The sequence below is a fragment of the Simochromis diagramma genome, unplaced genomic scaffold (genome assembly GCF_900408965.1).
Source record: "Simochromis diagramma unplaced genomic scaffold, fSimDia1.1 OVJJ01000516.1, whole genome shotgun sequence".
NCBI lineage: Eukaryota > Metazoa > Chordata > Actinopteri > Cichliformes > Cichlidae > Simochromis > Simochromis diagramma.
The window spans coordinates 1,287,219-1,569,994 of NW_024386938.1; the positions used below are offsets into that span (position 1 = coordinate 1,287,219).

At 42.3% G+C, this 282,776-nt stretch overlaps 8 protein-coding genes and 2 long non-coding RNA genes across 31 annotated transcripts; 7 read left to right on the forward strand and 3 right to left on the reverse strand.

Moving 5' to 3' along the window:
- Positions 1–4,017: 4,017 nt before the first annotated feature.
- rad23aa (RAD23 homolog A, nucleotide excision repair protein a) lies at positions 4,018–14,656 on the forward strand. The gene is made up of 9 exons (XM_040037348.1): positions 4,018–4,306; positions 5,142–5,303; positions 5,431–5,633; positions 7,949–7,992; positions 8,532–8,659; positions 9,905–9,992; positions 11,156–11,286; positions 11,370–11,531; positions 11,652–14,656. The coding sequence occupies exons 1-9, from the start codon at positions 4,241–4,243 to the stop codon at positions 11,763–11,765; spliced, it is 1,098 nt and encodes a 365-aa protein (XP_039893282.1). The 5' UTR covers positions 4,018–4,240; the 3' UTR covers positions 11,766–14,656.
- A 3,779-nt stretch (positions 14,657–18,435) lies between these two features.
- On the reverse strand, positions 18,436–154,117 carry nfixb (nuclear factor I/Xb). 18 transcript variants are annotated; one of them, XM_040037330.1, is made up of 15 exons: positions 153,026–154,117; positions 143,884–143,967; positions 135,717–135,752; positions 112,788–113,319; positions 47,927–47,992; positions 46,032–46,106; positions 44,980–45,100; positions 44,688–44,723; positions 44,030–44,160; positions 41,579–41,653; positions 36,261–36,389; positions 31,924–32,099; positions 30,271–30,418; positions 28,092–28,183; positions 18,436–25,138 (listed from the first exon to the last, which is right to left on the reverse strand). In XM_040037330.1, exons 1-15 carry the CDS (start codon positions 153,026–153,028, stop codon positions 25,124–25,126), a joined length of 1,719 nt encoding a protein of 572 aa, XP_039893264.1. In that variant the 5' UTR covers positions 153,029–154,117; the 3' UTR covers positions 18,436–25,123. The 18 variants fall into 18 exon arrangements, with proteins under 18 accessions (XP_039893264.1, XP_039893266.1, XP_039893270.1 ...); XM_040037332.1 differs by lacking the exon at positions 135,717–135,752; XM_040037336.1 differs by lacking the exons at positions 143,884–143,967; positions 153,026–154,117 and adding an exon at positions 139,180–139,429.
- LOC120736945 lies at positions 153,384–156,538 on the forward strand. The gene is made up of 2 exons (XR_005696646.1): positions 153,384–153,485; positions 156,158–156,538. It is a non-coding gene; the product is annotated as an uncharacterized LOC120736945 (long non-coding RNA).
- A 15,260-nt stretch (positions 156,539–171,798) lies between these two features.
- LOC120736946 lies at positions 171,799–181,403 on the forward strand. Its single transcript, XR_005696647.1, has 2 exons — positions 171,799–180,074; positions 181,023–181,403. It is a non-coding gene; the product is annotated as an uncharacterized LOC120736946 (long non-coding RNA).
- A 7,207-nt stretch (positions 181,404–188,610) lies between these two features.
- Positions 188,611–199,766, forward strand: gadd45gip1 (growth arrest and DNA-damage-inducible, gamma interacting protein 1). The gene is made up of 2 exons (XM_040037349.1): positions 188,611–189,067; positions 198,835–199,766. The coding sequence occupies exons 1-2, from the start codon at positions 188,667–188,669 to the stop codon at positions 199,124–199,126; spliced, it is 693 nt and encodes a 230-aa protein (XP_039893283.1). The 5' UTR covers positions 188,611–188,666; the 3' UTR covers positions 199,127–199,766.
- Positions 199,364–212,990, reverse strand: zgc:158403 (tetratricopeptide repeat protein 39A). Of its 2 annotated transcripts, none has more exons than XM_040037346.1 (18): positions 212,396–212,987; positions 211,714–211,821; positions 211,125–211,256; positions 210,736–210,794; positions 209,509–209,576; positions 209,229–209,293; positions 208,755–208,854; positions 208,593–208,658; positions 208,390–208,498; positions 208,236–208,303; positions 205,042–205,101; positions 204,676–204,837; positions 204,485–204,576; positions 202,920–203,040; positions 202,719–202,830; positions 202,521–202,635; positions 201,801–201,917; positions 199,364–200,399 (listed from the first exon to the last, which is right to left on the reverse strand). In XM_040037346.1, the coding sequence occupies exons 1-18, from the start codon at positions 212,428–212,430 to the stop codon at positions 200,291–200,293; spliced, it is 1,698 nt and encodes a 565-aa protein (XP_039893280.1). In that variant the 5' UTR covers positions 212,431–212,987; the 3' UTR covers positions 199,364–200,290. The 2 variants fall into 2 exon arrangements, with proteins under 2 accessions (XP_039893280.1, XP_039893281.1); XM_040037347.1 differs by having other exon boundaries at positions 200,285–200,399; positions 211,714–211,818; positions 212,396–212,990.
- A 10,272-nt stretch (positions 212,991–223,262) lies between these two features.
- Positions 223,263–224,970, forward strand: LOC120736919 (ferritin, middle subunit). Its single transcript, XM_040037301.1, has 4 exons — positions 223,263–223,580; positions 224,029–224,175; positions 224,350–224,475; positions 224,561–224,970. Exons 1-4 carry the CDS (start codon positions 223,479–223,481, stop codon positions 224,714–224,716), a joined length of 531 nt encoding a protein of 176 aa, XP_039893235.1. The 5' UTR covers positions 223,263–223,478; the 3' UTR covers positions 224,717–224,970.
- Positions 224,971–231,307: 6,337 nt separating this feature from the next.
- LOC120736938 lies at positions 231,308–235,647 on the forward strand. Its single transcript, XM_040037324.1, has 10 exons — positions 231,308–231,702; positions 231,797–232,088; positions 232,191–232,327; positions 232,479–232,773; positions 232,886–233,034; positions 233,121–233,421; positions 233,551–233,696; positions 233,912–234,158; positions 234,660–234,838; positions 234,944–235,647. The coding sequence occupies exons 1-10, from the start codon at positions 231,657–231,659 to the stop codon at positions 235,006–235,008; spliced, it is 1,857 nt and encodes a 618-aa protein (XP_039893258.1). The 5' UTR covers positions 231,308–231,656; the 3' UTR covers positions 235,009–235,647.
- Positions 235,648–235,846: 199 nt separating this feature from the next.
- syt5a (synaptotagmin Va) lies at positions 235,847–246,820 on the forward strand. Its single transcript, XM_040037326.1, has 9 exons — positions 235,847–235,957; positions 240,666–240,820; positions 241,501–241,682; positions 243,137–243,223; positions 243,301–243,468; positions 243,550–243,717; positions 243,821–243,938; positions 244,028–244,161; positions 245,385–246,820. Exons 2-9 carry the CDS (start codon positions 240,673–240,675, stop codon positions 245,592–245,594), a joined length of 1,215 nt encoding a protein of 404 aa, XP_039893260.1. The 5' UTR covers positions 235,847–235,957; positions 240,666–240,672; the 3' UTR covers positions 245,595–246,820.
- An 11,753-nt stretch (positions 246,821–258,573) lies between these two features.
- tnnt1 (troponin T type 1 (skeletal, slow)) lies at positions 258,574–278,294 on the reverse strand. Of its 4 annotated transcripts, none has more exons than XM_040037314.1 (15): positions 278,165–278,294; positions 272,802–272,829; positions 272,655–272,668; positions 272,184–272,258; positions 271,972–271,989; positions 270,273–270,293; positions 269,783–269,804; positions 269,609–269,669; positions 268,463–268,579; positions 268,270–268,347; positions 262,436–262,549; positions 262,222–262,331; positions 261,371–261,461; positions 258,900–258,940; positions 258,574–258,816 (listed from the first exon to the last, which is right to left on the reverse strand). In XM_040037314.1, exons 2-15 carry the CDS (start codon positions 272,825–272,827, stop codon positions 258,771–258,773), a joined length of 834 nt encoding a protein of 277 aa, XP_039893248.1. In that variant the 5' UTR covers positions 272,828–272,829; positions 278,165–278,294; the 3' UTR covers positions 258,574–258,770. The 4 variants fall into 4 exon arrangements, with proteins under 4 accessions (XP_039893248.1, XP_039893245.1, XP_039893247.1 ...); XM_040037311.1 differs by having other exon boundaries at positions 269,783–269,801; positions 278,165–278,259; XM_040037313.1 differs by lacking the exon at positions 270,273–270,293 and having other exon boundaries at positions 269,783–269,801; positions 278,165–278,258.
- Between the last annotated feature and the right edge of the window lie 4,482 nt (positions 278,295–282,776).

The following is a 282,776-nucleotide window of genomic DNA, read 5'->3' on the forward strand; positions in this document are numbered from 1 at the left end:
TTCACGTCTCATCCGAGAGGCTTCTTCAGTTCAAAGGTCAAATGGTGGAGAGTCCTAGATTTAAGTCCCATGTTTCGGGTGAACCCGCTGTGAAACCTAGCTCCACCCTATCATCTGTCTTGAGGATGCCAACGTTCACAATTTGGACAGAGAAGACAAATGGTTTGAAAGAAGAGTGAAAGAAGTCTGTGAACAGCCATCTTTGAGCAGAGGCGGTGGTTTACGACACCAACTGTCTGCCATCTATAATCCAATTTTGAGATCCTTCCCAGACGCCTTAACGTCACTCACATCCTGGGCCATCTGACCTCAAGCAATCTAAAGTTGGGTGGGGCCAGGCTTCACAATGAGTTCACCTGAAACCTTGGCTGATTGCGACCTACACCCATTTTCACACCTTGGCTTGTGTGATTAGGTAGAGGATCAACAGGAGGTTCGTGACCCTCTTGGGGGACAATCCCCTACAACTTAAATCTGGGACTCTCCCCACCCTAGAACTGAAGAAGCTTCTCGGATGAGAGGTGAAACGTCTTCAAGCAACTTAAGGAAGTCCAGACGCTTTTCTTTCCAAGCTCCTTAGACTGCTGGTATATAAGACTTTTGGCTGCAGCATGTTGAAATAATATAGCTGGTATAGCCTGTATAAGACAGGAATACATGCCACCCACTTGTGTTAACAGCTAGATTGGGGAGTCATCAATAAAAACTGTTACAGTGTTTCAAGAATAGAGCCCGACCGATATAGAATTTTTTAGATAAATCTGATATTTTGGTCATGTGCAGTTACTTATGAGTAATTACTAAGATAATATGATAATGGAATTTAAAAAATAAGCTTGTTTTATTATCATAACATGTCACGCACACTCATTTACGCTCTGCCCAACACTGCTTGGAACAGCCGATTGTTACGCTCTGCGGTGGCATCTGAGACGTTTCAGAGTGCCCTCTGGTGGACAAACTATGCTAAATCAGTACTCGAACATGGTTGAATGGTGTTTCTCCCATCCCTTCTTTAGTTTTTTTAATTTCAATATCAGCGGTTGGGCTTCACTCTAGAAGATGGCTCCATGCTCTGGTTGCCTAGATAACTGTCTAATGTATTTGCCACCTTATCGTGTTAATCGGCTGTATCTTTGGCTCTAACTGCTTAATCACTTTAATCACTCACTTTAAAGTCTGGACACCTAATTTGCGTCACACTTGCACTGGCTTTCTATGGTCTCCACATATCGTTTTAAATGTGGCTGCCCCTCGATGCTTTTAACCAGACAGTCGTGGTGTCAGATTTGGTGAGTAGTGGCACCAAGATTTAGTGTTTTATTTACTTTGTAAATGCTTCTTCCATACATCCAAGAGATCATTTAACAGCCATTATTTGCAGTTTCTGGTTAACTCCATAATACTGTAGCACTCTATTGTCAGGTGTGTGGCTTAAGTGAGGCTGATGTAATCGAGGTTTGACTGCAGCACTCCAGCAAACAGCCAAGCTTACAGTCATATCTTCCTAGAAAAGACTGTCGTTTTGTTTGAACAAAATAAAAGCCTCCAGAAAAACACACACATGCACACAAAAGCGGACACACAATCACAGACATTTAAGTGGGTCTGTGTTTAGAGCCATATGCCTGCAAATGCGGCTGGTCTCAATAAAACATGGTGGTTGGTTGTTAATCTTTAATAGTTCCTGTCCTTGAGAATTAACCCAGATGAACACACATTTAGGGCACCATCCTCTCTCTTACACACACACACACACACACACACACACACACACACACACACACACACACACACACCGTCTCTCATTCTTCTTCATCAATCTCTTATGCTCCAGCCGTTCCCCCTTTGACACCCTTCTCCTTTCACTTCATCACTCATCCCTCTGTTCCTTCCTCTCTCCGCTCTCTTTCTAATCTTGTCTTCACTTCCCTCTGTTCTTCCGTGATCTCTCCCCTCGTAGCCCTCAGCCTTTTTCTCCTGATTTCACACAAAACAGGGTAAGCCACTTTGGTAGAGGTAGCATCAGGTGTGACAAAAATCACCAAATGCAAGTATAATAAAGGTTGAAAGGGGGAAAAAAATCTTGAGAAGAATAGGAGGATGATCAGGAGGAGGATGAGGAGCCGCGGGAGAGAACCGACAGGGAGACCCTCGCAAACCTGGCAGTGAACGATGGAAGGAGGGTAACTTGATAAAAAATTGATGTCACAAAGCTGGCTCAAGACTTGACTGATCGTTGGCTCAATGAATGTGCACATTGTTGTTTGCATTTGTAACAAATCACACACATAGGCTATTATATTACAGATTACTGTAGCACCTACCACAGTTTACATTCATCTAAAGGTTTGTAAAATGGAAACAAGCTATTTCCTCATTCCCCGTGTTTCTCAAAAGGCACAGTCGTGTAACTCTGAGTAAACTCGCCAACCTTTGCATCCACAAGGCTTCAGTTAAACAACCAAAGCAGCCTCACATACAAACACAATCTCTCTCACACACATGCTGGTTTTTATTGCTCAAAAATGTCCCATGTTTTCTATTCCCTCTTCATTTCAATCAGAATGTGTTTCGGAGTGGTCAAACTCTGCCCTCTGGTGACTGTAACACTAAACTGCACTGATTACTGATAAATTGCGTGCTTGCAGTGTGTGTTTGAACAAGATGCCAACAAACCATTCTCCAAACTGCTTTCACCGTGTGTGTGTGTGTGTGTGTGTGTGTACCTTATAGGTAGTTTTTGTCAATGCGCAACATAGAGTAACTAAACTTTACAGTTGTGATCAATACAGGGCTGAGTTTATATGGGACTGTTATTGTAGCACAACTATCTGTTATTGTAGCACAACTATCTGTGCCCAAAGCGCTGCAAAGCCTGGGAAGAAGGTCCAGAGGAAGCTGCAGCGCCCTCTGGTGGATGTTAAAGGATGTGAATTGTATTTTGCCTTTTTTGTAGTTACTCTACGTAATATTTCAATTTCAGTAAGGAGCTAAAAAGTGGATCTTTCGTGTACTTGTGTTCAGATATGTGGTAGATTTCTAATCGAAGCACCACAGGAAAGTGGCCATGCAAAAGGCAAACTTTGGATATCTTCGGTAATCTATTAATAATGGGATAATAGACACAACGACAGTACTTCTCTCAAAAAACAAAACAAAAGAAAGAAAAAGAAAAAATGAACACTTGGAGAATTTTTAGTTTCCATAATTGGTATAATTTAAATCCAGTCTGATAAGGGCTGATGGTTTTGGTTTCCACTGACTGTTGTTATGTCATTTTCTTCTCATTGAACATACATTCACCGTGTCTTTAGGTACATCTTGCTAGTACCGGGTCCGCCTTTTCCCTTCAGAACTGCTTTAAGTCTTCACGGCATAGATTCAACAAGGTGCTGGAAAACATCCCTAAGAGACTTTGGTCCATATTGACATGAAAGTCATGACCTGGCCGGTGAGTGTTTAGGTCAGTAAGCATTTCCAACTTGAATATTTTCTTCATGAGCCCAATGTAATTATTAAGCGTTCTGGACTTTGTGTTTATAGTTTGATACAGACGGACACACACACTGCATCCACGCCACAGGTGTTACTAAACGTTTAAAACGCTTTGTTCTCTGTAGGTACAGAATTGAAATCATTACACAGCTTGATTTACAGACTGTGTCATACAAAAACAGCTGCTGCTTAAAAAGGTCTGTGGGTGCCCTCTATTGTAGCAGTTGCCGTGACCCAATCACAAGATTGATTCTTTTGTTTATTTTAATTGATTTGCAACAAAACAGACTTATAAAGATTCATATAATTCTGACCATGTTATTTAACTACCAGTTCGTTAATGTTATTGTTTTGTCACATTTCAGATAATATAAACTAAATTTTACAATAACATGAAGTTTTCTGACTTTAACTTGTTGTAACTCTAATTGGCCATATTTTCATAATAATTGTCCCATGTGGACACGCTGTCTATTCCAAATGACTGTGTAGATAGAAACCCCATAGCTTGCCATAGTCACGGAGCAGAGCACGTGAACGCGAGATCTCTGGCGGAGCTTTCCTCGCCGCACCACCAACTTGTCACCAAAGATGGCGAGTTGCTGAATGCTCATGGATACACACATTTCTCGGCTAGTTGTTATCTTACCCGAAACGCCAACTTTAAAAACAAATTAACTGTTTAGCGAGCAGCTGTTTCTCCGTTTGAAGCACCTCTGACCCAGCGTCAGTCGCCGCTACCATGCAGATCACACTTAAAACGCTGCAGCAGCAGACTATTCAGATTGAGATAGACCCCGAACAAACGGTGAGTGGCTATAGCTAACGTGCTTTAAGCTAACAGTGCTAGCTGCGGGACCTGTGTTTTGGCTTTGCGTGAAGACCCGACAGCTTCCCATTCATTTATATTACACATTAAAGAACGACTAACAACTAGACTCGACTGGAGGTTTCGCAGTAGTCGCACACGTTACAAAGAGGCAACCCACAAGAAACCGCAAAACAACGCGACGCCTCACTTCTGTGATGAGTTAGCGTTAGCAAGCTAGCTAGCAGAGTAGCCCATTATCAAAGTCATAGCGACACAGTTTTAAACGACTTTTTTCATAATTTAAATATTGTTTCGCGGGTGTGGCTACTACTCTTTGTTAAAGAGTGATATGGGTTAGGATTTAAATCTAATATTTTTTGATGAACGCAAGCTGTGGACTACGCTCGTGATTGCTAATGCTAACGCCTATGACACTGCCAATTGCGATTAGCTTCACTCAGAAACTGACTCTTTCTATTAGCATGTCCTCACATCCGAAGGTGTAGCTTGCAGGGCCCATTGTTAAGTGATATATTATAATGAAATAGTACGAGCATACTCTCAGTGGATATAATTCTTGTGACATTCCAAAATTTAGTTTTTAGTAAACACGTAATAGACCAGGTGTGAAATGGACCACTGCATTTTATAGCTTTAGGAGACCTAACTTTAAAGCTGAAGTCAGCTAGGATGACTCCCTGCTTTGTAATGACTTGAAGGAAAGCCGGTCATCTAATATTAAACCTCTGGTATTACAAGCACTGGAGGACATGTCATGGATAATAATGAGTCCTGGGGTGGTTTTTGTTTCTTGTTTTGTTATTATTATTAGGTGAAGGCCTTGAAAGAGAAGATAGAAGCAGAAAGGGGAAAAGACAACTTTCCTGTGTCCGGGCAGAAGCTGATATATGCTGGGAAAATTTTGCAAGATGACACACCAATTAAGGACTACAAAATTGATGAGAAGAACTTTGTTGTAGTGATGGTGTCCAAGGTGAGATCCTAATTAATACTTGTGGCTGGCATCAGTGTATTTGGCTTCTTTTCCTGTTAAACAGATTTAACAATATGTTGATAGTCTAATAGCACCTTTTTTTTTTTTTTTTTTTAATAAACAAAAGGCTAAGCCTGCAGTTGCAGCCTCACCATCAGTCTCAGAAGCACCCAAACCCCCAGTACAGGACTCTGGCTCCACATCAACAGCTGCCCCGACTACAAACCCAACTCCAGCCCCAGCCCCTGCCCCTGCAGCTGTCCCCATTCCTAGCGGGGAGGCCAAAGAGGAGTCAAGTGCCGTAGCCACAGAACCACAACAACCAGCTAGGTACACTCTCTCTATTACTAAAGCTGTTTTTCTGCACTGCCAGCTGAACTCGTGTAGACACTACTAAATGGAGATAATTGTATGATCTGGACAGCTCGGACATTAAACAGCCTTTAACCAGCCAGTGTCATATTATAGAGTCTGTCTGGTTTCTGAATGCACCTAATTTGTGCCAGTGTGAGAAGAGTGTAGGCAAAGTCACAGCTAGCAATTGAACATCCTGTGTCCTGCCTCCTGCTCTTTTCAGGCCTGCATCAGAGCCAGCCCTGCACATTCTTAACTATTTTATAGGAAAATGTGTCAAAGTGTAATAATTCCAATAGCTTTAAAAATGGCAAATATTGCCTGTGATAATTGGCCATGCTGATCATTAAAGTTTACTCTGATAAAGGAGAAAACTGGATGATGTCACTACATCATATTTTCCAGAATGTAAGTGAGAAATGTTTAGAGCTGTAAGAACTGTGCATTAATCAAGTGATTGGTGGGAAATTACAATCATAAATTAGTCATTTCTTTTTCCTTTTTTAAATTCTCCAAGCTGATAAGCCATTGATTAATGCTTCTGTTTATCATGTTAAGTGGATATCTGTCTGGTTGTAGACATACAGCCGACCGTCTTTGGTTGTTAGAAACCAGTCGGCTCGATTAATGAATAATGAAAACAACTGTAGGTATTACATTTTAGTAATAAAACATATTATAGGACTTGTTCAAGTCAATATCACAGCTGATAACTTTTAAGATATGAATAGGGAGAGTTTTAACCCGAGCACACAACTCATAACTGGAGAGCTTCCCATGCACATGGACTCTTGGTTGGGCTGCCTCATCTGGTGACTAAAATAAAATTCTATTTATCAATTTAAGAGAATCACCATCAAATATAGAAATTCTCTTAGAGTGAGATTTGTAGTGGAAATCAATCCTGTCTTTTTTTGGTCAAAGATCAGCTGCAGATAACTAGCGAGCCATCCCCTTTTCTGTCTCGTGTCATCCTGTGCTTTCCTGTCCGTCATTCAGCTGCTTAGAATCGAAATCTGTGGGATCTGCTCTTAGGCTTCATGTTTGTCAATAAGTTAGCTAAATTACAAACCAAAATGTTATGCTTTGTATTTAGCAGGCATACCTTGGAAAAAGAGATGTGCATGATTAGTCTGTAATAAAACCATTTTAAACATTTCCAGTGTGTCTGAGCAGGAGTTGACCTGCTTGTATGTACCGGACTCATGTATAGTTAAATCTGCATACTGACAATGGCTTTGAATAAACTGTTCAACAGAGTTGCAGCTGCCCAACTATCTGTGTACCACTAATTATTACCGTTACTTACTATGCACCATTATGTGGTATAATAAATAATTTAGCATCATAACTCATTTAGTGATTTGAAAAGCTTTTTAACTAGGACTTCCACTTGGGAGTGAGTTGCCAGCAACAACGATGGCAAGCAAAAAAGCTACAGTTAGCCTAGCTACAACTGGTATTGGAATCTGGTAGCATCAAATTTATACTGTTATCTGATAATTCAATTAAAAAAAAAGTTTGCTAGAAAGATCGCCTCCCTGTGCTTTGGGTTAATTAGCTGGCATAGACACTGTAGTTCAAGTCTAGTGTTTATGCCTGAAATCAGGCAAACAAGTTTTAGCTAATGTTACCCAACAGAAATCCTAAGCTCGACCCTAGTTTTCCCTGACTGAGCCATACAGTTGGTTGTATGGGCATTAAAACCAGCTTTTAGTTATGCTCATCATGTTAGCTAATGTTAGCTTACCTGCTTAGTCAGTCAGTTTAATGCAGCAGCCTCCTGACTAATCTGAACTTGCTTTATCTCCAGTGTTGTTGGTGATAAAATTGTCTGAAGTTACACCAGAGTTTGTGTTTTTTGAGTTTTGTGAAATTTGTGGTTGTTTGAGAAATGTCCGCTTGTTGACGTTACGTGATCAGCGGACTCTCTTGGCTAATTGCTAATGCTGTGAGGAAGGTTAAGAAAGGCCAAGCGTATAGGAGTGAATATTATATTTTAGACTTTCTGTGGGACATCAAGTCCACAGGCTTTTAGAAGCAACTGAGAAGGTTTTGTTGTTCGTGTTTGTTTTGTTGTTGTTTTTTGTAAATGTGTTTTAATCCAGTTTAACCATTGCCTGTATGATTTTGTTTGTTTTGTTTGTTTTGTTAATTGGATGGAACAGATGTTGATCACCAAGCTCACCTCCATCACCATTGCCTGGTGCCTCTCTCCTCCGTTCACATGAAATCACAGGAAACCTGTCTAATGTATATTTTTTCCCTCGCTCCAACTTTCTTTTTTGTAGCTCCAGTGGTGGAAGTCAGGGCCTGGATGCATCCTCGACGCTGGGTAGGTCAAGCAAGCTATCAGACTTACATCACAGGATCGGATAAAAGCAGCTGCGCCTGTCTTAATGAAATAGCTTTATTTAAAAAGTAGCTGTTAAAAGTGAACTGTACAGAGACAGACAATAGCCTGTGTTGTGTAACGCTTACATGAACTACCAGAAGCTGTTACTGTTGTAAAAGTGGGACTTAACTGGCTGCAGTGTGCTACATGCCATTTCTATATTTAGGCTCTGACAAACGCAAGCCGCCTCTTGTTGTGCCTATGAGTAACGGGGGATTCCCATTATAAGAGAGGGGAGTGTATGCGCAAAGTGATTCTGTTTAAATCATGTTGTAATAAAAAGTTTGCTGAGATTCTATTTCAGTGTTTTCATGGTAAAAGCTCGGAGTCTGAAAGTTGTCTCGATTGTACAAAGTGGATTTAATTTGTCAGTACGATAAATGTTTGATGAAATTTCAGAGGATATTTTTTTTAAAAATGTGTTGATTTGCAAACAAGCATACCATGTTTGTTTCAAACGTTTACATCTGCCCTTTCAGTGACCGGAGCGGAGTATGAGGCGATGCTGACGGAGATCATGTCTATGGGCTATGAAAGGGAGAGAGTTGTGGCTGCGCTACGGGCCAGTTTCAACAACCCCCACAGAGCCGTGGAGTACCTTCTTACTGTACGTCACACACATCAACGGGAGGGGGTTATAACACGAGCTAGTCAAGGTGGTGGGCGTCACTCTCCACAATGCATACTGCATGAAAACACAGTAGCTGCATTGCTGCTGCTGGTGATGCTGAGACACTAGGGAGATGTTTGCATACAGAGATGAGTGATTCAGCCACAGTAGCCATAAGTGCGGCTAAAATGGCTTTCATCTGTTTCTGTGTGTATCGGAGACTCACTCTCAGGTGTTTGCAGCACAGACAGACATGTTGGTCTTTTAAAAGAGCATTTCTGCAAATATTAGTTACAGTAAGCTCTAATTTAACAGACCAACAGACAGAAATACTCATCCTTCACATGGGCTCAGGAAAAGTATTGAGGTTTTGCAAACATGTGACCAATAACCAGTTTGGACTCATGGTGACAGTGGGAGCAGTCACACAGGCCTAGAGACTATCTGGCAACCACTGGTACTGAGGGAAAATGTTGCTGAAGCCCGTCAAACAGGCCTGCACACTGGTCAGTCACCTCTTGGCAACCACCTGTCCCTCGGGAAAGACATGTATTCATTGAGTGGTCAGTAGCACATAGCTGCTGTCCTAGTGTGAATGAAAGTGACAGACGTGTACACAAGTGCTGTTCAGCTGCTCTTGGAGCTGTTTTGAATCTGTGCAACATAAACCTGAAGCGGAGACAGTTTGCCTTCAAAGTGAAAGTTGCTCCTTTGGAAACCTGTTGCTGGAGCGCGTAGGAACAGCTCTGACTGTACAGGCCATTGTTCTCCGTCTCTGGTTTGCGTCAGTTTCTCACGTTGTGCTGCTGCTCAGCTTGTAGAGTATTTGGAGACATCCAGCAACCACACATTTCCCTAGCAACTGGTTTGCGTTATGTCCAATATGGCGGATAAATCTCAAGCATGATGTCAAATAAAAACTTCAATGTTTTGATTATGTTTTTATTCTTTTAAAAAAATGTAGCATTTGATTTATGAGTGAAAACATAGGATGTCGATGTACTTTCTAACTGGCAAGAAATAATAGATGAATTCTAACTGCCAAACATGTCTTTGCATATCTACTATTGGTTGTGGCTGTTAGCTGTTGTGTTGATGTTGTTGTGGTATATAAAGAGTGAAATATGCCTGTGTGCCACAGAGCGTGGCTATTGCAGAATGACCGTATGACCGTAGACTTTAATGCTCTTAGCCTGCTTAAATGTCTGTGGGTGTGATTGACAGTTGTATTGTTGTTTGCAGGGTATCCCTAGCAGCCCAGTCCAGGAGAGTAATCCCCCAGCGCAGGCTCCCACATCTGGAACCACAGAAGCTCCGTCTGTACCAGAAGGTAGGGCATCCGACTCGCTGTGATCCAAACACAAACATGGTGTCAAGTGTGTTTGTGCATCTCTGTCAGCTGTGTGACAAACAGCACAGTCACTGGCACTGTGTAAGCTTTGATTTTAAAAGGTAGAAAAAACACGTCTCGCGTCAAAAATACGATTTTTTCCAGAGCGCTGGAATGTGTGACTGCTGCAGGGGTGTAGACACAGCTACACTTAATAACTGTCACTGCAAGATGACTCATCGTGACTCAGTAGTGGCTAAGCGGTTCTCCACCACAGGCTTGTATGAAGTGTTGTTAAACCTGTTAGGTGGCATCAAACCTGCACGTCCATCACATCACTGCAGACTTGCAGCTCACCTGTAGCCTCTTTCTGATTTCCAGTTAGTTTACCAGGAGACTCATCGTGGATCTGCATGCATGGATAGAAATACACTCTTTACTATGCAGCCTGTTCCAAGGCTGTAACAGCTTGTTTGGGATTATGGGAGAAGTCATTAGTTACAAACATAATGTAAAGTTTCATATTTAGCTGTGCGTACTGACTTGTAGCATCGCTTCATGTTTAATAATACATCAAGGGTTCAGTGTTTGATAGATCGTGTACATTTCTGGATGCTGTGGAGGAGGTTGAGTGGAAGAAGGTTTTTGGTAATAATTGTAAGACTAGAAAAGACTACCTTTAAAAATCAGTAACTATATCTTACATTTCTTACATCATCTAACAAAAAGATTCCTCAGTTCATTTTGGGGGGCTGGGTGACTTGTACACAGTCATCCATCTTCAGATCCTCAAAAATAATTAGACAAATGACTTAGTTTGATGGCCCAGTGAGGCCTGTGACTACATGACAGCTTGAGCAGATGCAAGATTTGAATTAAAAGCCGCTGGTGGTGTGCAGAGGCAAAATTAGAGTGGTGTTAAAATGACATCACGGTCCTTGTGGACATGAATGCATGCAGCACAGCTGTTCAGTCTTTGCTATCAAAGAATAAGTGATTAGCTGTTTGAGCTGGTCGTGCTGCAGTCATAGTGTGCAACATTGTTGATGTAACTAATCCCAAACACACACATGGGTCACAGCTGCAGGCTCGCACAAGTTTCCTGGTGGAAATGTTGAAAGAGGACAAAACTCTCACTGTTGCTCATTCTTTTTGTGCTCTAGGAGAGAACCCGCTTGCATTCCTGCGCACTCAGCCCCAGTTCCTGCACATGAGACAGGCCATCCAGCAGAACCCCGCCCTGCTTCCCGCTCTCCTCCAGCAGCTAGGCCGGGAGAATCCTCAGCTTCTACAGGTACCACAGCCTGTCCGAGTCCTCCTGCTGCTCGTCTCTGTGAGAAGCTTTTTACATTTTCTTTTTTTTCCTCTCCCAACTAGCAAATCAGTCAGCATCAGGAGCTGTTTATCCAGATGTTGAACGAACCAGTGGGAGAGGGGGGAGATGCACCAGAGGTTGGAGAGATGGGGGCAGCAGGGGAGGAAGGCGCGCCTGTCAACTACATCCAGGTTACACCTCAGGAGAAGGAAGCCATTGAAAGGGTGAGCGAAGAGTAAAGGCTAAACATCGGCACTTTCTTTAATTAAAAAAAGGCGGTTGGTTTTAAACGCCCATCTTCCTCTTCTCCTTCCTCTGCTCTTCCATGACTTCCAACGGAGCAGTTAAAAGCGCTGGGTTTCCCTGAGGCGCTGGTCATTCAGGCCTACTTTGCCTGCGAGAAGAACGAGAACCTGGCGGCCAACTTTCTCCTCAACCAGGGACTGGAAGACGACTGAACGGCAGAGGGTCACTGCCTTCCTGCTCCTCCCTCCTACCCTTCACCCCTCTTCTTCAGCTCAGCATAAAGACTGCACCCCCAGATTTTACTGTACAACCTCAGCTCATCCCAAACAGGAGGGGGGGAAGCCAGTGACGGGAGAAGGGTGGAGGGGGGTGGGAGAAGAGGGGTGGCGGGGCAGGGGGATGGGAAGGGGAGACGGGGGAGGGTTTAGGTTTCGGAGGGATTACAAGTACACAAGGTCGACGGTTGTGTGCAGGAAGGTCGGGGCGGTTTTAAAGAAGAAAAAAAAAGTGGAAGAATTATGAAATCCACGTGAATTCCAATGGAATGTGTGGGGTTTGTTTAGGGGAGATCTATAATTTGATTTTAGACGCGCTTTGTGAACATTCGGGTGGGGGGGGGGGGGCGGGGCAGTGAGAGTGCGTGCTCGTGTCTGCGTGTGTGTCCACGTATGCCTGTGCAGATGGATGCGATACAGTTAAGCTGAAAAAGTAATCGATCTGGCATTCTCTAAGTTTGTTAATGCTGTAGCCGCGATTGTAAGGAAGCACATTACCCCTCACCGCACGTGTGCGAGCGTGTTTGTGTGTCTGTGCGTGTGTGTATAAACTGCTCGTGTGTTGGAAGCTAACAGTGGAGGAACAACATAGATGGACTGGTTCTTGCTGCCCCCCTTGTTTCCTCTGTGTCTGACGTGACGTTGCTGGGAACCATCGGCCCACATGAGAACTAAACTGACAAACGAGTATCTGCTTTTCCTGTTCCTCACTTTGTGCTGCCCAGTCAGGAGTCTCTGCAAACACTGTGCCCGCCCGCTCAAACATCTGAGGGTTTTATGTGCGCTGATAGCTTCTGGTGCCAATTAACACTACTCATAAACATCTGTGGTGTTCTCCGTAAGAACACGGCTCTAATTTGTGGTGGCAGGTGTGCGTGCCGAGGATTAGCAGTGCCAGGCCACCATCATGGCTTTGCATCGCTTCATACTCATGAGGCTTTAAGCTTTCGAAGAGACAAACGTCTAAATTGACAATCATGAAGGAAAAAACCTACAATAATCACGAGGAATGAATGACCTAATGCAGCGAATTTATGTTAAAGAATTTCACTCACAGACTTTCAGAGAAGACTGCGTCATCTAAAGCGTTAATTAGCAGAGCTTTGTAGCCACCTCTTCTTTTTCTAACAGGTTGCATCAGAGTAGACTTGTTATGCTTTTCCTTTATTCTGTCATATTTATGTAGTGTTAAAATTATGGAATAATAAACATAGCAACGAGTTTCAACTAACGATCCATGTGTATATACACATGAGGCAGGTGTCTGACTGCTTTAAATGATCACTTTCAGGCAGTTTTTCTTCTCTTGGCTCTGTATGATGTCACAGAGAGGGGCGTCCCCACCCACCTGCTGCTCAGATCTTCTGTTTCTTGGGGGAAACTTGAGTCTAGTTTAAGATGAGGATTATTTTGAGCTGCGAGTCTTCCGTCGCCTCTCTAGCAGAGTCCAAGAATAAAAATGCAGTGCTAAAAGTGAGCATGATAGTTCCCCTTTAAGAACAAGTGAACTCATTGTCTGATTACTACCTTGATACAGTGACATGTCTGGGTGTTTACAAAAGCTTTTTCTTTTTTAAATTTGAGTTTCCTTCTAAATCAGCTTTCGGACACTAAAAAAGGAAAGGAAAGGTCTGGAAATCAAATAAGCCTTCAGCTTCCTCGTGGAGCAGATGACCTGTAATCATCCTGGTCTGTGGCAAACTGAATTTAAAGTGATGTGGCTAAATAGGAGCGTGAATAAAGCAGAGATTCAGTTATGCTAAATTCACTCCGTCATTGTCTGAATGTTGTGACACGGAGTCTGAGAGGGCCACGCAGAGAAACATGCTGCTGTTCCCTTTATAGTCTGATTAGCTAGCCTCCTGTTACCGTGTGTAATGTGCAGTTATCATTAAGAACAAAAACCCACTGAGGTTGAGTCAAACTCACTTGAGATGTTGGCCCTTGCACACCTGCCGCCGATCATAAGGCCGTGCTCTTACTTTGCAGTAGTGTTGATCAACACGGAGGCGCGCACGGGTTGGATTGAAGGCTACCAGTGCACACAAAGCAGCTAATGAGGAGCAATGTGAGGAACAGATCTGATCCATCGTCACCATCATACCCACCGTATGTTCACACGGGCTCATGACCCACTACAGATTACTGTTTTGAAGCTTTGCTGACCCGGGCCCTGTTCTTCACACGTGTGGGGTGACTAAAACCAGCTACGTGCTGCTATCAGGCTAAAACAGAGCGAATTGTCGCACAGTTCATTTGATCTGAAAGCATTCTGAGGACTGATAACCTCGGATGAAGTTCTCAGTGCGTGGAGCTGGAGCCGGAACTCCAATCAGCACAGTAGCTTTCAAATAGTTCTGCAGGTCAATTTAGGATTTTTAGTGTTTAAGAAGATACATTGTCATTCTGATGTCTATCTTTTAATGGGTTGTGCGTAATTTTGGGGTTTTTTGTCATGCATAGATACAGTTAAGATTAAAGATGCAGGTATGGATTTTATTAAGACATTTGGATCAGAAAATTACTGCAAAAGTGGGATTCCACAACTCTGGCTTCAAAGAACCAAAACAGTCCAGGTCTCGTATCAAATTATCAGCAAACCTTGAACGACTTGAGGCGTCCACACGCGGAGAACGGGGCCCCGGTTTGTGGTGTGTGAGGTGGGGATGTGTGGAAACCTTGATGCGGGTCTGCAAGGAGACGGTAACTGTTAACTGCAGTCTCATCCTGTGTGCGCGTGAGGGCAGTTTATACTGACAGCTGTCCTACAGCATCAACATGATCTTAGACTATGCTGTGCTACATTAAATATCAGCAGTCTTTCAGGCCTCTGACTCTGTGTGTCATTTGCATCGGCATGGATCTCACTCGCTGTGCGCATCATGCACTCACCTGGTCAGGAGGTGCCCCCTAGTGGTTAAATATGCTCCATACTACAGCCAATACTGAATTTATTGATAGTTTTCACATAAAACATGTTGGATTGTGAGGCTGAACTGAAATGTTGTCGACAACCACAAGACCCGAGGAATGTCAGCGGGACGGGAAAAGAACAGTGGTAGAAAGGATGAACACTCATGTTCTCACACTTAATCATGTCATATATGTCATCTTAAGCCACTAAATAGTTAATGTTAATCACAACACCCACTGAAATAGAAATGTTTAAGCTCATTCACCCTACTTTGTACAGTGCACTTGAAAAATGGCAAAAATCATATTTTGCGTGGTTGGATCTTTACTAGGTTCCAATTCGAGCTTCAACACGCAACAAGAAGAAATGAGAGTGAGACCAAACATTTTTCCGAGTATCCAGCTTATTCAAAGCGACTTAAACTGAAACAGGCTGCTTTACAGCTGATCAAAAGTTAGGAAGTTGTAAGACCACACCTCAAAAAACCCTGCAAACACCCCAAATCAAAACTCAAAGTTCCAACTCAGTAATGAGTAGCTGCATCGTTATTGTTGATCACTTCAAAATTTTGTTGCGGCAAGCTTGATGCAAGTGTTTCCATGAGGTGAGTGGGAACATTTCTCCAAGTGGTGAAGACGGCTGCACGAATGGCATCTGGAACTGTTCTCCATTTTTGTAAACCTCCGTTGCCATCAATCCATCAAAGCTTCTCAATTGGCTTTAGATCAGGGGAACACGCAGGATGGTCCTTAAAAAAATTCCAACTAACTGTCTTGGTGCGTCCCACCTTAGCAGTGATAGCCTGCTGCTTATGCAGTTCATGTTCAAAAGGAAAAGGTGCCTTTGCAATCAGAACGTCACGACACTGATACCTGACAGAAAATGACACTGAATCCACATTTTTGCACAGATTTGGTCCTTTAGAGGCGTGTAGTCCTAAACAAGATAAACTGCATCTCTCCACAGACGACAGCAATTCACAAACATCTTGATAGTTAACGGCTCACTTATCAACACTTCTTTATCGCCTCTGGATGCAGGACTTGCCATAGTAGTGCATCGTTAGGTGGAAGTTTTCGTTCACCTGTAAAGTAATCTCAAATGTTTTGAGTCACTCGCATTTAACGTTGACCAAAACAGTAAATATTCATTTATTAATGAATACTCACATAAGTGCTGAAGCAACAGACCAAGTAGTATGATGGGTCGTCTTTATGTCCAGATTTCTTCAGTTCTATGTGATTTTACTGTGTTCCTCAAGTGTGGCATTATACTCAGTCAGCTGCTCAGAAAATAAAGGCAACTCTCGGGCATCACCGTACAAAATACAGTCAGTTAACTGTCAAGGACACCAATCTCCCCAGTTAGAAATCAGAAACCATTTCATTTCACCTCCTTTGGTGTAAATGAAAGTGACACCAGGTGCACACGCCCATGAAGGGAATGCTTTTGCTGGTTCTGAACACAAACCATTGGCGCTCTTTTGATCCCTCCTCACTGATTTTGCTCTAGTTTTGTTTGTTTTTTTGGCTAAACTTCTACAGTCCTGTGCTGAACGTTCAGCTCCTCCAAGGTAAGCCTATGGCAACCAGGTCTGCAGTTTCTCCCAGTCGTGAGAGTGTGGGGAGGATACCAGGAGACAGGGTGTTACTTAAGAAGAGCTGGACAGGAGATCATAGTAGAAGATCATCAGCTCAGCTGCAGGACCGGTATCTGCTCCTTTATGCGGGGAAGTACAGGAGCACTGCCAGAGCTCTACAGTATCACCTCCAACAGGATACTCGTGCATGTTAGATTAGATGGATTAGATAAAACTTGATCAATCCCTCGGGTGGGTTCCTCTGTAATGTAATGTTCTGTTATGTTTGTGGTCAGAGTGTCAGAAACATACTGCCTGCGGGTGGCCCAAGGGCCCAACAGCCTTTACAGGGACCTGTGCTCATAGGTCCCCAGACCTAAATCCAACTGAGAACCTCTGTGATGTAGTGTATCCATCTGATGGTGCCACAGACTGTGGCTTTATACCTGTATTTAAAAGTAGTGGCAGTATCAAAGAATTAGGTGGTAGTAACTAGAGATGGACCGATCCGATATGCAGTATCGGTATCCTGACCTAAATTACTGGATCTGATATCGGGGAGAAAAAAAAAGTAATCCGATCCATTAAATATCACAAAAGCACCTCACAAAACTTGGCGTAACCCAGGTAGTGACCTTAGCACGTCGGAGCAGTATGCGTCACGTGGTAGTTGTGTGCGAGACCTGTCGGCGGTCTGGAGTTCACACTGAAAGCATCTGGAGCCTCGCTATGTGCTGCCAAACCAGGTGTTGTGCCAAGGTAGGCATCCCAGACAGAATGTGTTTCCCTGCGTCGGGACCACACGCTGGGCTTTCCAAATCACAGACAGACTCCCACATTCTTGATTTTTAGTTGACAAACACTTCTTATAACGACGAACTCCTCCTGAAACCTTGGAGGTTTTAGCTCTTTATACAATAAAGTTACAGGAGGATAAAAATAATTATCAGGCAAAATCTCCTTGGTTTGGTAAAATAATCCCGTCTGATGCCGCGTGAGAACGATAAATATATCATTTTCTGTTGTAACCCTCAAACTGAATGGTAATGTAACGACACTCATTTTTCACGTCTTCACAAACAAAACAAACGCTTTTTTCATACTTGTGTTAAGTTTGTATAGAAATTACACAAAATTCTGTCTCAGGTTAAATGTGATAGAAACAGCTTATACTGGCATTCATCTTGCTAAAAGAGGAGTGTCGTGAGAAGCTGTGTTTGCATATATTTGCACTGCTTTCCACTCTGGATGTCTATGTATGTATAAAAGGGTTCATTCTACAACCTGCTTTTTTTCCAAGTTGTCGAATATAAACATTATTTTGTGCTGATATTGCAACTTCTTTTTTTCAGAGCCAAAGACTTTTTGAAACCTGTATAAAATTTGAAATTATTTTTTGAATATTACTTTAAACACTTAAAGTTCTGCTAAGAGTTTAAATAACAAGATCAGTACTGCTGAACTGCGAAATATTTTGGGTGCAGTGTATAGAATAGAATACGAGTGTAAGAGAATAGCTTTAGTGTTTTGTCTTTTAAAATTTTAGGATGAACTTATACGAAATCCAGCAAGATACTAAGCATCTTTTTATTGATTATAAACATAGACTATATCAGATTCATATCGGTATCGGCAGATGTACAAATTTATGAGATCGGTATTGGACGTTAACAAAGTGGTATCATGCCATCTCTAGTAGTAACACATCAATTAAATCAGTATTTTTATTTTAAACTGAAGCCCAGTTCGAGCTGGAACAGCGTGTTAGTAAATCTGACCCGACTCTTACAAAATGTTTGGACAACGGCTCCGACCTCTGCAAACATCTTCCTGTTGAGTTTATGGGCTCAGTCCTAGAACAGCTCTGTGAATTTTGGTTGTTACCCAATTCATACTACAGTAGGAATTTGTTACCCAGCATCACATCTGGTCACATCTGGTTTCCAAAAGCCTGCCAGCCACCAGTGCTACCCCTCGGCCTCCTAGTAGATGCATGTGTGGCTTCCCTCAGCTCATCGGTCCCAGCAGGCAGTTACAGCGTTTCTGTTCAGAGTGCTTCTCCTCTTGCAGCGCTGACGAGGACACGGTAACAAAGACAGGCGACACAGGCAGGATACAGTCAAGAACATCCTTTTATTCAATCAAGTGATGGTGTTGCTCTTTTCAAACTGTTTTTTTATTATTATTATGGAAAAGAAACTGTAATTAACACATGCATTTCACCATGGGCTCTGGGAGGTGTGTCTGAGGATGGGACGGCTCTGACAGAGGGGAAGGAGGGGGAGGGGCACTTGTGGTGGGCGGGGTTCAGGGTGTGGCGGGGTTAGTCTAGCTTGGGAGCTCAGTCACTATATCGCTAAACAGCATCCTTAAAACAGTGATAGAAACTGAGCGAGGAAAACGTAAAAGTGAAACATGCTGACGGTTGGGCCACAGGGTCCGACTGGGCTCTTGAACGGTGCAGGCGTCGGATACTGCAGACGCCCGCCTCTCGACTAAAGCGCGCACACGCACACACACACACGCACACACACACACGCGCACTCGCTCTGCTGTGTGACCTGTTTGTCTCTGATATGGCTTCTCAGCTATGGCGCTTTCACTCGTCAAGGCTTCGCTGATAATACTGCTGCTGGCTTCATTCGCTTAATGCAAAAAAAAGACATCTAAACGTTGCATATACTTTTTTTTCTTCCTCGATTTTGCTGGTGGAACCTCACGGTGCTTACATCTAATGTTTACAGGATTTGGAACCGCATGACTTTGGTGGATAGTGATGGATCGATAAGTCACATTTTGTAAGGATTGTGCTGAATCTCAGTCTCTGTGCTGTGGCACCGCTCTGTTTTTAAGGTGCTTTGAGTCATTTTTCATGGTTTTTTCTTCTCTTTACAAGAGCTATTCTCATTCACTCGTTCTCAAGATGCATAACCAGGTCACGATGCATCGTCCATCAAGACGAAATAATAAAAAAATTTCAAATTCAATTACAAAACAGAAACAAGGAAACCTGCAAACGAACAAACCTGCCTGCGCTAGCAGTCCTGCTGGTCACCACCCTCGCCTAAAGCCCAGTATCACATTCCTCGTGCTTTTATCCCTCCACCTTTCTTTCTTTTTTTCATCCTGTGCCCTTGTCCTCAGCACAGCCCAGAGCCCTGTGGTGTAACTTGTTCACTTACATTAGCTGTTTGAATGGAGAAGCTGAAGAAGATGGGTATGGTAATACAATGTGAAGCGTACAGACAAGAATAACATGTGAGCTAACTGCATTCTGCTCAGACAACAAAAGAAAAAAAACCTTTGCGTATTCTTCTTCTTTTTTTTTAACCCCGCCGTTCAGAGAAAAGGGAGAAAAGGAAGGAGGGGGGAAGGAAGTGGGAGAAGGGTACGCGGCTACAGACTACTCCAGTGTCCAAGATAGACAGACGACAAGATACAGAGGAAGAGAAGCAAGACAGAAAATATTCTTTTTTTTTTGTTTTTAGGTTTTGTCTTTTTTTTTTTACGTCTTTTCTTAATAATTCAACAATAAAAAGAGGAACTAAATCACACCAATTTCCTTTAGTACTATGTATACTGCTTGAAAAAGCTCTGAAGAATAGGAAGAGAAAGATACAGAAGAAGCATGAAGGAGGGGACTTTTTTTGAGATGGGCACTCAGGATTACAAGATGGAATCTGTGAACAAAAGGCACTTTTTAGGGACAACCTTTAAAGATGCTCTGAGTCTATAACACTACATCACCAAACAAATATTTATAATCATTTACAGCGGGGAAGGGGATTGGGGGAGGATGGTGGTGTGTGTGTGTGTGTGTGCATGTGTGTGTGGAGGGTTGGGATGGGGGGTAGGGTTCACATTGTTGGTAAATTGATGACAGCACCCCCCCCCCAGCCAGACAGAGGCCGCTAATTCCCTCTTTCTTTCTTTCTTGTTTAAACAAGTAGACATTTACATTAAAAAACCAAAATAAAATAAACATTTTCTTTAATTTCTATGGACGTCATCATCGGTGGTTTGGACTGGGGAATCCGTACTTGTGCATCTCCCAAAAATGGGGAAGATCTTGTCTTTGTCCCACGCTAGATGTGTTGGACATAACATGATGGAGAAGAAAAGAAAGAAAAGAAACACAAGATCTGACGTGATTTTCATTTTTCCCTGTTTGTTTGTCCTGCAGTGGCGATAAAGTTCGGAGGAAAAATGCCTTTTGTCCTACAATGAACCTCTCACCCCCCCGCCCCCCTCCCTCGGTAAATACAAAAAGAGAAATAGAATAACGCACACTTTCCTAAAATTTGCTTTTTATGATAACACTTAGTTCTTGTTTATTATTATTTATGTATAATAGAGACTGAATGTACTTTATTCTTTTACGAAAGCACCAGTTTTCATAGTGATATATATTTTACGAGTTGCAAAATTGTTCCTTCAGCCCTCCCATGGTTTTTGAAAACAAATGAATAGAAATGAAGTTTTTAAAAATGAACAAAAAATGTAAAATAATTTCCCCAAACTTACTTACAAAGACTGGGATTTTTTTTCTCGCTGCTCTCATATTTAGAGTCCCGGAGCAGGTGGACTTTAAAACAAACAAAAGCCCCTCCCCCCCAAAAAAGATAAAACAAAGAAAAAAGAAGAGGGTTTCCCTCTTTTTGTGTGACACCCTCAAACAATCGCTAACAAACAAACACAATTCCTCTACCAAGGCATTGCACATGGCTCAATCAACATACATCATTTAGTTTCAAGAACAATACTTCCCATCAAGACACGAAAGAAAACAACAAAACCTAATCTGCTTTATCTTTTAACCTCAACTACGTCATCATCACTTGTTGTCTATGTATCTACTGTTGCGTTTGCCGTCCTTTAGCTTTATGTCCTGTAACGCGGGAGCGAGCGGGTTTACAAACTGGTACTTTAGCTCAAATCAGCTTTTTCTGTGTGTGTGGTTTTTTTCTGAGATGCATCCTATGACTGTGCGATGTACGCCATGCTTCAAAAAATAACTAGACTGCCACAGAGCTTATCTTGCAAATAAAAAAAGTATATATCTATAAATATATATGTGTATTATATATAAAGATGCTTGTGATTATCTAGTGAGCTGTCACCGTGTTTTTTTCTCCCCCTACTGACATAAATGTTTTTTCCACCATTCACTATAGCTTATATGTGAGAAAAAGAACCTGAATTCATGTTTGACAAATTGCATAATGGGAATACAGAGGCACTTCCATAGATTAGAAAAGAAATCACCTTTAGCCGTCGTTAATGTCTTACTCAGCGGAGCTAGATCTCTCTACAAAGCTGATGAGATGATCGCCATCGATTGGCCAGCTATGTCGCGCTTTTCCCTGCAGTGAAGAACGTGGCCAGGCAGTCCAGTTATTTTGTGAGGTTGGATGGGTGATTAGCTTTTTAGTAGGGCTAAATTTGTGGGCTGATTCTTTATATAGTTCTAGATAATGATTGAAAGCATAAAGGCCTCCTCAGATTGTCTATCTTTAAGACTTCCCTTTGAATTGAGTCGGGCACGGGGGACGTGTTAGTAGTGAGTGGTCTTCGTAAGTCTGTGTGGAGTTTTTTTTAAAGAAGTGGCGATCTGTGCTCTACAAGTGTGATTCCATCCCAGTAATACAACCACTGATTTGCAATACTAAGTGGTGGTCGATCTATTGTAACCATTACAAAAAAAGTCTGATAAGGTTGGCTGGCATGATTGTATTAGTGCAGTTTTTTGATCTATAAGGGCTCTTCCATTCACCGTAGCTCAGTGGGAGTGCTGGTGCGTGTGTGTGCGTGTAAGTGTGTGTTGTGGGAATGCTATATCCAACACTACCAAGCAGCCTTTACCTGATCCTGTGCACCGGCGTTTAAACGGGCACACCCGTGATCCGTCCTACTGCTAAGCCTCGGCTCTCGTCCCCTCTCCAAAAACAGCCAGATATGTCACATATTCATTTTGCTCCGCAGTGTGGCCCCCTCTGCTCTTGGAGCAGCGGCTCGTCTGGGAGTGTAAACAACAGGGTAAACTTTAGGGAGACAGAAAGAAGAGCTACTCTCTCCTTAACTCTGGGTCCCATCTTCAGCAACCTTCCCTCCTCAGATCTGTTTTCTATCACTCGTACATCCCCACCAGCAGCCACTAGCTGTACCTGGATCCAAATAGTAGGCGCGACTATTTTGTCTTCTTCCCCTGACCGTTATGGCCGAGCAGGCGATCTCCCAGAAAAATAAGCTTCCTGTGATTGTCAAAACCCTGCATCGTGTTGTTCTACAGGAGACGTTCATCTGGAAAATATGCTTGTTCGATGGGTCACCTTCACATGAAGCAGCTAGGTGGCTCTGTTCAAAGGTAACGAGGGTCCCCGCATTCGTGTGAATCTTACTGCCTTCACCCCAAACAGTCGCCGAGGTTTCCTGGTTCTGCTGGAGGTTTCTTCCTGTTAAAGGGGAGTTCTTCCTTGCCAGTGTCACCAAGCACTTGCTCACAGGGGTCATGTGATTACTGGGGTTTTCTCTGTATCATTGCAGGGTCTTTGCCTTAAAATATTCAGCACCTTGAGGCAATTGGCATTGCAATTTGGCGTTATATAAATAAAATTAAATAAAATTGAATTAGTCAGGGTAGTTCCAATGTACTAGAATCAGGATAAAAGCAAAGTGAAGTGTCAACTAAGGAAATATATGCTCCACCTCTGGTGGAAGGTGAGGCTAGAGCGGAAGTGCTGAAAACCTGGGCTTTTTCTAATGGCCAGCAGGGGGCGACTCCTGTTTGCAAAATCTGATTGTATCCAAGTCTATGAGGAAACGATCCTCTGTATCACTTTCTGACCTCAAGAAGTACTTTTGTAATGAATTCATGGTCTCAATCGCTAAACTGACGTCTTCATTGACATAAACTCTGAATTTCTAGTGAAGCAGTCCTGCTTTTGCATGTGGCTGCCCTGTGTTCCTGGGTTTTAAGTCAAAGCCACAGTTAGCTTATGATGTCCAACTGCCAAAAAGCTCGACTTAACATATACAATCAACACTAGTTACCCAGTGGATTACTTTCAAATGCTTTGTTCTTTCTAGGATTCTCACAGTAACGGTGTTTTCACATCACACTGCATTGCAGAGCTACAAAACGCCTGAGCTGCCGTCTAAACCGTCGCACAGTTGATTTCAACATTCCTAAAAAAATGACCAAACGGGTTTCGGGTCTAAACCCTCTTAAAACTGCTCATATTCTGCACGGATACGTCGATATAAAATCATCATATAATCAAAACGGTCACTGGGGGTGCAGGTTTGGTGGTTTTATTAACTTTGGACAGAACCAAGCCAGCTAACCTCAGCTAAGCCAACCAGCTGTAGTGGTATCAATCAACTCATCTCAACTCCCTGGAAAAAGAAGCAAATAAGCATATTTCCCAAATGTTTTTGCAAGCGCTACTTGATCTGGGTAAGCTAACCACCCTGTCTCCACTGCTTCAACATACCGCTTCTGACTGTGTTTCTCTTTAAGGTGCTGTCATTCAAATACAAAACAATTATAAAATAGTACAAATCCAAAAGAGGAATAAATTCAAATAAGAGAACACATGAGAGATAATAAACTCATTCATCTACATTACATAAGGGCAAATTGGGAACCAATAGCTGCTGCCTGTAGCTGTGAAGCTGTCAGTAATTATATAGTCACACTGCGATTTTCAGTGTGTGTGTGTGTGTGTGTGTGCACAATGTTTGGATATCTAATTAAGGTAGAAAGACTTCACTGGGCTTAAAAAAATAAGAATGAAATAACACAACACCACCACCTATAAATACTACAACCTAAATGTGAGACTGGGCACGTGTGTGTGTATGTGTGTGTGTTTTCATACATGCTGTGGTCATGGCACAGACTGAGTGATTGTTCTGAATGTGGGGAGACATGAGAGCGAGCGGAGGCCAATGATCTGTCGAACTGAAAGATGGGGGCTGAGGACTTGTGAAGGCTTCTTGTACCTCAGGTTTGTTTCCTCTTTAAAACTTTTAAAATAGGCAAGTCTGGTTTACCTCCCATGCCTTGTAGGTAAATAGTGCACATCTTTAAGATTAGTGTTAATTGATTCAGCTTGTAGTGCAACCCTTAATCAAGTTTTGGCATGGTCACTAGTTAGTAGTAGGGTGAAAGGGGCTATTTTAGGTCATTCAGAAGGATAGAAACATTGGTCATTTGGATTTTGTTTTGAGTGATGACAGACATCACAGGAGCGTGGACTGCAGCTTTCCCTGGAAACCGAATTGCTTTGATTAGACTGTGACTTGAATTTGTATTTGCTAGACAACTGATTTTTCTAAGCCATTTGTTACACAATGCGTCTTTATAAAGTAGGAGAAGCCGACGGTTTTCATCCTCAGGTTCCTCCTGCGCTGCTGTGCTGGTTCGGTGGTTTGAGGAGAGATGCCTCCTTGCTGCTGCCGTCCCCTTACCCCCCCTTCTCCCTGTCATCCCGGCATCCTCTTGTCCATCTATTCGTCTTTCAACGTATCCATCTTTGCTTGAAACGGGTCCTGCCTCTGACTGTGTGTAAGTAAGTCCAGAGTTCCACTAAAAGCGTCATGCTGCTGTAATTTCCTGCGTTGCCTGGTTACATTTTGTATCAGGTGAGACATACTGTCAGGGCCAGTCGGTGGGTGGGTTGGAGGACAATTATTATCCTGCGGGTTGTTTCTCTGGTTCTTTTTGTGTTTTTTGTTGTTGTTTTTCTATTTCTGATTGCAAAGAAAGAATTCTAGTTGCTGGTTTGCACACAGATCTTGTCAGAGGAACCAAGACTGAAAAAGAAAAGAGAGGGAAAGACGGGATGAGATTATGTTAGCGACAAAAATAGTAAACAGCTTAAATAAAATTTATGTGCACAAAATGTGACCCACTGTGTTTGTTCAAAATAAACTGGGATTACCACTTTGCAGCTGCATGCTTCCACCAACCAGTGAAGCTGCAGTTTACCTGCGTGTCTGACTCTTTACTGTTGGCCACCAAAGGTTAGTGCAGTCACTTCAGCCTCCTACCAAATGTTAAACATCACCACAATCTTCTCTCTGTTTCTCCGTTATGGCATCAATAATGCCCATAAATGTGTTTGAAGAAAAATATGATGACATCCTTTAACCTGTTTGTTAGGAAATCTTTTATTCTAACACACTGGTGTGAAAGTTTGTCATAATCTGAGTAAAAACACAAGAATTTGCACCAAATCAGTTCATCCTTTAGTGTAAGCGAACATTCCTGCCAAATTAAAGGTGTTTTCTGACATGAGGTTGCTGTGACCTTCACCTCGGAGCATGGATGATCAACCTGAAAACGATGCCTGTAGCCACACCTGTCACCAGCTGTGTAACGAATGCCCATCCAAAGAGCAACTGCACCACAAATGGTTTCTGAAAATGTCTGCACACCGTGTTGGCTTTTGGCTTCAGGGGGTTCCTCTAGTTTTTAAATACAGTGAATGACAGAATTGTCATCTGGGCCTCTAGCCCAGCTTATTACCATCGAGTCTGTTCATTTCTGGAGAGAAGTACAGTATGTCTTGAATTTGGCTGAGTAGTTAATAGCTCCTAATAGCCAAGCAGCAGCAGGGAGATAGCAGTCTGGCGCTCTGTGTCACTTGCGCCTTCTTCACGTTGAGTTTTCTTCTCCTCAGCATGAGCAAGGAGCAGAAATGGGTCACCGCCACTGTTGTTGGCTGCCCTGCTTGGCCTCCAGGATCTGGCACTGTGGGCTGGTGCACCAACATTCTAGAAGTCAAGCCTTGGAAACTACTCTGCGCCTCCAGGGAAGCAGCCTTTTGTTTTGTTTGACTCTAACAGGTCGCATGAATACCCCCCTGCCTCCCTCCTGCCTCCTGCCCTTCTCAGCTACCCTACTCCCCTTGGGCACGGTCCCAGCAGGCCTTGGGCATTGTAACTTCTCCCTTCTTAGTTACTCTGTCCCTCTGTGTATGTGCTTACAGACACACACAATCCATCTATCTCCCGTGAACACTCCCACTAAATCCTTGGCAGCAGACAGTGACCACCCTCTTTTCTTTCCTGCCCCCCTCTCGAGCAACCCCTTCTCAAATTCAAGATCAACTGGCTATGACATCATGTCTGGTTGCCGGGGGTAACGAGACGGCCAGGACGTGACTTCTATAGGGGCCGAAACTCTCTGTTGCTCTGTTCCCTCCATTTCCCCTCTCACCTTGCCCTGCTGGTATCTAGTTTCTCGTCTCGCCTGGATGTAGCACCCAACGTTTGCCACTAGAGGGAGGACAAAGCCCAGCGCTGGTCCTGAGCCGCCACAGGCTCGTTTTTGAGAGGATCTTTGTTTTGTGATTGATCTTTTAGTTTTAAAGTGGACCATTAATCTTTTCATGTCACTGCAGAGACACGTGTAAACAGTTGGTGCCGTGTGTGTTTTAGCTACGCATTGAAAAGTAAAACCATATTTCAGACAATTTGTCCTAGTCGGTACAGAACATCTCAACTTTTCTATGAGACACACAGCCAGAAGTTTCTGGTTACCTCTGTCCAAATACATCTGTGTTCTTGGTGCTATATTTTTTTAATGTTTTTATGGTTTAGGCCTAATGAAACCAAAGACATAGCGGTAAGTAATATTTTTGACAACAATGTGTTGGCAACAGTTTGGGGAATCCGATATTTTGCTACACACAGAGCCAGATCCATGAAGAAATAGTTTTAATGTGAATTAACTTCACTTGGCGTTAAGGGGAACTCTGACTGCAAGTCTTTATTGCCTAAATTCAGTGCTTTAACTCACAATAATGGCCTTGTGGTTAAAGAGCAGAGGCAGTTAGAGGAGCAGATTAATACCCACGGATCTTGAACCTGATGTTTAACAATTAAATACAGTTTGTATGTGATGTTCGCGTGTCCACACAGTTTGGCCACATGATGTGTGCAAAGTTCCACTTCCAAGAAAATAGAAACAACTTAGAGTTAAGCAACATAAACATTTCATCAGCAAAGAAAACGTTTATGAAGTGATGGAACAAAAAGAGATGAACAGTGAAGCAATGAAGGGTAAAGAGCAGAGTATAATGAGCGGAGGGGCAGAAATGGAAAGGGAGAAAAGAGAGAGAACAGAGGGCAGAGAAACAAGGGAGGAGATCAGCAAAGCAGTTTCAGATGGTTTCCATGTGTCGACGAGTGGAGCTGAGCTGGCTCCAGGCGGGTGTGGTTGGACATTAATGAGAAAAGTACTGGTGGTAATGGAGGAGGCACATGAATGAGGTGCAGGGTGGTGAAGGGGAGGAAGAAAGAAGGTGAGAGAAGGAGAAAGTAAAAGGCAGAGAGTGAGCAAAGTGTGGTAAAGCTAAAAGGACGGAGAAAGTGAAGTAGGAAAAAAAAGGGGGGGCAAGAGGAGGGAAAGGAAAGGAAGCAAGTAGAGAAAAAAAAAGCTGTGAGTAAAGGAGCCTGAAGGGTAGGCTCCATATGTGCCAAATAAACAGTTGAGCACATATGGTAAACCACACACGTACTGTAAAATACAGATGTACAAATGCACACATTGATGGCGAGCTGTGGGATGGTGCGAGAGAAGAGGTGGAGGAAACCGTGCAGCAGGTTTCAGGCAGTGAGGGAATAAGAAATATTTTGGCGTACATCCACGCAGTTAATAAGTTTCCAGAGTTTGACCAGTAATTGCAGCGAAAACAGCTGAGTTTCCTCCTCACTCTCCTACAAAGCGAGAAAAACTGCCAGTATATCACCCAACTCCTACCTGTGTCTGCTGCGGGATGTTCAGAAAGTTGTTGTCCCGTGATCCGATGCCGACAAACCTGTTGGGAGCTGTGGCGCCTGGCGTGGAGTATGCTACGGAAACAGAAGGAGGACAGAAAATCATCAGTGCCAACTAAACAGCTAGCACTGCAACCTCTCATGGAGTCTTAACTGGAAAGGTGCAAATTCTGGGAAGTAAATGTGTACACTCATTTTATGAAAGTACAGTGAAGAAAGGTGTTCTACTTTCATGACTGTAAGCTAAACCGAATGTAGCTACCTGCTTGTTTAGCTTAGCATAGCATTAAAACTGACCATAGGCTGGATAAAATGCGATGAATGTAGCCACGGTGACACCACTTATTGGGTTGTAAAGCACTCTTTTAAAGCTCCAACAATATCTTTTTGTCTGCTCCCATGTTGTTGTTTTTCTTTTAGAAACAAGTGACCACACACGGCTGAGCATAGAGTGCTAGCTTATCAGGTAACGCTAGCAAGAACGCCTTGGCTAGCAAGCGGCACCCATTAATATTACAATTTCTCTCTATCTGTTTATTTCTTAATGATTTTTAAAAAGAGTACAATTCACTCTTCATTTAATAATTATAAAATAAAGACAGGACCCATTTTTTTCAAGACTAAGGAACATGGACGTCTATGGGTTTAGCTTGTTTTTGGAGTCAGTTGTTTTCTGGCATTTTAGTGTTGACTTTATTATGCGTTTGTTTGTTTGTTTGTTTTATCTCTGCAGGTTGATACTTGACTAAATAGCTAGCACAATCCAAAGTTAGCAAAACCACTGGAGCCAAAAAAACTAAACAAAAACAAAACATAGCCATACCTGTTTAAAACCGAGATTCTAAATTAAGCAAACTGACGTTACCTTCATGTGATTGAGCGATTTAAATGTTTTAAACTTTTTCTCTTCTAACTTTGGCAAAAAAGCAAATCATTGTAAATGGTCATTGCTTCAACATGAAATGGCATATATTAAACCTAATAGATTTTGGGAAACAGGCGCTTGCTTCTACCGAAAGTACAGCTATACATCATTGAGGTCATTAAGACCCCATGGAAATCTGGCATGTAAACTCAGATCTCCCCGGGTGATGAAGGCTACTTGATAAACTTCGTTGGAAGCGATTATGCACACTGAAATTCTGACACTGAGGAGTCAGGGACATTTAAAACCCAGTGGCATCAACGTCTCTGACAAATTTAGGGCAGTTTGAGGTACCCTACGGACTCCAGAATCTGAATCTCACTGAGGCATTCAGAGATGTAGTGTGTAGACTTGTGCATACGTGTGTCTGTTTGAGTGGAGGAAAGGGAGGACAAGAATGAGAGACAGGAAGGAAGATAGATATACATCCATGTGTTTCTAAGAATTGGAATAACATAGATAAGACATAGAAGACTTTGAGACGCTGACTGGGGGTAAAACAAAAACACTATATTTGAAGGAGAGCTAAAAACAAACAAAAAAAGTGCTCCATCCAGTGCCCCTCCTACCACAGGTGAGAGAATGTACTGTATGACTGACAAAAATTTAAATGCACACCCTGTTCTTGCTCTCTAACAACTACCATGCAACAAAAGAAGCTAAAGCGAAAGAGGTACCGGTAAGTTATTCCATAAGGTGTCCCAATCTCTACTGGAATGTTTTTGGAGTCCATATAAATTAACTGCCCTAAATTTGTGCCCTTTCATAAGCAACAATAAGTTAAAAATAAAAATCTTCTTACGAGGTTTAGCGATGTGCCCAGAGAAGGAAGAAAAGAGGATTTAGAAGTAGAAGAAGTGGAGTGGTGATGTAGCTTTCTCACACCAGGCCACGCAAAATGGGTTCAACATGTAGAGCTCCTGAAACTCATGGGACCTAATACAGAACCCTGATGAATGCCACCCAAGTCCATAATGAAGACTACTTTGAGCCAAACCTTTGATGGCCTTGATCTACTCTATTGTGCTCCACAGTATATTCTGTGCTTGCTGTTATTGCCTTCCACGGGGCTAGGGAGATGCGATGCTGGATACACAATGATGGGGCGAAGTTGGAGGAAGAACACTGACAAAGGTCCTTTGCCTGGAGAGGGTTGGGATTTTCTGATTTGTTTTTTTATATTTCTTTTTTTTGGTGTTGGTTTGGTTTTGAGAACGGTCTCTGCGGGGTCACTTACACGGAGATGCGGGCGAGGAGAGTCCGCCGTCAGGGGGCGTGCTGTTGGGTTTAGAGTCGGGCATGGGAAGGGGCACTGGGCGGGCCACTGGGGGAGGTGGAGGCAGCAAGAAGGAGCCTGGCATTTTGCTCTGGCCGCTCCCGTTTGGCTGCAGACAACACAAATAGGGTCAGGAGGGCGACATGCGACAATCCGCAGACACGGAATGAAAACAGGACGCAGCTTGGGAGGCCAGGTCCAAAAAAATATCCATGACGGCGGGAGGAGGAGTGGGAGGGGGGAGCGATGGTGGAAGGAGGAAGAGGAGGAGGGTGGGAAACAACAACCAAAGGAATGATGTATGTGGACGGCATCTTTCATGAAGGTGTGAAAAATAATAATCACCACAGGGTTTGAAAGGAGTAGGAGTTGGAGCTAAAGGTGAGAGGTTCCACAGGGGTGGTCCGTGTCGGGTGGAGGAGGAGTGGAGGAGGGAAGTGAGCAAACTGTTTGACTGGGTTCGTCCAGAAGATGGCAAGAAATCAAAACCATGGAAGGATACTCTTCTACACAAGCACAACACCACCAACAACAGCAGCACCAAACAACCAAAACTTCAACTAAAATCAGAACGGCTAAGAATGAAAACAGAAACACGATGACACAACACAGGGCGGGTATGCTTGACTTGAAGTGTGCCGTGACTGATTCATTCTCGTGCTGATGGTTATAATTTCTGAGGGGTTGGGTGGAGCAGAAGAAAGAAATAAAAAGAGGAGGAGGGGGAACGTCAGGGTCTGAAAGAGGAAACGGCAAAATGACATCGACAAGACAGTACAAAGATTTGTAGACCAGCTGAGTAAACGAATGTGACGTGTGCTGTATTTGTGTCGCCGTGGGTATATTTCCCTATAATGTAGGTGGACACATCGTCAAAGAAGCTCTCTGCCATTCCTAGTTTATTCAAAGTAATAGTATAATAGTTCATTCATGATTTCAAATTTAGGACCATATTTACAGTTGAACTAGCTTTTAGACTTTTGAATATGTCATTAGATTCCAATGAGGTATGATCAAGATGTGCAATTACAACAAAATTTCCAAATTAAGACAAAAAGAAAGAGATTTATATACGTCTATTCAAGCTGCTCAAATTCTCACCTATAAATCTATTAAACTAGTTAACTCCAAGCACCAAAATGACAGATGAAGGATTAAAACTAAAACAAGCACTATTCTTGAATATGTACCACATCTGTCAGTCACATGATCCGAGAAAAAAAAGCAAAAACCAACAGAACCTCAGGGATAATGTGCATACCTCTCATTTGGTGAACCTGACATCATGTTACGTTATAATTAACTGAGAAAGACGAGCCACAAACACACATTTCATTATGCGCACAGCTTCCGTATGCTGCACTGTTTCACTAACATACGGTGGTCCCTCGCTAAAACGCGCTTCAGCTTTCGCGGTCTCGCTGTTTCACGGATTTTTTTGTGTGTAATTTTGCATTCTTTTTTTTTTTTTTACAGCGCATTGTGTCCTGCATCCTGATTGGCTGCAGACCATTGTCGATCAATCTCGTGCCGTGTCTCCTGCACAGTACAGAATGCGTTCAGCTTGTCAAATTTACATAAATCATGTTTACTTTCATTGGTGGCGGGTCTTACCTGCCCAGCGGCCTGCCCTGAGCCATCGGCACAGACAAACTGCACAAATTCCTTCAGGGGATCCTGTCCAGGGTGGTGGTGATAGCGGATGGTTGGGTGGGTGAAGTAGGGGCTAGACTGCTGGATGATGGAGGGAGACGGGAAGTGCAGGGCCGAGGCTGAAGCACGGGGGCTCCCTGTAAACACAGACGTTTGGTATTAGAGGAAACACGAGCAGAGGAAGAGCGGGACACGAACCGCTGAGTTTCTAAACATTCTTACAGATGGGAGAGATGAACTGAGCAACCACCAAATGATAGCAAGAATATCACATCGCAACTGGAAACAATAAAACTTAAATCTGGTTTTAAGATGAAAGGAACTCGGTTTTTCTAGGAAAAGCTAATTTCGAGTTAATAGGTATTGTATGCATTGCTTATTTTTTATGACTCCTCCAGTAAACCCTTACAGCTTCATTGAAGAAATTTATATGAAACGCTGCATCCAGATGAACACAATGAACTTTTCGGAAAGAGATTTTTTACACACATATATTCACATCTTAACACTCACTGAGACAATGTAACAATTTAGGGCAACGCCGTTCAGACTGCACACACTTCTAAATGGGCACAAATTCAGCAGATAAAAGCGCTGCATTTTGAAATCAGATCCAAAAAGCCTGTTAAAAAAACACAAAGAGATCATTGAGGAGTGTCTTATATTAGCCTGTCTTAATGCCTGCGCTCCTGTGTGCTGTTTTTGAGGGTGTGATTCACTGGCGTTGATGCATTTTGGCATTTACATACTAAAGCCTTTTTTATCTGACACATTTTGTTTCTAAGACAGAATTAATCTGTAAATACTCTCTAAATCTGAGTTAATATTTTTTCTGCTAAATGGCTTGTGAGCTTTATATCTGTGTATGTGCACGACAGGTGCGGAGATGCAAAATATAACTGCATTCTGTGGCTAATAAGCTTACAGAAACAAAAAACATTCTGTTTTTCACCAAAGAAAATAGTGAAACTCACACCAAACAGATGAATATATGTCTGAGGTGCGAAAGGGGAGCAGTTGGTTGAGCCCTACCACACCGAGCACAAAGCCCTCTCTGTCAGACTTATATCCATTACTAAATCTCCTTGTTTTGTATTAGTAGCCTGTTCTCTTAGCTGTGCCAGTTTAACACCCACCCCATCCCATACAGGCCCCCCAGCTGCCCACGTTGGGCTGCCAATGCTCTTTAGTGCTTGCATCTTATACATTGTGTGTGAGTGTACTTCATAAGGGTGCCAACCCTGCTGCATTACCCCCCAGACAAGGGCCTATGCTTCAGGGCCCAGCAGCACCTTGCTTCCATGCCAGGCTGCCTGCTCCCAAGTGAAGCAGTCGCCCTGCTCCTATAGTCGCATACTAATCCCATTAGACACTGGGTGAAGGCCAAATGCTGGGGGTATGGGAGTATGGATGGGGTGGTGGCCCCTTCATACTTTCACCTTCTTTTGATTCCCATCATATTTGCCTTTGAACTGCCAAAGCCCAACGAGCCCTTCACTGATACCACCTGACACGTCACAGAGGGATTAAGAATGTTAAGATATTAAAATATTGCTAAATAAATTCATTATAATCCTTCTTATACAGTTGAAATATCAGTGTTTGCTTAGTTTCTAACTGTGCTATGCTAATATCCAGGGTGGTAGAAGCTGGACATTTAAACCAAACGGTCACTACTTGAAGGCTAATATTTATCACTTAACCTCAGCTGTTTTAAAACGTTTCCTTTACTTTCAGCTAATGGTGGAAACAATTTATTCATTTCTTTTAGATAACAGATATACATCTTTGTAGGTATTCCACTCATTATTGCACTACTTTAGCTAACTATTTTACAACGTCAGCCAACTAATCTTTGTTACTTTCAGCTAGCTGTGCAAGAATTGATCTGTCATTTCAGAAACATGTATTTAGCTTTGTTTAATTTTTTAACATTTAGAAATGATTTTGAGCTCTTCCAGCATTTTAGACATTCCTCCTAGCTAAGTGTTTCAAATACTTTTTGAAATTGTACATCCAAACTGTTACATACACTATAATTTGTTTGGTTCATCTGCTAACTAGCACATAGTCCTTCAATACAAACACAGATTCTTTTATATAGGGAATTTGCAAAAAACAGTGGAACCATGGCTGACGTGGCTGAAGGGAGAGACTCCATGAAAGCCACCCTTTAGCACCATTGCTGCTATGAACAGCTGGCCCCTGCATGCTCCTTATTCCCACTTTCAATCCTTCAAATCTCTTGGATCTTGTCTTTTACGTAGAATAACAACAATGCTGATGATGTGGTAACCACTTTCAAACTAGCATGGCAACATTCCCAGTGTGCACGCTGCCACAGTTTGTATAAAAAAAACAAATCCCAAAGTGTGTAACTTAGAACCTCTGGCCACCGCAAGGATGGGATATTGTGTACATGTGTGCACGATGGTGTGAACACTAACAGTGCATGTATGTGTGTGTGGAGACTGGATTTGCTGTAGTCACATCTCAAGAGGTTCTGTCAACAAGCGCTGAGTAGGGTTTAATGACATGGCGGTCAACCTCACATCTGCTCAGTGACTAAAAAATCCTTTGATGTAGCGCAAGCACAAGGGTAATTATCTCCAGTGAGCTCCTTTACTTTGTGAATTTAGAAAAGTACATAAAAAAGAGAAAGTCTCTAATTTGATCTGCACTGTACTGGTAAAAAATTATGATTTCTGTATTTATATTTGGAAGCTCTTTAGCTCCACGTGTAAATAAAGTGGCAGGGTTTAAAGATTGATCTGGTACACAGTAGCTCAGACTCAAAACATCACTTTGTGGCCGTGCTAGTTTGAATTACGTGTTCAACCTGGACCTCCCAAACTGGAAAGGGAAGCAAATCAATAGGAATTTCAAGAAAAAACCCCGTAACGTGACTAGTTGACTAATTAAAGGTCATGAAGCAAAATGATTTGAATGAATGACTGATTTCCTTCAAGTTCCTGTGTGGAATGATACATATTCACTACTGTTACCACTAAGTATCAGTATGACCTTGCAGCTTGCAGATTTAGATAAAAGGACCCCGTTTAAGACAAAACAAAAACGGGAATTCATCAAATTGTTACAAACCAACAGTGAGTTTGGGGATCTGAGACCATGGCAGTTGCGCAGTTGGCGTCATTACCGTCAGACATTTTGGAGCATTAAAAGGAAACATTAGTTTGTACTAATGAGGGAAGCTCTAGACCCCATAACAGCGTCTTTCAGAACCCACTCTTCAAGTGTAATTCTGACTTTCTGGTAAAAATGTAAAGCGTTCAGCCAGGATGAGATAACCTGTTGGCCCATTATGAAGTCATCGAGGCCTTTTTGCCCAACGAGTCAAACTTGTTTCAGAGCTAGAAAATAAAAATGCAACAATTCTTCTTCTACAGCTCTTGGACTGTACTAGGGCAGCTTTGCATCTTTTACAGTTTGAAGTAATGCTTATTTCTTTTTTGCTGAGCCTGGTCATAGCCTAGTCGACCTGCCTTCATTTTCCCCCTTGATTGGCTGCCAGGAGGCTCGAACAACGAATAGGTGAGGTTGCTTTGCTCACAGCCAAAGCTGTGACATCATGCAGAGCCAAGAGTTACGTGGTATTTAGAACAGCCTGAAGCCTTGGCCTTTGGCTCACAGGGATTAGTCGTGCGTACACTTACCTCATTCATTTTGTCCATGTTTATCGTGAGAAAATCTGAATTTGGACCCCCCCCCCCAAAAAAAAACCAAAGCAAACAAACACACAAAAATCCTAACAATAGCTTGTTTATTCATTACTCATTTCCACCTGTGGTCCTGAGACTGGTTTGCCATCCAGGAGTCTTGAAATGAATACTGGGAGTGGATGGGTAAGAGGAAGCTGTTTTATTCATGTAACATCTTGACTGATCTGACAGAACAGGTTGCAATATCCACCAAATCCCTCTAAGAAGACAGAGGCAATCTACAGAAGAGTACGACTAACAGCCATCCACCACCAGACAGAACTAGAGAAGCCACACACCACACCCAGAAACCCTGCAAGCTCCATCACCGGCAAGACCTGCACCCTACGAGGTAGGAGGAGGCAGAAGAGGACGAGGCACAGACCCATAGAGTTACCTGCCAGCTTCCCAGCCACTCTCATCTCCCAAAGACAATGCCCCCAGCTCTAAACCACAGAGGGGTAGGGTGGGGGATGGGGGCACTGAAAAAGTGAGAAGTGGGTAGGAGGAGATGGTGAGGAGGGGGAGAGGAAGGGGTTGGGGCGATCGGGGGGGGATCGGGAGCTGGGTTGGTCTCACCTGGTCTCACTCCCGCCAGCATTGGCAGTGGGTGGTGGGTGAACGCCATGCGGGGGGACCTCGTCTGGGAGGACAGGGCGCTGAAATCGAATTTCCCCGGCTTCTTAAGTGAACCAGGCGACGAGAGTCCTGGCAAAAAGGGGATCAACAAAATGGCAGAACAGAGACGAGGTTTTAATCAAACATGGCTCCTTTTCTTACTTTGACTCTACTCAAAAAAAGAAAAAGAAATTTATCAGACTTTGTCAGATTTGATTACAAGAATCAAATGATTATGATCGACTGAAATCAATGGATTGATCGACTGATTCATTCATTGATTTGTTTGATTGGCTTAACATACAGATGGGTCCTCACAACCTGTCTATTCTGTGTCTGTACAGTCAGCGGGCTGTACCGTGTCTGGGGGCTGAGGGCAGGGTCCGGTGAGAGGCCATGGTTCGAAGCAGCGGGGGTTCAGAGCAAAGGGAGGTGACGGGAGAGGGGAAGGGGTGGGTCGGGTTCAGGTCGAGAGGCTGGGGGCACAGCGTCAGGACAGAGGAGAGCTGGGAAATGCAATAGCAGTTCAACTATGGTCACCACTGAGTGTATGAACAACACAGCAATCCCCCTGCTTACTTTAACCACTGAAATCTAATCAAACGGTCTCCTTTGTGAGGCGCAAACTACCCGACTAATCCCACACGACAACGCTCTCAGAGCCCGGCGTCGCTACAGAGAACTTCAGGAACGCAGTCAACAAACATGCCAACCAACCTACTCACTGCACTTGTCAGGATGCCTCTTTAGAATGAATGGGATTCTGGATGGCCTCATATCTGGGGCAGACTGTGCTTTCGATTCAATGCCAGCATGAGCTGTGCAACTACATATAGCTGCAGACGAGCATGCCAGAACATACATCAACGGATCCTCTGATGTAGTGCCCTTCTGCATATCTGACTGTCAGGTATTTTATGTTACTGACTTATAGTATTTCATAAAGACGTGCTTGAACTTATATACACACACACAGACGCACGCACACACACATGGACACACAAGCTGCTCAGGCTGGGTGGTAAGCACCGGGCGAACTGCCAGTAAAGGCTAGATGGGAGAGCTGTAGAAAGATGGAAGAAGTTAAGCAGGAGCGGAGCGGTGACGGCATGGCCGGCACACACAGACAAACATATTAAAGTGTCCCCCCTTGTCTATAAATGTCGGCCGAGGCTAAAAGCCTGCATGAAATATCCCTTAGTTTGGCAAAAAGGGGCACACAAAGTATAGGCCCAGCTCACCAGCGGACCAGAAACATGGCCAAAAGTGTGAGAGCTACAGATAAAAGAGGCTCTCTTCTGTGATCAAGGCCTTGTGTGGTGGGTGCTGAGGGAATTTATTTTGATGTATGGTAATCCAAAGGCACAATTTAGACTTTCTGGGTTTGAGGAAAGGTGCCAAATGGTGTATCTGACCTCTGCGTGGAACCGCAATGTTGAATATAAGCTGAAATAAAACTGGAAAGAAAAAAATCCATAAAACAGAGAATAATGAGGAAGTTAAAGTACAGAAAAGTACATCAGCATGGACACACAGACCTCATTACTTTTCTCTGGAACATGCGGAGCTCGTGTTTTGCTTCACATTTGGTTGAAAGAATAGAGCGATAAACAACCTTGGCGAGAAGGACGCCCGTAAACTACTAAACGACACAATATTCACACATATAAAACAAACACACTCGAATAAAGACGTGGATAATTTCAACACGGCCCGAGAGATGTGGAAATAGATTTTATGAGCTGAGCTTATAAAGTCTAACACAGCAGATTTCTAAACAGCTTTTTCTTAAATGCTAAACTGGGAAATGTTTTATCACTATTTAGCCACAATGCTCACAGGCACCACGGGTGCAGCTGTGCTTGTGTGGGCACCTATAAGCACAGAAAAAGGTGGGCGCTGGCACTTATGTTCAGATAGGCACGACACGTGACTTCACGAGTAGGTGGGAGGAGCGGACACGGCGAGGAGGGTGAGATGCACTTTATTCACCGATAGATTTACGAGACAAATATCATCCATCTGGTGATGCTTTCTTGGGGGCATATTACAACCAATTTACAGCTAGTACAGTAAAGCTGCAATCTACTGTTAACAGACTGTGGAATATTCAGCAATCAGCCAGAACTTTCAAATCACTGGCAAGTGAAGTGAGTAACATTTATAATGCCATTAAAATGTAATATTATGCTGGAAATTTTGGATGATGTCATCCATGTGGCTGTTACTTCGACATGCATTACCCACCACGACGTTGATCCAGACCAAGCCCACCCTCTCCCTCGTGATGACTACTGTACTCCCTGCTGGCAGGCAGCATGTCTGCCAAACTCCTCACGAATGGCTCAAGAAACATAAGAGCTCAAATTTTCAAGCCTCCAAAGTCTTAAAATTGTAATATGACAGAGCATCGCAGCACCCGATGAGGTCCCCTGTCCATACCCCAACAGGTCAGAGCTGTTTGGCATGTTAGGCAGATGGTTTTAGTTTTGTGGCAAACCTCAAGGAGTAGTACGTAAGGATGTACCCAATGATGAGCGGTGCTCAAGAGACGTGCAGAATCAATCAGGCTCTGGAGTATCTTTGAAGGAGTCGAGACCACAGATACGGCTCCATTTTCAGATTTTTTTTATTTGAGGGTTTAAATTGTAATAAAATACTATTTGTGGGAGTATCAGGGATGTCACTGTCGTAGCACCGTGAGCATGTGTCTTTTTTATTTCACACATCAAATGAGCAGCTGCGCAGGATTTCTTGCAGCAGCAACCTGAAAGCAGCTGACCACCACAAACAGCAGCGTTTCTGTTTTGATGCAATTTTCATTTTTATTATCCTTTGAAAACGTCTCCCATCGAGGCATTTCACGACTGGTTTCAACGTAATGGAAATAAAAGGACATGATATGCCTAATTTTGACTAATATCTGATACTTGTGGGCATTTTTGTGTAGATGCAAGTATAAATAATAGTTTTAGCAGGGCTCTGTCTCTTCACAGGTTATCTGCAGCCATGTTCAGCTGAACGGGTTAAACAGGGATGGCTCTCTGTAGATCAGCTCTAGTCTTTGGCTGGAAGTCTTAGAAAATGTTCATTTCTCTGGTTCTGCATTGGTTTAGCTAATTTTATAAAATGAATTTGTAACTTCTGAGTTCTTCAACTCCCCCCCACCCACACACACACATGAAAAGACATAATTTAAATGGCGTTAAAGCCACAGAGACTGAATGTAAACATGCTGTGTATTCAATGCGTCCCTGCAGCAAAGCCTGTTTAGCTGCGGTTCCTCTGTTGGACGTATAGGCAAGACTCTGTGCTGCCACATCCCAACTTTAATTATAACCAGCTTATTATGCACAAACAGCCTTAAATTATACATATTGTTTTTAGTCTCTGTGATATTCCCTAATTAGTCGCTATCTTGCTGAAATATCTATCTATGCGGCTTCTCAGTGAGGAGCAGCAAATGAGGCCCAGATGCCCAATGAAAGCTTTGTCTGATAAAGCTAACAGAAGTTACTCTGATCTCTCTCTTAATCTGTGCGTGAGAGAGCGCGTGTGTGTCTGCACATATGCACGCACGCACACATACACAGTTGTTTGTTCTACGTTATTTCTGTGTCCTGCTCCTGGCACGCTGCGCTAACAGACTGGCAGCCAATTGCTCCCATGACCCTGTAGTCTTGCCATGCTAACAAGCTGGCGACCACACAAACCCCCTAACTGTCACAGAACTGGTCCACTAGCATGTGCGCGCGCACAACAGAGAGACGACAGATCTCGTGCACTCCTCGTTCAGGTAAGCGAGGAACAACAGTGTACATCAGCAGAGCAAAGCACCTCATTATACTCGCTGCCACGCGCAACATTAGCGCTCGTAAACGGGGCAGCGCAAGGACACCTCCGCAAGACAGCCACACACATGACGATTTAATGCCCAGATAATTAGCTTGTAATCTCTGTCAAAATCACAAATACACGGGAAACCCACCCCCTCCTTCCCTTACTGAAAGGCTGATAGTGGGCTTTCCCACCACTGAGCAGCAGCAGCAAGCAGGCAGAAGGAGAGAGCGGAGCAGAGCTGAGCGGGAGACAGCGGACTTAATGATGAATTACATGATCACCTGCTATGCCTCAGAGCTTTTCATTCAGGTAGAGAATCACCTTCTGAGCACGCAGAGGCGGAGACTCTCCCCTTTCCTTCCCCCCACCCCCCTCCCCCTGTCCTCCGCCCCTCTTCTCCTCTCCACATCTCTCACTCCCAACACCACCACCACCATCACCAGAACAGATGTCTGCTGTAACCCAGTAGCTCCCTTCGCTGTAGACACATGGAGGCGCCATCTGGACCGGAACGCTGCTCCTCTCCAGATTGGGGAGCGTGCTTATGTGTGTGTGAATGTAAATCAGAGAAGGCGCTTAAATTTAGTTTTCTGTGCGCGTACGCATGTGTCTGCATGTCATTTGTAAACGTGCGCGTTAGTGAGTAAGCATGTCTCGCAGACAGAAGGCGCCTTGTGCATTGATGACACACCTGAGTGCCTTTAGTCTTGTTTGTTTGGGTCGTATGTTGTTTTTCCTGCGCTGTCTTTCAGAGATGGTTGAGTCAGGCCTACAGCAGGTGGGACGCCACTCAACAGCTCTGTCTAAACAACCGGCAGGACGAAGCAGCAAACCCCCATTCACACACCCCGCTCCTCCTTCTTTGTGTCTTTCAGCGCTCGCTTTCTCTCTCCGGGCTCAACAACAAAATTACAACACCCAAGGCACTCAGCTGAACGCCGCTGACAAACTCATACCACCTCGCAAACTCTGTTTGCAGTCTGTGGTTTTTCAGATATGATAATGCACCTAATTGCATATGTAGACTAGGGTTTACATCAGTATAAGAGCATTCAGACATGTTCTCAATGCCACAGAGACGTCTTTATCCTGCTAGACATCACATTTCTTTCACAGATTTACATCTTTAAGGCAGACAGGCGGAAGATGTTATGGAGCTACTGGGCTACCAAAAGGCTTTGGTGAACCCACAATGGACAACAGCAGACATCTGGTAGAAACACAACCCCACCCAGCAGCAGCATAGCCAGAGAACAGGACACAAACAGAGGGATGAAGAGAAGAGAAGAGAGGGACAAATGAAAAATAACCCAGATTCGCTCTGAGAGCTCACAGATTTGAAGAAAGGACAGAAAGAGATGTACACAAGCTGAGGGTGGTGTGAGCGGAGGTAGAGCATGTATACATGAACACAGTATAATGTTTAATGTTGTTCTAACCATGGTAAGGAAACTGCACTCCATCGCTCTCATGCTTAATCTTCCTCTCCTGCACACTGGCCAAATGGTGCTGCACTGAAAGGCCAAACAGGGGAGAAGGGAAGAGTTAACAATGGAAGAGGGGAGGAGAGAAAAAGAGACATCGAAAGAGATGGAAAGAATGAGAGAGAGAGAAACAGGGCTGGTTAAATAATAGGCAATAGGGGATTTTAATGTTATAGAGTGCAGCAAGTGTCTATAAAATAGTTACATCATTACTGTTGGCAGTATTAAAATGGCAGCATGTGAGTGGGAGGGACGGAGAATACATGAAAATTTAGCAATTTAACAAAATCCCCAAAGCCAAATACGACACCCAAGAGATATATGTTAAGTCTATTGAAAATACATTTGACGTGATCACCATCATGATGGTTAACAGTGCGGTTACCCAAAGAGTGAGTGGCTATGACTTCAGCATGTGAATGGGTGGTTGGAGTAGTGCAGCTCAGGATTTTGGTATAACTTTTAGGTATCTGGACAATACTCAAAAATTAAAAATTCAACATTTTGGGAAATAAGCAAAATACTGATGGATGATAAAACTGGTGGCCTTCTGATGTCTGTATTACAAGTCAGCATTGAAGCAGCCAGCTCCTGGTTAGCTTAATGTTGTCTCAGTAAAAAATAAATAGATAAAAGAACAGCTAGCTGGGCTCCAGTCAACCAACAGCTCTGAGATTCACAAATGAATATAAAGAAACAAAAACAGAGAGAAGGGCAATTTGCCCTTATGGCCCTTTACAAGCCAGTTAGCCTATCACAAAACAAAGAACGGTTAAAGGTTAAACAAACAAACACTTATTCTCATTTAATAACCTCGAGATAAACTGAAGCAAAAAACACAATGGTGTCACGTGACAGTAGCCCATCAGTCACATGACCAATTAGTCTCTGCACTGCATTAGCTAACTGGCTGCTAGCACAGCTTCCTCTTTGCTGTGCAATAATGTAAATTGCTGTATTTCCCAAAATCTCAAAGTACTCCTTAGGAACACCACATGAAACATTACAGTCATTACAGTGGGTTTACTTTAAGTTACATTTGTAAAGGACTCGGTTACACCCACTTGATAAAACAAAGTTGCTAAACATTTAGCAGATGATGTTTGTGTTTCGCAGTCTAATGCACGACACTCGCACACACGTGCACTCAGTCCTGGAGGTGAGCTTAATAGATGTTAGCTCTAATGCTGTAAAAACTAAATGTGTCCATCTCTGCAGCTATTCTCACAAGTCAGACAACAAACACTAGACAGCAGGCTATCCTCAGTTTGTGGTCTGATTGAAGGGGCAGTTCAGCCAGAACAAAAAGTTTTTTTCTGTCTTTTATCCAATAGCTTCAGGATCAGCTTTCTTTCTGTATCCCATCACAACAGTGGTGTGATGTACATAAACCTTGTTTGTTTTGAAGAGCTGGTACTGGGAAGACATTTTTCCCATTTCCAAACACAATTTTCAAATGCATTAAGCATTAGATGATGGCAGAATTTCCAGCGATGGAAATAAAAGACCTTGAAATTTCTGCAAATTCCCCCGAATCTCTACAAACTGTTTAGAGTAACTGAGAAAATGTGTTTTTTACTGGCTCTTTAAGTCCCTGCTGTATGTGAGAAATGATGCTTTGGTGGGGGGTCCATTTAGGTATGGCATATAAGAGGATTAGAAGTTGAAAATGAAAGATGGTGCAAGTGGGGATGATGAGGGGGGGGGCGAGTATTGAAGAGTCAAAATAGATGCAAGCGGGTATGATGGTGAAACATAATTAGCTTTAGCTTCTGGTCCATGTCAAGTCAGGAATTTAATATTTGTGGGACATTTGTGGGAAATACATCTTTTTGCCTCGTTGCTGAGAGTTATTTAGAGCGTTACCATTCTAATAGCTGCACAGTAAGTATGAGCAAAACACAGCAGGAAGTGGAGGGGCTAGTTTGGGCTTTGTCACATATACACTGTTACAGGAGGAGACGATCATATTAAACATGGCTGTCTCAAATAACGAAGTCAGTGCCCAAACCTTCTGTTTATAAATCAGGAGAAAGGCGGCTTGCCTCATAATGTGAACGAACTGGGCGCTGCACCAAGGCCTAGATAACATCAGATAATAATGCTAATTTTGATGACCTCAGCTAGCAGTGAAACCTTTTGCTGAAACCAGACTGCTTGTTTCCCTCTTTTTAAAGTTACGCTAAGCTGACCAGCTGGTGCTTGCTTCTTGTTTACTCTACAGACATTACAATAGTATCAAACTACAGAAGCTAAACGTATTTCCCCAAATGTCAAATTGTTTTTTTAAGGCTTTACGATTCAAGGTGAAGCCAGTGTTTAAAGTTTGCCTCTGAATTGATGTGGACCTCAGCACAGTTTCTGGATTGCGTGCAAAATCTGATGCAGCAGTTGCAGCGGGACTACCTGCATCCACATCATTAGGCCAGCCGCTGGACTGAGAGCTGCTGCCAGCCGCTGGGGAACGGCCCGAGTAGAAGACATCATCCACTGGGCTCTCCATCTCACTGTCGTCAATGGACTTGCGCTTGTTGGAGCTGGGAGAGGAAGGAGAGAGATTAGTAAAAGGGATTCATTATGAGAGCAATCTGAAGCAGGCCAGGGTTTCCCACTAAAATAAATAGGCACAACTAATTAGTAAAGGGGACACTGATAAATGTCATATCATCTTAAATCAAGGGAAATGAAACAAAGTCACATTTTCTCTTCAGTTATCTGCATTTTGTTTTCATATTATGTTACAGTCTTAAGGGACAAAGCAGCATAATTGGAGACAAACAAACACGAGGCCAGAATTTTAACAACATGCTGTGTCCACGCCGGCTCAAAGCAGCCTCGCGCTAGAAACTGCAAGCAGAAAGTGTGCCTGGTGATGTCGGAGCCTATTTTTGTGTGTGTTTGCACATTCCTACAAACGCATACATCTGTGACCAATAAAATAAAGGGGGCTGTGAACGTACAGCGTGTGCGTATACGTGGGACAGCATGCGTGTGGCTTTTGTGTGATGCAGGGGTCTGTGCTACATTAGTATCAAGGGAGATATTCTGTAATGAGTGTAACTACCTCCGTGGGAGACTTGCATAAAGCTCCATTTCAGTCCTGCAGCGTAAGATGAGCGGGAGAGGACGGCAGAGGAGAGGGAAACAGACACAAACAAGGAACGGGTGACAGACAGATCGGTGGGAAATATGAGTGGGGACGAGGAGGGTTAGTGACGAGGAAGGAGAGAGAAAGATCACGATCAAAAAGCAGAGCAGGCTAAGCATTAGGAAACACAGTACAGAGGTTGGAGAATGAAGAATAGCAAGTGGCAGAATTAGATTTAGAAGGAGCGTTTCGAGTGCTTTGTGTGTACCTGGTGGAGGGGGTGGAGGTGATCGAGCGCCGCCCCAGGGTCACCTGGTTGATGTTGTAATAGCCGGGGCTGTCCAGGTCAGCCAGAGAGAAGTTGGGGCCTGTCGCTGTAGCCACAGGGGCTGAGGGGATGCACACAGAGAAAACGAGAGAAAAGAGACACATCATAGAAAAAAACTAGAATTAAAAGCTGAAAGTGTGAGAGAGCCGTCGACTGCAGAAACAGTTCTTTCTTTAAGCTTCGCAGAAGATGATTCCTGATAACTCTGACGTTTCAGTAGCACTACAAATGTACTCATTTCAAAGTCTTTATAGCCTTACTAGTCCATTTTTGGAGACACTGACACGATTATGTTTACAGGACTTTGCTAAACTTCTATTCAACCTCGTAGGACCTGGTGTCCACATATGGGAACATCACATTTTGGGTTGTCTGGACCAGCGGTCCCCAGCCTTTAAGTTTCCCCAACCACAGACCGGTTTATGTCTGACCTTTAAGGTGTCGCAGATAAATGCAACAAAACAAACCAGTAGGGCTACCACAAAAAAAAGATTTATTCATAACACACAGGACACTGAGTTAATGATAAACATGATAACAAAATAACGATAAAACCCTGAAGACCATAAATTTCACACTCGAGCCTCAACTCTCGGGGCCGGCACCAAACGACCCACGGACTGGTCCTGGTCCTGGTCCGTGGCCCGGGGGCTGGGGGCGGCTGGTCTAGACCGCAATACTAAATTTTGCTCTTTCAAAATTTGTTGTTTCTCATTTTGTTTGTGTACTCAGGAAAATGCTGCTGTGTTCAGTTTTGCACATCATTACTCAAATGTGACTTTTAGTGTTCGAACAAACACTATCGAGCCAAATAGCAAAGAGGAATTCAAAATGCACGTTCGGATCTTAGCAGGTTAATGTACGAGTGATATAATTATGCAAATTAATCCAGCTACTCAAAACTACTAGTTATAATAGGTTATATAGTAATATACTTATAATAACATAAGTAACTATATACTAAGAATGAGAGGTGACAGTGGTTGACTCACTCTGCGACACACGGACCAGCTCGGCTACGTTCCACACACCCGAAGTAACAAAGCAGTCCTGGAAACTCAAGTTGCCTGGTTAAAGGGAGAAAGAGACATTTGTGAGTTACACTCTGAATGCACACGCACGCACGCACACACACACACACACACACACACACACACACACACACACACACACACACACACACACACACACACACACACACACACTCAGAAAGAGGCTGAAAAACACGTGTGGAAAGGCCTGACACACTGCTGGTGTCATCCACTGGGCCCATGTGTTTTCTATAAGGTACAACAGGCCTTTGGTTTGGACGTGTTCACTTTCTTGACTGTTGACAGTCCAACATACACAACCAATCAGATCCAACAAGCGGCTGTAATCTCCACACAGACAGCTATGTAATGGATGATGCGCTGCGCATTGCGATCTTCATGTATATATCATGCGCATGCATAATAAAGTGCACATGTTTAATAAGAGGTACTGGAACACTGATATACACACGTCCTCGCACATCTGTCCTTTCAGCCTGTTGAGACTGTAACCAAAACCTTGATCATAACTTGTGTTGAAGTTTCACAACTACAGTCATCATTTCTTCTCAGTCGACTACACTGCGCTGTAACCTGTGATGGGTTTTGTCAGTGGAACATTTTCTTAACAGTTCTTAGTTTCAACGTTACGATCATCTGACTGCTGGTCTGCCTTTTTCTTTTTCAGCTGTGTTAGTTTCCAGCACCGTGTCGCTTTTATCGACAATAACACGTATGAACAATACTCGACTTCAAATGAGCTACAACAAACCCTCGATGCTTGCTGCCTGACGATTGACCAATATGCTGACCCTTGGCCTAAATCTTAAATCTAACATTTTAGCCTTACTACAACTCTTGATTTTGAGTACAAAGGCCTAAAAAGAGAAAATCAAACAAAAGAAACAAAATACTGTAAGATGCAAAATCCCTTTAAGCTAGCAACGAGCCAGACAGCAGAACGTGCAGATAAATTTGCAGCTAACATAATAAACTGGACTGATATTTGTCAGGTGTCTAGAAACCTGATGACTGATAATGTTCTGGTATCAGCTGACAACAGGTAAGAACCTTGTTTTCACATAAGGAGCTTCATAAAAGGCTTTAAAAAAGGCTTTTATGAAGCTTAGTGAACTCACCTGATCTTTGATTCTTATTTTATTTAAACTGAATGTAAACAGCGAGGTAAGTGAATCGTCTACACATGAAACACCGTCACAGGTGAAAATGGTACAAACAAATTAAATGTGCTGCATTCTGAACTTTTGTTCCCCAAGTAAAGTTTAAGTATGCGATACTATGTTGTCCATGTCGTTTTACGCTGTGTGTAAAGCGGATCGCTTTATGGCTCCGGGGCCGAATCCATTTTAAATCCACACCCTTCTCTCCCCCTTCCCTCTGTCTGTCCATCACTCCCCCCCACGCCTTCTCCCTTCGCCTCTCATTCTTTCGTTCAGTTCTTTTCAGCCCCCCTTATTTCTTCTCCTCTCGCTCCTTCACTCCATCCCTGCCCGGGGTTAACCACAGCGGGGAGAGCGCATGAGGTCAGCGCTCAGCTTCGGCAGCGGCCATGTGGTTCCCATCTTCCAATAACGTCAGTGTGATTTATGAGCGGCCCGCCACAAACCCAGCACAGCCCCCACGCTACAGCACCATCAGCTCGCCTTACCATAATAAACTTAGATCCAACTCTGCTGGGACACACTTGCACAGGCACAGAGGCCCGCATGTAGGGCTAATGCACATACATGTGCATGCATGACTGTATAGGTGTGACTGCGTGCAGGCACAGGTATGTTTTTTTAATAAATGCACATGTAGAGTGAGATTAATGGAACGTGCACTCGTAAACCTACCGTTTGGTGGGGGCTTCACATCTGTGTCTCCTTGCTGGTTTGAGTTGTCTGATTGTCCTGATTGTTCTGCAGAGAGAGAGAAAAAGAAAGAAAGATGGTGAGTCAGGTGGACAGATGTCTGGACACTGACCAAGGTGAGGGGGCAGGTAAAGAACAGAGGAGTCTCCTGAGAAACTATATGGTAAACTCTTTTCACTGACAACGGACAGACATGTTGAGATTAAAAAGGCACATATTTGCACTCGGTCGAGGCTCAGAGTACCGTTAGTAGATTCTTATCTGGTCATTATCGTACTCACAGCCTTAGTGTATGTTTGGTAAAGTGCTACAAATCCCCCAAAACATTTTTAATGCCAACAATTAACTCAGCGTACATGTAATTTCTGGGTATTGATGCACCGTCTTTGCCATTTTTTGAAAGACCTTCTAAAATATAGAATCTGAATACAGTGTAAACTGGCCCAAGTGGTCCTAAGAAACAAACCTCTGCTTCTGAGTCGAGGTTTTGAACGTGTGCGTTCCTGTATTCTGGGTACTGCTGTGTATAACTATCTTTGTTTCTTGCAATTACTCAAACTCACCATTCATGTTGGGCAGAGTGCTAATGGTCCCAAGAACTTTTAGAAATGCATCATTTGGAGTTGAATCACCTTAAAAAATCTTTTCTCTCTTTGTGTACCTAACTTTTCGGCGCTTGAATGTTTGCATGTGCACACAGCTACAAACACTAGGTAAAATCCGTTCACCGTAAAAGTTAGGTAAAGTGACAGATGTGTCACCTCAACAGCCCATGCTGACTAGTCAAATGTGCACTTTGTTTGGATTGCATCTCCTGCATTGCTTCCATCTATAGGGACACGAAGGCGCTCAGAGAGTCGTCTGCTTCAGCTGCTTTTCTTTGGCTCGCTGGCTGCCATTCTTCTTCAGATGTGTAATGCACCCTTGTGGAGTTTTATGGTTGTATCATATATACCATTCAGGCCAATTACTCCAAAGCACTTAGCCTTTAAGGGCGTCTTGGGCCAAGACTCCCAATCCAAAACGTGGCCCCCTTGCAGCCACTACTAGGCCCCCCAATCTCAACATCTTCTAAACCCAAATCAGTGTCCTAATCTTGGGTGGCAGTGTTGCGTTACGTGCCAGCAAACTGGTGCACTATTCACCCAGTCCGTCGCGTGCCAAAAGCAGGAAAACAAAAAGAAACCCAAAGCACCTCATCGCTCTGGGAAGAGGGAAACACGAGGAAGAGCTTCTTTTCTTTCCTTCTCGCAACACTCGTCCTTCATTCTGCACAAGAGTCCATCTTCAGGTCTTTCTCTCTCAGTTCCTCTCACATTGGTTTTGTCTCTTTCTCTCTTGCGCGCTGTCGCTCTGTGGAATCCTGGCAGCCATCTTAGCGCTTGGCAGCCATCTTAGCTTTGGCGGTACCCATGCATTCCTGCTAGCTGACGGCACACCCACACACACACACACACACACAGAAATAGACACACATGCTTGCAAAGCACACTCACTCTCAAACACAGCCCCAGTGGTCTTAAAGATAAAAAGACCTACGGAGGACGTGCGACGCTGATGGAGTAAAGGGACGCTTGTTTACAATCCTGTGAGTATCCTGTCGCCTACGCTAATAGGCCGTTAGAGTTCGACAGCTGATCACAAATATCAGACGCACTCGTAAAGCGACAGGAAGTGTGCAAAGGGCAACACAAAGAGAGTCCTCCAAGGTAAACGAGGCGATGTTTGGAGGAAGCCTGAGGCCTTTCTCATCGCTGCAGCGCTCATCCCGACAAACCCTCAGCAAACAGTCAAAACCTCTGAAACCCGCCTGCCTCAGAAAAATCTCTTACCCTGTGTGACAGCTTCCAAGCCAAAATTCACTGCCTTGTTGTCATGACAACGTGGATGGCACACCACAGTCCCTAATGATGAGTGGTTGTTGAAGCCTGTGTGTGCATATGTGTCGCTGTTTGGCCTGGCAATTAGTTCGAATGAAGATAATAATATAGCTTCCTGGCATGCGCTCAATGTGTTGTTTTGTTTAAGTATCTCTTGGCACAACGCAGAGCGGTGGCCGCACAGCCACTCTGTCACACGCCTGCTTTACTGTATCAGGAGTTCTTCTGTTTAACTCTCCAGGCTCGGCTTTGAGAACTTTCCTGTTTCTCTTGTTAAATCGCAGCGACATATACGCCGAATTTCAAATGTAAATGAAGTGATTACAACTACAATACAAGTTCTCAAACTTTAAACAGATTTTGAGGGTTTCCAACAAATGAAGGGTGGCTTTCTATCCTTAAAACTTGTGCAATGTTTAACAACAGATAGCAAATGAACCAAGGTTATCCTATCACTGTGCTTCATTTGCACCAGGAGGTTTCTTCCTGTCAAAAGGGAGTTTTTCCTTCCCACTGTCACCAAGTGCTTGCTCATAGGGGGTCATGTGATTATTAGGGTTTCTTTCTAATATTGTACCATGTTTGTGCACCTCGAACTGACTGTTTTTTGTGAATTGGCGCTACATGAATAAAAGAATTATAATAAAAGGAATTGTATTCAAGGCTGAAAGTTGGAAAATGAAGAAAAATGTTGTTTGACAGACTCTTTAAGACCACGTGCCCACATCTGAGAGAAAAATAACTGTCAATTCTCTCTGCTAGCAAAAAGCTGCAAAGTGACTGATAGCACGTGTGGTTGGACGCCCTACCAACAGACTAAGGAACCCATAACCAAGGATGTTTTCACAACTTTACTGTTTAGCCCATTTGAGCTGACCCCTGTTTTTTTCCTCCCTTGGTGCAGGTTGTTTCTGCCAACATGAACATAGTCATCGTACTCTGATTCGGACCAAAGCAAACGCCCTTTGGAGGAGGTGCAAACCTCAGAGCTTTTAATAATCAAATTAATCTGACCCAACGACCAGCTGTGCGCTGCAAGTTTGAGCTAAATGCCGTCCCATAGTCAGGCATGCTTTGCATTCTCTGACATAATAAACACAGACATGTAGAGTGCCTACCGTAGTATCTGTTGTTCCTGAAATATCTCATACCTAAGCAGGCCGGACGTCCTCAGCTGGTTTATTGTAACGCACTTTTGCACTACTGGACTTTGCTTGAAAGCTACAACTTTGCTAAGTCATTAACTGTTTCGGGCCACAGTAAACAAAGTATGGATAAAACAAAAAATGTCTTTAGAGTTTAATTAACTTCTGAACAAAAGAAATGAGCACTTTAGGAGACGTGAGCAAGATGAACTACAGGAAAACACTGACAGATGTAGCATTCGCGCTGTCACTAATAAATCAAATATGAGTTTTGTGCTACTATATTTCTATAAGCCAAAGTCAGTGTTACACTGGAATGTGGATCATTCAGGAGGATTTGGATAACATACAGCAGCTTTTAGCACATGGCTAATATTATCTAACAGCTAAGTAGATACAGCCAAAAGAAACTTTTTAAAAGTGTAATTTTTTAGTCAGCCAGAGGATTTTAGCAGCGTTTCGGCCTCCAGTTACATAACGCGGGAAATAAAGATCTAAAAATAATGCATGAATATATATTTTATGGCAGGTTTGCTAACATTTCTTATGTTTACGGTACACACAGAGATACTAGCAGGTTAATATCCTGAATCTAGTGGCATTCTTGATTTTTGTGTAAAGCAGCTATAAAAAATAATCCCACTCTGTAAGACGTTATGGAAAAAAACGTTCATGTTTCACTAAGTTTTGGTCCAATTTGATTCTTGCCTAATTTCCCGTTTGTGTATTTGCATAATTATGTGTCATTCCCATGCTCTGCTTAGTTCAATAAAGCAAAAATGTCTTTGTCTGATATTAATTTAACGCACGAACGCACTTCACAATATGTATGTGCTTGTATGTTTTATGTGCTTTCATTCTTACACGTGCACGTGTATGGATGGAGTGTAATCCGTGGCACGGTGACAAGCATGCATCTATATTTACATACATTGTGTGGGTGCACAATAGGTGCCCAAAGGTGCCTCTACAGGAGTACAGTAAGGAGGGGGTGTGATGCCCTTAAAGAAAGAAGACGCTCTATGCTTCTGGTAAACAATAGCAGTTGTGTATTATTATACTGTCATATAAGACCACCGTGCAGGGAGAAATCACTGCCAGCAGGCCTCCCATCCCCACTGCAACATTTGTGTGCGCCCACACCTATAACACGCAGAGGAGCACACGTGACCGCTTTCATTAACGTGTTGGTTCAAGTGCTCGGATGTGCACACTCCAAACATGGATGCACATGCCTCCAAAGCACAAACATGCTCATACACACACAAAAACACAACATTCAAACACAGATGAATCACCCTTATCTCCTGCACACAGTCGCCCCAAGGCCCCCTGCACACACCCCACTAGAGATAACACACACACAGGCCATCTAATACACCATGCTATCGCTCTAATCACCAACATGCACACACACATTTCACTTTGTTTCCTGCTCAACATACAGTACGATTATTGCTAATGTACTCCAGTAGAGTCTATGTAAAAGTTAACACTGGCTATACATTTGTCACACTGCAGACGCAGACTAACTCACACCCAGGCTAATGTACACACACTCAGAAACCACACTTGCACAATCGCTCCATTCATCATGCATGTAAAAACAAAACGACACCAAGCACGGATACACAATTACGCAATCTGGAATCATTAAGTGACACTTGAATGTAAAATCACATAGACGTGCTCCCCCTCTTAGTGCGCAGGCAGCCACTGCCAGCGCTAATGGACTCATTTACGACGTGCATATTCATATACGAGCGCACGCTGCACACTTTTTGCTAATTTACAGAACGGCTTAGAGTGTTTGTTTGTGCATCACAAGCACACGTGAGCAAACAGGCCCTCTGTAATCTAATGTGCACTAAGTGAGGGGGATTTTGCAGACTGATGAGAGACTATAAAACTACCATCACCAGTCCAGCACTAGAGATAAAATATAACGTCCTTTGGATGTTAAACTCGAAGGCGATTGCAAATATTTCCATAAGCAAGTTATTGTAATAGTCAGTATTATCATCCTGTTTATCTATTTATGAGAATCAGATGCTTTTCGGGGCCTTCACTCAGCTGTCTTTGTGACTGCCTGCACTAAAATACCAAATCTGTAGAAAGAAATGACCAGATTAACACAAAAACACAGCTACAGATGTACCTAGAATAACTCTACATGCTACTTCTTAGCAGAGACTGATCATAAAAAGCGGTTAGCTTAGCGATCATACCTAACAAAGCACGTCTGTCTTCACACGTTCACGTTAAACCGACAATAATTCGTTGCAAATGCAATTAAAGAAACAAGTACAGGTGCGCAAAGAGGGTTTAACAAAGCGATGCTATGAAGCTGCATTGTGGAAAACTGAGGAGGTGGAGCTCCAGCCTTGAAAGGCCACCATGCTGGTAATGAAAATTCAATACTACGCTGCTTCCCTTTAAATACCTTAAAAATACAGATTTAAATCTTTAAAGTGTTTCATTTAAATGAAGCTGGAACGACTTTTGAGAGTAAAAGTGAGAAATTCTAATCCACAGTCGAATCTGTGGATGTAGCTGCAGCCTGTGATCCTTTGCCTTCCTCTGTCTCCACCCTCTGCGTGTCATTTAAGGATAGTTCCCCTGACATGGTTCAGTTCACAGTCAAATGATAGGGGCCTCTTCCTCTGACTACTGCAGAAGTCTGTGGACAAGTCTACCACTGTTCTCCCTCCTTGATCTCCGTCTCGCCGCTGCCTCTCCCTTTCACTCTCACACTGTAACCCCCCTCGCTCCACCTCAGCTTCCTCTGCCTCCTTTTTTTCTGGATGTCTCTCTCTTTCACTCTTCAGAGTTCAGGCCTGCTGGTACATACAAACCCCGTCATTCCCTCCAGAGTTCAGCAAAGGATCTGCTCTCAGCGAGGCCTTGACTGGACCACAACGGATATAACACAGATATACACAAAGAAACACTAAATACAATGGAGACTGCACAAAGGTACGGCTGCCTGCAAATGGAAGACTGAAGTAAAGCAGAAAGCACGACTGCACTGACTGACATATACATATACAAGCGTAGCTGCGCAGCCTCAACCCCTCTCTCCACCCGCACTCCCCATCCAGCAGCCTCTGGATAAAGAAACCGAACTGCCTCCCCAATTGGGTTTCGCTTAAGAGGTTTATCGGTGTGTTGCTAAACATTCTGACCTTTTTTTTTAATCTTTAATGCGCTTAAAATGTTCCAAACCCTCCTAATCCCCACGGCTATCCCACACAGATGTTCACTCGGCTCTTTTATTGGACTTCATTTCAACCTCCTTTTTTTTCTTCCTCTCCTCCTCCACCACCTCCTTCATCCTCCCCACATCTCCCCCCCTCCCCTCCGTTTTCATAGGCCGATTCGTTTTCCAGTTTCTGAATACTAGTCACTGCCTCCTGATCGCCCCGGCGCTGCTCCCACCCCCCCCTTGTGTTTCAATCTTCCACTAGAAAAGCTCATGTTGAGCCTGGTTTTTAAGCCACGGGGGCTTCTTATTGGACGCTGGCTGCGCTGGTACAGTGTCATCTGTCCCGTGAGTGACCTCAGCTCACTGTGGCCACCTTTCGGTTCAGAAAAGGCGTGAGTGTGTGAGAGGATGCCACTTTTACCAAAAAGCGCTCTGGATAATTAATAGGAGTTAGTTTCATTAGTGTACAGTTTAGTGTAACAGGATAATAACAGGGGACGGTGAGAACATTGTGGTTCTTCCTGCTGAGCTATTAGGACATCTGGAACAGCCTGAACAAATCCAGTCTTTCGCTTTTTAATGACTCTCAATGTGAAATCTCTTTATCTCTAAAATGTTACATGCAGAGGAAGTTTCTACATTTATAGAATGAACTCTGGTCCAGGTGCTCCAGTGTTGTATCAATTAAGTCCCAGTTAGTAAAGAAATGTGTTGTTTGCTTGATGAAAGAGATAAACTTGAGCTCTGTGCTTTTACCACATCTTCTGTTTAAGGACAATGTGACCTGTAAGCAGTGATAAAATGCACAAGTGGCCCATTTATGAGTCAAAAAAGTGGATGTAGCTAATGTGACTGTTGTTGTGGAGCCAGAAGCAACCATATTTAAACAGGACAGTAGAGTGCTAAGGAATCAGCTAATGCTGTACAGCTTCAACACGCTGATGCTAAGTGACAGACTAAGGAGAAACAGTTTTTACTCTGGAGTACTAATTTCTTGTACCATACAGCAGGCCACATTATTTGTGAGATAGTTCCACTAAAAATCCCCAAACACAGCAACAATGCAAGTGGCTTCTCGAGGTCCACCCGAGTGAATTCAATTAGCAAAGGTGAGATGTCGAAAACACCTGCAGGCTACAGCTGCCTGCATCTGCAGCCGCTCGTCAATCAATCACAGAAGCCACAACTTTACACCTAAGTCAACATTGGTGATTTACCTCTGTACAGGTGTTAGAGGTCAAAATGAACTTTAAACATGAAATCTGTTTTCCGCACCGTGTTGATTTCATACCTGAAGTTGGACGTCGTAACACGGGAGTCTGTGGGGACTGACTTGCTTTGGAAGCCACCCTCATGTGGACAGAGGGGAACTGCAGGTTTCTGCACTTCGGAGTTTTCCACTCGAGTGCTGTGCTTTTACTGCCTTGTCTTTTTTTAAAGGAGTGTTTGGCACACAGGAAACATGTTAAACCTTGACGCTATAAGGCAGACTTTACAGCACAAGAAACAAAAAAGGTCACAAAAATGCAACATTTGACGCATCAAGGAAAAAGATTCTGAAAGTGCTCAGTCACTGATTTATAACGATTTATAGATTTATAATGAAAAGCCGCCTCCATCCTTGTGAAACTACCCTGCATTATACGACTGTAATGACAGCTCATTTACTGTCAATGGAGCAGCACGTTTCTGTTTACAAATCAAGCCAGAGTTTCTAGAAATTGAAAGAACAACACAGGGGTTTGCTGTTTTAGGATGGGTTTTCCTTTCAGCTATTTTTGGCGCCTTCCTGGGAAGTTTATTTGGCTTCCATATCCACACCCTACCTATTAAACCAGCAGCTTCGAGCTCTGGCAATTCCTCTGGCAATGTGGCGGTGCACAAAATACCTCACAGGCTAGTGCGCTTACGACTTCCCATCTTTTTGATACATTAAAAACATTTTTCCAAGTCTACATAAAATCAATCTTAGTGCCCACATTCAGTGTGTAAGTGACAATAGTGCATCTCTGTGAATGTCTGGCATGTAACTCCATGTGACAGCGCAGCATGGGGCGATGTGATTAATTGTGAAATGTGTTTCAGTGCTGCTAGTGCTGAAGTGTGAATGTGTGGGTGTGACACTATAAATACCTCACTTGTTGGCTTTTGCGTGTGAGATTGTGTCTTATATATGTTTATGATATTGTATACGTGCAAAGATTTCTGGAGAGCACGTGTTGAGGCACAGTTGGAGATAAGCGTGTAAACATCTGTGACTGACAGGCTGAGCAGCAGAGTGTGGGAGGCAGACGACGTTCTTTTATTAAAACACGCGTGTGCAGTGCGTGCATCGCTTCGTGGGAGTGTTTGCATGTGCGCGCTCCCCGCGATTCTCTCTATACGTGTGAAAGTTCAATAAATTAAGAGAGATAATTCTGTGTAAGATGCACATCTGTGTTTGTACGTGTGCGCACTAGTGTGTGTGCGCTTGTGTGTACGTGTGTGTGCTTGCGTGGCCGCCTGGCCGAGCCCTGTGCCAGCAAGGAGCAGGTGTGGGGAGGCAGCCCTGCTTTGCCCGTTGCCCATCTGCGTGGCCGTCTGTGTGCCGCCTGCGCCCTCTCTTTGCCAACGCCACACAGAGCCGGGGAGCCAGGGGGTGAGAGGGGGGTGAGAAGGGGTGAGAGGGGCCTAAAGGGAATCAACCATGGGAGAGAGAAGAGGGCAGGGGGTAGAAGGGATGGAGGGGGCTGGCTGGCTGCCCACGGATACCCCCTCCTCTCTCCCTCTGCCCTGTTTCTTTTATCTTTTATCTGTGCCTATGCTGATGAGCTGCGATGTACAGGGAGAGGTGGGCAGGGAGGGAGGACCAGGCGACACAGAGGGAGAAACACAAAAACAAAAAAGAGCCCTGCTTGTTGTCGGGGTAAACGCAAGAGTAAAAAGGGCAAAGAAAACCATCGAGCGATTTGAGGCTAGTTTTCTAATCTGTGGCTGTTAGTCTCTGTCTGAATAATAGTCTGTCTCTGAATTTCTGAACCTATCCAAATGTTCACGTCGAAACTGAAAATGCATATGGTGAGGTGTCATTCCTCCATTTGGCCAGCAGATGTCACTTGTTGGCAGTGGGGGCCACAAGGCAGCAACACATGCTAAAGAAATCTGCCTCTCGCAAGGGGAAGAGAAAGCAGTGGGAAAGATTTCAGCAGGGCTGCCGTGGCTTTAGAAAGATAGGAGGTGAAAGCTCTCGGGCATATTGGACTTTAGTCGAAACTACGACCACCAAATGAAATATCTGTGTCTCCAAAATACAGCACAACTGTGTCTTTTTCATAGCGGACATGCTGCATGTTAGCTTCATACATCTCTACCCACAAACTGACAACTACTATTATTTTTCCCTGCATTTCCTCCTCTTGTGTGTTTCTGATCACATGTTGATAATACTCGAAGCCAGCGCGATGACACGGACAATAAACATATAGTGAAAAATGCACCATGTCCATGCAGGCTTTTTGCACAGGAAGAATTGTTTAAACTGCACTGATGATGTGTGTATATATTAAATTTCATACAAACAGAACTAAGCAGACAATGTACAGCACTGAGGTTCACAGGGCTGAATGAAAGACATCAGCCACCCTGTGATATATGCACATGCATGTGTGTGTTTGTGTGTGTGAGTGGGGCTGGGTCTGGGCACAAGTGGGAATGGGCATCATGTGATGCCAGTTCGTGCCAGGGAATGGAGGAGAGAGAGAAACAGAGGAGGAGGAATAGAAGGAGAAAAGGCAAAAATAAAAGGGAGGGAAGAGAGGCAGTCTGAGGGAAGAAGGGGGCACAGAAAATGACAAAAAAGTGAATGAAAGAGAAGAAGAAGAGGAGTGGGGTGAAGAAAGGGAACGAGTGATGAGAAAGAGGGGGTTAGAGAGAAAGGGAGGGGGGTGAGGTGGGTGGGGGCTGGGGGGATTGTGAGAGCTGTGGGAACGTTTTGCCTCGCCAAGAAAGACGTGAGCAGAGAGAATAAAAGAAGGAATGAGAAAGAAAGAGAGACTTGTTGGCAGAGCAGAAGAGGAGAGCAGAGGAGGGTACGAGGAGGGGGAGTGAAGGCAGCGTACGGCGGGCACCAGCCAGGGAGCAGACACCATCAAACCCGGCACTACGGGGGAGACGAGGAAAAGCAAACACACAGCGCACCACAGCCACCACAAGGCAGTGCCATCGTTTTGCCAGGAGCCAAACATTGCAAACTATTCTCCCCAACTCAGAAATTTCACACCCAAATCCATGACAAGCACCGGGCAGATCACGGTGACCTGTCACTCCAACGTCGCCCCTGTGTGTTTGGACTGGGGAAAGCTCAAAGTGTGACCTCATGAACTTTTGGCTTCACATTTGATCGCCATTCCCCCGCTGCATCAAATCCCCTCGTGACAAATTCTCAGCAGCAGACCCACAGTGGACAAATTCATGCGGCGAAAAGTCGTAACGCCGGAAAACAGGCAAAGCAACCTGTGCAAGATGGGAAATGACATCCCCAGGCGCACACACCGTCATCCATGTCCCCAAAAGGCTCCCACATGTACAATTATCAGAATTGATTTTGGTAGCCGGCAACAGATTTGTGCAAATTGCTTTGGGAATATGCACCCAATCACAATATCAACTGCAATTATAAGACACTTAAAGGTACGCTAATCAATATTTTATATTAATAGTGATACAAATGACTGTGTGCAACGTGAAGGATGTTTGGTTTACAGTAATAAACCCGAGCTCAGCCACCTGTGCAGTTTCAAGTCTCTTGTTTGGCACCTTTTAGACTTTGTCTCGTTTCTTGACTTGCTGTTACAAATGTGGATGATCACATTAAACATGGACAAATACTCACATACTGAGCCAGCAGCTCAGGTTTCAGACAGTTTTCTACCTTTGGCTCTGTATGATGTCACAGAGAGCGGACCTGTTGTTAAAATATTTTGCTGACCAGAGGCAGCCAATCAGAAGAAAGCAACTGTAGCAGCTTGTTTCAGACAGACGATGAACTGACACACCCACTATAACATGACTGAGGATTATTTTCAACTGTGAATCACGCAAAACTACATTAGTAGAGTCCAAGAATAAAAAGCTACAGATGAGCATAATGATCCCCATTAAACACTTTTTCCTGATTTGGAAACCCTGTGCCAAACAAAAGACGTTGAGCATTAATAGTGAACGATGTCTTATTGAAGACCATAATAAAGCTGAAAATGAGAGATAATATTGTTGTTATGGGCAATCATGCTACCAAATGAATGCTAATGGTCATGTATTCAGTTTGATTGCTAAACAAGTCAGCTAGCTTGTTGCAAAAACCCCATGAAAATGAAAAAGGAGCTCATTAATGCAGGTTAACGGACAAAGCTAGCTAGTTTTGATGGCTTCTGTTGGACTGTATGCACAAATACTCCAAGTGACTTGTTTTGTACTACTGAGCCTAAACTCTGCTTCTGTGAAGTTCTTCAGACCTACACAGAAGAATGTGTTGGGGTAACCACAGGCTCTGTTGGAGTAAATGTGGATTTCAACAAAATGCCACAATGTGGCATGAAAGTTGATAGGTTGATTCATATCCTGTCAGGATGCAAGTTCTGAGCAGAGAGGAATGCATGTATGCAAAGGTAAATAAACAATGTTAACAACTACAGATAGCGCTTCTGGCCTAAGGCAATACGGTTATATTTAACGGTCTTCTAGCACTGCAAGGTTGTGATGGTATGCTGTGCATCCAGGAGCACGAAGCTTAAAAAACATTCTCACTTGAAGACGTCCGAGTTCTAACGTTCCTGTCAGGATTCACACCAACAGTGATTCAAATAGTGTGCAGCCAGTATTCAGCTGATGTAATTCCTCACATGTTTTAATACAACATCAACAAAATATGATTCAGTTTATAAGACAACACGATTTGCATCTCGCTCTTTATTTACACCAATGGGTTTTCAGCCTGATCCAGAACGCACTAAAGATTTATTTTGGTTTGGTGAACTATGCAAATAAATGCTCCCAAATCTATCTGGGGCTTGGAGAACGTGTTTTATGAGGGCTGTAAAACTCCACACAAACACATAAAGCGGGCCTGTAAAAATAATGTGTGCTCTGCATAAATGCTCATTTGGACTAATGAATTAGGGTAGCGATGAATGGCTGTGCAAGTGTCCACATCCTCCCTGGGTGATGCCGATGGAGGCTTAATGTTAGATGTGCATGATTTGTGAGTAGTACTGTGAGTGTGTGTCTACATATGATATGTTAGCTGGAGTAAGGGGGAAGTGTTGCTCTGTTTGTGCATGTGTGTGGGCACCAGTGACTTTGCTCCTCCTTTAACAACCTCATTCAGCTGTCAAATAAGGAAACCAGATCCAAAACTATAATGAACCAGATCTGGGGTCGACATACAGAAACACAAAGAACAGCGGTACCGGCTAAACTTTTCTATGAAGTAAGTAAAAACTTTGTGATTTTATATCTTGAAAGGTGCTATATAAATAAAGTTCTTCACAAGAGCCTACAATGAATAAAAAAACGAAACAAGAGAAATGAATAGAAAGCAGATTTTAAAAGATATTTTTCCCAACTAAACCGGAAAAGGTCCAAATCTGTGTTTCTGGGGATGGATCAGCCACATCTACAGTATGAACTGAAGACTTACTCTTTTATTTGATGGCAGCAGAAAAGAGGAGGAAGAAGAGACAGACAGACAGAAGCAGATGAGGCCTGAGAAAAAACAATCAGCCAAATGAGGGCACAGACAGAAAGACAACCTTTGACCACCAGCTGTCTGGGAGTCACCGTCCAGCTGCATTTGTCAGTCTGTGTCCCCAGATGAACCCGGCCCAAGGGTCAGTGGCTCCCAGCGCAGCCGTGTGTTTGCGCGGCTTGTTTCCGTGCGGGCACGCACGCTGCTGCACACTTGTGCACACGTGCATTAGGGAGCCTTCCAGTGTTTGTGTGCGTGTCCATGCGTACGAGCTGCCTGCTATCTGTGTCAAAGCTGGCTTTATCTCTCAGGCTGATAAGGTGAGTAAACAACTGCCCCGGTCTCCCCGTCTGACATGCTAGCTGATAAACTATGCAGTCACCAGTATCGGCGGCGGGGGGGTGCTGGGACAAGTGAGCCAGGCTAGTCCCAGGCTCCAGCTGCAGCCGAAGGCCTGGGAGGGAAATACTGCAGCATTATAATATCTTTTGTTAATAACATTACAGGTAGGGTTGTGCAGCAGCCTCACGTCTCTCAGAACATACATGAATCAAAGAGCATGTCCCTATATGTCACACACAGAGGATTAGCCTAGTTTGGGCAGCTTATGGCTCCACTCAGGCTCTCTCTTTGGTCAAGCTGATAATTGGAGATTTATTCCTACCATCTATCAATCCATCTATTAACTTATTAACCCAGAGAAAATCTCTAAAACCATCCTCCCCACCCTCAGCAGATCCAACTCTGCAAAGTGAGATTAAACTGATGCAAATCCACTTAGCAGTTTCAAAAAACATATTCATCAATAAGCATCGCTGACCTCGCTCTTATTATCTCAGCTTCTGCCTGCACTTTAAAATCCGACACGCACTGGGTGATAATGACAGGGAGAGGGGAAAAAAGCAGTGAAATTGCATGCTTAAGAAAAAAAGGATGAAAAATGAAAAATACAAACAAAACAAAAAACGTGGAGCAGAATTAAGTTAAGTATTCACACTGAGAGGAAGAAAATCCTCTTCCGAAAATGAGCTCACGGTTAAGTAACGCTTTGTAATCTTAATACTAACATTTTCCACCGTGACATTTACTGTGATTATGTCATAAGTGCGCCGTGACTGGTAATCATGGATCAGACGTTTAATACATCTGCTATGAAAATGTCCAAATGAATTAGGCCTTTACTCAACAAGTTCCAACTTAGCGATCGCACTGATACCGCGATCGATCCATGTATGAAACAAAACAAAACAAAAAAAGCAGGATTTGGGTTAAAGTGGAGTGTTTCTCAACTAACACGTGAACACACCTAAGCCTTTGTTTTATTTAGTCTGTTTACTATTTCTAAACCTGAAAAACAATGCCTTGAAGACAACCTGCAGTACCCTCAACTACCACCAGGGGCAGCAGCTCACACTTTGTGAGTCAATCCCTTAGTTTCCTTTTCTAGGTTACCTGAGTTAGAAGAAGCACAGGTGAATGTTTGGTTATTAATACGGCCACTAGAGGTCACTTAACTTTAAAATACAAAACAGGGTGGTGCAGGAGCGAGTCATGGAAATAACTCGCTTCCAACCATGGAAATAAGTTAGCATTTCTGCACATTTTGTTCCCTTATGCTAAACCCAGCAGGTTTCCTGAACGGGTTTTTGGGTACACGCCTGAAACAGTTATAGTTAATGTTTTTTTTCTTAAAATAAAGAATAACAGCGTCCTGGAAAAGCATTTGCTAACAAGCGAGACTAGATAAGTAGTTGGTAACATAAACATCATCACACTGACCACAGGAGCTTAGCAGTGAGGATGCTAAAGTGGCATCAATTTCCATGATGATCCAAAAACCTATGGAAAAATGCTGTTAGCTTTTTACTGAGTGAACCAGGGCAATGCTTTACTGGTGGCCTCCAAACTGAAAAAAAAGAAGTCATCCTCATATCTCACTAACAGCTTGCAGAGGCATTCGGGGGGGGAGGACAGTCTTCCTATGCCATTACAGCACATTAGTTTTGTGCTGTGCAGCTCTGCTAATGTCCAAAACATACCAGAACAAAATGACCAATAAGTATATTAATTTAAATGTGTCCCTGTCAGTGTGTTCTGCCTCTGTTCAAGGCTGGAACGTCAGTGCAATGGCCGCCCTGTTGCCTATGGGCTCTGCGGTGTTAAACGGAGAGGATGTTCACGTTGAGGGGCAGACCAGAGGAGCCTGCATCTGTTTGGCAGTCGCTCAGAAATGTCTAGCGTTTCACACTACGCCTCTGGGAGCGCTGGCTTGAGCGCAGCCAGAAGTTTATGAAAAACAGAGAGTGTGAGGGAAATGAGGGAACCAGGAAGGAGAGAAATGCACCGGGAGGGGGGCTAGAAGAGAAGAATGAGCTGGATGACATGAGACGACAGAAAGAGAGATAGCAGAGAGGAGGAGGTTGGACAGCTGAAATGAGAAAGGGAACCGGTTTAGAGGATGATGTGATGTTTTCCACTCTGCCTGTGGTGCGTGTGCAGGGGTTCTCCTGAGGCCCCCGAGGATCCCGAGGGCCCCTGGTAGGATCTATGAGTGGATTCAGGTGAGGAACAGGTGTGACTACATGTCAAAACACATTGCTACGAATGTGGTAATTACACACTTTAGGGACAGAGGACAATGGTATCTGTATACGTGTCTGTAAGTTTAAACCACATGTGCAATGCTGCATGAAAGTAAGTGTATATTTTATGTACTGCAAGAGAGCACGAACGCCTGTGTATTCCTTGGATTAACATGTGACAGCCGGCCCTGCCTTCAGTCAAGCCCAGTCCTCCACAACAAACCCGCTCCCCAGAGCCCAATCGTTGGTTTGGTCTCCGTCTCAGCTGTCACCACGCCTGCACTGTCTGCCTCCTGTCAGCTCGCTGAGAAAATACATGGCGATTTATAGCCGTACCATAGGGTACACAAACACACTCACAGATACACACTTTCACATACATCCAGGCATTGAGTTTTCTTCAACAGGCAGAGCAGTTGGGGTTTTATTGTGCATTCAAAGTGTGGTTGTTATTATAAAGTAAGAGGACATCAAGAGGAGGTTAAAAGGTTCCACACACCAATAAAGTTACTTGAAGTTAAGTACTTTGTAATATCTGTGTTTTATGTGACAGCCTGAGGAGAGCACACACTGACCACAGATATTACTAAAGATGAGCAAGATATGTTTACAATCACCATCTGGTTTGGGTTGCATCTGCTAAGTTATTATAATTAACTACGGAGACGTTCTAAACTAGGCGTGCTGCAAAAAACTAATTAAATGCTTTGAAAAAGGCTTTAGTAATGTGTAAATCAGTAGCTGGGGAGATAAAACTGTCAATCACGACTGTTGGGTTCACAGGCCTGTACTTAGCTGCAGAAGTCTGCTAATGCAGACATGCCTGCTTTGAGTGTTTGCATAGGGGACGTATTATATGTGTTTATCTGCAAGTATTCAGGCAGTTTAACTAGTTTTCTTCCAGCATAGCCAGATTAACCTGCACTGGTTCTCCACTACCCCACTCACTGTGCTATTAAACCATGCCAATCTTACATGATGTCACCAGTCTTGCTAGTATTGCTAGTCTCTTTATGTTGCCTGTGGGCCAAGGTGTAAAACTTTTCTTTTACATATTTGTAGTATTTTGAGCAGTGAAATCCATTTACATGAAATATCTACATCTACACTCGTGCTCTCACTCACACTTTGTGCCAATAAGCCCCTCAGGTATCCCCTCACTCAGGACAGTGACCCCCCACTGCTGCCCACTTTTCACTGTGTTGTAACAATGTTTTATAATGTTTTCAGTTTTTCTGAAATTATCACCAAGTAAAAATTATTTTTAAATCTGAACACAGCATAGATCTTAAGAAGTAGAAGATGCAACACATCTTTCTCTCGCTGTGTACTATTCAGGGAAAAAGTGTCTAATTCTTATTTTGTAGGGACCATAAGAAAACTGGACCAGAGCTAAAAAGCAAAGTGCGCAGATATTAGTAACGTTACAGTTTTAACTACAATACCTGAATGATTCAACAGTCAGTGGAAAGAATTTAAGATGCTTTAGTTTTCTGTCCCACAGCCAATACAGTAACCCTCACTCATCTGGTATCTGAGGCAGGTTAAAACCCTTTCCCTCCATTTCTATATATGACCCTGCTCTAGTCCTCACACACTCACAGCTCTGAGGGGATCAAACAGAGCAACTGCAGGTCAGATGAGGCTGTCATCTCTCTGCACGTGTTTCACTATTTCATCCAATAAAACAATCAAGCGAATGTATTCCTAAAGACTTCTAGAAGTAATACGAGCCGGGGTTCTTCCACTTTGGTTTGGATCTGTGTTAGACCCTCCTCAGTGAGGCTGTGCACTAACTCAGGCCTGCAGGAGGGAGGTGGCAGCGTGTTTATTTTACTGTGGGCTGTATCTGGCCATCATTATCTCACACTGCAGAAGGAGCGCTGTAAACAGATGCTTGCGGCCCACTCGGCTGCAATAGTGCGCCTGGCTGAGGCAGCAGCGGGAGTGGGAAAGAGGATCTAAGCACGCTGAGGTCAGAGGCAATGAGAGCGGGAACAGACTGTGGCAAAATTTAGACGTGCCGGGGCCGAGGCTGTGATTGAATCTGTAGGGCGAGGATGCTGACTTTTGAGGTTACGAGGAAGCGTCTGTTAGTTCTACGACGATGGCTGCGAGGTCTTGGAGCGAGGCAGGGCCCGATGCTTCGGCCTCGCTGCGGCTTGCAACATTAACACACCAAAAGAAAGGTTGGCTTTGTAGTGGTCATAAAACAGGAGGAAGTCATATCAGTTCAAGATGCTCTTGCTGGAAAGCTCAACAAACACTGGCAGTGAAGTTTTCACAGAGCCATGTGGCCTAAACAAACTGCTGTGGAAAGAAGAAGACGACGAAAAAAGAAGGGGTGGAGGAGAAAAATGAAATGGCGTCTCTGTTAGCTGCAGTTGGGAGAGAGCGAGAGTGGGATCTGCTGCTCCTTTTTCTTTTTTTTACTTTAATCAAAAGCAGAGACGCTCAGCAGTGGAAAAAGCATGACGAAAAGCAAAGTTTACATGAGCTAAAGGCAGAGGGGGAGGTGGGGGGGCGAGGGGTGAGGGGTGGGGGACGGGTAGACACAAACAAACAGACAACTACTGACGAACAGCTGCGCCGAGCACTTCACTGACAGCGAGGGCGAGGGAGGAAGAGAAGGAATGACGGGAGAGAGAGAGCGCACCCCAGTTACAAAAATGGAAAGTCCACATTTCAGCGCAGTATGGAAATATGGTCCTCATTTCATGATTCAATTCCCGCTCCCTCCCTTTCCCTCCCTCTCTAACTACCCCTTTCCCTACCAAACTCTCTTGCTTTCTTTTGCAGCTGCAGTTCGGTTATAAAAGGCTGTTAAAACACAGGAAGGCCAGTAAAACGGATAAAAAAAATAGCGGGCGGGAGGTCTTTTGGTCGAGCGAGGGGATGGAGCAAATGGGAACGAAGGAGAAATGCAGGCGGAGATGTGGTGTGAACCATGAGATCTTACTGAACTGCTGAGTCTCCCTGGCTTACGAGCATTTCTGGACTTTCGTCATAAAAACATCATCAGCCTCCACCACTCCATGCCCCGCTTTAATCTCCAAACTTATCTTCTCCTCATCCCTCCGTTGCGTGTGCAGTAAGACACACAAGTTTCAGGGTTGCTGCAAAGCCCCTTGTTGACTGCCTGAGCAACGCCGAGGAGCCCGGTCAGCTGTGGCCTCTGCGTCTCCGTAAAGGCTCATCCCCAGCCTCGTCTCCCATGTCTTCCCCTCATATAAGCCTAATCCTGGTGGCTTTACATCTTAACCCCCCACCCCCAGTCTCTGGCTCAGGATCTGCGCCAGGGAGAAATTAAAAATTTGCCCTAAGAAGCAGAAGAAGCAGTTTTAAAAACCCAAACCTGCTAACATTATGCATGTTTTCGAGTATCAGAGCCACCATTGGCTCTGCCGAAAAATACTCCTCTTCTGCTTCCCATGCAAAGCATTGTCCTCAAGTGACATCTTCTATGCTCATCTGCTTTTGTTCACGCCACTATCTGTCAGTTACTTTCTTTACTTATTCTGCCCATTCTCTCTCTCCCCTGCTCTATCTTCCCTCCATCAGGCCGTACCCGGTTCTTCTCTGCAGTTCACTTCCCTCCCTGCTCAAATCACCGAGTTAGGCCAGGCAGTTCATTATTTCAAATTTACGGCCTGTCCGTTTGGCCTGCCTCAAGGAGGAATAAAATCAGGCTTTGGTTGGCGTAGTGATCTGGTTCCAAGCCCAAACCCCTCCTTCTACTCTTTTACAGTTTAATATAAAGTCATATCACATTAAAGTTAACGAATTAAAAAAAAGAAACTTCTCCTGTGCCAAGAGCTCTGCGTGACCAAAGAGCACGCACACACATGCATAGACTTGTAACTCAACACTTAGCTGCCATCTTTAGGGGAAATAAGTGAATTTGGCAAGAGCGAGTGTACGTGGAGGCTCACGTGGGGGGTAAAAGGAGGCCGAGGACTGTTCATCTGGTGGAAGAAAGCATAAAATTGGACACATAAAAATAACATATATAGTGCACGCCTGAAGTAGACAGCGACATCATGTAACTGTATATGGATGTAGCGGAGTACCATGAATATGTCAACAGCTGTGTGTGTTTGTGTTGTGCGTCTTGACCCCCGTCTATTAACCCGACACAAACGCTGCCACTGAATAGAAAAGAGAAGGCTGTATTTTAAATGGATCAGGCTCCACTAAATAATGACGGTTGTGCTGTGTCAAGGCCCTCAAAGCCTTCCTATCCCTACATACTCATAGGCCCTTTGGGGATTTCAGCCATTTGAAAATATTTTAAAGAGGCCCGATTGCCCCCAGCTCAGCGGCTCAGAGAAGCCTTAAAACCCTGCAGCTAAATCCCGGGGTTATGTAAGGTAAAGCCCTAAATCTCACTGCGCCTGATGTTACATATTACTGTAATTGCAAATGAAAAAAAGGGAGAAAAAAATACAGGGTGGGGTGAAGAACTGCAGAGAAAAAGGGAGATGTTGGGGGCTAGAGGACGGAGGAAAGAAGAGGAAAGGAAATGAGGGAGGTGTGAGAGGATGGATTGGAGAAAGAGAAAAGATGCAATCAGAAACTGATCAGGGGAAAGAATGAGTGGAGGACGTCTTTGACACACCAGATCCCAGAGGTATACTCTCTCGCGCTCTCTTTATACTCAGTTCTGCTGTTTTTTTCTGGGGGTTTAGTGACTCTCTTCCCTTTTAGTAGGCCGAGTAGACTCGGAGGGAAAGTCAGCGCGCTGGCCAAAACCGTGGACTAAAAAGGAAATCCAGTAAAACTTAGTCTGCGTTTATCATCGGTCCACCGTACATCGTTCGTCATCTTCTAGCACAATCCTCCGGGGCCAGATAGAACCGATCCGACACATGCTCACACAAATGCAATCTTGAGAAGACGTTATAAAGTACCCCCATGAAAAGAAACCCACCGTGTCATAAATGCGCTGTTTTTCATGTCTAAACATAGTTTTGTGGGTACATGTGTGTTTTCTGTGCGATCGTCCCTGAACGTATGAATCTGAAATGTGTGTGGAGGCGGATAAGGCAGTTAACGTTGTGATCACAGTGCATGATGCAATCCATCGTCTAAAGATGTAAACAGGCTTTAGAGTTTCTGTTTTTCCAGCGTAAAATTTCTGGATGGAAGCAGAAAGGGGGGGTTTGGGTTCGATTGTGGAAAATTTGTCTAACCGCTTCAAATCTGCCAGTGCAAAGTTAAGACTGAATATCTGTAGTGGTGAAAAGTATCACTTAATCGCTGCTTTTCTGAAACAAAATGAAAGAACACTGCAAACTATTCTGATTAATAACAAGACTTCACTTGTTGCTTTTGCAACTTGTTGAACTCGTCTAGGACTCAGCCTGTCTTGATCCTGCCAGTCGCCTGGTACAAAATGTCAGAGTCTGCTGATGTGCGAATATTTTGCTGCCCTTACTGCTAGAGACTGGTTGTCATGTGTGCATGGCATCAGTTAAGCCATCGGTTAAACCCCACGGAGGATTTCCAGCAGTGAGAACTAAAGAAGACCATTTCCTGTGCTGTGCACCATGTAAAAAAGGACATTTTCTTGACCTGATTCCTGGTCAAGCTTTCATCCCATTGCTGCTGAAAGCTTTCACTGAAACACAAAGACAATCTGCTGTGTGTGGATGAGCCAATTCAATAGAAACTCATCAAAGCTTGTGGATTGATCGACAAACTGACAGGACCTCAGTTCTGCTCCACAGACAGCTGGAATAATAGGACCTCAGAGGAAAGGGGGAAGTAATTGTTTGAGACTGTGAATGCCTCGGGGAACTATCCCCAAAGTGAGACCCACACTGCATTATAGTCATGTAACCCGGCCTGTTGCTATGCCCATTAAACTTCATAATGAAATTAAGCCTGCATTACCACTGGCACCGGGGACTGGATTATACATCGCTGTGGATTAGAGGGCCGTCGGCGGTGCAAACTAAAGAAAGGTTAGAGCGAAGGAGGGGTGGCAAAATGCCGCTCACGAAGATCACTCACACTGTCTGTGTCGCTGGCTGCCATCCAAGAGAAGGCCAGTCAACAAAGGGACAGTTAAAGAGGAGAGGCTGTAAGGCGTGCACTGGCGGTGGATGTCAGGTAAAATGAGATGCAGGGTTGAGTTGCTGCAGTGTAGAAGTCAGAAGATCAGTGGAGGTTTATGTCAGATGGCACTGTTACACCTGAGGACACATTAACAGCAGAGAGTCTGCTGCAGCCCAACTGAGAGATAAGCTTTCAAATTTATCTGTTAAGGCTTATTAAAAGTCTTAATTCTCTGAGCTGGCTGAAGAAATGCAGGAGGAAATGCGTTAGTCTGCAACCCTTGAGCAAAGGCATCAGTACCTTTCTAGAAATGTTTTTATGAATGCATTCCCAGCTACTGCCTGTCATCGTAGTCTCTTTCAGAAAAGCTGGGTTTGGGCACAAACAGCGTCTCCTGAAAGGTCAAAACTGACTGATGCATCTAGGACATGACAAAGACTGTTAAGGCTAGGGCTGTGCGATATGACCAAAATCTCACATCCCGATATAAGACATCTATCGTCCGATAACGATATAAATCACAAAAATGTAACATTTTCTGTAAATTCTGTGAATCTCGACTTGTGTGAGGTGTTTCCAGCTGCGCGTCATGTAGCTGGAGTCGAGTGTTTTAACTGGTGCATGAAACGATACATTTTTAGACATAAGTTGTAACGGCCGCCGTTTTCTTTGTATTCATTACACGGCGTGCTGCGGGGAAAAGCCTGTTCTAACGTTTGAGTCTAAGGTTTATTTTTTAGCACCTGGCGGCTCTTTTTTAATTCTCATCCGTAAATAATCTGCTCTTTCACGTGATTCAGTTTATTTTGAAAAGTCTCAACAGGATCTTGAGCTTTATTGTGAAAGGTTTACGTGGAACATAAAGAAGCGGACATGCGAAGGTGTTACCGTCATTGTTGCTAACGACAACGCATAAAAACAGGCGCTTGTCCGTCCGTAGTGTGGTTATATTACATATAAGAGAAAGAGAGAACTTAAAGAAAGTAATAATAACTACAGTGACCATCAAAACCATGAACAAATATTGCTGTAAACAGTTTATTTTGCGACACCACGAAACAAACGATAGCGTAAAATGAAACAATAGACGTTTTTATATCGTCGTCTGATATATATCGTTATATCGAACAGCCCTAGTTAAGACCTACACATATGTTTGAGTTTTTTCCTTAACCCATTCTGTGACAGCTTTCACAACATGTCATTAACCAGAACCGAAAACCAAAAGAACAAAGCTAAAGAGACTAAAGTGTAGGCAACCCACATTTTCCTTTTACAGTGACACAAAGAAGGGTCCACATTCATTTTAGAACAACACAGCTGGTGTTATTAAACCTTTTTATTAGATCCTTCTTTTCTGCAGTTGCACACTCACATGCAACACAAGGTGACTGGAGTGATTAAAGGAGAAATACTTTGTTTACTTTGAGACTTGTAGACTGTGGAGTAAAGTGGGCACTATTCTTTCTTTGTCTTAATGCTGATTTCAAAACACAAACACTCATGATCTTGAATTAGGTCTTTGGAAAGAAGATTTCAGATGCCACTGGGTAACAAAGACACTTTAACTGACATACACAGAACCTGGAGGTACTTCATATCAAACAGCATCAAACAGAACATGCATATGCGTGAGTACCATTGCTCTGTGATTTTTGTACCTTTGGTGGTTTTTAGGCAACATGATGACACCATGATATGCTGCGTAACATGAGACTTGCTAGAGAGCCCACAGTGCTGTGTTACAAAGCTTAACGCAGCCGTACTCCATATTGTTTTTTCTTGTTGATCACTGCTAAAGTGAGAAATCAGCTGTTTGTAGTGGCAAACTCCACAGAAATTTTCCACTCAACTCTCAGCTCCATAGCATCTTGTCATGCTCTTATGTTATACGCCCTCATAGCACAATTTACAGCAGAATAGCTTCCATAAACCAATCCAGCACCAAACAACAGAAAAATTAGCAACTAGCTGGTGAACACAGCGGATCATTTAGCTGCAAAAGGGCCAGATATTACCCTCATTAGTTAGTGGAGGCAGAACGAGAGCTAAATGGAGCATGAATATTGGACTTACATTCATTAGGGGAAAACAAACGTGACTCTAAATGGATGCTACTGTTTCTTCATATTTGCTGGTTATCAATAGGGAAGGACTTGCTAAGAGGTTTGTGTCATCGCTAACAAATGGAAGCACTTTAGGGCACTCAGACGTTCACCTAATCTATACTGTATTTTTATATGTACATTAACACTGCTGACCACATTAACTAAATGTGAAATAACATAGTGGGTGTAAACAAACGCCTGCTTATTTAGAACAGATGCACGTGTTGTCGTCTAGCAATCCCATAGTCTTACAGCGTGCTACGTGTTATTGTTATAAAATGTATTTTACATTAGGTCTGCCTGTGCAGTGCTGTTCTTCCTCTATCTGAAACTTTCCTTCCCTTCACTCTTCTTCTGCTCTGTATTTTCCCCCCGAATCGCTGCCAACATGTGATTTCACTTATCTTCCAGTGAAATTAGAGTGCAGAAGAACAGACTAATGGTCATCTCCCTGTCTCTACCTTTTTCCCTCCTCTCTCCTCACCGTGGCAGGGCTTGATGAAAGGACCTGTATATTTTGCTTAAGTTTCAAATTCCGCTGCCCGAAAAAAAAGAGAGAGAAAAAAAATGTGCAGATGTGGGCTGCTCGCCGCACCTACACAAAAATGTTGGACTAAAAGAAAAGAAAAGAAGGAAAAAAACAATATCTGAAAGGCACAAAGAAAAAGAGCAGCTTAAAGCAGAAACTCTGGACTTCCTTCTAGAGTTCTTAAACACAGAGGCGCCCCTATTATTGGACAATCTCAGTTTAATGTCTCCTGAAGAGGAGACCATGCCTTCTGCAATGGTCACTTCTGAACTATCGAGATTTCCATGCCAGAGCCAGATTTAGTTGCACTTGTGAGCCTTCGGAGCTTGAATGCCTCCAGTAAACCTCTCTTATGTTACCCAACCTCCCAGGAGAAAAATTAAGTCATTACATTTAATCACCACCTCTGTGGTCAGCACAGATATGTTACCCCAGATGTGCAAACATGGTTGGCCAGCACAGTCGAGAGATAACACTAACATGTCAGTCATCTATGTCCTAACAACGCCTTTCTCTGCGCTCTGCGGGCCCCACAGAGGGACTCGTCCTGTCTTTAGGGTACAGTAATTAGAGGTGGGAATCACCATACATCCCACGATACGATATTATCACAATACTTAACGCACGATACGATATTATTGAGATTTTTTTTTTAAATATTTTGCAATATTCAGATTCTGTACATAAAGTTAAACTTTATCAATATTCATTTTATCTAATATCAAAGTCTCGCACTCAGTCTTTCTCTCATTTCAGTCAGTTTTATTGTTGACAAACTGAACGGTTTGTATTAGTCTAGTCCAACTTAACTGAGTGCAACCATCTGGTACAATTATAGCTATTCTGAACTATGCAATTTATGAAAACTATGCAGCCCCTTCAGCAACAGAAGAATTTGAAAGTAAATTAAAACAAAATATAAATTTACATTAAATAAAAAAAAGTTTTAAACTTAATTAAAATAAAACATGTCTTAAATTAAAATAAGTAAACTGTCATGTTTATTGCTGCCAAAAAAAGAGTTAAACACATTTGGACAGTGAAGGAATGTCAGGATTCTTGCTCAGAAAAAGGATCAACGTGCTCAGAGCACAAAAACCTTTTTTGTAACAAAATATCGATTTCTGCTGTCCCTGTATCGATACATTATTAGCAAACAAAATATCACGATACTACACAGTATCGATTTTTTCCCCCACCCCTAACAGTAATAGTGTTCAGAGAATCCCACAGAGATCTGAGCGCGCTCGCTCTGCGTCCTCTCATCCCATCAGTACCTCTGTGAGTCACGCAGCCACTGTCCTACATCTGCGTCAGCTATCATCAGGGGTCAGAAGAACAACAGCCAGCATTACTAATGTAATGCAATCTGCTCTGCAACAAATCTGCCAAACTCTGACATTTGGAGGGTTTTAAAAAAAGATGTAGTTAAGTAAAAAGTGATATCTCCACAGAAGGATTTGATTTTAGCTTTACAGTTTGTAGCAAGAGAGCAAAAAGACAACTTGCCAATGTGGAAGTTCCTTGGGTCTCATTCACACAGGCTTAGAGATCAGTTGTTAGCAACAGAAGCACTCTTAACCAACAATGTATATTTGCATTTCAAAAAGGTGCAACTTTTGAAATGAGCACTCTCTGTTTTGGTTTCACACTTTTATTAGTGCTTGGTGAATAGTCTGCGAGTGTTTGCAGACAGGTCAGCACTTTTTATACAAACTACCGGCAACCACAGGAGCTGGTTAGTGGCCAAAGCAACCGGAAGCTGGGTTTATGGCACGACACTGTAGAAATCATTTAAATGGACACCTTTCTTCAGTGCCATCACATTTTAACATTAGGAGCTTCATCCTTTATTTTCAAGAATTACCAACACATACGGATACATACTTTCCACTGGGATTACTCAAGTGTTCAGATTCTGATACACGCCAGACACACTGGAAAAAAACGAAATTAAACATTGCTACAATCATACAACGTTACAATACAAAAATGATTTCTTTGGATCACAAACTGAGAACAAGCATATTTTTTAACCTCAAATATCAAGCTTTAGCCTCAAGTCTTTTTTCTTGCAACAAGTAAGACTTTACCACTGTAGTGGTTTTTACCGCTGTGAAAAACCAGGACTACGACGTCCCGACAGGTATTAGCTAGAAAATCTTTCATTGCTGTGTTTGGTTCCAAAAAAATTGCAATCAACTTGCTTTTTTACCAGTCAGCTACAATGAGCGCTTCAATGCTTCAATGCTGGTTCAGGGCTCCCCAGTTGCTGTGTGAGAGCGCACTCTCACACTGGGGGAAAACTTAGTGCAGGACCTAAGTACCTCACCAATAGTAACCCCACCGGGATCGTAAGATAAAACGGAAAAAAGAAAAGAGAAAGATGAAGGAGGGACGGAAAGCAAAAGACACAGCGTGCCAAGGCAAAGGCGGGGAAAGGATGTGAGAAGGGCTGCTAATGTTTTTTGCAGACACTGGCTCCTGAAGGTTCCTGTAATTGGTGCGATCTGAGAAGTTGGATCTTTCTACTTCAGCTCGGCCTGCCTTTCTTCTCCTCTTTTTCTCTTTTCTTCTTTCCTTCTCATTTTTCACCTCTTCCTCATCCTTTAACCTACAGGAAGCATACTGGCAAGGCTTTTTTTCACATTCACCGTCTCCTTCATTTAGCAAAGGCAAGTCAAAGAGGAACCACAGATTGGAAATAGTAACACTGAATCAGAGAGCAAAATAGCTCTGCCCTTCATGGAAGGCCCTGATTATTCCAATCAAAACGTTAAGTCAGCAGAGCTCTAAATGAGGCCAGAATAGCCAAGATCAACGTCGGTGAAGAAACACAGGTGGCAATTTCATGATCACTGTGAGATTTTTCCACATGAACTCCTATTTTAACCTCCATGGGCCGCATGCATGGCCAGTAATCAACGTCGGTGATCCAGTTCCAGTAATCATCATCATAGCGGCTTATTTGCCATAATCTGTGCGCAGTGTGCAACATCCAGGGGCTCCTCTCTTTACAGCAGCACGAAAGCATTAACATTTGAGTGAAAAATGAAATAAAAATCTGTGATATTTCTTAAAATATACTATATTTTCTATACTGTTCAGTTTGCACTAGTGCAAAGACAGCAAGTCTCAGTCTTCCTCGGAGGTCAGAGGCAGAGGGCCTCTGAGACATGAGCACCTTTAAGACCTTTGGCTTTACAGCTCAAACAGAGAAGATAAGCTTGCTTAGCAGAGCATAAAGACTACCCACACACAGTTCTGATGTGAGGACTCAGGGACTTAGATGGATTATTCTCCAGCTATATGATCCACTCATGACCATGCATGTGTAGGTGTGTGAACCCGAGCGACAACAAGCCAGACTTGGCTTCGTACACCAAAGTGGCTCCACCGAGGAAACTCTGCTCTATAGAAATCAATATGTGAGCTTGATGCCAAACAGCAGAATCTTGTTTAGTTTAAGAATAATTATAAGGAATCCAAACTTCTCAAATACATCAGTGTTAATTTGGGGGAAAAGAGAACTTACTTTACAGAAACTGTGAAGTGAAACTCCGCATTCAGGAAAGAAAAGGCCCTTTCTGGGTTCAAGGACTACAAGTTTGAAAATACATAAACTTTGAAATTAGTTTACCAGACTTTTCTTTTTATAGGAGCCTTTATTTGTCAGATATACATTACACACAGCGATCTTTTCCATATTTAACAGCCAAAAAGCAGGTTCTGTGGTGCTGTAACCATCATGTGCACAGTAAAACCACGACCTCTGATCAATAACTAAGACTATCGCCTGTACTCTGTAGCTGCAGCTCTTCTTTAATAAAGCAGCTCAAAGCCAAATCTGCCACATTTACCACTCTGTTCCAAACGTAAACCTGCTATTGTGAATGCGTTCATACACTGACAAGTGCGGCTACATGCACGCTACACAGATGGTGTATCTATAACAGTCAAGAAAGTGAGTCATCATCTTGGCTACCCAGATGAAGAAAGAGGATCACCAACCAATTATCAGCCGGCATGAAGAACACTGCAGCACAGACAACGATGCTAATGCCATACAGCAAAGAGCAGCAGATTCTTATGAGACACCGAGTTTATTGCTGTTGTGGTGTTACTTTGTATTTACATGGGTACATTAATGTTAAACTGCCTTGCGTGGTTAAGGTGCTTGAGAAGTTTTTAAAATGGAACAGCTAATCAGTCATCTGGTGTGCAAACACTTCACTTCAGAGAGACACATCACAACCATTTTTAATATGCTCACATGTGCACATCTGGTATACTATTTTGTTTTAAATGGCCCAGGAACCTTATAATATAATGAGCAATGCTAATGCTAATACAAACTTATTAAATTATTTGAAATGCAGTGTAAAATCAGCAAAACCCCCAACCCTGAAATTATAATTTGATAAAGTCAGAAAAGGCAAGCATCTGATTCCAGCGGTTGATTCTAGATAACCATCAATACTAAACACAGGAAAAATATCAAGACCCATCCTGGTGGTCAGCCCTAGGATACTTTACTTTTTCAATAGGCCGTCTCTGTATGAAAAAGCAGTGGTAATAATATAAGGTTGCATGCCTCAAACTATAAGTGGATATCCTCTCTCCGTAAAGGATCATCCCATTTCCAACCAGTGCGCCTGACCTCCGACTCCGATTTTGTCCCCAATCAAAAAAGCACAACCTCGTCTTTTAATCCAACTCCATAATCACAAACTCTCCCGTCCTCATCAGCCACACATCGCTGGCCTACAGAGATTTGTACACAGTGTACAGAGCTGAGCGGCGACCCTCATATTACAGCAAATAAGTATCTTCCATGATTAAATCATTAAGGAGCTTTTTCTTTTTCCCCCTAGCTAAAGCCCTTTCCTCTAAATTTGCCTCCGTTCAACCCTCTCTGCTGTTTGATCTGGAGTTAGAGAAGGGATGGAGTGGGCTGGGGCTGGTGGGACGTTAGTGATGGTGGGGGTGGGGATTAAGTTGTTTGGGCTGTCCACAGGCTCAAACGCTAAGCGCTCAATCACTCAATCACCGGGATCCACACGCTCACTGGGACTTAGCCTCACAGATCCCACTGACATTGACCGTGCTTGGTCCGCTAAATCTATCTGCGCCCGAGCTGACCTGCACAGCCGCCGATGATCCTGTATCTCTATCTGTATTGACCAATTTTCCATCACTATCAGCTGCTTACGATGGAGGATGATATCAAACAGAGAGGGGGAGAGGAAGAGTGAGAGCAGGTAGGCACAGGATTAGAGGTCTGCTTTGTTTTTCTGCACTGTACATTTTTAAAACACATTTTCTGACTGTAGCACCAGAAAAAAAGAACAAAACATAAGCTGAAAGGCACTTTTGGGACTCATCAAATAGTAACGACGCCATTTGTTGACAGTCTGTCTTTCTAAAGCTTTCAAACTTCTCAGTTGGCGTTCTGCATGCCTGAGAGATCTTTACACCCCGTTCCCCATCCAGTGCTTTGTGCAGCCAGAAGATGACACACTTGTTTCATTACAAATATAACCTCGTTGCTGCCTCATAACTCTTTTTGCCGTTAATTCTTCCCTCTGTTTTTCTTACAGGCTGCTGCTACGCGGACGGGCCAAAGGTGCTTTTTTTAATGAAGAGAATGGTGTGTTCGTGAGAAGAGGCAGATAAAAGAGACAGAGATAGAATATCGGAAAGTCTTAAAGGTCAACTGTGTGTTCACTTCCTGTTCTTTCAAAGCACATTAATATCACTATCGTCACCCATAACATCAGTCCTCTCCCACACCTCATGTACCATTTGGTTCTCATGCAAGAACATTTTTCTATCATAAACCCTCTCAGATCCAGCAAAGCTTGTGGTAAATTGTCCATTTCAACTTGATGAAGGTCAAGTGTTTGGAAAAGTTAGCTTCTATTAGTGAGCCTTAGCACAATCAACACTTGTGAACGTGCTATATGAAAGCCAGAGTTGCCTCAGGAGACTTTGTTCGAACTTATTTCAATTGGAAAAACTAAAATAACTAAAAATCTGAACATTTAGGATTTTATTTTGTCTGAAGGAGAACATTTCTGCTCACAGTTAGCCTGGACACATGTGTAACAGCAGGAGACAGAGGCCCGAATGCTTTACAGGAGTTTCAGTTACGTGGGAAGAATAAATATTTATGAGGGAAGTGTCTTCATGCATGCTCACAAAGTACTGAAGTTTAACTTCGGCAAAAATTAGAAGGAGTCTGCTGTAGATGTCGGTTTGCCTTAGAGTATGGAAAGTAAAGTTTCCGAACTCGAGGATAAATTAAGGGACCAATGGCAAACCACAACCCCCGGTTCAAGTTCGAACAGGGACCCTTGATTGATTGCTCCGTCAACTCCTTCAACTGTCTCCACTGTAATGTCCCCAGAAGAATACTTGGCAGTGTCAGTAGCTGCATCGTGGAACCAAAAGAAGCAAAGAAGTCAAAGGCGCACTGTGACAAAAGCAAAGAGTAGATGGACAAAGTTAAAAACCCAAAGCAAAGGAGTACATCAAAGAGAGACGAACTGTTTGAGAGCATGTGACAGTGATGAAGATAAGTGAGGCAAGACTGCGAGGTGGAACAGAAAATGATCATGGTCTGCAAAACCTGGAGTATAAGTTGCCAAGCCAAAACATGCCAATCAGCAATCAGCATCCTTCCAAACCTAGAGAACGGCGCTCGTTTGGCAGCCAAAGAAAATAAAACCAACATCAAACTCAACTGATCTCAACATCGGCTGATAGCTCAACTTGGTAAATCTCATAGTGTACGCTATTTAGCTGTTAAAGATCTGCAAGCCACTTTGTAACCTAACTCCACCCCAGCTCCTCCTTTTTATCCCGTCTCTGACTCAATGTCATATCTGTTGTGACTGATGCCTGCGCTGTGAGGGGGTCTCGCCACAGCTCTTTGTGATTTCCATATATGTGTGGAAACGTGGGGAGGTTCCACTGAGCTATGATGCCAAATCTAAATTACAGCAGATGGAACTAATCTTCTTTTGACTATAGTGACCCTGACTGAAACATTAGGTTCAGTTCACAGTTTATCTTAGTTGGTTTCAGTGTTTTATCCTATAGACAAAGGTAGACAAAACTCTGAAACCACTCTGTGCATATATTCCTCGGTGCTGGAGCCTGCCACACCATGCTCCAACACCTACCCATAACGGAGTGCAGATCACAATCAAGCATGCTGCTGGGTCACTGCACTACACATACAAAGTTACACAGAGTATAGGAAACATCAGGGAATGATTAGGCTAATGCAGCCGTATTACAAACAGGGAAATACTGAAATCCATTCAACTGTGTGACGGGACTTTTATTGTCCAAAACTTTATTGTCCAAAGCTTGAGGAAAAATTGCCTTGATGAGAGCAAACTGTTGATTCAGGGCTCCAGCCAACAACAGTGAGAAATTTAGCCAAGTTCTGTAAGTCAGCCTTTATTTATTTTTGTATTATTAGTGGGTTATTAAATTTTCATTTTTATTAACACTGCCTCACTGCTTCACTATTTGTCTTTAATGAGTATTCATACTTTTATTTATAAGTGTCATTATCTAAACAGCTCATCTTTACAGCCAACAGAGGGTCCCCACAGGGGTTACTTCTGCTGCTGTGGTGGAGAGCTGTTTTGGAAGTATTTATTTCTGGAACTGATTTTCTGTCGATAATGTCCCTCTTTGAACCGTGCACATTAAAGACCAGCTTTGTGTTATTAAAAGAACTATAATATCTGACATGTAGTGTGCAGATTTGTTTTTGTAGCCTGCTTTTCAAGGATGAGAAGTGAAGAAAAACAATGAGAAGGAAAAACAGAGGAATAATAAAGAAACTTGTGCGAGAGCTGAAATCTTGGAGACCCAGAGGTGACAAAAGATCACGCTGAGGGTTTGGAGGAGAAGAAGTAAGATGGAGAGCAAGCGGAGCGGCCCTGGTGTCTGTTTTCCCTCTGGCTGGTGATGGGCGACTGCAGCCAGCATAAACACATGCCTTCATGGCTCACACATTTCCTGCTTCACTCCACATCCCAGTGCTGGGCCACACAGGCTCAGGACACCACAGTGAGTTATACGCACGGGCGTGTGTCCGAGTATATCTCCGTACATGCATCCATGGCATGCTACTCTTGTGGTTAACATGGATTTAACCGTTTGCAGAAATCTTTCTCTTATCACAACTCCGACCACGTCTGTGCAGATGCCTGAACTCACAATGGTACCCGCACACAAATCACACATTAAAAAGCTCCATCTCAGCTGAAAGGAGATCTATTTCATACTGAGCTTTGAGGAAGGAAAGAACCAGCCTCATTCCCATCTCATATGTGGTCTAACAAGCCTTAGCACTATTCATCTCCCCACTTGTTGGCGTACCTCTCCTCCCACAGGCAAGATATCTTAATGTATAGTACTCCTTCTCCCTCACATACGTGTGAGAGAGCGTGTTGCATCATTCTGTTACTTTAAGGGGGAGTGGAGCAGCAAGGTTGTCTAATGTGTTGATTCTACACAGTTCCTTTCATCTATTGAGAGCCTTTTCTCATCTATAGCGAGAACCTCCTCAATCACCTTTGAGACAAAATCAGGCGGAAAGAGAGATTTAAGACACAATGACGATGGGTAGAGAGGAGCAGGGGTGTGTGGGAGATTGAAAGACGGGGGGGGGGCTAAAGAGATGGATCGAGGAAAGAAAAGGTAGAGAAAAAAAAAAAAGAGTCAGCGGAGGGGCTGCAAGGGACCTCGCGATCTGTTATCCTAGAGAGACAATTCCCAAGAGGACCTGCCGTTAATTGGAAAAAGACATTACTGGTCAACTCCAGCTTTGTGGTCTCCCATCTACACTCCACTGGTATACTACCAAGCTGTGCTTCACTGTATGAGTTAGAAGCACAGGAGAAAATGTTCTTCTGAACATCCATTTCAGCAAAGGCGTTAAAGCTTTTAGAGCTGAGGGGTCGCCGAGGCACGTCTCTCTCTCTCTCTCTCTCTGGTAAATGGCGTGTAAAACAGGCCTGGTGATGAAAGTGGCTGTATCCCAGAAGGAGATGATTATCTGGGGCAAATTTCACACACTGCGGGGCACTGAGTATCCCTTAAGGATCGTGTAAGGGCTGTATAGACATTATATAGTGCTGGATGAGTATCCCTAAAGTAACGGGGCAATCATCTGGGCATCGTCCGCCTTGAATGGAAAACACGCTCTTGTCCATAAATCTGGTTAAGGAGGAGCATTTATTCAAAGGCTGTAAACATGAAAAAGACAAACGATTTTTACGGTCTATTCAAAGAGCTGCTATAGTTGCTGTGTGGAGTCTAGTCTCTAATAGATCCCGGACCGAGACCTGGGAGCACATTAGGCCACAAGAGACCCAACACATTCTCATGAATGACTCACACAAACTTACAGATGTACAGCACATTGTGAGATGAGGAAGTAAAAAATGTGACCAAAAGTCCACAGAGGGAAGTTGGAAAGATGGAAGTGGCATGAATCAGAGCACTTTCATCCCAAAGACATGTGTTTTTCAGACGTTGGCTTTACTTTAATTGTTGATGTTTCATTTCCAGTGTTTGGCTGGATGGAGCTACTTTGTTAGGTTTATGAATATGTGGGCGAGTGTTTGATTTAAAATACATGCATTCACTAATTAAATAATGCAGACATGAGATGTGATACATCTGCTTTATCATTTGTACTTCAAACCTCCAGCTCGCACAATATTCTCATATTCACTGCACAGTTTAAATATTAGAAATCAATTAAAATAAATCTAAAAAAGACTTAAGAAGTAGCTTTCTTTAAGCGCGCAAATGCATGTTATACTGCAGAAGCTAACCAGCAGCTAACGTATCAACCTGCAAACACAATGTGTGAACGTGAAATATTTGATGTTTGAAATATTTGATGTTTGAAATATTTGATGTTTGAAATATTTGGTTCACCCAGTACTATGCAATCCTATACCATAAGGCCTGGATGGCATATGGTAAACGCAGTGGTATTTATATAGTGCTTTTCTGGTGATCGCTTATTAAAAGCTTATTACTGTAGCTGTAATTTAACTGCTGACCGTTAATAAAAAGGTGATTACATACGCCTGTGTTGCCAGCTAACGAGCACAACGCTGCTCCCAACACACGACCGCCAAGTGTTGAATTAAAAAGACGACTGATACATTACCTCGCTGATCAGCGGCCACGGTCGCTCAGCCTGCGCGCTCATGTCGAACAACATGTGTTAAGTATGCTTGCTAAGGTCATCAGGGTCCACAAGGTGAAAGCTGATCATCAGCAGGTATATCAGTTTACATGAAAATTAATATGCGTCACACAAACTCTCTCATGTGACATTTTGTGTGCGTTCTACACGCCCCCTCTCTGTTTGCTTGCTTTTCACTCTGCCTGCAGTCTCCTAATGGCTCAAGTGAGGTCGTTCTTTTAGAGAGCGCACTGTTTAACCCCTGTCAGCGCATGCATGTCTTTGCATATGTATGCATACATATAAATATGCTGCATATGTTTGAGCATGCACAAAAGTGTGTGAGCGTGTTTCTCCTGTGTGTGCCCAGAGCATTTCTGTGCTGCTCTGAGCTGTGGGCTGTTTTAGGCTGCGGTCTAAGTTCAATGAGCCAGGTTTGACATACGCTAGCATTCTGTACAAACACTGTCCAGTGGTCGGCCCTGCACTCTAACCCTGCTATTATGACTGCTGCGCTGCCAGTGTGCATATGTTGCTGTAGCGGAAAGAGGAAAAGCAAGAGGCAAGAGAAAGAAAAACAGCACAAGTTGGCAAATTAGAAAAAACAAGAGCAAAACCAGAGTCCAGAAGGGACAACGAGCTGCCCAGACCTAAAAATATTGTGATGTTCTTCCCCAACGACTGAATATGTTTCTAGGGTAATGATAGGGTTGGACAAAATAAATACAGAGTAAAGAAGCTGGCTCAGAGCAAGACCAGCAGGTGTCTCTGCACAGGAACAAGGTAGAGCAGCAAAGACGACCGCTAGCGAAACCAGTTAGCGCAAGCTGAAGGTGGTGTCAGTACGTACTACCGCTGCTCTCTGTTTAGTTATCGTGTCTGATATCAGTGCCAGACAAGTCAATCCAGACAGTCGGAAAACAATGTCAGCCTCACAGATGTTTCTGAACCCACACTTAAAAAATTTATCTATTCTTATCTAATCCAATTTGCTGTTATAGAAAACAACCCGCAATGTTTCAACTCGGATCTTGATGTACTGTGTAATGAAATTCACCAAATGGAAAAAGTGAATTGGTTTAGTGGTCTGAGACAACCAGCAATGATGTTAATCTGGAGAATTAACTGTACTTTGCTGTACAGTGCCCTAATCTAATTGACCAGTGAAGGCCATTGGATAAAAGCCTGCCCTCCGTGCCTTCCACATCCTGTGAATTACTACACGTCTGACTACCATCCTACCTGCCTGCTGGCCTCTCCATCTGCCCACTCAACTAGCAAATGAAAACCTTCTTCGGCACACTGCAACCTGCCTAATACTACACTTGTCTCTCGTACACCCTACTAGGCATGTGCTGTCTCAGTGGTGGTTTTCTCATAAAGAGCTACAGTGTCAGCCTGCCTGCCTGCCAGCTTGCTGCTCCCATAAAGACGTAGGAATGAGGGACCAATCTCATTAGGGGAAGATTAGGCCAACATCTGTTTGCTGTCCCGATGCCATTGCTGCTGCTTCTGCTGCTGTGTGGCTCTGATGAGTGGTAATGCCACTGCCAGGGTATTGTACGAGCTAACGTGCACGCAAGCACACCCACTCTCCACACAATCTAAGCTGTTATGAGATACTAATCACTGCTGTCATTGGCTTGGAGTGGAAGAGTTAGCGGTGGCCTGACCAAGTTTGTGTGTGTTGTCTTTGTTCTGCTGCATGGTCCAAGCCCACAAAACAAGTCGCAAAACACCCGAGGGATATGAGTAACAGACCAAAGACAGAACCCAAACAGCTACAATGTTATGAGAGGGAGAGAGGAAAGCAACAAGTGAGTAAGAGGCAGAAGTAGGGAGGGATAGCAGGAGAAAGGGAAACACGTGAGGAGGTTAAATGTAACAGAGGGTTTATTGTTTGTGGTTCGTTGGGGAGGGAACGAGTTGAGCGAAGGAGGGGAAAGGGAGCAGGATGAGGGGAGGGGAGGGAGACAGTGGGAACAGCGCGTTGGCAGAAGCCAAAGCGTCAGGCAGACCTGCTCAGTCAGCCTGCAGAATACGGCCTCCCAAACAAGCAGCACGATAATCTGACTAATGCTGCTCAGTGGAAATCAAACAGCTATGGCACAAGATTAAACAGGCTAGGAAGGAGCAGGTCATTCACAGGCAACACACAAAACAAGCTAGGCTTGAATAGTTGTAACTTACGATTGTGAGTTACAAGTGAGTCATCAAATTCAATTCCTCACAGGAAGTTGGAGAGGTTTGCATTTTAACAAACACACCTCTTTTCCTATGACGGAAAAACTGGTTAAGGTGTTTACACCGCACTTATGCCCGTGTTAAACTAGTGCTGGAAAACAGTCGGCACATTAGCGTAACTGCTAGCTGAAAACATGCTAGAAAAATGGCTCAATAAACAGAACATTATCAGAGTCGTAATAGCTGTTTCCCCTGTTTCCACTCTTTAAAAGAAAATCTAACTTTCAGCAATAAGCACGTTTTTGGCTGCTGGCTTATTATAAAAGAGAAAAGGCATCTTTTCAGGAACGTTAAATCACAAGCTGTCCCCCCCGTGCACTGAAAAGCTTCTCAGTAGGTGTCAGCTAAATGCTGCCAGTTGTATTTGGAATATATATAGAGGGGTCTAATGTTTTAATCACTGCTCCACTATAGCTTCTGGTCTCCGGAGGCAGCATTGAGTGCACAGCTGTCGAGAAGCACTCCACTTAGTGAGTGAATAGGAATTCAGACACTGTGTTTGACTTTGCAAGAATTACATCAAAAATTATGTAAACTGCATGAAAACAAACTGTAAATCTGCTGCTAAGAAACACCAATGATGCACCTTTGCTTTAAAAAACAAAACCTCTTTTTCAGCATCTTGAGATTTTCATTAGTGAACAGAAGACACGGTGTGATGAAAGTGTGGAGCTGGCTTTAAAACGATTATCACCGTGAAAAATGAACCACTCGAGTTTCATCTGTTTGCAAAGGAAGATCTCTCAGTCTCCTGCATTTTATCAGTCTAGTGTGAAATGTAGCTTTTAGGTGAAAATGGATGAAGTCGGACGTGTTGTTGCCATGTTAACACCAAAAGCATAAAACATTTGGGAACCATAAGTAAAACAAAAAGAAGTTTTGACGAGCTGTACACAGAGTTAGCTCCAGTCACATGTCAAATCGTTTCCATTGAAACGACCTTTAGAAAGTCCGGTTGTAATGAGTGCACAGACATAACTGGTATAACTGGACTGATTTCATGGTGATGTGTTTAACCACTGTGCAGCTCCAAAGAACTTTTCTCTTCTGATTTTTAAACAGATTTATTGGTTTGCATTTCTTTGCCTTTGATTTTAGACGGTCCTGCTGACCATATGCTGCAATTTTGTAAACTTTAAACTCTGGAAATTAAGTTTGTATTTTCATTTTTTCCTGCACCAAATTATCCGTATAGTAAAGCATCGTACTCTGCTGTGACAATGTACAGTATACATTGAAAGGAATGCACATATGCACATACTTCCTTGTCAGCAGCAGGAAGACAACTGGCAGATAATGATCTGTGTAGGGGCCGAGGGTTTCTCTTTTTCTCTATGTCTCCCTTTCTTACTCTTGCACTTACTCATTTTCTCTCTCCATCTTTGACAGATTTTAAGTAAATACCAGCAAACAAGCAATTATTTCTGGCAGCCCGGGCCCCTTTTCCCTTCCAAAAGACGTGGAGCAGAGGGAGAGGGGGTGGATGAAATCACCCTAACAGATGTGATTTAAATCAATATTACATTATATGTGCCTTTATTTATTTAAAAAAAAAAGTAACACAGGGAACCAAACCAAAAAGGGCCCAGTGATGACTGCTGCCCTTTGCATGATGGAATAATTGCTTTTAATACATCGGGGTTTTTCATATTTTAATTTCCTTTTACCCCCTGCTTGTCTTTCTTCTGTGTTCCTGCAGGTCTGAGCAATCCCCCCGATGTTAAAATAATATCAGGGAAAAAAAAACGGAAAATCAGCCGAGCTGTCAGACGTAGAGTTTTAACACAAACCATCTGGTGGAATGATGGAGGTAAACAGGCGCAAACAGAGCTGGCCTGGGAGGAAGGCTGGAGCAGGGGGGTGGAAAGGGAGGCCGCTGAAGGAGGAGAAAAGAAGCAGAGATCCTGAGAATGAAGATGGGGCTGAGAGAACCTGAACTGTACAGAGGAGGAGCTGGAGTTATGGAGACTGTGCTGGTAGGAGTTTAAAAAAAAAAAAGAAGTGGAGATTTTTGTGAGAGAGGTGAAAGGTGGAGGATGAAGAGGAGGAGGAGGAAGAGAGACGGATGATTGGGAGGGGAGGATAGAGAGGGTGACAAATTAAGGTGCTGCAGTGGAGACTTGACAGAAGGAGAGGAGGAGTGGGAGCGTCAAACACTCCTCTGTGTTGTAGCCATTATAACAGAAAACAGGACAATAGGAGGGCGTCTTTCCAAAATGCTATGAAACCATTCTCAAATTGAATTTGACTCACTAGAACTTCAACATTCTGCAATTAACCAACTTATTCTACTAGCTTCAACTATGACTATGATCTACTGCTGCTGCATATCAACCTTTTTTCACTGATATCACAGGTAGACTGTATATAAAGGATGAGCATACCCACAGTGACATCAACGTTTGATTTGTTGTGCTGAAGGTGTTTGCCTTTTTGTTTGTTCGACCATGCTTAAATGTGAGGGTAGGAGCTCCCATATGGAAAAGATATATATAAATCTTATAAAGTTTGTATCTGTCTTGTATGAAACTTGTATGAAAAGCATACAAGAGTGAAAACACATATAAGATCCCTTGAAATATTATATAATGAAACTTGTATGTTTTGTATACTTACTAAAAAATATATGAAAGTAATGAGAAAGTGGCCACTTTCATGAGTAAATCATATCTGTTTTTACTATTTCTTTTCCATATGGGCTGGGGCGCTCTCATCCTACGCTAGCAGTGTCTAGCTAACTTGGTCAAAACAAAACGCACTCACATGACAGCTGAACAGCGTCTCTTAGTGCAACCAAACACTGAACAACACAAAATGGCACCTACCTGTCACTCTGAGGGGCCGCGCTCTTAATTATGACTTTAAGCCACATTTTAAACAGGTGAGAGTAACATAGCCAGTATTCACTCATATAGTTACTAGCTGTTTATGCTAGGATATAAACATATGCTTTAAAGTAAAGTCAATTAAACAGGAAGGGGAAATGAAAAACCACGAGTCAGAAAACAGTTGATCAGTCTTATGGCGAGGGCTAATTACTGTGTGTCCAAACATGTGCGTTTAAGAGCTAATTAGAAACTGTATTCATTCATCAACAGTGAAATGTGATTCTAACTCTTGCTGAAATGTGTGGAACTTTGCCCCATGCAAAACACTTCACGCGCACAGTGTCGGATTAGCTTGCCAACTGTGGCTAATGTTACCTGTGTTACGTATGGTGCTAGCATCACAGATTATATGGAGGGCACCACTGGCCTTCTTAACGTCTACATCTGTGAAGAATGTGTCTATGTATTGCTGCAGCATAGTGTTTTAGTCTAACACAGCCTACAGAGAAGACCTCATTTCCATAATCAAAGTCATGCAGAACTATGGTGGTTAAAGCAGTCTGCATCTATTGCACTTTCCACCTTGCTCTTTTACAACAATGCATCACAGATACAGAATATAGGCAAGTGCAGGTGACTGGGCAACCTTTCAGACTCAGCAGTTAACATGCTATCCACTGGTTGAATAGTCAAGCACATCCCCAAAATGTAATATGTAGGTCGACAGGGACTGTCTAGGTTTTGCACCAAACCTCAGTGGACATCTGAACGACATTTGTGAAGTCCCCAGAGGTTCCTGCTTTAACGTCCCGAGGCCGATGTTATATTATTCTGCTGATCAACAGATTGTACTAACATGCAAAGGATTGTGTCCATGTCACATCAATCTTGCTCGCAATATGCATCGATTTAAAGAATGTGGCTCTTCAAATACTCGCAAATCTGCTAAACACCTTTTATGAAAAAAGAAAAGCTTAAAAAAATCCCCAGTTACAAACAAGACGTTCTGCGTGAGAATCGCTGAATGCAAATATACAGTAGGCTTGCCAGTTAATGAGCAAACTCCACAGGGCACATTTAATGAGTGATTTAACTGTGGTGGTTAAAGCAGTTAATGTATAAGGATTGGCCACATTTTGCAGCCACACAGCATACTTCTTCCTGTTCTGAATGTCAGACTTGAATGTTGTGCTGTAGAATCAGTAAGCAGAAGCATGCTAATAAAAACTAACTATACTTGAATGAGAAGGTGTTCAGCGAAATAGGTAAAGAACGTGTGACAGGACACGTGGTTCATTGTGGCGACAGGGAGGTGACGTGAGTTGGAAAATGCTTCAGCAGATACGTCAGTACAGTTTTCTCTTACCTTTGTTGAGACAGTTCATGATGGCAGCAGAAACATGAAGGAAGAAAGAAAAATACATAAATTAGCATTATGGTTTCACGCTCACATTTTCTCTCCTCCCTGAGCACTGGAGGCAGATAGCCGCCCACCCCTAGACTGGTTCTTCTGCAGGTTTCCTGCTGCAAGAAAACATTTATCTGGGTAAAATAGTTCACAGTAGTGCAGCTGTAATGGAAACTTTCCCCCCATTGCGAAACTACGCAAGAAAAACTCAAAATGGTGCCACATTCTCTAAATACAGAGTACAAACATGAAATGCTGAAGTCGTCTGAAGATTCAATATTACTGGTTTAAGATAAAGAGTCAAATAAAGCCCACACTAGTTTGTGTGCCTCGAGAAAGCGCAGAGTTTTGGCTTCGATGCAGATTGAAACAGTAACTACAGGATAAACATGTGAATAAAATGTGTGAACAAATACTGGATGCAATGCTGTGAAACTGGCAACATTGAACTCATAACGTGATAGATTACTTTAACCTAGCGCAGGTTGAAATCTGAGCATTACTTCAGGTTACCACCGAGAGCATTGGAAACCAGTGACATTTCTTCATTTGGTCGCTTCTTCAGAGGTAGTTAGCAAGGAAAAAAATACATGTCAAACGGAGACGGTTCGATCAGACTACACTGCAGCTACAGCTCACTTCCCCACTTTAGGGATGACTAAGGAAACATCACTACTGCTGGCGGCATTCATCTTTCTTTTGTTGTTGTGCGTTTTTCTGAAAAACTCAAGTGTCATTCCCACAGCAAACTTGTTAACAAAGTGACTCAGTCCAGCTTTGTTAGACTGAGTCACTCACACAGGTGCAGTTAGCCTGTTCATACAGGCTAACTGCACCTGGAGTTACAGGAGATTTCATTCTTAGTTTAATTACCAATTTGTGGTCTGCCCTTGCTGCAGCTTCTCTGCTACTCTCTGTGCTCAGAGCTATGCTAGCTGCTAGGTTAGCATGCGCCGCTGCGCCCTGCACTTTGACTCACAGGTGGTCCTCCAGTTTGCGGTCGGTCTGTTTGAGTCACTACAGTTTGGTACTCTATTATAAGTTCATGAAATAAAATGAGTATACCGATCATACTGCTTTAATACTGGTTTGGCAAAAAAATTTTTATTAATTAGGAACTTTATTCGTGTCAGCCTTTGACTGATATTTTTATACAAGTTGCCACATTATCCTTTTTGTGCATTCTTGTGGACATATTAATCATGTAGCAAAAAAGATTTTATAGTGATGGCCCTTGCTGCTATAAAGTTCACGGAGTACACGGAGTATAGGGTTATTTTATTGATACCCACAGGAACTCCTTCACAGTGTTTAAATTTCCACTGTAGGCCAACACAATGACAGCAACCCTCTTAGCTCCCTACTCACAGACCATATCCACATTAATTCACATTCTTTTTGGATGACTTGAATAAAAATTTACATTATTAATGGAAGCTGTTACAAAATTACAACATCAGCTTGTGAGTGTGGGAGACCAGCACTGCAATGTAAACAGAAATGACCCAGTTTTTGCAGTGGAAAGGAAACCATTATCTGTGTTATTGGTTTTAACAGACTATACAACGCCTCTCCTTGATAAAAATTTGGCACAAAAAAGACTCCAAAATCCACACATAATGAAAAGCTGAAGTAAGCAGCATACCCCTTTAGGATGTCAGCTGCCCCTCTCTCAGTACGTTACTCCTTGTGGTGGCGTGCCCCCTCTCAGGTGACACAGGAGCTGATGAGGCCTGACAGAAGGTCAGTGACCTCACTTCCTACTCTAATTGGTCCTGGGTGATAAACCGGCCCCCCGGGACACAGGGAGATGTAGGGCTCAGTGCAGCAGGAAGCAGCGAGGAGTTGTGGAGTGGGGTGAGTAACTGGGGGCCTTGCGAGGCCTCTTCTAACTCGAGCATTTGGTAATGCGCTAATTAGTTTTAAGAGTTCAACATTCCCCCTTTCTGGCCCTCACTAGAAACAGATGTTAAGCTTGAGGAGGGGATGGGGGTGATATGCTGAGACTGCCGAGATACAAATCTCCAGAACAGGAAAAGAAGAGAATGTGAGGGTTCCAACGGGTCTGAGTCATTCTGCCGGGCCCCTCTCTGACAGGTGAAGCGGATGACAGTGCAATTTCACACCTCGCCGAGCGAACGACAGATTCTTATGCGTTAGCGGGGAGGAGAACAAAACATCCCCCTGAAAAGCGGCGCACGTGCCCACATGTACGTCTCTCTCACACACGGAAATAGAACGCGACATAATCTATCCTGTTAACACTCGAACCGCAATGCCCTATTCAGGTGTGCGTGGCATTTGTAACCTAAACAAAGAAAAAAGACACAACGTTGTGGGGAGGTGTGAATACACTGGAACAGTCAAAAGTTGACAGCAGGATTACCAGGAGAACGTGGCTTGCTTTGTCGGTTGGGGGGGGGGGGGGTCTGGAAGTGATCTGTAGCACTGACAAGAAAACAGGAGTGTGTGTCTGTATGTACGCGGGGGTTAAAGGGATTTAAGGGGGCAAAGGAGGGGGGTTGGGGAGGTCCAGGGAGGCGCAGTTGATGTAACCTCTGACCTTTCGGCACGCTCCACAGCCTCCCAGAAGCCACTTCAAAGTGCACCCTGCATGCGAGTCCCTCGTGCCACAGAAAAAAAGAAAAGAAAAGGGAGAACGAGCAAACGAGCAAGGAGGGCGAGTTTCAGCTGACATCGCTGTCACCGAGCTGCGTGTACACTCAAAGCTAATCACAAAACAAGCACGCTGTACGTTTCCGTGTGCACGTTACCATGCACTGATGCACACACTTCTACCTTGCACCAAATCTCAATACAATGTTTCATTGTTTCATGTTTACGCACAAATATTTCAAGACTTTGTCTCGACATTCCTGTTAAGTAAAAAGAATTTTTTGATCATTGTTCTATACACTTTCCCCCAAAACTCAGCATGACAGAAACTGTTTGTTGTTAACTCACTAGTGCAGGCCAATGATTTGCACATTATACTGTACATACGCAGTCTGTATGTGTAATGAACAAAATCCTCTGACAGGCGGCAAAACCAGAATCCAGTGACAATGACCTAAGATATCATTTATCCACAACAATTAGCTATACTTGGATCCTCTAAACCAGCAGAAAATGACTTGCATGCTCAAAAAGTTAAAAAGTCTTTAAAACAGAAAAAAATATTTTTAAATACATTAACTTCTGAGACCACAAGTGGAATCTTGCGGTGTTTAAATAAATGAAGCTGACTTCAGAAGCCAAAAACTGCAGTTCCTTAAATGACCACTCGTGGCTGAGCACTCACACAGTGCTGTGTTACAAATCTAACATTAGAGAAGAAATGCATGAAATTGTTTTTATAACCGGTTTTGTTCTTTTTCACTTTGCCCATTTCAATAAATACTTACAACACATCTGGGGTGTAGCACTATGAGTGACATCCCCACTAATAAGAGTCTATTTCTTCCTCCAAAACACTCTTTTTCTGGCCCTGGATCTCAAAGATTTGCACATAACACATACTGCACAAAAAAGCCTCTCATCCCAAAACCACAGACCACCCTCCTGCCCCCCCAGAAGAGCATTAACTGTCAAACAACAAACTCCCATAACACCGTCATTCTCCTCTCCATTTCCCTTAGCGTGTGTGGTCTGATTACTCAGGCCTCTGCGGTTTAGCTCTGACCCAGGGAGTATTCAACACAGGCAGGGCTGCATGGGCTGATGGAAGGTTGGGGGGCACTTTGATGAGGGTGATGTGCCAGGATGAGGAAACGCGATATCATCTGTGAGCTGTCAACTTCCAGCGAGAAAGCAGACCCAGAGTGCCGTTATCATGCCAGCCCCATCGTGCCACACTTGATCCCCCAATTCTTCCCATAGCCCCATGGCTATTTCTGACCTATGTAAAAACCACCTGACAGTTGACGGGAATCTGTCATCAACCTTGTTGACTGATTGTGTGTGTACACACACTCAAACATATACATCAACGTACAAGTGCTGTGTGCAAAATATTAAGCCAGCACACATAGTGGAATTCCCTCCTGACTCTAGCTTCCAACAACAGTAGCACACACTTCCAAGAGACTGGGGAAGAATTGCTCATTTACTTTGGCTGTGTCAGCCGACAGCAGCCACCTTGGCCAGACCGCCTCCTACTGGGTCTCTGCCGGCCTAGAAAGAAGTAACAAAGCAGGAATAGCCACAAAGACAGAGGGAAACTAGGAGGAAGCGAAGAAAAGGGGCTGGACAGCCAGTGCTGGAGAGTAGATTTACTCAAGTACTGTTGCCTCAATCTAGTGTGCACACTCTCACACTTCTGGCTCTTGCACTAAATTTTAGAAGTAAATATTTATATGTCAGATAAGAAAGTTGTGGATTAAAGTGCCCATATATATATATATATATATATATATATATATATATATATATAACCGTGAGGTCACCCAGTACTCATTTCAAACTTTTTGATCATTGTTAGACAAGAACTTTTTTGGACACAGGTTTTGTCCTTTTTTTTTTTAAACAAAGTTGTAGTTATTATTTGATTTTGCCTGTTTCACCACATAAGTATGCAAGTGAAGAGAGAAAGAGAAGCCCTGCTTACCACCTACTAACTTTTGTCCCTGTTTGTCTGCACAATTTGAAAAAGCACCGCTTCTCTAGCCAGAGAGTAAAAACACATGATGCAGACCCTCGCTGTAGGCCGGCTTATAAAAGAGCTGAGCAAGAGAGACGACAGGCTGAGAGTTAGTCTCGAAAATACAGGATCAAAATCATCATGAAAGGCAATGATCCTAATGCTATTGCACTGAGGAAGCGAGCCCAGCTGACTCCATAAACACGCTAAGAGTTTGTAAGCAGCGCTCGAGGTGAGAGTGCGTTCGAGAAGGAGCAGAGCAGGAGAAAAGATTTTAGTCACTTAGTCCTTCATTTCCTGTGAAGGCACGCTAAAGAATTCAGCAATGTGCTGCAAATGTTTCGCAAACAACTGCCGGCCATATTGATGATCACAACTGGCAACATTCCCCCAGTTGGGTTGATTCGGGCTCGACACTCAACAGATTGAGCTGTGCGAGTCTCTGTGTGCTCACCATCGCACATGTTCTAACTGTCATAGCAGTCATCTGCTCAGAGCTCTCTGCATACACTGGCACACACATACACACACGCAGAGTGAAATATTGACACAAGCTGCTGGAAGCCTGGCTATTTTGTGCAGCAAAATGCAGGAAAGGCCTCGTCTTTCCATCGTTCAAATCTTGGCCTGCATGGTTCTGTTTTGGTTCATGTCTCGCTGCTTTTCGGGGGTGAGGGGGCCTGAATGCATACCACATGCTAAACGTGCGCACTCGTGACAATGCGGGGCAGTCTGGTTAGAGGCATAGCATGCTGTTACGCAGGAATTGAGCTCGTAGGGTCTAGGATGTTGATGTAGGCGCAATGAGGTTTAGAGGAAACGGGTCTTCAGCCCGACCTCCAGATTATCAGTTGCTCTATAAATGCAGACCCTGGAGAATATCCCAGCGACCTATAATGACAGACACCATGAATTCTGGAGTCAATGAGCCTAACAAATGTTAACAATGCAGCCCCTCTCACTGTCACCCTCCCCCACCACCACCCTTTTCAGCTCCCAACCACTGGGACCATTGTAGCAATTAGTATAATGAATGTGGTTTTGCTGGTAGGTAATCACATACTGTATGGTGCAGGCCCCCCTCCCCACATACAGGCGCTCGGCTTTGAATGCTTTGGTTTCATTACAGTCCTACTCTTTAAAAAAAACAAAACTCACTCCCACTTGCTTTCCCTCTCTCTTTCTCTTCCTTGCAAAGCTCGCCTCCTAACTCCTACACCCATCCTTTCCGCTCCGTTCAAATCTAAACAAAGGACACATCTGGTCTGTCTCTTACCCCCCTTTTCTCCCCTCTAGCTTGCTTTCTCTTTAACTCCCTCCTTGTTTCTAGTCTTTTTCAACTGTTTCTATCAGCATAAGAGCAGCACTTTGTTGGTGGGAAGAGCTGGGTGAAGGAGCTTTGTTAGTGGGTCAACAACTCGACTAAAGTCTGTCGCTGGAGTTCGGCTCACTGTGAAAGACAGACACTGTGTCTCACAGCCTCATGCATACAAACTCCAAACCAACTGAGTATTAATCTGACGGTGTCTCTCAGAACTGATCCAGGAGTGGCTCCTAAACTTTCAGTCACACATAAACTCAAGTATTCTGTCACAAAAACAAAACCCTGTTAATGTGAACTGATTTTCACGTGAGTAATATTTAGCACGTTTGCTAGTAAAACTGTAGTAGTTAACACATTCTCCTAACATGTGAAAGATCTGGTTCAAGACTCGGAGGAGATACAAACCCTGGGGAGGGTTGCATTATGAAGGGCGTCTGTGGATCCCTCCACTGTGATGACCTCTGATGAATAAGGCAGCAGCTGAAGGAAGCATTACTGAACTGATTGAACCAGAGTGCGTGAGTTTCAGTACTCCTGCAGAGGCAGAACCACGTCATATTCAGCAAATCATTAAAACTGTCCATTATTTTCAGCTTACTCAATGTGCAGCAAGTCTCAGCTACAATAGCAGTCTACTTCTGTTGGTTTCACAGTGGGCACTTGCTTGACGTTTCACAATAGAGACGGGAAAAGAGCCCTAAAATGCAATCGTCATAGGTTTTAAAAATGTTTTCTGGAGAAGGGGCCAGCAAAGAAGATGAATTTAGATTTCCTCAGCCAGCTGTTTCTAACACCTGCTTTGATTTAACTGTGCACTTGATGTCTTTTGGAGTCATTTGAAACCAGCGAGATCAAGAGAAATCTCTTATTCTAATTCCACAACCAACCAATCGGCACACGTTAGCAATAGGTTTGCCTTGTATGGCTGAAATCGGCTTCTACCTACTTGAACTGTTAAGCCATTATGTTTAACTACTTAGTTTACCTATTTAGACAAATCATTCACCACACCGGCCTTCCTGGCATCTGAATAAGCACCACCCAACACAAAATCATGAAGTTTGTGAGTTTTGAGCACACAGGTGAGGAGCGGACACTGGCTACATCTGTTCAAACCGTGTCACAAGCAAAAACGGGAACAAATTTAGAACAATCGATTATCTTCTCAAAAGATAACCTCCTTCATCCGTTGTGCCTACTCACAGCCCTCAGGGAGTCTCCGGTCTCCATCAGGCCCACTGACGCACACATGCAAATGGAGCCTCAACTGTGCTGAGTAGGCTATAAAAGCCTCTGACAAGTATGTGTGAGGGACTGTTGTTCCTCAGCAGATGTCTAATAATGCACATGATTTAATGCTTTTGACCATCAAATCCACCCCGGGTTCAGGCATCAGTACCTGCCCTTTCCAGCGGGGTCACCACGGCTCACGATCTCACCGACTTTCGCCCTTTGAGCTGTCAAACGACACCGGCTTCACATCTGGAGCCAGGTCGCTGAGGGTGCTGTTGTCATACAGCAACACTCTTCTGTTGCCTTTTTGTGTTTTCTCCCACAGCCCCCTTTTACCCCCTCAACCTTATCTCTCTTTTTCTCACTTTCTTCCCAGCTCGTTTCTCCCCGTTCCTCCATCCGTCCTTTGGTTTTATATAGAAAAACATTCCTGGTGTTCTACTCGGCTCCAGTGAAACCTGGTGCTTATTTTCAGTGCCCTAAATTGATAGCAAATGTGAGGACAGATCCCTCCTCTCCTTCAACCCCCTCCCAACCTCCTCCCTTTCTGGCATTAACAGTGAGGATACGTGGAACATTTTCATGACCATACTGAACCCTGGGGTTTTATGTTTTTGAAGGTGTTCTCCTTTTTATTTAACTGCATGTGTTTTTGTTGAATTTCTGGGGAGAGAGCGTCTGCAGCCTGAGAGTCTCCTTGAGAGCAATACTGAGTCATAGACTTTTTGTTTTTCAATAAGCCCCCCACCGCACCGTGGAAACCAAACCTGGTTAGCCTCAGCTGTCTTTACCCATAATTCAACAATCGCTGCGTGTTTGTTTTCTCGTTGTGCCTCTCGCTCTCTTCCCCTTCACTCTCTTTCTCTGACTCTGTAAGTGAAACCCTAACTGCTCCCCTCATTTTGATCCAGCCAACTGAGTTCTGCTGGACCAAAATGCCCTCTATTGTTATGGATGTGTGCCGAGGAGAGAAACTGAGCCTCACGGATCGTCCCTCGGTGGGTGAAGCTCATAATGGTTTTGATTAGAAAATGGGGGAAGAAAACCCGAGTCAGCTCCTTGTGAAGTCTGTTTTTGTTCAAAATTCAAACTCTGGACTTTGTGTGCAAAGGCAAAGGTGCAGCCTTGTAACTAAACTGACAAATATGACTTTTTTGCAAACCACACGCAAATCAGCAACCTAAGTAACGATGAGCTATCATTTCATTTCACTAATTTATGTCCCACTGCTGATGGTGCAACTTGTTATCCATTTGCAACTATCAATGTGTACGACAAAATGAAGAGGGGACCGTGAAAGCCAGCTGAACATGTTGTGTTCAAATCACGTGGGAGGGAAGGTAATGATGGGGAAGAGTCCGATGTTTATGACTCATGCGTGTTCACATTTTTCACTTGGATGCTGTTCTAAATGAATTTTCCAAGTGGGAACTGCTGCTTCAAAACTGCTTCAGTTTTGACAAGTGAAATTTTGAGTATTTTATTACTTAGCGCTAAGCTAATAGACGCAGTTTGCTAGCATAACCAGAAAACGTAACACTGGAACCTCCCAGCAAAATACATCTGGCTCTAAATCAAGCAAAGCAGCTCTCACAAGATTTCAAAATGTCATGTTCACATATGAATGCTTGACATTAATATTTTATATACAGTGATAGGCTAAAACGAAAAATCTCAGGGTAGCTGAAGGAGACTACAATCAGGAGATTCCTTGAGGCATCGATACTTACAGCGAATAAAGACGTATGTATAGTCAAATGATCCATTGCTAAAGTAGCCAATTTCAATGTTAGCTAGTCACACTTATTATACTTTCTGCCCCCTTGTGGCCAACCGTTGCTCACACAGAGCAAGAGGTTGGTGGTATAGCTAACTGGTGGTTGTTGTGCTCTGCATGGATGGAGAGCCAAGGCTGCCTGTTTGTATTGGCCAACTTTCAGCATTCCACATGTCTTTGTGATTTTCAGCTCCCTGACCTCAAGAGACCCTCCACGCTACTGTAAGTTATACTCACAGCAGGAGCACAGATGGATCAGGAAGGAACGCTGGAATCCAATTGGTCGTTAGCTGCTTTCTAAACACACTTGCCCAAAAAAAATACTAGCCACATTGCAGCTGCCACAGCCACAGGTCTGAAATATGAGTTGATGATGCCTCTAAATGTTCAGATCAGTGACATCTCTCTTCTGCTGTAGTTTGAGGTATAAGAAATGTGTGAGCTGGAACAGCATAATCCAAGAAGTCATGATATTAGTCTAGAGAAGGAGAATGGCTAAAGGAGCAACTCACCACTGTTTCTTGATATCAACAAATAAGGCAAATGATTCAGTTCCATAGTTATGTTTTATTCTGCAACAAGTAAAAATGAGAACAGCTGAAAACAAGGCCTGAAGTTTAGATGAGAAGATGGAAGCAGCGTGTTGAAATTCCCCACTAATGTTCAAAGTGGAACAGCAAGTCTCAGGCAGTGGGCTACTTTGAGCTTCCTGTATCTTTTTTAGTAGGGCTAGTCATGGGGCTCCCTGCGAAAATGAAATTAGGAGCTCTAACAAAGTTAGAGGTGCTAATTACAGACTCACGCTAACTGTTTGCCGAGGAAAAGGCAAAGGGAAACAAACTGATTCTATCTGAACTCCAACCGCACCCATATTTGAGCGTAGCCAAGATATCACTTAATTTAATAGTGCCTAACCAGCTATGACAGCCTGTCCAATACCTGTGCACAGTTCATTCGGTAAACAAGCAGATTCTGTCACTTATGTTGACATAATAGTGTCAGTATCACCTTGTCCTGCTGCTCCACATTTGTTACCTTAAGTAACCTAGTAGGCCATTTAAGCAACACGACGAAGAAGAGCCTGCGTGCGTGATAAACAGTTTCAGGTCAAAGACCCAGAAAAGATGTAAGCTTGTTAAGAAAACCTCAAGAAATGAAGAGAGGGTGCATGCACAAGATTACCAAGTGGTGCTGAGGTGATTAGGGTGAGAGAAGGGAGGGAAGACTGCGTTCGTAGCCAAATTAAGGAACAAGTAGTGCCTTGGGGCTGATCTAAACAGGATTTACCTGTTGCTGTCCCGAGGTGACTCGCTTCACTCATTTACCCAACAGCGCTGCAGGGCCTATACTCCCAAAGACCTCATTAATTAAGGTGCAGACATGCAAAACATTCTGTGTGTGTGTCAGTCTATTTGAAAGTGCATAACCACAATCTCCACGCAAAAACTCTTTCCATTTTTACCTAATTATCTAACAGCATCACCCTAAATCAGCACTCCTATAAACACTGCGGCAATTTTTTAAACATCCACAAATGTATATGTTAAGAGTTCCACTCTAACAGAGAGGTCTCTGTAACAGCAATTACCCCTAAAGTGCAGCCGTTTGCCTCATGAAACGTGCTTGCTGTTCAATCAGTCCAGTTTATCCAACTTCAGTCAGTAGAATAATGAATTACGATCTATGACAAACAAATCATGGTGTCATAAATCCTCAAAGCCAAACACAAGTGTGGCAGGTGCAGAGATGGAGGAGTGAAGGCAAAAAATTGAACATTTTTGCCCCCGAGTGAACCAGACTTTTTGAATTTATACCTGACAAACGCAGGCTTAACAAAACACGGAGCACAACCATCAGCGGGTCATGGCAGGTCGTCACTCTGCTGTTACCAACCCTATTATTCAAGTAAAACCAAAAACAATAACTGTCAACCGCAATCGACAAAAACTGGGAACAAGGCCTGGACGGGCTCCAGCTCCCAGTTTCTACCTCTGCAAATGGAGACCAAGCTGTCCACTGCTACCACACACCCCTCCTAAAACATATTCCTACATCAGGGCTTTGCTCTGGGGATGTGTGTCAGGATGGTTTGCACTCTAAAAACAAACAGGCATCCTATTGCAACAGCGAGAAAATGGATGTGGGTTTGGACACGTTGGGAGGAGGTGGGATGGGGTGCAGAGACACAGGGATAGGGGAAGGAATGAGGAAAAGAGGAAGGGAGGCGGGGCATCGCGGAGCAAGAGAGTGAAAGTTGTCATAAAACGACAATAAGAGGCATCAGTGCCACCCAGGGACCACATCAAGGCTTCTGTAATGACAGGCTGTGCAGAACACATGTCTGCCTGAATGAGGGAGTGCGTGATTGTGAGTGTGTGTCTGTGTGCTCCCTTCTGTCAGTGCTACAAAATGGCTTTGTTAACCATTTGTTTCTCAGTATGAACAAATGCACAGCACATCACACATTCGAAAGGGACACAGTGAACACACGAAACCTTTAATTTAGCCTGAACTCTGGTCTTCAGTCACTCAGACAGTGCAGACAACTTAAAAATGGCCAAACGGTCAAATAGTGCAGACAGTAAGTGAACATGGCTTCAGAAGACCCACCCTCCTGCTGTTCAAACCTTTCATTTGTGATGGGCAGCCAATCAGTTAAGTGTTGGCCTTATGTGAAGGGAAGCTAAAACAGCTTGTTACAGCAGAGGATGAACTTGGGGGCTGCCCCAAGCACCAGTGTAAGATAAATACGGTTGGTTTTTAACCATGAAACATACAGTTGCTCTAGTAAAGTCAAAGGATACAAATATGGAACAGGACATATAGATAATAGGCCTTCATCAGTTTCAGTTATACAGTGAAACATTTATTTTTACTACCAGCCATCTATTCTTGCTGCATATGGCTGTTTTCAGAGTTGCTTTCTTTTAGAGCACTGCTTTTTCTAAAACACAGCATGAGGGGAAATCCCTGTCTCCTTAGCCAGCAAATGGGCCACTATGTTCACTAGCTAGTAGCTAACTTAGTCTGCTTTTGTTATAAAGCTAGCTAATTGCATGTCCTGTAGTTACAGGTGGAAATAGGAAAACAAAAGTCCAATACTGTTGGTGTGCTGGAGTGGATTATAGGTTATATACGTGTATACTCAAAAGCATGTAAGTGTTGCTAATATTTTAACAATCAGCCTTCAAACAAACGGCATCTATCTTTGAGGGTATGCAATTATGCTATATAAAAAGAAAAACAAACACGAGTTTATGCAGAAAAAAAGAATAATTGCAAGACATTCCAAGCAAAACCCATTCCCAAAATAAAATCGGCTAAACTTCACTGCTATGTGTGATAAACAGTGAGTGTCAGGCAAGGCTGTTTACCAGAACAGACCTGGACCAAGCAAGCCAGACAGGCAGCAGTGGAGTGATGGAGGGACCTGAGCCCAGAAGAGAAAATCCTGTTCTTTTTCACAAACACCTTGTAGAGAAAAAAAGCCTGACAACAAAAGAGGCTCTGTGCTTGGGGCTATTTCAGTTAAGAGTTCCAGCCAGGACAGATCCACTGAGAGCATGAGTGAGATGGAAAGAGGGAAAGAGAAAAGGGAGCTTTATTTGGTTAACAACTTCCACGAATCAGCATGGGGGAAGAATGTGTGTAATTTGGCTCTGTTTGTTTTAGGATTTTAAATATGTTGGGATTACTTCATCACACATCTGAAGACCAACGAGAAGGAGATGGGCGAGAAACTAGAAGGAGGGAGAACCACGGGTTTTGGTGAGCTCGATTTTGGGCAACATCAAATGCGTCGCAAAGGGACGGTGGCTTCGGCAAAGCACGGTGGAAAAAATATTAGCGCTATAAATGTTACAGTGCTTCAATCAACATCAACCAACAGCTACTGCAAAGTATTTGGCTAGAGGATAATGATGCTGGGCAGAGGTTCCCAGCTTTTCGTTACTTTCTTTGGTAGAAGTAGAGTTCATTCCTTCATCAACACCATCATTACTGCTGCGACCGCAGAGCCCGGATCATTTTCACCTTGCGAGTCTATTCGTCTGTCTGTGAAGCCATGTGACACACGCTCACGCGACTTTACTTTTATCACAAAAGTACAGTCGTTATTCTTAAGGCTCAGATCGGCCCTTCTCTTTCACGTTCTTTTTAACGTGTATTTTTATCTTGTGTAACAACATATAAGATATCATTTCTCAGCGTTATGATCCTTTATGCATCTTGATGTTCTCCGGTTATTATCGCGGTTCTCATTGCAAGGGTTTCCCTTCATGGACAGCAACAGTTCGAGTGGATGCTTTTGGTTTCAGCATATTATATAAAATATATAATATATTAAAGCACAGATAACTTTGCATGTTGCGCTGTGGTAGCCTGGTTAAAGGGACGAGCGCTGGCGCCCGTGGTGTGAATGGTATCTCGTTAAGGTCTGTTTTACAGCCAGGCCAAAAGGGAACCTGAACTCAGATGAAAAGAACAGAAACAACAGTAAAAGAACAGACGGGGAGGAAAAAAGAAAGCAAAGATCCGAGATGCTCTCAGGGCCAAAACCGCAGATAAAAATCTAACCACAGAATGAAGGCCAGATTGCTCTAATTCACTGTCATCTCAAGTATTTTTTTCCCCCTGCGTGGAAGGAGAGCGAGGTAGAGCGAGTGACAGAAACCACCCTCTATCCTCCCTCCTTTCCTCCCCGTCCTCCCACACCCACTCCTCTCCTCCATTCAGATTTACTGCTCTTAAATTGTTTGCCCTCTGCTTTTAATGGCCATCTCTAGATCATCAGCTCTTAAAATAAACACTGAGGCTTGGATTACTTTCCCTATCGCCATTCCGCTGAAGCAGAGCGAATTCGCTGCGACGGTGCCTCTCCTCCTTTACGTTAATGCTCTCTGTGTATGTTTGGGTTGCTGGAGGAGCGCCTGACATTAAAGCTGAGCAGCAGAAGAATGGAAACTCAAGTGGGGCTCAGAAGCAGGGTGGTCTGTGTCTAATAATACACCAATCAAATGTTACCACACAAAGGGCAAATAACCAAGTAGATCAGCTCCATTGCTTCTGCTGCTGCTAGAGCAATACCAGAGACACTGACTAAAAAGGCTCATTGTAATGACCGGCACCTTCAAATCACATGCAAACTGCTTCCTAGCAGAGTATGAATTTTCAAGAGAGCATACGGTTTTCTACTTTTGTGGCGACAGATTGCACCCAGTCAAAGACCAGTGAGGGGGGACCCAGTTGGGGCCTGGTTTAGCTCACTCTGAGCCCCGCACACCCCATAAAAACACTCCAAGTGCCAGTTTCCAGCAGGGTCAAGCCAGTGCATGCGCTGTTTCTGTACATGTCTGTTTGCAAATGCGCTTGTTTCTCTCCATGTGTCCATACAAGGCCCACAGGCATCAGGTGTGAAGGGGGTTCAGGTGCTGGGCGCATCCAGAGAGGACACTCATATGTTCTGCTGCAGACAGCGTTTGTTGTCACTCAGCCTGCTTCTATAGTGCACATGGGCATTCGTGAAGGCGCGCACACACGCACACACACACACACACACACACACACTCTCTCCACTGGAATAGATAGGCAAACAACACCTAAAAGCACACTTCACACACTCGACTCCTTTGCAGTTGAAGAGAGCCACTGGGGATAAAGGTTTGATCTTTTAACATTTAAATCAGTCGGCATCGAAAACACAAGAGCAGCCAATTCACACGCAGTGGGTGTATTACTGTAAAATACACAGGGGTGCAGCTCTAATGATGAGCGTGAGGAACGAGACCTACGGAAATCCTTGTTAAGAGATCGGTTTACAGTCACAACACTGAGACTAGGTTCAGGTGTAAATGAGACAGGTTTGGTTAGTTTTAGGGGGAAAATGTAAAAATATGCTGAAAGCCAAACTCTGTCAGCTTAGAAGAAACTAGCAGAGAACCGCATGTCTTCCAAGCATCGATTGACTGGTTGAACTAAAGCCACGCTTTGAAAAATGACACCAATTTTCACCAAGTGACGTGTTGGTGAGTGTGCTGAAATAAAACAATATTTATATTATAATTCCTCTCCGTCTCCACGTAAACCAGAAACGACGACAGAAAATCACTCCTCTTGATAGGATGGAGTCGAAGGCTTACGGTGGACGCGGGGATTTATTAGCACTGAAGACATACAGACAAATGTTTGTTTTCTCCACACAGCCCTGTTTTCTGATTCTGTAATAACCACTAGCATGATTTATGAGTTCACTAATTTCCAGGGTTTAACATCTGATTAAAAGAACTTTGTTTTCATATGCTTTACATTAATAATTGGTATCAAAAGGATTTTTAATCATATTTGAACAAAACTCTCAAGAACCAGATAAGTTTATTTGGATTTTGTCCTATTATTTATTCATTTATTTAGAATTTTCCGTCTATTTGATAATGATAATGATCTTCAGAATGCCTAAAGAACTGAGAGAAGGACAGATTTGATTTTCTGGTTAATATTTTGGCACTAAGGGCAGCGGGGTCAGTGATATCCCAAACAAAAAGAACATAAGGCCAAAGTCAGCAGCACACAGGGGTTAGAGCCGCTTTGTTTGCCTGCAGGCAAGTCTTTTATATCACAGGCTCCCCTGCTTTCACAATGAAATTATATCACAGCTGCCATCTCAAAAGGTACTTATAGCTTCTCAGAGGATAAAAAGCCCCCTGGACTGAACTAAGCCTAGCAAAATGTGTGAATAACATTAAGGGAAAAATCTGCTCTAAAATTACTGTGACATTTTTATATGTCTCACTTGGCCCATGTCCAGTGACAAGTGTTTAAAATAAAAATAGTAAATTATAACACCAAGAAAATCTAATATTCCTCCGTTTCCTCTTAGGAAAACAAATGAGTCATTTTGAATCTAAGACTCTGACTAACATTGCTGCTGCACGGGTTAGTGTCCCTGCTCAGCTGCATATATATATTTATATATGTGCTTATTAATTTACATGAGTGCTGGGGATGCCCTCTATAGAGTGAAAGTGATCTGAGTGGATTCCTCTGGCAGAGCACTGCGCTCTGGTTGCCCACACTGTAGGCTGAAGCGCCACAGAAACAGCCCAGCACTGCATGGCCACTCAACGTGCCAACCAGGCCAGTCGCTGACACTCCTTGGATATCACCCAGGAAAGGTACACTGAGAGGAAAAAAAGAAGCTTTGTGGCCATGGCAACTCTATTCATCTACCTTTCTGGACAGCTATCCAATGCAAAGGTGCCGTAAGGCCGTTTGGAGCGCGACAGTTACGCTGGCTTTGTTAGGTATCCGCGATGTAAAATGTATGAAGCTCAAATATGATACCGGACATGTGTTTTCTTGATAATAAAAATCCAAACAAACAATTGAATTTGAATTACTCCTTCCCCACTAATCTTCTCCATATTTTATTGCTCACCAGGGAGAGCGAGAAGAAATTGTGTTGTTTTCCTATCTTTTATGAAATTTATGCATCGAAGCTGCCAATAAGAATTCAAATGAGTCTGAAATTATAGACGAGAGAGTGCTGAGCGCTGACAGTTGACGAGTATAATGAGAATGTTGCCATCCAAAAGTGATGTCTGTGAAATGGAGCTGGCCGTCTATATGAAAAGCAAACAGACGGAGAAAGTGAGCGAACACGTCAGGTGATTTTTGTAATTCTTCTTTTCCCCCCTTTGAGCGGAGCCCCAGAGCGGGAAAAAGCTCTGCCCCGGAGAGAGTTTCCAGAGCTGGTGTGAAGGAGGATGTTGAATATAAGACTGAGTCACATGAAGGCAGGCTGCCGGGGAAAGTCATCCACACTATTTATACTGCTTTAGCCTTCCCATAGTTTTGCACATCTGCAAGCCACTTTGAAACCCCATCTATCTGAATGTGAGTGATGCCCACTCTGTCCTCGCTGGGGGCCTTGCTAATTCTTTCCACCTTTAAATACAACCTTAACTCAGCTTCCTTTACCTTCAGCTAGACAGAGAATTCTGGACTCGCATAAAAGACTTAACTGCAGTCATTATTAAAGTAGCTACAAGCTAGAGTGCTATAGTTATTATGAACGTCAAATCCTATTCTGAGAGCAGTAGAGTGCTTGGAAGTGATGTGAGAGAAGGGGGGAAGGAAACACAGCTTCCTTTATTCTCTCTAACGGCTTGTTCAAAGTGTAAATCCCTCTCTTCACTCCTTTGTCCCTCTTCTGAGCACTGCATTTGCTGTTCAGTTGCTCCGGGACGAGGCAAGCTTATTTATTTATCCGTTCCCCATTAATTAAAACATTTGTAGTGACAAACGCGGAAGTAGTCACATTAGCGCCTAGTTTGCACCCACTTTCCCCCGACTCTGGACCGAGACAGAGGAAGACGCAGGCGCTAATGGAGAAGAGACGCACAGGTGCACTTGTACGCAACAGACATAAAAATAAATAAAAAGAAAATAACTTTAACATACGCTGCCAGGATTTCTGAACCCAGTGACAGCAACTTATTTAAATACAGACAGTTAATTAGACTGTAAGTATGGAAAAAAGCCAGAAAGACAAAAGTAAACATAATGCTACAATAAAAGGAGTAGCTTACAGTCAGTAGCTCGTCCATACTGTGCTCAGCACTGGGAACGGCACCCCCCTCCCAACTCGACCCCCATATATTCACTCTGTTATTTCAGGGAACAAAAGACGGGCTCTCGAGGCCATGGGTGGATCCACGAAAGGAAGAAAGGAGTCCTGCTCCTGGTCCTGGCTGAATAGGAGGCTTTCACACTTAGAGAGGCCTGTTTACTCTCCCTCAATAATGGCTCTAATTTTCTGATCATTATTGAGTAATTCCATCCACCCCCATACCCAGCGTTTAATGCTTTCTCTCATCGCTCACAGCAGCACGTTCTTGTCTCCATCCTCGGGCCCCGGGTCTGCATCCCGAAAGACGTACAACTGATTTCTTCAGTCAGCCAACAACCCTCACCTCCACTCTGCCTATGCAGATGTGTGCATACGCCAAAACACATTAAGAAGAAGAAAACAAGCAAACCAGGAAATATTCAGAATTGCTAATTTGCCAGTAACATTTTTTCCTGACTGGTTCTCCACTCTGATTGGAGAGGAGCTGTGCTTCATCCTCCATTTTGTTTTGGACCTGAATCCACAGAAGCACGCTGAGTAACAAAAAAAGAGCTGTGGAAAATATTTTTCACAAAAATAAAAGAACACGTCTGGTAACACGATAGCCATTTTATTCAACGCGCCGACATCCCAGCAAAACAAGACCCGAACGTTCTTGACGTTCGTCTTTTCTGACAGCCCGCTGTGAGAAAGCATCCACGGGAGCGGCGGTGGCTGGGGCGTAAGGGGACGTGCAGAGGGGAAGAAGTGTTAAGCGAAAACAAGGATACAGGGGGAAAATGTTAAAATGAGAGAGAAAGAAAAGGATCAGAAGGAGAGAAGTTGGCAGGGACTGTGTGTCGGTTTGAAAAGCTGGCACCTCCTAAACAGAGCTGCAGCTTTGGGTGCCAAATGCTGCCAACCAGCCCCACTAGCCTGAATATGTGCCCTCCCTCTCTCTTTGTTTTCAGCATGGCATTTTCCATTATCTTTATTCTACGCTTTTCTTTTTACTTTATATCAGCGCTCAATATCATCCTAACAGCAACCACTGACATTTATTACCATTAAATGGGAGAATAAATGAAGCAGGGGTGAAAATATTTATTAATCTCCACATTATTAGCGTTCATTTGTGGTTATTTAAGGGGATTTTGTTTGCGTATAATTGCTCATTTTTTACTTTTAAATGAAAGATGTGCGCACGGAGGAGACGGAGGATTCGCCGCTGTGTTCCGCTCCGCTTTTTTCCGTGTGGAAAGAGCTATCCCAATTACAGGGCAAGTCTCCGTGCATGTGCTCTGCTCCGCTGGACCGAGGCAACAAGGCGCGAGGCGGACCGATCAGAATCTGGCTGCTGGGAAATGGCCCAGAAAAAGACGCTCGCTTCGCTCTTTTCCGTCCTTTCTACACATCACTTCTCCGCTCCTCCTGCTCTTTGCCCCTCGGCTCAGGCGTTAGCAGCCAGAGCTCCTGTGCGGGGATACCTATGTTTTTAGCGGATGGACAGACTTCAAGCCTGGCGCCTGCACAGAGAAAAGAGAAGATCGGTCATGCAAATGCAAAACAGTGGAACTGAAGAGACTAAAAATAATACACGGAGGCGAAACATGGGGGGAGACGTCTAATTTGTGTTTGCTCTGTAGAGGAAAGAAAAGAAGCTGTGAAGTAAAAATAAAGCTCAATAAGCTGAATAGCCTATTTATTTTTATTGCTTTTGTTTACTCTACTCATTAATCCATATTATTAAGTCATTTAATTTCTTGAGAATTAAATAAATTTCTGCTCGTTAAATCCAAAAAAGTGAGCTAAGCTGCTAAACAGACACCATGGCTTTTATTTATTAACCTTAATTACACCAATAATTAAAAACCACTGTACAGTGAAATTAGGAAATAAAGCTACTCTTTGTTGCACTTTCTGCTACAAGGAATTTTTCTATTCCCGAAGTTAAGACACGACCTTCATTTCAAATTGCACATAATTCAATCATACACTCAGCCTTTTGTGTATCTTTTCCAGGATTATTCACTAAACTGGATAATTACAGTGAATATGAAGCAGGTTGGCCTGCTCCCAAGCCCATAGAGCAGCACGGCGGTCGGACCTATAGAACGGGGAGAGATGTGAGGGAGAACGGTTAAAGGAGGTCAGAGGATCGAGCATTAGCGCAACCGCCTCGGAAGCCCGATTGCACGGAGTAATCTGTTTACCAGCGATTCCTTACACTCCGCACACTCCCCTCTTCTTTTCACTTTTCCTCTCTGTGACACACGCACGCATTAAAAAAAAAAAGCTGGAAAAACGAGGGGTTCTGAAAATAGGCCCGGACGCCACAGCGCACATTAAAACGCGGCAGCGTCACTGACGCTGTCCTGTCATGTCAGAGGGGCTTGCCGATGCTCAAACTTTATTGGACGCATTATTTCAAATGACAACAAAGCGTAAGAAAGTTTCCGTTGAAAGCGTCGGAGCAGCAGTGTTTTTCACGCCACATGAATGCGGCTCCCTCGGCGCCGACACTCTCTGTTCCTCCGTCGGCCCGGGTTACGGAGCCGTGCCAGAACGCTGGAGCGCAATTCTGCGCTCCATCCAGAAATCTCTGTTCTGCGCAACACGCAGATCCAAGAAAGAGAAGACAGAGTATTTTTCCTGCTTTAACCATTGTACCTCCTCCTTCTCTTCTGCTTCTGCAAACACTCAGCAAACGGCAAACATAACACGACTGCTACTTCTGCTTTAATATTCCAGCGTATTGCCTCTATGGACCGAGCTTGTGTGTAATAAAACAAATCCCACTCTTTCCTGTTTGCTTTTTTTCTTTATTATGTAACTGCATCTGATAATTTTACCTCCTTTTTGAAGCTCAGGATATTGGGCGAAGCAGATAAGATGTGTTTGATGGATTTAGCATGACGTGGAGGCGTTAAGTCTCTCAGTCTGGCTGTCTGTCTCTTTGTTTGTCTCTATTAAAAGAGATTCTCTTGGTCATTTGTAATGTCGCGACGACGCACAAAGACACACTGATGGGTAAATGAATGTCTCGGATTTGTGTTTGCGCCATAGCAGCATGGAGATACGGCGTTGTCTGGCACGCGTAGTTGGCTTTCGGACCTGCCCCGGGCACCTCTCTGGTCTGTCTGTCTCCAGCACAGAGACCAGATATGGAGGCTGCACTTGCAGAAACATCTTTTTATCATAACAGCACAAGTAATGAAAGCCGTATGAGGCTGATCGGGCTCCAAAAATGACTAATGCTGGAACTGTGCAGCCTCGTCAGACGGACAAATATGGAACACGTCGCTCGAAAAAACATGACCTGAGCCGGGCGTCTCTAGGTGGAGGACGGCCCGCAGCGCCCAACTGGCGAGCCAGACTTTCCTTTTCGACAGACATGTGATCAAAGATGAGATCAGACCCACCACCCCACCTCTTCCTCATCCCCGATTTCCCTTGCTTCCTCCACAGCCCTGAGCCATTACTGCTGCCATCGAATGCAGCACAATCAGTGAAAAGAAAATTAACCACTTTTGGGATCCGACTCTCGTTACTGCCTGACAATTATGTCATGCTCTGCGCTTGTGTGCAGGCAGGTACTTGTCAAAAAGAAAATGATCAGGCTCGTTTTGTGATTAGCGGGACCTTGCTCTTGAAGCTGTGGTGCAGTAGTGCAGATCAGAGTCCATCAGCTTTGATCTGTCCCTGCCCCGCCTGCGAGGGCCGAAGTCTATAATTGGACAAAAGCAGACACATACTGTACTGTAGGGAAGCAGAAACAGAGGGGGGGTGGGGGTTAGTGAGCGTGCGTGTGACTGTGTATGTGTGTGTCAATCACGCCGCATGAAAGCAGATCCACCCCCCCGCCTTACAGCTGGCGACAGTGACATCAGTGGGGACGAGAGAGCTGAAACACGACGGCGGGGACGAGCTGGGTGAGACGGCTGCGGTCCAATCATCGGGCCTAGCAACTGATAACTTCCGCAAGACACAGACACCCTGGGAAGGGGAGCTAAGAATAAAACTGTAACGCTGCCACCCCAAAGGTTAGAATGGAGCCACTGTCTGCCTGTCCTCTGGCTAACCCGCGCCAGCATGCTGGAACAACACAGCGACTTGCGCTTACAAAAGGTGGACGCCTTTTCATTTTAGTTACCGCACACATTCTCCCCATTCTTGACCAGTTGTTAGTGCAAGGTGGCTGCATGGAAAAAGCAGCGCTGCTTCTCTCACATGCAGTAGTAAACCAAATACAAGCCACTTGGCCTTAAAAAAACGATTAGAAAGAAAAGAAATCCCATAAATATTTATGGAAAAATACTCACATGTGTACAAATAAGATGAAATACTAATGAAATGCACAAAGGCCAGAAAGGAGACGGGCTAGTGCATCGCATCGATGGGGGCGAGCGGCTGCTGGATTCTGGCACAGAGTTGTCAGGGAAAAAAACTCTAAGGAGCACCAGGCTGCGCTGGGAGCTAATCTGAGCCGCGGTTTGCCATGCCACATTGTGGAACAGGAAGGGGCGCTCACGGAGGCCCCGCAAAACTCAAGCAGAGTTACACACTGGGCTGAAAGGAGCCTGGCATGGGGGATTCTGTCACAGAGGAACGCTGCACCTCTCTGCCAAGGAGAAGAATTAAGGCCCTGTAACTGTATGCCAGTCTGTGGTAAGAGAGCCCGAGATAATAGGAAATGGCTGAAGAAGAGGAGAGTGTGTGTGTGTGTGTGTGTGTGTGTGTGTGTGTGTGTGTGTGTGTGTGTGTGTGTGTGTGTGTGTGAGAGATGATTTACACCTGCAAACACCTGACGGAAACAGACAGCTACATCAAGTGACGACAACAAATAAAATATATAAAATAGACCAAATTATATATGAATGTGGCTAAAACTGTAATCACAGCTAACAGTGGTAAAGCTGGGCTTCAATTATAAATACATTAGCCTAAATTATGCTATAAATCATCCAGCACATTCAGGCATCTACAACAGGAGTGCTACTACTATTACTACTATATTCTAATAGAGACATTTTTAAACATTAGTGTGTTTAAAAGCACAATTTAAATTCACTTGTGTCAGGAAAATTAAGCTTCAGGCACATCAAATTCTCACTGCAGTAATTAAATGGAATTTAATTGAACAGAATATAATTTTCTTTGTTTTTAAATGTTTTTGTTTTTTGCAAAAGTAGTTACAACATATTTAATAATGTTATATCCAGATCAGCATTTGTTGCTATTTATTTTCCAAAGTGGATTTGCATTACTAAAATTACCTGAGAAATGAAATTAGGTCGAAATAACTACAGCTGTGAAGTGCAACAAAATGAGACATGCAAATATTATATTTCACAGCGTTGATCGCTGCCCTCACACGAGTACACATGTGGCTTTGTATACATGTTACACCAAAATATTTTTACCGCCTCTATTTCAACTTCACCATCACAGCAGAAAACACGTGTGGATGTAAACGCAAAACGTCTCACTGCTTAAACACAAACGTGTGTGTGACTGTGTGTGTGATCAGTTCGCTCAGAAGAACAACGCAAGGCGCAGCTTGGGTGTTTGATCGAGAGCTCCTGAGCGAGAGTCTGTCCACTTGAGTGTGTGTGTGTGTGTGTGTGTGTGTGTGTGTGTGTGTGTGTGTGTGTGTGTGTGTGGCGTTAGGCTGAGGCTGCAGACAGGCTGACTCTCTCTCTGCCTCCTAAACTACCTGGGACTGGGCCAGCTGTCACTGCGCTCTCCAGACCACCACACACACACAAAAGAAACCCACAAATACACCACACTGCTACTGATACACAACAACCTCACAACACACATGGATTACAGACACATGACAAACTGCCTGTCGCGCGCGCACACGTGTGCACATGCGTGCACACACAGATAAACAGGTTTGCAGATGCTTTTGTTTACAGATGGCACTGAAAAACATGCACATTTGGATTTAGACAAATTTGCGCACAAATACTTGAACAAATGTACCAATGCAAACATATCTCTAGGTAAACACAGGTTTTAATCCTGACTGTCAGATTCTCTGAATCTCTTTAAACCAGATAGAAACATTGAGAGGAAAACTTTTTTTAGGATTATACGCTGCAGACTTTAAATATCAAGACGTGGTCTTTATCTCAGTGCTGACTGGGTTTATCAAAGCCTGGCACTAGATCAGCTTGGTACATAGTGGAGGGCAGGGTCTAATCTGTGACTTACATGCCAAAGAGTGTGTGACAAAACACATGACCTGTGTGTATGTGTGTGTATAACAACCACATAAACGGTGGGAAAAACGGTTCTTCTACAGGTACCACATACCTGGTGTGTGGACGAAGTAGGCCAGGTAGAGATCCAGCTCCTTGACCGTCACCCCAATGTGGTGTGGCTGGACACACAGGCCGTGGTTGGAGCACTGGGGTGACTTGACCAGACGCTCGCCGTCCGTGCTCTCCAGGGGGCTGCCCTTAAACAGGATGACCATCACCAGGTCCAGCCTCCACACCTTGTCGGCCTGGCGGAGGCAGTCGATGCGGCGGATCTTGCCCTTCTGGTCGGGGTTGGACAGCACGCAGCAGGGGGGCTTCTTCCCCGTGATGGTGAGCACAAAGTCCTCGCGGAACTCAGGCCGGATGTCCTTGCGGAGCTTGGCCAGCAGGCGCGAGGCCCACTTCTGCTTGATCTCTGGCTTTTCCCCAAGCAGCTCATCCTTCACCGCGCGCTCCTCATCCTTGGTCATCCTCTTTTCGTGCTTCTTGAAGTACTTGCGTTTACGGGCCTGCAGGTTGAACCAGGTGTAGGAGAAGGCACGGACATGGGGGAGAAGGGCCTCAATGAAGGGATGAAATTCATCCTGATGAGAGAGAAAAAGATGCAGCGTTAGGAGGCTGTAAAAAAATTATTTTTTTTTTTAAATGCCTTTTCTTTTTTTTTTTAAGTTGTAAAATTAGAGGTTTTTTAAAACTTTTAATGAAAATGCCAAAATATTTAATAATACTAAACGTGTTGTTGGAATAATGAAAATTCTGATGATTATCAATTAATTTAAATTCAAATCAAAAAGCTATTCAAATAACTGCCATTAAAATGTTAAAATTATTTCTCATTTCCAACATTCAGACTCAAATAAAAATAAAGCATGCAGGAAAACCAGGAAAAAAATCATCCTTACAATAGCATGCAAAGGTATAACACAAAGCATTTCAAAAATAAAACGTTCAAGACAATAAAGAAAAGACGACAGTTCACGAATTCAGATGAAAAACTGAGCCAAGTTGCGCTCCCGCTTTTCCTGCTGTAAAAAGAGAAGTTATTCTGCTGTACCATAATACCTTCACTACATATCTCTGGGCAACAAAGCCCAGATCTCGCCACAGCGTTCCTGTGCCAGGGTTGCCACACACCGGTCGCTCACCACCGCCAAGCTTTGCCGCCACTAGACCACTGTTGAAATGTGCCGCTAAAAGATCAGCCATACCATTTCCTATCTGCGCTACCATGCAAAGGGAGCTCCAACCAGACTCACATTTCCACAACAAACTGAAAGCAGACAGAAATCACCACAGAAAACCACACTGCTAGAGGAAGACAGACGGCCTGGTAGTTACCATTTTGCACTCTCATCATAAATTTGGCACAGCGTTTAAAGTGAAAAAAAAATCTCCTGCACCAGTTTTTTTTTCTCTCTTTCCTCCCGCGCTCCCCAATGTAAAGCAAGCGCTGGTTTTGGCAGGGTGTGGAGAATTAGCAGATGAAAAAAAGAAAAGAAAAAAAAAACTTGGGGTGGGTGGGGAGGGTTATAATTTTTAAAAATTTGCAGAACACGCTGCTGAGCACAAACAGTGGGCTGAAGTTTAAAAACACACACACACACCAAAAAAGATTTTAAGGGAGTCCTGCAGTAGGACGCTAGCCAGCAGTTCTTGAGACAAAAGCCAAAAATGACACAAAAAAGGACGGACAAAAAGTTGGAGCAAAACAAATAATAAACAGGTAAAAATGTAAATGTTAGAAAAAATGACTAGAAAAAGACTTTAACAGCGAGAATAAATGTATTCGAAAAAAAGAACAAAAATTCAACAGTCCTTTGTGAGTTCCAATTTTTTTTTAAAAATCTCGGAGGAAAAAAAAATCCTTGGCAAAATCTAATTGGTGGTGGTGTCTGTTCTGATCCCGGGCCCGGCACGAGCGCGCGCATGCACACACACTCTCTCGCAAACACACACACAGATGGGGGGGCCAGGGAGAGCAGAGCACAGAATAGGGAGGAAAAAAAACAGAGAGCCGAATCAATGTTGGATGAGCGCATACGACCGCTGGCAAAGCCGAGTGCTGCTTCTTTTTTCCCCTTTTCTCTCCAACTCTCTCTCTTTCTCTTTCTCGCTCGCCGTCTCTCGTCCTCTCCGCGTTCTTTCCCTAACCATTGCTTGAGCCTTTGCCAACACGAGTAGGGCCCACCTATTTGGCAACAAGATGCCTGTAGCCCAGCCAATGCGTTAGCTTCAAGAGCTGAAAGGGAGGGAAAAGAGAAAGAGGAGAGAGGGTGGGAAGGGGGGAGGGAGGGGAGGAGAAGGGAGGGGGGGGGGTAGTGGCAATGAGAGGGAGAGAGAGTGAGAGAGAAGAGGGGGTGGGGGGAGCAGGTGGGAGTGTAAGGGAGCGCGCAGCCATGTCCGACGCTGCACAATCTGCCAAATCGACAAGTTCCTCTCTGACACGGAGGCAAAGTTCAGGGGAGCAAGCCTTCTCCTGCACCAATCCCCACAGCCCTCAGCCTGCCTCCATCTTTACTATGGCCGCCACTGCTTCGTCTCCCTCTCACCCCACCGCCCTCACCTCCTCTGTGTCTCCCGCTCCCTCTCTCTGCCCCTTTCTCTGCTCGCATAATGCCACCTTGGCAGAGGATGGCAAAGCGAGAGAGAGGACACACAGCTTCAGAATCCCTCCAGACCCCACCACCGGCAGCTGCTCATGGGTTTACCACAGCAAACAAAGAGGGAGAAACAAACCCGGGCAGCCACACTCCTCCTCTCGCTGCACACTCGCAAAATGAATGACGAGATGATTTAGAGGCACAGATACAGAAATTGTTACAGAATTTAAAGGGGTGGGTGGGGTGTGGGGGTGAAGGCAGGAGAGGAACCAGAATTTGCCTCAGCTGTTTTTGTTTGTTTTCTGTTTTTAAGCAGCACAGCTAGCATGAGGACGAAATCCCAGAGCCCGAATCGGCTCAGTACGTATCCCCAAACACCCCCCGCCCTGGGAGGTTTCTGCAGTTCGGTATCGGAGCGGAGATGACTGCCGTGTTGCTTCATCGTAAAGCACGTCGTTCAGGGCTACATCTGCTTGGCAGGCAGCTTGAGTGAAGGTGGTGGTGCTGAATCACTGATCAGTGCAATAAACCTGAAACATAGCATCAGGAGACCTGCACCACAATCAGATGGAGTCAGCAAGGACGAAGAATGCATGTAGAGTTGAAAATATCTGCTGATAAATTCATGGGAAATTATCTGGAAACGGCCACCTTGAAGCAAAACTGCCAAACACTTTCGGGTCTAAGCTTTGCAAAAAAAATTGGGGTATTGATACATTTATCACAAATGATATTAAACTAACATTAGACAAGCTTTCGGCATCTAACAGACTAAATGGAAATAAATGGAAATAATCACTAGTTTCAGCTCTGAACGAGTGTCAGTCAGGGCTGCACCTGCTCAGCAGACAGATAGTGGGAAGGTGCAAGTGCTGCTGAATCACAGACCAAGAGCAGAGGATCAGGACTCCAGATCTCATGCAATAAAATGACGCCACATTCAGATGGAGTCAAAAATGTAAAGAACAAGAACTAAAAAATGCCTGGGTTCTTCTATTTAATATTAGGAACTGGATGGTTTCCTTTGTCATATATGACTGAAATGAGCAATTCTCAGTGTGTAAGGTTGGGAAGCACAAGCAGTATAAATTCAAGTATTTCTAATGGTCATTTTTTGACAGTTTCTGGCTTTAACAGACAAAATCAAACGGAAACAATTGATAGTTGCAGCTTTAAATGGGTGCCTTCAGCAATTATTTAAATTGATATATTCCTCTGTTACATGGCAAACATTGAAGAAAAGACCACAGTTAGTCAACTTTAAGTTCTAGCAAGTCTTTAAATGATGATTTCATGAGAAGAGGCCCGCAGACTGTCAAAGGTCATACAATCGCACCATTCTGTCAAGGCTGAACATCCTCCACACAGCAATGCATTTCAGCTCCATCACCAGAGCCCGTAATGAAACACTGACGCTCACCCATCATCTGCTAACACAGCGAAGGACGGCACACCTCCACATTTATCTCCAATCAGCCAAAAGTTTGATATATCGCTGGATAACGTAACAAAAGAACCTCACCGTGGAGTATGACTGTGTTTGGCATCACAGTCAAGATATATTTGCATCCATCACCACCTGCACAAACTTAGTGTAGCAGGAGGAGATAACTGACACTTGAATGTATTTTCCAGTGTGTCTGCTTTTCAGTGGGAATTAAGGTTTTCTGGGTGACCTTGCCAAAATGCAAATAAACCACCATTCAAATGTCAGTGAAATTTGACTACAAGGAGTTTTAAGTCATTTTGTCTTCGCCATGCTGTTTGCCTTTCACTTGCTGAAGAAGTAGAAGAAAAAAAACATATTTATTTTTCAGGAAGAAAACTGCACAATTTTCTAAAGTCCCAGATTTTGAAAGGGGGGGGCAACCCCGTGCTTTCCATTTGCATGTCTGCACTATCTGCTGCTCCACACTACGCCTATATTGTGTAATCTTCATGTTGCTGTGTTGGAAGAACCTATATGGTTATTTAGGTCTATCGAAGCGGCATAAACCCATCATGGAAAGTGTCTCAGGGTTAATCTTCTTACCCGGAAATTAAATTAGGGCCACATGCGCGTGGCCTTTAACTTTAATTATTAGCCTATTATCAATTAGCAGTCGGAGGTGACGGGGTTTACTCAGTGATATTATTATTATTACTTTATTTATTAATTATTGTTAATAATAATAATTAAAAAAAAATAGGAATACGAAATACATGCTCTGCTTCAAACGTACCAGTTTGCGTCGTTTCACCTCACCTAACCGTCCCCTTAAAAGACCCCGGGAAAAAACCGCTGCTGTGACCAAACAAATGCCTGTTAAAGGGACAAACTATCCCACGGCGAGTTTCATAAACACACCGATATCCACCCAGTAAACGGCACGGCTTATTTTCTAACCACCGTTTTCTCTGGCTCAAAACCACCCAGGCCCCAATAATAAGAGCCAAAACAATTAAAGCTGCGCCATCACTTTCTTCTTCTTCTGCTACCACTTATTTTTTCTTCTTCTTCTGCTACCACTTATTTTTTCTTCTTCTTCCACTTATTTTTTCTTCTTCTCTGCCATAAAAGGGAACTTAAAATACAAATGTTTAAATAAATAAATAAAACAGTGCCGATATCGTTGACGGACCCTGGCAGGAAAAAACATGTAAATTAAAAAAAAATAGAAAATCTGGAGACGGCCTGGCACATCCCCCGCAAGCTACACATTTGTGCTACACCGTTACTGAAACCCCGACGTCAATTAATACCGAGAGAGGAGACCCTGAAACACCCAGATATGTATTTCAAATGTAGCCTGTCAAGCAGATGCAGTGCCAGCACGGCTCTGAATGACCCGGGACGCGGTTCAGCATATGGAATTCAGTTCAGGTTTCGCGACATTAACGCATTTCCCCCTTAAATCTTTAAATTTGCTTTTTTCCCTCCCCCAGTTATCGTATATAAAAATAAACACTTGGCCCACTCCGAGTCGATAACCCCAAATTAAAGCAATTTGTATTTATAAATCAGAGATCACAGTTTCAATCGCAAAGGTTTCGGCTTTTTATTCAAACTGAAATAAAAAAAAATTAAAAATAGTCAAATCGTCCACATAAAAGCCACAGCTGAACGCTGCCTATGACAAGACAAAAGAAATGATTTTTTAAGTCCTTTATTTTTCCAATTCTCCGCACGTCTGACAGAGACTGAGAGGAGTTGGCTGCCAACTTCAGATTAACTCTTTCAGCAAGGACAGAAAAGGCTCTTAACTGTGAAAAACATCCCAGAGTTGGATTCATTAGTGCTCCTTTGCATTTTAAGCTCCGTTTGAATAAACAATGGAGGAGTCCATCATTTTAAGATAATTGATATCTTATTATATTTTTTTCATTCATTAATAATTAAAACATTATTGACAAAAACATACTAAATATAATATCACTATTCTATTTAATTTAGTCGAATCTAATCTAAAACTAAATTAGTTTTGCTTTTTTTGCTTTTTGGCATTTTTCAGTCACCGTCAGCACCTCAGTACATAATTTCTGAGTATTTGTATCTTTGTATGTGGTTGCCATAAAAAAAGGATAAATCAAGACTCAATCAACCAAGAAGCTGAAGGCCGTCTCGCGTATTCACAATTCTTTTTTTCCTGTCCTTAAACAAAAACAGGTTGAATGCATGCAATTAAAAGTAACACGGCGATTAGAAGTGTCAGTTTGCGATTTTAGCCATCCAACTTTTCCAAAAAATGATGGCGGTGAAAGTGAGCTTTTGCTCTAAAGTCCAGATCCTACAGCCAAATAATCAAAACTCTGGCACAATGAAATGCTTTTCTTTTTTTCTTTTCTTTTGCATTTTTTTTTTGTTATGATAAATCTCTGGCTTGAATTTTGTTTAACAAACAAAAGTGTTTGCCATGCCCAGAATACGACAATGACTTGTCTACATCAGGTAACTTTCACATAAGACCCACAAAACCCATGATAGTAAAACTCTTTCTGAACCCAGCAGCAGGTCCTCCCATCATGTGGCACCTGACCTCGCGGAGGCCTCACTGCATCTCATTAGGCCAATTAAGCCAGTAGTGTGCACAACCCGAGGGCCTTCCAGCTGCCTGGCCCCTTCATTAAGGGGAAGCTCTGGGCTGGTGGGGCTCGGCTGCATCCTCTCCTGACCACCTGAGTGTCCCTGACCCGGACGAAGCCTGACACCGGTTCCCCCACTGACCCCTGGCTGACAGAGAGCCAGGGTGTGAGGAAGGTGTTGGAGGAGAAAAGGGTTAGGAGGGACGCAGAGGAGATTCAGTCATTTATTTTAGAGTGCAAAAATGTTAGAGGCCTGTGAGAGTGAGGATGAGGCAGTCAGGTGTACATTTCGAGAAGGAGGAAAGCACTTGGAGTATTCTAGCTGCATTTTAAAATTTCACAGATTGGTGCTAAAGTGTGAAGAAACTGTTTCCCCTGATGCCACAAAGTATGCCATCCTTTGGTTGATGGTCTATACTGTAATGAATCCACTGCATGACCCTCTGCTGTTATCATCCACGGTAATCATTCCTGGCTCAGGAATTAAAAGGGGGGGGGGGGGGGGGGTATCTCGGAGCACCCTTTACTCTGTTTCTTTAGCAAGCGAGTGATGCGTAGAGATCCATGGAGCTCACGCCGTGCATTGGTTGCACTTATCTGAGTTTACAAACCAGCACGTTACTATGTGTGAAAAATCTGCAAGCAATTTGTGGTGGCTGCGTGCTAACGTGCCCGGGGTGGGGCGGGGTGAGGTGGAAGAGGGGCTGAAGAGAAGAAGAGGCACGCACGGCACATTCCAGTCCCCACAAAGAGCCGCTCCGCTCACCCGGATTGCACTCCAAAATGGTCCTGGGCCCTTTGGAGCGTTGGCGTTAACACGAACACTCAACTTTTTAAGTGAAACTGCGCAGCGCAGACTGAATGTGAATACACACGAAGAGCACAACTAAACACACCTCATCTGTAAGTGTTGAAGCTGATGACTTGAGGCTATTTTGTTTTGAGGATTCTCAGCAGAGAGTTTATAAAACAATATTTGTTCCCGCTCGAGGTGGTATAACACAAGTAGAGGCGTGCAGATGTACTTGGATGAAGACGTCAGTATCGCTGAGCGAGGACAGAGGAGTGGGGTAATGCACTCCGATCTGCAACATACGTGCATGTCGCATCGGCCTGCTCGGTAACATGTGGATTGTGGCGATGTCACACTCTGGACTCACCTTTGAAACCATGACATCTCTGCAGCCTGGAGCTCCAGGCATGCATTAATGCACATGCAATCGCATGCTCCAAAACCCTTTCCCCTGCCTAGAAAGAATGCTGGATGAAGAAACCGCCCTGCATCTCACTAACACGTGTGCGTGAGTGACTAACCATGCCGGGACAGGCCGACTCAGCACCACCACTACAGCCATGACTGAGTGTTTTCTCACTGTGCGAGCCAACAGACTACTGCTGCTCACACTGCAGCCAGTGACGGTGATACTACTGACCAGACTAAGACATTATGCCTTCTTTTTGTTGTTTTTGCCTCACCTCTTGTTAAAAAAAAGAGAAAAAAAAAACACCACCAACTAATTCTCACAATTTCCCCAAGATCCAAATAAAAAAGCTGCCAAAGTGGCTGGTAGTGGAGACAAACTTACAAACCACAGCCAGCTTTTAGCAGCATTTGGCTGGTGGCGAGTGTTAATTTCCTACCCTGGTAAAAACCAGCTCAGTAATCGGTAAACACGTAGTGCCTGGCCTGCAACAAAGAAATGCATTTAGCAAATTCATTCTCTTTGATCCCACATTCCTATTTTGGTTTGATGGAAAGTGATACATTTTTGATGAGCAGGCTAGAAGTGAGATATCATGTCATTTGAACAGTCTATAAGCAGCCAGGCGCTCGTAGCCATCGCCATACACCACATTTATCTTTGATCTAGACAGTCTGGTTGACACACATCACAGAGAATTACAAGCAGACCGATTTATCAATAGGCTTAAAGCGGAGGGATGTTACACCATAACCCCTCTCATGAAAAGATCCCTTTTAGTATTTGGAATTAAAATTTCAACACTGCCCGAAATGAAAAGGATCTTCAGGTTCATGTGTTAACTTGCCGCTTAGCAAAGCTGTAGGGCTTTACTCCTCTTTTCAAAGACATGAGTGTGAAATGCCAAAGTCAGCCTTTCACACACTGCTGGGAGAAGAAAGTGAGCTGAAACAACACGATTGTGTTTTCAAACCGAGGCTCCGCTGTTTGTTGCCCGTTTGAAGGTAAACTCGTCGCGCTCTCGCACCGGAGGAGAATTTAAACATCATCTGAATTTTCTGAAGACGACACCACAATTTCTGGTGTTTGCGATGTTCGGAAAATGCTCCTCTAAAGTTTGGAGTCCCGCCCTCCCTGCACCAGGTGCACAATGTTTGGGTTCGCGTGGATTTACAAGCATGCACAAGGGCTGATTACGCCTTCGGCTGGTGTCAGATTTTTATCATGTACCATATTAGAATAGTCCATTATAATTCTGATTCTGTAAAATAACCTGCTTTCACAGCTTTGCCACCTCTAAATAGCTTTACAGGATAATTTCATAATTTTAAGTCTGCTTTAAACCAACAATGAAATAAATATATGGAACAGGATGTGAGGCCTTTAACATTTCCTTTGTTAATGGCAGCTATTAAGAGACTTTATTCCCATATTCTGTCAAATGATAGGAGAACACAGCCTCCTAAAAGCTTTATTACATAATTATAGAAAATAAATTAAAAGTCATGTAATTAAAATCTTGTTAACCTATTATCATTAATATTTACTAATTACAAGAACTCTAACTTAACTTTTACATATTGTATTATTAACGCTGAAATATACAAACAGAACTTTACCAGTGTGACCTGTAAAGGTGAAGCTGAATAAGTATTGTTGTAGTAATTACATGAACTGTATACGTGTTTATATACAGAAGTATACTGACACTGTATTATTGTTGTGGATGTGTATGAATAACTGGTCAGTGTGCAGCTAAATGCGTACTGTCTGGAAATGAAGGCTTATAATGTAAAGCTTCATTTTTACAAGTTTTTATTTGAAACAAGGGGAATTTTACTTTTTTAAAAAAAAAAACTTTCTTGTGTACCAAGAGTGTGGGAGACTCATGTCACACTGTTCTATGCAGAAACTGACTAGGATAGTAGAAGAAGTAATTGTAACTGGCTTGCTATTAAAATATGTTTATGTTTAGTAAACTTTTTATTTATATTTGGAGAACACAGAGTAAAATTACAGACAAAATTAGTTTTTTTTAATAGTGAAGAACTGTTAAATGGAGCCAGTTATTCCTCTTTGTAATCTAGTGGTGTAAAATTGTGTAAGTAACATGCAATGAAAATACAAATACCTCTAGATTTGGCCATTAGGTAACACAACACACCTCAAACAGTTACATTAAGTAATAGAAATCTATTCTAAAATATGAAACTATGTTTCCACACAAAGCACACAGTAAAAATTTATTTGTTTGAATTGTATCAATTTTTTGCTGCTTTAACACATGGATACTTTGTAAATAATGATTTTTTTAACACTATATAAATCTATGTAGTGATTGTTGAAAGCAAGTGATTACTGAGTTATTTGCATGTTGCTTACATTTTACAAAGAAATATTTTTCACAATGAAATAATATCAAGCCAGTAAATTTAGATCTTTTTTAACATAAAGACACATTCATTTGTAATTAACTATGATTTTACTTGTAAAGGGACATTTTTATTTGTCGCACGGTGCTTTTTCTTAGGCGGCGCAGCTTGTTATGGCTGTCCGTGCCACCTCACTGAAGGGATTATTCTTGTGCATCTTTCTGTCTACAAGTTCAGCGTCATGTGGAAATGCTGAGCTCTCTGCTTGTCGCACAGTGTATGTTTGGAATAATTTACCTTGCACTAAAACTTCTTAACGCTGACCATACGTCTACACTTCATACCAACATTAACTGAATTTCCTCAGATTTTTCTGACAAAATGAAAGCCAAAATTCTAGTTGACTGTCTTTGATCAAAGCGTAAATTTAAGGAAAAATCAATTTACTCACGTAGACAGTAACTTCCCATGACTAGTGCTAATTAGCTCCCACAGATGCCTAATGAAAAGGCTTATTGAGGTTTATGGTCACAGTGAGTTTGCAGGCATCACACTCTTAGCGGTCATAATGACCGCAGGCTGTGCGCGATGTGGAGAAAGCTCAGACTCTATACACATCACTTATGGAACTCAGGGATAGAAATAACATGCTTGCACTACATAGTTGTCCCTTTCACTTCATGCTGCCTTCAGATCGCCAGAACCACAGACGGCATGAAGGGAGCAGCAGTGTTGTGGCTCTGAGAAGCAGAAGGTAAGAGACGTACACATACAGACAGGCAGAAGCCGCTGCCTGCCTCTCTGCAGTTGTCTTCCGGTCTGTATTTATCTTCGAAATCACATCTGAATATGGCATCGAGTTAAATCAACACTGTCGTTAACCTTAGCGGGAGGCTTGCGGATAAAGAGCAGAGGCTTGATAAAACAGACAGGTCAGAAACTTTCCCAAACTGCCTGATGATTGCACACAATCTAAACTCTGAGACATATGTGGACTGACAATCGCCGAACAGGCCAAGACAGAAAAACTCCCTCCTGAATAAAGGCTCCAGGAAAGTAAAGCCCACTACTAATGCAGTGTTGAACGCTTTGCAATCAGACAAATAAAGGGGCAATCTAGCACACAATCAAACCAGAGATTTAGCCTGCTCTCCTGCCAACAGCTAGGGACCTCCTCTTTCTGAACAAGGGATGCACTATTGACTACAACCCCCCTTCTCTTTCTCTCTCTCTCTCTCTCCAGTCTTCCCTCTCTGCCAGTCTGAAAGGCGTGATGCCAACCTTTTCCACCATTGGGCATGATGCCCTGCCCTTTATGCAAATGCTTTGCTGCCATCCCTAACTCACAACCCCCACTGTCTCACCCACCACGTCTGTGTGCACCCCCCAAAGCCTCCTGTCTATATATTCTTTATTATCTTTAACTTGTAATAATCCAAATCGCCGAGCTTGAGCCTTGACCGTAAGTTAATAATTAAACCCTGATAATCTGAGGTCCTGCATGTATGGATCCCATATGAAGAGTAAAGCTCACTGCAGAGCTTGTAGGCCTGTACTTTGCTTTGTGCCCTCTGTGGACAAAAAGCACCAACCGGGGGCGAATATTTGACAGAGGTGTGGTTGTTTGTGTCTGCACGAGCCATGATAAAGGAGGACATCTCCTGGCTTAAAGAACACAATAAATACAAAGACCAGGAGGGCAAAAGAAAAAAGAAATTAGAATGAAAGAATAGGGGATCTATTTCCAGCAATTAGTCGCCGCTTTTCGCATTGCATTTCCATTCATTAAAAGGTTAGTGGAAACGTACTCAGCGAGGGCTGTGCAGTATATCTAGCAGGGTCACACTGAAAAGATCAAGTTGGGTTCACATTTAAAAAAGAAGCAGAAAACCCATTTCAGGGTCTGCTCAGTGAACGATGAAGAAAGGGTTAAATATGTGACTGAGGAGAAGGTCAATCATGGCTGCCACTGACAGGGCAGTTTCACAAGTTGGCATAGAGGCTATATGAACCGCAAAGGTTAATAGATTAGTTGGAAAGATGCAAAGCGCTAACAGTGACTGAAAAAAGGGAGCATAAAAGGACAGCCATAGGTTTAATAAAGCGGGCTGGAGGCTGCAGGAAGAGCCCCGATCATGCTGTTAAAGCAGAGCTTCCGTTTGTGCCGTAGGGTGAGTGTCGAGAGGCGCACAAACAGGGCGCAGGGTCCACACAGGCTGGACCGATTCAAGCCCACACACACCACAGGAAAGGAGCTGGGACCTAAGACAAACACTGCATGGCCAGACACACACACATGCATCTATACACAAACATTACTGTCTCCTTATACGCCCTGAGAATACCAGGACATGCGGTCTGTTGAGCTTGTTATTCTAAGCATGCTCCAAAGACACAGTCATACAGTAAATAAAACCATTTAATTAAAAAATGCAAATATATGCTGGTCAATAGTCTACATTTTTCGTGATGCTTTTGTAAGTGTGCAGGTCTCCCCTGCAAGAGAAATCTCGATCTCAGTAAAAATTTTCCTTTTTCCATATAAACAAACAAAGACGTCTAAACCCCAACAGTCTAAACCAACAACGCAGCACCGCAACAATCTCCAAATATAAACTTAGAAGCCTTATTTCCCAAGCCTCAACACAATGGCTTTTCTAATCTTCCTGAGAGAGAAGCGACAAATAAACAAAACCCAAACAGGTTGGTTGAGGGAGAATTAAGGTTTTAACACCCTTTCCTTTTCTTAGCGAATGCCACTACACACACACACCAACACAAATGCCCATTTTCCTTCTCGCTATCCGGACTTCCTTGTCTGAAGCTGCTGTAATAAAGTTTTAAAGAAGCCTAATGTGGTGCCAATGCAGTGATGAAAGACGAGCGATTAGGGAGGGTGAGAAAGACAAAACAAAGGATAGATGTGGAACAAGAAAAGCGAGGTTTGTGCCAATATTTAAGGTTACTTCCCACAAATGACTCTGACAACAAACACCGATGAACGCACCATCAATATAATGAAGCTAAGCTTCTTTCTGTGTTTGACAAGGGTGTAATAACCTAAACAAAGCTGTGAGGGACAGTTTATATACAGATACTACATATGATATTGTGGTATTACACAGCTGGAATAATATAAATATGGGCTGTAGAAAAACCTCTACATTAATAAACATTAAAAAGGTAATATCTCAGCTATTTCTTTTAGATATATAGTCCTCAATATATATCAAGTGTCTAATGAACTGACAACTTGTGTTTGGGTGTATAAGGTATATCTGCAAACTGTTTTAAATGTCAACATGTTACATGGTATAAAGGTGCATCCTTCACACTTCAGATTGTATCGTGCAAAAGTAGCTTTCTGGATTTTAGCATGAAAAGAAAAATCAGCACTGATATAAAAACACGGTTTGACTTTGTGTTTGTGGGATTTTCTTTTTCATATTACTGTCTTATATGGTTATGTGTTGGGATCTTAGCTGGTTTTAGTCATTTCTATAACTGAGAGCATTTCAAAGTAAACCACTGGACTTCTCCTGTTTGACATTGGGTCAAAGCTGCATCATTAATATATAAACAACATTTCCTGCTAATGCATTTTTCATTGGCTAGGTTAGGATGGTCAGCGATGGCCCTAACCCTGTTTTAGAGAATAGCAAAAACAAAAAAATATCAAAATGTAATTTTTTATGCAAGTCAGTTACAATTATTATTATTATTTTTTCTTTGATTCCCAACACTCATGGGAACAAATTAAGAGAAAAAAACATGTTCTGATATGGTTAGGGTCACCTTACACCTCGCAGGGCTAACACAAAGCTCATATCATGACATGAATGTTACATGCAAATTCTTTATTATCAGAATGATGTAATTAACTGTTACAACGACACAAAAAAAACACATATCAAAAGAAATATCGGGGCGTATTAGTGAACCATTAGCTTCTTTCAGGCTGAATCCAATCGCCGTGAAAAATAGAAAGTGTTTGTGTGAGCCTGTGCATGTGTGGCTGACGGAGGGAGGGAAATGAATGAGGCCTTTTCTTACAGCAGGGCCCAGATCAGAGCTCCTAACTATGGGATTTGGTGCTGTTGCCTTTCTCCCCCTGGAGAGAGTAATTAGGTTAGTGAGGACAACTGCCGCATTGTTTTAACAGAGAAGGGATTGTGCAGGCCAAAGTCCCACCAGCAGCATGCTTCCCTCACAACAAAAATGCCAAATGGATTCTGCGGCGCTCCACGCACATATATACACAGCAGAACTTTTTTTGGGGGGGCTTCCTGCGTTAAGTTTTGTATTTTTATGCGGCGCAGGCTTTTAGAGCCGTGTGTATACGATGAAATGTCAAATACGGTCCAGCAGTGTCAAATATCCTCTCCTGTTGTTGCACTTGTGGCATTCGGGACTCTTTAGAGTAACTGTGTCTACTCTCTCCTGTATCCAGAGGCTTGGCAACACAAAGCACTCCTAACTAGTATAATATGGTTATGATGCATTTGCATTCCTTCCAATCCCCTAGGAAACACAATACGCCTGTATCGTCTGTTTTAATCACGGTCTGCTTCCAAGGAAAGTAAAAGGAGAATACAAACAGCCACAGCTATAAAGAGGCTTTCTCAAATATACTTCAAGTCTGTTTAAATACATCCTCCGCTGATTGATAGAGAGTAAATCAAACAAATCATGCTGGTAGAAAAAAAATAAAAGGATATGGAATGCTCCCCAGTCTACTGTATTTACAATACACAGACTATGGCCTCTTTCATTCGCGCCCGTTTCCCCCTCTTTTCTCTTTGTGCTGAATTTCTTTCTATAATCTTTCTAAAATGAAAATAGCTCTGCTGTTGTTATACTCCTCTATACTATTCTCAAGACCATCAGCTCTTCCAAGACAGAAGAAAAAAAAAGGCGCCATAATATGCACCTCTGCATCCCCGCCCACACCATCCCTATTCACTTTCATCATAAATCTCCACAGCCTGGCGGCAATATACAGTCAATTTGTGGTCCCCATATGAGACCTAACTCTGGCTTGATATATTTGTGTTCAGGTGTGCAGATGGAAGTGGGGGGAAAAAATAACACCAATGATATAAAATGTGTTTGTGAACTGATACACGAGTCCAGCAGACCGGTCTATAAGGCCTGTGAGAGTCTTTCCTCCACCGCAGCTTTCCACAGGTGGCGGTGATGATTGCACTTTATTCCAGATGATGACTGTAATGAGGCCGGCTTTAAGTTTCACTGGGCTTTGCAGAGGGACTGACAGAAGCTTGACACGTTAGACAGCCCAATGCTATCAGGACATTTCGCTCCTTGTCCCCTCCACACACGCTACTGTTTCTCCAAACGCCTCCTTTAGAGATAATACCTAGACCAGAGTGACGTCTTAATAAAGGGAAGGCAGTGGGATGAATGCACCATGGAAGCGAATTCACAAGCTGTCATGATGAGAGTTAGACGAGCGGGGAACGTCCGTGAACTCGCAGAGTAAAGTTAAATCTGGCCCATCTGTGTTTTATATTTTAGCAGTGACATGAAATCCTCATCCTGCGCTGAATTTTCCAGTCAAATATACAACTTTCCATGTAACACACACTAATCCTGAAGCTATTTCTCTGAGCCTAAACAGAGCAGAAAGTTTATATCTGAATTCCCTCCCAGAGTATGCTGCAGCTGGAGTAGGGATGGTAGTTACTGGCTCCCTGAGCCAAAAGTAGAAGCCGCAGAGTTGTGTTTGAATCTAACCCTGAGCCCTCCTTGGCCTCGGACTCCTCTACTCAACTTTACTCTACCCCTCACTTATTTCAACAAGGCTCTATTTGACTCTACTGTACTCGACTCCACTGTCAAGGGGGTCTGAAACAGCCTTGGGCCTGCAGCGCCGGCCAGCAAACGCAAGTTACAAGAAGCATAGAGCGTGCACTCATACCCGACACATACACAGACACTTCCACACAAACAGAGTCAGTTAATAACACACAAACTCCCGCCCTCCAGCTCTGTTTGCTCACAGCTGCCAGGCCTCCTCAGAGTTCATCTGAGGTAAAGATATGTTATATTATGCAACCGGGTATAGATTTTCCACCCTTGGCCCCAAGCCAACTTCCTGCTCTGAAGAGCAAGCTCTAGCGCTTTGTTCCCCAGGGTGACAGCTATTCCTTGCTGGACGGGGTGGCCGAATTAGATACACAGACAAAAAGAGAGGGAAGGTAGCAGGAAGACACGAAGGGGAGCGAGTGAGTAAGAAAGAAAGCAAGAAAAGGAAAAGAAAGAAAGAAAGTAGCCCCAGATATTTTCTGCAGCTTTTTGTCTATATCTTAAAATGCTCATTCCCCCTTCTACACTGTCTTTTCCCCGCCTCTTGAAATCAGGTCACAACTGTTTTCATTACTGTTTGACTTGCGGGTTCATAAGCCTCCAAGCGTCAACGTTCCTCCACCCACCCCCAAGACAGGAAAAGATTTTCCCTCCAACATTAACCCAATAAATGCCTTGTAAGCCCAGTCACAATCTTTAAGCCATGTTCCTGGAAGAGAAAAAAGTACATCTGAAATGTTGATGTAACGTTAAAGCCCGGGACATAATCAGTGTTGGGCTCGCAGTCTAAGGAGTTACACTCCTGCATGGTCTATGGATCAGCATAGCCAGCCCTCGATCACTTCCCTCCCTACAGCATGAGGTAATGCGGTGTGATTGTAAAAGAAAGCCTCGGGAAATATGAGGTAAAATCAACGAGCCAATCAGCGCCCCATTATCCCTCCTCTACTCAAAGGGGAACTAAAGAAGTGGTGAAAAGATGATTAATGCCATGACATCATAACCACGTGATGTCATTCCATCCCAGACACCGCCACCGCTTCCTAATTAACTGTGGCCTGATGAAGTCTTTGTATCCAAATTATCCAAATTATTATTACCTCTCCAGGCTCTACCAGGTGTGCAGAGATGTCTCTTTAGCCTAGTGATACAAGGATGGGTAGAACACACACACACTGAAGATTAACAGCGAAAAAAAAACAACTTCCCATATATATGGTAGAGTGCTCCAGGGGGTGTTTCTGCCATTGCCAGAAGGTACGTGGAAAGAATTTAGAAACGCTCAATTAATTTGAAGCAATAGAAATGCTGTTTATATCAATTTACTGAGTTAGCTGTGACTATGTGTGACTCTTGACAATGCATAAGAGCAATGGGTGTGAGAGAGAATTTTAAACAATTAGTTAAACGTAATGAACACTTAACCTTTAGCTAAAATAATGTGTAGAGGGTTGAAACAGAAAACTAAAAATTATTTACAAATATTTTTAAATAGCTTAACATGAAAAAAATAGCAGTTGTAATGGGTAAATATTCAGGTGTAGCGACAGACAGTTCAGTTAACTGAACGTTGTCGCTAAAGGAGCTAAAACTGTTAGCTTAAAGCAACTGGTAACTGAGTGACATCTGAATACGGGTTTTTAATATTTCATATGTTAATGTTAATAAAGTCTTTTCAATGTTCGATTCTCCAGACCAAAACTCTTTGATATTTTATTTAGTAGCAGTAAACAACAATTAGCTAAAACCATTAGAAAAATGACAGGACTTGTTAGCTAAAGCGTATAGCTAGCCAAAAATAAACTGGATAAATTAGCCAAAAAAGATGGATTATGACTGATATTTTGCTTCTTTATCAAAATTAAAGCAGTAACATCCCCTTTTATAAAATCAGCAGTATTAAATGCATTTCTAAATAAACATGTCTAGGCCGGGGGGAGGTGTCATTAAAAGGGTACTGGAGTTCATTTCACAGGACTGTGTGACTACTTTTAAATACTGTGGTTAATTAAATACAGTAAATGGTCTACTGCAACAACAGAGTCGTGATCGGTGTGATTTTTTTTCTGAAAGAATGCACACCTGTGTCTTGTGTAATTAAGTATGTGCAGGTGCTTCAGGCTTGAAGCCCAGCAAAACATAGCGTATATAGCCAACATTAGGACTGAATTTGCAGCAATGCTGTACTGTACGTGTAGACGTTTGTTTCTGAACAAGCAGAAGCCTTTGTGGCTTTTATCTTATTTACAAGATGATAACGCATAAGTGTGTGCCACATTTGTATGAAAGCCTTCATCTGCCAGCTTCATTTATTTCTTTAGTTTTTGAATATTAGTGTCTGAGAGACTGGGTGAGATAGAAAGTCAGCCTGTGGAAGTCTGTGAAGAGAGACTGCAGTCAGACACGGCGGGGGAGAACGGTGCTCAGATTTCATCCAGATTAATCTGGAAGCTTTGTAATGAGGGGTCTACTGTATATATTTAGCCAGAGCAGTGAGATGTAGGTCAGACAGACAGGCAGGACAGGCCAAACAACATGCCCAGATTGCCCACACTGAAGTGACCTTGAGTGGGCTGTCAATGATCCGCAAAACAAATCTCTATCTATTCCTGTTGACTTGTGACAGACTGATGCAGCGGCTGTTTCGCCCCACTCGCGGGTTTTGGCCTTTAGTTTCTATTTTGTGGGGCACAAAAGAACTTCAATATCACTCGGCTTGTCTTTTCACGGAAATGCTGTTGATTAAAAAGAAAGAGCAGAGAATGAATTACTGTCAACGTTCGCGCCGTGTGTTGATACTGGCAGTCGTTCAAATTTACTCAACACAAGAACAAAGCACGCTTAGAAACGTTTCTGAGTCGGCCGTCGGTGGCTCTAAACACGAGACAAAACTAACTAAACACTGAGAAATGTACAACATTTTTCATTTCACAATCTGCATCACGACTTTATTGACTAAAACCTTTTATAGCAGTGACAGTTTTGTCTACTGGATTTCTTTTGTTGCTTCGACATAAACATGTCACGCACTGTTGTCAAATTGATATGCAATTATGAATTAACAACTGAGCGATAGCAACCAATAAATACACTAAAGCTGCTATGCAAATTAAAATTATGCCTCAGTTCTTCATGAGAGTTCAGATCTTGAACCTTTTCAAGCCGTTAGAGGTCCAAGGTCCATCTGCTCGTCCTGAGGCCAAAACAGAGTTGCGCTGCATATTGGGTTTTATTGGAATAAAGAGGTTGGCTCTGCTGAATATTTTCCTCACATCAAGTAAAATTTTAATCAAATGCTTGACAATTTAATTAGCACTCTGTTTTTGCAATTTTTTTGCCCTCCCCCCATAATGGATTTCAGTCTAATAAGACAAAAAATAAGCTTTTTTTAAATAGAGACCACCGACCGTGGCTCAGAGGGTTGGGAAGCACATCTGTAACCGGAAGGTCGCCGGTTCGATCCCCGGGCTTTCTGTCCTGGTCGTTGTGTCCTTGGGCAAGACACTTTACCCTACCGCCTACTGGTGATGGCCAGAGGGGCCGATGGCGCGTTATGGCAGCCTCGCTTCTGTCAGTCTGTCCCAGGGCAGCTGTGGCTACAACCATAGCTGCCTCCACCAGTGAGTGAATGTGAGAGTGAATGAATAGTGGCATTGTAAAGTGCTTTGGGTGCCTTGAAAAGCGCTATATAAATGCAATCTATTATTATTTCTTTTACTGAAAAATCTGTCAAAGGTGGCAAGGATGTTTCAAAACCTAAACTAAAGTACCGCATTCATCTTTGAAATATTGATTCTACCAATGACTGAAACAGGTAGAGACAGCCATCTATCATCACAAGCAACATGTTCTACTTTTGGCACAATATGCATCCCTAAGTGTACAACACCGCAGCTCGAATGGATGCTAATTCTGGGTTAATATGCAACTCAATGGAGTAAGGGTTACTGATAATCCTGGTTGGGGGATATTTGGTGTTTGCTACTTTTCCAATTCAAAGATTTTAAATTCGTAGCGCACCGACGATCCAGTTGGGCCAATCTACAGCTCAGGACGAGGACAATGAGATGAACTTGAGGAATTATGTGAATGATGCATTTGTGTAAACTTAACCTGCCACACCCCTATCAAACAGACATTTTTGGCTTTTACAGACACACACACACGCGTGCGCACACACATGCACGTGTGTGCCACCACAAACACCTTTCCCTCAACTGCCTGTTGTTCCAAACATCCGCATAATGGCAGCACTCTTATGTAGATTTATGACTCAAAATCAAGGGAAAGAACACGCTGTACCGATGTGTTAAGCTATGACAAAGCTCTTAGATATTCACCAATGCATGTCAGCTTTGAGCTCTCGGTTCATATTCTGGTAAAGGAACACTTTGTCTCGGTGGTTTTCCCTTTTCCCTTTTCTCTGCTCACATTGTACACTAAGTATTTTGTGTTCCTCTGTATATTCTAGCTCAATTATGTAATTTAGCACCCGTGTGTGTGTGTGTTCAGTAGCCATGGCAACGGCACAACATATCGGCGACCACAGAACCGCACTGGGGCCGCCGGCACTGCCAGGGTTGTGCCAGAGACTAATCCATGCCAGAGGTGACATGAGCGAAGGAAAAGTGAGGCGGGTGGAGACAACATGACACACACATGCAAAAATCACACAAACATACACACGCATACAGACATGTGTGCACACAGACACACCAGCATATTCCTCGCCCCTCTCACTCCTCGCCTTCCTTTTAAAACACAAGCGCACACACTGGATATCCTCCCATTCTTCTTGGCTGGAGCCTCCCATGGCAATAGCAGTAGGAATCCATTCTCCACGGATGCTGGGACAGCTGTGCTGATATTGAATGAGACGCAGTTGGTTCTGCCTCTCTCTGCATGCAGCTCGAGATAAAAACTACATGCTACTTAATTCAAATCTATATTCCCTGCTGCCAAAAATGCACCCGACTCATCTTGTCTTTGTCTCTGCCACCACAGAGAGCTCTGATTTTCTTTGCAAAAAAAAAAAAAAAAAACGACAGTAAATGTCTGCATGCTGACGCACGGTGGCCCTCAATCACATTTCTGACTGACAATAATCACAGAAACCTTCATAAACCTCTAAGTCATGCGCTTTCAATGCAAATATTCCATGTCACGCTAAAAAGCCCTCATTTGGAGTTTTACAATGTCTTATCAGAGTGACCTGCTTGTTTGAGGCCTGAGGTGATATTTGTGTGTGTGTGTGTGTGTGTGTGTGTGTGTGTGTGTGTGTGTGTGTGTGTGTGTGTGTGTGTGTAATATTTAGCCTTTTAGCGGTTGTGGGTTTTCAGGCGGATGGGCCTGTAACTGACTGTGTGTTATAAATGGAACACAGTGTCCCAGGCAGTCTGACATTATGACCTCCTGGTATCCCATGAAGAGGGGGAAAGGGTCCAGCTTTGCCTGTACAGCACAAAACAACCAGCACAGCCAGTCCAGCACTCCAGTTACACATGTGCGCACACAACCAGGAGACGAGAGAGCACAGTAGATCAGCCCTACCTGTCAATCAAACGAGCTATGAGTTCATTTTTTCTGACTGGTGGCCAGAAGCAGAGTGCTTTACTGGCCGCTGTGTCTCTTTTCCACACTTCTTCTTCTTCCTCTATAGCTTTACTGGATTACACTAGGGGTGTGTGTGTGTGTGTGTGTGTGTCTGTGTGTATAGAATCAAAGCAATTAAGCTGTTGTGAAACTGAACCTGATCACATGACAATAACATGATTTAAATATGCCCACCTGAGTAATTTAAGACCAATCCTTAACTGACTTTTAAAGGATAGGAGCAATACAGTCTGGCTGGAAAAGGGCACCCAGTGGTGACAACTCACGGGCCTAACTGGTGTAAAGACATTCAGATTGGTGTTAACCAAAACTTTCAGGTGAACAATCAGATGTCCCGCGTGGACGCTTGGTTACACGCTGTTCACTAGGTTTCTGAAAAATCCAACATTTTCCTGTTTATTCAGACCACCCTTCCATCGGATTTTAATCCTCTGAACAGCTGTTCCAACTCATTTTCCAGACCATGGGAAGAGACAGAGAGACAGCCTGGATGTGTAGGGAGTGGATGAAGTGGGTGGGGGTAGGAGAGGGGGGTGGGGGTCACCAAATTTGTGTAAACTTAAAGTTAATGCATTAAAGTCCAGATATTGATTACATTTGTTTATCAGATGTTCACATAAAATAAACAAGCTCATGTCCCTCCCACCCCCCAAGAAATACTCTGTTGTCACTGAAAACGCGTCTCTCTGATAACGCGAGATACCGATTGGCGGTGACGTAAGAAAAATATAATACATCCTCTTGGAGAAATATCGCGCTGATAGGGGAAACTGTGGCGGACAAACTAATAAGTCACGGAGCCTGACATCGTGGATCTCAGAGCAGAGGCGACTTATGGCTATTAAGAAAATAGATCCGCAGGAAAATAAAGTTCTTTAAAGTCACGGAAAACGACCTTTCCTCGCGGATTGTTACAAGTATTATTTGGAAAGTAGCGCCGATTTATAATCTGGTTTTACCGCCGCAGTCGTTTATTCATAGTGTTGGACCTGCGGGCAGTTTTTGATCATTACCCGCTGTTTTTCTTTAACTACAAATATATATAAATAAAAACGCTAACAAAATAAAAGCATATAATGTGAAAAATATTTCTTGCTAAGTGTGTGCCAAACAATATCAGCGCGCTCCTGCAATAAATCCAGCTACAGGTCAGAGTGAGAGGCCCTACGTGAGGAGGAGGAGAAGGATAAAAAAAAGTGGTTTTTGTTTTGTTTCTTTTTCCAAGATTAAAAAAAAGGAAAGGAAAAAAGAAAGAGAAGACACATACACCTAATGCTGAATAAAAAAGGGACTAAACAGGACTTACCACTAAGGCATTGTTTAGAAGGTGAGTAGGGTAATACTTTAGTGTTGAGAGGGTGTTAAGAGGCGAGGAGAGCAGGGGTCAGCGTCCAGGCGTGCAGAGGGTGGGGGAGGGAGGGGAGGGCAGAGGGAAGGAATAAGTTAAAACGTCGCACCAGTGAAAACAGTCTGAGATGACAACATTACGAGCTGCATAAATGATTTGAACACATTAAGAAAAGCATTGAATACCACCCCCATCCCCTCCTCCCCAAAACGTTTGGCTTTTTAAGATTTGTGCTGCGTCACTGTGGCCTTCTGGGAACTTAAAACTTTGGGGGAAAGCAAGAGCGAGAGAAGGAGGGGTAAAAAAGTGAAAATGCATTATGTAAAAAAAAAAAAACCAAAACCCCCCAAAACGATTAGCAACAACACGATTATGTCGACGCATAATCTGAGCAGCACTCCCAAGTATAGTTTCCAAAATCCTTTAAAAAAAGAAATGCAATGGAAGAGGCAATGCAAAAAGAACCGTAACCCAATTCTTACTAATGGAAGATTAAAATATAAATAAATATGCATTGAAAGTACATCCTGAAACGCAGTGGGAGTCACGCAGCAAACACTCCTCTCCTCTCGGGGCTCTCTCGGTAATCTGCCTCCATCACGCAGTCTCCGTCACATCCCAGCACACAGTTAATAATTCATTCGATTGTTTACATGTGTTGCCATATCCGAGGTCCAAGCTCGATTTCTTAATTATTAACAGCAATTAAATAAACAAAATGTGCCTTTCTGTCTGCAGACGGAGCTGCAAGGGAATGTGAATGTGTGTGTGTGTGTGTGTGAGAGAGAGAGAGAGAGGGAGAGAGAGGGAGAGAAAGTGCGTGTGTGTGTGTGAAAAGAGAGGAGGTTGTTTGCACGGAGAGGGAAGTTGTTTTTGCGCACACATAAGGCTACTAATTATTAAAAAATGACAAGAAATACAACATGAGCTTCTATCCCTTTTCATGCCCAGTCAAAGACATACTGTAAGTTCCCATCATGTGCACCATGTGTGCTACATTAGCCTGTATGAGCTTCTGCTGCCACTTAGTTTGAATTAGGGGGAAATTTATGTTGGTAAATAAAAGCTTCTTTTGTGTAGGGATTATCTGTGACTGTGCAATATTTTTTATGTTGCAGATAAAGTCATCTGCAGAGTTAAAAGAATATATATATATATATATATATCTATCTATATATATATATATATATATATATATATATATATATATACATAAAATTTATTCGGTACTAATACAGCTTCACCATCCAAGTCCTGAAGTCAGCACCCTAAGTAGCCTTTAATAGCTTCTTCAATAAAACGAAGAATTAAATGGGAAAATAATAAACTGTTGCCTCTCTGGGCTCTACGGGCATCATGATCGGGGAGACTAATGTTTTTAAATGGAAACCAGACATGACTTGTGCCCGCGTGGGACGAACCCAGAAACATCCCTCTCGGCCCGTCTGGTAGCAGAGTCTCATACAATGTGAGGAAAACACTTTCTTTCTTTCTTTCTTTCTTTCTTTCTTTCTTTCTTTCTTTTCTTTTTAATAAAACCACTGTAAAAATCAGGAATGAATTACACATAAAACAGCAGCCCTGGCAGTCCACTGTCAGCCGAAACCAATGAGGGATAAACAAGTTTGTCTTTATAGGAGTAAGACATCCAGCAACTGTTTAACACGGGGGAGGTCAGTGAAGGAAATACCTGCAATAACAACAACAATATAATAATAATAATAAAAAACAAACAAACAAAAAACCTTCTTGATGTTGAAATGAAAACTTGAAGAATGCCATGTCAGAACGGAGACTTTGGATTTTATTTGGCTTTGCGAAATACGCTCTGGTGAGAGAAATAATGACAGTTTAACATGGCTGAGGTTAGAAAAGATACAGATTAACTGCATGGAGAGGGAAGCTTCAAGAACAGTCTGAAATGTTACATTTATCTCCAGCCAACTGTGCCGCAAAGCAAGAAGCTGAACTCGCACCGCTTTGGAAACTGTAGTTTTAGGGAAAGATTTGGCGTGTTAGCACACGTGACGTGTCAGCTAAATTAATATGAATAAAGCTGATTTTTTTTTTTTTACTAAGAGCCAACTTAGTAAAAAAAAGTTACATGCATTACAAATAAACTGGAGGCAAAGTGCATGAAATACAATCTGCTAAAAGTAGTATGCTGATATCATTTCACTGAACGGATATAAGAGATGTGCTCTCTCTCTCTCTCTCTCTCTCTCTCTCTCTCACACACACACACACACACACACACACACACACACACACAAATACAGATTTAAATAAAGTTTAAATAGCTACTTAATCATCGCTCTGAGATATCTCCTCACACTGATCGCTTCATCAGGTCTACAATAGCAGCAAAGGAACACTGACAATTGCTCGAATTAAATATGACGTGTGCATTTTGCAGATGCAGGAAACGGCATCCCTCAATATTTCTGACCCGAAACAAAAGCAAAGTGCTAAAAAAGTGAAGTCACTACCTGGACTTTATTTCACTGAATTCCCTGCAACGCGAGGAAGCGCCACACACAGCTGTCTATACGTTCAAGGTCAGAAAGAAAAAGAAGCACGTGCAAATACGCGTTTGAAATCGATCCTGTCACGTGTTGCGTTCAAGTGAAAAAGAGACGGTATAGCAGCAGAGCAAGAAAGAAAGAAAGACTATTTCTAAAGGCGCACGCGGGACGTATACTGACCAATTATAATTACGCGCGCGCGCACACACGCGCACACACACTCCCTCTCTCTCTATTCCTCTCAAACACAAACTCTCTCTCACACACACACACACACACACACACACACACACACACACACACACACACACACACACACACACACACACACACTTCAGGCTCCAATCTCTCGTTTCTCCCGGTCTCGGTCCCACATGAAAACAGCCCTAAAGGCGGCGGTGTGCGCCCCTGCTCACACCCCTCTCACCGGCCAAAAAAAAAAAAAAACCCTCCCTGCGTTTCTCGCCACTTCAGAAAAATCTTAACAGCAGTCAAATTAAACTCCGCTCCACGTCCTGTCTATTCCACCGCTCTGCTATCTCCTCCTCTCACGGGCTCCCCTCCTTCTTTTTTGTTTAAAAAAAAGAAATACATTTCGGGAGAAGCGCCATTTTCTCTCCCAAAAAAAGAAGAAGAAGAAGAAAAAACCATGTGAGATGGAAACGCACGAGAAAAAGCTTCGTGCGACCGAGCGCGCCGCGAGACGAGCCGCCGGGAGAGCTGAGGATAAGTTTGAGTGGAAGAAAGACGCTCGACACAACCACGAAACACAGGAGGAAAGGCAGAGTGGCACCGCACTGAATGCACGTATATATAAATATATATATATAAAAGAGAAAACCCCGGCGTCCCCACTGTAAGCTACCCAAACAATGAAATAAGAGAAGACAGTTTACCTGTGTCAGGCAGTACGGGGAGTACATGGTTATTTTTTAGAAAGGAGACTTGGAGAGCTTATTTAAGTTGGATGGAAGCTCGGTATGGTGCTGCATTGCAATCGCTCGCCGTCCTGTTTCTCTCACTCCATGCTGCTGCAGCTTACAGTAACCCCGCCTAGAAAGTGAAAGCTTGCACAAACTTTCAGGGAAAAAACTTTGTCTCCCTCCCCTCTCCTCTCTGCTCTCCTCTTCGCAGGACTTTTATCGCTCTCCTCTTCTATCCTACTGAAAGCCCCCCCCCCCCCACACTCTTTCTATTTTTCACGCAGATTGAAGTTCTTCTTAGCAAAATGTTCGGATTTTGCCACAGCATGAATTTTGCTTTTGGGGACTCTGAATCCGCTGTGCACACGCTTCCCCGCGTCTTTAGGTTCGCAATACTGTGCTTTAGAGCTGCGTTTACTGACCCGTGCATTCCATGTTGAGAGCATGCAAATAATTACCAGAGGGCAGATGAGCCGGTCAGTTACACCGACTTGAGAAGGAAACACGTAAATGCATCAGCAGAGTAGATGAAAGTATATAATTTGAGGAATATTGTGAGAGCACCTCTGATTTCACTGACTTTTTAAATATGCGATGGCCAAGCATGCATTCAGTTGCATAAAACCTCTTAACATAATTCTGCTGAAGGTCCTGATCACAGGAATTCTCTCATGCATAAGTTTACATTTGATTGCACACTTAAATTAATTTACAGGCATTCAAATCGATGCGTCATCTCATTGCTGCTGTTAAGTTAAGTCTATTTATTTACTGAACCAGAGTTGACCCAGTCTGAAAAACCCACAACTGTAGCTTGAAAAACCAGTGAAGTGAGTCCAAGCCAAACAGTTACTGTAGCATTCACTATGAAGTAGAAAACAGCGAAGACAGACGTATAATCACAGTCTTTGAGCGGTATCAAAATACTTCACTGGGGTGTGTGAGGAAAAACACACACACACACACATGAATGGTAGTGAGGGGTACACATATCACATAAAAATCATAAAATAACATTTCTTGGAGCAGGTCCCGAGTGTGGTAAAGTGGGAATTTGGGTGGGAGTGAAGTCATTGTGGAAGAAGCAGAGCTGAAATTTTAGGCCTGACGTTAGAGTCCCACAGATTTATGAGGCCTACTGCTTGTGCATTTTTTATTAAATACTGCAAGCCTCTGCAGGCGAAACAAAGAGATCTGGGCTCTGTGTGGCCAATTACTGCACGCGGCCAGATACTCGAGCCAGAGGCGCAGGCGGGGAGGGAGAAAGTGTGTGGTCAGGAGCGCATGTAACGCCACAAAACTGTAACCTCTCGCCCTCGCCGTCGCACAAGGTTAGAATGCCAGCATTCCTTTTCTGTGAATAGGATACATGACTAATGTGAACCACACACACGCCCTACAACACATTCACACACAACTTTTGGTTTCCCTTTGGGCAGGTGTATTAACTTCATAACCTGCCTGCAACATGTGAGGAAATCTCTTTGTTTTCAGCTCGCTTTTGTAGCCGAGCGCAAAAGGTTACAGCCTCTGCTCTCTCCGTCCTTTATGGAGCCGACTTGCATGCTCCGCACGCAAACACTCCTCTGCCGTCGCTCCTTAAACGAGCCACACATTTAGTGGTCTGTGTGAGTAAATCTCTCATTAAGTAACACATGGTAGAGCCATATGCTATGGTTGGTGGGTCTGCCGCGGCTCTGCTTTTTCACACGCTTCGCATATACATATTTACCACTGTTCCAGAGTGGCCAGCGCTGTTAGTGACTTCACCCACCAGCTTGGTGCTGTTGTGCAGTCGCACCAGAACTGAGGATTTTATTAAGAAAGTGTCACAGAAGTGAGCAGTAACGATCTCGCAGCCGCTGTGGCCGTGTATCGCGGGGAGGCTTTAGGCTGTGGGTGTGCAAAACAGGTTGTATGAGGATGAAAGTAACCACAAATTTGACGGAGACCCGTGCGCACAGTATTACAGCCGCTGTTGATACCACAACTGTCTATAGGTGGCAACACAGCGGAGCGGAGATAAGTAAGTGTGGTTGCAATGTCTGGCAGAGCAGATGTCATCTCTAGCAGCGCGCCGTTTACATGCACTGCACATGCGAGGCTTTGCTTGAAGTAGTTGTTCCCAACCAGGTGGAATCGCCTGTAAACACATCCCTCTCACCAAAGTCACCCTCTAATTTAAGTTCCAAAAGATGCCTCCTTTAATTAATTAAAAAAACAAAACAAAAACACGAGCAGTGCATGAATACACTTTCTAGCAATCTTTTATTTTCTGTTTGTCTTGTTTCACGCACAGACATGTAAGCAAATAGTTTAAACTAAATATCAAAATTTGGGGGGATTTAAAAATCTTTTCATTGGCTGTTAGTCACATTGGATAAACATCACTTCTGGTCGATTTTAGAAAAATTCAGACATGTTATATTGGCAACATATTATAAAAAGACAAAAATATTACAAGTTTCCTTTGCTTTAAAAGTATGGAGTAAGCCATTTAATTTAAGGTGGTTGCAATTATTTGTTTGAACTGTGAACAAGGAATTGAGCACACGACCCGCTTAATACAGTTAGTACATCTTAGTTTAGCTCCATTCACATGAAAACCACTCATAAAATGTGGATTATTAAAAGGCTGCTATAAATGTTTACAAGGTTTACACATATTATTAACCACAAAACTGTATTTTATGTCACATTCTAGTGGCCCATGCAAATACAGTAATACATCTGAGTGACAACCCTTAACATGATCACTGTTGCTAGCTAAAATTTGAAGATGACCCACTGTGTCTTGCTTATTTTCTGTCATTTGCACTGCATTGTTACAGAGGTGGATGCTCATATTAAACTTGACCACGAGGTCAACTTATGTAGAAGTAATCTGTGTGAGCCCAAAGAGCAACGCAAATGTTTTTTTTCTACTCTTGGCTCTGTATTATGCCAAGGAGAAGCCCCACCCACTTGATGTTCTTTGTTTGGGAGGGGTAGCCAATGAGATTGAAGTTAGTATAAAAGGAGGGTGTTTTTCAAACGAAGAGCTGCTAAAACAGCTTGTTTTAGACAGTGACTGGAAGATAAAGACGAATCATTTAGACTCTCAAAAAGCTCAGTCATGCAAGGATGCAAGGTAGAGTGGAAGAATAAAAAATACAGAGCTGGAAATGACCAAAATAGGTCCCCTTTAACACTGTCCTTGGCCACCCAGGTATGGAAACCACATTATTCAACCTCAGCATTGGAGGTCTAAACACAACAGATAAAACTGTGACCACGGCACTGCTGAAATGAATTGTTTGAACTTAAACATTAATAGACTCACTAGCCTTTTCTTAGAAAAGCTGTTACCAAGAAAAGCCAGGTTACAAATGATTAAAAAGAAAAACAATTATGTGGAAAATTCAGTGTCAGCTAGTAAAGTTAAAATACCCAAAAATAAAAAAATAAAAAGTAAGCAAGGTTACCTTTTGCATTTATGGTGTAATGCAAATTCTGTTCTGTATTAATTATTCACTGGCTGCAAAATTCTGGGACGTTATTGTGTTTAAATTTCCATTTTTTCTGTGTTTATTTTCCTTTTTCTGTTATTTTTGTGACAAATAAGAAACCACCATTGCAAATGTTTGAGTGATGTGACAGATCATAGATATCCTCTTTCCCCCACTCTTTTTCTTTTCTTTGCAGATATACAGATATCAATCAACGGGGCTGAAAGGGGAAGTGAAATGTACACTGATACTGATGTATCAGAAATAAGCATAAGAAATAAGCATCCAGGACGATCCTAACGTTATCAGTACAGGTTGTTATAGTTTGCATAACATTATTGTACAAAATGCTCAGGACGACAATGAATGGAGTTGTGACGCACTTTGCACAACACCGAGCCCCCTACATTAGACCTCCCGGCGAGAAGCTGGAGGTCGACGCTCTCCTGTGGACGCTCTCCTGTGGACGCTCTTGAACTCGCTGCCCCCCGGAATCCAATCCAGCCACAGTGACACCCCTCCCCCTCAACCCCTGTCTCCCAAAACTCTCCTTAGACGGCCGTGCTACCCACTCCTGGCCATAGCACTTCATTTCTTTACCCGGAGACATACAATATAGTGTAGCAACCCAGATTCTCTGAGAGACTTGGCATAAGACTTAACTCTGGGAAACAAAGCCTGTAGCCTAGAAAACTGGCTCCCACCTCATTAATGATCACATTTTCAGTCATACACAGGACCCCCCGCCCCACGCCATCCCGACTCCTCTGCTTTTATTACCATTTTATATCATGCCGATTGCTGTAAATCTCACGGCTTCTTTTTTTAGAAATGCTGCTCACTTTTCTCTTACTTTGTAGTTCTTTTTCGTTTTATACATCTAGGCATGCTTCACATTATCGTCGTAATTTGCACTCCCGTGAGACGAGGGCGCTTCGGTGAAGTTGCAAAGGCTTCTTTTTCTTTTCCCCCCCTTTTTTTTCTTAAATGTGCGTGTGGAAATAATAATTGTAATGGTTTGCAGCTGAGTGGAGGGAGCTGTGAATGACATTATGATTGCGGTGCAATTACCAAGAGCATGAAAACGGACTGTCAGTCAGAATAATGAGTAATGACTCCAATAACACATTTAATACCGACACATGAAATAATAATAACAATAATAATAATAATAATAATAGATGCATACCCTGTATGAATCTGATACTACAAAGCATTCAGGCATCCCAGGACCTCTGGAGGGTTCTTCGTTCAACAGAAAGGTTTCGGTTGCCTGAAATGTAACACAGTGATTCATTAGTTGGTTCTGTATTTAGGATCAGGGAATTTAAAACACACAGAAAAGCTGGTCGCAAAGCTGCAAAAGCAGATTTTGTATGTGAAAATCCTCCTCATCCTGCTGCTCGACCTATTTCATCATCCTCCTCAAGTCCCACCACCAGATAACTACTCAAGATCGGCGTCTTTACACTCTGCACACACGCGCACGATCGTGTGCACTGCCTGCCTGCGCCCATATGCTGTGCAGGCCCGAGGCCCAGCCCTGCCAGTCACTGCCACTTCAATGGGGAGCAAAGTGTTTAGCTGCCGTACCCGCACACAATACTCCGGCACAATGGCATTTCCTGTCCCTGCTATTTCACCTGCATGGTCACTTTTCTGTCAGCCTGCTCTGATTCAGCACAAATCATTCACACACAAACACACACTCACACACACACACAGCCGCATACAGTAATACACATGTTTGGCAAAGACTCGCACATACAGAGGCCATACGTCTGCCTCCACGGAGACAAAAACAGGCCACTCAAAAGGCCCTGCCCTGCATCCGCTGATAGATGCAGCTAAAGTGTTTATCCCAAGTGTTTGTTTCTATTCAGTGCAGTTCATTTGTATGCTGAGGGACGCGTCAGCCGAGACTTGGGCTCTGAATGAGCATCCATTGCAGTTCTGCTGTCAATTGAGGCAGCCAGGCCAGACAACATAGATGGGAGGAAACCACAGACTGAGGAGCTGGATATGGGAATGGGAGTTCTGCCTGGTTTGCTCGCCTGTGGCTATTACTTTTTAGTCCTAACTGGTACAAATTGCTTTTTGCCAGGCTAAATTTTAATGTCTCTTCTGGAAATCGACTAAACCTATTAGACAAGGGCTAAAAACGTCTGCGTTCATGAAAATAGCTCCAGTTCCATGAGTAAGAGAGTGGAAGTTTTACTCACAATGGGAGTTACTTGAGTTTCTGGATATAGGAGAAGAGGGGAAGTAATCTTATTTTCCAGAACTTTACCTTCTTATCTCTCAACATACCTACAGCAGAAACAAACATGCACCCAAAACAGGAACAAACATCGCTCGTAGCCAGCAAGAAAATGTAAAGTTATAGTATTTAAACTGGCATGTGATATAAACAGTTTTTTAGGGAATTTAAACAGATATTAGGTTACTTAAGCATTTGCATATGCAGACAAATACACACATGCGCCGGGTGACATGGGATTGCCCTTAAACAAATACATGCAGAGACACATGCATAAACACGCAGCACTATAATAAGTCCCAGACTTGGACTAACTGAGCTGCGGCTGGAGACACAGGCTATTCATATCCTTCAGAATGAGAGGTTACAGCTCGAGTCTTTTCCCTTTTCCTTTCTACTGTAACACAGGAAGGGCATCTGTGTGTATGATTTCACTCAACGTCTGTGGCAAAAGGTTCAGCAGGCAGGTTGATTAACATAAGACTAACACTGGCTTTGTTTAGCGTGGCCTCTCCCACGCACAATAAGTTCAGCGTGTGCCTCGTGAAGCACACGCTCGCTTAAACAAAAGTTAGAATTCGAGTCATCCAAATGGCTAAGAAAACACTACGCGCGGCGCTCGGCCTCAGCATCCAACCTCTGGCCTGTCATCATTAATATGTGGGGAAACACTGGAGGGAAACCATTTGAAACCATTTGTCCCACTAAATGGTGCCCTTGTCAAGCTCCCCGGGCTTTCTGTTAAGCTTTTAAACTGCCCAGTCCAGCTGAAGGATATATTTTACTCCACTGATAATTACAGAGCAGCACAAAACATGGCACTCCACTGGCTCGAGCTGCCTCTTGTTTCTGACATGTTTTAGTCATTTAAGGATGAAAAATAATTTTCACTGCACAGAGGGAATCCCGGCTCGAGGATGCTGAACACCGGATAAACGACAATCTAAAAACACATCGTTTAATGAATGAATCTTTCTCTGTCTCCAGCCCTTAGAGAGCTGCACTGAGGCTCAATGTTGAGTGCAGCTCCCTGAAGCACTGGCCCGCTTTCCTCCTCTGTCAGTTTTTAAGCAGCATAGTATCAATTATACATATATGTGTTTTTCTATATGTATGCAACATATGCCTGATCCATATGCTGGCCCCAAGCTAAAATAGTTGCAGAGTCTCGTGTAATAAACACTTAAAAAGCCCCACTACTCATTTGCTGTCTGCGATGCTGGTTTTTGGTGACTGAAATGAAGCACAGATGATTAAAACAGAGAAGCATCAGCCTGGCTCAGGCTTAAATCCACAGTTCAAATCTCCATATTATTTACATGCATGTATGGGGTAGTTCAAGAGCTTGGGAAATCCCCCAGTTTGTGAATTTTAGCTATTTACAGAGGTTTTGCAGCAAACTTCATAAAATTGTAAGTATTCTGTTCAGTGGTTGAATATGTTACGTTATGTTTATATCAAGTAATTTTGCTAAATTTACAATTATGGAACTAATAACTATTATGTACTAAATCATTTGCTGTTTTACATGTTTACAATTCACAATTTGACCATCAATTCTGCCCACAGAAAACAGCAGTACAAGGAATTCCCTCTACGTAACCCTAAACAGAGAACAAATAACAGACTCATCAAGTGGACAGAAAATCTCCAAATGAATGACTGAATGCGAAAATAGAATATCAACGATCACAATTTTTTTCTCTGCCAAAAAGTTTTGGCGAGTAAATTTAAACTACAGACAAACAATTGCATTAAACATAAAGAGGTCTGAAGATTTTTAGCTAAAGGTAACACAAACCAGAGAAACAGAACACCCCCCTACCCCCAGCTAGGTTAGCTCTGTTCAGAGAGAACAAGGATTGCTACATTTTATTTATTTTTACTTCACAACTGTTTTATCAAGTCGTTTTATAAAATCCCTCAAGTTGTCTTATTTCTCTGTCCTGTAAAAGCCTAATTGCCAGAATAAGACTAAGACAATAAGCTCATAGTATCAACCTCGAAGATAGTAATTTGTCACTTATTGCTTCAAACTATTGCAGATTTTATAAAAGTAAACGTATACTTCATAACAACTAGGTTTTATTTCCCCCCCAACATGCTTACACTAGCAGTGTTACCTGAATTAGCATAAAAATGTTAGGTATGAATCTGGAGCTAGCTTAAAACAAAAACTAGAAATTGGGATAAATAACTATCTTAGCTCTGTCCAACCCTTCTATTAAGCTGTCTTACCAAATGTTTTTTGTGTCCTCGCTAGCACAGCATTATTTGTGAGACTATGTCGCTGTACTTTTCTTTGTTCACAAAGAAAAAGTTCAAACAGGTTAGCTTAGCACCTGCTAAGCTAGGTTAAAGTGAATCTCATGAAGAAAGTGAAAAGGCGTACTCTAATTTTCAAATATTTTCATATTGTAGTGAAAACATTTATTTTAGTGTATTATTGTTGTTGTAGATTGCTAAATGAGCCATATGAGCAACATCCTGCTGTTGCTGAATTCAAGGTGAAACCGCAACCGGCTGTCAGTTGAAGCGGTCATGCCCTTGATTATGAATAGGCACTTTGAGCTGCTAATTGCTCTAATATGTTTACAAGTTAGCCACTTGCTGTTTTAACCTTTTAGTTGATTTTACACAACTCACTTCGCTTTTTGTGGAAAATGATAGAAAAAAAGCAAAAGCAACAACTATAACAGGCTGGGCAGTCACCTAGCACCAGCGCTACCTTCGTTTAGTCGCATCTGAGACCAATCTCAGACACAACTGAACATGAATACGAATCATGATCTCTACAATACCTCAGCTGCACTTACTCTGCTCAATTCTCTCTGACATCCATGTTTACAATAAGTGAGATCTAAAAGGGGGACAGATGCCTAAGTTGGCTGCCTCACATGGAATTAGATTAATCAGAGCGCATATACATATGGCCCACCTTCCTCTGTCTCCCACTTTGTCTAGTTCACACAAAGATATACAACAGCCCAGAAACCACCTGGGTTTCCATATTTCTGAATACGCGTCGATCCACCAGTGGTGGGTATCTTCGCAGTCACTGATTAACAGCCTTCTGATCATTCTGCTGCACCGTCCTAATCATTTGCAGAGTTGTCTGTATGAGCTCAACAGTTCCTAGAGGATCAGAGACTTCTGCGGCAAAACATAACTGACATCCTACTCAGTCCTGCTCCATTCAGCCTTAATTGTATCCTCATTCTTCACCTGGTAACAAGCTAACAAACCTGTGCAGATGTGGCAAGCACATCAAAGAGAGGGAGGGATGGGAGGGGGAACTTGTTTGTAAAAAAAAATGTGTGGGGGAATATGAAAGGGGAAATTTACGTTGTGTGAGTCCAAGCCAGCGCCACCTCAGGGAGAAATGCTGGAAAAATGTGATATTTTACACCTGCATCTCAGGAGGTGGGGAATAAGAGACAAGGAGGGGGGAGGTGGTAATTAGAGGAGTGTGCGTGCTTGCATGCGTGCGTGTGTGTGTGTGTGTTCGTAAAGGATTTTTAGTATGTTTCTGGGTCTTGCCGCCGGTTCTTCTGCAGCATTCAATTTGGTATGATACATTCGATGCCAGATTATTAAAAATGCTAAACCTGGTTACGAATGCTAAAAAAAAGTGTTGAAATTTTAAACAAATATGCTAATATTGTTAGAGTGATAAATAGCTGGAAAGCCCTGTTTAATGAATAATGCTATTGGCTCTAATTCCTCATTAAGGCCCTAAAGAGGAGAGTGAAGAGAGAAAATACATGTATTGTTGTGATTTTCCCCCCTTTTCTCCCCCCCAAATTAAACTCAGAAGGCATAAGATACCAGCACCTTCCCAAATTAAGTTCATTCAAATTACTTGGTTACACAGCTGGTGTGCATTCTGGTGTGTCTTGTGAAACCAATTAATGTGAGGCTTCAGTCTTGATAAGATAATTAAAGGAGGGCTAGAATAGAGATGGAGGAGTTTGAAGTGTTCAGGCTCGTGGTACAAAATAAGACTTCCTTTAAACTGCAAAAAAACTTTGCCTTGAAACAAGTTAAAATAAAATCTGTGTGATTTGTTCTGCCATTTCCAAAGCAAACTGATCTGATCTGGGGGCTTAAGTCAAATTATGCTCATACTGAAGGGTCTGCGTTATTTCTAGATTATTATTTGTTTAAACTAACAAGTGAGATTATCTCACTCCAGTGTTTTGACTTTGTATATTTTTAGAGCTCACTTAAAGAAGTTAAAACTGCATGCTGTAAATCTGGCTTCCTGTACTAGGCATTATGCATTCCCTGGGAACGTTTGAATTAAAATATATGTTTAGATTTTGATTTTGTTCTATAAGAAGAGATGCTTTTTTGTATTAACTGTAGCAAACAACTGTCAAAACATCCTGTAAAACACAGTAATGTGGCATTCTTTCTAAATACAGCTGAATCCCGTGACCTCTCGGGCCTTTGATGAAATCTTACAATCTTAATGTTTACACCCCGTTTTTCTTGGATTTGACCTTCATTCTCTTGCTCGCGTCTGCTCGTTTGAGCAAACTTGCAGAGCACAGCGTAGCAGCCAGAACACGGTCAATATAAAGACATTTATAACTGTAGTAACTTGATGAAGCAATCGCAACATTTTAATTTGGCGGTGCCGTGTGTGCTGGTAGTTTCAGTTATGCTGCACTCAGACTTTGAGCGTTGCAGATGTTCGATATGGTTTCCAGTGTTTATTTGGTTTATTTATTTTGTTTATACAGAACCAATTCTTAACAAAGGTGTTTTGTAAGTTAAAGAAGAAGCAGAATGAAAGGGAAATCCCCAACAATCAGACAGTCTGCTATGAGGAAGCAGTTGGCGATGATGAGAAGGAAGAACTCCCTTTCAAAAGGAAGAGGCCTCCAGCAGAACCAGTCTTATGTAAGCATCTGCTGCAACCGGTTGGTGGGTAAGAGAAAATAGTAAAGAAAAAAGTAGGACACACACGTCTGTGAGTGCAGTGGTTCGCTTTTTTTTTTCTCCAAGAACAACGTTTAAGGTTTAACTAGCAATAGTACACCACGACTGAGTTAATGAGTTAATCGCTTCTGTCCAGCTTCAGGCTGGTTGTTAAGATGTTGAATACAGCAATATTCTGAAAACGCAACCAACAGGCATGCAGACGGTGACCCTGTTCAGCATAAGAAATGTTGTTTTTAAAGATTCAGATCTGTGTATTGCACTCAGCAGTGATATAAGGATTTTAGAGTAGTAATACTGAAATGGATAAATATGAAAATACTCCATTTAGAATCCGTTCATTGTATTTACTATACAGAGCACTGTCCAGCCTGCAAAACCATTTGTCATGTGTTTCGTGGGTCTATTAAAAATGTTAAAAATGTTTTGAGGCCCAAAAAAACCCTGCCCTGTTGATGTCATAATGATGTCACTAGAGTTTTCTTGACATTTCAATCTATTAAACGCACACACACAAAAAATATATTACCAGTATAGGAACGGAGTCTGAGCTGAGTGAGCTTAACTTAATGAAAATGTAATGAAATTGAATTGAATTTAATGAAAGATGTTACTGAGCTGCACTGAGATCTGGGATTCAGCTTTTCTCAGTTTGAATTATTAGCTTAGCTAAGCTTAGCTCAGACTACCCCAACTGTAACCAGTAAACCACTGGAGTATTACTGTACGTTTTATCTTTTGAGACACTCTTTCATGAACTTGTGATTAGTTTAGCACAACAAGGATCTCATATTAAGGAAGCTGAATGACTGAGGTGATTACAGCTCGTGATATATCCACTGTAGCCCCTCGGCTGCACACTGTTAAAATCACAACAGCTTAAAAACCAGTCAACCTGACAAGCACATCTGAGCTCACTATCCTAATATTTATGCTGTTTGACTGTATATCAGAGTTTCCATCTTTAAACTACAGCAAAAGCTTACACGCTGCATAAGCTATTATAGCCTCCTTGAAGCCTTATTTATTTTTCCAGAGAAACGTCAAGGCCAGGACAAACATAATAGCATAATATTCTGTATACAGTGAGGGATGACATCACTGGCAACAACGGCCAAGATGGAGATCACACAAGACTGGAAAACCGCTTGTCTGATCATCATGTGGTGGGCTGTACACACACACACACACACACACACACACACACACACACACACACACACACACACAGAGTGCAGGATACAGTTACCACAGCTATTTACACAGCACTCTGTGATTCTATTTTTTTTAAATCTTTAGTTCCTGCACCATATATCACACATATGTTTACCACGGAGAATCCAGTGTAAACTTTGCATTTGGCTATATATTTAAAACACCGCTTGCATTGCTTATTGTAAAGGTCCAGTCTGTCTGTAAATCATCATTTTGGACCCATAATGTCACCTTTGTATTTCCTGATGATGGCTCAAACTTTCTGTTTACTTTCTGGCACATAGGGAAAAATCCATAACCTATAAATCCTCGTGTATATATAGATCATCTGTAAAGAAAAGTAGTGTTTGAATATTTATTTCTGTGGCAGAGATGGCGAACTGGCCTCGGGGAAAGCTAACAGGAGTCTGACACTGATTGACAGATGCCTCCAGTGCCTTCTGACTAAACTAACATGCAGTTGAAGTGTTTGGCACAAAATCAACACAACACACATATAGCCTTTGAAAATAAATAAATAAGGTTTTTTTTAAAAAGAGGTGAGTTGCTGCTATAAGTAGGAGAATAACAAGTGGGGATAATCCCATGTGAGGCCTGTCCTGAATTCTGTATCATTTTTACTGATGAGCTTCTTGGGCAGCTGCCATGTCAGCAAGGATGCTCGTAAACAAATAATTATTCATACTAATAATCTTCCATATTCATGTGCAAATAAGATCCATTCCTGGGTATCTAAGCAGCTTCAAGGTTGTATGTGGGAGGTTCCCCTAACTATTGCCTGACTTGAAACATTTCATGCCAAAAAAGAATTTCTAAGGGTCAAGGATGTGTGAACTCTCTTTCATAGTTTTGCATAAAACAGATTTTCTTATTACTAATTTTAAAACCTAAAAGCACTTCATTCAAATGTATGCTTTCGCAAGCCTCACAGAGAGTAGATTTCTCATTTAACATGTTAAAAGAAAATCGGGATAAAACATGAAAAACGTCTTCTGTTTGAAAGGACTCAACTCAAACGAAAAAGGAAACCTTGGCTAAAATCTCATAAGCTGATGTCTGCTTAAAGAATCCTCAAACAAACTTCAGTTAGAGTTCGAGAAGCATTACAAACGTTTGCTTTGTGATACCACTGGATTTCCCTGAATGGGACAAATAAACCACCTGCGTAATTAAGGATTTAGTCCCTGCGTAATTACGCACAAATCAAATGGCCACTTAATAGAACGCTGGCGCAAACAATAAGTTCCATCCTGCTACAGCCAACTTTCCAGACTCTGGTAAACCTTGCCTTTAGGTGGGATTTGTGCTCTGGGATCCTTCCCACATGCAACAGTGAAACCTTTACATACTGTATGACACCTCTATTATGGATGTTGTGCCATAGGTCCTATCATATATGCGACTATAAATAGACTAGCCCAGTCTGTGAGAGGAGTCATGTTCTCCGTGTGGATGAAACGGCAGAAGGCAGTAGGCATCGAGCGGTGAACTGAGAGAGCTGGACACTAATTTGGCCAGCAGGTTGGAAAGAAAAAATTGGCAACAACGTATGTAACTATTAAAATAAGGTGGATTAGGTTTTCCTTCCAGCAACATCCTTTCAAATGTACATGCAGCTCCTTAGCAAAGAAATCTCCCCACATTTTTAAAATAACCATAAGATCCTAATGAGTCTAACTGTGACAGCAAACAGATTCAGGTAGGTGGAGGGACTTGGCACATACTTTGTGACTGTTACACATTAGCCACACCAAATACACACACACACAAACACAAACACACACGCACACGAATTATAAGATAGCTCACTAAACTATAAAGCACAGAATCATTAAAACGATGAACAAGTACAATGATTGTCAAAGCTGACTGCATAAATGAGCAAATTATTGGTTTACATAGCACGTACCATTGTGGTGTGAGGATATGTGCCAACACTCTCAAAGACCCATTTTCCACTCTGAAAAGTTCGGCTTCCAAAAAAAAAAAAAAGTGAGTGGGAGAGAGAAAACTGCTCGGTTTCTTGCTCAGCTGGGCCTTATACCGGAAGCAAAAGAGCCCTAATGCACGGCCTGCTGCCCGGTAAACATTTTTTGGGATAAAGTGAAGTCAGCTCTTCTCAGTCCAGGCAAACGGGACGCAGAGTCGTATAATCCAAGCGGTCTGCCTCCCGACTTCTTCATGCAAGGTGTTTATGTGCGGCTTTCAACTCGTGATAGTTCCACGAAACTCGAAGCTGCGCGCGCCTGGCTGCACTCTCAGTCCCGGTGCCGTCACGTCCCCGCACCGAGTCCCCGAGCTACGTGCCACCGAGACGCTGCACCGTCAGAGCCCGAGTGTCGGAGCAGAAGCCTGGCCGCGCACCGACAGTAAGTAGCCTGCCCTGCGCTCTCAGCTCACGCGCTCACCAAATCAGCTGTTGCTCCTCCAGACTGGACGCCGCGCGCTCTCTCCCCTTGCATGCTCAGGCGTCGCCGATCACGTAAAAGTGCAGTCCGCTTCTCGGTTCTTCTCCACCTGTCCTCCACCCCCTTCTCAGTGTCGGCACAAAGTTGCTGGGAGGACCGCGTCTGAAACAAAACTCAGCATGTGGCAGCGCGAGTGTCGCAACATCCGCGAGCGGGACCTCAGCGGACGGTCTGTGATCTGAAACCCAAAAACAAAGAGGTGAAATGTGCGTCTGTCTCCCCGTGTGTGCGACTGTGTGTGTGTGTGTGTGTGAGTGTGTGACACCGAGCAGCTATAATTAAGTAAACAAAATGCGAGAAGTGAGCGCACAGCGTGGCCGCCTGCACGCACCACTGAGGACGAAACGGTGTCCTGCGGCCGCGGCCGAAGAAGCGGAGCGGAGGGCTGGTGAATTATTAATAACCAGAGCGGTTCACAGTCTGTCGTGTTCAGTGAGTAACCAGGGCGGCAGCTGGGGGTTTAGAGGAATTAAATACGGGCTCAGAGTAAACCGTGGACGCAGGGGATTAGTAGCTCTCACCGGCAACAGTGTAGGGGCAGCTCGGGGCCGATAGAGAGGGCGGGAGGGAGCGGAGGTTCTAGGGAGCAGTGGGGGAGACGGCGGAGGTGGTAGGGTAGGACATTTTTTTTGAGTGCAAATTTAATAGTCAGCCTAAGTGGATGGGTGGTATGTACGTGAACACGTGTCACTTAAAATTTAAATATGAGCTCCAGCTGCTGAACAAAAACCTACAATCTAAACAAAAATCTCCATCTATAGCTGATATTTTTATGTAGTACATTTTCATTTATCGAAATTACCCCACGCCCCCACGTAAAAGACTCCCATTTGTTGACACTTGATTAAACATAGAAGAGTTTCTCTGAGGATAAAAAAAATAAAGTGATAATAAACTGAAGTGGGTTATAACCCTCTGCTGCCCGCATATGTTTCCATTTTAATGGCGAAACAATTCAAATAAAAATAAAGGCAAGTTTACAAAAAAGTCTCTATTTAAAATGTTTAACCGGATTTAAGACATTTTAACACCTTAGTTTTTGCCAGATTTTACGCACAGCCAGCACCGCAGGCTGACCGACTGCAAGCCCCAATAGTGCAAAGCTATAAACCAAATCCTTAAAAAGCAGAAGAAAAAAGAGAATAAACTCCTCCTCTCTCTCCTCTGTGTCTTGATCCGTTCAAATTACTGATGTGTTTATTTCGCCATGAATGCAGCGAACAGTTTGAGCACAAGTTTGAAACAGTGAGGTTAGAGAGAGAGCGCAGGTGCATGACTTCTGGCTGGAGCCTTCACCACTTCCCCCCAAGTTTTTATTCCCCACAAATATCCAAATCAGCCCAGGAAATTCAGATGGAATTTCAGCAGACATCTTTTTAAAAAAAAAAAAACACGACAATAGAGGTCTTTTTAATGAATAAATTACCAAGAGCGAGTTTTAACCTTTTATGGGTAAAACGCAGTATTTTACGGAAGTGCGCAACTGCAGACGTCACGCATCGAAACGATGAGCAGAGACAAAAGTGGATTCCTCCTGATGCCAGTTTACACCGTGTTGGTTCAACTTCAGCGCTTCACACACAGTTAAAGAAAAAGCTGCCGGGCTCAGAGTGGCTGTGGTTCGTTGCGTGGAGATTTCAGTGACAGAGAAGTCCCTTCGTGTCTGAGTTCACACTAAATGTAAAGCTGCATTCATTCTTTTCCCATAAAAAATGTGATTTTTTTTATGGGAAAAAGCAAAACTCTGGGTTATGAAAAATGATAAGGCTGCTTTTTTAAAATAAAATAACGTCTCCCTAAATCTACACTGAAACTAAAGACACACACACACACACACACACACACACACACACACACACACACACACACACACACACACACACACACACTCACTCTATTTCTTTTTCTTTAAGTTTTCCGTTTCTTCATTTCTGGATGACAGTTAGGGTCATTTCTGAATCCTAATTGTGCACAAATTCACTGTCACTTGATGCAAAATCAGACATATACGGACTGTCTCAGTGTCTCCAATCACCACAATCTGGGATTCAGTTTTAGAGAAACAGCATTAAATAACTGTCGGTTCTGTGATCTGTTTCAAAAGAAACGAAATGAAATGACATTATTTAAAATTCCAAAGGAAAAAATTACAACCTGAATACACAAAAGAAACATTTACACAGCAAATAACCAGTTTAGGCCTCGAGTTTCTTTTATTTCATTTGTTTTTAAAGCTGATATACATATAATTAGACCATCTAAAAATATATTCAATGTTTGACCAGAATTATTTTATGGACAATATGATCTGAAATATGTAATTTAAAAAAGATCCACAAAAGCATCAATAATGTGTAAAAATATGAATCTGTTCATTTAAATTGCAAGTAACACATTCAAAGCATAAAACGATGTCAAATCGCCTGATTTATTATCAATTTACATTTTTAATTTGAATGATTAATTATTTAGTTTTTTTCTTTTAAACTGTGTGTGTGTGTGTGTGTGTGTGTGTGTGTGTGTGTGTGTGTGTGTGTGTGTGTGTGTGTGTGTGTGTGTGTGGCCTTTTCCAGTGAGCGGCCTGCTAGAGAAATCAAGTCTTCATCATGAGAGACAAATACATGAACTTAAGGCCTCCGTGGGAGTGGAATCATTTCAGTGTAATCAGTTCCAAGCTGCTTTGTCTTTTACTTATTTTTTCTTTGCTCTGTCGACGTTATACAAAACGTTTCTTTAAAATTTAGTCAAACTGCAGCTTTTTATGATACCAATGCACAAACTGGCACCCGAGAAAAATACAGAAAGAAAGAAAAAAGGCACGAGTCTCGTGTTTGTAAAGGGACGAGTCTGACACATAGAACAGAATGGCTTCAAGCGTCACCTGATCAAAAATCAAAACTCCAAACAAACAAACAAACAAAGAAGCAAAAAATAAAAGATATAAAGTCACGCCACTCTGATGTGACACTCGTTTCATTCATTCACGCTCCTCTTGACTTCTTACTTGACCTTGAAATATTGGATTTCGAGCAATGAACTTCACTTGAACTTATACTTGAACTATATATATATATATATATATATATATATATATATATATATATATATATATATATATATATATATATATATAATCCATCATTTCAGAGGTGTTGGATGCTGGGCCGGCTGGGAGCTTTATAAAAAAATGAGAACAAAACATTTTCGAAATGTAAACCAAACTCTGGGTTATTTACAAAAAGGCTAAAGGCAAAAATGTGCACCCGATTGCTTTGTTTTTGTAGCTACAAACACACCAGCGATGGTTAGTTGAGATGGCACTATTTAGTGCAGCAAAGCTCGGATATAAGCGAGGCCACAGCACAAAAACCTGTAGATGCGCATTTTTGCACGCATCTGTGCTTTGTGGGAAAAAGCTCACCTCTCATTTAAAAAGTAAGAAATCCCTGTCTTTATCTATACATTGCCATATAGTGTCTCCACATGTGACCCGAATGCCCCCCTCATCATTCTGCACCGGTCCAAACCGGCAGCTTGCGCTAATTTGCTGGGGGGGAAAGCCCTTTCTTTGGTCTCTCTCCTCTCCCGGTCCTATATACCGTCTCTCCCAGGAGGTTTACACAAACTGTGAGACAAAAGTTCCACTAGGCAACGGCCCGTCGAGGAATGCTGACCTTGGCACGGCCAGTGGAATCGGCTCGGCCGTTCTTTCGTTTCTTATGGTTTGAATTAAGGCGCATTTGACCTGCGCCAACTTCCAAGAGTTGCCACGGAGGCGAACGGGAGCCGTGCTATAGGTTACTGCTGTTGCTGCCTGCGCTGAATGAAATGATAAAAAAAAGGGAAGGAGAGAAAGGGGGCTGCAGACCAACGATGAAACGCGAGAGGACAGAAAATAGTGACCAACTAACAATCGCTTTAGCAGGAATTTAGGAGCAGGCCGTTAAAAACAAACAGAAAGATGTTAGAACGGACAAACAACAGCGATGGCATCAAGTAAAAGATATACAGTAAAGCAATCTGATGAGCAGGAATGGATCTGAATCTTTTACACGAGTGAAAGTGGCGTCATCAGAAACAAAAGGGAAATTCTGAAGGAACAGCTGGAAAAATAATGACCCCTATTCACACTGTTAGGCTTACTACATTATTAATATCAGTGCATTAAAGTGCGTTTTAGAGACATTTTACTGATGAGTAATGTAGTCTGAAGCACTTATTATCAATATCTCTAAAAAGGTGGTCAACCCCCCCCAGACCAAACCGAAAACACAAATGACAACCAAACGTGGACGATTAAAATGTACAACCCCTTTAAATGTTTCAAATGTAAAACAAAAGCACCACAACACCACCTTTGATTATTCCACAGCTCTTAAATGTTCTGGAACAGCAAAAGGAGACAAAAGTGACAGCTTTGCACCGAGGAACATCCTAAGTTAGATCAGGTACACTCCCTGTTGGGCATCACAAAACATTACAATCCTGCTTTTTCACAGGGTCACTCCCTGTGAAAAAGCAGGATTGTAATGTTTTAGGCATTAAATTACTTCATGCCTAAACGCTTGAGTAAAGAGATTATAGTGGGGAAAAGGGACAGAGAGTGTCACCTGCGTGTTTAAGCAGAGAAAATGAACAAATACTGCAGAGATAGACAGAAAAACACTGATTGAAATAAATCACGTACTGTTTTAAAAGAATTTTAATTTAGTTTTTCGTATGTTTTTGATGTCAAAGTAAAGTATTTCTATATGTACTGATTTACCGCTGATTAATCTGTAAATCCCTGAGGACCTTTGATATACAGGTTAAGGTTTAATTAGCTGAGTTTAGAAATTTGCCTAATTACCACAAGACCCTTGAGGAAGTGTGTTATTGGCCCTTTGTACATAAAAGCAGAAAAGCAGCGTTAAGCAGGATTAGACTAAAGTCACCTTACTTTAAATATATAAAAGGGTTTGCTGATTGGAGAAGAAAGTCTGTTTTTAATTGTTTGGGTTATTTATAGTAAATCTTACAGGTAGGAGAAACACTCACTACACTTTAAAGGGACACCACATTTATGGAGACGTCTGTGCTCTGAACCGGCATCAGTCTGATCAGTTTTCTCCCATGCAACCAAATTATGAGGTAGTGTGATTGCTGAGCACACACACAGCGCACACGTGCAGATGTTCGTCCACCTGCAGGCTGAGCGCTGAAATGAACAACACCTGAAGAAAGATGACTGGTGGAGCCTCAGGCCCTGCGAACCACTGATTGGCTCAGCTGAGGATCTGGCTAACTGATGCTGAGCGGCGTCTGTGTATGCGTGTGTGTCTTTGTGTGTGTGTGTGTGTTTATGTGTATCTCTCGGGGTATCCCACCCTCCCCTGCCTTATCAGGCAGCTCCACGGCACCGCTAGAGGAGTGCTGCTCTCAGGAGGGCAGGGCTACCAGCACACCGCTTATCTTCTACCAGCAAGGAGGGTTTATAGGTCTGATTAACTCACTGTTTGCATGTGTTGTGTGTATGAGAAAAGAAGAGAGAGGGAGCTGCGGTGTATAATTGTGTATTGTGGACTAATTGTGTGTGGGTGATTGTGTGTGCGGCGGCTGTGTAAGTGGATGCCAGTGTGAGGAAGGTGTACACTCAAGAGCTGTGAAGCACTCGGTGAGCCACCCAGCGAGCACACATCCAAACCTCTTGTTCCCTCAGTGAGTCGTAGCTCTCCAGAGGCTCACCCAGGAAGTAACACAATGGCTCTGTCGGGGTTGAGTGTTGTGTGTAGGCGACAACATACAGCACCCGACAAAAGCCCGTCTCGCTTCAATGGATTATGAGGCTAGAAACCCAAAAAACAACAAAGACCAAAACAAAACTGTCTTGTTGGTCAAATTTATATCAAATAGCAACCATCTCGATGATCCTAGCGCACATTCTAGCAGTGGTATGATTTGCTCTGGTTTAGGTCCAGTCGATACCGCCAGAGAGAGTGGATGTCTGAGGGGGGAGGAGGTGGCAAAGGGAAGAGTGTGCCCCCTTCCCAAACCTCACACAGGAGAAAGCATGGCTGCTATAATCTCTTTTCCTGGCTCTCAATGAAAGAGAAAGGAAGCGGCACTGGAGCCTGGGTCCGCTTAGATCCGCTGCCCCTCACCCCAACACTATCTCCTATCTGCTATCTCATTTTTTTCCCACTGTCTATCTGCCCTTCTTTTGCTCCTGCTCTGCATTCTTTGATTCTCATTCAGAATCCATGCGTAGCCACGCTTCACTGTTCAACCAGCTTGCTTTGCTTGCTGGGACTGTGATCATATCCCACACCTTTCAGCTGCTGCTTGTCAGATCTCCGGTACAATGTGTGCCTGTGCTCATCTTTGTGTCCCTCTCTTTTAACCCTGCTGCTGCAGGAGTACTTCTGGGATGATCCCAGTGTGGGTTTGTCAGCGGCTCCAGAGTGAAATCTGTAAAAAATATTCATGGCTCCCAGAAGATAAATTCTTTAGTGATTCTAAAATTCATTTTTACTTGCAAGTTGACATTTTGGGTGTTTTACGAAATATTTTGACTGCACTGAAAGAACTGGTATAAAATTATGGCACATGCTTCCATCCAAGCCTATCCAAGACGACCCCAGCTGACACTCGGTGAGAGGCAGAGGTGGGTAGATTCCATCAAAGAGCTGACATAGAGAGACAGGCAACCAGTCACCTGGACAATTTTCAATCAACTAATTATTGGAAATTCCCCTACTTTAAATTTAGCACCACAGCCAGCCCAAACCAGGAGAAATATCAGCCCAGGATGAACTTTTTTTCCTTACCATTGACTGGGACACTGGAATTTGCCTCATATCTCATTTGTAAGTTTGATTTTCACTCTGTCTTTATTCAGGTTTAGGCACCAAATCATCTTAGTTTTAGAACAACTAGCTATTCTGAAAAAGACTGAACTGCAGTGTTTCCTTGGATATGAGGGTGCAGAGTTCCATCTATGTAAAGAATAAGGCGTAGCTTCAAGGCTATGCCTTCTGCTGGTGCGGGGGAAATTTCTGTTTGGGCAAAGAAACTAGATTGTATAGAAGTTTATGGGAAAATGTCCTTTGAACTGACTTCATCCAGTCACTCGACTTCACTAAACATCTTCCAAATGAGTTTATGGACTCGAGTAGTGACCCTGAATAGAGTGAAAAACAAAGTATATAGTTTAGGGAGGGTCCGCCTTGTGATTGAAAACTTGCTACCCTGAACCTCAGTTTCTCCGTCACATCCATCCTTGATTGTCAGGTCTGATTACTGTCTTGGTGTTACACCAAAATTCTCACCTCGAGGCTTCACAACATGACAACGGCTGTGTCCATCGTTTATAATGGAATCTATAAATTTATATGAACATTTATTTTCGCTCCCATTTAACACAGGTTGTGTCAAAAGAATCATCTGATTTCAATATGCTAGAGTTCCCCTGGATGCACGGCACATGTCCATATGATAGTCAAACTGTCTGAAATTCACATATTTTCCCATCACCTATCCTTCCACCCTGTTTCCTCCTTCCTTTCTCCCTCAATCCTTACTCACCCTGAAGATTTTTTTAAGGCTGGAGTCTTCTCTATGGTGCCACTTTCGTGTTTGGTAGTACATCCAAAAGGACATGAATATTCATGGGTAATCCATTCTGCACCCTCCACCCCAGAACCACCACCACCGCCCCCCACCCCCACTCGGCCCTGCAGTTGAAGGCAACACTTGGTAGTGGCACATGGTGAGACAGCTGTTGCGAACCAAGCCTGGCATCTGTGCAGCGGGAGAGTACGGGGAAGCGAGAGACCGAGGGGAGCGCGCGCATGCAAAAGACACGGTTAGAATCAGATAACGAAGGCAGAGATAAAGAGAGGGAGGAGGCTTTTATATAGAGTATGGTATGGAACGGGCAGTGGTTGGAGGCATCTGGGTAAAGGAGAGCCAGACAGACAGAAGGAGCAGGGCGGTGACAGGGTCATCTGGGTGAAAAGGAAGGGGACAAGCCAGACGGATAGAAATGGGCACTGATGGGAGGCACTGTCTGGGGACAGAGCGAGAGAGACAGACAGATTGAAAGAAGATGGAGAGAAAACGGGATAGAAAGTAAGGCAGAAGGGGAAATCTGAACACAGGAGGCAAAGCATAGAAGGAGACAGCACTGGAAGCACAAGGATGACACGAGGATGACTCAAAGAAAAAAAATAATCGTAAAAAGATTGAGGTCATCTAAATCCTGTAACAGGAATTCCTGATAACAAATACAGTTGATGCATGCCAAATGTTATTAGTTGTGAAGTATTAGGTTGTTTTATTACTTTTAAAAGGCTTTTCCCCCCTAAATCATGGTGTAAACAAAGTCCTGCTTCTGCAGCACCAAACTTGGCTTTATATTTGTATTGAACTGAGTGCCAGTTTACCATCATTTATACTGCAGAGCAGTCCACTGGAGCAGTAAGAGTGAGTAGAGTCCCTCTCTGACACAATGAGACCACGGACCGCAGAAGAAGTTTCCCCTTTAACTCGTGTTTTACGTTGTGGAAGTGTGTGCTTTAACCAAAACCACCCCCTCCCCTCCCCCTACCTAAACCTAACCACATAATTTAATGCCTAAACCTAACCAAACCTAACCACGTCCTTTTTTCTCCCTTTTTCATGGTTTTTGACTCTGCAGGAAGAATATAGTCAAACACAAAAGTAAAGAAAGGAATAAAAGTTGTCCCAGAATCAGACTCTTGCTGTCTCCTTGTCTTTCCTGTTGAGGTATGCGTGACTGTAACGGGGAAATAAGAAAACACAATATGAATTTCTACACACAGACCAAATTATATAAGTGTCTCTGTTTTCTGTAGTGGACCTGACAAGTAACCAAAGACTGTATGTAAAAGATGGAACTAGCTATTGTTGCACGAGCCACTGCATATTTTAGCCATCATGCTCTTAGTGTTTTGAACCTTGAAGCTAACCTTTTGTCACAAATCACGTCTGTCACTCGTCTCCACCCGCTTCACCCTCCCTGTACTCTTTTGTTCCCCTCTCTGGTGAACTGCTTTAGATGGTCGAAGTCAGGTATTTAAACTAAACTAACTTCAAAATTGATACTCTTAATTTTACAGCTTGATAAAGTTGTTTTACCTCGGACTGCATCTCAAAAATAAAACCAGCAATTCAATCAGGAGCAAATTTACAAAAAAAAGGCATCTTATGAAATAAGATTCATGCAGTAAATGATCTAAAATAGTAAATACACCTCCCCCCCCACACACAAACCTGTGTAGTGAACCCATGCTGTGTGTACCACAAAGCTGAGTTGCTGTATGTCTGTATGCTAAATGCTCCTTTGCCAGCCATGCCCAGCCTGTGCCCCTCTCTCTGCCCCCTGTAACCCCTCCACCCCTCCTCCCTGCTATCCACCTCCTGCATCCCTGCATGGGGCCCCAATGCTGGCTGCCATCCCCCCCTGTCTCCCCCCCCACCACCACCGCCACCACCCCCACTCCCACCCAGGCAGAGGGCCTAGCTCTGCCCTACATAGCAGTGAGCGCAGCAGGCTGGCGCTTAGAGGAACCCTCGGGTTTACAAACTGTGTCAGGCCTCGAGACGGCTCTGTGATCAACACCAACCGCCACATGAGAGGAAATAATAAAGCTACTGCTACCAAGAGATTGGTGTGATTGATGTTGTCAATATGTGAAAGTCTGGAATAAATTAGCTCTGTGATATGATCCAAAATGGGGTTGTTTGTGTCGTAAAAAAAGACAGCTGAAGGTCAAAAGTGCAGAAGACGGCAAGTGCTTTTTACAACCAATGATGATGACATTTACAGTTAACCGAGAGTTCAGTGCAATAAAAAGCTGCTTATAAAAGTGACAGAATCTGAACGCAAACGAGGGCAACAATGCTAACGCCAAACGCAGGGACCACTGGGTAGAAAATAGCACTGCTCGCATGAAAAAAAGGAATGCTATTTGTGTTGCCTCAAAAGTGTATCATGGCCTTAATAAAATTCAGAATTATTTCCTCTGGTGGGAAAGAAACAGGTTTTAATTAAAAACTCCCATCCTTTGGGATAAGCCCCAGATATCTTTGATGGAGTCAATCACCCAAATGATCTTGTGATTAGAATATAAGAAGACGAACTAAGTGTGTTTAGTGGAAGTAGCACTGTGACTTTATAGCCTGAAGAACTTTGCCAAATGTACACACCATCATCACATCGTTCAGGTTCATGCAAATTTACATGTGTGCCTTTCAGATGAAAGCATCACAGAGTCAGCAGGGATGCTAAACTTGTCTTAACTGCTAAAAGTAGACCACTGCCTGGCTTTACACTCGCAGGATTTCCTGTTGGCCTTCAATGCACATATAACAAGTGACTGAGCACAGTCTCTTCAGAGGTGTGAAAGCATGCAGCGTGCACAGTATGTAGAGTAAAATGCCACATTCTGCAGCAGTGGGACATTTGATCCGAAACAGTGCAAATGAGAGCAGGAGAATGAAATGAAAAAAACAAAAACAGAAGAGAAGCAGACAGACTGATCGATACAGAATGAGGGAGAGACAGGGAGCATCCGTCCTACCATCCACCATGACCTGGCAGAGAAGTCATAGCACAGCTGCCACCTGAGCCCGGGGTCACTCTGCCTCTCCCACGCCATTCCACACTCTGCCACGCTGCGTCTCCCACGCCAGACTCCTCTTCCTGGGACTGATGATAAATATATAAATATGGAAAACACACTCAGTGAGGGGAAAAGCACGGATAGAGTCACCAATCAGGAGCTATCTGTTACCACGATGCTGCTTGCGGTGTGAGTGATAGAGAGAGTGTGTATGTGTGGGTATATACAGTATGTATGCTCTAGTGTGTGTGCGTGTGTGTGTGTGTGTTTGGAGGGAAGAAGGGACACAGAAATGCCACGGAGACCCTCTCCAAGCAACTGTGCCTCTCGCTTCATCGGTCCAACTGCTCCTGCTGCCATGTTCAGACTTACTGAGCCTCCAACTCTGCTACAAATACTGAGGTGCACATTCATATCTATGGCCTCACACATGAGGGGTATGATCATATTTCAGCAGTATTCGTATACACACACACACACACACACACACACACACACACACACACACACACACACACACACACACACACACACATATATATATGGAGAGAGAAAAGGAGTATTTATGACACACATCGTCAGTAAAAACAACAATTTCTATGTGCTGTGCTCTGTGCTGATACACATGTTCCAAGAGGCTGTGGGCCAAGCTCAGATGTCTGAGCCAGGTTACTGAGGGGCTTCTATTGGACACTCAACGTGGCAGGTCAAAACTGAAAGCAATGCTTTTTATGTAGAACCTTTTATTAGTTTTTAATGTTTTTTCCATATATCAGCGAAACCTGTATTAGAATTATTTTTTCTCAACAGTGCAATTTTTTTCTTTCTCTTCTTTTGGTTTGTTGTGGCATAAATCATGCAGAGTGGAGCTCAAACTGCTGGACAATAAAAACAGGAGAATACAAATAGAGTAGAATAAGAAAATTTAAAAATTCAATATACAATGTAAAAAGAGAAACAAAGAAGACAAAACTGTAAAATAATGATAAAACAAAGGATATTAAGTATCCTTCAAAGCAGGACTGGACTGGGACAAAAAATCAGCCGGGCATTTTGACTAGAGAACGGCCCACCAGGTATTATAGGAAAAGCCATAAAGCCGTTGAATAACGGTGAATAATAAACAATTATGTCGCCTAATCGACATAATCGACTTTAATTTATTGCCAGGGTAAAACAAATGCACAGAAACCAATTATTTTTCTACAGTAATTAAATAGATTCTTTCTTCAACAGAATTGCAGACTGCACAGATGCCACCTCCTCAAAGGAAAAAGCACTAGTTTATTACGGTATATATTAGACTTAATATTTACTATATACAATAATGAATTTTTATACATTTTACATCAGATAACCACTTTGGTTGTAAGATTCGGTTGTATTTATTAAAACCTAGATATTTTAAATGAGAATAAGAAAGAAAAGTATTTCTTTGTGCCCCCCTTTCCCCGTTAATGCCCTACCTGCCCCCTGGTAAAACTTTCCTATCCACCCCTGCACAGTTACCAGCTGTCAGCTACTTAGAAAAGGATCCTGGTGTTATTTGTCTCTCAGAAACAGTTCATAACTTCCCTTCAACTCATTCATGTCACCTAAAAGGTAAACCTGTTTCTCCATCAGCTGTTCAGCTCTGATGATCCAGTAAGGACATCTCCTGGTTTCATCTTCATGTTTCCCTCTCACCACATATCCAAACCATATCATGACCAGCAGCTTTACAGCTGTAGCTCCAGCAAACATCAGCTGATACTAGAAAGTAATATTAAATAAATTCTAACAACAGCTGATCAAGCTTAAACGTGCTGCTGTTGTTTAGCGTGACATCCGCTGGTTTCGTCTTTCTGGCGCAAAGTGGGCGATAAACAAACGAGATGGGACTTAAGACAGCAAAGCCGATCAGCTGATCATTGATTGAAGTAGCAACAGGAGATGGAGGGGAGAGACTGAGAGGCAGCTGTGCAGCGTAAAGACACAGAATAACTCCAGCTTTGTGTCTTTTTTAAGATTTTTGCTGAAGTTCGGGACAAATTGCGTTCCTTTATACCTAAATACAGAACTTTAAAGTTCGACCTCATCGGCTAATTGGTCCAGCCCAGAGTCGATCATGACCAATTAGCCAATCCACCGCCTTTTATTGTTTATACCGTTACAAAAAACCCAAACAAATGCCCGGTATGCCCGATGGCCAGTCCAGCTATGCTTCAAAGCAATAAGTAGGTGTGATAACAATGAACGGCATAAAAGCAACACAAAGACACGGCTGCTAGATGACTTTTGAGGTTTTGTTTGAAGCTGTCTTCTGAGTCAGATGCTCTAATCTCTTCTGGGAGGCTAATTCACAGGCCAGTGATGGAGAATGCAGCATCTCTGTCCCATCTGATCAACCTATCTGTCAGAAGCTAGTCCATTAAGAGACTGTTTAAAAAGCACAAAATGAAATATTACATTTTGAGCCTTTAAGAACTTTTTAAATGTATTGCCTTCATTCAGATGACATGGTCAGGGGCAGAGGCAAGGGGTAGCTTTGAAGGACCATGACCTTGACTCGGGTACACTAAAAGCAGTGTCACTGAGCCGCTGCAGGTACAGCGTTGAGTAGCAGGGGAAAAACTGAAATGAAGCTAAGGCGAATGAATGAGATTTACTGAGGGAAAATAAACAAACCAGACTAAGCTGATTCTATCGTGCAGGCCTCTATTTATTTTTTTTGCTGTTAATGATTTTTTAAAAATGTGGGATACGGGGGCATGAACTTTTCTGGCTTCTGAAGTGGTGGGTGCTTAAAAAAGCCGAAGAACCATCATAATAAAGTCTGGAAACCCGCTTGGCCACAAAACATAACCAATGTTGACGCCTATTGGAGAGCTACACTACAATAAAGAATTAGGGCCACAGAAAAAAAAGTATGTTAAAATCATGACTGTTTTGTTTTGTTTTGTTTTGTTTTGTTTTGTTTTGTTTTGTCTTTCTTTTCTTGTTCTTTCTCTCAGAATTATGGATACTGAGATCAATGAAATGATTAGAAAAACTGTAGCTTGTAACTTACTAGGCAAGAAAAATATAGACTTTACATGGTAGAGAAGAAAATGTAGACTTTACGAGGTCAGGAAGAAAATGTCGACTTTACAAGGTAGAGAAGAAAATGTAGACTTTATGAAACGGGAGAAAATGTAGACTTTACAAGGTCGGGAAGAAAATGTAGACTTTACAAGGTAGGGAAGAAAATGTAGACTTTATGAAACGGGAGAAAATGTAGACTTTACAAGGTCGGGAAGAAAATGTAGACTTTACAAGGTAGGGAAGAAAATGTAGACTTTACAAGGTAGAGAACAAAATGTAGACTTTACAAGGTAGGGAAGAAAATGTAGACTTTACAGGGTAGAGAAGAAAATGCAGACTTTATGAAATGGAAGAAAATGTAGACTTTACAAGGTCGAGAAGAAAATGTAGACTTTACAAGGCCGGGAAGTAAAATGTAGACTTTACAAGGTAGAGAACAAAATGTAGACTTTACAAGGTAGAGAAGAAAATGTAGACTTTACAAGGTCGGAAAGAAAATGTAGACTTTACGAGGTAGAGAAGAAAATGTAGACTTTACAATGTCGGGAAGTAAAATGTAGACTTTACAAGGTAGAGAAGAAAATATAGACTTTACAAGGTAGAGAAGAAAATGTAGACTTTACAAGGTAGAGAAGAAAATGTAGACTTTACGAGGTCAGGAAGAAAATGTAGACTTTACAAGGTAGAGAACAAAATGTAGACTTTATGAAACAGAAGAAAATGTAGACTTTACAAGGTAGGGAAGAAAATGTAGACTTTACAAGGTAGAGAAGAAAATGTAGACTTTACGAGGTCAGGAAGAAAATGTAGACTTTACAAGGTAGAGAACAAAATGTAGACTTTATGAAACGGAAGAAAATGTAGACTTTACAAGGTCGGGAAGAAAATGTAGACTTTACAAGGTAGAGAAGAAAATGTAGACTTTACGAGGTAGAGAACAAAATGTAGACTTTACAAGGTCGGGAAGTAAAATGTAGACTTTACAAGGTAGGGAAGTAAAATGTAGACTTTACAAGGTAGAGAAGAAAATGTAGACTTTACAAGGTCGGGAAGAAAATGTAGACTTTACAAGGTAGAGAAGAAAATGTAGAGTTTACAGGGTAGAGAAGAAAATGTAGACTTTACGAGGTAGAGAAGAAAATGTAGACTTTACAAGGTCGGGAAGTAAAATGTAGACTTTACAAGGTCGGGAAGTAAAATGTAGACTTTACAAGGTAGAGAAGAAAATGTAGACTTTACAAGGTCAGGAAGAAAATGTAGACTTTACAAGGTCGGGAAGAAAATGTAGACTTTACAAGGTAGAGAAGAAAATGTAGAGTTTACAGGGTAGAGAAGAAAATGTAGAGTTTACAGGGTAGAGAAGAAAATGTAGACTTTACAAGGTCAGGAAGAAAATGTAGACTTCACAAGGTCGGGAAGAAAATGTAGACTTTACAAGGTAGAGAAGAAAATGTAGACTTTACAAGGTAGAGAAGAAAATGTAGACTTTACAAGGTCGGGAAGAAAATGTAGACTTTACAAGGTAGAGAAGAAAATGTAGACTTTACAAGGTAGAGAAGAAAATGTAGACTTTACGAGGTCAGGAAGAAAATGTAGACTTTACAAGGTAGAGAAGAAAATGTAGACTTTACAAGGTAGAGAAGAAAATGTAGACTTTACAAGGTAGGGAAGAAAATGTAGACTTTACAAGGTCAGGAAGAAAATGTCGACTTCACAAGGTAGAGAAGAAAATGTAGACTTTACAAGGTAGAGAACAAAATGTAGACTTTACAAGGCAGGGAAGAAAATGTAGACTTTACGAGGTCAGGAAGAAAATGTCGACTTTACAAGGTAGAGAACAAAATGTAGACTTTATGAAACGGAAGAAAATGTAGACTTTACAAGGTAGAGAAGAAAATGTAGACTTTACAAGGTCAGGAAGTAAAATGTAGACTTTACAAGGTAGAGAAGAAAATGTAGACTTTACATGGTCAGGAAGAACAAAATGTAGACTTTACAAGGTAGAGAAGAAAATGTAGACTTCACAAGGTCGGGAAGAAAATGTAGACTTTACAAGGTAGAGAAGAAAATGTAGACTTTACAAGGTAGAGAAGAAAATGTAGACTTTATGAGGTCAGGAAGAAAATGTAGACTTCACAAGGTAGAGAAGAAAATGTAGACTTCACAAGGTAGAGAACAAAATGTAGACTTTACGAGGTCAGGAAGAAAATGTAGACTTTACAAGGTAGAGAAGAAAATGTAGACTTTACGAGGTCAGGAAGAAAATGTAGACTTTACAAGGTAGAGAACAAAATGTAGACTTTATGAAACGGAAGAAAATGTAGACTTTACAAGGTCGGGAAGAAAATGTAGACTTTACAAGGTAGAGAAGAAAATGTAGACTTTACGAGGTCAGGAAGAAAATGTAGACTTTACAAGGTAGAGAACAAAATGTAGACTTTATGAAACGGAAGAAAATGTAGACTTTACAAGGTCGGGAAGAAAATGTAGACTTCATAAGGTGGTGCTGGTGTTGATGGGGGGGCAGTACAAAACTTGTTTTGCATCAGTTCAGTTTTGAACAACTGGAACAGACTACAAGTCATCTTTTAGTAGTGCCACCTGCACTGAAAATGTAACTGTTTACTCCCCGCCTGATACGAAAGCAAAACCCCCTCCACCAAATCAGCACCGTTCACATCACCAAACCCCAGTGTTTCTCTTCTCCTCGCAGTGTGCATGCAAAACCAGAGGGAAATCTGTTGCTGATGAACAGAACAAAAACAAACGAAAGTCATTTTCGTCTGTGGTATAAACAGTTAGTCATTTCACATGAGGATGGCATTATTGTGGATTTGATTTAGTCATGCCTGTTATAGAAAATAAAAAGCAACGTCTGAGAGTGAAGTGGGGTTTGGCCCCTTTTTGTTTGAGTTGAGTGCTCAATCCAATGGAACGGTGGATTTTATCTGACGCATTGGATCTATTTGATCAATGCGCCTGTCTCAGTGCGTCTGCTCACCAGCTCAGGATGCTGCTTGTGTTTATCTGTCTGTCTGTCACCACTGTCTCTCTCTACCTGTCTGCTGTAGACAGCACAGACCTGTATGTTTATGCATGGGTTCATTAACATGGCACTGACAGCGTGTGAAGGAGAAACGCCATCACTACTGCACGTGTTCCCAAATGATGGGAGTGCTGCTATTCTTTATGTTTTACATGTGTAGTGGGTGACTGCAGTGAGAGAATATTGGTGGTGTGTGTGTGTGTGTGGTGAAATTACAAGCAATTACAGGGCCAGTTATGGTGTGATAGCCTGCTTGACGGTCCGCGCTTGGCAAGAACCCCCATTTTAAGGGAATTTAAAAGCACTAGAAGCGGCTCTAATGTGACCTCCTCCTCCTCCTCCATCCATTGCTAGCTTCCAGTCATGATTCAGTCCCATTTTTAATCTTGCCAGGCCTCAGCGGGGCCTAAAAGCACAGGGGCTGGGCGCACTGCCTAGATGACCCCCGGTAATATTGAAATGGATGGAGAGAACCCCACTCACAGTCCAGGCCAGTGTGCGAGTGGTTCTTAATTTTTCCATCAGAGCCGCTTCACCTGATACATTTATGCCAGCAGAGGAGTCCTCCACTCTCTCCGGAGCCTTTTTGGTCCACTGCTCCCCCTCAGCCTCTCCAGAAAGGCTGGCGTTATGCAACTGCACCAGATCACCCCCACCTCCCTCCCGCCCTGCGCGCTGGGCCCTGCAGGTCAAGAGCTCACTCTGAGTAGCCACTGATCATTTCAAGCGAAGTGCTCCACTCAGAAAAGTTCTGCTCGAAAAAAACACTCACCTCTGTGCACACTGGCTCCAGCTGAAGAGATTTGGTGCTTGTCATTAATGTTCTAATGAAGTTATGAAGCCTTCCAGAGTCACAGTCCGCTGTGAATTCGATCATTTTTCCACTCAAGGCTAAAAGTAAGCTTGAGAGACAGGATACTCTAAAATAAAACAAACTTTACCCTCTCCTCTGCGCTCTCTCTCTCACACAAACACAGAAGCACACACATTTACACACACTCCCATCGTAATTTGTCTGCCCACTGGTTTCACTTATTAAGTTTCAAAAGGTTTCTGGGCAACATGGTTTGAGAAAGGGGGGCAAAACGGAGAGAACCATGGCATTTTTTTGGCACACCGCTCTGCCCGTCTTGCCCAGAACGAGGAGGTTACCATGGCATCAGTGGGCACCCTCATAAAGCCGACCATTGTTGGTGTGTGTGCGTGTCTGTGTGTGTGTGCATGTGTGTGAGTGTGTCCGCCACATTGAGTTGCATGGCAACAACCTCTGGGCACCATCAGCCCCAGCAAGAAGCTCAAATCTTGCAGGGGGCAGTGCCAGCCTGCAACATGAACAGCAGCCTTCCTCTGTCCTTTCCGTCGGGTTCGTTCGGATTTCTTCTCTCTACCTGCTATTTATCTGTCTCACGTTTCCACACGAGGAACACACACACAGTCTCCCACAAAGCCTGTAAGTCTGTCAGCGCGCTGCAAAGTAAGTGAAAGATCCCATAATTGTTACTTAGATCATGATTTATCATCCCTAAACACAAAAGAAACATGTTGTCAGAGGTTAGCAAATCACCAGTGATCTGCAGCCTGTTTTTCTTCTGTGCAGTGGTGTGAGTGGACTTTTCATTAAAGCTAGGAAATTGCTCAGAAACATGCACAGCATGCTTAAAAATGGCGACCACAATCTAAAATAACCGGAGGGCGAGAAAAAATAAACAAGAAAGGTTTAATTTTCTTGTCTTTTTCTTAAAAAAACAAAAAAACAAAATCAGATCCATTAGCTGATACACAGTATAATGCAGGTTTGTTTGTAATTGTCTTAGTTCCAAATAGCCCAAAACACTGAGTTACTATGTGTGAAAATCTGGACACAATTTGTGGTTCCCCTGAAAAAAAAAAGAAGCGAGAGGAGAAAGGAAAGGAGCTATTTTCAGCTTATAAAAGTTTTGGTTGGGGTTGAAAGGCACGGGTGACAACAACCTCTGACAGGTGTGCACTCACTTAGCTCACTGCAACTTTTGTCTTGCAGTTGAAGGCGGAATGGGTGCAGAGTTGTGAGCTGCAGATTAAGTGCAGAATAAAGCAGAGAGAGTCTGAAGTGGGGTGTGGGTCCTCTGGCACCACCTACTGGTGACTTTGGAGAACTACATTAACACTAATGCCACTTTTGTCTTGTTTGGCTTTGCAGTCACCCAGGTCATGGTAATCTTTCGAGCCCTTGAGCTTAATGCCACTAATGTTTTTTTTTAAATCTTCCAAAACAAATTCATACATGGCTCAAAATGATTCAGTGCAGAAATAAGTGTAAGATGTGTGTTTATGTTAAGAATTATGAAGTCGCTCTGACCTCATGTGACTACTTAAGGCTGAATGGGGCGTGGAATAATGCATATTTATTCACAACTACTTCCAGCATTTATGTATTTATCACTAACTCTCACCAGATGCAAACAGCTACGTGTTCCTGCGTGATCACAGCATTAACAGACAAGTCTCAGGTGATGCTGACAATCCACAGTTTCTCTGTTTATATTTTGTTCTTCTTTTTTCCTGAGATACAATGTCATGTAACCGAAGGAGAAGTGTACAACCTAATGTGAATGATCGCGCTTTATCTCCCCAAATCTATTTCTTGGCACCTATGAGCTGATTTTTGGTTTCAGTGCATTATTTCTCTCATTTTATTTTCCATGCAACCGCGTAGCTCGCAAGTGTGGCATTAATAAAAAGGAATATTGTGCTGTGCAGCAACGCAGGGATCGGATCAGCAGTTTGACTGAACAAAGAAACATAAACAAAAAAAAAGGTTCCTGTTGTGCTTCCAGGTAAGGGAACTGTATTTATTTTACTGGACCTCAGCAAAATTAGAGGCATTTAAACAACAAAGCTATTCGTCAACTGCTACATAATAACTCAACTGTATGCTTTTGACTTTTTCACTGTTAGTAGAATTGAGATTCTACTTCCATGTTAAAATTGCAATACTGCAAAATACACAGGGAATCATGTAGGCGATGAAAATTATTAATTATTTTGATTAAACCAAAATCTATACAGTTGTTTTTTGGTAGAAACATTTACAGTAGTAATGTATTTATTTATTATATGTTGTATTATTATCTTAATCTGTGAAGTAACTATTATCTCAAAGTGAAAAAAATATAAACATATAGTAAGTATAGCAAATATATAGGTACGTACAGTAAGAGGCACGATACAAGTAATGTCTTTTGTGCTTCAGTGTTGGTGAAATGCTGAAATTATGAATAGACATTGCTTACCCCTGTGCGAATATGATTGTTCAGGAGACCCATCAACATTAAAATTAATTAAAAAATAGGGAAACATTTAATACGGAACTTGATGTGAAAGGGTGAACACATTACAGAAGCAAAACAAACAGAGTCAGAAGGTGTTTTACTCCTAAAGGCTCCATCTGGCAGGATCTTTTTCAGGCCTCCTGAAAACAGAGGCATAGAAAAAAATAAAAGCAAAAATTGCTCCTCGTAATCCAATGTCCTTATTTTTCTTCTTTAAAAAAATCCTTGCAGTTGAAGTGCCTTTTTGTGCAGATATGCTACAAATTAAGTATTACACAAATGCATTACTGGGAAACACGACTGCATTAAAGTCTGTGTGATGGGAACAGGCAGTTTGAAGGAACGTGCTTTAAAGTGCTGCAAGTTCATTTTTGCGCAGCACAACTACAAACTGAAGGGGGGAAGCAGACATGTTGAATTCGAAGCTATAGCGACTGCTTTGGCTCTGATGTAGCTGATTGGCTGCAAACAGGCTGAAAACACCAGAACGCTCTTGAGAAGGAAAGTGACCTAAGAGGGTTCAAACTAATCGCAATTTATATATGCAGCCACCTGGAACAGAGTTCTTCACTTGCCAAATACATGCCATATTTGGCCGGGGCAAGCTCGGCTGCTCTGAGTGCCTATGTGCATATATGTGCGTGTGTGTGTGTGTGTGTTGTCAGGTCTGTTACCGTGGTGCTCGTTTTGGTCCTGTGCTGTTGTGCAGCATGTGGCCCACAGATTAATGCTTTAAATGAGACTCTCTCCTGTTCTGAATGCGCCCTCTGTTTGTTTACAAGGCCCGAGTGAGACAGAGTGGAAGGATTTTTGAGAGAGTTTTTGTATCTCCTCCTGTTCAGAGGGGAGGGGGGCATCCTATTATGAGTGAAAAGCTAAAGGGAGGGCACGGTCACAAAGGGTTAAAACCAGAGAGTCTTTTTTTTGGCATAATATGCAGAATTGGCTTTTTTTTTGGTTTTAAAGACATGTGGAAAACGGCTCCAAACAGATTTTAGTGTAAGACAGGTGCCAGCTCTGCCATCTGCTTTCACTTTTACCTCCCTCTCTGTCTGCTCACAGCCGATCACCTCCTCTCTCTCTCTCTGCAATCCCAATTCATCTATCTCTCCTTTTCTCTCTCTCTTTTTTCCCCTTCTTTCCACCAATCGGATGAGTTTGACACCCTCCCAATCATGCGCTGGCACACCTACAGCTACCTGGAAGAAATGAAAAATCGAGGAGAAATGGAATTGAATGGACGTTTGTTAACTTCACGTGGGATCTCTTTGAAAAATATCAAAAGCTTCGGTGCTGCATATGTACACTTAAGATTTATTGAGCATTCACAGTCGCTGGTTTATGTTTGGGGTGTCTGGGATAAATGCTCGCTGACTGTCTCTGTTATGTGACGTATGTGTCACATATATATTGTGCATTTTGTGAAACCTGATGGAGGAGGTGTGGGTGTACCTGTGGATGGCTGGTGAAAAAGGTGCATTTGGCTTTATTTGGAATTCATTACACCCCCGTGTTGTTGTTGAATGTAATAGTGCATTTTTAAATCTTTCTTATAATTATGTTGTATTGAGATATCAAGGGCGGGAGTTATCAGCAGGCTAAAGAGAATAAATTAAATGCTTATAGCATAAAATATATGATTCAGGCCTTTCTCTCCACACCTTGATAGTTTGGTACAGTCTCTAACTGCACGGGCTCATGCAGACTTATCTTCCCACAGGCCACAAACTGAGATGTTTGATCTGAGAAAACAAAAAAAGCAACGTCGTTCTACGATTGACTAGCAAACCTTTGGCATAGTGAAATCACACTCAAGGAAAAAGACCCCTTTTCCCTGTCAATCCTAATCTGAAGACAATGTGGAAAAGTGAACTCACTGAAATCCACGCAGCCCTGATTCAATTCAATAACACAAACGTTTATTTAGAGCTTCTCTTGTGTGAAGCTCAGCTCTCTGGATTTTTTTTATTTTTATGTGGAGAAAAAGCAGTCCAGCAGCAAAGCACAGTTTAGTGTTATTTATTAGCTCCACTATTCTAAAAGTAAATTGCTTAAAGTGGATCCATTATTATCACCATTATACGACAGATGCAAATTGGCTGAAGGGTCACTTGCGCATTTATTTAATTATTCCCGTGCTTTTGTCATGTTCTTGTCGTGTCCTAGTCGTTCTGTCCGTTGGTTCAAAGTACTCGGTGATTTTTCTGGGGTGCCAAAGCAGGTAATAAAATAAAATAGATGACCAACTTTTGTCGACTGTTGAAAACAGAATTTTAAAGACAAAAACACGAGAGCATTGAAAAAAAAAACACAAAACAAAATCCTAAAAAATTAGCTGACATGGGGGACGCAACTTTTATTTAATTACCCCCCAAAACTTGCATTGTTAGACCTGTGTGTGAGTGTATCAGCAGGCTTTGTGTCGTGGCTGCCTTTAGGAAAACAAAGAGCACCAGCTGTGGAGCTTTAAAGTGATGTTCGGTGATACAGAGCTGCTCCTGCGTTGTGCTGTAAGCGTGTTTGTCAAACTCATGCGAACGCTCATTCACTGACTGACCTCTGGGAAAAAAAAGAATATAATAATTTTAGCATGAGCACATTGCTTTGTTGGAAAAGACGCAATTTCTTATGAAAAATATCAGCTTTAATGGCCAACTAGGATGACTTATGAAAATACATAAAAGTGAAAACACATTGTTGGCTCCTCTCGCCGCAGCTTCCCCCAGGAGAAAAGAGGCCAAGCCTCATTTAAAGTGCGGCGCCTGAGCCGTGTCGCTCGGTTCAGAAATGTGGGGCTTTAACCTGGTGGTTTCTTCCTGGAATGAGGCCGCTACTAATGAGCCCATTAGGACAAAGGTGAGTTCTTAATGAACTGAAAGAAAAGTAAACAAGCCAGGTGACAAATTGCAAGTTGCCTAGACGGGGAGTCTGTCCACAAATGCAAACTCGCTCACAAGGAAACCGGTGACTGTTAATGCTGTAAAGAGTTGTTGAGGCTCACGGTTTTTTTTGTTTGTGGGACTCTTATAGCACGCAGGTGCTCTTTTCAAAGGCAGCCCTCTCCGCCAGCCACTTCTTGGCCCGTGTTGAATGTTGGGCTCCCAGGGTGTTTGTTTGGGTTCTGTTTTGTATGCCTAGTGTCTATGCCTGCTTGATACCTATTTCTCTTTTCTTCTCTTATTTAAGTGCACATTTTCCCCCCAGAACGCTTGTAAGGCTTTACAAAACTTATAGCCTGCTCACAAAAAGAGTCTTTTTTTTCTCTCCTTTCACGAAAAGGAAAGAAGGTCTCGCCAAGCCTTGTAAAGCCATGTAGTGGTGCAGAAATAATGCATGCTGCGCACTACTCATTATCATAAATCTCATGATAACACATCATTGCTTAATGTGCTATCCTCTACAACCTTTGGAGTTAAGATCTCAATTAAAACTAGGTGTTCAGTTTCACACCACATCGAGATCCTGCCTGCGATTTTGGCCCTCAACCTTCCACCGTGTGTGTGTGTGTGTGTGTGTGTGTGTGTGTGTGTGTGTGTGTGTGTGTGTGTGTGTGTGTGTGAATTCATCAGTGCGTCAGATGGAGCCCGTTGTGCCAGGCAGCCGGGCAGCAGCGGTGCCACTCTGTGTGGTCAGGGCACAGTGTGTCCTCTCAGCTGCTGTTTCGAATTCACAACTAACTTGACAGCAGCATCCTCGCTCATTCACTGCAGCAGATGGTGGCGAGCTTTGCTGTTTGCGTGCGCGCGTGTTTGCCCAATTCTTTTGGAGAGGCAGCTGTGGGGAGGCAATGCTTTGCCCGCTGCTGTGTCCAGCTTCATGCGCAGGCAACAAAGATGAGGAAGCTGAAACTGAACTGAAATAAAACTCTGGAATATGAAAGAATTAAGAGAGCATGCGTCCAGTCAAGGCTCCCTTATCGCTCCCTATCATCCAGAGAGGCTGTTTCATCTGAGAGTAATCCTTGAGATTATATCCCAGCATGGTGGACAATGAGCATATTGTTTTGATCTTGTTGCTGTAATCCAGCTCAGCACCCTATGCAATAAACAGCAACGCTCTCTGGAGAGCTGCAGCTGAATAATAGACTGTCCAGTCATAGGACGGCCATTCATCTCTATGTCTGAAAATAACTCCAAACTACAACTAAATTACAGAGCAGCATCCACCGTATTATCTGGAAAATGAAGAGCAAACATCTCTCTCTTTCTTATCTGGTCATTTTATTTTTTGTTTTTGGTTCAGGAACAACTAGACATATCAAAAGGACACAGCATGGTACATCCATTTGAATGTCTTGTAGTCTAATACGAATATGATTTCAATTTTGGTCATAACCTCAAGTGCACAGCGAGGCGATAGATTGAAATTGGGGATGGGGGGTGAAGCCATCTGTTTTGCAGTAGAATCAGAGAGACAGAAGAAGGAATCTGGAGGAGCCGAGGCTCATAAAGAAACAGCAGACTCAGGCCAAATTGTCAGGCAGTTAGTAGATGAGATGTCATGCTAGCCAGACATGCTAGACAGGCGGGCGGCGTTGCCTGAGGAGGAATCCTACTATTTAATGTGCCTCAGCAACCCAGCTGATTCACCACTACACCATCCCGTCTAATAGGTTTTGTTCTGGTGAATCACTCCAGGTTTCCTTAATGGAAAAGCCAAACATACTGCTCTAACATTGGGTGACAAGGGCACCTTGGGTTTGCAGATGTTCACGCAGATGACAGATGGCGTCGGCGCAGCTAAGGGAGCAACGGGAATGATGTCTGCGCCAGGCTGGTGCCACACTCACCCCTCCTCCCTCTTACGCTCCCCCTCTGCACTACAGAGTCCCCATCCCAAAAACAAATCTCCCCCAAAATGATGGGAGTGCAGAGTGTGCATGTGTCTGTCTGAAAGTGAATATTCAAATGTAGTGACTCAGCACCCTGCGGTCAGGGTTGATGCCGCCACAGTGTGTTTCCCACGCATCTTTGTGTTCCCGGTTAAACCAAGTGGCAGCTCAGACCTTTCACCTTTGTCACATGAGGAAGTCACAGAAGGGCATCAGAGGTCAGACTGGTTACTGCGTCTTTCATGCTTTGCATTCTCTGGACAGTTTACAATGACTGCAATGAAAATCATTCTCTTATTCACTTCTTAAATGTAGGCGTGTACCAGGATAACTTGACTGTTTTTGTCAGAGATCTCAGATAAACTATAAAACATGACATACAATGTCACAAAAACAAACCAAAAATGTAGAAGCAGTTTGTGAAAAACTAAGTACACCCTCACTGCTTCCATGGCAATTAAGAGTCAGCTAGATGTTGGTAATCAAAAGCACTTCATTTACTGATCATCAGCAAGTGTGGGCGGTTCCATAAAAGCTGGTTTGCTGGTTCGGAGAAATTCAAGTGTGTGTTGACACAATGTCAAGGAGGAATGAACTTGGAGAAGCAACTGTTGGTGCTCATCAGTCTAGAAAGGGCTGGAAGGACGTCCATCGTTCTACAGTGAAAAAGATTACTCGCATATTCATGACATTCAGGTTGTGGCCAAAATTCCCAGGAGTGGGGGTTCCAGTGTTATTTTACTCACTGAGGTAAAGGACACTGAGTTATGCACTGTAATTCAGATCCAGACAGACATTTGTTGTCTATAGCAAACTAGCCAATCAAGCTAACTTAAAAATGTGTAGCTAGGAAATGTTTAAAGCTAGCTAGCTAGGTAGCTATTAAATGTTCGGACGATAGCCACATGCATGATTCTGTGATCAAGTTTTATAAAGTCAACATCCTATCCAGACGATGATCTATACAGAAAAATAATTATCCGAACATATTCGATAGTAATAAATAAGAAAAAGGGATGAGAAACAGGTTTGATTGCTGGTTTTTTTTTTAATAAAATCTACAGCTTGGCCTACTAAGCTTATCTTGATGTTTCACAGCATCTAAGGAATCATTCTTGTTCCCAGCTCCAGTCTTCCCTCAGTTCTACCCCCGGGATGGGGAAGTCTTATGATCCAAGAGCTTTGGGCTGTTGTGAAATTTAGTCAGAAGGGCTATGGCTAACTCACCGCAAATAAAATTAAATGATGAAAATCATTTGTTTTCTTGTTTTTATACAGCAGAAACAATATCAAATGTACATGTGAGTAACACATCATATTGTTACAATGCAGTATCCTGCTGGGAAACTTTGAGTCCTGGAATTCATCTGGATATCACTTTAACACATACCACACTCAACGTTGTTGCAAATTACACTCCCAGTGCACCCCAACAAAGAAGAAGAGCACAACAGCCAAAGAGGGGTTGACCTTGCCTCTGAGCTTCACAGATCCCAATCCGAGCGTCTACAGCCGGTGCCAGAACAAGCCTGATCCATGGAGGCCCCATTCTGCACCCTGCAAGACTCAAAGGAATTGCTCCCACTGACTGAGTACCAGACGCTATCCTGGCAGGTCGGGTCTGTTTTTACAGCATGATTTGCACAATATTAAGCAGGCGGTTTTATGATGTTATGTAGAATTTTTAAAAATATTTTTTGAATACAAGACCCTGAAACATGCGACCATGGGAAGGAAAATACCCTCCCAATCAGCAACGGGCCTCACAGAAAAAAAAGGCCATGTAATAATGTCTCAAATCACTCTTTATTTTATAATATTTACAGTAATGTCCATGCCATTTGCACTATTTTAAGCTTAGAATCCACCAATGCAATGCAGTGTGCATGAATGTCTCAAAGTCCTATTGGAAAATGACATTAGCAAGACATGCTACGTCTTTGCAGGTAAGGTTGCAGTAAAATCAAAGAGATTAAACTTTTTGTTAAACTCTTTCTATTAATGTTAAAAGGCAGAAAAAATGTCTCCTCAACACCGCCACGTCATGTTGACAAATCAAAAGCAGGGTCGGCCTTTGCTACTTCGTCCTGCGTAAGGAGTGAATGATCAGTTTTGTTCTCTCTTTGCTAACTGAAGCGGAATTGTCCGAAAGCGGGTCTGGAAAATAAAACTCGAGGATAGTAAAAGTTTTTGTCAGTGCTATTTCTAGCTGCTCTTCCAGCAGTTACCATTCTAGTAATTTGGCAGCATCTCAGGGAGGAGATTTCATAGAAATCACTGACATTTTAGCACAATGCCAGCTGGAGCACAAACAGTGATAGCTGTGTTGACCAAGTGTTAGCAGTATCACTTAGAGTCGACTGTATCAGCGGAGAATGCTTCGTGATTAGATCGTTTAGTGCCAGTGTGCAGAACGAGGCATTCGGCGCGGCACCTTTGTGTCAGATGAGAGCAACAATACTGCTGTATTAGTATAATGTGGAATAATCTCTCATTTCGGGTTCAATTGCGGTCTATCATTAAGAAGAGGAATTTGAGTTAAATGTGGGCTTTTTCTTGCAGACAGATTACGAGGCTTGGAACGGCGGGAAGCCACGCAGAAGGCTGAGAGCAGGTAGAGCTCATAATTAGCTCCATTCATCTTCACTGGACCCAGGCACTGTTTTATGAAGGTGCATCTGAGTGCGGGCCCACATTTGATGAATCTCCCCTTAAATTAGCAGCCACCGGTGGATCGAGAGCCTCCATCACTCCGTATGTTCCCATTCATCATCTCATTAGGACCCTGGGCTGGGCTGCAAAGGCCCGAGGACTCCCAAAGAGAAAGGAGAACCTATGAGCTCCATCATAGCTAAACATTTCAGGGATGTTATCATTGCTGTTTACAAATCTGTCAAATCGTGCATTTTTGTGTGTGTTTTTTATAAACTGCAATCTGTTCAACTCCCAAGGCCATTTCATGATTTGTGGGGGGGAAAAAAAATCTTAATGTATCATGGGCGGAGAGTGGCGCAGTTGTTTACTACCACGGGAATCTGGTGCCATTACAGCCCGAGAACAAATGCCAAATCCTTATGTAAACCCAGTCTGTGTGTATGTTTATAGGACCGGGCTTCTCCTCAGGTATTTACGTGAGCGTGTGTGATATAAAGGTTTGTGACGCAAGGTAATTTGGTTAAAATTTTACAGCCATTGTGATGCGGGAAATCCAGTGGCAGTCCGAGGAGTCCCGGCACACCATTTGTACTGCACTCTTTGCAGCAAAGTGAGCAGAAATAAAAGGTCCCCGGTGGTCTGGCTGCTCCGCTCCCCCTCTTTTCTGGTTCCTCTGTCACCCCTCTTTTGCCCAGGTGGGATGAATCTTTCAGAAAGCCACAGGAACACCCCCTCCCTGCGTTTTTTCCACAGACTCGGTGAGGATGCAAGCAGGGGCACCGAACAGCCCCCGGCCCTCTTCAAAACCCCTGCCTTGCCCCCAAACACACCACAAACTAGAACTCCATGTGGTACATCCATTACCATAAAATACTCTGCTGCTCCCCTCGCTATCCTCCTCTGCCCTCCGCGCTCCCTTTGCGCACCCATCAGCCCTTACACCTCCCCCTAAAAACGCCACAGCCACAGTCCCTGTCGTAAGAACGCTTACGCTGGCAGTTTTGAATTGGGCCAAGTCCAAGTTTAACATTAGTGGGGTGGGGGGTGGTTAGGGGGTTTTAAAAGCAGCATGCAGAGAGAGCTGCAAGAGGGATCACAGCCATGACTTAAGCTCTGTTTAAGAAAAAATAAGCATCTGCATGCTTTGTAGAGAGTGCGATGGTTTTGTTCGAGACCAAGTTTAGAATTCAGTAATGCCACACAGATGTGCGTTCACATGTTGGAGGAGAAAGCTTAAGTTGTCTATGGGCAAGTTATGTCCCTGCTGCCAAGGACAACATTAGTTACCTTAGGATTATTAATTTCTGTATGATGTTCCCGTGGAGAGCTGCAATTCATCACCAGCGCTGTGGGGACTCGCCTTACCAATGAGGACCCCCCTCCCTCATTTTCTTTTTTCTTCTCCTACTCTGCGTATATCGCCAGAGTTTGCCGTCATTACCAGGAAATGGAGATATTTTAAGGCTCAGCTCTCTTTTATTTGGATTTTGTCCTCATCTCTTGTTCTGCGGAGATGCTGACAAATCAAATTCTTGGTGCCAAAATTCTGAGTAAAATCCTGTCATTGTTTAATGCCAACAAAAGAGCGGTTCATTTGGTCTCAATTTATTACGATTTCGTCTTTGTGTCGACACGTAGACGCACAGGCTTGGGAGATTCACGGGAAAGACAAAACCTGGTGTTGGCTCTTTCTGAGCGTGAAAAAAGTGCATCATGTGGAAATTTGGAGGCTTTGGGGCAAATGTTTAATCACCTTTAAAATAATAGAAAAGTGTGCATATCAAAGCTCCAAGACATTTCAATGTGTTAGAGAAAAAGGAAAAAGTGTTCATTGCAACTGCAAGCTTTCCATCTTTATGAACAGACGTTATTAATAAAGTTATCACATTCTGGTCCTGTGGTGAATTTCATCATTTAAAAGGGGTATACCTACATTTATCACACAAATCTGTTCATTTAAAATCAGGTCCAAATTAGGTGCCAACAATCAGAACTTTCTTTCCTACATGTGCTGCAGCTATGTAAAGTAAAAAGGAAGTCTCAGAATATGCCCAGTTTATCAGAGCATCTGCAGGTAATCCTGAAATTGCTCATGTTAACATGTATGTGAGCTTGCCCTTCACTGGAAGTAAAGCCTTTGCTGACACAATATTGGAGCAAAACTGCTTTATAGCAGAGAAAATATGAGCTAAGCCTCTGAGAATAATGTGCAACAACTGAAAAGCATGGCATTGGAAATGTTCTGGTTTAGGATTGCATCGCAGGTGCGCATTAACATAAACAGCACTCTGGTCACATGATGTCAATGCTGTGAACTGAATAAAAAAGCAAACATACAGGTTATAATAATCACTGCTGTTCTTAATGTGCAGGCATTGCAATTTGTTGTGGTAGGCTGTAACAGAACAATGGCCAGATAATAGCCTGCGCCGCACGAAATAGCATCACTGGACCAAGAGTGTGTAATTTTACGTTTTAATGTCTGCTGTCTCGACTCCTCTCTCACCCTCGCCTTTCCTCGCCTGCTCAGCTTGCATTTCAGGCGGCAGGAAAGCACGGACGTAAAAGCTACGAAGGAGGGAGAAGAGGGATTGGATTCAACTAAGAATTCTGCACGTCATATCAAACAGTGCTTCAAGTTACTGTGTGGCACCTGTTCTAAAGCTGAAGTTAAACCCAAAGTGGACCTTTAAGCAGGATAATGATCGGCACACAGCAAGTCCACACAGGAATGATCCAGAAGAAATGGACTCTAAACGGATGGAGTCAAATTCTCGTTTTAAATCCCATCAAAATATTTGGGTAAAGGATCAGATCAGTCTTTCCACAGGCAATTTTATATCTATTGATATTTCATTTATTTCATTTTCACTGAATTAATTTAGGGATGAGCTGATTTTCCTCAGGCATAAAGTTCATCTGTACGAACACAGTTTGACTTCTGACTGCACATAAAGACTTCTGGTCCTCATTCTGATCCTTTAAATTGCTGTTTGACGGTTCACATTTTTTGGGTGTATTAGTGTATCACTGTAGTAGTGATGGTTCGGATCTGGTTTTATATGCCTGTTAGCACAAAGAAAATCCATCAGTAATTACTGGTTAAGTAAATCACATGTGGGAACCAAGTAACGTGATCCACTTTTTTGTGCAGCTTATTAGGAAGTTCAGAAAAACACAATAGCTTCTTGGTATCCTGCTAAGAAAACCAAACCACAGCTGCACAGAGGCACCACTTATAAAATCATAAACTCTAATAACTGGATTAAATGAGTGAAGTAAGGTCACTAAAATCAGAGTTACTCTAAGTTAACTGCAGACTTTGTAGACATATTAAAACGTTTAGCTAAGTGTCCCACTAAGTTCTTTCCTTCATTTTATGCTTCCCCTGCTTTTCCATGATGCTGTGACTTTAGAGTGAGAGGATCAAAAAGCAAGGCCCAGTGGAAGATGTATAAGGATTATTCTACCCTGTGAATAACCCGCTGACGTGTAAGTGATCATATGTGCTAACCCTATCTCTAATCCTAACCTGGACTTCGGGAGAGCAGCACCAGGAAATGGCATCAAACAGTCAAACAAACACCAGCATCCCAAATATCTAGATTATTAGATTATATAACACTAACTGTGATAACATTTTTATTTTTGTATGTATTGTTTTACATAGTTTAACAGCATCATTCTCACATCATAAAATATTTTATTTACTGTGAAATTTCTCCACATCAGACAACATAAGCTTGGTTATTTAGTCAGCGTCCATCTATTTTTGTGATGTAGGACTCCAAGCACATAGGTCTTTAGTTTAGTTAAGGGTACCACACACTGACAAAATAGATGTAGGGTTTTGTATGATGTGTCCATCATTGTCTCAAACTTAGATCATTTATTTAGCTTATAAAATAGTTGGAAAACACCCACTGAGTTATAGTTGAACTTCAGGGATGCACCAGAACCTTGCAGCACTTTGTGCTACTGAAGACTAAAAACAACAGAAACTAAATGCATCTATTGCTGAGCTAATAATGCAGGTGAGCGTGTTTTATATAAGTTCCCCAAACATGTATTAGCACACAGCCATCCCTCCTACTCACATACTCACTCAAAAATAGAACCATCCCCTTATCGTCTAACTGCTAACAAGCCTATTTGCCTGTGACTGACGTTGATGTGATCCCTAAAGCCTCGAGCTTGGCACCAGATTGCTTCTAAGCCAAATTAAGCCTCTGTCATGCCCACCCCCACCTTCAGTCTAGTGCTACCCCTGCCATGGGAACCCTAAATCTTTAATGACGACGGAGAGCTCTGCGCGCTCCCACGATACAAAAGCGATGACATCTGTCTCTGTAAGTGCCGCACTCCAGAGCAACCCCATTTGTTCTATCCTCGCTTCTTGAAAATAAATCAAATATAAAAGTTGCAGGAGGGCGGAGGCTGCTAAAAGAGGAAAGAGGAGGTGGAGTTAAGGGGGTTAAAACAAAGATCCTTTCTTTCGGCGGTTTACTCCCCTGCCCCAGTAGTCCCAACATGTTCAAAGAAGGTGTTAAAAACGTTTCAGCTTCCCTTCTTGCACTGGAGCTCTGGCAGCAGCCCACCTGCTTACAACTGTTTCCAAGTCAACGGGGACCACACACCTCTAAATATAAATCTGTAAGAGTCGATGTAACTTCAAAAGGCTTTGAACGCTTTGACCTTTAGTCACCCACTACCACTGAATCTAAGTGAAGTTATTTATTATGAAATGTAAGAAGCAAACCATGCCAAACAGAAGGAGAAAGAGCATCATTCTACAGATAGATAAAGAATTGGGATTAAGGAAAAAAGAACACATAAAGGAAGCTTTGGGCCAGCACATGCTGTCAAAGCAGCGTGGCACGGACTCTCTAAACTCTGGAACTCTGCTGATGGGATGAACACTATATTTTGAAATTACATTCACTCTTTTGTTCAGGAAGGTTAAAAACTGGTGACGGCAAAGGTCGCGGAATACTTGACTTTTAGATCCTTTTCATGCTCATCAAACCAATCTGTGACTGCTCGTGCTCCACGGATGGGGTCATTGTCATCCTGAAAGAGACTGCTCCCATTAGGAAAGAATAGTGTCATCATATGATATAAAGGTGATCAGAAGCATCGATGTGGGCGGGTCGATCCAAATATCGATAGTATTGATACCAACACTAGTGTTGGTATGGGAACAATACTTTGCTTTTATCCTCCAAGTTCAGTATTAATTATTTCTTTGGAGAAACTAAACCTCAAACATGCACTATGAAAAATGTCCGAACCTTATTGTGTGCTTTAGTTTATAGACAGAAAGATTTACATTCAAGGTATCCAGGAACCCAGCTGTAAAACACATGAAAAGCTCAAAGGTGTGTTTTTGTTGTGTTAACTAATTATCGTGGAAAATAACAATCACAGTGATGTAGTGGTGTTTAAAATATGTTCAGAATTTGCAAATTCAGAATTCATCAAGACATGGCACACTACTGTCCCCCACATTAGCTGCCTGAATAACTTAAAATCATTGGTACTGATATTGGCAATACCGGCCATGTATTTACTTGGTATTGGATCGAACTGAATCAACGCTCCTTTCTACTAATTTATCAAACTGTTTCCCCATCACACCACAGCAGTGTGCAAAATCCACGAACTGCCAAGCTTAAGCTCTAACCACTTACAAAATGTTTCAATGAAAATAAACATTCAATTCATTATTTTGACATGTCATAGAAGATATACATGAAATATCACACACACACACACACACACACACACACACACACACACACACACACACACACACACACACACGTGGTTAAAAGCTTTATGGTTTTCTGTTAAACTTATTTGAAAATGTGAATAATCATAATGGATTTTCTTTTTCCCCCACATAAACCCACCACACTGAATTTAGAGATATTCCGCGTCCGTATGTAAGACTTCCGTCTCTAGAATTAGGTGGAGAAAAAGGCCAGCTTTCATTGAACTTAAAGACATTTTATTTTCTCTTCATGCTTCCATAAATATGAATTCCTACTCTCAGAATCAGCAGCACCAGATGCTCATCTCCCTAAAACATCAAACATCTGTTTAATAACAGTGTATGTAACACTGCAGCTGCAACATCACCAGTGTAAAGATTTAAAGGAGTGCTTTGCAGTTTTCCAGCTTTAATCGCTGAGGATCAAATTACACAAATGTCAGCAGGAACCCTTTCAAACCGCTGAACCACATCAAAATGAGCCCTGCTTCCTTTTGACGCAAGTGTTACTGAAGATGATACAGATGATGCTGAAAAGCAAATACTTGTTTAACAAGATTAATTATGTATTCAATATAATTTATAACAGAATAGTGTTTAGATCAGTTGCATTAATCCTCCCTTAATGCTATCACAAAATCGCATGGTTTAATGTAATTACTATGTAAATGCACTTTTTCATATTTACCATATAATTTCTGTATAATAGTAATTATAAGTGTCATTATCATCATAATCATAATTATTGGGGCAAACTATTGTTGAACTCTGAGTGTTTTGTCAGTGGGTAACACAGCTGACAGAGATTTCTCAGAGACATAGAGCGGGAATAATTTATAATTATTTATTTAGTCAAATAGTTTTCAACACGTTTCTCAGATTTTAATGATTATTTGGAACACTTAAATGACTATAATATGCATGCATGTATCGTGGTGTTTATTTAAACAGATAACTTGAAACAGCACAAAAGAGAAAACAAAATTCTTGTATAGCGTAAACATTTTCTGCAAAATAAAAGAGAGTTGTTTTTTTTTTTTACATTACCCCAGTGTTAAACTTTTTTCTCTGTGTGTATTATTGTAGGGTCCAACTTACAATATAAAGCGTCTTGAGGCGACTGTTGTTGTGATTTGGCGCTGTATAAATAAAACTGAATTGAACTGAATTAAACTGATCACTGCCTGAAGTGAACATTTTTTTAAATTCATAAATTCGACCTGTGTACATGAAATGTACCACTAATTAATAAACTAACATCTATTACACATTGCACATCATCTGCAAGCGACAATAATTTACCACTTACAAGCCTAATTGATCTTTTTATGTGCTGCGAGCATGTGAAATAGATAACAGCAAAGACTGCCCATTACAATTCTCAACGCACGGGTTTTAATTAGCAGCTATAAAGTCATATAAAGTAAAGGTTTTAAGCTGGAATTTGGCTTTAAAACAACAATGATTTAACAATAAAGGAATTTTCTTGCTAATTAATGCTTCTAACACTTTTCACGAAGTTTACTTACGTCATAACGTGTCCTGGAGTGTATGCGTTTAAACTATATTTGTGTCCTAAAATATCTTGGAAATATATTTGGTGCTGCTATCTTTTCCTTTATGTAATGGCACGTTATAAAAATAAACTGCATAAAAAAATAAACTACTGTCACATTAAGAATGTAAAAACCACACGGAACGGTCATCTGTCGCATTGAACAGGCACTGCGGTAGGCATCTATGACTTCACTCCGGGTCCTTCTTGTGTTAGAAGAAACATGGCGGCGTCCATGCTCTGCAGGAGGACGGCTGCCTTATGTAGGACTTTAAAGGACTTCTCATCTTGTAAAGCTGTGCTTTCTGTAAACTCTCCGTGTGGATCTTTATCACAAACAGCGTCCTATAATCCCAAACCTCTAAAGCTGAACCTCCGGAACCCGTACATCCCGGACAAGGACAGCGAGAAGACGCCGGAATGGCAGAAGACAGCCCGCTATGATAAGAAGCTGTTCGGTCGGTATGGCTCGGTGTCGGGCATCGATCCTGCATCTCTGTGGCCCACACATGAGGAGCTGGAGAAGATTATTGCGGAGGAAACCCAGTGGCATCCCCCGCTAGAGGTGATGCTGAAGAACATAGAAGCCAGGGAGAAGGAGGAGAGCGAAAAACGGCTGGCGAGGTAAGGCTACATGGCTAACGTCAGTGCGTCCATTATCGGACAACGTCCTCACCAGTGTTTGTCATTCTGTCAAACACGTTTACAGAGTAACTAGCAACACGTTTTCATAGTGCTCTCTTTCAAGCTTTTTTAAAAGAGCACTTTTTAAAGCAGGATTTTTAAATAAGCTAATGTAAAATCAAATCGAATTAGAAATTGTATCTAATAAAATAGAAGCTTGTCTTAAGTGTACTGAAGAAGGTAGAGTGGCTGCCTTTAGTTCCCTTCTGTACCAGCGTGGCGGGCCTAATGAATTGTTACCCATTGAAAAGGGTCTGGTTTTAAATGTATAGAGGAAAATGTGTGGACAAATCCAGCTGTCTTCCACCATCCTAAAGAGACATTGAAAGAAAACCTTAGTAAGGTGCTTGGGCTCCACATGTAGTGAGAAACCCTTCAGTGCTCCTTCTTCCAGCTGTAGTAGATGGATATGGGTGTTTTTTTTTTTTTATTAGTGGTGAAATGAAGTCCAAAACGTTCCATCTGTGCTGGCCTGTAGTCACTGCAAAAGCCAAACTGTGTGATTTACGTCAATTTCACGTTTCATCACAGGAGGTCCTTCCTTCTCATATGACCCAAACCATGCTAGTAAAATGAGAACTGTGGCATAAGCTTTTGAAAGTGTGAAAAGGCAGGAATGACAATGAGCACCTCCAAGTCTGAGGCCATGGTTCTTCCCACTCCGAGTTGAGGAGTGGACTTCACCATCCATCTTTACAGTCGAGGACTCGGAGTGGCCCAACTGGAGGAATTAAACAATTTCAGGGTCGTGTTCAGGTGTGAGGGGTGAGTGGAGCTGAGCTTAAAAGTTAAGCTGTGGATTTACCTGTCGATCTACATCCTCACACTCACCTGACGTCACTAGCTAGAGGTCGGGTAGTGACCGAAACAATGAGATTGTGGATACAAGCAGTGGAAATGAGCTTTCTCTGAAGGGAAGGCTGATGTCTCCCTTAGAGATGGGGTGAGGGGTTTGGTCATTTAGGGGAGGCCCAGAGTAGAGCCGCTACTCCACATTGAAAGAAGCCAGCTGAGGTCATTCTGGATTGTGACAAGGATGGCTCCTGGATTCGCTACAGGAGGTAGCTGGAAGAGGGAGGTCTGAGCTTCTCTGCTTCGGCTGCTGATCTGGGCCCAAATAAGTAGAAGAAGATGGATAATTGTGAAGAATCAGAGGCGTGATTGGTTTTCTTTGATCTTGTTTCCCTTGTTTCTGTGGGCAAGTATAAAAAATATTATTTTTATTTTTTTTGGAGCTGTATTAACGGCAGCTTTTTCCTCCATATTGTATGAATGCAGCACATATCAACAGAGAATGGGAATAAAGGGCTCCATGCCGGGGTCAGCTCGTCAGCAAATGTTTAAAGAAGAAGAAACTGAAACACCATCTGGCCCACTGGTCTCATTAGAGTGCAACTTTTTTTTAAAAAACCTTGGCCGCACTTCTTGGATCACATCCAGTTTTTTTCTTTGTTGGATCACATAGCGGAGACCCTGTTTGTGAACTAGTTACTTTAATATGAAAATGTGCTTAATGACTTAATGTTTTCATTTTACAACATATTCCACGCCTTTTGTCATGTTCTTGTCTTGCACATTGAGCTTTTAGCTTAGTCACAGACTGGAAAAGGCTTAACTTTCTAGTTCTCTGCATGGATGATGGCGTACTTTGGTTAATCAGAGCTCGAGATGTCTTTCATGAGACTCAAGGAAGCTTTAAATGTACACAACCATCCTTGTTAAAACAGACAGGTATGTTATAATTATAATGAGAGTCACTAGCTTGAACGTATCTTAAGAAACTTCCCCAGAGTTGATACCATAGACTGTAAACTAAAGATGCACGAAGCTTCCAAGTTTGAGAAGTGAAGTAAACTTTTTTTTTTTCCAGGGGTGACTCCTCTGTTTGGAAAATATGTGCATAGGTATAGAAGCCTGTGGGAAACATGTTGTTCATTTAGCACCATCAGCGGGTATACCTCGTGATTGTGTTGTCACACTGCGAACCTGCAGAGTCCCACAGTGTAACACACAGATCAACGCCTCACTCATCAGATGTGGTTTCAAAACGGCAACAGCACAAACACTCAGCTCAGGGCTTCAAAATGACCTCACTAACCAATGTGAAACATCGCCATCCATCTTTTAGGTCCAGTCTAATCAGTGTAGTCCTAGATGTTCCAAGAAATGCTCAAACGTCTCATTCCTTGAATTTGCTGTGGTGGTATCAGCTGTGAACTGACCTCAACTAAGCATAGCAGCACCTGCACGCAGGCATTCTGATGTCATCATGAGTATAGACCATAGACAGTAATAAAAGACGAGCGTAGCTTCAAGAGCGTGAAGCCAAAGTGTAATAACCTTTAACGTGTATTCTTTTGAATGGCCACCAGATGGTGATACGTATGGCTTTACATTGACTTCTGGTCCTGTACAAGTCTATGGATCAAGGCCTTTCTGTCTTGACTTCTCGAAACACTTTACTGATGGTTTCTGGGCTTACGTGACCAGTTTGTAGTAGAATAGAATAGAATAGAATTCAACTTTATTGTCATTGCACATGCACAGGTACAGGGCAACGAAATGCAGTTTGCATCCATCCAGAAGTGCTTTAGTGATATAGATATATTACAATATATATTAGCAATAATATAGATATGTGAGTATATTACAGAAATGGGTCTATTATGGAATGTTATAATGTACACGGTATGAAGTATGTTGTGAATATTCTATAACTATAAGTATGTACAGGCTGTAGTGAGTACAAGCTATGAACAGGCTATGAACAGGATATAAATATGAAAAACTATACAGAATATGAAATAAATAACTTTACAGAATCTGAGATATACAGCTATACAGAAATGGGAACTATGCAAGTTGTAAACAGTTGTAGGATTAAAGATTATCGAATGTACAGAATGATTATTTACACAGAGCTATACAGTAGTGCAGTTAAGATAAGTGAGGGTGTAGATAGTTTCTACAGAGGCTATATAAAGTGCTGGTGGTTGTGAGTGGTGGTTCAGTCCATGTTATTATTGTGTGTTTGAGGGTACAGTTGTCCATTGTGGGTGTGTATGTTCAGTCCATGAGTTTAACGTGGGTCAGATGTCAGGAGGCAGAGTTCAGGAGTCTGACAGCTGTGGGGAAGAAGCTGTTCCGGTACCTGGTGGTCTTAGTCCGGAGGCTCCTGTGGCGCCTCCCAGAGGGCAGGAGGGTGAAGAGTCCATGTGATGGGTGACTGGGGTCTTTGATGATTTTCCCAGCCCTTTTCAGACACCGCTTCCTGTAGATGTCTTTTATGGCAGGAAGTGGTGCTCCGGCGATGCGCTGGGCAGTTTTCACGACCCTCTGCAACGCCTTCCGGTCCGAGGCAGAGCAGTTCCCGTACCAGACTGTTATACAGTTGGTCAGGATGCTCTCGATGGTGCAGCGATAGAAGTTCACCAGGATGTCTGAGGACAGGTGGTTCTTCCTCAGAGTCCTCAAGAAGAAGAGGCGCTGGTGAGCCTTCTTGACCAGCTTGGAGCAGTTGGTCGTCCAGGTGAGATCCTCGGAGATGTGGACTCCCAGGAACTTGAAGCTGCTCACACGCTCCACAGCCGTCCCCTTAATGTGGATGGGTGGATGTGGGTCAGCATTCCTCCTGTAGTCCACGATGAGCTCCTTGGTCTTCTCGGTGTTAAGCAGCAGGTTGTTTGTGTCGCACCACTCAGCCAGACGATCCACCTCCTCCCTGTAGGCGGCCTCATCGTTGTCACTGATGAGGCCAATCACCGTGGTGTCATCTGCAAACTTAATGATGGTGTTGGAACCATCAGCAGGTCTGCAGTCGTGGGTGAAGAGGGAGTAGAGGAAAGGGCTCATCACACAGCCTTGTGGTACACCGGTGTTCATTGTGATGGTAGATGAGCAGTGGTTATCCAGCCGGACATGTTGGGGGCGGTTGGTCAAGAAGTCCAGTAACCATTTGCAGATGAGGGAACTGATGTCCAGGTCTGTCAGTTTCCTGATGAGTTGTGAGGGGTGGATTGTATTGAATGCTGAACTGAAGTCTATAAACAGCATTCTGGCGTAGGTGTTGTTGTTGTCCAGGTGTGAGAGGACATAGTGCAGTGCGATGGAGACTGCATCCTCTGTGCTCCTGTTCTGGCGGTATGCGAATTGGTGGGGGTCCAGGGTGGGGGGGAGACAGGATTTGAAGTGTGCTAGGACCAGCTGCTCTAAGCACTTAGTGATGATGGGGGTGAGTGCTACTGGGCGGTAATCATTGAGGCAAGATGGGTTGGAGTTTTTGGGTATCGGGACGATGGAGGTGGATTTGAAGCAGGCCGGTACCACAGCATGGGCCAAGGAGAGATTGAATATGTCTGTGAGCACTCCTGCAAGCTCCCCAGAACACGCTCTGAGAACACGCCCGGGGATGCCATCAGGACCTGCAGCCTTGTGGACATTGATCCTGCTCAACACCGCTCCTACATCGGTGGGGGAGAGAGTCAGTGGTTGGTGGTCTGGCGTCATGTCTGCTTTGGTTGTGGTTGTGGGGTTCCCTCGCTCAAAACGAGCATAAAAGTTGTTGAGCTCGTTGAGGAAGGAGACATCAGAGGATGCGGGGGAGGGTTTGGTGGTCCTGTAGTCTGTGATGGTCTGGAGTCCTTGCCACATGCGTCGGGGGTTGGAGTTGGAGAAGTGTTCTTCTACCTTCTTTTTGTAATGGTGTTTGGCTTTTTTGATGCCCTTCTTTAGATTAGCCCTGGCTGTGCTGTAGGCGTGTGCCTCTCCTGACCTAAAGGCGGTGTTGCGGGCCTTCAGGAGGAGACGAACATCCCGGTTCATCCAAGGCTTCTGGTTGGTGTACATGGTGATCCGTTTCTGGGTGGTGACACTGTCTGTGGTTTTGTAGATGTAATCCAGTACAGATGAGGCGTACTGGTCCAGGTCTGTGTGGGTGAACATATTCCAGTCTGTGTTTTTAAATCTGTCCTGGAGCACTGCGTCTGTCCCCTCTGGCCACACTTTAATTGTCCTCACAGCAGGTTTCACACGTTGGATGAGTGGTGAATACCGAGGTGTGAGGAACAGGGAGAGATGGTCCGATTGTCCAATGTGGGGGAGGGGTGTGGCTTTGTAGGCTCCAGCCAGGTTGGAATACACATGGTCTAAAGTCTTGTCTCCTCTGGTGTGGCAGGAGACATGTTGGTGGAATCTGGGGAGACTGTCTTTAAGTTGGTGTGGTTGAAGTCACCAGCAACAATAAAAGCAGCCTCGGGGTGTTTATTCTGGTGTTTGTTAATGGCTGCAGAAAGTTCTTTCATGGCCAACCTAGCATTAGCGTCGGGGGGTATATACACGGCAGTGAGTATGATCGAAGTGAGTTCTCTGGGGAGATAATAAGGTCTGCATTTGACCATTAAAAACTCCGCATTAGGTGAGCAGTGACTCTCAGTAGTAGTGGAGTTCATGCACCAAGCATTGTTAATATAAATGCACAAACCTCCACCTCTGGTCTTGCCGGAGTCATCTGCTAGCCTGTTGGCTCGGTGTGTGTGGCGTCCTGCTAACTCGATAGCATTGTCCGGGCAGCTGTTGTTCAGCCATGTTTCGGTGAAAAACATGACATTTGAGTCCATAATCCGTCTGTTGTTAGTGATGGAGAGCCGTATCTCATCCATTTTGTTTGCCAGAGAACGGACATTGGCGAGAAAAATACTGGGTAAAGGCAGCCGGTGTGGTGTTAGCTTTAGCTTAGCCCGTAGCCCTCCGCGCCTACCTCGCCTTTGTTTACGATCTCGGCGCCGTCTGCGTGCACTTCCGCCCGGCCGGGGAGAGTGGGCAGCCTCCGGTGTTCTGGAGATCTCTGGGATGAGTCGGACCACAGCTGAATCAACAATTACATTAATCTCTAAGGACAAACTTCTTGAAACTGTAATACTTTTAAACTCATTTAGATTTGTGTGATGGGTTAAAGTCCGCAGTTGGTTTTCTGAAGTGTAGCTGTGATATCCAAGTATTGTGGCCAAGTTTGTTTTCTTTCTTAAAGTTGCACTTTAATAAGACCAGTGGGCCAGATGGAGTTTCAGTTTTTCTTCTTCAAACATTTGCTGACGAGCTGACCCCCGGCACAAAGCCCTTTATTCCCATTCTCTGTTCCATTCATGCAATATGGAGGAAAAAGCTGCCATTATGTTAACACAAATACAGCTTTACACTTCTCACTTTCAGAAAAGTGAAACAGTTTGACCCAAAACTCCTTCTTCATTGACGGCTTTCTTTGTGTTAGCTGGTTTAACAAAACTCCTGGATGGAGTTGGAGACTGTGACACATCATCTGGCTCTTCCTCCAGACAAATTGAATCAGTTGAGTGCCTCTTATTTCAGTTAGAGACACACTGAGAGGAATTAGTGAACATTAAACAGTCCCATAGCTTAATAAAGAACATGTGGAAGTTTAGTCTCCAGATCAATTTAATTGGCATTCTTGGTGATGGATAGCAAATGTAACTGATCAGTTTTCTAATCTGTGTCCGAGTCGCTGTAGTTCCAGCTGTGCAAAAGACTGCTGGAACTACAGAGGGATCAAACATAAAAACAAATTCCAGTGACAATAACACAGTTTGCACTGCTAACGTTGCAGCTGGGCTTCAATCAGCAGTGTTTGGAGGATACAGCTCGACAGTTTGCATGTGCAAAGCGGAGGAGAGGACCTATATCGCACACAAAACAGACTGTAGACTTAATAAATGGTGAAAACGTGGCGCTTCCAGCTGATTTTAAACACGCACTCCAAACATAAACTGTTCTGGACCAAGTTATGTTTTCAGCACAAGTTACCATGGTGATTTAGCCAGGTAAAAAGAAAGCTACTCAAGCTTAAAGCTTAGGCATCGTTTTATTAGCTTATTGCTTTGGAGTATGTCCACAGGTCCGTTGTTTACCGTTGCCGCTTCCCTTGAAACTAGTATGTCAGACAAAGTTGATCTGAGGCTGATGTTTGTGTTGTTGTTGTTTTGTTTTTCAGGGTTTTTGAAAAAGTTTTATTTTGATGGGCTAACCTTAAGATTAATCACTGTATTTGGTGTATATCCAGATACCATGGAAGGCATTACCTTGGCCTCCAGTAACACTGTGAGGAATCTTGGAGTCAGTTTGACCAGGACATGTCCTTCAACACACATATTAAACAAATGTGTAGGACTGCTTTCTTTCATCTGTGCAGTATCTCTAAAATTAGAAATATCCTGTCTGAGAGTGATGCTGAAAAACTAGTTTACACATTTGTTACTTTTAGGTTGGACAAATTAATTTATTATTATCAGGTTGTTCTAAAAAGTTCCCTTGAAAGCCTTCAGTTAATCTAAAGCACTGCAGGAGCGTACTGACGGCACCGGCCTTCTGCTCGACCATTTCTGATTTGCATAAAAATGTTATGGCTAAATTTGAACTTGTATATTGACTTTCAGATGGGTTTTTTTTTTCACAGTCCTTGAAATTTTAGGCCATATTTGGACATCAATATCTCCAAAAACGATTAAAGTTAAAAACTCAGCATTTTCACTGGTCTTTCCTAACATTAAATTGAATTAGGACTTCTAGTTTAGGATAGATACATCAAAAATGTTTGTGTTGACTAGTTAAAATATGAAAAAAGAAAACGAAACTGAAAGAATGAAATACTGGAGTTTCCAGATGGTACTGTAATTATAACTGAGAACATAATTTCTTAAATATATGTATATTTTTCATTTTTGAGACCTACTGCCCTGCAGGAGTCTAATTCAGGTGGCAGTGTAAAAACTTTAATACATAAAAATAAATGTAGCCAAACGAGTCATGCAAACAGGATGATTTCACAGGAGTAGTCTTGCGAGGTCAAGCTGTGGTGTCTAAATGGCTGAACTGGTAATCTGACACAAGATGCTAACCTAATGTCACGACCGCTGCAGGCAAGCAGGGGTCAGACGGTCGGTGTGTTGACTGTCTAAAGCAGCGGTCCCCAACCTTTTTTGCGCCACAGACCGGTTTATGCCCGACAATATTTTCACGGACCGGCCTTTAAGGTGTCGCGGATAAATACAACAAAATAAAACTAGTACCGGTACCGAAAAAAAGAAGATTTATTCATAACACACGTGAAAAGACCCAGGAAAACAGAGTTAACGATAAAAACGATAACAAAATAACACTGAAAACCGATAAAAACCCTGAAAACCACACATTTCACACCTGAGCCTCAACTCTCGCGGCCCGGTACCAAACGACTCACGGACCGGTACCGGTCCGAGGCCCGGGGGTTGGGGACCGCTGGTCTAAATGAGTGTTGCAAGAATTGTAATACATAAATAAAAATGCTACATTGTTGCATTTTAATATCTCTTTGTACATTTCAAACTAAACCTGAATTATTAGTCAGCTCCAGGGCACTAGGTCTTGAAATGATAGGTAGAGTAGGACTACCTATCAAATCTGAACAAATTTCTTATCTTAGTTAAAATCAAAATACCATCTGGAAACTCAAATTTTGTTCTAATAATAATACCTACTGATATTTTTGTGGCATGATTAATATCCATCCAGCATGAAAATACCATTTTCTTCATTTTTTTTTTACTAAGAATTTCACGTTAAACTATTCTGCATGCTTTATGTTACACTGTTTATTACAACTACATATGATTCAGAAATAGTCTTTTGCAATATGGCATATTTTTTATTAGTGTGTGCTCAAATTTAGACTTTGCAGGAACACTTGATTCTTTTTAAATTAAATTAAAATTCAGACACTGAAGACACCAGATAGATTAAAGACCCTGATTTAGGGCAATGAAAAGTTCAACCTTTTATCTTTTAACAGTGTTTAGGATATCCATCCATCCATCTGCTTCCGCTTATCCTTTTCAGGGTCGCAGGGGGTGCTGGAGCCTATCTCAGCTGGCATAGGGCGAGAGGCGGGGTACACCGCAGCACGGTGGTTAGCACTGTTGTTGCACAGCAAGAAGGTCCTGAGTTCAATTCCACCATCAGGCCTTTCTGTGTGGAGTTTGCATGTTCTCCCCGTGTTTGCGTGGGTTCCCTCCGGGTACTCCGGCTTCCTCCCACCGTCCAAAGACATGCAGTTAGTGGGGATAGGTTCATTGTTTAATCCAAATTGTCCACAGATGTGAATGCGCGAGTGAATGTGTTTAGGATATTCGTCTTCAAACATTGAATCAGATGTAGGGAAAAATGGTGTGGAGGGTTAGCAAAGAGACCTGTTTTTAAAAAAAGATGTAGATCTTTAAAGTATTCAGTACAGGAACCTAAATTTCACAGCAGTCATACTACGTGTTCAAAGTTTGGACCATTAATTATTTACTTTAGGCAAATGGCACAGTTGATCGGAAAACCTTTAAAAACATTTGCTGTCTTGAGATGGATGATTGCAGTTTTTCCCTTTGTTTCTGTCGGAGGCTTCTTCCTGTTAGAGGGAGTTTTTCCTTCCCACCATTGCAAAGTGCTTGATTGTTGGGCACTGTTCACCTTACAGTGTGAAGCAACTTGAGGAGACTGTTGTTGTGTTTTGGAATCGGAAGTTATGTTAAGTTGTTCTGACATGAGTGCTTGTACCAAATTTACTGTAAAACCACGATATTCACGCCAGGACATTTCTCTCAAAATCAATGTTAATTACCAGCCAGTATGATGGACAGCACTAACATCTGCTATCTTTTCTATTTTCACCGCAGAGAGAAGCTCATTGCCGCAAACATGGCCAAAATGCCCAAGATGATAGCAGACTGGCGCAGAGAAAAGCGTGAAACCAAACAGAAGCTAAAGGAGGAAAAGGCTCGCCGTACAAGGTTGCTGGCTGAGGCCAGAGAGCGTTTTGGCTATGCAGTGGACCCCCGCAGCCCCAAGTTCTTGGAAATGGTTGCTGAAATAGAAAAAGAAGAGAAGAAGAAGAAGAAACTAATGAAACGCAGACTGAGAGAGGAACAGGCAACAGGCTCCGATGCACCTCCTGCTGCCTCCTCATAGTCTTGGACCGAGTCGTTAAAGACGTAAATAACTGTTGGGCCTGGGTCAGATTGTGTTTGATAGTTTTGAAGGTGTGCTGTGTAGTACAGTTCAATGGAACCGTTCAAATGGCTAAAAATAAGTTTTGTCCTTCTGTGAAGATTCCAACTTTCAACTTAGTTTTTCAGGACTGCTCCAAATAAATACAACCTCTGCACAGATGGTGTGGGTGTGTTTAAAACATGACACGAGGCCAAGTTCAGCAATTTTCATGATTGCAGATATCCATGAGAACAATTTATTTATACAAAAATAATTTTTACACTTGCAATTCATTCGAGCACACCGACGCGCTGAGTGTGAACAGCAGTAAGCCGTAGTTTAGCCTCACTGGCGCTGCCGTGCTCTTATGCTGCACCCGTACAGAATCGGCCCGCAGTGCACGAGCCAGTCCTCCTTCGTGCTCGTTATCTTTGTCTAAAATATGTTTGTGCAGCTGCACGTGAAATGCTCTAGCCATCTCAACACCTCGTACACTACCAAACCTGTGGCAGTAGCAGCGTCTAACCCTGTAAGGTCCAAGTTCTCATCGGTGATGATGAAGTAACACCAACCCAAACTCACTGGTGGGGAAAAATAAAAACTTTGAGGGTAAATTAAAGTTTGTGTGTCTGTAGGAATGCAGAATTAAAAAAAAGTCCACATCTGGGAGAAACATTACTTTCAGAAGCCAAATATCATATTTTAATGTGTTAGGGTTCGTAGTACTTAGACGTCACAGGAGTGACTACTGCATATTACACAGAGCTCTTTTAGAACAGTAAAATAAATTCATTGCATTTCATTAGGTTTTCATTCTATTAAATATTTCTCATGGCTTCCAATTGCTTAAGATTTGGTGTTTATCAGTGTAAACAATAAAACCATGGCCTATAAGTGTGTGTTAACCTGTGGAAGGTGGTGAAATTAAAGGTCCCTCAGCTGTGCCTCACTGACAAATATTCTACAGATTACACCTTTGTCCAGCTTAAATTGTGGAGTGCATATGATCACACAAAGGTAAACCTGACCACAGCAATACCATACCCAGTGTACACTTGTTGAAAAAGGCACTTTGGTCAAAAACTGAAGTAGCTGTAACTGTGAGGGGAATCGGAGACTCCAGCGAAAGGAGCCCGAGCAGTCTTAGAGGTGGGTGTCATCATCCTCACCGGGATCAGCCTTGAGTTTGGCAAGAGCAGCGTGCACCCTGAACTGTGTGCGAGACTCCATGGAGTAGTCTTTGTAGTTGTGCCTGTAAGTCAGAACAGCAGACGTGGTAAAGGCGTGTCCTGCAATGAAACTTAACTTGCCATACACATTATATGCTGCTGTTGGATGCACGTTTCTAAAGTACAAGCAGATGGATGAGAAATGGATAAAAGTGTTTGGCATCGGCACCCTTAAAGAGGATCACGCTTGAAGAGCTGGAGTCATTATCAGTTAATGGATCGTACATGTTTACACAGGGATAGGGTGACCTCTAGTGTTCCCTACAGTTGCTAACAACCATTTTACTGCAGTCCTATTTAAGAGACATGAAATTAAGACAGATTTTAATTATAATAAAAATATAGGTGATACTGGGCATGGATGACAGAACGCTATATCACAATATTTACCAATATAGAAATTTTTGATGGACAATTTGAGTAGAAGCTGAAAAAGGAAGAACATTTTAAAGCAGTGTCACATGAAGGTAAAGCAGTCTGAATTGGCACAACTTGTTGCATTTGAGCAAATAACCCCTAAAAAACATCATCTTCCTAATTTTGCATTTCAGGATTCTGTGAGTTTTATAAGTAAACTAATTTTGTTTACTTTTGGATACACACGAGCTGTTTCGTAGTGCTTCGATTTTACACTACGCCAAGATAACCTACCAACTACAATACTAACACACCATAAAATAAAATAACAAAACCACTTGTTATAACCAAAGTATGCAGAAGAGCATCTGTGAACACACATGGTGTTGAAGCTCGATGCAGATGGACTACAACGGCAGAAGACCACACTGGGTTGCCACTCCTGTCAGCTAGTCTTGAGTTCACATGAGCTCGTTGAAGCTGAACAATAGCAGATCGGAATAAAGTTGCCTGGTATGATGAGTCTCGACTTCTTGTGCAGCGTTCAGGTGGGGTCACGTCTGGTATAAACAACATGAAAGCATGGATCCACCCTGCCTTGTATTAACAGTTCAGGCTGATTGTGACATAATTTTGCTGGGGATATTATCTTGGCACACTGTGCCCAGTCCTTTATGACTGCTACGTACCCGCTGTCATGACAACCCAAGGTGTACCTAATGAACTGGCCAGCGAGTATACGTAATTTTGTTTTGTGGTGCAGCATGCCAGCACTTTAAACTTCCGTCCAACTAATTAGTGTCATTTACTACTCATTTACATACCATTGGCACTAAAGTGAAGCTGGGCTCATCATCTGCTCAGACTGAACTCAAATGGAAGCAAAAACGCGTGGCTATGTGAGGCACACTATGTGGGCTTGTTCAGTTGAAAGCCAGCTGAATAAGGTTCTAGCTCCCTGCCAGTGCTGCTAAAATGGTAGAAAACTAGTGCAAACTTTTATATTCAAAACAGAATGCTGCAGTCTCACAATAATATGGAGAGTGAAGACTGAAGGAGTAACTTACTTGGCCTTGTGCAGTATTTTAATAGCTTCGTCCCTTCTGCCTTGGTCTATGTAAAGCAGACTGAGCTCCACGAGACAGTTGGGCACCAAGTAGTGGTCAAACCTGATCTTCTTTTCACTGCAATAAGAAGCGAGTTAAATATTCATTCAACACGGACATTCATTTAAGACATAGGCTATGATGTTGATCCTGCACTGTACTCAATGTGGCATCCTTGGGAAGGCTGAGGGTTGTGCTGCAGGTGGCTGACCAATTTGGTGAATAAACAAACGTCTCTCATGAGGACTGTCAGTGTAATTTAAGCTGGAAGTCCTTCTTGATTGCCACGCAAATATTCACACTGTGACGTAGTGAGATGAGAGTTTTATGGCTGCAAAACAAACAGGGCACTGAAAGGACGTCCAATGAAGAGTTACCCTGATACGTTTTAAAAGGAAGACCTGCAGAATTTATGCAATGTTTGGAAAATCTGAGTAAACACTGATGTAAAAAGCTTGTATTACAGGTTTTAGTAGAAGAAAGTAGTAAGATTCTGAAGTACTCCCTCTTCTGCCACTAATTCAAGAAAACACAGTGTGTTAACCAGTGTTGCCAAAAAAAAACGTTGCAATGAAAGGCTGATATTCATTTGTTCACACAAGATTAATCGATTCTGAAGAAACTGCTTTCATTGTGAGCAGGAAATAACTTGCCTGCGTCTGAAACTCTGCTAGAGCTCACCTGGAACACACTTTGTTAAAGCACTCCTCAGCAGCCTGGAGGAGGCCTTGATTCTTCAAACAAAGGCCCTTCAACATGTGGATCACACAGCGGTCGTCCACTGTGTACTCGTTTACTGCAGGGGACGGAGCAGACACCATGAGCAAACATGAAAAACTGCGTGTTCCTGTTTCACAGTTTGGAAAAGGGCAGCAATACCAGGAGCTTCCAGTAGAGAGCGCTCTGCCTCCACCAACGTCTGCATCATGCCTTCAGTTAGCTCTGGTGTCTTGTTGATCATACTGAATCCATTCCACATGTACATCATTTCCTGTAATGAAGCAGTTCATATTGTTGGGACGCTCTTTTAACATAACATAGCAGTCGTTATATGTCTTTATTTTATTTCGTAACTCTTACCAGCACTGGTACAGGTAACCTGACTGGGAGGGCAGCCTTGTAGCGTCTGGCTTTACGAATTGCAAACTTCTCCGTTGGAGGAGACTTCCCCGCTATCTTCTGCTTCAAGGTGGGCACTTGTCTAAAATGACAGGGGATATACAAAGACACACCAACGAATGATTCGGTTAGTAAGACGACACCTAAGTACACCATGTGACTGTTTGGCATCGTAGTGAGTGTAGGCTGTTACTCTGCTGTTTACCTCAGCTGTCAATATGTGTCCGTGTCTATTTATTGTAAAGTAGGCTATAAGACTTTGTGAAAGGATAAAAATCGATTGACCAGCGAAGCCCACTTCTTTCCAGTGACTGCGATACGGAGGTGAGTTGCTGAGGGCTACCACTATTAGCCGCTGTTAGCTGCTGTTAGTTAGTGTTAGTAGTGAAAATTTCTTTGACATGGATTTAACATTGTTGGACTTAGCAAATAAACTTTCATGTGATGTAAGAATGTAATCTCTTTTTATCAGAGGGAAAGTTTGACTTTTAGGACCCTTGAGCCAATAATTAGCTGGCTTAATGTTAGCTTATGACCAGCTAATATAATGTTAGCTAACAACAAGATGTTTTTGTGGTTTCGTTTGTGGTTTTGTTGTTAGCTGTCTGGAGATTTGACGAGTGCATGTCTATTTGCTGACAATAACTAATTGCAACAATATTGGGAATAAATAAGAATGTCATTTCACGCTTTCCTTTGTTAAAGCCCTGACGTGAGATCAGGAGATGAGGCTTGAGGTAAGGAGGAAGAGGATACGATTTTATTCAGATGCCAGTCATGTTGTCTCTTTCCTTTCTGTTTTTCAAGAAACCTGTGAGTTCCTTTCTCCTTTGCTACATATGTGGATGGTCTCTAACCACATATGTGATTAAGTGGAATAGCTATGTCCATCCAGGCCACTGTATTCAAGATGGCAGGGCAACATGTTGGCTTCCACAAACTGGTGCCTACTCAATCTGTAGGAAGACACTAATTAACATTTTCACATCAAAGTTTGGTCTTCTTCATATTCTAAAGGAAAAATATCCTTCCCATTTAGCTGTAAAATGTACCACGGTGTTCATCCATGTGAAAAATGAAACCAATAACCAAAGTGCCTGAAACCTGTATTCTAACTGAAAGCGCCAGATGGCGATACCTGTGGTAATATTACTTATTGAAGAAATAAAATTCTGTTTTTAGGCATGTCACGTTTCAGAATGGAGGGTTATCTGTTGTACGAAACCACATGCTCATTGGTTAAGGACCTGTTATTCACAAACCAATGAATGTGACGCAGTGACCTACGTCCCTCTTTATTGTGTCTAGTTATTTTTTTACAACCAAGATGGCGACGGCAGAAATGCTGGTCCCAACTGTTTAAAACAGAACAACAGAAAGCAGAGGATGCCATCACAGTAGCTATGTTTTTTTAAATATTGTCTGTATTGTAAGCAAAAAGCACAGAGACATTTACGTGAACTATACCGCTCACCTCACAGCATCTATACTGGTAAAGAGGAAGTAAGGATATAATCCCTGCTTACCTAAAGAGTTCTACCTCGTCCTCCCCAAAAGGCCTGGCCTCATCTTTAGGCAGCATACTGAGGTAAGCAGCTTTCATGTACACATACATGGCCTAACAGGGAGAACCATAAAGAACGGATTCATGTATTAAATCCTCAAAATGTCTGACAATAAATTTTATTCTGATCTTCTCCCGTCATAATTTCTGTACCTTGGACCAACGACTCTCCTTGCTCAGCAGGTCAGCGTAGAAGTACGCCATCTTCCACGCACGCTTGTACGTGAAGCACCACATCAGCTCCCAGTAGCACATGTGGTGAAACTGCTTCCATGTCTGCTGGGCCTTACAGCCGTCTTCAAAGAATTTCACTGCCTGGAAGCACAGAGAAATTAAACCGTAGAGCAGAAGAACACGGACAGTGACAAGGCATGTTGTACATTAAATATTAACACTGGGCGCTGGTTTCTTGGAGCTCATTTCCTTAAAAACATAGAAACACTGCCACAGCAAGTGACGTATCATAAATGCTCCTCATACCCTCAAGAAGTGCAATCAAGCAATGTTTTCTTGACACACCTCATCAATGTTCCCTTTGATTTCCTCAGTTCGACCAGCAAAGAAGAGGAATATGGCCCCCTAAAGAAAAGAGAGAAAAATGTACAAATCTAAACACTGTTAAATTTCCATCTATCTGGAAGCAGGCACATCACACAACAATCATTCTTGGCAGTGTTTGATCAAGAAATTTTCATCCGAGCGCTCAGTTTGTTCTCTGGGATGGGCTGTGAGTAAAAGGTGGAGCAGAGAGAAGGATTGTGAATTTACAAGAATGTGCGTCATGCGGAGTGGTAGTGATGGCATGAAGCAAGCGTGACATGGACGAGAGACCTCGGCAAGGATCGTGCGAGTGGAAGTTTGAGACAGTATCGGGTCGAAGGAATCAAGGTGTGGATGGATGGCAACGTGAATACAATCAACGACTGTGTGAAAACTATGGCGTGAACCCGTCAGAGACAATATGCATTTACAAGCAATACAAAAAAACCAGAAATGTTTGGCAATAATAAATGATACGGTTTTGCCTTTTTGGCCAAAATTCCCATCTGTTATCATACGTTTGTTCTGACCACTGTAAGGATCCTTCACTGTGTATGGAACTGCAACTGGTCAAAGTTTAACCACATTACTCCATACAGGTTCTTTGTTGCTAAGTTCCACTCTTATCAGCTACTCTCGTGTGTGCAAATATGAGTTCAACTAATGTCATCCCACCATCCATTTTCTTCTGCTTATCCAATTCAGAGTCAGAACTGGGACGGAGCCTATTCCAGTGGTCATAAGGAGGGAGACGGGGTACATTACGGATAGTTCGCCAACATAACGAGCTAACAGAGAGGGACAGACATCTATTCACACTAGAGACAATTTAGAGCCACCAGTTAACCTAAACAGTCTTTGGACTGTGGGAGAAAGCCAGAGTACCTGGAAACCTATGCCAACATTACACAGAAAGGCTGGCTGTTGGATTCAAATCCAGCTAACCACCATACTACTGTGCTGACTTCAAATACTAAAAATTATGAGTTAAAAATTCCTACAGCCCTGTGTCCTGCTTTGCCTGGCCAAATGTTAGAAACCCAAACACATTCAGTTAATGGGGAACTTAAAAAAGGTCACATTTAGATTAAAAAAAAAACAATTTGATCATCAGAAATGTGTTTATTAATCAGCCAGTTGTCACAGTGCTGACTACAATGCAGTCAGCTTCTGCCATGTCATCAAAACTAAAACATTTAAACATCAAAACAGAAATGACACGTTAATAATGAACTCTAAAGAACAGTATCGACGTTCCATAAGTTGGTGTATTTATTTAAAAAAATAAAATCAGTCAAATCTGAAGCAGCAAACCAAAAGACTCTTCTCCAAATACTTACTCGTTATGTAAACATGGACGTATTTGAAGAGCAGCCAGTGCTACCGACAGTTACAAAAGACACAATGGCACTGACAGGAGTGCAGGCACGCTAGTTTTCATTCTTTGTATTGATTAAACAAGAGATTTTATTTCCATGGGACTCACAACATGGAAGGAAAACTGGAAGCTATATTCTGCTGCCTAACGTAGCAGAGCGTATGATTATGACAGCCTTGAACTGAGCTGCTCTGGGCTGCAAAAGACATTACTGGGTTGGTGGTAATAACTTTAGCTGTCTTCAAGGGTTTTTTAAATGCTTGAATCATAGTTTAGTCTGTGGTACAGTATATGGTTGAAACATCATGACTACCTCAAAGGTTTACCATAGCTGGTAAACTAACTGCTGACACACTAACCAGCAGGCCAGCTAGTCACAAGGAAACCCTGAAAAGTTCAATAAAATAGCCTCAAATGTTTTAGGACTCCTTTTTCCATTTTATCTCACACTTGCAGACTGAATCAACCAATCACAATTAAACTGACAGGAACTGATTTTCTCACATAATGTTTCCACCTCAAATGTTGACTGTTAGCAACAATGCATATCCACCCCAGTCTGTGAGTCATTTACAGGAGACTAACACACAGTTGGTAAACAACATCGTTATAAAGTGGTTTATTGTGTAACCAGAAAAAAATGCATTTCATTTCTATAACACTTTTAAAACCAAAGTGCTTTACACTAAAATAAAATAGAATAACAAAACTGACGCTGCACACATTCACCATGTTTACATGACACGTCCCAACAGCAGCCCATCATCCAATTACAGTTCTAGACACCAGCAGTTTCCAAACGCTTAACAAAAAAGGTTTGTCCTTAAATACAAAACCTGTTACAGCTGATGTCTGAGGTCAGAGTTTCAGTGCAACAACAGCAAAGACACGAGCTCCTTCTGAAATAAGTTTGACCACAACGTGATCAGACTGACTGAGAAGCCAACATTAATGATCCTGCAGCATTATCTACAACATGTGTATATACAACCCCATTAAAGGCTTCTGGATGCTGGATTCTGTAATTAGCCAGTGCAAGGCTAATAACAGTATAGAGTTATACTCCAATATATTCCAGTTTAGAAGTAACAAAGACATGCAGAATCCTTTGCAGATCAGAAGGTTGCAAAGATGTTTTTAGTCTGGAGGTTTTTCTGAGGTGGAAGAAACTGATCTTTACCGCCGCATTTATTTGTTTGTCTAATTCTAAACGTGTCACAAGTTTTTAAGCGGTGTTTTTAATAAAAGGAGTTAAATAGCTCAGGTAATGCTTCAGCCTCTCAGTTAATACTGGAGAGCTTCGGCTTTGAACTGACTTAACTGTAAGAAAGTGTGGGATATCCAAAAATGCACTCATCGAGCCTTCTTATGTAATAGTGATTTCCAAGATTCAAAAGGTAAATACAACCATAAATCATCTGTATATGAAAAGAAATGTTATGTTGGCAGATAATTTGACCATGAGGGAGCATGCAGCAAAGAAAAACAGAACAGGACAGATGCCTGTGTAACTCCAGGTGTCACATTAAGTGACATAGGAAAGTGTTACCCAGGGGGAGTCACATGCTTGACTGCTGCACAGTCTCCGAGCGCTCACTGAGTAAGTCACAGTCAAAAAGGTTAAAAGCAGCACTCAAGTCCAGCAAAACTGAGATAGAAGGATAAAAGCAGACTCAGTACCACGAAAGGCCCTGAAACCTGACTGAAAGGTCTCATAGTCTCTAGTCCAGTAAGGACAATAGTTGAATACAGACAAGTTTTTATAAAGCTTTTTTAAATAATTAGAGTAAGTTACCCGTGGGTAGCGCAGACGGAAAGGTTTCAGCAATCTCTCAGCTTCCACCACCTCTCCCTCGCCTGTCCCTGAGAGGATAAAATGGACATATAATATAACACAGGCGTCTTGTAGGAATGATTTAAAAAAAAAACAACCTGATTTTTAGCACTACCTAGTATGAATGTGAGGAAGGTGTAGTAGCAGAGCAGCAGCAGAGCACACAGCATCGAGCGCAAGTTCATCCCCGTCGCACCATCGTTCAAAAGAGACAAGCCGTATTCCTGAACAGGATTAAAAAGAAAACAAAGTATCATAAAATAACAGCTGTCAGCTAATGATTAAATACACAGAGGTGGACGTGTATGTTCATTGCACCTTGTCTCCAGAGAAGCCTGCAAACTCCAAAACTTTGAGTATCCGCGGAGGGAAGAGAGAGAGAGTCTGTAAGCAAAGAAGATCTGATAAACGGAATAATACAAACACGTAATTATACACATGCAGCCACCCAGCAGTGCAAATATATAATGTGGGACATACCAGGTTAAACGCCCCTATCCCGAATGCTATTCCTCCCTCTAAGTGAACGTGGCTGGGCTCTTTGAGACAGTGGTGCGATTTTATGAAGGAATGCAGCTCTCTGCGTTATGAAAGACAAGCATTTCTAATCACACAGCTTATCATATCACCGTTTTACTACAGAGGTTGATGAAAAGTAAAAACATGGAAGCGTTCAGGAAACACTTGTTCGAGACTGCTTTGACTTCATCATTTCTTGTATCTCACAATATTCTGGACTTGCATTTGTGATAAATCAGCAAATCCTTCAACTGTAAAACTGGTGAAGTAGCCGTTTAATAATCACAGTGCAAATATGTTTTAGTGACTGATTTATGTTTAGACATTAAATACAGACAAGTGAAAGTAAAGTTCAGAATTACTTTAATTACTATACTGCATTATAAACATTACACATTTACTTAAAAACAGCTTCTTGTTTCATTGTTTACTTACTTGTAAATAAGGTAACTGTTTCGTACTTTGATTCCTCCTTTGATAAAACTCACCATGTTCTCATCCTGCAAAACAGTGCAAGGGATGCATCGCTACAGTTTACCTGTGTGTTGTTTGCAAACAAATTTAACATGACACAAATGGTTTTTGCATGCTATGTGTTATATGAGGCAGGTTCTACAGCTTGTGCAGCCTTAAGAAAACTAGACTGGGAGGTTGTGCTGTTTTTGAAAGTGTAGAGAAATTGTTACTTTGTTAGAAGGATATCAGCATACTGCACCTGGAGGAAGGTGAGGGCAGCTCTTTGGAGTTGACACTCTGCATAACAGACTTCTGCATGGAGCTGCACTGCAAAAACACATCCATATATACACAGATTAAATGATAAATTATATATGATGAAGTGTAAAATCTAGGTATACTCCTGGGTTTGGTGTTCATCTACCAGGCAGGTGCTTCCTAGCTTAACCCTCCATATGTAATCCTGACCGAAGACATTTAGTCAGCTTATCAGTTCGAATACATTTTATTTATATAGTGCAAGACCCTATAATATCAGACATACAGGCCCCTTTATGCAAGAATGTGGCAATGTGGAGAGGAAGAACTCTGAGCTGAGGGTTCCTAGCCTCAACGATTCAGGGCGGCGAGTCAACTGCAGAAAGAATGGTTTCACTGCTGCATCACAGCAAGGAATGAAAAACAAGTTGCCTGAATGTGTTCATTAATAGCTGGGGTCCGTCAGTGCTGGAACAACTATTGTTCAATTTCCTTTTTCTAGGTTCTCTGATCTGTTTAAGACACTTTAAGTCACACTGTTAAAGCAGATCTACAGGTACAAGTATGAGTCTGCCAGCCAATCACATAGCTGCATTCTGAAATACTCAACATCCATAACTCTATAACTTTGGTTGCAGGATAATTTTGAGCCAACATTAGTAACACTTCCATGCATTGTTAAACTGTAATTCTTTGGTTATCCTGATTTTTTTTCTTAGCTCAACTGTCATTTTAATGTTTCCTATATATGTCTACAACCTGCACTCCCATCAGCCTCAGCTATACTGGAAAAAACTACATGCAAAATACATGACAGCATGTTGGAATGGTATCACATTAAACCAAGGTGGCACACACAGTAAAAATTATGCACGCTTATGATCAGTTTTTTAGCAGTGTCAGTGAGATCACGTTGGTATATCAATGTGTAATGGAACTTTTTGAGAGGATTCCAAAATGTGGATTCTGTTCATCCAGATGTAGTAACTTAGTGTCAGACTCTTCCTAGACTGCAGAAAGAACTTTCATGAGTAAAGAAACGTTTTTCCCCACCGAATATGCAACGTCCAGGGGTGTTTAAAGATATCTATTTAAGTACAGGCAGATGGGGAAATTGGCTTCTTCAAAAAAATGTAACTAAATAAAATGACCTACAAGAGACATTTCTCCCCTGCATTTTTGGAAGGATCCTTTAAAACTACACGATTGGCACATTTAAGCCTTTTACCTTCAGAAAGTGACCCCCCTGCTGATTTGTTGGAAAGGCTGGAAGACTTCCGTCGAAACCTGAAAATAAAAATCAAATGGCACTTCAGGACACTCAGACACTGACTACTGCGGCCATGTTATCTGATACATCAACCATTTGCCAATCAAATATGTCTATTTTCTCTTATCTAAGAAGTTGCTATTGCAAATTCTATTATGCAAACACAGTCAAACTGGTACTATGGTCACATGGGAGCCATAAAAGTACATGCAGCTCTTAATATTTGCCTCTGTGGCTCATGGAATGTGGAAGAATAGTTCACTGCACCCAAGCTGAGGATTGGGGGGTGTTACCATCGTTAACCTTTGTAAGACAGAATCAGGGGACAACAATCTCGACATCCTGACCTCTGACAGACCTCCTGGGCACTCTTCATGGTATTTCCTGCATTGGTGATGTCATCCTGCTGGAAAGTCATCATTGCCTGCATTTCCAACACTGTGGCGTAGATAAGAGCATGGTACATGCTCTCATTCACTCTACATAAAAAACACAGTTGCAGGATCAACATCACACACCTCAGGCTGTAAGCAAACATGCAGTTACTGCATTTCCCTGTTGCGCAAAGATAAGAGTAAATATCTGGCTCTTTTTATTCTTTCTATCTCTTCCACCATCCCAGTCCGTCTTGTGCACAGTGTTTATTTTGCAGGCCTAACAGTCTGTACGCTGTTGAATCAGTCAGACCTTGGGCGTCAGCTTCGGCAAACACTTCATATCCTGGAGAACTGAAGCCTGACAGGAAGGCCACTGCTTCACGGTTCACACCATATAAGTCTCTAAATATCACCAGAGGCTAAAATACTGCTGACATCACACTGAAAATGTGAACGCTGTGAAACGAAGCAGGCACACCACAAGCGCATACAGCCTGCATCGTAAGAGTTAGATGAAACCTCCAGAGAGCTAAAACCTGACTATGGATTGTTGTGTCACCTTGGTCGCAGCTTCTCCAGGCTCTCATTGAAGTGGTTGTTAAGGAAGAGATCCAACGCCTCCATACAGTCATCCAAACACTCTTTCAGGGTCATCTCAGAGGAGCTGTTGCACACACACACACACACACACACACACACACACACACACACACACACACAGCTGTGACTCAAGCCTTGCAGTATTAGCATGAGATAATAGACCAGATCTATTCAGGTTCAGCGATTAACATGCCTCCCAGTTAAAGCTGACATCCGCGTTTACATGCAGGCGTGTTTACTTTGTGAAATTTGCCTAAAAGACTCGTTGTTTAATAAGATCGCAGCAAGTGGGACAAAATATTAGATTAAAAACATACGGAAGCCCAATTGAGTTTTTTTAACTTGTAGTTTGAAGTAACACCCTGCGTTTCACTACGTGAAAGAATGCGACACTACACAAGTCTCCTTCCTGGTGCAGCACAAACTTTTTAAAAACATTTAAAAAAAATTCTGCTCATTCACGTTTCCCTGCTACAGACAAAGGCGAATGATGACATTTATAGATCTGCACAGGTGGCTTTTCAACATTTGCCGGGCGAAATGTCACCGCTGAAGTGGACAGACCCACACATAAACACTTTGTGGGAAACAACTCCAACTTTTGACGTGTCCTTGACTTTTCACTCGCCTCCCGTACTCACTTTTCTGCGGCGTTTGTCTCTCTCCCATTGGACATGTTCGCTCTCCGGGCGGCGCGCCTCCCAACACCTGTTCGGAGTTCAGCGGCACTCGCAGAAAATCGGGACGCATTCAGCTCTCACACCGCGACACCAAGCTTTCAGCTCTCACGCTTCTTCGCGTTGGCGTAAAAGCTGACAGTTAAGCTACCGAGGCTTTGCTGTCAGTTAAAGTTGACCCGAAATAAGAACATGCACTCCTCTGTGCTGATCCAACAGCCCGATACTACGCATTGCGCAACAGAAGCGCAGCTCCTCCGCCTACCTCTGTGGCTCCACTGCCACGCAGACACTACACCGTAACACTGATCAGTGTCAGGTGCTCGCAGCTCTTAAAGATCCATCTTAGTCTTGACTAAGAAGTTCGGTAACTTTCAACAGTGAATGGCGCCATTTCCCCTTTGTCTTCTTCTCCTCTCAAAAGTGAAAATGTTGAGTACATTCTTCTTTGCGCCATTACTGCATCTGATGCCATATGGACGCGATGATGGGCTGAGGGGAGAGCAAATATGATGAGGTGACAGAAAAGGGAATATTAATTCGCTGTTAATCAGAATTTAAAGGCAAATTATTTTGTTGCTGCTTCGTCTCTGGTACCTAAATAAGGAAGAGGTGAGTGTACTGTAAAATTCACGGGTCGGCTCACGTGTAATTCCACGGAATCGTGAATAGGGGTCACTGTTGTAGTTATACCTCACGAGGAGACACAGATGCCAGAAGTGGTTCCTCATCTAGTAATCTAAATGTTATTTATTTTTATTTATTTTAACAGATATTCCAAAATCTTGTTTATACAGCCCCTCTCACACTTTGCATCCCTGCTATGAACTACAGGTACGACAGCAGTGCACTTGTTTGACAAACAAAGACAAAAGCAGGGTGAGATTGTGGGTAAAGGGTGGGACGGCGATAGGAAACTTGCGATGACTTGTTGCAGTTTTGTATTTTCTAATTCGTTTTAATTTTCTTTCAATTTTAGTTTGACTTTTTGTTTTAGTTAGTGTACAGAGTAGGTTTGTTTCTGTTTAATGTTTTACTGTTTCAAAAGGTTTCGTTTTTATTATTTCACTTTTAGTCTCCTCAAGTATTACTGCACTGCAAGATGTAGGAAAACCCGCACAGGTCATTCAATGAAAACACTGAACTTTTTGGAACTGGACTCACAATCTTGTAGACATCCAAGGCCCCAAGAAGCGTGTGCATCAAAGGAATTACAGCCATGTCCATTTTCACAATTCCTGTTATATATGTGCAGGGAGGCTACTTTGTCAGTCGATGCATTTTAAAAGGATTTGTTATAAACTCACTGCCCCAGTGTAAGATCATGCAAAGAGCTTATATACATGGTCTCCCGTTTTTAGAGGTTAACATATAATTTGACAGTTTACAAAGTATATTTCATGGCCAGGTGAGGCCTGTCTCCTTGTTAGTTGTTGATACATGATGTAGACATCTGAAGTTGATTCAAGGTGTTGAATTTGTATTTCAGGGCTTAGAAATGAATGAGTTCCAGAAGCTTTCTCTTAACGCTGTGGATTTAAGGTGTGGCATCTGTTCTCCAGCAGAAAAGACTCCTGAAGAGACTCTGTCCTAGAGTTGCAATACAGTCAAAGAAACAGAAATGTTGGGAGCTGTAAAAGGCTTGAACAACTTCCATCTTTTGCAGGAACAACTGTGTATAAAGAAATATGGAAGAAGGCTGTTGTGTCTATGAAACAATTAAATAAAGCAAAATAAAATGTAGAATGATTTCTTTACTTCAAATTACAATAGCACAGATTTACTCAGAGCAATTCTTTAAAAAACTATTACCCTTCAAAATGGTGATGTCTTCTACTCATGTTTCGTTCTCCCTGAGCATATTGTGACCTGACAAAGCTAAACTGATCACTTAACAATATGGATCTGTCTTTGATTAAAAGTAACATCTGTCCCCTATTTTCATACCACCATTAGAAATATTTATTTGTTTGAATTATAACCTTTTTCAAGCTGCTTGATTTTATAAAGCTTCTTAAACTGCAACATGCAAACTGCATTTGTATAGCGCTTTACTCAGTCCCTAAGGACCCCAAAGCACTTTACACTACATTCAGTCATTCACACATTCACACACTGGTGATGGCAGCTACATTGTAGCCACAGCTGCCCTGGGGCAGACTGACAGAAGCCAGGCTGCCGGACACTGGCGCCATCGGGCCCTCTGACCACCACCAGTAGGCAAACATGGGTATCTTGCCCAAGGATATTTGGAGATCGAACCACCGACCTTCTGATTAGTGGCTGACCTGCTCTGCCACCTGAGCTACAGCCACCCCCAACATAAAGAAGCAGTGTGTCCCATTCAGTTCCTGGCCACTTGACTTTCTTTTTGTTTTGGGTCTTGAGCAATAGGCCGTCGGGCTTTTTGGAAGACTTACTAAAACGTTTCTTTGAACTTCGGCTACTTTTTACATTCATTTTCAGTCATGTGTCTGTACCTGATCATTTACAGAGAAACCCCAACAACAACAACAATATAGGTATGAACTGGGACCTGCCGACAGAGAGAGAGAGAGAGTCTTTCCTCTTGAATATTTGTTCAGTATTGTATCAACCTCCTTAAATGTGTAATTATTATTGGCGATTAAAATTCCAATTCAAGAAATAAAATGAAAGAAAATCCTTTAAACACATTTATGTATTTCCAGACATACAGAGGATCTTTGCGTTGCAGCATTTACCTATATGAAAAAGTTGTTTTTGGAAAGCAGTTTATGCTATTACCAATCTGAATTAAAACAACTGATTTATATTATTTGTTCAGCTGTTTAGCAGTTGGCCTTCTCTTTCATTTGATAACAGGAAATTAAAGTAACTACTGATCATGAGCTGACCGTAAAGTTCGAGATAGGAACCACTGCAGTCTAGAACACTAACAGTCTGTTTTACACTGTAGCTCATGATCAGTTTCAGTGGATTTGTTTGAGATTTTTCTTGTTATTTCTTATGAGATGTCAAAGTAAAAGCATCAAAAGGACACAGATCAGTGAGCATGGATGGGTGCCTGACGCTTTAGCTGCAATTCCTCTGTTTGAACTGTAGGTGGAGCTGCTACATAAAACATTGACCCCAGACTAAACCATGCAAAGGCTCCAGTGTTCCTCTTCTAACTGGACTACAACACAGGAATCAGCTCTTAGAACTACAAAGTGAAAACATAAATGTGGTTGATAGAAATACATACATTTTCAGTGATAACGTTTCAACTTCATTTGCCCACTAAACACTGGACGTCAGATAGACGTGCAGATCATTTAAACAGGTGCTGGTCATATAATTAGAATATCATCAAAAAGTTGATTTATTTCACTAATGCCACTCAAAAAGTGAAAGTTCATTGCACACCGACTGATATATTTGAAGTGTTGATTTCTTTTAATTTTGATGATTATAACTGACAAATAATGAAAACCCCAAATTCATCTCAGAAAATTTAAATATTTTGCCAGAGAGGGTGTCTGCCTCCCAAATCCAAACTGGAAGCTGGAAAGCTGAAAGCTGCAGGCTCCTCCCATTCTACTATTAAATAGTAGAATATGGACACTACACATGACTGAAAAATGAAAAAACAAAACCAAAAAACAACCAAAAGTTATGTCATCAATTCAACGCTAATGTGTGCAGTGTGTGGGTGTTTCTGTCCTTTACAGAGCAAACGACATTCGAATAAACCCAAATGACCTGGAACAGAAAGAAACTGATTGTCGTCAGCCATATACAGAGAGAGCGGTTAACCAAAGTGACAAACACTGCTCTAACTAATAACCCACCAATGCAAGTAGTCACAAAAATGGACGTGGACATAGAGGCCTGAGGGCCATCTCACACATTTATTCAGAATAAAACAGGTTTGTGTGTTTGTGTTACTCCAGGACGTCAACATGACACGTTCAAGGGCCCAGTAAACATCAGAGCAGACAGCTGTTCATAAACATGTCATAAAAACGTGCTTAAACTACTCAAAGCAGCCCCTGTGACCACTGCTGCAGAGCAGAATGAACAGTACTGATGGGGACTATGAAGGTTTGTAGTTTAATTCCTGCTCTTGCAGGATCAGTGAGTGTCTGTTTAAAGATAAACCTCACGAACACAACTTTAAATCCCCACGACATCACCAACAGTTCTGCAGGAGGACAGAAGCCCCTGATTTAATCTACCATAATGCTCTGTGATATGTTGTCATGGCAACATGAAGTCCAAAAAATACAAATACAAAAATGCAAAAGAAGAGGAGGACAACAAGACAGGCAGCTGGAGGAGCTTTTGAAGCAGGACAGCTTTTTTGGATTTATCTTAACTGGAAATTTTGCTAAACAAGTCAAGCTGGAAACAAGGAGGCAGCTGGTTGGATTATATCTGAGGACAGGACGCATGAAGAGAAGCATGAGGAGAGAGGAAACAGCAGAGAGATGCTGTGGAGATGATCGTGGATCAAGTCGAAGAAGCAAGCACCAAAACTGAGTAGACATCACACACCAAGAGCTAAAATGACTGTGCTGATTAAGGAAACATTACATTTGGTTAGTTTGGGGTCTGGAGCTTCAGGTTTGTGGGTTCAGTTGGTCTCAAAATTGAAGAAAGACAAAAACATGTTTCTTTCAAAAGGTTGCTGGAGGATTCTTACTGTAAGAACTGAAAGTTAATCCGTGGGTTTAACTGATAATTAAATAATTGTAATTGTTGTTATACAAATGTGCAAACATCAATCATAATTAGTGATCAATGTGAGTTTTAAACATTGACATTTCTTTATATTTCTGACAAATTTGCAAAATATGAAAAAGAATTTTAGCATTTTTTCAAAATAAGACGTTTCTAATGGACTTCAAACTTCTGAGCTGTAGTGTAGATTGCAATAATAGTTCTCTATTATAGAAGATGATATAGAAGTATGAGGACAGGGAGACACTGTTAAAACGTTATGAGCTGTCTTGCTGCAGAGAAAGTGGAGTCTGTCATCCTTGAAATGCTCCCTAGATAGGCAGCTGGCAGGACTGAACGATGCTCTGCCTCTGTGGTCAAGTACAGACATAGGCCTTAAGCAACCATGAGCCACTGATGAGCGTGACAGATCAGGAAGCATGCATGAAGTCAGACACCTATGAGCCAGTAATAGGAGAAAATGAGCACGCAATAAAGTGGACGTGTTAGGCAGAGTTTGACATCAGAGTGAAAACACTTCATCTTGATTTTTGATGATAGACACAACAAAAAAATCCTGATCAGATACAGACACATGTACACAAAACACACTACTGCTCAAAAGTTTGTGGTCAGATCGAAACATTCTTGTTTTAATAATAAATTTACATTTGCTTTAACGTAATATCACATGAAGTTTATCAGTAATGTTTTCACAGATGTGTTTTTAATCAATCATTTATGGTAAATCACTCATGATGTGTTAGGAAATGTCTGCACAGTTATACATGGGCCCACTTTTAGTACCAATCACTCCTGCATGGACAGATCACATGGTTATAAACCAGGTGCAAATTTGATTTAATGCGATTATAAAGCAAAAATGGGATGATCCATCACAAACCTCACAAATGTACTGTTGTTAATCTGCACAATGATTTTGGTTTGTGCTGATGTCTTTGGAAAACGTTGTCCTGACTGAAAAGCTGGGATTTAACAGGATAAAGTAACATCTGGTAACAATGTACCACTGAAACACAACAGATAACATTGTTGAAAATGGTCCTCTGTAGCTGTCATGGTCCCTGAGCCCTCTTTTCTTGCGTTCCTTCTCTCTCTCCTCTGTCCATGTTTGCTTGTTCTGTTGTCCGTGTGCTTGTCCGTTTCAGGGGATGCCCCTCCTCCTTCCTGTCGTTCAGTCACCTGTCAACAATCAGCTGATTGCTCCCCTGCTCCTAATGAGGTGTTCATGCTGGTTTCTCAACAACCAGATCATTGCATCACCAAGGTAACGTATCAGGCCACAGTCATGTCACATTTCCAGTTCTTGTCTCTGCTCACTCTGTTTCTGTGCAGACCTTTCAGTTTGTTTGGATCCCTGCAATCTTCTGTGACAGTGTCTGAGTGTGCCTTCAGACAGCCTGCAGTACCTCTGCCTCCTGTATTCATAACTATCTGCAAATAAACCTGTGAAACTTTACCACAGTGTCTTATGATCACTCCTAACAGTACACTTATGTAGATATTTCACTATATCTCATTCGTGATTTGTGATAAATGTTACCATTAATCTTATATTTCTTTATACTTCTGATTAATTTAGTAAAACATAAAAAACAATTTTACTGTTGTCAGAAAATTATAATGTTTACTAAGTTAAAGCAGCTTCTTCATTATGTGTATATAGTACTACGATAGTACTAAAAATAACTAGTTTGCTTGCATGCAAATTGAATGCAACTAAGTAACATTATGTTTGATTGCCCTTCGACCTAAGAGATGTTTGTGGCTGTGTGGCAGGCAGAGGTAGGACCTAAACGCAGGACTCAGAACCAAAGGGACAGAAACAGGTAGCTTTACTGTTGTGATTACATAAACTCAAGTGTAAAAACATACAAAAAATCAGAAATTAGGAACTATACACTAGAATTAAACCACTAGGAATTAACGACTGAAACATGGCCCACATGGAAATACAGCAAATGGGAATGATTGCAGCAACAGTCAGAGGGAGACTGACATACACAGGATGAGGAGAGGATGGACCACTGCTGACACTAATTGCACACTGACAGGAGGGAGGAGGCAAAGCAGAACACAATGCACACAGGACACAGACAGGCAAAATAAAACAGGAAACAGATGGAACGGACACAGGATGACGGTGGAAACAAACACTGAGACGAGACTGACTCGATAAAGGGAACGCATGGAGGGGACAGACATAAGACTAGAAAGACAAACGCAAAGACACTGAAGATGAAAACGAGGGCGACAGAGAGAATGAGAGACAGAAAGGAGGAGACGCAAAACAAACTAAACTTAAAATAAATACAATATACTCAGCAAACTCCTAAGCACAAGAAAATACACCAGGAAATGTAAATCACTCTAAGAATACAGCAACAAATGAGATTCAAGAGTCCACAAACACAAAATGCAATGACAAACACAACAATGCTAAATCATTACAAATATTGTATGTGGGTATGATTAAAAATAATTAAAAACCAGTTGTTGTAATGCAATTAAATGATTCCAGCTTTTATTTTTAAAATCAAAAAGTGTATCAGCCAACACACTGGACATTTTTCTGCTGAACAACAAACACGAATATTGCCACAATTGTAGCTGGTGTTATTTAATCAAATTTAAATTCTATATTTATTTGTTACACAATTTAAAAATTTAATATACATATTATAATGTCATATATATCATCTTACAATAAAAACAGATTTAATAATTTTTGAAACAAAGTTTAAACTTCCCATAACTTTGTACTGCAAGTTATAATATTGATATAATTGATATAAAATGTATGTATTGTTCAGCCATAAGTGCAGTCTCTGGCTCAAACAACACATTTGTTTTGCATTCAAATGCACGAAATTGGTATGTTGTATTTATATTTTAAGGGTGGCTTGTTTCCAGTCCAGGCACTACTGCCTGATTGACTGTCATGGATTTAGTTGATCCAAATGCCTGAAGAAAGCCTTTAACATCTCCCTTTAAGTACAGTGGCAGTGGACGTGGGCTTGAGATGCATTGACCTAGAACCTGCTGGTGACCATCTTCACTGAACACGCCGTCTGTGACGGAGGGTGAAGTAAAATGCTTCCCAGATGGTATTGCACGGTAGCTCAAAGTCATACAGCCCTTTTCTGTGATCATAATTCCATCAGTTTTGTCAGGACTGCAAACATCACCAGCCGCAGCTCCAAACCATGACACAGCCTCCCTCTTACAGTTTGCTGTAGACATTCATTGTTATACATTTCTCCTCACATCCTCCTTGTATACTGACAGTGAACCAACATTTTTCAAATTTGAATTCATATGTTTTTATGGAGCTGCCAGCAGGAGGGGAAAGGTGAAGACCACAGAGAAGCTTTATGGATGAAGTGAAGGTGGACATGCCGAGCGATGGTGTCGCAGAAGCGAATTCAAGGGATAGGCTATAGTTCTTTGAGAATTTGTTGGTGGAAAAGTAATATTTTATGCTTTTATCTTTGTCATTTTTCACTGACTCAGCATGCAAAATGGGAACAAATTACATCTGTTTTGCTTAGTGTTTTTGACAGGCTGACAGTTCCTAAACACACTTACAACTAAAATAGGTTCTTTGTTAAGCTGCTTATTTATTTATTTAGTGCTTCAGTATATTACGGATCAGTGATAAGTGGCTTAACAAACAAATCTTCACCTAAATACAGTCAGGTGCAAGGACTTGATTAAAAATGACTGGCAGAAAGTAAAAATAAAAAGTTTAAAAGATCTTTACAAACCCGAGAATTATTGCTCAAGACTACTTTAAATCAGTGGTTCCTAAACTTTTTCCCGCCACATACCCCGTGAAACATGTCAGCTACCAATGACTCACGATTAGTGTCTATAAATACAATGCAATACCGCATGCATAAAACTAAATACTGCAAAGTCGATTATTTCTCACCACAAAATGAATTTGTTAAAATATTTTAGTAATGACCCAATTTTAATCACAAACTTTACTACTTAATACTAGCAGTGTATCAAAAGATTTATTAGAATTCACCATTTTGTCGAGAGCGTAAAGGCCAGATGTGAACTTTCATTAAGCAGAACTTTATTTAATGTGATGGGCAGACGCACACAGCTTTTCAATATTTGGCTCAATTTGGGAAAGGATGAGTCTTAAATCGCTTTCCACACAAAGTCTTGCTGTGTGTTTTGTTTTCATTTTTTTAAAGCAGAAAACCCCCTTTCGCACAAGTATGTGGTGGCGGAAGGCATCAGAGTCTTGATAGCGTGCTTAGCCAGTGCATGCTGTTTAGTGCGCAGTCCTATCCAGAAATCCACCAGGGAGATCCAACTGTGGCGATCTCAATTAGGCTCTCCTGGTCAGACGGTCATAACGAAGTAGGCTCGGCTGAAACATGTTTCAGACGGAGAGGAATTCCCTTTGCAGCAAGAACCTCTCGGTGGATGCTGCAGTGTACCCAAGAGGCATCTGGCGTGACTGCTTGCACACGCCAAACCACACCTCCGTGTGTCCCAGTCATGGCCCATGCGCCATCAGTGCTAACACCTCTGTCACACACGAGTCCATGTGTGTTCACGAATGTGTCCAGCTTTTGAAAAATATCAGCGGCAGTTGTCTTTTCTTCCAGCGGTTTACAGAACAGCATGTCCTCCTTGATAGTTCCTTCATAAATGTTGCGCACATACATTAGGAGATGCGCCCGGTCAGCCACATCCGTGGACTCATTCAGCTGTATTGCATAAAATTCTCTGTGAAATATGCGCTGATGGAATGGACTGTATCGTCTTTTTTGCCTTTTCCATTGTCCCTACCATATCTAAAGCAGCAGGGAGAACGAGGTCCTCCAAATTGGTTTTAGCCACTCTGTAACTGACCATGTAAGATGCTTGTAGTCTGTTTTTCTTCATAGGATTTGGCATTCGAATGCAAGTTTTACTTGTTGAAAGTGATTTTAGCTGTCGCTCAATATATTCTCTTGGTTTATTTTTCAAATGGGGATGATTTGTCTCTAAATGTCTGCACAATAGTGAAGGTTTCATTGAGTTGTTAGACAATACTTTTGCACAATTAACACATTGTGGCCGGTAATATCCACCAATATTTATACACGTGAATCCCCTGCAAAATATAATTGTCATCATATTTGCGCTTCTTTGATGAGGGTGTGTTACAGTCCGAGGTGATATACTTTCTCCCACTTTGACGCTCTGCATCAGACTTTAATCACTTTCCCCACGACTGTCTCCAGCTATACTAGCCACTTGGCTAGTAACCACAGATGCATCTGTGCTAGAACCCCAATCTGACCATTGTTGTTGAACAATCACCGTTGCGGTCACTGGCAAATGCATCTTCAGATATGAGCGGATTGGTTTTAGTGGCCGGTGTTTTGGTGGTAGGGCGTTTTTTTCCTTCTTCTTGTTAACCATTTGTCCATTTCTGCGCTGCACTGAATGCTTGGAGGCAACTTTGACTGTCAGGTGTCAGTCAATCGGGCAAGTCACGCCCATTTATTTTGTCAGTGCAATGTTTTTGCTGAACACCAGAGGGTGGTATATAGTCATTTAATAACCACAGCAAACTGTATTAACGCAAATTTAGGCTTTTTAAATTCGTGATCCCCACTCCAACCTCAACCCTCGTGTACACCCTACAGCCACTTGCGTGCCCCCGAGGGTACGCGTACCCTAGTTTGGGAACCACTGCTTTAAACAATACAGGACATTCTGGCTTCTTGACAACAAAATAAATGTGGTTTGGCTCAAGACTTTTGCACAGTACTGTACGTATTAAACAAATGACTAGATATCGTTCCATTTGCCTGTGCATCAGGAAGTCTACATCTACAAGTATTTGGAGATTAATCGTTATATAATTTACATATTTTGCTTGTTTCCTGATGAAATATGAAAATGCTTTGTCATTGCACGTGACTATCTCCCAGCAGGTCACATTAAACATTAAAGTTGATGATGAGTTTTCTAAGAATCAGGAGGAGAAAAAAAATGCAACTTCATCCTGTGAGTCACACGTGTTACAGATACCCGTGCTCAGGGATTGGCGGAAACATACGTAATGTCTGGCACGAGCACTTCCGGTGGAGTATAAATACAGGGACCCGCGAGTGTGCCGTTTCACACCAGGGGAGGAATCTTTGAGGAGTTCTTGCTTCAACAGTGTTTGAACGGAACTTCTTGACTTCGTCCCGCTTTGTATTTCAGCTACTCTGCACTTCGGAAGAAAAATCCTTTTCTACTTGAACACTACACATAAAGTCGACGTGAAGCTTTATTTTTGCACCGTTTTTGTTAATAAAAAGCACAAGAAACGCCAGCCGAAATGGAGTCCCAAGTGCGCCAGAACTACCACCGCGACTGCGAGGCCGCCATCAACCGGATGGTGAACATGGAGCTGTTTGCGTCTTACACCTACACTTCTATGGTGAGAACACGTCATGTGATGCTGATGTCTGTAATAACCTTAGTCTCAAGCTATATTAGCTGAATGCTAGACAAAGAGAACAGAGTCGTTAAATGTAAAGTCCGGTATGTTGTTGCTAATTTCAGTAATGCATGATTTCAGTAACGGCTTCTTTGCTGCCTATCATGTGCCAATAGGCAGGTTGTCAGATACGGAGTGTATTTTCACCACAAGTACTGTCACTAAGTAACCAAAAAATGCTGCGTCATGCTTACGGTGGCTTTTCATACACATGCTCGCTTCGCAGGAAACGAGTGTAGACTCTGTCCTGCGGAATTTAGTGCACATTGTCTTTTTAAATCAAATTTGAAACATTTCATATCAAAGTTAAAGTTGTATAACTTGTGTTATACAGGGGCGAAATGATTGGTGGTGTGTACCAATTAATAACCTGTGTCTGATTTGGCAGGCCTTCTACTTTGACCGTGATGATGTGGCCCTGCCAGGCTTCTCCCACTTCTTCAAGGAGAACAGCCATGAGGAGAGGGAGCACGCTGACAAGCTGCTGTCCTTCCAGAACAAGAGAGGAGGTCGCATCTTACTCCAGGACATCAAGGTGTGTACAAACTGAACCAGTCCTGCTGTGACATACCTGACTGTGTCTAACACAGAAACTGGGATTAATGAGCAGTGTTATGACACTTGTTCTCTTGTTGTTGCATTAGTGTGTAATGTGTACACAGAGCTTAAAACAAGTGTTCAGTCTCTAACAGAATTGTTTGTTGTGCAGAAACCAGAGCGTGATGAGTGGGGCAGCGGGCTGGAGGCCATGCAGTGTGCTCTGCAGCTGGAGAAGAATGTCAACCAGGCTCTGCTGGACCTGCACAAGCTGGCTTCTCAGCATAATGACCCTCATGTAAGTGGGAGTTGGAGGGAAGCGTTTGGGGTTAAAGACTGAACTAGTTCATGCTGTGTATGTTAACTGTAGTTTGTTTTCCCAGCTGTGTGACTTCCTGGAGAGCCACTACCTGGATGAGCAGGTGAAGTCCATCAAGAAGCTGGGTGACCACATCACTAACCTCACCCGCATGGATGCCCACAACAACAAGATGGCAGAGTACCTGTTTGACAAGCACACTCTGGGTGACAAGAGCTAAATGCTGAGACCGAGAAGTGAGCCTGGAGTCAACATGTTAACAACACAGGCTTTGAAGTAAACTCACTTCTGCTCCAGCTGATTTCTTTCCTGATTTCCTCACTTTAAAGCTGGCATCAGTTCTTGTATGTTGTGTTTTTGTGTGAAATGTCACATGGAGCGATGGATGTTATCAGGGTATGGCTCTGCTTCTAAGCTGTCTGACTTTTGGAAATGTTTCTGATCTGTTCATCTGAATAAACATTTTGAGCTGGATCTCTGGTCTCTGCATCTGACTCACTCACAAATCACTTCAGTGACTTGGGGTACAAGTAAGTGTTTAAATCAGAATGTGAGTGTTACTTGGAGTTTTGCACAGTGAAGTCATGTTAACTGACACTTGCTGACAACATTTTGGTACACTTCCACCTCAGTGCAGACCTGCAGTTGCATGGCTGAAAGCAATGAGACTTTGTTACTTGTGATTGTGCTTTTACTTAAAAGTTGCTGGGTGGATGAATTCTGACAGGTAGGGCTGCAAAAACAATGAGTGTTTGCAAATCCTTTTTCTGGTCAGATGAAACACAGCTGGGACTGAAAAGCCAGACTTGGACTTTTGAGCTGCAGTAAACTTGCTCTCATGTAATTTTCTTTAAAGCGGTCTGGCAAAAAGATCATCTGGTATCTAACAGATACAGTAACCACTGACCTTAAGTTCATACTTAAGAATGGAGATAATTTTAACTACCCAGTAAAAGTAACCATGTTCTATTAAAATGTTTCCAGGAGAAACTAAAGCCACCTGTGTAAAGTTTATTCATACAATAGTATATTTTGGTTAAAATATACCGTGAGAAAACATATTTCAAAGGTTCCTTAAGTAATAGGCCTGTCAGGGGTCGGCAACCTTTAACACCCAAAGAGCCATTTGGAGCCGGTTTCCACGCAAAAGAAAACAGAGCCGCAAATACTTTCTGACATCTAAAATGAAGATAACACTGTGTGTGTGTGTGTGTGTATGTATATATATATATATATATATGTGTGTGTATATATATATATGTGTATATATATTTTTTTTTTTACTTTGTGTGAACAACTAAGGTGTGCTGCTTATGAAATCCATGAAGTGCTACAGAGAAAATTTTATTTATGCAATTAACACATTTTGAACTCTTAAAGAAATATAACAAAAGGAAAGATGCTGAACTAAAATGATCCAGCAAACAAAAACTGTTATATCACCTTTGTGCTTTTGGAGCCTTGACCCGACTTTTAAAAATATTTTGAAAAAAAGCACTATGCTGATAAAAAACGAAAAATAGATATTTGCAAAATTCTGCCTAAATATGTATTTTACCTGGTTAATGTGTGTGGCGGGGCGTGGTCTGCAGCGCCGCTGCTGGGGAGGCGACGCACCTGAGCGGCACCCGCAATCACGCCTCGCCGCCTTAACGTCTGTGCTGTTGTGTTGGTGTGTGTCGGGCTGTGAGCTGCAAAGCTAAAGCCGGCTGTATGCGTACAGCAACCGTGTGTGAAAAGTGGTCAATATAGAGATGCTGAAAAGCATGTTCATGCAAACATCGTCGGGTCTGCCGTGATATGTTTACAATAAGACTTCTGCTCCTGAACCTCTGCGCACAGCGTCTGCAGATCAGGGCTGTACGAAGTCAGTTTACGCAGGACTGTAAGCTGTCGTCTGTGAGGCGTGAGCGCTGTTTGTTTTTAACATAGTTCACGGTGGAGCTGCTGACATAATGTGGATCCAAAGATCCATAATTGGCCTACCTGGGGTTGAAAGTCTCGATAAATGCAGGCGTTTCGGCGGGTACACCGGCTTCCGCGAGTGTGACGCTTATTTTGAGCGATGAAAATATAATAAATTATAATTTTATTTTATATTTCAATATCACAATAATCTTCTAGAAGTACAAGTTAAAAAAGAACTAAAGACAAATAAAATACACTTTAGCTAAATACTGAAGTATAAGGACAAAAGAGCCGCAGGTTGCCGACCCCTGTGCTATACAGAAGTTTAGCTGGAACTTTGACCACTAGGGGGGAGTGTTTTACCATTAACAGTTCTAATTGTTTGACTGTCAGATGTGAGCTGTAGATATTATTTTATATTTCTTTTTAGCCCTACCCACCTTTTTTCAAGGTTTCTTATACAGGTTTCTGTTGTGGAGAAGAACGTTTTCATATTTATTAGAACTGTCAAGAGAGGTCATCTTGTGCCCCATTATGCAACAACAGCAATGATGGCAAAGAGTCGCACAGCGCCTGATGCAGCGCCGTAGTTCTTGTGGTGAAGAAGGGTCTAAACGGTTCTGTGTTGACTACTGCAAGATGAATGAAGTGTCACAGTTTGATGCTTACCCCATGTACCGGGTCGATGAGCTGCTGGACCGGTTAGGCACTGATGTTAGATTTAACCAAGGGCTACTGGCACTTGCTAATAATACCACTCAGTCTGTTTTGTTGCCACATTAATTTCACTCTCCGTTGAATTCAATTGAATTCCTCATTCCTCTAAAGGGAACATGACTTCTGGAACAATGTCCTTTGGACAGATGAGAACAAAGTGGAGATGTCTGGCCATAATGCACTGCTATATTTGGAGAAAACTAACACAGCATATCAAGACAAACATCTCATACCAACTTTCAAGCACGGGTGATGATTTGGGCTTAGTTTGTGGGTGACACCACGGCCCGTTGTTAATCAGTGTAGCTTCAGTCATTTTGCAGATGTACTGTTTATAAGGTTGGGGAAACCTGCAGGAAGCTTAGGTTGAAGAAGTCACTTGGATGAATGACAGAATATTTGTTCCACTGAAAACGCAATGTTCACTTGAACAGAATCAACTTTTTAGGATTTCCTTACCTGGATCATTGAGCATGCATTAAGACATTTTAACCAACTTTGGGAAGGACCGCCTAAAGCTAGTATGTGAGCATGAGCAAACTTAACATAAGAGCGCTGACTACAGAAACCACAACAAAAATCTTCCAGAAGGCACAGAGCCAGCTGCTCAATGAACAGGTGAGACAAACATATTTTACCATCGATGTGTTAAATTCAAAAGCGGCTCCGATTGAGACTTACAGTGAGTCTAGATGAGAATACCCTTCAAATGGTGTTTGAATTCATTGAAAAGGCTCATCCAGCACAGCATGAACAGTCTAAGACCAGGCAACAAAGCAAGTTTGACTTACTTGTTGACATCAGCAAAACACAGAGCGTATTCTCAGCCGCTAGATGAGAGAAAGATGCCACACTGAGGATGTGTGTTAGAGGAAAAATGATTCTATGTAACCTTACCTTCTTTTAAATGTACAAGCTGTGTTTAGATAAGTAGTTTAGAAGTGTCTTTCAGATTTTCCCAGCAAGGACATATTGTTTCAGATTGTTTTATCTTTCTTAGCTCTCTGCTGACTAGACTAGAACCATACATGGAGTTGTTTTATTTTATCTGTTTATTATTTTCTTATCCTGTTCTCACTGTCTCTGTGCTCTGTGCCTATAAAAAATGCCAAGCCACTGTGCATGGTGTGAGTTGTTCTCAGCAGCAGCTCACCCGTGTACACGTTTAGCAAAGAAAGTAACTTTGTCTCATTGTGTCTTTATTTCTCCTGGGTTTTTTGCAGAGTTTTCTCCCAACAATGTGGATACATGAGTATGTTTCTGGCAGACAAGTCACTCAAGCAGTGAACAACATTCTCGCAAAATGACTGAACACTGAGAAAAATCTCACGAGTGGAAATGATCACAGCCACAAAATCAGCAATTTAAAAAAAAAACAGTGCAGATGTGAAAGCAGATGTGGAAGTTTTGGCCTATCACAGCAATGCAAAGCCCCCGGCCCTCACATTGCTTAGTAAAGACAGCAACATTGTCGTCCTTCTGGCAGACAAGGGTTGGTGCGCAGTTTTGCTAAACCAGAAAGACTATCATGGGAAAATTATGAGCCCCTGAAACGAGACCCAGGAAGTAGTTACAGGAAGATTGTCTGAAACAGGACGATGCTATTAACCGGACCTCATACCACAGGCTATAACCAGGGGAAACTACACCAATTCTGTATGGTTTACTGAAGATACTGAGAACAGGTACAAGGTGTGTACCTGTAAGATCATATTGTTTATTTGATCAACTTGGTCATCTATAACATCTCAAAGTTTCTGGCTTTGATCCTCAACCTGTTGGTAGTCAGCTCTAAACACCACATTTCTGGATTTTTCTGAGAAGGCGAGAGACGTCATTATGGAGGCAGATGGTTTCGTATGATGTAACATCTCTCCTCACTTGTGTTCCCGTCATTGAAGCAGTTGAGGTAGTAACAGATAACAGGATGACTCCAACTCAGCAACAGAACCACTCTCAGCGTAATGTGTAACATAATATATGAAAATTATTATATAACGATTTATCATATTACATCCTTTAGAAAGCTACAATGAACATGGTTTACTTTGCTATGGCTATCTGAAGATGCAAGTGTATATACTGCCCCACTCTCTTTAGGTGCTTTCTGGACCCTATATACCCAGATCTCTCATTCTCCTCCCAGCCATGCTGTGCAGAAATACTAATTAGCCATCTTTCAGTGGTGCATCTCTAACATGTTGGTCAAAATTCTTTTTTCTGTGGTCAGCAGTCATTCCCTAATTCCTTGAAACATAACGTGCAGTGGGATTTGGTGCTCCTGAATCCCCACATGAACATCTCTTGCAATGGGGTCGACGCAAAAGAACATACACTGGCCTGCATAAGAGTGGTATTATAACAAGCATAGCTGGGGCCGAGATGAATTCTAGTCTCTCTGAACACGACAGAGCATGCAGCAAACTGAGGAGAGTCCTATTAAAACACGTGCACTGGCCATTTCCTGGCTCGATGGTAAATATTACGAAAGCTGCTGTATGAGGCAGCTTCCAAAGCTGTGGCCCAAGAAGCTTTCGGCAAAGTGTAATGAACAGCCAAAATTATATTTGGTTGAGTGGCCTTGTCAACATTAACAAAGTGGAATCCACTCACACCACCACCTGTATTGTACTTTGATGAATTCTGAATCCTGACTAAACATCAGTCTAAAATTAGCTAAGAGAGCTAGGTCAAGTAGCTCAATAGTGCTCTGACTCTTTGTCAGTGCTCTGACATGTGAGACCGTTCAAATGCAAAACATTTGCAAAACATAGAAACTTAAGGGGCTGGCAGTGTCGGGAAACTCACAGAAAGTGCAAATTAAGTTGTTTGGATGACCCAAATTTGGGTGTGTCTTCCTTCATGCAAACATTGACGAACACTCATTAAAGTTCCATATGTTCTCCTTTACCAGACTAAATCCAGTATGTTATTTGTAGTACTCTGAAGAGAACTACGGAGAAAGTAAGTCATCTACTTGCCAGCTGGTGTATACGAGCAATTAATGTCATTTGTTCAATTTCATAATCAATGTGACATTTCAAGGAGACATGAATGGCATGGATTATATTTGGATCTTCACAGGTAAGACAAATTACCTTTTACTAAATGTATTTTCCCATATAAAGAATCAATGCCAGATATTTTATTGTTTTAATCTATCTAAAACCCACACCATGAACCACAATTATGAAGGAAAAAAGTGCACAATCACAAAATTTACTCTTCTTTTACTCATAACCTGCTTTGCTCACTTAGAGATGTTGTGGAATATTATTCTTTCCTCTTTGGGTGCCTATTTTGAAAAATCAAGAACCCGTTCTAATCTCATGGTCCTGGGTTTGACCAAATGTTTTGTTTTTTGTTTTGGGCTTATATTATGTTTCTTTTGGATGTAAGAGTGTTTTTAGGCTCTAGTATATTTCTCCTCTGTTTCCTCTGTTTCAGTCAATGAAAATGTGGGTTTTGCTGGAAAGACAAACACGAGTGTCTTTCCTGCAATGCTTCAAAGGCTCAAATCACATAATGAGGCATTAACAGTCATGTCATTTCAGAGCCCTGTTTGTTCACGTGATATTCTGAAGAACGATCGACACTGGCTTCGTTTGGACACGCTCCCTTTGTTCAGCACAGGGCTTCAGTGTCAGACATAATATCCACTAAAGAGTTGCATGTCACTCTACACTCACACATACGAGCCATCAGCTCGCGACAGTTACAGTGGAGGGACTTGATGTTGAAATGATAACAAATAGAGCAGAATTAGAAAATGTGCTGGATAATGCTGAAATCTGAATCCCAATTTCAACAAAAAACAGCATCGGGTGAAATAATCATTCTACAGTTGTTATGTGAAGAAGACTTTTTTCATTTTCTTTCTCTTTTTTTGGCACTTTTATAAACAGTTGTGTCGTCATCTTTCACATTGCAAACAAAACTCAGCAAATGAGATAAATAATGCAAAGTAATGCAAAATAATGCAAGTTGTAGAGTTGAGTGTTTTGCAGAATTTGGTTATTGACCAAAAACACTAAGCATATTACCAAGTCCACATTGTAAGATGTAAGTATTTTATTATTATAATTATTATTCTTATTTTATATTTTGCTTACCTTTTATTATTTAAAGTATTGATGACATCTTTTTCAGCAGTGATGTCTTTGAGACTGCTGTTAACCTATTAAAGCAGCTCATGTAGGGGAGAGTGGTATGTCATGATTCATCATTAAGACGCAAATTCAGAACACATTTTAACGACCACTGAATCACTGTGATTTTTACTTTCCACAATAACCATCTACCAGCAAAACATATTGTTAAACTTTTCATGTATTTTTTGGAGGCCTAGAATGTGCCTGTCTCTAAAGAACTTTTGTTCAACCTCTGTTATTGACACTGAATCTGTTGTGCTAGTATCAATCTGATGTCAATACTAGTATTGGTATCGACACTATAGATATTTGGATTGATCCTCCCACCTCTGCTGTTTATATAGTCTTTAAAAGGGAGAAAAACTAAAGCTCTTTAAATACTTTATGTTAACAGGTATTTTCTTCTTGATGGAATCTGGTGCACCAACAGGTACAACCCTACTCCAACACCCCTTCCCACCACCCTCGACTCCCAGAGCAATCTATTAATTTGACTAATTACTACAGTTTTTTTTCTTAATAAGGTCATCTCCTCCAAAACCTGGCACTGAATCAGAATGCTGTACAGTCCTCAAACAATGACAGCCTGGGTTTTGCTGACAAGGCAGTTGATGGCAACAGAGACTCGAGCTATCAAAGAGGGTCCTGCACACTTACCACCTCACAATCTGATCCCTGGTGGAGGGTAGACCTGAAGAAAGTGTACACAATCGGCGCTGTACTAATTACCAGTACAGTAGAACTAGAAAACGGGCTGGATGGTGCTGAAATTTGGATTGGAAAGTCAACAGAGATCAATGACCATGAAAGCATGAGGTGAAAACACTTGATAAAGCCCCAAATAATGAAATCATTATGTGAATAAGATTTATTCCTTCACTTTCTTTCTCTGTTTTTTTTGGGCTCTTGCATACACAGGTGTGCTGTGATCTCTCACTTTCCCAGTGGACAGACATTTTACTTTCCCTGCAGGTCTTTTGAAGGACAATACGTCACAGTGTTTCTCCCTGGAAGCAAGAAGATCCTAAGTCTCTGTGAGGTTGAAGTGTACTATGGTAATCACATTTCAGTCTGATGCTGATACAGACGTCTGGTATTTCATAGACTCTGAAACTCAGAAAATGTTATGAAAATTAAGTGTGACCTTTAAAATAACTGCACAGTGCACCTTCTGCAGAAACCGACTTTTCCTGGTTTTCTTTCAAGGATACCCATCACCCAATTTAGCACTTAAAGGAGAAGCTACTCAGTCATCTACGCTCTCTTTTGCTGCTGCATCCAAAGCCATCGACGGTAGACGGAACTCGTTCTATACCAATGGGTTCTGCAGCCACACTGCTGAAGATGAGACCGACCCCTGGTGGCGGGTAGACCTGCAGCACAGCTTTACAATCACTACTGTAAAAGTCACCAACAGAGGAGATTGCTGTGCTGAAAGACTGGATGGAGCTGAGATCCGAATAGGGAACTCACTGGAGAACAATGGAAACAATAATCCCAAGTAATGATGAGAATTCAATTTTCATTATGAAATGAAATTAAGAGATACATGCTATCCAACTTTGGGAAAATCCATATTAACAGAATATTGTCTGCATATATTCGTCTGTCAGGTGTGCTTCCATCTCCCACATAAAAGCGGGTAAAACCTACACATACCAGTGTGACGGAGGCAGCATGGAGGGTCGCTTTGTGAACCTGTTTCTTCCTGGACAGAAGAAAACTCTCACCCTGTGTGAAGTGGAGGTGTATGCTGCCCGAGGTAGAGCTTTTAGTGAGTGAATCTGATCTACTGAAACACACCTGCCTGATAATGACTCATGTCTGTTTGTTCTTTTCGATACTTAGTGGAACCGCTTCCAAATGTGGCCTTAAACAAAGAAACAGTACAGTCATCGACTTGGTCTGGGACAGAACATTGGGCCTCAAAAGCTGTCGATGGATGCAGAAATGGACAAGTGCCACAAGGATGCTGTACCCACACTTCACCAACAGAGGACTCTCCCTGGTGGCACATAGACTTGTTGGGTCTCCATAAGGTCACTGCTGTCACCATCATCAACAGAGTCGGGAGTACAGCTTACAGGCTTATTGGGGCGCAGATCTTGATTGGGAACTCACTGGATCAAAATGGAATTAAAAACTCCATGTAGGACACGATTTCTCCATAAATATTTATGATTTTATTTTTCTCATTTAAACAACAGCACATTATTGTTTAGCCAAAACATTTTCTTTTGTAGATAAAATAAGTTTGATGTTTGTGTAAATCTATCAGGTGTGGCACTATCAATTCATTAGGGAGTTCCCCAACACACACATTCCAGTGTAATGAAATGGAAGGTCGCTACATCACTGTGTTCATACCAGGACCTCAGAAAACACTGACGATGTGTGAAGTGGAGGTGTTTGCTTCTCTCTCTGGTATGGCCGTGGTGTGTTTGTTTCTAGCACCATATGTTGTGGTTGCATGTGCTTGCTGTTGCTTTCTATATTGTCTCTATATTGCTTTCCACCTCTCAGTATTCATGTTTTAATTTGGAGCTGAGAGCAACCTTACAATTCAGCCTGTTAAAACAAAATGAAAACAACCAAACATGGTTGGAACAAACGCAACCTGTCAAGATTTTTCTTTTCAGCCCCCAAAGCTGTCACTCCTCCACCAACTCCTCCACCATCTCCTCCCACTGTGAGCGTGCTGCTGGGCGAAAGGAATGTGATGGTTGTGGGAAAGAGGCTTTGCTGGTCTGATGCTCTGGTGTACTGTAGACATTATCACTGGGACCTGCTCAGCCTTCACAGCCGACGGGAGCAAGACGAGTTGGAGCAGCTGCTGGGCAGCCTTCCCTTCACCCTCACAGACTACATCTGGCTGGGACTGCGCAGGTACTGTGCTTATCATGTAAATGCTCTTAACACCTCAATGAATGAACAGGACTTAATATGAATGAGATGTTGTTCATGTCCAGTTGCAATACAATGTAAAAAGAAATCTATCCAATGATTAGAAATGTGAAATGACCACAAAGAGACAGAAGAAGAAGTAACCACATCAAATAAAAATATCACCACAAAGCAATGCAAACAATGTACACAATGACTCAAACTGACTAGGAAAGGTTTAAAAGAAGATAGAGAACACACAAAGTTACCAACAGAGCACCACTTACTTAACCGAGGGTCACAGGAGTGCAGTTAGTTCATAATAACCCTTAACTTGGTAGGAGGAAGAAAATGGATGAATGGTTGGAGGGAGTTTTAGGTTTTTGGCCCCATTTAACATCATAAAGATAAATCTGCATCATATAATTGTGGAAAAAAGAGAAAAAGCTTTTAAACATCCACGGGTAACATAAACAGCAGCATTTTGTTCACTCTGTCCAACAGGTCACTAAGAGGAAATGACTGGTTCTGGATGTCTGGACATTCCATGAATTTCTTCCATTGGCCACAAAATTGGGTCCCTCGCTATTATTCGAACACCTGTGGCGGCATGGGCAGCACAGAGGACTTCCAGTGGAAGGACATCCACTGTGGGAAACAACTCAACTTCATTTGCCAATTAGGTTGGGCTTATACCACTGTAATGCATTCTGCGATTTATTGTACACTTGTGATTCCTCACAGTATCGTGTTTCTGGGGATTAATTACTCTACTCTCCGTTCATTAGGTGCTGGGGACGACATGCAAAGAGTGTATTTCTACAGCACCAAGAAAGACAGAACCCTAGAGTAAAGGCCAACAACATATTGCAAATGCAAATTGCAATGTGTATAAGGGGGGCTCATCTCACCTTATAGGAGGCAACCTTTCTGCAAACAGCTGCAGTCGGACTTGGACTGACTGCAGTCACTCTGAGAGAGATTAGTGAAGGTTTCAAATAATTGCTGTCCAATTTATAAATGCAGACTAACTGCTACAACGATTCCATCAGTTTGAATGAGGCTTTATCAGTGAGCACAACTCAACTTCAGGTTATATTCCTTTGTTACTAGGTTACTGAGTGCAAATGTAAAAGTTAACTATGAATTTCTGTTAAATGGGTTTTTCTCTCTATATAGACAGATCGGTGATTTACAATTTATTACTGTTAGTTGCCGTATTATCAGAAACATATTGCATGTAATTACCAGCTTGACCCCATTCATCTCCTCCTAGATGAGTCGACCAATCATGATGAAACTTTGCATAGACATTGTCTAGGGCTCTGTCAGTGCCAACATCTAATTGCTATATACAAATGTTTTACCCACAATTGAGACTGTTTGTTGCAATATAATGTATCATAGCATCATCACTATAGTGATTGTATGTTTGTATGTTTCCTCTCTGCTAGTTTAAAAAATAAAGTGTCACTGTGTTAATGAACCTTTATGAACCATTTGATTTTAATTTGATTACAAAAGTAGCTTTAAAGGTGTTTCTGTATTATATGAATGATCTTAGCAATGAAATGCAGATCACCGCTGAAAAAACACAGAACTAAACTAGGTGATTAGTTAGTAGCTGGCAGTGAGGGATACTGCAAGGATTAGTGCAGAGGGGGTGGTGAGAGAGAGAGAGAGAGAGAGAGTCGTGCACACCAGCTTCTCTTTAATCAGTGGTGGAGGATTTATGGTGGAGAACATTTGGATGCAGAAAGTAATAACAGAAAAAGACACAAGACGGACTGAGGTTACATCATGTGAGTTATGCTTTTCCTCTTTTATTTTCACTGTATCATGTTTTACTTTAGGTATATAATGCATATAAAATATACATTTAATCAAACTGTTGACATTAATATTGTCTATACCGTAGATATAAAGTATCAAGCTTTGTATCTATTAGTGTCTTATTCCAGGTCTTATTTACAGTTAATACCTCCCTGCTTTTGTACACGTCTGTGTATTTATAAGCATATTACAGTCATGCTGTAAATTTCTTAAGATATAACCATGTAGACATTAATTTGCACCCTTCAGTTATTGAGTATCGATTGTTTTTGAGCAGTGAGAAAGTTCCCTCTTGGAAAATACATTTGATGATACATAGTGTAGGATTCCTAAGGTGGCAAAGATTAGTTTAAGTGGATTATAGGAATCCACCTCTATTTCTAGTGTCTGTGATCACGTGAAGTCACCTGCTGTATTCGCCTGTAACATCTCTGTTTGTTATGGAGGTTAAAGGTTTGCTTCTTTCCTGTCAGGGCTACTGTAAGTGCAGATGACTTTTTCCAGTAACTTTGTTTTGATAAGCTAATCTATTCCACAAAAAGGATCTGTTTTGTCATGGTTGGCAGCTATGGGCTGCTGTATTAGAGGTGAACCTTGCTTTTTTTGTTGGTTCATTTTCCATCTACTAACAGGAAGAAGTGGGGTTTAGACATCAATAAGTCTATTTGATTAATCAATCCAAGTATTTGGTGGAGCATGTTGGATGATCTGATGGCTCACTGAAGCTTGTATACGTCAGCTCTGTAAACTCTGAGGTGCAACATTTCAAAAATAGCTTTTGAGATGTTTCCTTGTAAATAAAATGATGAACCAGCCAGCAGGCAATAAATGCCACCCACAGAGCTGCTGTTAAAAACAGCAGTAGAGCCCCAGCTGTGAGTCACCTTGTGCTCCTTTATGAAAGACAATGTATTGGCCAGGAATATCCACAATCTGTAGTTCCTCCAACAGTGCCGATCACCAGAGTATCCAGCGCGTTTCCAGATCGATGAGGTGAAACGATGATGTTCTGAAGACAAACTACAGAAAAGTGCATCTTTGATGTTTTACAAAGTGCATTTTTATCCTTTTGGGGTTTTTTGTATCCAAGACGTGATAATATGAACAACCCAGATACAAAATGTTACCTCATTATCAAGGTGAGATGGAGATGGGTAGCAAAGGGGCTTGCAGATACAGAGCAACTTTAAGAAGACTAATGCAGCTTAAACTGCAAATCCTATATGAAAGGTTGATGTGCTGAATGGTATGCATGATTTACTCTTTAACCATAACATAAATCTGATTATTACATCATAGCTAATAACCTGTATACGCTGAACACCTTTCTAAGCTGTCTTCCTCTTGGCAGCACTTTCACAAAGTGCAGATTTTACAGTAATGTGCAAACATTTTTGAGTTTTGAGTTTTTAATCATAGGAACAAGTGAAGAACAAAGTGCTGATTCACATGTCTGCTGCATTTTGCGTCAGCTGGAATTGTCTCCTTTCCAGTTTATTCTATGCTAAAACAAGCACTCTTACTATGAATACCATTTATACAGTGTCAGTCACAATAGGGTCCTGTTACTCAGTTATACAACACTGCAAATAAAGAACATGAGAATGTGAGGCTGATGCAGAATATTAACACACTTTACTGGCTATTGTCATGTTTGACAAACTCTGGTCAGGTTTCAGGTTTCTTTGTTTGTAACACGAGTTTTCTTAACAAAACAGGAAAAAGAAACCGTTGCTACTATTGTGTGTGGGGCATCCTTTTTTCTAGAGTTGGTTCACATTAACAATCTTTCAACTGAATTTCAGTCTTCTGATGTGTGATTTGGGTGGACTGTGTTTCTCCAAGCTTTAAATTCTGGACAGACACACACATTACTGACCAGGATTCTGACTTTGGGTGGAGCCCAGCTTAAAGCTGCTGTGACCCAGAAAACATGTGCAATTATCATCCAAAGGTTTTGGGGTGTTCTAAATCCCTCCAAACAGGTGGTTATTTAACACACCTTCCTGTGGCATAAACAGTAATATGATACATAGTATGATGCTTGCTATTATCCAGGATCCTCACTATACCATCTGAGGCTTATACCTACTGAGACATTTATTTGATTTAAACTAATATGTTATACGCTGATGATCCCATCCTGTAAAAAAATAAAATGAAGCATTAATTTATTTGCAATTGAAATAATTTAATTGTATTTTACTTTGACTCACATGTTTTTTATATTTTTGTGTGTAAATATGTTTTAACCTCTTTTTGATGCAGTTTAGTGTTAACAGCAATGTGCGGTGTGCAAATCCATTCAAAATACACATACAGTGAATTATTCTATGTATCTATCTGCATGCACAAACACAGACACACAAACATGCTTCGGTCTCCCTCTCTAATCCTCTGCTTATACAATCAGGGGGCTGTAAGGGTCATTGTAACAAAGCTTGCCAGCTGAACCAGATCTCATTATTGAAATATGTTGCCTATGAGCCTCTCCGTGTGCAGTAGTGCATATCAGCAGGGAGACATGTATCTAAATCAGGACTAATCACAGACAGATGGAGACAACAGAGGGAGGAGGAGTGAAGGAGAAGTGGTGACAGTGTGGGCGGAGAAAGGGGAGGAACCCCGGGGAGGCAAACTGTCCTTAATTTGGTTAAGCCTGAGATTTTTGGATTACCTTTGGCAATTAATCTTGTTACAGTGCTGTGCAGCGACAGAGGGACGTGGGAGGGGCCTGTGTGTGTGTGTGTTTAAAAGTAACTAACCTTGTGGTCTGCTATGATGTAGCTTATTTATCTGCTCAGCTACATAGGTAGGATGAGTAATATGTATTTGTATTAGGTTGCTACATTGTAGAAAATGAAACAATGTAGCCACTTTCAAATGGACTAGAAGTGTGTTAGTGTAAACCAAGAATCAGAAACGGGAAGTGTTACTGACTGACAAACAGAGATGTTCACAAAATAACAGCTTGTTAGTCAAAAGCTCCAAATTAAAGTATGCCTTTAACATCAGGTTGTATTAAGTGAATTTTTGGATTTGAGAAAACCTGGAAAAAATGTCTTTGAGAAAATAAATCAGACCTTACTCATTCAGACTTAGTCCTCTTAGCTGTTAATGTCTGGCTGCTAGGGAAAAAAGTGTAGTCTCCAACTGGTAGGTAACTGGTTCTGGAGTTTCCTGGTTAAAAACCTTCATTTGATTGATTTGGTCGCTAACAAATTGCTGTGGTCACTGCCAGTTTGCACAGTGAGTTCTCTTAACTTTGATGTAAACATGCGCAAACTGTGACAAGTGCAAAACAAACCAGAAACATCAACTGTTTGCCTTCAAAGGAAAAGTTGCATGATTTGAAATGTCTTGGGTGAAGCAGGAAGGCACAACTTTTACCTTTTTAAGTTTCACTACAAATTGTAGGGGCCACAAAGGGGCTACTTAAAAAAAATCTCTAAATAATGAAATTAAATATCAATCAAAAATTGTCTCCTTAAACTGTTGCATATGTAGTCTAGAATATGCTGATTGTTCTATTAATCTTGTACATGTGGAACTCTAAAAGCACCTGATTTTACTGGGTAATTCAGTTTCCTGCTATATTATTATACATTCAGAAAACGTACAGATACATTTACTTGTTATCTAGTTTGAACACAATGTATGAAATATGTGAATACCTTATCAAATATAACAGATTAAACTACACAACAGCAGTCTATGTAAAAGGGATGAAGTTACAGTGACACTTACACACAAATGAGTTTGAATATTTCACTTACCTGATAAAACACAATGCTTTAGACTAAGCACACACTTTGAGCATGAGAATGAGGCGATGGAGAGAGGATTAAAGGGATTACAGCCAGGTCAAAGGTCAAAAAGGACAGAATGAAATGAGGGCACATTTAAATCAGAGTGAAACAGTGAGAAGAGCTATTACTTTACTGCACTTTGTAGTAATTCTGTTGCATCGTGTAGGTAAAATTAAAAAATCCAATTAATCTAAAGACTAAAATTAGTGGAGGTTTTAACCTCCCCACAATCAATTTGTAATACTGTTCCCAAAAGCTGCCCACCATTGCTGGACATGTGTGGCTGCCTGATCACAACCATTTTATCAACCATATAAATATAAATGAACTGCTGTGCACCCGGCGAGAGGCAGGGTGCACCCTGCACAGGCCACCAATCTGTTGCAGGGAAACTCTAATTTAACTTTTAACAATGAATTTAATTTATTTGATTCATTTCATATCAATTTAATTTTCATATGCTTTTATATTTTTATATGTGAATGCTGATCCACAGCAAATGCCAGCTGAAAGCACATTATAAGGCTTTACAATGTAAAAAGGAAAACGACAACCAGAGAGCAAGCGCTTGATGACAGTGGAAAGGAAAAACTCCCGCAGAACCAGATTCAGGGAGGGGCATGAGGGGAAGGAGAAAAATGAAAGCATACATAGACAAATGCCCTTTAATGACAAGCAGTAGTGGTGTATCAACACACAAAGAGAAGGACTGACTGTGACTGAACATGCATCTCTTCTGGTTTTCTGTCTCCTAAATCTGCCGATTTGCAATCCTATCGTCACGCTGCTGTCTCCGTCAAGTCTTCTTTACGATCAGCTTGGATCATGTTATTTATTGTTTGTCTGCTTTCCTTTTTTTTTTTTACAGAGCAACAATGCGACTGGTCAACATGGCTGGAGTGCGGCTCCGCCGGGCAGCTGAGGAGGAGGAGAAGGAGCGGCCACCCCCTCCACCACCCGTCTCCCACCACCAGTTTAACAGCATGAAGAACAAGTTCTTTAATGAGCTCACACATCTGCCAAGTGAGCACACGACTATCTAAACATAACGTTACAGTTTAAGCTGAAAAGAAAAAAATCACAAACTTTCATATTGTAAACTTAAGGAAAATGTTAGATGAAAACTGTGCATCAGAAAGCAGATCAGGGTATCTATCTCAGTCTCTTTCATCTCATCATCCTGTCATTCATTTTTCCCATTCTGTCTTCTCTCGTTTCTTCTCCGTGTGACCTTTCTGTCCTGCTCTCCAAGATCACAAACTCAAGAGTAAGTTCATCTCACATGCTGCTGTGTTTGTCGCACAGAGTCACGTTCTTAAGGTTATTCCAACTCATCCTGGGCAGAACAGCAGACACATGAAAAAAGGCAACTGATAAAATGTTGACCCTAAAAACAAGTATTTTATAGAGTCAGTCTTTAAGTTTATTTACTCATCTACCGTTTCTTAGAAACAGCAGTGCTTTGAGATAAATGCTCACAGTAAGAGTGCTAATAATTTGATTTAAACCAGTCAGAGGGCTGAGGGCCACTAAACCTGTTGGAAGCCCAAGAAGCCATGATATTGTGAGCTGATTATGTTGGATGAAACATTAACATTAACACTTTAAAAGCGTTCGACTTTCTGACCTGTGCAGTGTGATCACTCTTTTCTTTTTATGCAGCACTAATCTACATTTCCCCTTCCTCTCACTCCTTTCTCCAGTGCCCATGTGGGCTGTGGGTGCCATTGTGGTTGTGGTCCTTGCTCTTGTCGGCTGCCTGGGATTCTGCATCTACAAGAAGTGCTTCAACAAGGGCAAAAAGCCCAAGAAGGCCCGCGAGAGGAAGGGAGGACGAGGACGCAGGAAGAAGGACAAGGAGGGAGAGGAGGGAGAGGAGAAAAAGGTGAGAAAAGATGAATTTCTTTTCTTCAAAAAGAAGAAAACCTGCACTACTTGGTAACTCTGCTTAGTTTGGTCTAAAATTCCCTTACTGTGGGTTGTGCAGTAGAGGGGCAACATTGAGACAACCCCCAAAACAGGAATGTTTTTACACGTGGAGGATTTTTACCCCTTATCTGTTATTAGTTTTGCATTTGGCTACAGTCAGTGTTACCGCTGGTAGCATGAGGCTACATATAATATATAACCCCTCCAGGATGCCACATTAATATATTCCACTGTCAGCGAGTTTGCTGTCTCTCAAGAGCATGGAGGAGATTCCAGGACACAAACAGATATTCTAGGAGAGCTGGATCAGACTCTGGAGGATCTTTTATTCAGCAGGACCAGAATCTGCTTCTTTGTGCGAGAAGAACGGGATGAAGACTTCCTGAGCTACGACATGACATCCAGCTGGAAGCTGGTGTGAATGTGTGTGACCAAACACTCAAAAACAGATTTCATGAGGGTAGCCTCAGGGCCTCTAGTGGGCCCTCTGCTTATTGTCTGGCACTGTGAACCTGATTTCTATTTGCAATAGAAGACCAGAACTGGCAGGTCCACCACTGACGTCTATGCCCCACAGATGGTCTGCAGAAGCTGTGGAGAGCATTGTGATGCCTGTAACATTATTCAGCATGACGAATTTGGTGGTGGGTCAGTGATTGTCTGAGGAAGCGTATCAATGGAGGGACACAGATCTCTACAGGCTATGTAACATTCACCCTAACTCCCACATATTATCACACATTTGCACAGCTTTTTATGCTAAGCAGCTATTAGGAACAGAAAGAAAGGGAAGCCTAAGGCCCAAGGCTAGCCTAATTTATCCTAAATGGTAGCAGAATGTAGATTTTCTTCTTTTTTTTTTTTTTTTACAATTTTGTGGCTAAGCTATCAGCTGCTGGCTGCAGTATCAAATTTAAAATTAGGAAATGAGGGTGTTATTAGGTATAATTATTATTATTGGGATGTGAATCAAGAAAGATCCATGGCTGCATACATCCTCCACCCTCTGCGTGTCAACAGATGGAGTTAGCTGCAGCTCTGGGTTTTCTATCTGATTGTAATCACTGATTAACTGTTCACAGCTGTTTGGCCTTTATCCAGGTTGAGACTAGTGATGGCCGAAATCACTGCTTAAACTGCACACAACAGCCACAGTGCACTAGGGTAAACACAAAAGGAGTCAGAACTGCCAATACTTTGCTTTTGGGCACTGGAGAATATAGATTATTTAATCAAAGGGTTATATTTTCACACAGACTCCAAACCAGAGTATTATATTTAAATATTTACATTTAAGCCTTCCTTGTTCATTTTCTTTTCCATATTTTAGACATTTTGCAGAATCATGGTACTTTTTTGTGAACCTAAGGCATGGTGTGTTAACTTCTATCCAATTTGTGTGTCTTCCAGGAAGGAGAGGAAGGGAAGGAGGAGGAGGAGAAAGAGTTCTTTGGCAAACTTGAGTACACACTGGATTATAACTTCACTGATAATCAGGTACACACACGTTTAACCCAATAAAAGAAGGATTTTATGACCTTCATCTAACATCTGTTTCCTCCCTCCTCTTGCAGCTGATAGTTGGCATCCTCCAGGCTCAGGATCTCCCAGCCATGGACATGGGCGGCACCTCAGACCCCTACGTCAAAGTCTACATGTTGCCAGACAAGAAAAAGAAATTTGAAACCAAAGTCCAGCGCAAGAACCTCTGCCCTGTGTTTAATGAGACCTTCACCTTTAAGGTTTGAATCACACTATGATGCATTTTTAAATCGCTGAGCACCACCTCATCACTCAACATTGTTAATAATTTTCTTCTTCAGATACCCTACAGTGAACTGGGCGGTCAGACTTTGGTGCTGCAAGTTTTTGACTTTGACCGTTTTGGTAAACATGATGTCATCGGTGAAATCAAGATCCCCATGAACTCTATAGACCTCGGCCAGCCAATACATGAATGGCGGGATCTGGTTGGAGGAGAAAAAGAGGAGGTAAAGGTGTTTTTCTATCTCCTGGAAACATGTAAATCTAATGGTACATACCGGTTTTGGGCAAGATAACCAAATCCCTGTGTTTATTTTTTGTTCCTGACAGCAAGAGAAACTCGGTGATATCTGTATTTCCCTTCGTTATGTCCCCACTGCCGGAAAGTTAACGGTTAACATTATGGAAGCCAAGAATCTAAAGAAGATGGATGTTGGAGGACTGTCAGGTGAACACACATACTCGTACTTGTGCTTGTTCTAAAGACTCTGGAGAGCTCTGCTAACTCGTTATCCTGATGCCATGTCTCTCTCTCAGATCCCTTCGTTAAGGTAGTTCTTCAACACAACGGCAAACGAATCAAAAAGAAGAAGACGTCAGTCAAGCAAAACACACTGAATCCTTACTTCAATGAGAGCTTCAGCTTCGAGATCCCGTTCTCCCAGATCCAGGTTTGTATGCATCACAGTTTGACCCCGTCATATTTAGACCAGAGAGTTGCATCAATGGACAGGGCTTAAATTGTGTAACGTTTTTTCCTGTGGTTGCATTCAGCTTGTGCACTATTTTATTTTAGGAGGCCTGAAACAGAGGCTGTTAGAGATACTGCTGTGCCAGTTTTAGGCTGAAAATTCCAGCACTGTGTTTGAATGAGAAGAAACACAAACATCTGGAAAACGTGCCCCCATGTTTGCCTCTCGATTGGCTCTTGAAACTCAAAAGAATAAAGGCAACATTTTTACCTAGCTCGTATAGATTTTGTGATTTCATCTTGTGCTTCTTGCAGAGATTTTCCTTTAGTCTTGCCCCAACTTCCTCTAATGATACTCATGCCACAGTTTTAATATGTTGTATAATTTGCAAAGTTCACATATGCCCGGTATGTTATATAGTTTTACAGCAGACTGAGCAGAGAAAACACTGAAATAATATAGGTTTAAATTTCAAATGAATTAGTTTGATTTAGCCTTCTCAGAAGACCAGCCACTACATGTATCAACCCTTTAACGCTGGAACCATGTAATAATTTAAATATAAAAAAAATAGTGTTTATCAAACCGAATTAAAAAGAAAAAAAAGTTAATTTACAAATATTATTTCATATAGTTTTAATTTGTATCATAATTGCAACATGGAGCATTTTTGCAATTTGTTGCTTAAAAAGTGTTTTTTGGGGGGGGGCAGGACGTCTCACTGATGATGATGATGCTTACACTAGGTGTTAAGAGGTTAAATTATAAATGTGAAAGTACTACCAAAGTATTCCAGAGGGACGCGACAAGACAATGATCCAAATCTACAACAGGATGGCTTAAAAAAAAAAGAATGAAGGTGTTGCAATGACCAGTCAGTATCAACCTGATCGAAATGCTGTGGCAGGACTTTAAGAGAGGTGTACACAAACAAAAGCCCTCAAGCTTCAGTGACTTGAAGCAAGATTGTTGAAGAGTGGGTTAAAATTGAGTAATTATTGCTAAAGGTGAGTCTACAAGCCACTGAATCATGGATCGTACCTAGTGAGTCCTGTTAAAACTTTCTTTTTCATAGGTCTGCATTACCCAGTAGCTAAACCTGACCAACCATCATAACCTGAGTTTACTCAAAAGCTTTACAATAACATCACTCAACTTGGAATAAAGGTGCACACCTGACCCTCATCTGTCTCCTCACACAGAAACTTCAGGTGCTGATCACCGTATACGACTATGACAAGCTGGGCAGCAACGATCCCATCGGCAAGTGCTGGATTGGCTACGGCGCCTCAGGCGTCGGGCTGCGCCACTGGTCAGACATGCTGGCCAATCCTAGGCGTCCTGTGGCCCAGTGGCATACGCTGCTGCCCGAGGAGGAGGTGGATGCTGCTCTGAAGGCCCCCATCCGCTAAAGACGCTCACATAGTAACTTACACATGTGTACAGCATCGTGTGCATAGCAGGGTGTTTGTTTCAATAATAAACCAAAAGCCTGTAGAGTTTTATAACTTAATGCATTTTTAACCATATTTCAGTTTTAAACGTAATTCCTTTTGTAACATAACTTCGGGATGTCGTTGTATGACTGCGTGTTATACTGAGTGCATCCTATAGAGATGCTTACAAACATATTAACATATTAACTGCACACTTCCTCTGAATGGCTCACAAAGTATAAATTAAAGAGCCACAACACAGTTGAACTTTTTGCTTCCATAAAGCTGGAGGACTAACAAAACTGCATCATCTAAGATTTTAACTGAGCTTCAAGGCAAAACTCTTCTACTCTTTGTTATTTATTGACCGTTTTATCATTAAGCTTTATACTGACTTATGTAGTCAAAACCTGTCTTCAGGTTAATTCTGATTGTCTTCTTTAGTATTAGTATAATTATGCAGCAGTTAACGTTGCTATTCTGGTACTCTGCCTGGTTAATAGAGTTCTCCAAAATACTATTACATTTCCTAGAAACCCTGCTTCTCCTGCTTTTCGATTGATTTTTTTTTATGACCAGCAACAGCCCAGTCTTATATTACATTAGCATGGCCACTAGCAGGTTTAAGTGCAAGGATGCTAATCTGTTAGCAGATTTCCTGCCTCAAAGTTCTGTTTAATGAAGTTTTATACAACAACATTGGGTCTAATGACTGAGGTTAAAGCGCTGAACGTTATAGAATTTAGGAGAAATGTGAAATATTGCTGTTAACATTTAGTAGTTAAAAATGTTAAAAATGTGGTTTTGTTAGTTTCTTACAGTACAAATAGACCAAATAGCAAAAACTAGCCTACCGAGCCTGTGGCTGTCAGTTCTCGTTGTTGTATCGTCCCAGAGGAGCAAAACGGAAAAACCAGAGGAGCTCTGAGCTCATGTGTGAATCTTCTTCTCAAATTTCTATTCCTTATTTTGTCCCATGAATTTATCTTCATGGCTCCTGTTTTCAACACAACCTAAAACTTTTCTGTGAAAGTGATGAAATTTGTTGTATCTAGTGTTCCATGTTTTACTTCTTATTTATCTTTCTCTTTGTGGTTCCTTCTCTGTTTGTGTGTATAAACTGTATAAAGAACTGTATAAAGAAAGATGTTTTCATTTTCATTGCATATAATGTGACTGTAAATAAATAGCTGAATAAATGTTTCCAAACAATGACAAATGTATTTATTTATTATGTGTCAGATTGGAAAATGTAACATATAATACTGCACATTAGAGGTTTTACTGAACTTAAAATTACCAGCACTGAAAGTGGAGTCTATTTCTCTGCCCAGTCTGTATGGTGTGTGTGTGTGTGTGTCATGGTCCTGGGCCGTGTTGGCCCAGTATTCTTAGTTCTCTTGTATTTTTGTATTCAGTTCCCTGTTTAGGTTCTGTTTCCTGAGTTGCCCTGTTATGTTGTTCCCTGTGTGCCTTCCCTTTGTGACTCTCACCCCCTGTGTGCCCCTCTATGTATTCATGAGCCCTTGTCCCCTTTCGTGTTTTATTCCATGTTTTCCCCAGCCTGTTATGTCTGTGTTCTCCCCGTGCTCTCTCCTCCTGTCTGAACCTCTGTGTACTTCCTGTTTGACTCTGCCCGTCTCCCGTCAGTGTTATGTTCACCCCGCCCTGTCTCGTTATGGTTATCTGTGTCAGCTGTGTTCCCCGTGTGTTCCCACTTTCCTCGTTAACCCTCTGTGTATTTCTGTCTGCGTCTCCCTCTGTTCGGCGTCGCGTTCTCCCTCATGTTGTGTGTTACTCTCCCCGTGGTTCCTGGTACAGCTCATGTTTAGTTTTTCCAGTTTAGTTCAGTACTGTTTTGTGTTTCACCTTTAAGCCCGCATTAAAACTGTGATCTTTAAGTTTATCCCCGTGTCTGTGAGTCTGCATCTTGGGTCCTTCTCCTGCCTGCCACACAACGAATCATGACAGTGTGTGTGTGTTGGTTCAATGAGGCGAGTGAAAGACTTGATTAACACTGTCCTTTTTAGTCCTTGCCTCAACACAATGAGCCAAACATGTGAGGGAGGCGTTAGAGAGAGGCACAGGGTGTCACCGGAAAGGAAAATGAAGAATTACCCAAAGCACCCTCCATCGCCCATACAAGACAACCCTTCACACCAAGGAGTATTAACCTGACACATTTTATTGTAAACCATTTCTTACAGTCTTTTTTTAAAAATTTTTTTTATTTTTTACATCGCCCATAATCAGTGTGTTAACTCATTTTGAAAATCAGTGGATGTGCTGGTACTGATGCAGGCCCATTAACTGAATGTGTAAGTTTAATTAAATTCAGACCAACACTGTTGGACATTTACCAATTCTAGTTAACTGCAGACAGACAGATGGATGTCTCGACATGCCATAAACTTGCAGGTCCTTCGGCCAGATGAGCAGCAACAAAAAACATTTTGAGGTTTTGAGGAAGGATCCAAAAGAAAATTTGTGTTTGTTTGAATTTGAAAAATTATTCATTAAACTTTAATTCTTTTTCTTTTACCCTTAACAGACAGTGAAATGATAATGAGAAAAGTTACAATATTTAGGATCAGTTTTTAAATGTGGATGCTTATTACAAAGTTGGATCTGATGTGTGTAAAAACTGTTACATTCTAATGTTAATAGAGCAGGTGGGGTCGTATCCTGCTGCACATACTGCTTGGTTTGGTTTTCATGTGTTAGGTTTACTATTCAGTGGGTTTAGGGACCAAATCTATATGGTTAGGTTTACAAAAAAATGAAGTTTGGATTTACTCTCGCAGAATTAGAGGTAAGAGTACTGCATGCGTCACAGCAGTGGTCCCCAACCCGGACCGGTCGTTTGGTACCGGGCAGCGAGAGTTGAGGCTCGGGTGTGAAATTAATTGAATTGGTTTTTCAATTCAATTCAATTCAATTCAGTTTTATCTATACAGCGCCAAATCACAACAACAGTTGCCTCAAGGTGCTTCATATTGTACAGCAGATTGTACAATAATAGATACAGAGAAAAACCCAACAATCATATGACCCCCTATGAGCAGCACTTTGGCAACAGTGGGAAGGAAAAACTCCCTTTTAACAGGAAGAAACCTCCAGCAGAACCAGGCTCAGGGAGGGGCGGGGCCATCTGCTGCGACCGATTGGGGTGAGAGAAGAAAAACAGGATAAAGACATGCTGTGGAAGAGAGACAGAGGTTAATAACAGATATGATTGAATGCAGAGAGGTCTGTTAACACATAGTGAGTGAGAAAGGTGACTGGAAAGGAAAAACTCAATGCATCATGGGAATCCCCGGCAGCCTACGTCTATTGCAGCATAACTAAGGGAGGATTCAGGGTCACCTGGTCCAGCCCTAACTATATGCTTTAGCAAAAAGGAAAGTTTGAAGCCTAATCTTAAAAGTAGAGATAGTGTCTGTCTCCTGAATCCAAACTGGAAGCTGGTTCCACAGAAGAGGGGCCTGAAAACTGAAGGCTCTGCCTCCCATTCTACTTTTAAATACTCTAGGAACAACAAGTAGGCCTGCAGAGCGAGAGCGAAGTGCTCTAATAGGGTGATATGGTACTACAAGGTCATTAAGATAAGATGGGGCCTGATTATTTAAGACCTTGTATGTGAGGAGCAGGATTTTGAATTCAATTCTGGATTTAACAGGAAGCCAAAACAGGAGAAATCTGCTCTCTCTTTCTAGTCCCTGTCAGGACTCTTGCTGCAGCATTTTGGATTAGCTGAAGGCTTTTCAAGGAGTTTTTAGGACTTCCTGATAATAATGAATTACAGTCGTCCAGCCTGGAAGTAATAAATGCATGAACTAGTTTTTCAGCGTCACTCTGAGACAGGATATTTCTAACTTTAGAGATGTTGCACAAATGGAAGAAAGCAGTCTTACATATTTGTTTAATATGTGCGTTGAAGGACATGTCCTGGTCAAACGTGGTTTTTATGGTTTGTATCGGTTTTTAGCGGGGGTTTAATCGTTTTTATCATTAACTCAGTTTCCCTGGGTCTTTTCCCATGTGTTATGAATAAATCTTTTTTTTTGTTTTATACTGGTTTTATATTGTTGTATTTATCTGCGACACCTTAAAGTATCTCTATAGTGAAAATATTATCGGACATAAACTGGTCCATGGCGCAAAACTGCCGTGCAGTCCTCTGCTTCCATGGAAGTGCAGTGCCACTATAGTCCACCTGAGGGAGCATGTTGCTTTGCTTTGATTTTAGATTGCTTCTGAAATCGCTGCAATCGTTGCAACTCAAAAGCCGGATCAACCAGATATGGTGCAACTCTACAAAGTCACATTTCAAACTGAAACTGACCTGTGACACATGCCAGTTGGATTTGTCCTGACAATTGCTGGGCCAATTACACTACAATGCACAAGTGTCTTTATGCCTGTTTTCCTTCAGGCTCTTTCCAAGAAGAACATTTATAATGTGTAGGTGACAGTGTTCTGCCATTTTCCCACAGCAGCACCTCTAATGAACACACGATTTAGTTGCAGCTTGTATCAAACAAAAGCCCCAGTCAACAGTAAATTATACTTATTTTATGTTAGCTTAAATATATAAAAAAATGTAATAATCGTTCATGTTATGATGCGTTTGTACCTGCTGTTGCTTGTCCTTTCAGGTTGTGCAATGCTGTTCTGGGTTTCTTGTTAGTTTTATAGGCAGCTCAGATAAAGGCTTGTCATGTGAAACACTAATTATAATAAAGCTTCAAACATTACTAACTGTTGGGAAATATTTCAGTATGGAAAACATGTTGATTTTTGCAGAAGTGTTGTGTATTCCTTCTTTGAGACATGCCACATTGCTACCAATCCGGTGCTCTACCCTGTGCCGCACAGACTGACTCTTCAACCTCTAACGCTGTGGTGTAACCCTGAACACGACCCTGAAACCTAATCTTACAATCATGCTTCTTTAGTATGTAGTTTTTGTTCCCTTTGAATATTTTCTCTCAAGTGTTGTCAAGGGGATTAAAAAAAATAAAAATGGTAAATTATTAAGCATTGTATGTCAAAAGGTAAGTTTGATGTTAACTCTCTGGTGGCTGGTTCTTCAGCTGCTGCTATTTTGCACAGTGTGCACCAACTACTTACCTCCATCCCGGAGGTTATGTTTTTGTTAACGTTTGCATGTGTGCATGTGATAACGACTGTGTTTAGACTGTTCCTTCCCATTCCATGCAAGGCCACCTGGGTTGGCTGGTAGACTGTTTACTTAGCCTGGCAGGGCGAAGGACACTGTCTCAGCTGAACTCTGGACACGCACACACAGACATATACACTGATATGCACACACTCATCCCCCCTCCCTTTCCAAACGCCTTCGACGCTTATTCCCTACTGATGCTGACGGTGGATCTAGGAGACCAGCGCACAGGCTGCAGGCCCGGATGTACTGTCTACATCGGCTGTCTCTCACCCTTTACCCCCCCTGTTGCTTCTCATGTGTTTCTTTGGTGTATTAAGAGTTTTTTCATGTGCAGAGGGGTTCTTTTTCTGTTCTCAAACTGATCTCCCTGTTGGAGCTCAGTCAGTTATTTTTTTCTCCTTATCTTTCCTCATGTGGTGCATTTTCCATTGTTATACCTCTCTGACCTGTCTTCCCCATGTGATGTTTGTGTAATGTATGTATGGTCGGAGGGTAAGATGGCGCCGCCATTGCGTGCAATAGGTCGGCAGCCTTATGAAATTTCCCCTTGTGGGACTAATAAAGGTATATCAATATGTGTGTCATTCTGTCTGCACATGCAAACATGATAGCTCAAAAAGTTTTGAGATAATTCATTTAATCTATTAACATTTTGTTTACATCCAGTAAGGTCTTCAAGGTCACGTTACTGATTTATCAGTTGCAAATATATTAAAGAATATGATTCATAAAAGTGTGGTGTGTTCTGTCAGTGTCTACAAAGTATCATATAACGATCTAAAATTAACTGATGTGAAGGTCAAACTGATAATAATGCCACTGTGATGGCAGTAAAGCAAAATTAGACACAGATTAAAGTCCATAAAAAGTTTTTATTTAACCCAAAAATCAAACTTTAAATTATACAAAAAAATCTTAATTCTGGGCCCATAAAAGAGGTCAAAGTAACAGAGCTCTACTCAAAAGCTGGCAACAAACAAACTGACCCACTTAAATGAGACCAAGGGGAAACTTAAACAGTGTGTGATCAGCCCACAAAGACAAATAGGCTAGACACAAAAACCTGACTTAATTCAGATCAAACTGAGGTTATTGTACTCAGCCCTGAAAATCTTAGAAATATGGTATCTAAGCAGATTCTTCCTCTGGATGGCATTACCTTGGCCTCCAGTAACGCTGTGAGGAACCTTGGAGTCATTTTTGACCAGGACATGTCCTTCAACGCACATATTAAACAAATATGTAAGACTGCTTTCTTCCATTTGTGCAACATCTCTAAAGTTAGAAATATCCTGTCTCAGAGTGACGCTGAAAAACTAGTTCATGCATTTATTACTTCCAGGCTGGACGACTGTAATTCATTATTATCAGGAAGTCCTAAAAACTCCCTGAAAAGCCTTCAGCTGATCCAAAATGCTGCAGCAAGAGTCCTGACAGGGACTAGAAAGAGAGAGCAGATTTCTCCTGTATTGGCTTCCTGTTAAATCCAGAATTGAATTCAAAATCCTGCTCCTCACATACAAGGTCTTAAATAATCAGGCCCCATCTTATCTTAATGACCTTGTAGTACCATATCACCCTATTAGAGCACTTCGCTCTCGCTCTGCAGGTCTACTTGTTGTTCCTAGAGTATTTAAAAGTAGAATGGGAGGCAGAGCCTTCAGTTTTCAGGCCCCTCTTCTGTGGAACCAGCTTCCAGTTTGGATTCAGGAGACAGACACTATCTCTACTTTTAAGATTAAGCTTCAAACTTTCCTTTTTGCTAAAGCATATAGTTAGGGCTGGACCAGGTGACCCTGAATCCTCCCTTAGTTATGCTGCAATAGACGTAGGCTGCCGGGGATTCCCATGATGCATTGAGTTTTTCCTTTTCAGTCACTTTTCTCACTCAGCATGTGTTAATAGACCTCACACTTGAAACACACTTGTTATTAATCTCTGGCTCTCTTCCACAGCATGTCTTTTATCCTCGACTTTATACTTGACTTGAAAAATTGTTTTAAGATTTGGGACTTGAACCTGTTTCTTGAAAAGACTTGATATTTTACCAAAAATCTATAATTTAACACACATATTATATAAAAATTGTGCACCATTAATTAAATTCATTCATTCTTACCACTCTGTATGTATGTGTGTGTGAACTGTAGCACAGCCAATCAAATCAACAAGATTAAAAAAAACAAAACAAATAAAAAACTGCTCAGGCCGAAAATGCTGCCAAGCCTTCTTTTGGGTGCATAAATTATGAAGCAGTCAACAGAAAACGAAATGCAACATGCAAAAAACATGCAAGATGAGAATCACAGACGGAGAAAGAACACCATCCAACTGAAGTTGAATTTGAAGTTGCATAAAAAATGGTAGGTGGTGCTTCTCTTTTGCTACGATGAGATAGCATCATCTTACTAGCAAATGTTGCTACGTTGATGATACTATTTGACTTTAATGTGTATGATATTTGTGTCATGCTATTTTAAACCCGGTCCTACAAGCGCATCCAAGAATAACATGCAGATTGTTATCTCAGTCTGTCGGTGGATGGTGAGCCAAAAAAATCGAAACTCAGGGAACACACAACACACACTCTGTCACTCAGACATGGACAGATACAAACTCATACGTGCACAAACGGACTAGGTGAGAGGGAGAGGACATGCTAATCACACTGCACTAAATATACTGCAATGGTTTGTTTTGTACTGTGGAAATCGCAGCACTTTTTGTCTGAACAGGAAGTTCTGCTTTTGTGTTTTTCATTGAATGTTTATTCTGTGAATTGAGCTGTATTTTATAGAGGTGCAATTTCAGAATTACTTTGTGTATATTTTGTAAGTTCACTTATTTCATCATGTGTTGAAATAAACACAGACGTGTTTTTTAAAAACACATGGTCTGTTATTTACATTTAACATGTCATTGCAACATTCTTTTTTCTTTTTTTAAAGACTTGAAAGGACTTGAAATTCAAAGTTTCAGACTTGTGACTAAACTTGGACTTTTACACCAGTGACTTGAGACTTGACTCGTGAGACTTACTTGCAAAACAATGACTTGGTCCCACCTCTGCTTCTCTCACCCCAACCAGTCGCAGCAGATGGCCCCGCCCCTCCCTGAGCCTGGTTCTGCTGGAGGTTTCTTCCTGTTAAAAGGAAGTTTTTCCTTCCCACTGTCGCCAAAGTGCTTGCTCATAGGGGGTCATATGATTGTTGGGTTTTTCTCTGTATGTATTATTGTAGGGTCTACTTTACAATACAAAGCACCTTGAGGCGACTGTTGTTGTGATTTGGCGCTGTATAAATAAAATTGAACTGAATCGAATTAGTGTAGTGTTATAAGTCTCGATTGTAGCACTGTGACCTTTGGTAGATATTACCCAATATGTGTGGCTGTTTAAAACGGTTTCTTACTGCCTTTGTTTGTATTGACAGAATATAGGCATGATATACAAACAGCATATAAGGAATGATGAATGAAGAGTATGTCACGGTCCTGGGTCATGTGACCAAGTTTCTTGATGTTTTGTTATTCTTTTCAGTCCAGTTTCATTTCAGTTTATCTAGTTACATTCTGTCAAGCCTAGAATCTAAACATCATGATATGGTCAATTATTTTATCGTTAAAGCAGTGCTTAAAATTCTGCTGCTTTTGCTTGTATTGGCAGAATGTAGGAAATGATACTACTATATGGGGTTTCTAAATATCACATTATAATTTGCATCCAAAGTAACACTGGACCTCTGACCAGGTCTGCCTTTCTTTCAAGTTGCCCCCAAATGTGTTATGAATATGCTTACATCTCTGCCTGTTAACAGGATTCTTTGCTAATGCTATAATCCTCAAAAACCCTTGGTGGTCCCTTTTGTTGCACATACATGGTTTGCAACAGGTGTGTCAAATACTAACATTCTTGTGTTGTTGCCACCGAAGTTATGTACTCTGTCTCACAAGTTGATAAGGCAACAGCTGGCTGCTTCTTTGTTCTCCATGACACTAAGGTATCATTCATTCAGACTTACTGAACCATATAGTACTCCTCCTATCAGTCACCTCTGCAGCCAAGCCTGAGTCACCGTGAGCTTGTATTCCCAGATCCTTGTTACTTTTCCTGTACCACAATGTTTTGTCTCCTGATTGTTTTTACGGTAATGTTCCAAAGTTGCTTCTTTGAATTGCTGCCATAGCTTACTTAAAGCAAAACTCAAATCTGGTTGCATGCAAGAGGACAAGTACATAAGGCTGCCTACTGCCTCTCTGTACATCTTGGCATTCCTCATTTTTAGCATCATCATTGTAGTTCAACTGTTCATAAGGAGTTGATCTTGGTTTACAGTCTCTCCTGCATTTTACTTACATATCTTCTGTTTGCTCAAAATCAACACTGAGAAAATGCTTGAGTTTACCCATATCTTTCATTTTGAACCTTGCAGTTAGCATTCCCTTCACAGTTTTTAAAACACTTTCATCACTGGCTACAATAATAATATCATCACCTCATAGGATGAGGATCACTTTGTCTTTTCTTGTTTTCCTTGAGTAAACACATTGATCTGCAGGACTCTGCAGGAAACTGTTTTCTATCAAACAGTCATGTCATGTCCTGTTCCAGCAAACTTGTTCACTGCTTACTTTCTTCAGAGAAATCAATTCAGTAAGGCTGATAATTCTTGGTTTACCTTTTCCAGCATAATAGTCTCTTAATATTTTCATTGTCTTGCAGCCATCAGCAGCAGCTTCTCTCATCAAAAGTGGTTAACTCTGTATAGGCCTGGGCATTCTTATCTTTATCGTCCTCGTCTTCACCATTACTATTCCACGTTGTGTCTTTCGACCTTGTAGTCTAAGACAGCGGTTCCCACCCCCGGGCCACGGACCGGTCCGTGAGTCGTTTGGTACCGAGAGTTAAAGCTCGGGTGTGAGATTTATGTTTTCAGGGTTTTTATCGTTAACTCAGTTATGTCACGACCTGCGGGATCGGCAAGGCGCTGATCAGCATCTCTCCACTCCTAGCCCCCCTTCTCTTCTCTTTTTCCTCTCTCTCTCCCTCTCCCCTGTTTTGCCGGGGCGGAACTCATGGCGGGTTCACGCCCTCGGTCCACGCCTTCCCGGATCGTGCACACCTGGGCCTCATCAGACCAGCTGGTATATTAGAAGGAGGAGATGTTCAACGCTGGATTGTTGTGAAGACTCTAGTCAGTACACGTCGAGCCCTAGTTTCCCACACTTCCGTCTCAGAAAGTTAACGTGTGTCTCGCTGTTCTAGATTCCCCGGACCCGTCCCCGTGTTTCCCCGTGTGGAGTGTGTAAGGGGTGACTGGTCACTAGCGGAGAGAGGTTGGCGTGAGCGCGTGTGTGATTCCCTTGTTTTCCCTGGAGCCCTGGAACCCTGCCTCTCACATCTTGTATATAGCACTGTCCTCGCACTGTCTGTAAATACACTTGGTGAAGATCTTGTAAATAAACCGTCTCTGTTAAAACACAACTCCGGAGTCCTGCGAGTGGATCCTCAGAGCAACCCGTGACAAGTTAACTATTTTGAAAGGATTATTTGCACGTTACCATAGCGACCAGAGAGCATTAAGGGGCAGAGAGGAGGATGTTACTGTCTGTGTTGTTGACGCATTTCAGGAGGACGCTGCTAATAAAGTTACACGATTACACAGTGAATTTGCGTTTATTATTATATTTACAAAGTTCCACACTTTTTGTCTTGGTTGTATCATTTTATTTTGTTGTATTTATCCGCGAACCTTATCATGTTGTCTGACATTAAACTGGTCCATGGTGCAAAAAAAGTTGGGGACCGCTGGTCTAAGATGTGCTAAAAATGTTGTCGCCCACAGTTCATAATTCTTCTCATGTCCATCAAAAATTTGTAAGGTTGAATAAACAGACCGTCCATTGGATCCTGTTTAGTGTGCCCACCCCCAAGCCCCTATATATAAGTGTTGTGAGAGTGTAAGTAAAGTGGATGTGTAGGCTGTGGAATAAAATTGAGGCACAGGTGGCCAGGAGCGGACAGAGGAGGAATGCCTCCCCTGCACCTCAGTGACACACCTGTACCTCAAGGCCCTGCATGTGTGGTGGTATGATGGAGCAGAAAGAGGGAGGCAGTTGGGAATGGGGAGGGAAGGATTGGGGGGGGGGCGGCAAAGTACCTCCTCCCTTGAGCCAACTCCCCTGCTGACCCCGGTAGGCAGCCCCGTTCCCTGGAATCCACCAAGGGCAGGGGGCCCGGCGACCCGGTGGCCCACCCAACCCCACTGCAGAGGAAAATTACACCCGCCCCAACATTCCATCAACTCCCAGACTCCATGAGATAATAGACAGCCAGGTTGAGTTCATCCTCCACCTCTGCTAGAGCCCTCTTCCACTTCCAGAGTGAACTCCTGGAGAGCAGAGAGCCCTGCAAAGGATGGTAACAAAGTTACCTAAACTTAGCATTTTGTGACTTACTTTTGGAAGCAGGGAAATCATAGTGTGTGTGTGTGAGCTGGCCCTGCCCCTTTGTGAGTATGGTGGTCCAAATGTGCCATAATTGTGTCTGATGAGGCATCTCTATGTCTTTGCAATATGGGTATGATAAATGTGTATTATGCTTAGGCTATCAAGATGCCATGCTGACCAGGGAAGCTCAGTCCTGCATGGACTGTTTCATATTACCAGCATGTAGTAGAGAGGCCCATGCTCTCTTTTTTGCCTCTAAACATGTCAGCCAACCACTTCCCGACATGCAGGGGTGGCTTCCAGGTTTGATGCCACACAGCTTTTGCACCCGCAGCTGCAGGTGCCGCTGCTGCTTTATTTGAAGGACCTGGTGTGCAGGCAGTTTGCCGCCCATGCTGCTTTGCACAGGTGGTCCCTTGCCTGCATTAGGTTTTCCAACATGCACAGCCAGGAGCAGATTGCCTGAGGGCCACTTCTCCTAGCAGGGACAGATTATAGACTCCCTGCTGGCTAGGCTGCACAGGATCATGTCTAATAGCCAATTCGGCATCCATTTTGTCCCTCTACCTGTGTCACCATCGGGTCACAAATCTAGCTTGGCCACCCACTTTCAGAAGGCTAGACCACCAGCCCTCCTCCCCAGTCTTGGATGCTTGTGCAAGGTGAGGAAGGTGGTTGTCTCTTAAGCAATGGCGGAGTGTTGTGTGGCCATCCTCCAGCTGCCACTCCCTTGCCCTCGCCAGGAGTCAGTGAAGATTGATTGTCAGGAGGAGGATGTCCATCCTTTCCTTCAAAGCTGTGACCTGTCCTAAGGACAACCTCTGGCTAGCTCCCCAGGAACAGAGTCAGGCCACGATTAAGTCTTGGTGTTAGGCAGGGCTCTGGGGACCCTGTGGCTCCTCCTCAGTGTCGCAACAGCATGTAGTCCACCTTCTAAGGGCTACAGCCTGAGTGTAGCAGCCAGCTCCTTTTTCGGGAGTGGGTGCTGGGTGCCCCTCAGCAGCAGCCTTCGTCTCCGTGGTCACCTTGGCATCTTGCAGGCCAACCATAGCAGGCTGCTCTGTTGTGGCCGATAAGAAATGCCTCATGTTTCTCAGAGTCTCACAACCATGCTTAATAAACATTTTGTAGCAAAATTAAGTAAACGTATGTGCTCATTTGTGCTTATTTATCCATGTAGATATACGAGCACTGACAACAGATGAAGTTGTGATCCACAAGCAGCAGAATCAGAACAAATGCAATGCTTTAATTAGACTTGCTCCGCATAATGTGCATACATGCCTTTGCAAAATCAAAACAAATGAAGCAGACTCAAGATGCTACTCAAAACACAGTGCATATATTTTATTATCCATTTGCAGTGAGATATAATATCTACCACATTCTTAAAATGAAGGCAGAAAGGCTCTGATACTAGAGAAGCACGGAGAAGAAATGTTTAATTCCCACAGCGACTTCATTTTTTTCTCCCCTGTCATCTGTCCTGTGGTTTTCCTTTTTGGAATTTCCTGGATTTACTTCCAGCGACCGCCAACCTTTCCTTTGCCATGGCCTTTTTTGCTGGAGGACAAAGAACAGAGGAAATTAAAAAAAAGAAAAAACAAGAGTAAAATCTGACTATTTGTAGAAAAGTGACTACTCACAATTTTTGGGCATGTTGGATTCTGTTCAGTAGCACAATGATCTGCAGGATCACAGAAACACAATTAACATATTCCGTTGAATAGAGTTTAGAGTAAAACGCTGAAACGTGTATATGAATTTTTACACACATTGAGCTTTTTTTTTTTTTTTTTTTTTTTTTTAATTTTTACTTTCTAGTTGTATTCATTTATCAAAAACACATCTTTGAATTGACTGCTACTGTTGAGATAGTCTACTTCAAGATGTACAGCAGGTTATCTGCCATGGTTGATGTTCAATCCCTTGCTACTCCAGTCTGCATGTCAAGGTATCCTTGGGTGAGATACTGAACCCTGAGTTGCTCTTGATGGGTTTGTTGGAGTGTGAATGTGAGCTACAGGGAGTGCAGAATTATTAGGCAAATGAGTATTTTGTCCACATCATCCTCTTCATCCATGTTGTCTTACTCCAAGCTGTATAGGCTCGAAAGCCTACTACCAATTAAGCATATTAGGTGATGTGCATCTCTGTAATGAGAAGGGGTGTGGTCTAATGACATCAACACCCTATATCAGGTGTGCATAATTATTAGGCAACGTCCTTTCCTTTGGCAAAATGGGTCAAAAGAAGGACTTGACAGGCTCAGAAAACTCAAAAATAGTGAGATATCTTGCAGAGGGATGCAGCAGTCTCAAAATTGCAAAGCTTCTGAAGCGTGATCATCGAACAATCAAGCGTTTCATTCAAAATAGTCAACAGGGTCGCAAGAAGTGTGTGGAAAAACCAAGGCGCAAAATAACTGCCCATGAACTGAGAAAAGTCAAGCGTGCAGCTGCCAAGATGCCACTTGCCACCAGTTTGGCCATATTTCAGAGCTGCAACATCACTGGAGTGCCCAAAAGCACAAGGTGTGCAATACTCAGAGACATGGCCAAGGTAAGAAAGGCTGAAAGACGACCACCACTGAACAAGACACACAAGCTGAAACGTCAAGACTGGGCCAAGAAATATCTCAAGACTGGTTTTTCTAAGGTTTTATGGACTGATGAAATGAGAGTGAGTCTTGATGGGCCAGATGGATGGGCCCGTGGCTGGATTGGTAAAGGGCAGAGAGCTCCAGTCCGACTCAGACGCCAGCAAGGTGGAGGTGGAGTACTGGTTTGGGCTGGTATCATCAAAGATGAGCTTGTGGGGCCTTTTCGGGTTGAGGATGGAGTCAAGCTCAACTCCCAGTCCTACTGCCAGTTTCTGGAAGACACCTTCTTCAAGCAGTGGTACAGGAAGAAGTCTGCATCCTTCAAGAAAAACATGATTTTCATGCAGGACAATGCTCCATCACACGCGTCCAAGTACTCCACAGCGTGGCTGGCAAGAAAGGGTATAAAAGAAGAAAAACTAATGACATGGCCTCCTTGTTCACCTGATCTGAACCCCATTGAGAACCTGTGGTCCATCATCAAATGTGAGATTTACAAGGAGGGAAAACAGTACACCTCTCTGAACAGTGTCTGGGAGGCTGTGGTTGCTGCTGCACGCAATGTTGATGGTGAACAGATCAAAACACTGACAGAATCCATGGATGGCAGGCTTTTGAGTGTCCTTGCAAAGAAAGGTGGCTATATTGGTCGCTGATTTGTTTTTGTTTTGTTTTTGAATGTCAGAAATGTATATTTGTGAATGTGGAGATGTTATATTGGTTTCACTGGTAAAAATAAATAATTGAAATGGGTATATATTTGTTTTTTGTTAAGTTGCCTAATAATTATGCACAGTAATAGTCACCTGCACACACAGATATCCCCCTAAAATAGCTGAAACTAAAAACAAACTAAAAACTACTTCCAAAAACATTCAGCTTTGATATTAATGAGTTTTTTGGGTTCATTGAGAACATGGTTGTTGTTCAATAATAACATTATTCCTCAAAAATACAACTTGCCTAATAATTCTGCACTCCCTGTAGAGAGCACTTAGCAGTGGAAACAAAGGGCTCATAATGTTTGTTTAGATGAGAGATGTTGTATACAGCACTTTATTTGTGGTCTTCTTTTGCGGCTGAACTTTGGTCGGAGCTTGATGAAACTTGCAGTTTTGAAATCTGTGAGATGTTGGCTTTTAGAAAATTAGTTGTTTGGCTGGTTAGACGGGGTTCACTTGTTTGTGTGTTATGTCAATTTCGTGAAATTATTTAACTGCTCTTTTAATGTTTTGTTGTTTTCACTGTATTTGGTGGTCATAGAAATGGTTTATATCAGAATCAGAATACTTTATTGATCCCTAGTGGAAATTATTTATATGATCTTTTAGCTAAGATTCTGAGGTTTCGGTGGATATCCCACTTGCCTGTGTTTACATAACCGACCTCATGTCACAGCCGATGAAACAGAAAGCCTTCCATTTTCGAATGTTCACTAACATACGCACAGTGGAAAGAACAAAACTGGCAGGGTAAAGTGACATTTAAAGTGATGAGGTCCGTTTGCAGTATTACCTCATATTTCTGGTGTTTCATGCACTCCATGAAATCAAACTTCTCAGATTCCAGCTGGTAGATCCAGTTCCACATTTCTTGGGCCCGTTGCCTAGAACGCAGAGTTCGTAAAGTTAGAAATGATCTTCCTTTACTTAAAGTCAGCGGTCTCCAACCTTCTTTGCGACCGGTTTAATGTCAGACAATATTTTCACGGACCGGCCTTTAAGGTGTGGCGGATAAATACAACAAAATAAAATGATACGACCGAGACAAAAACGGTGGTATTTTGTAAATATAATAATAAACGCGAATTCACTGTGTGATTGTGTAACTTTATTAGCAGCGTCCTCCTGAAGTGCGCCAACAACACTGAGAGTAACATCCTCCTCTCTGCCCCTTAATGCTCTCTGCTCGCCATGGTAACGTGTAAATATTTATTTCAAAATAAGACACACAACTATAACACATGGAAGCCCCAGGGAAACTGAGTTAATAACCCTGAGAACCATCAATTTCACGACTCACGAACTGGCCCCGGGGGTTGGGGACCGCTGCTTTAAGTCATTTAAGTGAAAAATAGATAGAATTACTTTTTGTAGCAGGCTACACATTTGTAGTCAGTGACTGTGGATTTGTCTAATTAATCTAGCTAATTTGGTTCTACAAACCACTCATTCATTGGATCTTTGAGCTTTATAAATACATTAAATCATTGTGCTGAAATCATGACATTATTGCTGCATCATCACTATCTTGAGTTTCTGTAAAATGCTTTAAGAAAAGGTGGGCTGCTTTATAGAGAAGTTATAGTAGTTATTTTATTATAATCACTACTTAGCTGTCTACAGTCCCAACTGGAGGAGACTCACTTCAGCCCGTCCTCTCTCAGAGTGTCGGTGGCTAGTGGCTGCCGTCTATCAGCCAGAGTTCTCTTCTTGATCTCTCTGCCTGTCAGGCGCTTCCCTTTCCTCGACTCTGCCTGGGACAGAACACATATGTTTCACAGTTATTCTATATGTAAACACTTACTCCATATCTCATCATCACCATCACACCCCAGACTGACAACAGCCATTTGTCTACCTTGGCCAGGAAGCCTCCAAAGTTCGCCCCCATCCCAGACAGCACTTTCTTCTTTTTTGCATCATCATCAGCTTTTCTCTTGGCCTCCTCTTCTTCTTTTCTGTGACGCTCTTCCTGTCAGATGAACGAAAACTGAGCCAGAAACACATTTGGAAACAGTTTGGCTGACCTGAGAGACACGCTGTGGTAAAATGTCCAGAGAACTGAACTGACATTTGGTATTCTTAATTCAAAACATACAGTACTGTGCCAAAGTCTAGAGCACGGGTCTCAAACTCCAGTCCTCGAGGGCCGCTGTCCTGAATCTTTTCCATGTGTCCCTGCTGCAACACACCTGAATACAATTAGTAGTTTATTAGACTCTGTAGACCTTAGCTGTGTCCCAAAACGTCGGCTGCATCCTCCGGAGGCCGCATTTGAAGGCCGATTACATCACAGCCAGGCGACGAAGGCTGTCCCAATTCGTCGACTCCTTCAAATGCGGCCGACAAATGCGTCCTTCATTTCCCCGAATTTGAAGGATGGGTCGGGTGTGTCCTTCGTGGCCCACCATATCCCAGGATTCATAGCGCGGCCCAGCCAAATTTCAGCTGCCAACAATGGCGCTACCAAGTTTTAAAATTACTCTTATTAATCTTTCTGGGCCACAAAATAAACTTTTAACATATTTTCAGTGTAAATTACAAATATCTGCTCGGTTTATCAAGACATTGCATATTTGCAAAAGTGTGCCGACGTTTTCGGAGACGTCTGTCACCCACCCGCTCGATAGCAAGCCGGGTCAATGGTCACTCCAGCCGGCGAGAGCAGCGGACTCCCGGCTTCATCGTTTTCAGACCCCCGCTGTCTTTCGCTACTCAGGTTAAACATGATATATACGTCACTCGGATAACTTAAAAATGTAATTGTTTTCCTTTTTTCTGTGTTTTATTTGTTCCGGAGTAAATCGGTTTGGCTGAGATCAAAGTTATTAGATTATTAGATTAAATACAACTTTATTAATCCATCGGGTGGGTTCCTCCGGGATTTTCCCACAGCTGAATAAACGTTAAACAGAAAACTGATTAAACAGAAGTGTGAGACGGTCGAGAATTTACGGCAGTCTCCTGTTATATTTTAGATAGCAAGGAGCAGACGGCCGAGTTTGTTAAACTCCACCGACACAGCGGTGACGCAAATCTGAAGGGTAGACCGTCCCATTTCACAGCCTCGCACTTCCGGCCTTCTCGGTCTTCGAAGGCCGGATCCTCCGAAGGATGCAGCCGACGTTTTGGGACACAGCTCTTGACTGCATGATTTCAGCCACTGGATTCATGTTACAGCAGCTCGTGAGTGAATTAACATAGTGCAATAAAAATACTTTTAGAAGTACATTTTTCCAAACACTTACATATACTTGAGTGGGGTTAGGGGTTGCCACCTCACCATGCAGTCAAGTTCTATAGATTCTTGCTAATGACCTACTAATTGTATTCAGGTGTGTTGCAGCAGGGACACATGGAAAAGATTCAGGACAGCGGCCCTTGAGGACTGAAGTTTGAGACCTCTGGTCTAGAGTAACCCCTCATTTCTTTATATTCTGCTTCCAAGGAGCCAAGTGGTCTTCAACAACAGTTCCCTATGTCTTTAGACATCGGTTTGGTATCATTTATTTCCAGTCAAGTTCTTGTACCTGACCATTTTTGGAGGTCAGGGTTTTGCCACTACACACTGATATATAGCACGTTCAATCATAAAAAAGACAGTGAGTTAGGTTGTCTCTACACATAACCTACAGTCAGCATATTTTTTTAATTGTATCTTTAGTATTTGTAGCTTTCTATCAGCCTGTTGCAAAAACACATTTGTTCTCATTTCTTCAGTTGAATCTCTAAAAATACTAAAGACAACAAATCTTGACAGACATAAAAATGTATTTTTGCACAATATTCTGTGGAATAGTCGCTGTGATGAAGCCACTTTAACCTTTCATGGCATGCATTTTTAATTTTTCTTCGCTATTTGGGCCGATTGGGACCTGATGAATGTAAAAACAAAGAATGACCAGATTTTTATTTTTACCTAATTTTTGTTTCTGAGAAAAATGAGAGCCACATATGAGGACATCCGTTTTAAATTTTGATAGAACAGTGGCAGCATAATGTCCTCGTAAGTAGATATCAGGCCCTACAGTAAAAATAGGTATTTTGGTCTCGACAACCCAAAATGTGATGTCCACATATGTGGACGGCAGGTCCTGGGAGGTTAAGGACGGGCAACGGGGGAGAAGAAGATGAAGAAGCTGGTGGAACAAAAATCAGTGGCAATGGGTGTTATGGAGTGATGGATTCACGGGAAACTTTTGATTCAAACTGTTGTTGATAAGTAAGGAGGTCAGGAGAAAGGGACTACAGTGAGGGTCTACAGCCCATCTGTTAAACCCACTGGAGTCTCTGTCATGCTTTGGGGCTCCATTCCAGCCAGTGGTGTTGGGGATCTTGTCAGAAATGATGGAATTATGATCGTAGAAAAGTACAGTCAGATTTTGATCCACCATGTTAAAACTGTTGGAAAGCATCTGACTTGCAAGCTAACTGAGGATCACTATGACAGAGAACGGGTGAAAAAGGCAGACAAACATCCGAAGACGAGCTTTGAATATCCTTCAAGAAGCCTGGAGAACTGTTCCTTAAAACGACTTAAAGAAATGACAAGAAAACCTAAGAGAGTTCAAACCGTATTGACCAAATATTACCTTTCAAGCTCATTAGAACTGTACAAACTTTGCTTTTGTCTTATATTATTGATGAAAGATTTTTAGTTTTGTGATTATGTTTAGTTGTAGCTTCATTTAAAGGAAGAAGAGCTTGTGAATTGGAACCACCACAGGAAAAGGGAGTGAGACCATACAGTGGGGCAAAAAAGTATTTAGTCAGCCACCGATTGTGCAAGTTCCCCCACCTAAAATGATGACAGAGGTCAGTAATTTGCACCAGAGGTACACTTCAACTGTGAGAGACAGAATGAAAATAAAATCCATGAATCCACATGGTAGGATTTGTAAAGAATTTATTCGTAAATCAGGGTGGAAAATAAGTATTTGGTCAATAACAAAAATACAACTCAATACTTTGTAACATAACCTTTGTTGGCAATAACAGAGGTCAAACGTTTACTATAGGTCTTTACCAGGTTTGCACACACAGTAGCTGGTATTTTGGCCCATTCCTCCATGCAGATCTTCTCGAGAGCAGTGATGTTTTGGGGCTGTCGCCGAGCAACACGGACTTTCAACTCCCGCCACAGATTTTCTATGGGGTTGAGGTCTGGAGACTGGCTAGGCCACTCCAGGACTTTCAAATGCTTCTTACGGAGCCACTCCTTTGTTGCCCGGGCGGTGTGTTTTGGATCATTGTCATGTTGGAAGACCCAGCCTCGTTTCATCTTCAAAGTTCTCACTGATGGAAGGAGGTTTTGGCTCAAAATCTCACGATACATGGCCCCATTCATTCTGTCCTTAACACGGATCAGTCGTCCTGTCCCCTTGGCAGAAAAACAGCCCCATAGCATGATGTTTCCACCCCCATGCTTCACAGTAGGTATGGTGTTCTTGGGATGCAACTCAGTATTCTTCTTCCTCCAAACACGACGAGTTGAGTTTATACCAAAAAGTTCTACTTTGGTTTCATCTGACCACATGACATTCTCCCAATCCTCTGCTGTATCATCCATGTGCTCTCTGGCAAACTTCAGACGGGCCTGGACATGCACTGGCTTCAGCAGCGGAACACGTCTGGCACTGCGGGATTTGATTCCCTGCCGTTGTAGTGTGTTACTGATGGTGACCTTTGTTACTTTGGTCCCAGCTCTCTGCAGGTCATTCACCAGGTCCCCCCGTGTGGTTCTGGGATCTTTGCTCACCGTTCTCATGATCATTTTGACCCCACGGGATGAGATCTTGCGTGGAGCCCCAGATCAAGGGAGATTATCAGTGGTCTTGTATGTCTTCCATTTTCTAATGATTGCTCCCACAGTTGATTTTTTCACACCAAGCTGCTTGCCTATTGTAGATTCACTCTTCCCAGTCTGGTGCAGGTCTACAATACTTTTCCTGGTGTCCTTCGAAAGCTCTTTGGTCTTGGCCATGGCGGAGTTTGGAGTCTGACTGTTTGAGGCTGTGGACAGGTGTCTTTTATACAGATGATGAGTTCAAACAGGTGCCATTCATACAGGTAACGAGTGGGGGACAGAAAAGCTTCTTACAGAAGACGTTACAGGTCTGTGAGAGCCAGAGATTTTCCTTGTTTGAGGTGACCAGATACTTATTTTCCACCCTGATTTACGAATAAATTCTTTACAAATCCTACCATGTGGATTCATGGATTTTTTTTTCACATTCTGTCTCTCACAGTTGAAGTGTACCTCTGGTGCAAATTACTGACCTCTGTCATCATTTTAAGTGGGGGAACTTGCACAATCGGTGGCTGACTAAATACTTTTTTGCCCCACTGTGTGTGCAGTGGAATGCTGTGACATACCATACTACCTCCTGTGTTAACAGACAAGTTAACGGTCTCTCTCTCTCTCTCCTTTTATGGAAATGTTTTGAGTTCTATACATACCAAGCTATCTCCTGTTTCAACAGACAAGCTAAAGGTCTCTCCTTTTGTGGACTCATTCCGCTTCCTGGGTACCACCATCACCCAGGACCTGAAGTGGGAGCCCACCATCACCTCCGTCATCAAGAAAGCCCAGCAGAGGATGTACTTCCTGAGGCAGCTGAAGAAATTCAACCTACCAACACGGACGATGATGCAATTCTACACTGCAATCATCGAGTCCATCCTCACCTCCTCCATCACTGTGTGGTACGCTGGAGCCACTATCAGGGACAAACAGAGACTGCAGCGTGTTGTGCGCTCTGCTGAGAAGGTGATTGGCTGCAGACTCCCATCTCTGCAGGACCTGTACACCTCCAGGACACTGGGGCGTGCAGCTCGGATCACAGCTGACCCTTCTCACCCTGGACACAGTCTGTTTGACCTGCTACCCTCAGGCAGGAGGCTCCGGTCCATTCGCACCAGAACCTCTCGCCATAAGAACAGTTTCTTCCCCTCTGCTGTTGGACACATGAACAATAACCGTATGACTGTCCCCGCCACTAACACATGACCCTACGCTGTGTCACTGCATGATTCCATGTTTTGGCACTGATCACCACCTGCACTCATGTATATATCTTTCTACGTAGCACTTTTAATTCTTATTCTTACTTTTGTTTTTTTCATGTCTATTTAAGCGCAATTTATGACAGCATGTTTGCACTGAAGCACCGCAGCAATTTCCTAATGTTGTAAACCTGCTCAACATTTGGCAATAAAACCCTTTCTGATTCTGATTCTGATTCTGATTTTAAGGAAATATTATCAGTTCCATACATGCCACTCCTACTGCTGTGTAAACTTATTTGAAGTATAAATAAAGAATGTGCTGAGAGCCCTGGGCGGTTTCTCTGTGTCACATCTGTTGTGCACACGTTGGTGCAGAGCAGATCGGACCGTGACCGCCCATGTACATGTATAATAGATATCTGAGTGTGAGTTTCGTTGCCTTCTAACAATTTTCTCCTCACAATTATGTTTCAATAAATTGGCACTCCTCTTTTTTTACAGAAATACAAAGAAATTCACAAGGGCTTGAGACTTTTGCACAATAATAATTTAAAATTATGAAGCACCGCATATTAAAGGTAATTTCACAATTTGGCTAACTCTATTAGCTTCGTCTACTTGACCTTTAAAGAAAAGCTGGAAATGCCTTCACTCTAAATATTTACAGTTATGTCAGAGTGTTACCGCAATTCTGTTCTGTCTGTCCTTCTCCTTTTCTGCTCTAACCCTCTGGATCTCAGCTCTCTCTGCACGACGATGCTCCTACAGGACAGCAAAACGTGTAATATTAAGAACAACACAGAAGAAGCATTTATCCTACACATGATTCATTTGTTGGATTCAACTGGTGTTGGTGTTGGTAGCAAAGTAAACTTACAATTCGTTCCTTAAGAGCAATGAGTTCTTCCTCGTCCTTCTTCCTCTGCTCAAAGTGTACATCGATCAGAGTGTGTAGCTCCAGTAAGTCTTTCTCCATACGTTTTCTGTGGATGTCCTGAGGCAAGAAAAATGTTTCTGTAACTTAGAAAAAGATTGAGGGTAAAGTACAAGTGCAAGATAAAACATGCAAAGACCACATGCTGAGGTCTGAACCAACCAGCTGGTTTGAACCAAGAATCTACTTGCTGTGAGGAAAGAGTGTTACCAGCTTCACTACAGTGCTGTACTGGCCAGAAACTGTTTTTCAAATAGTTTACCCAAACTTGAAATTCTTGGGACAGTTACAGTTTTCAGAAAATGTAGCATATCCGTTGATAGATCTTAGATAGACTACAGGCTGCAGGAATAATTAAATGTGACGGGAAGATTAATGTTTCTGGCATAATAACAATAAATAACATTGTATAATTAGACGCATGTGCACAAAAAGATGTGATCCTACTACCAGTCCCTGAGGAACACCGTATTCATAGAAAGATATATTACACACTGAGTTTGGATTCAGATGTGGAAGAACAATCTAAGCCACAGCGCTTAAAAGAAAATGTCCTTAAAATGCTGCAAGAGTATGTACACGGTGTTAAAGTCAATTTGCACACCTAAAACAGCAGCAAGTCTCAGATATTAACAAACTTATTCTTGCCCTGGCTGGCATGTGTTTGGCAAAGGGATTAGATCTGGTTACAGGCTAGGAATATGCAGGGACAGTGAGGGTAAAGGAAACAGAAATAATTCCAAAATTGAAACTTGACTAAGATTAAGATGACTGTGATTGCTAACTAAAAAGAGAAAAGTGTAAAAAAAAATTAAAAAAGGAATATAAAGATTGTGGTGGGCGTGGCTGCGGCATGGCTGCAGTAGAAGCTGACGCACCGGAGCTGCATCGGCTCATCACGCCGCCCTGCATAAATGGTACTGGATCCTGAGGGTGTGTTGTGGGTGATGTGTGCGGCTGGCAGAGGGAGAGCTGCAGCCAAGTTTGTGAAATAATGATTAAGTGTGCTGAAAATTATGAAAACGTGGTGAGGTCTGCCGTGGATTTATTACTAAGATGTTTTGGTTTAATATCATGTTTGTGACTTACATCAAAATCCACCCTCTCTCCTTCAGGAATCTTTGGGGGAGCAAGTTGTGGCACCATGGGTCTGAAGGTAAAAAATACGACAGATTCAAAGTGAGACTGCAGTTCTTTAAATGAATAGAGAACATCTGTTTTCTGCTACAAAACACATAAGAAAAACAGATGGAGTGAACATACTTGGGCTTGGGGCGCTCTTCTTCTGAATAAAAGAGAGACAAAGATAAAACAAATGGCTATATGAGTAAAAAGTGTTTACAATGACTGGTTGTCATTAGTCAAATACAAAATGTTGCATTCAATACACAGCAAGCATGGGAGTGAGAAAGAAATGCAACGCGGGTTTTTTAAATGTTATAACAAAATGTGAAATAATACTATTAAAAAACCTGGGCTTGGGTACACTAAACCGCTACATGAATTTGACCACATAGTTTGTATTAGGCTGTCTTGGAAGATTTTACCAGAAAATGAGGCATATGGAAAGTAATAACTTAGGAAACTACATAACATAGCTTTCAAAGGCTACAGTTAAAACTGTTGAGTCCAGTGAGAACCACAAAAGTTAACCTGCTCTCAATGTGTTAGATAATTAATGACGTAAATACAGTGCCAACAGAAAGTGATGAGTGTGACCACTTCAGGGAACTGCACGCCTACTAGATCTCACCTTCCTCCTGGGCATCTTGATCTGAAGGACCATCCACATAAAGACACAGTGAAGCATGGAAGGATGGTAACACGAAAATATGGAATGAAAAGGAGGGTTAATTGTGGGTGAAGTGTGAACATGAGCAAAGCAAGAAAGAGGAGGCAGCAACCAAAAAAGGTGGTAGGAAGGAAACAGTGGGAACAAAAATTGAAAGGAGAACAAAATACGGATGAGTAAGAAATGAAGTTGTAAAGATCCAGAAGAAGGAAGTGTAAAACAAAAGAAAGTAAAAAATAGATAAATAAATAAAAATAGATGGGGAAAAAAATGTGATAAATGAATGGGAAAAGAGGTGTGAAATGACCAGAAGAAGCTCCAGGTTATATCTGGTGCTGCAGGATTTAGCTATTTTTGGAATATATACCAATTACCGTTCTAGCTAATACCTGGATTAGAGTATTTAAAGTTGTACTGTAAATACAAATCTACGCCCAAGACTGGAAACGTGGAAACACTGTTTCTGTAAGTTGCCACTAATAAACTCATTTTAGTGGTGCTGGTAGCTAGCTAGTTTTTTCCCCCCAGCTCTCGGGCTAAGCTAAGCTAGCTGGCAGCTAGCTGTAGCTTTTACTAAAAGATGGAGTTCTATCAACCATCTCATCTAATCTTAGCATCCAAGTAATAAGCACATATTCCAAAATGCTTAGCTATTGCTTTAAAACTATCATTTCCCATCATGCAGCTAGAGCCAGTTCTACACTGGCACATGGTGGCTGTGGGAAATGTAGCCTTTTGGAATATTCTGTGAGCATTCATTATTGCAAAATGCAGATGTTTTTGCATGCATTTTAGTTTGACTCATAGACGTTCTGTGAGGTCAAACTGATTTCATGTTGGAAACGCAGGAAACACATCCATGCACTCTGTGTAATAATGAATGCCAGAATATTTCGAATGGTTCCAGATGAAGAAATGAAAACACAGTACAAGTTTTAAAAGGAAAAAATTTTCCAAAACAGAAGCTTCATATAATATTATGATGTTTTACTGAGCTTTTAAAACTGAAGTAATGTGCTTCTTTCATGTTATAAGTATTAATGAATTCTATCCATTTGTATCAAGCAAACCCAGCTTCTAAGGACAGCTTCTGTAGCTTTAGTTGCTAATTACACAGTGGTTACACTTAGCTGCCAACTTGTCTAACTGCTATGTGGTACTGGACAGTAAAAAGCTTCTTACAGTAAAGTTGTGGTCCGTAAAACCCCAACAATGAACTGAAAGTCACTAAATTTCGGAGCACAGAGCAATTACAGAGTTTGTAAAATTCCCAGTTCATTTGTTTTTATGAGCTAAGCTTGTCACATTATACATAACTTGATCCAATAAAGCAACATTTATTACTGCAGCTTTAAACGGCACACTCAAACAAATATTATAATTAACTTCTGTTTTGAGTGTTTGCTCCTTTAAAACACAGATTGCAACAACAAGCATATATGCATATATATGTGTGTGTGTGTGTATACAGATAGATAGATATGTGTGTGTGTGTGTGTGTGTGTGTGTGTGTGTGTGTGTGTGTGTGTGTGTGTGGTGTCTAAACTAGCCTGTAGGGCTAACTCTGAATCATTTAAAGTTTTCAGTCTGCTGATAAGTGAGTGACTAATGAAATGAAATGTGGCAAACTTGAGACTCAAGCTGGTGTGAATCACCCTACCTTGATATTCTTGTTGCTCTGATGGTCCATAAGAACAACAGCAGAATATTAGCCAACAATGTTGGGAAAAAAGGACACAGGGAAAAGTGATAGGTCAGTTCACCCGCAACATTTATGAATAAGAGTGCTTGGCCAACTCTTTGAGAGCATCTCTGGAGATTGAGAAAAATTCTCATCCATTCGCAATGGAAACAGTTTTTCCAACACCTTACCTCCTCCATCTTCCTCCGCCTGCTCCTCCTCCTCCTCCTGCTGCTCAGGCTCAGGCTCCTGCTCCTCCTCAACCTCTGGGAGAAGGAAAACAAAGATAAAGACCACGTCAGATGTGTGTACAATAGTACAGTCACTATATTACTATATGTGTCTGATTTAATGTGTCTTGTCCATATTAAAGACCCATGCTGATTATATAGTGTATTTAAAAGGTGGACATGTCTTGTGAACAAACCAACACAGGGTTGGCCTGCTGTAAAGCGAACCCTGGTTTGTTGACTTTTTTGGCACCAACAGAAACAATAATGGACAAAGTGATCAAGTTACAATGACACCATAAGCTAATCAGGAAAGTTTTTACTGGGGTCTTTACATTTAACTTACTCCACTTCAAAGAGTATATTTTTAAGGCATAATGGTTTTACTGCACTATGCGTGTGACTGATATGGACCGATCTGACTGAACTTACCCACTGTCTGATCCCTGGAGAGGTGAGAAAAAGGATGAGAGAAAACCAATATTTATCAGTAGGCCTGTCAGCTCATGGATTTACACTAGTGTGAAAGCTGAGAGGTGACATCAAATGAAAAACTCTTGTAAGTTCTCTTTCACTCACTCGTATTCTTCTTCTGCGTCTGACATGCCTGCAACAAAATCAAAATGCAGGATGATGACGCCAAGATGTTAAACATAAATGCAAAAGACTTTTTCCAACTGATTGCATAACTAACTAATGCATTTTTATAAAACAAAAGAGTGCAGTGATTAATGTTTTTATTATTGAAAAGAAAATAGTATTATCTCATCTTAAAATTAGGGAATAAATACAAAAGCAAATTGAAAGTCAGGGGAAATGGTAAAATGAACCAGCACTTATGTCTCATTTTCGACTCTAATGGAGCACCCAGAGCTCTTTTTACTACAAGCCGCACACACTCTGGTGAAAGCACCTGGCTGCCAGGTGGGTTTCCATAAGAGCCCAAAAAGACGTTGCTATGCAGACTAGAGGAGCCGGGGATCAACTGACTCACTCTACTTTCTGAGCCACAGTCAAAAATGATTAGTTGGATCCCTGAAAGAAGCATAAAAATCAAATCCAATAAAGTGAGAACTGCAACGATCCTATGTTTAAACAGTTATATAATTTTGCCCAGATTTAAAGCAGAGCCTACAAGGACAAAGGAACCCTTTATTCCTTCAGTACATGGAGACTGATGGTATACTACGGGCTGCCCAGAATTAAAACAGGGACGTCCAAAGACTATACAATTTATCTTGGACGATGAAAATGGATAGAAAAATTTAACTTTACAAGGGAAACAACAAGTTTTTAAATGGCTACCAGGGGTGAAACGTGACATTTCAAAACAATGCAGTGACTGCACACCACATGTGACAGATGAAGAAAACAAATAAATAAATAAATAAATATATATATATATAAATAAAATCTGCTTTTGCTGGACTATGGAAACAAAGGACCATTTGTTGTCCTCACTAAATCACAGGTGACTGACGTTTCTGTGCTCCTGCGATTAATCACTCTGGAGACAGAAAAATACACAATCCCCATCGTGACGCTTTTAGTCATACACTGTCCATCGGAGCTGCCATTGTTCTGACATAAAACCCTGCACAGAGACAAACATTCACAGTGGGTGTGCGCTGACACCGTCCTGGCAGGGGGACACGCTGGAGATGGATGAAGTGTCAACAGGTGAGAATGTGACAGGGGTCAAACACATAAAGAGCAGGAGAGATAGGGTTTCTCTCACTTTCTAGGGTCTCCCTTCTCTCTCTTGATGTTTGTCCTCAGTGCACTCTCTCAGTGGTGCGTCTGACAGGTTAGCAGGTGTGGTTTGGAAAGGTGGTGGTGGAGGTGGCTCAATTCCAAGCTTCAAATGTTCAGTCGAGCATTTTGCAAGCAGCCAGATAACTATGAAGCTCTTTCATCAGTTCATCTCAGGCGCTCCGGTCCCTGTCGCATTATTGTGTGCCCTAATACAGTACTGTGCAAAAGTCTTGAGTCAGCCTCATAACCTCCACGTAGGAGGTTATGTTTTTGGTTGTGTTAATGCGCATCATTGTGTCTGTAAACATGATAGCTCAAAAAATTGTGAAGGAATTCTGATTAAACTTTGTAAGCGGTGTGTCACGTTAGCAATCCATTAAAATGCGAAAACTGACCCAACAAAGCAATATAATTTAGAAACTACAATGTGGTAATGTTGGCTCAGCACATTTGCACATTACAGTATAAGCACAGTGTGAGAGAGAGCTTGAAACAGTGTTTGATTGATTTCCTGTTTAGATTTAAGTTTTAACAGACAGTGAAAAAAGTTCCATGTAGGAAGACCGGTCTGTTAACAATTAAAAAAATAAATAAATCACAAGACCCGTTTATCACCATTTCCATCGTGGCCTGGTCCTTTTCCTTTCGTCTTGAATCATTTATGAATTTGTGCAGTTGAACTGAAAGAGGCAGAATTGTTATTCTAGGCTGTGGCCTCTCTTCCCTCTGTGATGCAGTGCCAGCATTAGAACCACATTTGGCATACCCATCGGCTCCTTAATGCTACGTCTTAAAATCTGAAATCTTCCATGTGTTGTTACTCACCCCCTCACTCTGTGTGCATGTGTATATACAGATGGAGGAAGGCCTGTACATAAATCAGCCACAGCATTCGGAGTTGCAGCATGGCCTTAATTTTCTCTCTATACACACTAGCCACAGGTTAGCTTAGCTTAGTGCATGATATATAACTTCCAGAAACGTACTGATCCAAAACACTATCATGGATAGACATAATTATTCATCTTAAAGGACTCATCATTAAATCAAAATATTATAAAGATTCAGTCTCACTTAAAGACACTTAAAGATCATATGCCAAAAGTACACCTCCAAATCATTTGGTATGTATAAAACATAAAGCAAATTCCACACACTCACGTGGAAAGGAGGGTTAACCTTTCTGGGATTTTGATTACTCTTTATAGCAGAAAGGCCTTGTTTAGCACCCGTGTCCACGCCATTTATTAACTGCTGGATGAAGGGGCCTTTCATGTAATGTCCTTTGTGGTGTCTGGCCAGCTGCAGAGGAGGGGTGACGCAGTGAGCTCCCGGGGCGGCGCAGGGGCGGGGTGAACAGGTGTGCTGTGATTGTGTCTCTTTATATGTTGGCAGTGACAGTCGGAGGGGAGAAGCGGACGTGACAGCAGAGAGAGAGAGCGGGAGTGTCTGTGTCCCAGTAAACAAACCACAGTATTAAACAAAAGTTATGCTGTCATCATATTCGCTCCAGCGCATGTTTCTTGGGTCCAACGTTACACCCTTCCTGTCCACCCGCTTAGCTATGTTCATTCAAAACAATATTACACATCTTTCTCTTACAAAACACATGATGGGCATCATGATTGTTAATTAAAATAACACAACTAGCAGTAAATTCCCAGTAACGGACACTTATGGCAGATAACCTTAAAAATATTCTGCAGTAGATCAAAAATGGAAGAAAACCATGAATTAACATATAAGTATTACCTGATGCTGCTGAAGTGAAGCAAAGTCACAGAGGTTGGATTAGACACAGCTGAGCATTTTGCAATTTGGCATGATTTTAAACAGTTTCCATTTCTTCAGTATTGAACACCAGAAATGAGACTTTCTTGTCGGAAAACAGTTAAATTAAAAAAACAAAACAAAAAAACGACAGCGCTGTATAACGGTGGATTTGTGCAACCTGCTCTCATTTAAGTTTTTAGCTGTTTGTTGGTTGTCAAACTTCTGTGAGGTTTAACCTGAGATTCTGGCGTTTTGGGCAAAATAAATTTATATTTAAAAACCGATTCATGATTTTAATGAATCTATATCATATTATCCAAGCTAGAATCGATTTTCCGATTAAAATCGATTCTAGCTTGGATAATATTGGATAATCAAAACCCACCCCTAGTTATAAAGCTGGATTGCATTTCATTTAAATTCATTTTTAATGAATTTGAACTTTTATTTTAATGCTTTTATAATACTGGTTAATTACTGTTTGCTCAAGACACTTCTTATCAGGAATGTAAAATCCTAGAGCTTCATTAATATCATTCATTTTATGAAGTGACATTTCCTGCAGCTGTACCACCCGATTTTTACAGCTATTTCTCATTCTAACAGACTTTGTCATGGATACAAATGAAATATATGAATAATATTTTCCGAGAACAGCGTGGTTTGAAAGTCAGGGAACAACGAAAACAGGAACTGAGCATGAGATATTGTTGGAGTGCAGACAGAAAAACGTATTAACCTCCATGTAAACTCAAATCAAAGCCATGTGTCTGAAAGTACTACGATGGGAAAGCCAGGGTAAAACCTTAATTATACAAGCTCTCCTCTCCCATTGGGCGAGTGTGTTGTGCTTTCTTGCAAGAATAACAAAAGTGTTTTCAGTGCATTGACTGAGGTGGATTTGGAATGAACACCAACCTAACTGGTTTACTGGTTTCATTGTGACTGTAGGCCCACATCTGGGTGGGCCCAGCCATTTTTTACAGCAGTGAAGCCTATGAATAAAGTTATGACGCATGGTAATGAGAGAAATGACAATTGGATTCCTTAAATATTTATATTTCAACACTTCTTGCCGGTATAGCTGGAAAGTGCCTATTTGGAACTGAATGGAGGGAGGATAAGTAAACCAGGGGATCTGGAGAAGGGTCAAGTTTCAGTGGGCAACTAGCACAGGCTTTAGTGGGTTAATTTTAGTCAAGGACAACAGGTGTGTGTGTGTCATGCACAGCGCACAGCACAATATATCATTAGTTTATTTTGAGTACGAGCTATTGTGTTGTCATACTCAAAAGAGTTTGAAAGTTGGAGTTTGGAAAACAGTTTGTAAAAGGAAACAAAAATGATTCCAGAACAGCTTTTTTAAAAGCTTTTTTTACAGGCTTGTATCCATCGTTGTCAGCACATCTCTGCTTCAGTGGTTTTTAGGTTGTGTGTCCAACTTAGTGTAATGTACAGGAGTGTAACTTTATTTCTTAATGAGTCGCCTTTTTAGTCTCGTTGACCATTCAAAGTACTTTAGACTACAAGCCCTATTTTCAGTCATACAGTACTCCATGCCCTTTATCCACCTCACACACGTCCAACTGAAATGGCATGCGTATCTTCCAAATGTGGGAAAGATTCCAAAATACTTGGCAGAAACCTGTACAAGCACAGGGAGAACATGCAAGTTCCCACTGTGTTGTTTGTTTTGTTGAAATAAAGGCTCTACTGAACACGGGAACAATCCAGGCCTGAAAAACACTGGATAGTGACTAACCGGATGATGAAAGAAACAGGCATGATGTAACTGCTGGAAATGTACCACAAGCACATTTGTGCACACTTGTTAGTACATCATCCGAGTGCTAAATGAACCAGTCTGATATCAGACTATCAGCAACTGTGTCTGCTGCTGACAGTGACCGCAAAGCCACAGCGCTGATGGTGGTATGCTACACACGCACACACATACTCATAAGAGTTAATTTGCTGTCAGACAGCAAACTCTGAAGAAGCTATACAACAACTGTGTTGTGTTGATGACTGTTGACCTCTCCTTGAACACTTAATTGCTGCCTTAACAATTGTCCTGTGCAGTAACAAATCTAAAATTTATTTGGATTTTTCTCTCATATTAACACATTTAAGTTTGCCGTGTTTTCCATTTATTTTATCTGGCCTGAATTGCTGATTTTAACATTCGTATTTTACAGATTTCTCCTTTGTGCTGCGTTCAGGGATGAACATACTACAAATTTAGTTTTACTTATATTATCCCACAGAGGAAAAAAACCTCCAAAAAAATCAAATTAGAAAAAAAAGGTTATAAAATTTGCACTCTATGATGTTTAATTGTCTAACTGTTTAATTATGCTAACTGGTGAGAATAAAACCCCAGAAAGATCTCATTAAAAACCTGAAAGACATACCTGTGTGATGATGGGGTATCAGCAGACGACAAAGGCAAACAGAGGGACAGGGACAGACAGAATGGCTTTTGTACAGAGACCAGGGCAGTTTTATAGAGAGCGGCGGCGTGGCACAGTGAGTGCATGTGTGCTATCTGAATGACTATGCGTGTATGCATGCTGTGAGAATTACTGAGTGTCTGACTATACAATACAAGAATAACTGCAAGTCTGTGTGCAAAAGCATGCACATGTGTATGTGTGGCTGGAGCCAGGGGCCACAGGCGGATTAAAGGGAGGCAGAAAGATGAGCACCTCGCAGGATTAGATGGAACAGAGGGATGACCTCACTAGACAAATGGAGGGATGCCACAGGGCAGGTGGAGAGGGGTGATAAAACAGAGAGAGGGTGGGTTTGATGGATGGGGTGGATAAGGAGTGTTTTTCTTTTACTAAGTCAAACTGTTTGAACACTGGGAGGTGAATAATGAGGAGTGGAGAAGATAAAAGCGAAGAGAAGAAGCTGCTACTACAGAAGCTCACATCACGCTCGCATTTAAATCCGGCTCCCCGTCTCTCTCTGTACGGGGCCTCTACCACTACACGCTGTCTTTGGAGGAGGGCAGGACTGGGACAAAAAATCAGCCCAGGCATTTTGACCATTGACCGGCCCACCGTGGTATAATAGGAAAAGCCATAAAGCCTTTATAATAAACTTAAACTTACACTATCCTCCCTATTCTGGTATTCTAAACAGTACTTAGCAAAAATATAAAACAACCTGATTTATATTTACATATATCTCACTAATAGGGTTGCCAACTCCCAGCAAAAAAAGAAAAGAAAAAAATAGGGAACCACTCCCCCACCCTCTGCCTCAAGATGCTTAATTGACAAAACCGATTTTAATTTAATGCACTTATAAAGAAAATGCACAGAAATCTATTATTTTTCTCCAGTAATTAAGCAGATTCAACATCTTTCTTCAACAGAATTGCAGACTGCACTGATGGTACCTTCCCAAAGGAAAGAATACCACAACTTACTAGAGTATATACTAGACTTGATATTTAGTGAATACAATAATGGATTTCTATACATTTTACATCAGATGAAAACTTTGGTTGTAAGATTCAGATGATTATTTATTAAAAGCTCGACATTTTAAATGAGAATAAGAAAGAAAAGTATTTCTATTACTGGCATAATATTTAATAGTAGGGTGACCACATTTTGATTTCCAAAAAAAGAGGACACTTGGCCCAGTCATGAAGAATTTTAATAATACTGTTTGTTTAAAGAACATTTTAACATATTTAAAAGATACCTTATCTGTGCGGTTAATGAATGGTGAAATAAAAAATGCCATATAAGCTTTTACAAGTCAACAAGTGCAAAAAAACCCCCAAAACTTAAAAACCTCTGGAATTAAATAATGTTACAGAAATAATGCTTCATCTGTGTAAGAAATATTACCAGTGAGGTATTGTGCAGTGGTTTCTGCTGCCTCATTTGTCGTTTCTAACCTCAGTTAATTTTGTTTGCACACTACCATTCTTCCAGTCAAAGTATGATCGGGAATATTTTCTCTGCTCCATGATTACTCTTTTTGATGCCCAACGGGTTAACTTTACCAAATGGACCGTCCCAGCCTTACAGTATTGGTCTATTTGATTCACCTTTTATATTTTATCTTATCTTATTTTCACTTGTTAAATACAGGACAGACTTGACTGGGGAAAAGGGGAGAAAGAAAGAGGGAAAGAAAAACAGCGGGGAAGAGGAACGGTGATAAAGGGCACAAAACAAAAACCAACAAAACTAACAGACAAAAATACAAATATCAATCACCTGGATCAGCTGTTGAGAAAGAAAAAAGAGAAAACAAGCAAAAAAAAGAAAAAAAGAAGAGCAACATAATAAACAACATCACAATGATCTATGTGAATATAACAGTAAATACTAAATATTAAACATTATTGTGCAGCACGTAAGATCAACAGAACACAGTGTGCTTTGAGGTAGGAGCCAAAAAGGGTGTAGTTTGTGGGTGTGATCACCCGTGTGTACACCTGTGAGCATGAGCGCGCTTGTTTTTAAAAGGTTCCTTCATGTAATGATCTGTTAGAGGGTGTGGGGGGGCCACAGCCCCGTCCTCCAGGGCATGAAGCAGGTATGGAGGAGATCCAGGCTCCAGACATCCAGAGGCCCTCAGAGCACAAGAGACCAAGGTTCCATGATTACTTAAGTCTGAGAAATGCCACAGTACTGGATTTCATTAAGAGCTTCAAGAGTGATTTCCACTGAGTGTAGCACTATCACGCCACTGACAACAGCTTCAGTCTTGGTGGGGCACTGCTGAACTTTTTAGCTGTGTTAAAGTCTGGAAATGCTTTTGATTTTTTTAAGTTATTATTATTGTTGTTAGCAACACACTATCCATAGATCAGTAGCTATTGGGATACTTCATATGAAATGCCAGTGCACCTGCTGCTGCAGATACAACAGCATCCTCGTTTTTCCCAGGTGTTTTCACCTCGCACAACCTTTTTATGTTTTTCTGTGTCCATGTAAGCAGCAAGATCTACAGTACCTTTGTTAGACACACAAACGTCTGTGCCAACTCTGCATACAGTGCACTACACTTTCCATTTATTCCGAGCGGGATGGTACTAGGGAAATTTCTTTTGCAGTTTGTCTGAAAAGATGCTCTTGCGCTTTGACATCTTTTCAGTGCGCCGCTGCGCGCCCTGTCCTTTCTGTGAGCGCGGAACAACACTTAACACAGCAGTTCGGGGATGGCGTTGCACATATGGTTCCTCTGTAGGCCTATAGGAAAACCCCAGACATTTTTATCCGTCTCGAAAATCCCCCTGGACAGAACGTGAAAAGTGGACATGTCCGGAGAAAAGAGGACGGTTGGTCACCCTAGATATTAGCAAACACTGAAATACATTTTTTGCACGCAGCAATGAATTTTGTTTACTCAAATTTAGCTTTTCTTCGCTCAAAATAAATTTCTCCTTAAAATGCAAGTCTTGCACCTGCAATTTTTTTTTATGTGCGCTCAGAGCAGTGGCACAAAAATAACCCATACAACATCAAGTGGATGAGCTAGTGGATAAATAGGGATGAGCAAGTTTAGGATTAGAGAAAAGCGACTTTTCCAGCAGGTGAGAAAGTCGGCATGACATTGTTGTTCCAGTTCCTCTCGCTATGATTCCTGCTCGTGTAATTCCGTTTCCTGTTGATGCCACAGTTAAAGCATAGTCACTAATCAAAATCTGCAGAGTCAACTTTAGTCCTACAAAAAGATCTGTTTCCCAGCCATTTTAAGGACAGTTTTTTGTGACTACTGGAGCACTGAATAAAGTGGAAAAAGAAGCTCTGCCAGTTCTCTTTTCCTGGAGTCATAATAAAATGCCCTGGACAAAGAGTACTTCAGACTTCAATCACAGCTCTGTGGCCACAGTAAATGCAGAGGAGAAGGGAGCGCCAAAACCACAAAGAAGTGCTATCAGACAACTGAGCAATCCCTGACCCTCACTGAGTTTTCATAGCAGTCTACATACAACTGACACCAAAGCAATCACAGATGTTTGTGTAACACAAACATCTGCGCCAGCTCTGCACACACACACACACACACACACACACACACACACACACACACACACACACACACACACACACACACATTGAGTAGCTTTTCTGGGAATGGGGGTACAACAGCCAGGAAAAATGTGACTTCTGGAACAGCAGTATGCGTGCTGCTCCAGACGCCACAGTGGCAGTACAAACCTTCATAAACCTGCACACTGCCCAGGACAGTTCTTCAACTCAGTGCAGTGTGAGGTAGTGGTAGTGACATCCACTAACCAAGCCACAGAGATATTATTGCTATATTGTATATATAAATAATCAAAATGTATTACAAATTTATGCACTTGATGCATTATTTAATCAACAACTAATTAATGAATTTACTCATAAAATAGCACAGAAATCATGCTTGATTCTATTTGCTATAGTGAATTACACAGTAAATTTGTTTCTGTGATGTTTATGGATTCAGAAAGAACTACATGTCTATGTACATCACGGGGGGGGGGGGGGGATAAATAGTTTTGACTGGCATGGATGTGCTCATCCTTTCAGAAGTGTTGAGTTAGAAGATGATTTAAGCTTATTTATGAAATGTCAACCTGACGTAATGACAGTGGCATTAGAATATTGATGTTGGAGTACCCCTCTCTCATTGGTACATCCCACGTGGCACAGGAACAGCTCGTGCGTTGACAGTAAACGCTCATCTCTTGAGTGCACAGGTCAGCTGCAGCTCTCATGTGGATAATCCTGCACTGCAGTCCCTGGAACACTTTGCTGTGCCAGGAGAGTGCAGCGTCCATTCATTTCTATCAGAAGTTTTCCATAATATCAAAAACATACTGATTCAAGACGTTTTGACGAGCCATCAGGCAGCCTTCACACCTCCAACGGCCCCAACAATAGAGACACTTTGGACACTCATTCCCCCACCTCTCCCCCCTCCATAGAGCCATCACCACCTTCAAACACTTCACCTACAACACCCCCCTCCTCACCCCACACAAAAGAGGATTTCACACCACCT

What these genes read in the sequence shown, in the direction of transcription:
- syt5a (XM_040037326.1), top strand. Translation starts at nt 240,673, where the DNA reads ATGCGACTGGTCAACATGGCTGGAGTGCGGCTCCGCCGGGCAGCTGAG. An exon ending in TGAGCTCACACATCTGCCAA is followed by an intron (nt 240,821 to 241,500) that starts GTGAGCACACGA and finishes TCCTTTCTCCAG; the next exon opens with TGCCCATGTGGGCTGTGGGT. An exon ending in TCCCGTTCTCCCAGATCCAG is followed by an intron (nt 244,162 to 245,384) that starts GTTTGTATGCAT and finishes CTCCTCACACAG; the next exon opens with AAACTTCAGGTGCTGATCAC.
- LOC120736919 (XM_040037301.1), top strand. Translation starts at nt 223,479, where the DNA reads ATGGAGTCCCAAGTGCGCCAGAACTACCACCGCGACTGCGAGGCCGCC. An exon ending in CTTACACCTACACTTCTATG is followed by an intron (nt 223,581 to 224,028) that starts GTGAGAACACGT and finishes CTGATTTGGCAG; the next exon opens with GCCTTCTACTTTGACCGTGA. An exon ending in CTCAGCATAATGACCCTCAT is followed by an intron (nt 224,476 to 224,560) that starts GTAAGTGGGAGT and finishes TTGTTTTCCCAG; the next exon opens with CTGTGTGACTTCCTGGAGAG.
- tnnt1 (XM_040037314.1), bottom strand. Translation starts at nt 272,827, where the DNA reads ATGTCAGACGCAGAAGAAGAATACGA. An exon ending in GAAGAGCGCCCCAAGCCCAA is followed by an intron (nt 269,670 to 269,782) that starts GTATGTTCACTC and finishes TTTTACCTTCAG; the next exon opens with ACCCATGGTGCCACAACTTG. An exon ending in ACAGACAGAACAGAATTGCG is followed by an intron (nt 262,550 to 268,269) that starts GTAACACTCTGA and finishes TTCATCTGACAG; the next exon opens with GAAGAGCGTCACAGAAAAGA.
- rad23aa (XM_040037348.1), top strand. Translation starts at nt 4,241, where the DNA reads ATGCAGATCACACTTAAAACGCTGCAGCAGCAGACTATTCAGATTGAG. An exon ending in GGATGCATCCTCGACGCTGG is followed by an intron (nt 7,993 to 8,531) that starts GTAGGTCAAGCA and finishes CTGCCCTTTCAG; the next exon opens with TGACCGGAGCGGAGTATGAG. An exon ending in AGAAGGAAGCCATTGAAAGG is followed by an intron (nt 11,532 to 11,651) that starts GTGAGCGAAGAG and finishes CCAACGGAGCAG; the next exon opens with TTAAAAGCGCTGGGTTTCCC.
- nfixb (XM_040037327.1), bottom strand. Translation starts at nt 113,965, where the DNA reads ATGGTAGCGCAGATAGGAAATGGTATGGCTGATCTTTTAGCGGCACAT. An exon ending in CTACTTCGTCCACACACCAG is followed by an intron (nt 47,993 to 112,787) that starts GTATGTGGTACC and finishes CTCTCTCTGCAG; the next exon opens with AACAATCAGGACAATCAGAC. An exon ending in ACCTCCACCCCCTCCACCAG is followed by an intron (nt 44,724 to 44,979) that starts GTACACACAAAG and finishes CTTACGCTGCAG; the next exon opens with GACTGAAATGGAGCTTTATG.
- zgc:158403 (XM_040037346.1), bottom strand. Translation starts at nt 212,430, where the DNA reads ATGTCCAATGGGAGAGAGACAAACGCCGCAGAAAA. An exon ending in CTGGAGAAGCTGCGACCAAG is followed by an intron (nt 211,257 to 211,713) that starts GTGACACAACAA and finishes TTTTTTATGTAG; the next exon opens with AGTGAATGAGAGCATGTACC. An exon ending in CTGCCCTCACCTTCCTCCAG is followed by an intron (nt 209,294 to 209,508) that starts GTGCAGTATGCT and finishes ACTGTTTTGCAG; the next exon opens with GATGAGAACATGGTGAGTTT.
- gadd45gip1 (XM_040037349.1), top strand. Translation starts at nt 188,667, where the DNA reads ATGGCGGCGTCCATGCTCTGCAGGAGGACGGCTGCCTTATGTAGGACT. An exon ending in AGCGAAAAACGGCTGGCGAG is followed by an intron (nt 189,068 to 198,834) that starts GTAAGGCTACAT and finishes TTTTCACCGCAG; the next exon opens with AGAGAAGCTCATTGCCGCAA.
- LOC120736938 (XM_040037324.1), top strand. Translation starts at nt 231,657, where the DNA reads ATGTTAACAGGTATTTTCTTCTTGATGGAATCTGGTGCACCAACAG. An exon ending in AATGACCATGAAAGCATGAG is followed by an intron (nt 232,089 to 232,190) that starts GTGAAAACACTT and finishes TTGCATACACAG; the next exon opens with GTGTGCTGTGATCTCTCACT. An exon ending in CAACTTCATTTGCCAATTAG is followed by an intron (nt 234,839 to 234,943) that starts GTTGGGCTTATA and finishes TCCGTTCATTAG; the next exon opens with GTGCTGGGGACGACATGCAA.